A 288,358-nucleotide genomic window follows, 5' to 3' on the forward strand; every position below is an offset into this window, starting at 1 on the left:
ACTCAATATATTGTGACAGACTGAAAAATGGCCCCCTAACTAGCCGTGTCCTAATTCCTGGAACATGTAGCTGTAACTACAGCAAAATGACTGCAGATGTGACGAAGCTGCAGCACGTGAACTGGGTAGGATGCCCTGAATTATCCAGAACCCTCACCTCGAAACTGACTTCAGACCTCCTCCTTCCAGAATTATTAGCAGAACAAATGTGTGGCTTCAGCCACCAGTGCTGTGGTAATTTGCTACAACAGCCATAGAAACCAACAATTTTATTTATTTACTATAATGTGGAAGAGGCAAATCCACAGAGGCAGAAAAAAGTTTGCGGTGGCCAGGGGCTCGGAGAAAGGGAAAGTGAGGATGGGGTGTCTTGTCCAGGCGATGAAAGCAGCACTTTGGGGATATATTACGTCTACTGATCTGTATGCCATTATTGAAGGTTTATATATTTCTTGGAAAGGCAGAGTGACAGAGAATCTTCCTTCCACTGATTCCCTTTCCAAACAGCTGCAACAGCCAAGGATGGGTCAACCAAAACTAGGCACAAGAAGCTCCTTCCTGATCTCCCACACATAAATGCAGGAGCCCAAGAATTTGGACCATCATCTGCTGCCTTCCCAGACACTTCAGTAGCAGGAAGCTAATGAGGAACAGACCAAGCCAAGACTTGAACCAAGCACCTCAACATGGGGTGATAGTGTCACAAGTGGCAGTTTAACCCACGGAACCACAATGATGGCTCCAAAACTTTATAGGTGTGTCCTTTATGATATGAAACTTAAAAAAAGAAAAACAGGGCCCAGTGTGATGGCTCAATGGCTAAGTCCTCTCCTTGAATGCACCAGGATCCCATAGGGGCGCCAGTTCATACTCCAGCTGCTCCAGTTCCCATCCAGCCCCCTGTTTATGGCCTGGAAAAGCAATACAGGATGGTCAAAAACCTTGGGACCCTGCACCCATGCAGGAGACCTGGAAGAAGCTCCTAGTTCCTGGTTTTGAATTGACTCAGCTCCAGCTATTGTGGCCATTTGGAGAGTGAATCAACAGATCAAAGATCTTTCTCTCTTTTTCTCTGTAGATCAGATTTGCATTTCCAATAAAGATAAATACATAAAAATAAAATAAAAAGATACAGATTACTAACCTCAATATCAACAGAACAAAAATCAATCATCAAAGGCTTACTAGACTGAACTGCTTTCCTTACAGGCAATATTTTATTTATATCTACATTAGAGGGAAAAGTTCCTTTTAATGTATCTTCCACCTTTCATTACACAGGTTATACCTACTTAGACACCAGAATAAAGAGAGCACACTTTACAGGGCATTTGTCCTAGCTGGATAGTGCATGTACCAAAAAGTCTGTTTAATTAGATGTGATGAAGTTCATGGTTAAAGAACAAAGTCTACATTTACATAGAGGATGATACAAAGTCCTCCAAGAAAAGTTGCTCTGCAACTTGGGACATTTCAACCTCACAGATGGTAAAGAATTTCATTTCCTGGGAGTCACAAAAGAAATGGCACTGAAAGTAATGCTGATCCTTCTCACAGGTAACAAGCATTTTGTAAAGTCTAGACAGAAGTCGATTTTAAGAGCTTTAAAAGCATGTAGCCCAGGAATTAGCTAAATGTAAAGCCAGACCAGTCGTTAGATGTAATTCACTTTCTATTTTATCTAACCAATTGAATTGCGGATTTTCTTTTACTTGCAACCAATGGTGAGCTTAGTATTAAAGACCCCAATTAACTATTCTGTGACCTCCAGGTCCTGGTGCTTGGCGTAATCAAGTCAGATGAAAGGAACCAACAACTCAAAGTGTGCTGAATGCTGCACTTGCTTCTGGAGCTTTTGCAAAAGGAAACACATAAGGGGTCTTGAGAAAGTTCATGGAAAAGAGGTATTATTTTTTTTAAAAAAGTGCATAAGATTTCAAAATTATTTTGCACCAACGTAAATCTTTTCAATACCATCTTTCATGAACTTTTTGAATAAATATAAATAAAAGGAAAGGGTGTGGCAGGTCATATAAAATGATATGTGTTGAAAGATAGCCACTAGTCCCTGCAGGTGAGCGCAAGAACCACGATAGGGAGCAACCCAGACCAGGCCAGAGAAAGATACCCCACAGGCATACATTTGGCATAGGTGGAGGCAGAACAGGCTGAACCAGTTCACATCACCTGCTAGCGAATCCGAGCACCAGAACAGAGTGTGGGTCAGGCCAGGTTCGGTTGCAACACATACCAGTGCACATAACAGAATGCGAAGGTGAGATGAGCTGTACCAGATTGGGCCACAGCACCCAACCAGCACATGTGAGAACCAGAGAGGGAGGGGGAAAAGCCGAGAGGGGGAATGTGGAGGGCACCCCTGCTGGACAGACACTCCCACTCGAGAGTGTGAGCTGGGATGGGGGCAGAACAGACCAGGCAGGGCTACAACACCTGTGGGCCTCATGTGAGCTAAATCAGGGAAAAGCCATGCTGGACTGACTGTTCCGACTGGTGAAAGCATACATTAGAGTGTGTGAGGGTTGGCTGGACTTTGCCACAGCATCAGATGACAGAGGCTGGCACTGGGGGCTGATTCTGTCAAGTTAAACTCCAAAACCACTTGGAGAGTACATAATCTGGAAGTGGGAATGACCTAGTAAAGAAACGGTGGGCACCTCCCTCTTGGGCTAACACTCCCACTGGAGAACATGAAAACCAGCACAGGGGCAAGGGTGGCGAGACAGAACAGCATCCTCCAGTATGTGGGTGGGCTGGATAGTAGGGCTGGTTAGGTTGAACTAGGCTTCAATGCCCATTGACAAGAGAGCTAAACAGGATGTGGGACAGACTGAATAAGTCTGCGGTACATACTGGCAAGCATGGGAACCAGGGTAGGGGGCAGGGCTGGTGGGGGTTATGGGAGTCGCTCTGACTAGGCTGCAGCTCCCACTGGTTTGCGGGAGGGCCAAGTACGAAGTGGGCAAGATGGAGCTGGACTGCAACAACCATTGGTTCTCACAGAAGACTGGGCTTTTTATGGTTGAAATCTTGGGGATGTTGCTAGGGTGGGGGAATTCCAAGGAAACGAAGGAGTGGGAGGGGCCCAGGACCAGGACCAGCAGCAGGGGTATGGAGGAAGGAGTGTCGCTCTGCACTTCAGCTTTGGTAGATCTTGCTTCCTGCAAGAAAATGCACAAACTGGGGTTAGACTGGGGTTACACTGGTCCTTTGAAATGCAATGCAAGAGTTCCTGGTGGGAGATTATATACTATTCCAAGTGCACAAAGGCTCAGATTTGTGCTCTTATTCCTTTATGTTTGTCCCTCAAATAATAATGGTGATTTTTTTAAAGGCTTCCCTAAGAGCTACAAGTCTATATGTTACGACCAGTTCACATACAACTTGTGTATTTGTGTACAATGAATCTGTTCTCACTTTTTTTCCTGAGAATGCATTTTTCCTATTAGGAAAACACAATAGACATTATCCCACTACTCATCCAGGGCACAGGTAAAAAAATAAAAATACTAAGGCCAAGAAATATTAGCCTGTGACATTTTCAGGACTTTGGGCCAACTTTAGAAACCAGATCTTCACACTTCTAATCCAGAACTCTTTCCAATACACCCCATATATACTCTTGTTCTCAATAAGCCTAATTTAACTTATTCATGTTATGGATGTCACCTTGAATTTGAACTTTATGTTCTAAGATATGGCTTCTAGTTTGGGCCCCCTCTTTCACAATGAATCACCAAGGAGCCAACTCGAATAACATTTAAACTGTAATGAAGTGTGTATTTGTAGTCTATCGCCACATAAGACTAGGGTCTTCGAAACAAATTTCAGAGGACTCTGAAGCAGTTTAAATGCTAAAAATATCCATAGCAATGATGCCAATTAACATCAAGAGTTATCCTCACTACACATGTATTATTTATGATCAGAACATTAATTCTCTAGCCCCATGGAGATTAGGCAGCCATCAATGTTTACGCAATGTTGACACAAACTTAATCACATTCTAATATGTAGCCTAACACTGCTCCTATAATTAATGAAGCTGCTGCTTTCTGAGAAAAAAAAAAGGACATCTACACACTTCCTATGGTGAAACTTGACCTTACAAAATACAAACTTTACACACCCAAGCATATGCTTGAATGATGAGACTGCCATTTCCACATTTCAATATATTTAGCAGCCACGTTTCAGGTTATCTAAGAACTGAAGGCTGAAAATCCAGCCATGTCACATATAGAAACCATCATGAATCCTCAAATTACAGAAAAACTCCTTGCAACAGACTCTAAGAAATGTTTCCAGAGCTTCATGCATAGACCATGGCTTAACAGGGTGATGCTGCCAGGATCTGACATGCCTTAGCTACACAGAGATTCTCGTTCTTGAATTAGATTGAATCTTCCTAATTTGAATGGAATGAGACGCTTAAGCTTTTGCCATCAGAACCAATGAATAGTTGCTCCTGCATTCCAGCATCGTCTTATATTCTCCTTATGTGTAAATACACTTAGCACAAATAAAATGCCACTTCTCAATTTTCAAATCAGCTTATTCAGTTTTTAATTAAATTTTGAAGAGCACTTTGTCAACCTTGGCATTTATACGAAAAACATTGATAATCATGTGAAGCTTTGTTTAGAATGTGTCAAGTTAAGCAGCACAATAAAACAAAAAGGGCAAAATGAAAAGATAATGGAGTCCTATTCACATCCAGCTGAGCTTAGGCCAAAAGAAGTGATTCATGCTCAGGTCAACCAAGGGAGTTTGAGCAGCCACCAAGGAGAGCATGCTGAAACCAAGGGCACCGCAACTTTCCTCTTGGAAAGATGGCGGGACATAAGACTAGAGGGAAGCAGAGTTGGAGAGAATGATAACGGATGCTGACACTGTGTGAGCCAATCAGCAAAAGCACAGCAGCTTTAATATCCGCATTCTCTTAAGTACAGACAGACCATACATCATAGTTGATGCTGTATAGGTTAGGCGAGAAATAGCTATGGGGTGGGTATTTGGTGTAGGAGTTAGGATGCCACTTGAGGGGCGGCACTTTGGCTCACCTGGCTAACCCTCTGCCTCCAGTGCCAGCATACTCTATGGGTGCCAATTTGTGTCCTGGCTATTCCACTCCTGATTTATCTTCCTGCTTATGGTCTGGGAAAGTAGCAGAGGATGGCTCAAGTCCTTGAGCCCTTTCACTCACATGGGAGACCTGGAAGAAGCTCCTGGCTCCTGGCTTTGGATGGGCTCAGCTCTGGTTCTTGTGGCAATTTGGAGAGTGAGCCAATGGAGGAAAGATCTTTCTCTCTGAGTCTCCTTCTCTCTGTAAATCTGCCTTTCCAATAAAAATAAATGCATCTTTAAAAAAAAAAAAAAGATGGCAGTTGAGAGAGCTACATCCCGTGTCAGAATGCACGGATTGCAGCTCCGACTCTGAACATCCCGTGTCAGAATGCACGGATTGCAGCTCCGGCTCTGTACATCCCGTGTCAGAATGCACGGATTGCAGCTCCAACTCTGTCCCTGACTCTGGTTTCCTGCTGGTACACACCTTTGGGGCAGGAGGGGAGGGTCAAGGACGTGTGCACTGCCATCACTTGGGAGACCTGGAAGAAGCCCCTGGCTTCAGGTCAACTCAGCTGTGGCCGTCGCGGCCATTGGGGAAGTGAAGCTGCAGATCAAGGATCTCTCTCTCTCTCTCCTTCTCTCTGCCTTTCAACTACAGATAAACAAATCTTCTTTTTTTTTTAAATTAATCTATGTAGTGTAATAAACAAATCAGTGCTCTCATTGAAGTTGAAGCTACACTTACGGTTACCACAGGGCGGGTTGGTAAATATGGAGGTAGGGGTGGGGAAACGTTGATTGGCAGACACGAGAGGACAGCTGGACAGCAGTAAGGAAGCTGGGGTTCTATGGCAGGGCAGGTTGAAGACACTAATGTTAGTTTGCTGTGTATTTCTCTATTTAAAAGCTGGAGAATGGGGCTTGGGGAGGCTTTTCACTATAAAAAGATGCTAAAAACATGAAAGACTAAATGTATTTGCTCTGAGCAGACATTACACAATGTGTATACATAATATAACTTGACAGCACAGCCCAAAAACATGCGCAGAGCCTTTCCTTATGATCCACTCTGTTACCAAATGTTTGGAAAGCTTACCTTCTTGTGGTGTTATTCCCCGAAAACAACATTCTTTGAGTGCATTTAAAATTCTGTTGTGAAGCAATAAAATGTCAGTTTTTGTAAAGATTCCACATTTGTAATATTGAAGTATGTTACCCATCATATTAACCATTGAGAGTTTTGTCCAGGTATCCTGTACCTTTACTAGCTCAGCTCCATAACTGACAGAACGAAGTTACATATTATAAATTTGTCCCTTTCTCTCATTGCCTACATCTGTTTTTCCACGTATTTTGAAGATGTTTCAGTCATGTCAAATTTCGAATGATTATGGATTCCTGGTAAAATGAACACTTCCTCATAACCCAGTCACGAGGCTCTCTGTCCTAAAGCACCTGTTTTTCACAAAGCATTTCGAACTTGGATCGTGCTTTTATTTGTCGGGTACATACTGCATCTTTAAAATTCTAACCTCTCCTTGAATACAACTACCCAGGACACAGAACTTTATATTTAGAAATGTTTTCTATTTAACCCAAAAGCTTTGGGTAGTTCTAATTTAGGATTTTTTTTTAAAGAAAAAGAACAATGAAAACAACAAGACCAATTTATGAATAGAGCTGTGACATTTCATAGAAAAAAATTTTATATAACTCAAGGATCTTTCCTGGGTCTAGTAACTATTTTAATAAAAGGAAAAAAACAGAATAGGATGAAATCCCAGCATTTCAGATCAACTTATTACATACCAAAGAAATGCACAGGACCCTGGCAAACAACTTCTCTGACTCCTTCTAGAGCTCCGTCCTGGTCCGTCCCAGGAGCCCCCACTCGCAGCATTAATAATTTAATTTATATTTTTGGGGTAGTGCAACAGTGGGCTGATTTCTTGGCCAGCTTCTAAAACCATGCAAAATGACAAGGAACCTAACTTAAAAAGATGCTAAGAATAAAATGAAAAAGTTAAGAAAAAGAAAAAATAAAAGATACTTTCTGGGAGGATCCAGGCCATTTAAAGGAACCCTAACAGGCCCAATAACATTTAAACCCTTTCAAAAAAAAAAAAAAAAAAGAAAGAAAAGAAAGAAAAGAAAAAGTTTGGGCCCAGCACAGTAGCCTAGTGGCTAAAGTCCTTGCCTTGCACACACTGGGATCCCATATGGGTACTGGTTCTAATCCCAGCTGCTCCACTTCCCATCCAGCTCTCTGCCTGTGGCCTGGGAAGGGAGTTGAGGACAGCCCAAAGCCTTGAGACCCTGTACCCACGTGGAAGACTCAGAAAAAGCTCCTGGCTCCTGGCTTCAGATCAGCTTAGCTCTGGCCATTGTGGCCACTTGGGGAGTGAATCATCAGACAGAAGATCTTCCTCTCTGTCTCTCTTCCTCTCTGTATATCTGACTGTCCAATAAAAATAAAATAAAACCTTTTTTAAAAAGTTTTTTGTCCTCAAATATTTAAAAAATATTCATATATGAATTTCTTTCATACACACATTACATGGATTTAATGAAAGGAAGTCACAGTACATTTTGGACACCTGTGCCAATGTAAACCCGTGTTCTTCCCTCTTATTTCTAACATGTGTTGGAAACTAAGGCTCAGACACACGTAGGCAGTTTGGAAAGTGAATGGCATCCAAATCAAATACCACTTGCATCCTCACCCACTTTTAAGGTTGGGACACTGCAGAGCTTGGGGCTCCTCCCCCAGCCCCACTGGCCCAGCTTCCGCAAGGGGGGCCCAGTGCGCTCGCTCGCTGCACAGGTTACGTGACCCGCAGCCTGATCTTTCCTGTGCTGTCTGGGCTTCTCGACCCCTTTCTTCTCCTCCTTCTTCTTCCTTCCCCACCTTCCTCCGCCTCCTTCCTCTCCTTACCTCCTCTCTTTCCTCTCCTTCCTTCTTCTTCTTTATTCTTTCTTCCTCCTCCTTGGTCCAGTGATGGCCTTAGTGCCAGCTTTTGAGCCTTTTTGACCCCTATTGCTCCCAATTTGCAGGGTTGAGGGGAGGGACCGGATAGGATCCAAGGGCGGAGGGCTGCGGCTGGCCCAGCAGGGGCTGAAACAGGCATGGGTGGGATGGGATGGACGGGGGCTTGAAGAGACCACCGCTTTCTAGCTGTAGTCTCGGAGTCTGTGCTCCGGTGCTGGCAGTGCAGGCTGGGCCCCGCTCCTTCAGCAGGACCTCACGGCTCCACTTCCAACCAGCTGGCGGATGTGAAGGAATCTGAGAATTTCAAGGCTCCGATGAAGACGCATGCCCGGACGCCGCAGGGAAACCTACTCAAGAAATTCTCCTGCGTGTGATCCGGTAACTGGTGACAGTGACTGGGGTGCTTCCTTTGGGGCGACAAGGGGAGGCCTCACACTTCAAGGCCTTCACCGATGGGAAGGGGGGGCGGAGGCGTGTCTCCTCTGAAGAACTTTCTGGTAGCTGGGACTACTCTGGTATCAGCGCAACCTCTTGGTGGCACTCTTAGGGTCTCAGCTGGAGGACCGCGGCGGCAGCAGGACACTTGCCTGTGGGTCTGGTTTCAGAGGTGGAGGAGGCAGAGGCCGATGGAGATGGGGGCTGTGCAATGTTTTGGCACCCATGCCATGCAGATTCTGCGGTGACCACACGGCCACCTTCACTTTCAACTCTCCTGTTTACTGCCTTGCTACCCTCCGATGCTGGTAAAAAATGGCTCTCTTCTCTAACCCCACGCGATAACCTAGTGTTAAGTCCTCATCTTGCATGTACCGGGATCCCATATGGGCACTGGTTCTAATCCTGGCTGCTCCACTTCCCATCCAGCTCCATGCTTGTGACCTGGGAAAGCCTTGGGACACTGCACCTGCAAGGGAAACCCGGAAGAGGCTCCTGGCTTCAGATCAGCTCAGTTTGGGCCATTGTGGCCACTGGGGAATGAACCAGCAGATGGAAGATCTTTCTCTCTGCTTCTCCTCTCTGTATACCTGCCTTTTCCAATAAAAATAAAAATAAATCTTTAAAAAGTTCCCCCCAAAACCAAAAGGTTTAAATAAGAGAAAAAAGAAGTCTCTCTCCTTGGTACTTTTACATTTGGCCACTTTGTCCAAGTTCTCCCTGGAGACAAAGAAAGGTGACTTTGTCCTGGTACAGTCTGGCTGCTGGGGTCTGGGGGTGTGAGGAGTTTTGGGGATGGAATGGCTGGTACCTTCCCTCTTTGAGAACCTGTGAAAGGAAAACATCCAGGTGGTCAGGGTAGGGCCAGCTGTTCTCTAGGGGATCTCTTTGGCAGGGACCACAAACAAGACAAGAGAACACCAGCTCACACCCAGACGAGGGCACTGGAGCCTTCCTTGTTCATTCCACTGGCAATTGCCCATGCCTTGGGGAGGACGCATTGAGTCAGTGGGGTCCTTGGAAAATGCTTCAGGGAAGTGAGGGTGACAGCAGAGCACCGGAGGTCATGCAGTTCTGGAGATCTGCACCCCTCATTTCAGGAGAAGGAAAGGTCTGTGTCCCTGGGTTCCATGATGGGGAGCTGGGGGATGGTAGAGGGGAGGGAAGTAGATCTGCGTCTTCTTGGGCTTCGAGATCACTCTCTTTTTCTTCCTATGCCTCTTTTCTTTGTCTTCATCTTTCTATTGATAGACAGCAGTTTTTCTTGTCTGTCTCTGATGTGTTTCTTTTCCTTCAGTTCCAGAAAGCAATAGAGCACTCAACAGTGTGCTTCCATGAATTCTCTAGTAAAATTTTCCATTCAAAATCCCTGCCAGGGGGCCAGTACCTTGACAGAGCAGGGTAAGCTTCCACCTGGCATCCGATATGGGTGCAAGTTCAAGTTCCAGAGGCTCCACTTCCTATCTAACTTCTACTTATGGCTTGTGAAGGCAGCAGAAAATGGCTCAACTCTGGCCCCTGCACCCACATGGAAGACCTGGCTCCCAGTTTCGGGTCAGTCCAGGACTCACCAGTGCAGTCATCTGCAGAGTGAACCAGCAGTTGGAATACCTCTTTCTGTCTCATCTCTCTCTGTAACTCTTCCTTTCAAATGAAAAATGATAGCTAGATACATATATACATACATACATACACCAATGATAAATAAATGATAGATAGATAGATAGATAGATAGATAGATAGATAGATAGATAGATAGATAGAAAGAACAAAATCCTTGCTAGACATCATGTTGCAGATGTGGTTCTCTGCTTCCAACAGGTTAATACAAAAATCACATCACCATTATCCAGGGATTGCCAGTATTTGCTATCTGTCTGTCTTCAATTTCTCTGTTGCCATAATGGAATCCCTGGGACACGGCCATTACTAAACAACAAAGATCTATTTGGGCTCACAGTTTTGGAGACTAGATGCCCAACTTTGAGTGGCTCCACCTGCTCAGCTTCTGGAGAGGGTACTGTGTTGTCCCTCACATGGCAGAAAAGCAGGAGGGCAGAGAGGCCTGAGCAGAGAGAGAAAAGGAAGATTGGTTTGCTCAAATAGTCAACCATTTTTTCATTCAGTTGAAACAACGCGCACACACACACATGAATCCACTCGTTAAGGCTCTGCCTGAACGACCGACCAACGGTTGCAAAGCCCTGCTTAGACCCCACCTGCTAACGCTGCTGTGCTGAGGAGCAGAGCCTCAACACGGGCTCTGCTGGGGGCTTCGCGGTTACCTGAGGATTCACAACGTGCACCTTCTCCTTTCTGCCCAAGCATTCTGTAACTTCCAGCTGCTTTGATGCTGAGCCAGTCACCCTGTTGCACCCATTTTTGCTCTGGGCTCTCTCCTAAGGCTCCACTCTTCATGGCTTCACCAGTGCATTGCCAAAACGGCAGCCTGTTGCCACCACCAAATCCTGGTAACCAGGAGGAGAGACAATGTGCCAAGCACAAAGAAAACTCTCAGTAAGTACTGCTGCTTCATTTCTCTCCCTGTCAAGTTTGGATATGATATAAATAATTTCTATCCTATTTTATTTCCTGCATTTATTATCAGATTAAACCATAATGAATCGGTTAAGCCATATGAGACATTCACCCATTCTATTGTACAGCAGCAGTAATTCGGTAATGTCACACATCATGCATTTTTTATATTATCAAATATTTTTTGAAAATGATTTTTGGTGACAGTAAATTATTCCATCAGTTGAAAAACTGATTTGCTCAATTCTAATTCCTATTCTAATATATTTAGACTGTTTCTAATTTTTCATTGTTTCATATTGGCTTCCAGCTAAAATATGTCATTAAAGTCTATTGGTGAGGCTTAAAACACTGTATTGTGATCATGCTTTGTGCACCATAACATTTCCCACAGATCCTAATACCTATTTAACTCACAGAGCCTCTGATTAGTCTGCCGTCTCCTCAGCCGCTTTCCCCTCTTCTGCCCCAGTGCGTCACTAACCAGAGCACTGGATTGGTTTTTCCCTTTGCAGCTTTGTCAGCTCTCCAGCATGAGCTGTGGAGTGGAGTGTGCGTGTGTTGGGTGGGGAGACCCAGCACTTTGGGTATAGACATGGAACGGTATTGATCTCACAATACATCATTACTGTCTGTCACCCCTGAGCCTCATGCCTAGTTATAAACAGTGGGGAAAGTAATTGCCCTTGTCTCAGGATGAAAATTTGGGCAAGCCTGTGGCCTTTCCAATCACTGTTAATATCTTGTATAAAATCCTCTGGTGCAGTCCTGGCATGATGGCCTAGTGGTGAAATCCATGCTTTGTGTGTGCCAGGATCCCATATGGGCACCAGTTCATATCATGCTGCTCCACTTCCCATCCAGCTCCTGCTTGTGGCCTGGGAAAGCAGTTGAGGACAGTCCAAAGCCTTGAGACCCTGTACCCATGTGGGAGACCCAAAAGAAGCTCCTGGTTCCTGGCTTCAGATCAGTTCAACTCTGGCCATTGTGGCCACTTGGGGAGTGAATCATTGAACAGAAGATCTTTCTCTCTGTCTCTTCTTCTCTTTGTAAATCTGACTTTCCAATAAAAATAAAGAAATCTTTGTTTTTAAAAAAAAATCCTCTGGTGCTTTTAGTCCTATACCTTAAATGCACATTTGACCAATGCATTACTTTCTATTCACTTTACTTCTCTCTGCCTTCACCTGCCAAGCTAAGGCTGGTGGGAGGGAGCTTGTTGTGGCAAGGAGATATACTCGGCTTTTTCTGCCCACATCTATTCTACTGCTGCCTGCCATTTCAGATGGTCCAGAGTCGAATCCCAGGGGGTGGTGAGGAAGGCAAGATCACAGAAAAACAGCTCCATCTCATAGCAAGGGGGTAGGAAAGTTCTCTGTGCATGGCCACTGCTTCTAGGAGATTCTATCCTTTCATAGGTTTTGCGTTCTATTGCCCAAGCACTCCTTTCAGGATGCCGGTCCTTCACGCAGTCCCCCCAAGGCCCTCTCCCTCAAATTTGAGCCTAGGAATCCCCCAGATCTGACTGGCAGTCCTCATGCAAGCAGACCACCTTCGTAAACAAAATCTTCAATCACCTCAAGTCTTCCGCCTTCCTGGGTTCCACATGTCATTCTCAGGAGCCAGCACTGCAGACCAGCTGGGTCCACACAGAGGCGAGGGAACGCAGAGCTAGAGGCAGGTCAGACTAATGCCATTCCACAGCTCCTTGTCAGCACCTATACAATAAACAAAACAACACAGGCGTCCATCCTAACAAACATTTGCCAAATACACGTTTTAGATTTTGGCAAATAAGACAAATTTGAAAAGGCTGCATTAAGACTGCTTCTGCCTTTATAACAGTGCATGCAGAGCCACTATGTTTGCTCTTTGCGGATGACAGGTTGAAGACAAACAGTCCCAGCTGTGAGAGCAGCTGCTTGGTCTTGCATCTACCTGGAGCTTTCTTTCTCTTGGATTCTTCTCTTTTCAGCATTGTATCTGGGCTTGACACCAACCCCGACTCATGCCAACAGTTTTCCCCACAGTGGAGGGAATCACTTCCTCCGGTCTGTCTCCTGTCTTCTTTGGGTGTCCCCGAGGGCCACCTCAGCTCCCTCCAGCCGAGGCCAGACTCCAGGCCAGGGCGCTGTCTCCCATCATCGCATGGGGGTGAGGGAGACCCAGGGACTCACCACACAGATTCCCTGCCCCTCGCCCCCCGAGGAAACTCTCTCTAGCCTCTACAGTTATTGACCTCGTATATTGCCTCACCAGCCATGCTTCCCCTTCAGAGAGGCACATGATGTGTGCTCAGTCTTCCCGGCGTCTTACTGGCTATGGCTCCGTGGTCCTGAGCTTTATGCAGCTCCTCATCCATTCGCTGATCTCTAAACACAAAACACAAGAAAGGAGGCTCCATATTGGAAATACTCTCTTGGCCAAGTACATAAAGCACTTCAAGTGCAAAACACTTCCTCTCAAATGAATTGCTGATTGAATTTGAATTCTCTGGCTTTAGGATTCCTTGGAAGGAGCAGGGGAAAGGGGAAAGAGAAACCCCGACAATGGGATTAGCTACATCCATTGCACTTGCCATTCTGATTAAATGACTGTAATCACAAGTAATACTTTTCATAAGGTCTGCAGACATATTAAACTGTCAATAACACACGAACTGAGGGAAGCAGTGGAGGACACACACACACACACACACACACACACACACGCTAAAACCAGGGGAAGAAAAGTTGAAACAGCTGACAATGAGATGGGACAGGGCAAAGGGTCAGGAGTCAGACTGGAAGGAACATGGAGTGAGGGGTCAGAGGCTAGGCAAGGGGACAGGAATCAGACTGTTGTGATCTTAAGCAGCTAGTCCAGGGGCATGAGTGAAAGCCACAGCTCCCTGTCTGGGAGGTCCTTGCTGCCACCTGTGATGCTCACCTGTCATCACCGGGAAGCGGAGAGGGGGTACTACTGCATTGTGGCACAACCACTCCCCTCTCAGGCCCCCAAAATGCCCGTGATTGCATGCTTCTGTCACTCTCACCCCCTGACGCCTGGCCTTCCCCAGTACCAGCGTATGCTCGTTCTCTCTCTCTCTCTCCCTGTGTACAGACTCCAAGGGCAGATAGCTCCTGAATATGGTCCCTGTATGCCCATATTCCTCACCCTCTGTTCACTGCTTGTGTGCATCAATAAAGATGTGAATGCTAACATGCTTTGTATTTCTAATTTGTGTACTTTCAAGAGATGAATGTTTGCAGCTTTGTAGGTGTGTCCAGGCTGCTCACTACATGTCTGTCAGGAAAAATTATATTGCTGAAGGAGCTGGGACATAGGTCTTCAGTTTAATGGATGATTTCACTGTAATGAACATTTGTTTCTCTCAGGGCTTCAATTCATAAGATCTGCAGACAGATTGCCACGGTGACTTCATTTACTGATTTCTAGTGTACACGGCCACCACCATGCTTGGTTACTAAAGACTCCATTATACATCCTAGATTTGTCTGGTGTGAGCTCTATTGTACCTTACAACAAGACTAACTGGATCTCCCAGAGCCACACCACACCACCGACACTTCTCCATCCAAGGGTCAGTCTGTGACCTTGGCTGTGGGACAGTCTATGGTAAATGTAGAATAAGGCACATTTCCAAACATCTAATATTTTAAAAAATTTTTTCCCCCAGGGCTTGGCGCAGTAGCCTAGTGGCTAAAGTCCTTGCCTTACATGCACCAGTATCCCATATGGGCACTGCTTCTAATTCCAGCAGCCCTGCTTCCTATCCAGCTCCCTGTTTCTGGCCTAGGAAAGCAGTTGAACACAGCACAAAGCCTTGAGACCCTGCACCCTCATGGGAAACCCGAAAGAGGCTCCTGACCCCCTGGCTTCGGATCAGCTCAGCTCCAGCTGTTGCGGCCACTTGGGGAGTGAATCAGCAGACAGAAGATCTTCCTCTCTGTCTCTCCTCCTCTTTGACTTCCCAATAAAAATATCTGACTTCCCAACAAAGATAAAAATAAATCTAAAAAATTTCCCATAAGCCTCACTTCAGAATTTGAGAATGAATTCCAGCAAAATAAGAAATGCTTTAGAAGAAGATGGGGGTCTAGGGAATGCGACATTCTAGCGAGGGCAACAGAGGGAGCTGGTCCTGGGCCCGGTTTGCTGGGGGCTTTGTTAATGGTACTTGCTATACAGGTCAGGGTTAGACTAGTGTAATGACCTAAACTGGCTATTAAGACTCCAAACAGAAAATAGGTTTTAAAATGAAAACTTAAATTTGTACTTTAAGATTTAATTAACATATATATATATTGGCATCAATATAACAAAGAAGATATTTATGGTCTGGTTATAACACAGAATTTTCAACCAGGGAGCTGTCTAGGATCCTATTGAACTCTGTCTCTAACTCAACTTCGTAACTCTGGAAAGGCCTAACTTCCTTCTGTCGGTTCAGCACGTGTAAAATGGAATTATTCTAATTGTTTTTGTTTTTTCATGTGAGAGGTTGAGGGAAGCACAGAGCTCACACCTGCTTGTTTAGTCTTCAAAATGCCTGGTGAAAGTATAGAACCTCCATGTCCTTACGATGCCTGGTAAGGATTTTGCTGCATTTATTTATTTATTTAATATTTATTTGAAAGGCAGAGTTAGAGAGAGAGAGGAAGATTTTCCATCTGCGGGTTCACTCCCCAAATGGCTACAAAGGCTGAGTGGAACTGCAGCTGGGAGCTGCAAATTCAGCCCTGGTCTCCTCCATGGGCAGTAGGGATCCAGGCACGTGAACCATCACCACTGCCTCCTAGACTGTACATTCACAGGAAGCTGGCGCGTGGGATGCTGGAGAACCAAGCCAAATCCAGGCACTCTGATGTCTGCCAAATGCCTGCCCCTAGAATTCTTTTTGTTTGTTTGCTTGCTTAAAGGTTTATTTATTTTTATTGGAAAGGCAGATATACAGACAGGAGGAGAGACAGAGAGGACGATCTTTTGCACGTTGATTCACTCCCGAAGCAGTCACAACGGTGGAAACTACACCAATCCGGAGCCAAGAGCCCAGAGCCTCTTCCAGGTCTCCCATGCAGGTGCAGGGTCCCAAAGCTTTGGGCTTATCCTCGATTGCTTTCCCAGGCCACAAATGGGGCGCTGGATGGGAAATGGAGCAGCAGGCTGTGAACTGATGCCCGAATGGGATCCTGGCACTTGCAAGGTGAGGATCCAGCCACTGCGCCAGGCCCTGACCTCCACTTTAAAAGGAAAATTGTTCAATGGAGAACGGGCTCCAGAAAACCACAGCAGAAACAGAGACCAAGTAAAAAGCCGCTTCAGGTACCCTGGGTGCTCGGATTGGCTTGTACCCTCTTCCACCTATGTGTTGAAAGGTTTAACTCCTGGTACTTTCAAATATGGCTTTTTTTTTTTAAGTGATAAACCCTTTACAGAGATAATTGCTTTTAAAGTTTTATTTACTTGAAAAGAAAGCTACAAAGCAAAGGAGGTGGGGAGAGAGATCTTTCATCTGCAGGTTCACTCCACAATGGTCGCAACAACCAAAGCCAGCAATCCGCGACTCCATAGGGGTCTCCCACTTGGGTTGTAGGCACCCAAGCACCCAGGCCATCCTCTGCTACCTTCCCAGGGATGTTAGCAGGAAGCGGAGTGGCCAGAACTTAAACAGGCACTTAAGTATGAGATGCTCCTATTGCAAATAGCAGCTTAACCTTCTGCGCCACAGTGTCGTTTCCAGAGATAATTAGGTTAAGGGGAGTCCAGTAAATAGTCCGAATCTTGTAGGACTAGCGACTTATAAAAAGGGATCATTTCAGTAGATAGTCACGCGAGGAAGCTGCGGGAAGATGGCCATCAACAAGCCACGGAGACTATCACAGATTCTGTCTCACAGTCCTCAGAAGGATCCTAACCTGTCATTACCTTTAGTTTAGCCTTCTGGCTTCCAAAATTATAAGTTTGTTGCTTCAACTACCCAGGTGTTCTGTCTCCGTCCTCTCCTTTTCTCAAAATGTTAATGCATAGCCTTAAGCAATGAAAGAGAGGCATACATTTGAAAAATTTTAGCGAACAACATTTAAAATTATTCAAGTAAGCGATAAGCAGGAAGTTTTATATGTATTATAAATTGCAACACCTAGAAAAAAGTCTCATAATTGTTAACTTCAGTAATTTCATTCAGAATAACTATTTCCAAGACATGAAGGATGTTCAGCTTTGCATTTTACTTTGGTTTAGTCATTTTGATTACTGATCAGAAACAGTAAACTATGATATGGAAATGGAATAGCTGTGACATAATCAAATGCTACAATGCTTTATAGCAATTAAGAGGATTAATTGTATGATTTAATCAAGTGTAAGATAACATCAATTACAAGCTACACCACTAAAAAAAAAAAAAAGTAATGTCCAAAACCAATGATTTGAACATCCCAATTGCAGAAATGCTAGATGGCGGGGGGGGGGGGGAACTAGACATCAACATGTCAACAGTTTTTACTGAAAAACTGGTTTAAGGCCAGCACTGTGACATAACTGGCACAGCCACTGTCTGTGACACTGGCATCCTATGTGGGTTCTGATTCCAGTCCCAATTACTTCATTTCTGACCCATCTCCCTGATAATGGCTTGAGAAAACAGCTGCAAAAGGCCCAAGTCCTTGGGTCCTTGCTACTCATGTGGGAGACACAACTGAAGCTCCTGGCTGCTGGCTTTGGCCAGACCCAGCCTTATCTGGGGGAAAAAAGCAGAAAATCCCTATCTCTCCCTCTTCAACTGTCTCAAGTAAACAAACACATCCTTAGAACACATAATGAAAAACAAGCTGAAAAATGACAGACACAGGGTGGCACAGATAGTATGTTAATCCTCTGCCTGTAGCCAGCACCCCATATGAGTACTGGTTAGAGTCCCAAAGGCTCCACTTCCAATCGTTATGGCCTGAGAAAGAGGAAGACGACTCAAGCCCTTGGGCCCACACACCTACATGACTCACCCAGAAGAAACTCCTGGTTCCTGGCTTTGGACCATCCCAGATCTATTGAGTGAAGTCATTTGGGAAGTAAACCAGCAAATGGAAGATCTCTCTTCTCTCTGTAACTCAGCCTTTCCAATAAAAAATAAATCTTTTTTTTTTTTTTTTAAATGACTGCTGGCATGGCACAGTAGTCGCTACAGTTCTTGCATTACACACACCGGGATACCATATGGGCGCTGGTTCGTATCTCGGCTGTTCCACTTTCCATCGAGCTCTTTCCTTGTGGTCTGGGAAGAGCTGTGGAGATGGTCCAAAGCCTTGGGATCCTGCCCTTGCGTGGGAGACCCAGAAGAGGCTCCCGCTCCAGGCTTTGGATTGGCTCAACTCCACCTGCAGCCACTTGGGGAGTGAATCAGTGGACGGAAGATATTCCTCTCTCTCTTTCCTCCTATATATCTGACGTTGCAATAAAAATAAATCTTTAAAAAATGATAAATGCAATGTCTTTTTTCACAAGAATGTGAAGAACACACAATAGTTCAAAATATTTTAATACAGGTAAAATGAGAAAAAATGCATACAATTATCAGGTTATCTCTCAGTAAAAAAAAAGGCTATAAGGGTTTTATTTTAATTGCACTTTTTATTTTTTAATAGAAAGAATTGAATTTATTCAATAGTCACAAGAGAGAGAGAGATATTAACTCATTTCCAGCAACTGGTTCACTCCCAAAATGGCTATAACTGCCTGGCTATGTGTCTCAAAAACAAAAAAAAACGACTGCAAATTTTGCATGCTTTTGTTACATCCTGAAAGTGTAATTTTATCCTTTCCACCTAAGGAACAACACCAGGTCAGTGACCCACAGCCTCTGTGACACACACAGTTACGAAATGCCTTCTTCAGACAGCTTAAAAACAAAACAAATAAAATACACAGTGGTTAAACAGTCCTGAGGGATTTCACTGCTCACTCACAGACTGGAGAGAGAAATCTGTGTTAGAGGTTGAGGGAGAAAAATGAATTTCTGTGAACTGAAGCAAAAATGCACAAGGGTCAGGATTTCCCAAACTCTGGGAATGGGACCAGGAATATCCATTATATTATATATGTATCTTTTTGTATTTTTCTAAAAAAATTTTAAAATTTTAGAAGCACCAAGTATGATTTTAAGGATGAATTCCACCAATGTTTCAGGATGCAAGTAACCATTACATTCTATGAACTGTTATAAAGAAAATTATCGACAGCTTTCCAACTGATTTTAGAAGGCTGGCAAAATTCCATAAACCACTGCTGGAATAAGGATAGCACACCAACAAAATTACAAACCTTTTTCAATATGAAGAGTACTAATATTAGAATGTTCAATCTAGTAGCAAAACCAAACTAGGTAAATTCTACTGGAGCAAGGGTGATCTTCTGTATGTAATTATTAGTCTAATTCATCATATATGGACTTCTTAAAATTTATTGAAAAGGCAGATTAATGGGGAGAAGGGGCAGAGAGAGAAAGATTTTCCATCTGCTGGTTTGCTTCCTAAATGGCTGCAATGGCTGGAGCTGAACCAATTCAAGTTAGGAGTCAGGAGCTTCCTCTGGGTCTCCCCCTGGGTGCAGGGTCCCTAGACTTTGCACCATCCTCTACTGCTTTTCCAGGTCACAAGTAGGGAGCTGGATAGGAAGTGGAGCAGCCAGGACATGAACTGGCACTCATGGGATCCTGCTGTGTGTAAGGCGAGGATTAAGATTTATTTATAAGTGGAAAAGCAAATCCACAGAGAGGTGAGACAGAAAGATCTACCGTCCACTGATTCACTCCCAAAGTGTCCATAGTGGCTGGAGTATAGCCATCTGAAGCCAGGGGCCAGGAGCTTCTTCCAGGTCTCCCACGTAGGCGCAGGGTCCCTAGACTTTGGGCCATCCTCTACTGATTTTCCAGGCCACAAGCAAGGAGCTGGACAGAAAGTTGGACATCCAGGACATGAATCTGGCACCCATAAGGAATCCTGGCATATGTAAGGTAAGGATTTAGCCACCTCTCTCTCTTCTCCTTCCAGCTTCCCTTACCCTTCCCCTCTTCCCTGCTAGTCTCCACCTGCCTCCCCCGTTCCTGCCCCATTGGAATAAACCCCCTAAGATAAAAAAAAAAAAAAGAGGATTTAGCCACTAGGCTACCAAACCAGGTGCCCTACATACATTCATATAAACATAGGCTATTCTGCAAACACAGAATTCAAAATACATTTAGGATTTTTTTAATAATCTTCATCAGAAACAGAAAATTTCTTGAACTGGAAAAACACTTACCTAGCAATGCTCTGGAAGACGCATTCTATGTAAGAAAGCCATAAAATATGTATATATGTCAGAATAATTTCAAGTAATACTGATAAAGCTATCTCTAGATAGCATTAGATAGCATTATCTAACAACCCGAGAAAATTAACTACAAAGCCATTGAAATGAGCAAAATGTTCATTCCCACCTCTGCCATTCAGTACAGTACTGAAAGTTTCAGCCAGAGCCATTAGGCAAGCAAAATAAATCAGGTGCTGGCACAATGGTTCGAAAGGCTAATCCCTCACCTTACAAAAGCCACGATCCTACATGGACGCTGGCCCATGTCTCAGCTGCCCCACTTTCCATCCAGTACCCTGCCTATGGCCTGGGAAGGCAGTAGAGGATGGTTCAAAGCTTGTGGACCCTCAAATGAAAAGTCATAATACAAAATCAAAAGTAGAAAGAAAAGTAGAAACTCACAATGCCATGAAGTTAAATAACATGTTACTAGATATGACAGTCTCCATTACAAAGCTACTATATATTTGAGGGGATGCACAGTAGCTGTGAAATAGAGACTAACATATCCAGATGTGAGGATACAATATAGTATGCATTTCTGCTTCCAGACAAAGATGGACACAATGAAACTGCTTACTATATCTTGATAATAGGATCTGGACTCTCTGTCATTGTCCTTGCCTGCAATGATGGACACATGACTGAATATGAAGAACTATATTTTAGTAATGATACAGACGAACTATGTGGGGGGAGGGAGGGAATTGGGGCTGGGATAACGAAATACCAGGTGCCTATGGAACTGTATCATAAAATGATAATAATTAAAAAAAAAAAAAAAACTGTGGACCCTGTACTCATGTAGGAGACCCAGAGGAAGCTCCTGGTTCCTGACTTTGGATCAGCTCAGCTCTAGCCATTGCAGCCAATTAACGAGTGAACCAGCAGATGGAAGACATCTGTCTATCTCTCATTCTCTATAAATATGCCTTTCCAATAAAGATAAATGAAGCTTTAAAAAATAAATAAAAGTGAAAGAAATCAAAGGAAGACTAATTGGAAAGGAGAAAGTTAGGGTACACCTGTTTGCAGATCAGATGATTCTATATGGGGGATCCCAAAGACCACTAAATGCAAACTACTGGAATTCAATGAGAGTTTGGCAAAGTTGGATATAAAATCAAAACACAAAAAACAAGAGCCTTTGAATACACAGACAATGCCATGGCCAACAAAGAACATGTAAGATTGATCCTGGTCACAACAGCATCAAAGACAATTTAAATACTTTGTGAATAAATTTAGCCAGGCAGGTAAAGAATCTCTATGATGCAAATTACAAAACATTAAAGGAAGAAATAGATCAAGACAATAAAACATCTTCCCTGTTCATGAATTGGTATAATTAATGCCATCAAAATGGCCATACTACTGAAAGGAATTTACAGATTCAACGTGATCCAAAATAAATAGCTACAATATTCTTATGCCTAGAAAATAATACAAAAATTTATATCAAACAAACACAGGAGCCACTTAATAGCCAACACAATCTCAAATAATAAAAACAAAGCTACAGGCATCCGAGTACCAAACATCAAGACACACTACAGGGCAGGTGTAATTAAAATAGCCTGGGACTGGCACAGACATGCAGATCAATGGAAACAATAGAAATCCCAGTAACAAACACACACGTCTACAGCAAACTAATTTTTGACGAGCAAACTAGAATCAAACAAGGGAGAAGACAGTCTTTTTAACAAATTACGCTGGGAAAATTGGATCTATGTGAGTAGAAGTATGAAACAAGACCAGCTTACATCTCATACAAAAATCAAGTCAAAACGGATCAAGGGTGTAAATCTAAGACCTGGTATTCTCAAATTACTATAGGAAAACATCAGTGGAGCTCTTCAAGACATAGGCAGAGGGCCTGGTACAATGGCTAAACCCTTACATTGCCAAGCACTGGGATCCCATATGGGTGCCTGCCTGTTCATGTGCTGGCTTTTCCAGTTCCCATCCAGCTTCCTGCTTGTGGCTTGGGAAAGCAGTCAAGGACGGTCTACAGCCTTAGGAACCTGCATCCACGTGGGAGACCCAGAAGAAGCTCCTGGTTTCAAATCAGCTCAGCACATCCGCCTTTCCAATAAAAATACATATTAAAAAAAAAAAAAGAAAAAGCAAAAATGAACGAGTGGGATTGCATCAAGCAAAGAAACTTCTGCACTGCAAAGAAAACCTTCAAAGTGAAGAAGCAACTGACAGAATGGGAGAAACAAACACAACTGATAATGATTAATTCTCTATAACCCAGAACTATAAAGAGTTCAAGAAACTCAACAACAATCCAGTTAAGAAATAGGCAAAGGAAATGGGCAGGCAGTTTTCACAGGATGAACTACCAATGGCCAAATAAACACATAAAAATATTGTCTAGAATCAGTAGCCATCAAAGAAATGCAACTAAAAACCACAATCAGATCTCACCTCAAACCAGTCAGAATGTCTATCATTCAAAAATCAAAACACAAAAGCTGCCAAGGATGTAAAGGAAAAGATACCTTAATCCACTGTTAGTGGGAACATAAACTAGTACAACACTTTGGGAGACAAAATGGAGCTCGCTCATACGCTCATACTGGAGATCCAATACGGAGATCAGAAAACCGACCTGCTGTGTGATCCAGCTACCACACTTCAGGGAATTTACCCTAGCAAAATGAAATCAGTGGAGAAAATTCTCGGCACATTCATGTTTATTGCAGCTCAATTCACAAGAGCTAAGAGAGGAAATCAACCAGACATCCAGAAGACTGGAAAAATACAATGTGCTATACATTGTGGGACACTACTCCACAATAAAACGGAATGAAATCCTGTGCTGTGCAACAGAATAGATGCAACTGGAAGCAACTATGCATAGTGAAATAAGCCATTCTCAAAAATACAAATATGTTTTCCGATATGTGGTAACTAATACAGAAGTGGGGTAGGAATGAAACGGTCACGCTGGCAGTACTGTCATTTTTAGCCCATGTTTATACTCCAATGGGAACATGATCTTTTTATTTCCTGAATAGTATGATTAGTGTCAAAATAAGTCTGAACATAGTGTGGGTTGAAAGAGATGGAAGACAGAAGTATTGAGGGAGGAGGCAGGAGAGCCAGGGAAACGCGATTACTGCCTCAGAACTGTGCCTGTAGAATGTGTAAAATCTGTTCTCCTTATATTAATTTTAGAAGGGGGAAGGGGATGAAGTTAATGTAGGGAAAACAAAATCACCTAAGTCACCATACAATGGAAAAATATTACCAATAAAACCCCCCCCTTTTTTTTTTTTAAAGATTTAATCAATTGAAAAGCAGAATAACAGGGGAGGGGGATTTGAAATGGAACTTCACTCCCCAAATGTACCATAAAGTTAAGTCTCCATAAAATACATACAGAGATTTATTTTATTGGAAAGGCAGATTTACAGGGAGGAGAGGCAAAAATTTTCCATCCACCGGTTCACTCCCCAAATGGCTGCAACAGCCATAGCTAAGCCGCTCGGAAGCCAGAACTTCCTCCAGGTCTTTCTTGAGGCTGCGGGGGTCTCAGAACTGAGCCCTCCTCCACTGCTATCCAAGGCCACAAGTAGGAAGCTGGATAGGAAGTGCAGTAGCCAAGACACGAACTGGCACTATATGGAATCCTGGCACTTGCAAGGCAAGGATTTAGCCAACTGACCATAATGCTGCCCTTCCACTCCCAACCCCGTTTTTTCTTTAAAAGGTGTAAAGTCTATTCCTTTTTTTTTTTTCAAAAAAAGATTCATTTCTTTTTATTGGAAGGTCAGATATATAGAAGAGAAGGAAAGACAAAGATCTTCTGTCCACTGGTCCACTCCCCAAGTGGCTGCCAATGGCCAGAGCTGAGCCGACACAAAGCCAGAAGCCAGGAGTTTCCTCTAGGTTTTCCATGTGGCTACAGGTCCTCAACTGCCTTCCCAGGTCACAAGCAGAGAGCTGAATGGGAAGTGGAGCAGCCAGGATATGAACCTGTGCCCATAAAGGATCCTGGCACATGCAAGGTGAGGATTTAGCCAGCCTGAGTTAACCTGTGTATATTTTTAAGTAATGAAAATTTAACTGTTAACTTTCAATGTTACCTTGGGGACTACAGAAATCAGTGCTAACAATTTCTAGCTAAAAATGCTTTTGAGTCTTGAACTCTATAATCACTTAAGAGAAATCTGCCAAGCTCATCTGTTTTTATTAGTTGTCTAATCTGCTCCCCAATTTGTATTTTCATCATTCACATCCCGAGATTACAGTCATGAAGTATCTTAAACGCTTTCAGTGAATAGACTTAGGTGAGTTGTTTAAATTTTAATCCAAATTAAATATTGGTTAAAACCAAGGACTTATATTGATCCTATTCTGTGATCTTTGGACAAATTAGCAAAAGTACCCGTTTATATGTAAAATGTTAGCAAAAACGTTTGTCTCAAGCGGTTATCAGATTTTTTGGGTAAGGGGCTAGCACAACAGCACAACAGGCTACTCCTCCACTCTGTGGCACCAGGAACTCATATGAGCACGTTTGCGTCCCAGGGCGCCACTTCCAATTCAGTTCTCTGCTTATGGTCTGGGAAAGCAGTGGAGGATGGCCCAAGTCTTTGAGACCCTGCACCCACCTGGGAGAGCCAAAAGAAGCTCCAGGCTCTCAGCTTTGGATCAACCCAGCTCAGTTTTGGTTATTGCAACCATTTGGGGAGTAAATCAGTGAATGAAAACCTTCTCTTTCTCTGTAAAAACCTGCCTTCTAAATAAAAATAAATCTTTAAATAGGTGGCACAGTACCCATTACGATGTGACCTACGCTATCTGGACTATATACAATTTGCCCCAAAATGGCCAGAGTTGAGCCGATCCGAAGCCAGGAGCCAGGAGCTTCTTCCAGGTCTCCCACATGTGTGCAGATTCCCAAGGCTTGGGCCACCCTCCATGGCTTTTCCCATAGCCACAGGTAGGATAGGAAGTGAAGCAGTGGGAACAAGAACCAGCATTCCTCCAGGATACTGGTGGATGATGCAAGAAGAGGATTTTGCCACTGGGCTGTCATACTGAAACCAATCAGCTTTCTTCTTCTGGCTACATTTCAATACTTTCAAGTTACATTTGGGGCCTGCATCCTGGTGCAACAGGTTAGGTCACTGCTTGCATCACCTCCTAGCAGTGACTACTCTGTTCCAACTCTTGGCCAGTGTTCCAGGGAGGGCAGCAGATGACAGCCCACATGGGAGACCCAGAGGGAATTCAAGGCTCCTGGTTTTGACCTGAACCAGCCCTAGTCATTGCTGCCATCCTAAGAGTGAACAAGCTGATGGAAGATGTGTCTTCTTATTTCTGCCTCTTGAAAAAGTAAGTATTTCTAAGAAAATAGTTAGATTTATTCTGTAAACTTCTTGAACACTATGGGTAGAAGGCACTGTGCTGAATGCAAAAGATAAAATAATTTTGAAAATTATGTTGTTTATGTGGCTTACCCTAATTGGGCACAGTAGGATAGGCATCAACTAGTATAGTCTAAACATCAACTAGCCCAAGTGCTTTGGAGAACTAGGAAGCCAACGGGTAAAATTTGACTAATCACAGAAAGCAAGATATGTTTCCTTAGTGAAAATTCTCATTGATACTGAGTAGGCAATAATTAGGCAAAGCAGAAGGAAGAGCGCTTCAGGCAGAGAGAACTACAACGTGCTCAACTTTCACATTCCTGTATACTTTTATTTCCAATTCGGAACAGTACGTTCTCTGGAAACTGGAATAGTTCCCAAGGGACCGAAATAGTGTAGCTGGCACCAGTCATGAAGGAGTAACCAAAGACACACAGCTTTCACAACACCGCACTGAACACATGAGGTGCAGCAAGAGTGACTGCCAGTGCAGACAGCGGATGCAATGCCTGCATCTCCCGAGTGTCTAGGCAGAGCTTCCCCACATCCAGTCAGCTGTCTGCAGTGTTTACCCTGGGAATCATCGCAGGATGCCAAGTGTCTGAGATGCTGCTACACCGATGAACTAGTGGATGGAAGATGTCTCTCTCTCTCTATCTGCCTTTCCAATAAAAACAAATAAATGTCTTTAAAAAAATAGAGTAAGAAATACTTAACCAAGTCAAAAATAAGGGAATAAGGAAGATAACTGCAGACTTAACATTATCTCAGGAATGACACTAAAAGTATATCATCTAAACATTAAAGCACAATTGATTGTGAGATTAAAAGAACAAGAACCAAATACAAATCTTTCACGACACACACTTCAAACCCCAAAGCACAAATAACTGAAACTACCTAACTAAAGCAAAATTGGCATGCTATATTACTCTTAAGCAGACATAAAGTATTCATACATATGCCAATTACTACACCTATCATGCATCATGAAGGTAGCATAGCTCTAGATAACACAGCTTCAAAGTATACAAAAGCTTTATCAGCTGGTTGATTCTACTCTCTATTTCTGCTGTTATTCCCCATCTTCTTTCTACGTTATGTGTTGCTTATTCATTCAGCAACAGCAGGGAACCTATCCTGAGCACGCTTTTATCCTCCTTAAAATGAATAAACTCTCTGAGTACTAAGCACTCAATAAATGTTAGCTGAATACTAAAACTGACACCACCAACATACCTTCTTGGGGCTTGTTTTAAACGTTTCTATTATGCAGTGATTCTCTTTATCTGTACAACCATTCATCAAAACATCTCAAAAACAGCATGAAAAAATCTCACGCAAGATTTTGCATGAGAATAAAAAGTAGGTTTGAGAATCTTTCTGGGGAAATACTTTCTTCATAAAAGCAAGATTCCAAAACCAAAAACCTTTACTATGTGCCAGTCTCCAGTAATATTTAGATAGAAATAGACTCACATAAATAATACAATTATGTTAGTTTTCATGTTTATTTAGCTTCACAGAAAATCCAAAAATGTCTCTGAAAACTGGTTTGTCTACCTAAAAACCAACTGTTCATTATGGTGACATAATACTGTGGTGGTAGCAGAGATGTCTAAATTAAACAGACTACTAAATTCCTGAACTTCTTCCAAGTGGGCCAAAGGACACCTTAAAAATCAAACTTACAAACTGTAAGAAGATATAGAAAATAATTGAAACTTTAATACCTGGAACAAATTTTACAGCCACATTTTAAATTTACATATACAGTGGAGATCACTGAAAAAGCTTCCTGATGCACTGCAGCAAGGAACTTTATTACTTTATTATAATGTAGACAAACGGGTTTGCCACAGAACGCAGCAAGATAAGCTCACTGAGGAGTCCTAAGATTTTCATACTGGAGCTTGTTACAGAGAGTTCAATATTATCATTAACGGTATACAACACATATTTTCTAAATGACATTTTCACTCAAGAGTTTGCTAACAACCGTTAGCAATCAATGTTTCATACATACTTAATTTTACTGCAGTGAAAGTATGTGGCTCCCCAAATGTTAGTACATGAAATGTTTCGTGTCATCATAATTGTAGGATGATCTCCTAAGATGGAGAATCAGAACATCAAAACTTTGATCATTATTGCATCTACATTTCCACAGAAAAAAAAAAAAGACAAATTTACACCATATTCCTCCTAAGACTGAGTAGATAGGTTGTAAAATAAGAGACTTACTGGCATTGAACATAAAATCTACAGGGAACAATTTTTGTGAGCTGATGTACAGCATCAATGTGCAATGAAACTGGGTCAACTGCGATCATGCAAATAAAAGTCCTTCACAATCATTTTTTCATGTTTTATAAAATGGTCTTAAAGATATATTTCCATAAATATTTCTGGTGCAATTTAATTAACAACAAAAATACAAACCTATCCCTTACTCTCTGCTACAGATTTTAATACATGCCATTGTACTGATGAAATAGCCATAATGTGTTTCATAGAACCCAGTCGGTAAGCCATTTAAGGACCAAGGTATCTTGAGCCCATATTAGTTGCCTGATAGACAGCAGTCGCCCATAATCACTGATGTCACTATGGTTGTAAATGAAGACTAGTATTAAAATTCTGAGAGATAAACACACAATTCAAAACATTTTTTTAAAAAATAAAATGCTGTTTCATCAACAAGAAGAAATTTAAAAGGGAAAAACAATTTTATCAACCGTGATATTCACTGAAAAATAGTAAAATGTCATTTCCCAAAATAGTAGCTTCTTTATTATATTCACCATCTATAATAACCAATCTTGGAAATATACCTTACACACAATGTTGTACTACATGAAAATGCTTCATTACTCAATGTGATAAACTGAATGGGTTAGAATATGATTTTCATTTCTGTTGTTAACAATTATGAAAAAAACCTAAAAGACCAGCACCTGAAACACTAAAGCAAATTTCATTATGTAGTAACCTATATGTTTTGGTTTAAAACAGTTTACACAACTGTATAAACGATACTGTCTTAAGTAATATGTTTCTATATTTTGCAGATTACAATGTAGAAAACAATGTTTTGTTCTAAATCCAAATAAATTCCCACTTCTCCCAATAAGCATGGAAGAGAATCTCCTTCCAAGTTTACATAAGACTGTAACCCACAGTAGTTGATATAGTTGGATATATATAACTTCCACCCTGTCCCTCCCTCCTAAAATAATTTTTTGGCTCCAAAATAAAGTACAATAAACTCTTGATGAAAAACTATGTTATGGGGCAATCTATCATATACTATGGCTACATACGAATTTACAGAAAAGAGCACATCCCATTTTCAGCACTTTTTCCATAAACATGCAACTCACTATAAAATACAAAACACTTGGCTTTCAAGAACAGCTTTATAAAGACACACTGCATCAATAAAATTTTTTTCTTTCTAATTATCTTTGCTGTTATGGAGAACTGGAACTTTTCTAATGTGTATAGACCAGATTTTATATCATAGCATAATAATTTGCACTTTCTGAACATAATGCTCAAGAGGAAATACCTATACACAATAACATTCTAGACTATTAAAAACTCATTCAAATTACAGAATTTTATTGATACAGCAGATTAATAAAAACTGAAATGGGATGATAAAATGGAATAAAGAATTCAGTACATTATTTTATAACACATTCTTTTAAAATTAAAATATTTTAAATCTCTTTCTTAAAATTTCCATTGCCATGAAAAGCCAGAGAAGTTCTGGAACCAATACTGAGGTGTGAAGTGATCAAACCACTCCAGGACTACTTCACAATCTGCTTGGTGTCCTCTCCACAGAGGCCTGGTTCTGGCAGAATGGCAGACAACTGAGCACCTCTCAAGAGGAAGGGTGCCAGCAAGAAACACTGGATAAATACACAAGGGAAAGAGACCACTGAATTCTCCAACAAATAGTGACATCGAGAAAATGACACTAATTGTTGAAAACATTTTTTTCTTTTTTCACAGTAAAACTGCAGAGAATACAAATACAAACACTGACAGATTGCTGCTTAAGATCTATTCTAACAAACTCTTTCAAATCAATAGATCCAATAAACAGTTGGGTCCTGTCAGTTTAAAGCCGCTGATAAAAGCTATACAAGCACTTCAGAAGTCAGAAACATTAAAAAAAAAAAAATAGAAAGAAAAAAAAAGATATGTACAAGTTTTCTCTTTAGGTGATGTTTACACAAGCCATCGCACATTCCGCCTCCACAAACTCCATAGTCAATTTCACCATGCGTATGGCTGATTCGTGTGACCACAAACAAGTGGTCATCACAGGTATGTCCAACTGTCCAGTCTTCAGCAGTCCCATTTTGTGCATTAAAGGCTTTTTTAGCCTCAAGCTTGACAAAAATGATTTTTCTAAAACTTTCACACAGAAAGTGACTAATCATTTGTTCACCGCCTTTCTCTTTTAGAACTTCGCCGCCGTACCTTAAGAGAAAAATCAGATGTTTAATTAAAGTGAGTGCACATTCATAAGATACTATAATAATTATACTGATTTTTAGTCATTCTTTATCCTCACTTATTCCTGATTTACTTCGATTTTCTTTCCCTGAAAGTTTTTTCCTTTTATGTTCTTTCCCTGGCATCACCGATTTAGGTCTATGTGTTACTGAAACCCTTACAAGTAAGACCATAAAAAAGTCTTTCCCAAAGTAGAAGAGAGAAAATCTGACTTGTCTATTTAACAAATTTAAAGAAAGATAAACTCAACATTGAAAAACAGTTGCACAGAGATCGTCTTTCTACTTACAGTGCCATGGTAAAAGGAAACATGTAATACTTATGATTGTGCATTACAGCTGTGTTTCTTGGGAAAGTAGTTACTAAATTTGGATCCTAGCACCTAATCAAGTCTCCATATCTATAAATAACCTGAAATTCAAGCACATGACCAGTTCCTGACAAGTACTGTTGAAAACTTAAACTTTTAGTTTAAAATTGGACAGAACAATATGGGAATGTGAGACAAATGGGATTTTGTTGAACTTACTATGTATTTTTTCTCTAATGACTTCAATCACTAGAGACTATACAGCCTTATTTTTATATCTCAAAAAGCTCTCTTTAAAGGAACTAAATTTGAGACACAATTCAGCATTTTTTTAATGGCCTTGACTTAGGGAGTTGGGAACCTTTTTCAGGCAAGGGCTATTAAGAACCTCATTTGTGAGCCACACAAAATTATTCGCAACCTAAAATTTAGCCAGCTATACACAGATTTATTGAATTTCAAGTATAGCCTGCAGTTGTCTTAGCAAGGCCAGATCAAATCACTCTGAGGCCCTTTTAAGGCCAAATATTTCCCAAAGCTGGTAATGAATCCTGTCACAAGTAGGACTGCTGATTCTATTCAGTGGGACAAAGCAGCAGAAACTAAACTTAAGACTTGAACACAACTAAGGTCTGGTAAGCAGGATTGGGTAGCTGAGCTGATCTAAAGACTCAGTATTAATTCGTGTATCAGAAGAATAACTCTTCTTTAAATGTGTTCATTTTTACATTCCCAAACAGAAACACCTGAGGCACATTACCTAACAAAGCCTCTCATTACTTTTAAACAGAGGGCTATGGGGTTGTGGCACTGTGGCTTAATCTGCCATGTGCAATGCCAGCGTCCCATATGGGTGGTTGGTTTAAAATCTGGCCATTTGTTTCTATTCCAGCTCCCTGCTAACAGAGAAGCAGCAGCAGATGGTACAAGTTCCCACATGGGAGACTGTAGTGAAGCTTTAGCTCCAGCATGGTCCAACCCTGGCTACTACAGCCAAGTGAGAAATGAACCAGTGGGTATAAGGTGTTGATCTCAAACTCGGTCTTTCAAATAAATAAATAAATAAATAAATAAATAAACAAATCCTCAATAAACAAATAAAATGTCTCCGAAAGGTTTATGTTCCCACCCTGACTCCCAACCCCCGCGAAGCATTTATTACAAATTTTTAAGAACTCAGTCAGCTTGTGCTGTAATTCCAAAGGCTAAGTAACTGGCTTTTAGTTCCTATTGTGAAAACCAACCAGAAGTGTCAGACAGAATTATGAACTACAAATAACAACACGCTTACTGAATACCAGTGCCCTAAAGTCAAGGCACAACTGCAAGGCGTGAAGTGTCATGGGAGAAGGCCTAGAGCTCTCTGCTCAGTTCAGGCTGGACACTGACACTCTCACTAGGCTAGGCTGAGATTTAGTCTCTCAGTTGCAGCTTTCAATAACCAAATATTTACGAACTTTATCTGCTCCGCCCCCCCCACCATTAGCAGTTTGATAAATACATACATTTACTGTAGAAACTTCCTCTTCCTCTGTTTCTCCCTGCGGAACGTCGTCGGGGACAGGAGAGCTGCGCTGGAACACCTCCGCCTCTTCACCTGAATCATTTTCTTTAGTAGCTGCTTGTTTGGAGCGTCCTACACGGCTAGAGTAAAACACATAACAAAATAATGTAAACGTTCTAATCTTTACCAACATACCACTAGAGGAAACGTGTGAAATATTTCATAAATTCTCATTGTTTTTACCTTCCATTACTTCATGAAACAAGATGCCCACCCTACCATTGAATGACAAACACACATACAGAAATCTACCAAGCAAAAAAAGTTACGTGGCTGTAAATGACATTAAAACATTAATCCCAAATCTACCCTTCCTTTTATCTTTCCAATTCAGTTAAAGATATATATATCTACTGAGTTGTTTAAACATATTTTGAGCAGAAAGTAATACAATAATCTCTAACTTACCTTTAAGATTTTCCTTTCATTCGTTTCTCAATGCCTCCATTGCTACCACCTAACTCAAACCATTCTCTTTTAATCTCTTTACACTGTAACTGTTGAAAAGTGCAACAAGAGCGCATGTCACTCCTGGACAGCCACACCTTCCACTCACCTGAGGATGATTCTGTAGATCTGCATGTAATACAAAAGGCTCTGCAGAGCCTCCTGGCCTGTGTCTGCTCTCATCTCTTCCTACTCTCCACTTCCCAACAACTACAATGCCAGCCAATCTTTGCCTTCTGTCAGCCCCTTGAATCTGCCAAGGTTTTCCCCACCTGGGACACTTCAGAGTTCTATGTATCCAGAATGGTTCTTTCCTATTATCTGTCTGTCTAAATCCTATTCTCAAGCAGTCTCAACTCGACAGCTCCCTAGATATATGCCTGCAGTGCATATTTAGTAACAACCCCATATTTGTATATTGATTACTTAAGGACTGCATGCTCACAGTTCCCATGAATAAGAACTAAATATGTTGTGAGTGATCACATTTTCCAACACCTCATACTCTTTAACACACAGAAGATAATCAAAAAATATGGCTTAACACCATTTAATCTAATGGATCTCTCTCGATAAATATTTTTAAAATTAATACATAGCTTATCTCTTCTCTGAACTACTTAAAAGATTTATTCATGCTCAAATAAAGTAACAATTTAGTTCAGCAACAATCTGTTTCAATTCCGTTAACAGGTGAACCCCAACAATAGACACACTCTAACCTGCCCTGTTATTCTGACTCTAAACAAGGTGCTTCAAAGCAATGTAGCTGCCCACAGCTCCTAACAGAGGGCCTGGGTTTGCTTCCCAGCTTACCATGGGAAGCAGTGGTGCTGGCCCAGGTGATCATGTTCCCATTCACATGGAAAATAGGAGTAGAATATTCTAGGTTCCTGCTCTCAGTCCCAGCCAGATATAAACTGCCAGCATTTGAGAAATAAACCAACAGACGGGAGCTACCTATCTGCCAAATAGATTTAAATTTTTAAAAGAGCTTCCCAGAGAAAGGAGGAAAGAATGCTAAAATAGATCATAAACTACCCTGTACTGATGCTTTTTGAAATAAAGAAACACTTGTCACATTCAGAACAGTCATAGGAAGACTTGTATGGTTTAAGGAGAGTGCAGTAAGCACTTAATCTCTTATGTTTAATGATCAAATACAACCTAAAGTTAGCAAGGTTCAAAGATATTTACTATTATTTCCTTGTTACAGAATTAAACACAGCGATTCAATATTCCTTCTTATTTTTTTAAAGATTTATTTATTTGTACTGGAAAGGCAGATTTACTGAAAGAGAAATAAAGATCTTACATCCACTGGTTCACTACCCAAATGGCAGTAATGGCTGGAGCTAAACTGAGCCAAAGCCAAGAGCTTTTCCCAGGTCTACTCCCAAATCTCCCACTCAGGTGCAGGGTCCCAAGGCTTTGGGCTGTCCTCCGCTGCTTTCCCAGGACACAAACAGGGAGCCAGATGGGAAGTGGTACAGCTGGGACATGAATCAGCGCCCAAATGGGATTCCAGCACTCGAGGGGGAAGCTTAGCTAACTAAACCATCATGCTGGGCCCCATACTTCACATTCTGGATACACAGTGATTTTCCTTGACTGAATCCAAATACAGCTCTGACGTAGCCAAAAAATATACCTATCTTTACCCTGAACCTGAGAGGAAAATTACATGGGATAACACATGAATATCAGCTCCACATCCAGGGCTGGCAACGACTGTAAGATAAACAACGCATTCAAATCACAGTGTGTTGGCAACTACTGATCTAATTATGTAATGAACTTTCCTCAGAAAAACTGCACCCAATTTCTGATTAACAGAAGACACACTATTCTACTTCCACTTTACATAACTGAGGAGAATATTGCCAACCCTACTTCACAGCACTCATCATCTTGTGACATTAATAATCTTGGAATTGTTACTAAATTATTTTCATAAATGTGCTTTGGTGAACATCCAAATTATATACAGATACATTAGATCAGAAAACAAAACAGACACATGAAAAGTTAAGTATGTTTGTATGGATGCAGAAGAAATCGTGCCTATTATTTCCTACTTCAAGTTCAAAGAATAAAAAATATAAATAGATTGGAGAGCCAAGGAAAACTGCTGAGGGGAAATGAAGAAAATTTGAGACGTGCAGTGATGAGGCAATTGGGTCAGTGTGTCGTGATTACTATTATTGTTTATATTTAAGGTAAGTACTCAAAGAAAAATGCTTTCAAAATAGAAAATGCCTTATTATTTCTTTTGATACCATAAAATCTGCATAGGAAATAAAAAATTATATGGTATCGATTAACAAATATTTATGCTGACCTGTAAAAATGTATAAATACAGGGAAGGAAAACTGAAATGTTAATCACCTAGGATAAATTTATAAAAATTTTATTTTACCTAGCATAATGAGTCAAAATATATGGAATTAAAATACAGCGCTATTGTGTATTCATAAATTTACAAACTTTTGCAAAACAGTTTGAAACTGGTTTCAAATGCAGTATTTACAACTTACACATTCTTTTTGGGTTGTGATGGTGATGGCGTTTTTGATGGTCTTCCCCGTCCTTTCTGTGGTGTGGAGTGTATGGATTCAACTGCACTAGTTTCTGGAGATTCTGCTCTGCTTTGGGGAAGACCCAAATGTGGACAGCATCAAATTACGATTCATGATACTGTAACTGCACACACCCAGTTCAGAATTGCACACTCTTACCTCTGCTGTGCTCTCCTTGATGCCCGGTGCTGTTTGCTCTTGGACTTTGGTTCGCTACTGCTACTTTGTCTTTCTTCTTCTTCCTCTTCCTCTGCAGGTCCTGATTTTTTTTTGCTTCCTTTTTTAGAAGTTTTCAGTGTTGGTTCTTCTTTGGGTGTACCGGCACCCAGGGGTTTTGGAGGGCGGCCTCTTTTGCCTTTTTTGGGTGGGCTGTTCTGTTCATCCTCATTTTCCAGCGCGTCCTCCTTGAGCCTCTTGTCCTCAGGCCAGGGCTGCTCATCCGACTCTGAGGTCGCATGTCCTCGCTTCCGTCCTCGTTGAATGCCTTTAGGCTTCTGTTCCTGCACCAACTTAGTTAGGTCATCCATACCTAATTTTTCCTCTGTATCTGTGACAGGGGTTTTTTTCCGACTTCTAGGTTTTTCCAATTCAGACTAGGTGGGGGAAAAAAAAATCAAGATTTTTAAATACAAAATTGTTAGAATGCATATTTTGAAGAAAGAAGAAAAAAGTTACTTATTTTTCAGAAACATGTTCCCAAACATTCCCTATACAGTTTTTACGTGAGAATCACAACTATTTGCTGTACTAATTATTGCTTTTATTGATATATTTTCCTTTTTAAAATTCAAGTTTTCAGCAACAGGAAACTCTAAGACCAGCATTTATTAAACTGTAATTTTCAATAAGGAGCTGTATTTACTGCGAATAAACACTAACTTCAGTGCTTGACTCCTAAAGGAAGTATCTGTTTTGATAATTTAGGTAATTTTGATGCAACTACTACAGACTGCACAATTAGACATACTATCATGCTTACAAAAGATCTAATTTCATAAACGGAAACTGTTAAACATAAAAGTTTTCATCTACTAAACATTCTGGAAACCCTCCTGAATCAGAGACACTACTTCTCTAAACACAATAAATTAGTAAGAAAACCAATAATAAAAGAAAATGCTCTCCTTACCAGTTTACAATCTCAAAACTCAATGAAACCAAAAATAATTGGAATAGCTGTTAATTTTATATTTTTAATAGCTGCTATGCATCCTGTGAACTGTCTAGCTATGTCCTTTAACCACTGTTTACCAAAATCTTAGGGGCTTTACTTATTCTTTCACTTTTTAATGTATGATTAAACTATGTTTCCTGCGTCCCGTGGGCTGAAGAGTGAAACTTCCCTACTCCCTTGCTGAAGCTCTTCCCCTGCCCCCCGCCAGTGTGCTTCTGGGATTGGAGTCTGTGGAAAGCAATATGGGTAAGAGCAGCAGAAACGGTCCTCCCAGCATGCTTGGTGCCCCTGAAAGAAGAAACATCAGACGCCCATGTTCTACCTTTGCTTCACACGTCTAAGATCTAAGATGGCATAAAGGAGAACAGCCAAGCTTATTTCAGCTGCCTCAGGGTACAAAAGAAGGAAGGAAAGCCCAAGTTTCTAGAAGGTCTGAATGACTGCAACAGAATCCACTGACAGGAGTAGACAAGACCGGAGACACTGCTGCAAGGGAAGGCAGGAACAAATCGCCACAAGCCCACCCCAACATCTGCAGTTCTAGCTGGCAAGAGAACTCCACAGCCACCCACCGACTTTTCCTTCAACCTGAGGGCTAACTGCCAGGCTGGAGAAGGGGAGCCGCAATGCTTCATTCCCCCCGCCCCCAGAGAGCTCCAGACAGGGCAGTGAAAGCTAGCCTGTGCTCTGTTCCTTCCGGAATCAACCAGAGTCAGAGGCAGTCAGGGCCACAGGGCGAGGGATGTATTAGCAAGGAAAGTACAGCATCCCTGCACCCTGAAACTGTGGGGTAGGGGAGAAGATGAGCCCCAGAGCTACATTCACACACTGCATCAGAACCAAAGGATTCCCCTTAGCTTCTTGGGGCTAGTACCAGAAAAAGCACATTAAAAACAAAATCCACCCCCACCATGGGAAATCTAGGTGATCCTACTGTAACGTACAATGTCAAAATTATAACAATTATTCCTAAATTTCTCATTCCACTAGAATCTACCTGCATTCTATGAAGGTTTGGTTCACATCCCCTGGTCTCAGGACTAGAGCTGTTGTGTCAGAAGCCTCAGCGGGACTCTCCTGAGAGAGGGGTCATCCACATCAGAGACCTAGAGCCACAGTAAGTGGGCCACAAGCCCTGGCACCACTCATGCCTGCCAGTGGGACAATGCAACAGCCAACCAGAACAAAGCATTGGCTCTCACAGACCCTGCAGAGATGGACATAACTCTGAAGCAAGGATACACGCTGTTAGGAAGCCCATATTCATGGTGAGACTGACAGCAATTCACAACTACTGAACTATCAAAACCACTTGAGCAAGACCCTCGGAGCATGCCCCACCTGGGATAGATGGGAGACTGGGTGGGGCTTCTCCCTTTATCTCCCCCTTTACTCCAGATACATGAAAAAAAACAATGTGGAAATAATAGTCTTACCCACTATGTCAAAAATAAAGAAAAATAAAAAGAAGAAGCCCATATTATCTTAAAGTCACAGTTCTATCTCTGCAAAGTGCACTATGCCACTGCACCATTTATAGACTATAATTGTCATTAAGACAAAAGAAATCACCAAGACTATACTCTCGAACTCACTTAGAACAAAAGTCAAAGCAACAAGCCAAGGGATATCCAGCATTCCAGCTAAGTCATTACCTCTTTCCCAACAAAATCTTACTCCATTAAGAAAGGACCTTACATCAGGTACACAGACATCATTTTAGGGACACAGATATCATGATCCCTCCAAAAGACCCAGACAATTCTCCAGAATTAGATCCTAAACTAAAGACCATCACTGAAATGACAGATGCAGAATTAAAAATAATGACTATAAGAAAACTCAATGAGATACAGAATACAGATAGCCAGATTAAAGAAACGAGAAAATCAAAGAGTGAGTTGAGTTAAAATACTACTAAGGAAACAGAAATCATTGAGACAAACAAAACAGAAATTTTAGACATGAAATCAGTTAGCAAAACAAATATGACTGACAGCTTTAATAGCAGAAATCTGCCAAGTGTAGATTCTTTAATCTCTGTCCTCAAGGATAAGACTTTTTAAATAACCCAATAAGAAAAAAATTTTTTAATTAAAAAGAATGAGCAAAGTCTATATGAAATATGGAATTTCATTGGACACTCAAATACTTGAATAAGAAATAGTCTTAAAAAGAAGGAAAGGAAATCGCTTCTTGGCCTTTTGGCTAAGACAAGTGTAGAGGAAAAGGGAAAATCTACAGAGAACCTGCCAAATGAAATAATACTTCAAAATCCCCAGGTCTTGATAGATACCTGGGCATCCAGCAATAAGAAGCTCAGAGACCCCACACCAGTTCAATCAACAAAGATCCTTCCCAAGACATGCTATAATCAAACTGGCTAATGTTAAAAACAAGTAGAGAATCTCAAAAACAGTAAGAAAATAACATATGTTACAATTAAAGGAAAAACAGTAATATTAGGCTTCTCAGTGGATGAGAAAGGGAGGTGATATTTTCTTAAAAAAATACTTTACACAGCGAAGTTATGCTTTAAAGTTAAGAAGAAATAAGGAATATTCTAAAAAAGAAAAAACAGAGAACTCGTCACAATCAGACCATCTTCACAAGAAAACCTTAAGGATCTTGCATCAGAAGTTCACAGACAAAAACACATGAATCACCAAATTCACTAACAGAGCAGGTATACTTAGCATTCAATCAACAAAATAGCATGTGTTAGTTATCTATCAATATTAATCTTAAATGTAGATAGGATAAATTCTGCAGCCAAAGACTCAGGTTGGCTGAAGGAATAAAAAAACCTAGACCCCACTATATGCTGCCTGCAAGAAACTCACTTCATTAGGATACACAAAGACTCAAAAGTTAAGGGCCAGAAAAAGATATTAGGCAAATGGAAAACTAAAAACAAGCAATAGCAGTAGCTATTCTGATACAAGACAAAAACACTTTAAAAAACTGCAGAAAAAGATAAAGAACATTTTGCTAAAAGGTTTGATTCAGTAAGAATCAGAAATATATATACACCAGGCATAAGACCACCCAGATATATATAACAAATACTATTAGACCTACAGCCAGAGACAACTCGCTGGTACAGCACTGGTAGGTAACTTGTAGATCACCCAGACAAAAATATCAGGCCACATTCTGCACCCTGGTGGGCCCATGGGAGTCTGGGACGGCCGGCATGCAGGCAGCCTGGAGGACAGAGCCAGCGGGGACATGGAGAGACTTAGTGACTTGCACCAAGGTGAGCAAAGCGTGCCTATGGTTTTCCCCATGTGCTTGGCCCTAGGTGGAGTTGCAGGAGGGGAGAGGAGAGACCTAGGTTAGCATGCTGGCGTGGTGTGCTGGTAGACCAGGCTTAGGGAACTATGATCTGGCCTGGGTCTTAGGTGTGTGGAGGACTAGGGTTCTGAGTCAACACACACACCAGGAGCTTGGGACCCTGGTTGGCAGACGGAGCTGTGGGCCAGCACACCACCCCACTGGAAGACTGGGCTTCGGAAGGCTGGGCTGAGGAATCCAAACATTCCCAGGCACAGGAACTGTGGACTGATCAAGGGAAAAGGCAAGGGGATGTACAAAATACCACTGAGGGATGGTGCTGCATTTGAGGACTGACTTGCATCACAAAGCCTCTGTACCTGCAGGTAAGCAAGAGGGCTGAGACCAAGCAGTTTGGAAAGGGGAAACTAGAAAACATTTATGGGTCAGTGAGACCAATGCAAGAACCCACCTGGGAGACCTGAACTGAGTTAGTTAGCATGGACCACCTCTGCACACTAAAGCTAGGGCTGGGGGTCTACCTGGCAGGGCTAGATCACAGTACCTGCCAGTGAGTCAGAACAGGGGACAGGTAATGTTAGGCTGGGCCATGACACTAATACTAATCAGCACACCAGACAACCAGATCTGGGGATTCTGGAGGGATATGTGGGCTCTGTGAAACTGCAATTTCTGCTGGTTTGCTTGAGAGCAGGGGGTAGTGATGGGCTGAGATAGGCATGAACATGGAACCTCCGACACTCATGGTTACTGGGGTTGGGAACAAGACGGGCTGGTCTAGGCTGCAGCACCCACATGTGCTCCCAAGAATAGGGTGGGGGGCAGGATGGGCCACAACATCCACCAGTTAACACAAAGGTCAGAATGGAGGGGGCAGACTACGCCAGGTGGGCACCTGGCACCAGCAAGGACATGTGAGATCTGGGTCCATGGGTGAGCCTGGTGGGAGAACTTGAGAAACTCCCCTAGTGGGCCATAGTCTCTGCTGGCGAGCATGTGATTCAGCCCTGGGTGTTGGTCAGGCTGGGCAAGGCAATTCCACCAGTTAGCCACACATAGGTTGGTTCTGGAGGAGTGTGGGCCAGGTAGCACCGGCCAACCTTAGCCCACTAGCACATGCAGGAACCAGGCTGGAGTGCCCATCACATAGGGTTAGGCCAACACACCTACGGGTTTGCATGAAAGTCAGGAAGGAAAGCAGATGGGGCAGGGCTGAACTGTAGCACCAACCAGTGAAAGCGAGGACTGGAAGCTGCCGGGAACAGACCAGGCTGCAGTATCCAGGGCTATGCCAAGCTGGGTCAGAACAACTACTGGCTTGAACAAAATCTGTGGCTGGGAAAAGGCCTGGTTGGGGAGCCAAGGGGATGGCGCGGGTGGGTTGTGGTTCCCACTGGTGAGCGTGAGAGACAGAATGGGGTGGCGATCTGGACTGGACATGACTGTATTGTCCCTTGGCATGGGTGTGGACAGGGTCTGTGGTGTGCCAGAATGGGCTTGACTCCAGCACAAACTGTTTAGGGGCTGGCATGACAGTTCAATTGACTAATCCTCTATATGCAAGCCCCAGGATTCCACATGGGAGCCAGTTTGTGTCCCAGCTGCTCCACTTCCTACCCTGCTTGTGGCGTAGGAAAGAGTGGAAAACAGCCCAAAGCCTTGGGACTCTGCACCTATGTGGGAGACCCAGAGAAGGCTCTTGGTTCCTGGTTCAGCTCAGCTCAGCTCCAGCCACTACAGCCATTTGGAGGAATGAATCAGCAGATGGAAAGCTCTCTGTCTCTCCTCTCCATAAATCTGCTTTTCCAATAAAAATAGAGAAAACAAATGATAAAGAAATCAACGAAATGGAGGAGCTGTTAAGGACTTCAATTCATTTCCTTTTTCTAAAGCTAAGGCTACACACAATTATTTTAAAAGGGGTGGGGATCAGACAATGACAAAACAAACTCCCAAACAACAATCAGAATTGGTGCAGGGGGTCAGTTTTGAGCATGGAATTGGCACGTTTGACTACAGAAACCAAAGGAATTAACATTAGTATCAGAATGACAATAAACATACACATTTAATATAGGTATATTACACAGTAGATCATCATCATAAATGTTAAACTTGTAGTTGAGGCCATTAAATTCAATATTAAATGTGATAATGTTAACTGGTTCAGTGAAAAAAAATTACTATTTATACAGTAAAATTACTGTTACAATTATTTTAATAAAAGTTAAACCAAATATCTCACCCTTACAAGATCAGAGTCGTCCCTCTTGTCACTTTTTTTTCCAGGCAAAGGTGAAGACATTGTGTAATCTTCATTTTCACTGTGATCCATTTCCGAACTATCAAGCCTTTGAATACAAGCATTTGTAACTGTTACTGCACACACACAGGCTCTCAGGGCGCTGTATCTCAGTGAACAGTACTTTCTCAAGCTGAGAACTCAGAATGCAGCTGCACTTTTATACTCTATCTCCCTGACTGTTCACATACAATCAATCCATCAGCAGAACCACTTGGGTCTAACATCAAAATAAATCCCAAATTACACTATCATTTCCTCCCTCTTAATTTTTCCCTTAGATTACTACTAGTTGAGTCACTGGGAAAATATTTTTTAAAGCAGAAATAAGATCTCTAAACTCTCCACCAGTATTTTCTAACTGCAATTAAAATCAAACAGATTCCATATCACAATCCACAGGGCTCAAACATCATCTGGCTTCCTCTGAACTATCCCTTACCATTTCCCCTTCATTCCTCCTCTTCAACTGATACACATCAAGCTCATTTCCTTGGAAAGAATCTGACCAACAGATTTTAGAGGGAAAAGAGTAATAAGATAGATTGGTCAAAGGATGAAGAAGTTTAAGGAAAAAGTATACTAAAAGTGAACATTGGACAGTTAGTACACATTTGTACCAAACAACAATGAGAGAGAGGACAGGGTAAAAATCTGTCTTGAAAGCAAACAAGGAGAACTAATTAGGATTTCTGAGCAATGGGGTGACATGAACACAGCACCATTTTTGAAAAAGTACATAGTGGCAATATATCATTCACAGTGAGATATTAAAACTAATATTTACAACTGGAATTAACTATATGAAGCTAACAGAAAAGGGAATTATAAAATTCTGTAAAATCATTTGATAAAACTAAACAAATTAGATAGAGGGGAAGAAGTCAAAAATAATTTCAAGGCAATAAGCCTTAATGACTAGATAAATAGGACCCTCTCAGAATACAATCAGAAAGTTCAGGAGAAAAATCACTAACTTCCCACTCTCTCTCCTATTAGCTTATCATGAACACTGTTAAGATTTTTGCATATTCTTCCAACAATTTTCTAAGCACACAGCAAAAGATGTGAGTATAAAATTTTAGTTTATACACTGTCTTTATTATTCAATATAAACACGGTATAAAAATTATCTTACACTAGTTCAAATGTCAGCATTTTTAATGACTACATATTCCACCATATAGACATAGCATGATTTAACAATGTAACAAGTGCCAGACATTGAGCCTAGAAGTAGTTTACTTATATACTAACACAAATTACCTCAATATGCTAAAATAAAAAGCTAAAATGGTATACTGACTGAAAATGAGCAAGCATATAAACATGAACTTGTGACTACCAATATTAAATAGGAAAGCTATAAATTAATTTTCATTTTACTGATAGTGAAAATTTGGAGTTTTATCGTTCTGTCTCTCCTAGCCCGTTAGTATCCTTAAACACACGTCTGATTTTCTCATGAACTTACCTCCCCTTTATCCTTCCAGGAGAGCTTGGGTTTGAGCTGCTGCTGGCATTGCTTACAGTTTCCATCCGAGATGATTTGGTCTGAGACTGCTTGCCTGCTGATGAAAGTGGCTTATTAACAGCTCCTAGAACATTGGTTGTTTTAGGCTGAAATGAGAAATGCATGTCTCCATTTGGGTAAAACTCAAACTTACGTGTAAAATATCCTAAATGTTATCTCTGCAAAAATATTTACAAACAAATCATTATAGTAATGCACATTCTTATGCAAAGTTAGAATTACAGATTATCCCGAGTAAATTAAAAACTACACAGACACCCCAACAGCTAAGATTGCCAGTTATTTGGATGAAAAGGCCTTTACAAAGGAAGAAAATGCATGAAATGTATATTCAAAAAAGGAAACAGGTAATTAGACTTGATGCAGAATGACACAGATGTTTTGATTTAATTGCTATTAAGTTAACAAGTTCAAAGATCCATTAAGGCCACTTGGGCTTCATTCCAAGCTGAAATATAAGTTTGTGCATATCAGCTTATATCTACATAGTAAATATAATTTCTTTCCAGTAAGCTGAATTAATTAGTAACACAATTATGCCAATAAACACAGAAAAATAAAAGTACCACACGAAAATGATGGTCAAAACTTACTTTTCCAGGAGTAAAAAAGGATTTCATTTCTGGAGGCAGATAATTTTTGGTGTTACTGAAATTCTACAATCAAGGGAAAAAAGAAGAAGTGAACATGGGAGCATTTATGAAGTGATTCAAAAGCCAACAAAACATAAAGCAGGTTTTTTTGTTATATTTATTTATTTAAATCAAATAATCAACAGAGGCAAAATTTCAGTCATTCATTTTATTTTTATGCTAACTTAAATAAATCTTATATCAACTCCAATATTAAAAATACTAGCTGACCTCACTACAGACCCAGGAGCTCACTGGAAAACATCTGCTTTGGGAATAAACCTCCAGTGAGGACGCCACATATGCTCCTGCAGCTGTTCACACCAAGCTAAATGCCAAGTAGACAGATCTTGAAGATATGGGACAAATTTATATGGTAGTTCTAAATTCCTACATATTAGCAACACATTAATTCATATTTTGCTTTTAAAATAGCAAAATGATAGTCATTGCCAGATTCAGAGTTACTCAATAAGCTTACATAATGATTTTGGAAAACCTTTCACACCCCATACAACACTTGCATTTTTCAGAGCAGTTTGGGAAACTCTGGTAATATCCCCAAGATCCTGGTTCTGTTCCAGTATCTCTTTCCTCATTCAAGGCTTTGTGATTTCTACTGTATTTCTATCAGCATTCTCTGTCTAGTTTTTTATCACTGAACACTCAAAAATCCATTTTGATCACATCATCTCATCTCAGGCTGGCTTAAATCTCTGAAAACAACATCCTCCTCTTCATCTTCAGCCCATATTCATGTCTTGCACCATATTTTTAAAACTCATGGCAGCAATTTCACACCATCAGCATTGGGCCAGTTCTTCATACCAATCTTTCCTAGTCTTTCCAAAACTTAATACTGAAAACATATTGTATTTCCACTTATACAAACAGATCCAAAATTAACTACCTTGTCAGGTTGAGTGAAAAAACGAGCTGGTAGTACTGGATCCTTAGGAGACTCCAAACTGTATGTAGTACTCTTTGACATAATTATATTCATGGCAACATCACACACAGTATACAGTTTCTGCAAAAGTATAAAGAAAAACATTAAGTGCTTATGTTGGTATCCTATACTCTGAAGCAAGAGTAATTTTAGAATATGGACCAGTATAAACAGTAAACTAAGTAAAGCTACAGTCAGTGTAAGCACTTTGGCTGACACCATTGCTTTTTATTAGTTTCTGAATTCCTTGGGGCTGGTGTTATGGCACAGCACATTAAGCTGCCTGCTGCAATGCTAGTATTCCCTATTGGCACTGGTACAAGTCCTCTGCTTCACTTCCAGTCCAGCTCCTTGCTCATGTGCCTGAAAAAGCAGCAGAGGAAGGTCCAAGAGTTTGGGTCCCTGCACCCACATGTAGCTGTTGATTCCTTGCTTCTGCCTGCAGCCTAGCCCAACCCTGACAGTTGTGCCCATTTGAGGAGCAACTCAGAGACTGGAAGATTTCTCTGTCTCTGGCTCTTTCTCTGTAACACTGCCTTTCAAATAAATAAAATAAACCTTAAAAAATTATTTCTAGCTTTTTATTAGCAACTCTAACTGCTAGCAACAGAAAAAACCTGAGGTTGTCATTACAGAACAAAGTTACATATCTACAATTCTAAAACTTAAGTCAACATGGAGCTACAATTATTCACAAAGAACTACATACCTCATTCATTTTTGCATCATCTGGTCCTTGGGCATCTTTTGTTTGTTTAATATTTTCTACCATCTTTCTGATAAATGCATGACTGTTATTTTCATTTTTAGCCATTAATATTTCCAAAACAAACCAAAGACATCTAAAAAATAGAAAAGAAATATTTTCTAGATTATACTCCCAGACATGTACGAATTAAAAGAAATAACCTGCAAATTAGCCCTCAAGGGAAAAGGCTAAGGCACAGAAACACATCCTAACAAGCAATACAGATGTGAGTGTACACCCCTGTCAACATCTCACTCCATCTCCCAGGGTGGCAGATTAAAAAAAAACACAAATAATGGAATAATGAAGACACCTTAACCCCAAGCAGTGGGAGTCAAAGAAGGCCACTTGAAGGACCAGTTGCTCACCAACCAAGTGAGGCCTCTGAGAACCAAGACTAACTCTAGTTACTCCAGATGGGCATTCTTCAACTGAATGCTTGTGTCACAGAACATTCACTGGAAAAAGTCATGATTAACAACTATACATACTCATGAACTGACGATACAATACCATATACATCTCAACTTCTGAACAAAAGATGGACTCCCAATGAAACTTTAAAACATCTTGACAATAAGATCCTGGACTACCATTGTCTATACCTATAACGTCATGATACGCTTGAACAGAAGAATGATGAACTTGTGACTGCTGCTGAAGGATTATACTGCTGTTATAGTGGAAAACAGTGGAGGGGGAGGGAGGGGAGAGATGGGGAATCCCTGAGCTGAAGGAAGTGCATCACAAAAAAGTAAAGACACAACTATATACCTATATACCTAGTAACTGCCTCAGTAAGACAAAAATTGAAGTTTTAGCAGTCCAATTCTAAAATTAGTTCCATAAGCTGAGTAGGTATTCAGCCTAACAGGCAATGCACCAGCACTGCAAATGGATGAGTGGGCGAGCCATTTTGCTGAATGAACTATGTCAGAGACAGAAACATAAATATCACAGGCTTTCCCTTATATGTGCAAACTAAACTACATTTTGAAATAAACAAATAAGTAAATACATCAACCCAAACACAATGATGACTACTAGAGGCTGGGAGGAGTAGGAGGAAAAAGGAGTTTCAATTTTTAAAAAATACTGGGAACAGGGCATGGTTCATTAACCATGACAACAATACTAATATGAGATATTAATAGGGGAAATGGGCTGAGGAGTTATGGAAAACAATACATATTACTACCTCACATTTTTGTTTTGTAAGTTATAAACTATTTTGAAATAAAATGTTACCAAGAAGAAAAGATGGCAAGTCATCTTTTATTGCAGCAAAAAGAGGATCAAGATCTCAAGTTTATTTAGAGAACCAGGCTGGTCTAAAGACAACTTCTCTATTTACAGCCCTCCTCCAATAATTTCTGAAAGAATTACTAATGTCATGAACCACACAGAACTTGTAACAAAGTACGAAGAATAGCTCCTTAGTCAGGAACTCTGCTTATTAAACGAGGCCATACTTCCTATGGTCTCATTTTTCTTTACATAAAAACATGTTCACTGCATGACTGAAGGAGATACTAATTCACTTCAGAAAAAAATCTGGAGTATCAGAAGAATAGAAGACAAGTGAAACAAACTTTAAAGAACAGGAATGCCCAAATCAGAGAAACAAACCACAATAAATATGCTAAATTAAGTTTTGGGAAATTGTATGAGAAATATAATATGAAGAGCTGGCATGAACAAAGAAATTAAATAAACAAATTACAATTAAGATACCATTATATATGGAAAATAAGACAAGGAGATAGAAAAAGTCTTACTCTTTAACATCTTTAAGTTGTTCAATATCTTGGACTTTGACATAATCTGGGTCATGTGCCAAAAGGTGAATTGTATATGGAACAACATACTCTGGTAGAAGAGACAACAATTTTTCTGGTTGGGACAAGGATGGAAGGGGAGAGAAGAAAGGATATGAAAAGAGGAAACAAAACAAAATATCCACATTAGAAAATCAAATCTCACACATTTTCTTTCATATATCTTGCATCACAAAAGTTTACCCCAAGATGGACAAAGAAAAAAATTACTGAAATACCTCATAGTGATAAGGTCTAAGATAAACAGTTTATTCATCCATCAAATGCCTATTAAAAACATCACATGCTGAAGCTACAAATACTTGTTTTCAAGTGCAAATGGAAACAAACTGTATTCAAGACCAAGAGACATTCACTCATCCTCATGTGCTAAGTAATCTTGCTAATACTCTTGTGAACTACTGCGCACAATTTAAAACTTGTGCTAAATCTTTCACAGCATGGCATCAAAAGTAGCAAGTAATGACTAATTTTCTTTGCTGAGAACAGTTTACATAAAAAGCTCTGAAGTTTCCTTATTTTTACTGCTGATTTTGAAGAATAATTACTTTTTAATATTCAGATACAGAAGGAAAAAAGTAACAAGCTTCAAAATTCAGATTACATACTATTAATATTTATGGTATTCTTACTGTTTCAGGTCTCTATTAGATTCTAAACTTATGAAGATAAATAAGAGATGAAGAGTATTTATAGTACAGCAGAAATAGAGGCTATACTTCGACATGGAAGGGACCCCAAAGTAAGAACAGTTTTTGCCTGCTGTTCTGGGCCATCCATTTTTATTTACAGCTCTTTAAATTCTCACAACCACCACCAAAAAATGAGTATATTAATTTAATCAATCAGGAAACTAAAGCACAGATTAAGTAATCTAGGTGAGCACAACCAGAAAATGGTAGAAAACTTCTAAAACATCATATTTTTCTCAAGATTTGAAGGAAGAGAAGAAGGAAGGATCACAGTACTGTGCTAAAAACAAAACCATATTTTAAAGGACTCCAAAGGTACAAACCATACTCCATGGTTTTGTTTCTTTATTTCTATGACTGGAAGGTAGGAAGAATTTCCAGAAAAAAACAAAAGAAAAACTGCAAATTATGAATAATCCAGAATACATGGAGCACCCAGTTTCCAGTAAGAAGCTGGCACACAGAAGGTGTAACTCAGGCTCACGCCATGGGCAGACACTTCATCACTACCCGAAGAGTATAATGAACACACAATGTGGAGTCAAGCAAGGCAGTACTGTGATCTCATCTGAGAGCAATGGCACATGAGGAGGTCATGGACCAGAGGCAGGGGAACATTCACAATAGGGAGGAAGTCAGAAGGATGTAGACTAAGTCAAACAGCAATGTGGGAGACTACAGGATAGAGATTCAACATATTCGGAGCAAAAAATGAATAGAAACTGATAAATGATGAGGAGCTGGAGCAGAAAAATCATGCCTCTGGTTTCTGACTTGGATAGTTAGTTGTTTACATCTGAGTAATAGCTTATTTGCTAAGTAAGTCACAAACGTAAAGAAGCAGACCAACCAACCAGGATGTGGCAGAGTAAGCAGATCATTCTGCAGTATGCTTACCACTAACAGCAGCATGCTGCTTCAGATATTCTCGTCTCACATTTATATTTTTTACCAAACACTGTCTAGCATGAGCACGTCTTTCTTTCACAGGATCTTTTGCACAAAGGGCACAGATCGCCATATATTCAAGTGGAAGTCGTAATCGGGAAAGGCCTTTATGAAGTTTCTGAGCAAATACTTGTCTAACTTGATAGCACTCATCCTGTAAAAACACAATCATATCATTATTATCCATTTCAGGATCAGGGAACAGAAAAAAGCAGCAGGTTTTCTGTACAAGCAGTGTTTCATATCCAAGACTGATACACTGTGACTTCATCCAATTTCAAGGGTGGACTATATCTGGTCTCTAACAGCCACCTGCTACATGTGCCAGAACCACCTCAAAGGTACTTCTAAAACAGATACAAAGGGCAAATACAAGTCCATCCAACTTAACACATTTTTAAAATAAAGTTTAAAAGCACACAAATAACCAAATAATTCTTTTCACAACAGGGGAAAACACAAGCTGTTCTAAAAGACACAATAACACTTTCAGAATTAGACTTTATCCCCCAGCAGTCAGCCTAAGGTACTGTATACCTTAACTGCAATTTTATGTATACTTTCCTGCTACCTAGAATAATCATTTAGTTTTTCCATAAAATATTTGTAATAACACATTGTCCATAACTTCACTGTGTATTTCTGACTTAAACTTCAGGTTATTATACCACCAACTATACTTTTTAAAGTAGTCTATGATAAAAAATATCCATCTATATGCCTTCACATGCAATTTAAAAATGAAAAGGAAATACACTTCTCTAGAAGTATTGCCATGGGAGAAGGGTCTTCAGCTTACAATTTTCAGTTAAAAGCTATGTAAGTTAAAGCCAGCATACAGAAAATGAATAACTATTAATAAATTAACCATTAATCAAATGTGCCTAATTTCTACCTAAGTTATATCCCCAACAAAACTTAATTTTTTGTCCATTTTCCATTCATAATTCAGGATCCAACAAAAGAGGGAAATTCATTAGAAACTCAATCTGTGAATCCTCACAAAGCAGAGTGATATTAGAGAATTGTCAAAGCACAGGCAAGACAACACAGACAACCAGGAACTGGAAAGCAAAGGGAAACTGACAAGCATGACAGGCACTTCAACAGACCATCTGAATAAAAAGGCACCAAGGATGCTACTGGGAAGTGTTCAACATTTTTGCAAAGATGATTATGATTTTGACTGACGAAACTGAAATAAATATGAAATGAATGATCAACTAATACAATTTTGCCCAAAAAAATGCACTCTCAAAAACACAAACACTTGATGTGTTCACGTTTGCAGTTATGACGACTATTTCGAAATGAAAGAACACCAGATAGTGTCCGATACTACAAAGTTATCCTCCTACCCTCCCAGGTAAAGTTCTAATCAAAGCCTGTGTTCATTGCTGTGAAATTACTTTTGGTCTACATCTTCTTAAGTAAACTCCTTTGTGTAGCCTTTTTTGGAAACAATACCACCTTTTAAGGAACTCCAACTTACAAGTAGCAAAAATAAACTACAAATGCATCAAAGTACGGCAGACAAAAATCTTTAAAGAATTAAAAGAGGAAAGAGACTTCTCTTAACAGTTAAAAAAGAACACATTTTATTCAGAAGGTTGTGCCTGAACGCTGATTTGCTGAAGGAGCTGGGCATGGAAGAGTACAAAAAAATTCAGAAGCAGCCAAGTATAAAAGGGAAAGAAAAGTGTTTAGCTTCACTGAATTCAGGTTTAAGCAGAGGGCCACAGCTAAGAAAAATCTGCAAATGTAGTTAGGGCCAAACATTAGACTGGCTCAAATGCCAGGATGTATCATATTCACATTTTTTTATATGAATGAGAGTTTAAATGCTTTTTTTTAAGGGAAAAAACATGAGAACTGTGATTAGGGAAATCTATGCACAACCTGTAAACTAACTACAGTCCTGGTGAAAGCTAACAATGGTCACAGCAAACTTTAAACATTGCAAGCATAATACAATGCAGAATTGCCTAGATTTTTGCCAATATGAACAAGGACAATTAGTCAAATCCATTTATAAGTATGTAAATATATAAAACAACAAATACTGTGTATTGTAATTGTAGGTATACCTAAAATGTTATGCGGGTTTATGTACTATTTATTCACAGATGATGATGTTGGGGCTACCTTGTCTCAGTCCCAACCATTAGAGGCAAGTGGACAGTGAATGTGGGCATGGGAATGCATTCTTGCTTTCAAAGCAAATTAACTGAGTTTTTTAAGCCTTTGAAATGGGACCGAGGACTTGAAAAATCAATGTTGCTGGTATAGTATTCACCTGACTTACATATAAAATGAGATAGTCAATGAAGAATTATGCAAGTCAAGAAGTTGCTCCCAGACAGATCCTCATATAGGACATACATTTAAAGGAAAATGGAAATGCAAAGTAGTCAAAGTAAGACAAAAACCCAACAGAATTTCAGCAAGGAGCAAGCATCTGGGGTGCCAATTAAGTTGCCAGCAGTCTACCTCAGAGTACTGGGGTATCAACTACCAGTTCTTGAGTCAGGCTTTCTGTTACCCTGGCCTTGACCTGTTCCCTCTGAGGGCATTTAAGAGTGAACCATCAGATGCAGGCTTGCCATCTTTAAGTATCTCATATTCAAAAAATAAAGAGCTAGCTATCCAGCACAATAGCCTAGTGGCTAAAGTTCTCGCCCTGCATGTGGTGGGATCCCACATGGGCATTGGTTCCTGTCATGACTGCTCCATTTGCCATCCTGCTTGCGGCCTGGGAAAGCAGTCCAGGACAGCCCAAAGCCTTGGGACCCTGCACCCATGCAAGAGACCTGGAAGAAGCTCCTGGCTCCTGGCGTCAGATCAGCTCAGTTCCAGCCACTGCAGCCACCTGGGGAGTGAACCAGTGAATGGAAGATGTTTCTGTCTCTTCTCTCTGTAAACCTGACCTTCCAATAAAAATAAATAAATCTTAAAACAATAAAGTAACAACCTACAACAATGAGCTCTATCAAACAACACAGAAGACACTGAAAACTATGATCATTAATCATTAAAGAATTGGGCATTTTTAGAAGACAATCCTAGGCTGTGACCAGGCTGCAGTTCCCACTAGTGGTACGTGGAGGCCGAGTGTGTTGAGGGCTAAGTTGGGCTGGGAAATAAATCCAGAAGTTATGACCTCCCTAAAATTCCATTTCTAAAAAAAACTGTGTGCAAGCTCAGAACTGCAACTAAACTGAAAAAAAAATTATAAATAGGATTTAAAATAACTTTTTAATATTGAAGCAACAGTAATTGGTAAAATGTTAATGTAAAAATATGGACGATTGTTTAAGTCTAGGCCTTATACATAAGCAGTATTTTGGGGGGGGGGAGGTAAAGAAGTACTGGGGTGGGCATTTGGTACAGTGGTGAAGATTCTGCTTGCAAACCCCGTATCCCTATGAATACCTGCTTTGGCTTCCAATGACTCCACCTTGGAACTCAACTACCTGTGAGGACGCACTTTTGAGGCAGAGGATGGAACAAGTACTTGGGTCCTTTCTACCCACGGGGGAGACCTGGGCTGAGCTCCAGGCACCTGGCCTCAGCCTCGCCCAGCCCTAACTATTCAGGCATCTGAGAAGTGAAGCAGCTGATGGAAGATACTTCTTGCTCTCTCTTTCAAATAAAAATTTTAAAAAGGAGTTAAAAAAAAAGCCTCCTTAGAAAAATAAAAGTAAGCACTAGAAAGAGATGAGGGTTTCTGGAGCGATCCTGATGGTCACTACGAGAGAGGATGGGGACCCAAAGTCGGCACCAGGCAAGAACCAGAGAAAGCTCCCCTCCCTAGTCCCGAAGGAAGTTTACTGCTTTGTTTCTGCGGAGCGCTCAGTGCTCCTGGTTGTCGTTCCGATGACCTTGGATCCTGCAAGGCAGGGTATGGGCTTCTTACATCCCATGTGGGAGATCCAAATGGAGGTGGGTGACCTCAGGGTTCTTTGTAGATGCTTGCAAGGAAAGAATCTCAACTGAATTTGAACTGTCGTAATGCAACAAGAACATACCATGGGGGGGGGGGGGGTTGGAGAGGGGAGGGAGGAATCCCAGTGCCTATAAAACTATGTCACAAGATGCCAAGTAATCAATAATAAATAAATAAATAAATAAATAAATAAATAAATAAATAGACAGTGAGATAAGGGGAAGTAGAGAGAAATAAAATATATAATCATCCCCGAGTTAAACTGAAAAGCAAAATATAAAATCACCAAATTTTGAAAGAAAAACTCAGATTATTATATGTACTTCTACGAAATTCTTTCTCTTCCCACAGAAGTTTTATTTATTGTCTTGAATGCAACTATAATTCTAAAATGAACTATAGTATCCTGGGATGGCAGGATTTTAGCACAGATACTTGGGTACCTGTTATCCCGATTCCGGTTTTGACTGGGCTCAATGCTGGTTTTTGTTGTTGTTGTTGCAGGTTTATTTATTTTTAACTGCAAACTCAGATATTTATAGAGGAAAATCTTCCATCACTAATCACTCCCCAAGTGGGCGCAACGGCCAGAGCTGAGCCAATCCAAAACCAGGAGCCTGGAGCCTCTTCCAGGTCTCCTACATGGGTGCAGGGTCCCAAGGCTTTGGGCCATCCTCGACTGCTTTCCCAGGCCACAAGCAGGGAGCTAGATGAGAAGCAGGGCCACCAGGACACAAACTAGTGCCCACATGGGATCCTGGCGTGTTCAAGGTAAGGACTTTAGCTGTTAGGCTACTGCACTGGATGCCAATGCTGTTTTTTCTGGGCAGTTGGGAGTGAATCAGTGACTAGAAGATCACCATCTCTCAATCTCTTTTCCCTCTCTTCCTTGCTCTTCCACTCTACCTTTAAAATAAATGAATTGTGGGGGCAGGTATCTGTTCTTGCAGTTAAAACATTTGTATTCCTCACAAGAAAGCCCAATTCACCTCCTGCCTCAAGTCTCCTGAATGCAGCTTCTGGTTCACGCAGACCCCGGGAAACAGGAGTAATGCCTCAGTAACTGGGCTCCCGTCGCTCCCAGGGGCAAACCTGGATAAAGCTGTTGGTTCCTAGCAAGCTAGTGCTGGCACCCGAGTTCAGTACTAGCAGCTGGGAGCACTTATGCAAGCTTGCTGCTTTCTCTGTGCTGCTCAGGAACATTCTTAAAGACTCAGTGTAGAAACGTGCTTTGTGTCAGTATAGCATCAGAGGACTGCTAGTCTATGTCGCAAAGATGCTAAAAACTTGTGAAGTAATGTACTTGGAAGTTACTGTAGGAAATCCACAAAATAGGACTATGAATGTATAAGTATCATGGTTCACAATCAAATTTTTTTAATTCTTGAGTAGTAAAAACAAACTTCTAATCTTGGGGTAAAGCCTACACTGTATCCTCAGATTCCACATTTAGGAATTTGCCAACTCGGCAAGTTTATTAGTGATCCCCCAAATCAATACTCTGGGCAATGTCATGGGTATTTGTGAGTAAATAACCAGAGTGAGGTACAGAGCAGCAAAAAGCAAAAGCAGTTTAATGCGCACATCCCCAGCCAAGGACAACAGAGGCAGCACTCTTTATCACCCATTTCCGTGTTAGTAAGGGCCCCTTCTGCAGTCTGCGTAACACTGTGTTTTTCATTTTTTTGATGGTTGATTATTTTTATTAAAATGGCTCTCAGGCCTGATGTTGAACTATCTAGTGTTCTCAAGAATAAACTGTGATGTGCCTTACAGATAAAGTACCTGTGCTAGATAAATTTCAGGCTGTTGATTTTTCAAGATTTATTTTTATTATTATTTTTTCATTGGAAAGGCGGATATACAGAGAGAGGAGAGACAGAGAGGAAGATCTTCCGTCCGATGATTTACTCCCCAAGTGAGTGCAACGGGCCGATACTATGCCGATCCGAAGCCAGGAGCCTCTTCCAGGTCTCCCACGCGGGTGCAGGTTCCCAAAGCTTTGGGCTGTCCTCGACTGCTTTCCCAGGCCACAGGCAGGGAGCTGGAAGGGAAGCGGGGCTGCTGGGATTAGAACCGGCGCCCATATGGGATCCCGGGCGTGCAAGGCGAGGACCTTTAACCACTTGCACCACCGCGCCGGGCCCAAGGCTGTTGATTTTGAGTATGGTGTTAATAAACAGAACTACATACAAGACAGAGGTGTATACTGATCGACTGATGAAAATGTTTTGTCCAGATGCTTGAAGGACTATAACCTTGTATTTCCTTTAACAGAAATAGTGTAGCATTGGCTAATTCAGTGCATGCAGTAACTTTAAAGTACTGTCAACTCACTATGTCAGCAACTCAAATCACAGTTTTGGAACTCTATTTCTCAATATAATCTGATTTTTATACATTATTATTTTTGAAAGAAAACTCAAGACTTTCACCTACATATCACATGGATGTTTTTCTAGAAGTTAAATACCATATTAAAGAATTTTTAAATCATTTTCCTTACATTAATAGCTAATGCACACAGCTGATACTGTTCCAATGTGATGATTTCATGATAACAAGGTTCTTGTGCTAGCTTCACAATCGCACTCCCAGCAGCCAGTCTCAAGCGGGACATATCCGGTTTACTGAAAAAAGGTAAGAAAAAGTGCATATTCTTAATAAGATCATACTTAATAAATTTACTTTTGCAAATATCCTTTTGAAGAGGCTTGATAAAATAAGTGTTCTCTGCAACATGAAAACCCAGCTCAAGGTTCAGCAGCCTGCAACTCCTCATAAGGTAACCGTCATCGGAACCCAGCCGTGCTGGCATCCTCGTATTGACTTCTCAGCCTCCAGTTACCAAAAGCAAATTTCCCTCACTTATAAGCAGCTCAACCTGCGATACCCTGTTACAGCAACCTGAACAAACTAAGAGAAGACAACTTAGCTACTGAGCACCGTGGTATGTTCACTTCACTGGGGAAGCTTCTGTCTTACACTATGAAATACCTCTCTGAAACATAAGCTTAGGCTAGTACCATAACATCATTGTAATCTTATCATCCTAAATAGAATATCTTCAGTCTAGAAGAAATAGTATTCATGGTTGTTAGGTTGTGGCTATGCCACCAAGGATTTTAGAGTTATGTTAACCTGCAGCTGCTGCTTAAAAAATTCTATTTTGCTAATATGCCAACAACAATTACAACATAAAGAACAAAACAAGTAAAATGAAAGTAGGTACAGTAGGTAAAACATTCAAATTCTTAGCTGGAATTCAAGTTAATAAAAGGATCCTTTAAGGTTTCATGAAAGAAAAGGTATGAAATGGAGCACACCTCACAGAATCCTAAACCAGTAAATACATCTAAACAATTATCCTTCATATAGTGCTACAAGGAAAAACTCCTTAATTATCTATTTTGTAGTTCTATGGTAAAACATTAAGTATCACCCTTTTCATACAACAAATACTGCACCATATAAACAATACTGAATGGGGTTTAATAAGACAGTCTCAGCTTCCTTAGCTCTAACAATCTAGTGGGTTTAAGATCCTTTCTTGGGGCTTTGCACAGCAAGTAAAGCTACCGCCTGTGACGTCAGCATCCCACAGGAACAGCAATTCCATACCCCAGCTGCAACACTTCCAATCCAGATCCTTGCTAATGTACCAGGGACAGCAGTGGAGGATGGCCCAAAGCTTAGACCCCTGCACAAACATGGGAGATCCAAAAGAAGCTCCTGGCATAAGAATGGCTCCAGCCACTGTGGCCATGGGCGAATGCAACCAAAAAATGAAGATCTCTTTCTCCCTCTAATTCTGCCTCAAATAATTAAGTTTTTTTTTTAAAAAACCTTCCCTTATCATTGCAAGGATTATGTAAAAATATTCACTGAATGCACACTATAATTAATAAGGTTCTGAAGTTGCAAAACATATCCCAAAGGTGCTTCCCATTCATCAATAGCAATACTCCAAGTAGCTACTAATAGATAAATGATGGTTTAGAGTGTATCAGTCTGCTAGCAGTTAAAGCTTTCTGCACAGCAATAGATACATGCTACTTACATATTTGTCCCTACAATCTTCTATATAGATCAGTGTTTCGTATTTAGCTTTCCTCTTTTAGCTTTAATAAGCAGAAATTTTCCTTCAAATATACAGATATTTAAGCTGTAAAACCAAAAAGTGAACATCCTCTAAGATAGAAACAGATACCAAAACCCACAGCTGTACCTGCTTTGTTCTCACTGCTACTCCAAGCAGCCCTAAATGTTTTCAAATGTCCTATGGGCTCCTCAGAACTCAGCTTATGATATTTCTTTATTATTGCATCTTTAACATACACAATCCTTATATAAATGCTTTAAGAAGATATTTATAATCGTCACTTTACAGAAGAAAAAACAGAGATAAGTAAGTCAAATAAACTGATGATAAATAAAAGTAGATAAATGATGGAATTTGAACCTGAATGTGTGGAATCTACCTTCTTCGTGCCTCCATTCCTGGACCACTGATGTATAATGCTCCACTAAAATAAGTTAATAGGGACCAGCGCAGTAGCCTAGCGGCTAATGTCCTCGCCTTGCATGTGCTGTGATGGCATATGGGCGCTGGTTCTAATCCCAGCGGACCCGCCTTCCATCCAGCTCCCTGCTTGTGGCCTGGGAAAGCAGTTGAGCACAGCCCAAAGCTTGTGGACCCTGCACCCGTGTGGGAGATCCAGAAGAAGCTCCTGGCTTCAGATCATCTCAGTGCTAACTGTTGCTGCCACTTGGGGAGTGAATCAGCGGATGGAAGATCTTCCTCTTTCTCTCCTCCTCTCTGTATATCCAATAAAAATAAATAAATCTTTATGGTTAAACATTGACCTACAAAGGGTACTTCCAAAAGTTCAGAGAAAAATATTAAATGAGCATTATTTGGCACAAGAAAACCTACCTGAAATCCATAGTTTTTCATAATACGCATTTTCCATGAATTTCCTTCTTTAAAAGAATTTACCATCTGTCTGTCTACATATTTATCCATTCACTCATTGAAATGCAGAGCAAAAGAGACCTTCCATTAAATTATACACTGCCCAAATGAGTACAAACCATTCCTGCTTTTACTTAAAAGGAACAGAGATCTTCCACCTATGGTTTCACTCCCCAAATGGCTGCAAGAGCCATGGTGGATCAGGCCAAACCATACGGATGTCCCGCAAGGAGAGTAAGAGCCCAAGCACTTGGACCTTTGTTGCTGGTGGTGGTGGTTTGTTTTTGTTTTTGTGCTGCCTTATCAGGCACATTAGCAGGAAGCAGGACTGACAGTTGAGCAGTCAGAACTTGAATGGGTGCACAGACATGGGATGCAAGCATGGCAAGTTGCATTTATCTACTGTGACGCAATACCAGCCCTGTTCCATGAAATCCTACATTCTTCATGTAATTTCAAAAATACTTTACGCTATATAAAACTTCTTTTGCTTTCCAAGAATTTCTGAAGTATTCTCACGTAAATTATAGAAGTATATACAACTAATTAGATCAAAGTAAATAAATGAGGTCCATAAACAGAATATTAAGTTTTCTTTGAGAAGCGTATGTTACAGTACACAATGAGTAAAACATACAAGAACAGAAATGAAGACAGAAATGTACAAAGTACTTGGTAGTCATTTCTGTTTTCTCATCAAAGTCTTTAGATATAACAACTGTTAGAAAATTATTTTTCTACTTTGTATTAGTACAGACTCTGAAACCTCTTAATTTTGACACTGACATAATAGCCTCTACCCCTAATCACCATATGCTACTCTACAAGGGGATAAGTGTCATGGTACAATGGGTTAGTCACATTGCTGCTTGAGCTATCTGCAGTCCAGACTGGAGTACTCCTTCAACTCCTAGTTCCTCAGCTTCTGTTTCGGACCCCTGCTGATACGACAGGAAGGTAGCATAAATGGCTCAAACATTTGAATCCCTGTTACCCACATGAGAAACATGGAATGAATTTCTGGTTCCTGGCTTCAGCCTAGTTCAACCCCAGCACTTCACATTCGGGGTGTGAACCGACAGACAGGCAATCTCAGCGTCTTGCTCTCTTTCTGCCACTCTTTCAAATAAATATAAATAACGTGTACATGTAAACTAAAATTAAATGCCTTAGGAGAAAATATTTCATTATGAAAATAGATAATACAGGCATAATCATTATTTTTATTTCACAGGTGAAGAAAAAAAGCAGATTGAAGAAAATTACTAAAGGTCATTTAACTACAGAGTAGAAGACAAGATTTCAATTCTAACTCCAGAATCCAAGTTTTCAATCATTATACTATACTCATCTTTCAAACAAAACAAAACAAACACTGTGTTTAAAATCATTCACATTAATGCATTTTATAACATCTGAATTCACACATACTTCTGGAAACAGATTCACTAAAGTGCCCTCTGATCAGTGGGATCTTTTTCCTTTAGACACTGAGGTAAACAGAAAATTACAGCTACTCATGGTATATTGACACTTTCACACAAACAGTCCCAAAAGAAAGCATCTATTTTCTAAAATATGTATAATGTTCAGTAACAATCAGAAGGCTATATTAATATTTTAGTATCAGTACTTTCAGTAGTTACACCAGGAATTGAAATTTTGTGCAAAAGAACTCTGAAATAATAATTGCATACCTAATTTTCCCTTGTTCTGTCAAGTCTCCATCACTATGCAATATCGTTGTTAACAATCTCAAGGTAGAAGTTCCTGATTTACTGTGATTGTTTTTCATTCCAAGTAGCCATCGAACCATCATTTTAATAGCCTGAATCTATTTAAAAGTTAACAAACAAAACATTGAGACTTCAAAAAAATTTCCGCTTCTACATTAGACAAATTATTTTTAAATGATTTAAGAAAGGTTATTCACATATGCACATATGTAAATATATAACTGAGTGTCTTGTATTGCCTTCACTTCCCAAAGGAGGGACAAATGACTTAACTAAGGATCTGTTTTCCTTCCTTTCTGTAATACTTTTACAACATGTATCCACCTTTTAGCACCTAGAATAAAATATGCTACTTTCCACATCAATCATGTTTATCTTTTCTATCTAATATCAATATCCGTTTGTTCTACATTACATAATTATAAAGCAAGATCTTTACATGGATATTGCCTTTAGTGTTTATAACAACCTTTTAAAAAAAAGATTCATAACACCTCTTTGAAAAATAATGTACATTAACCATTTGGCTTACTCATTAATATGTCAGTTAAGACACGCACACCCCACACTGAAGTAGCCAGGTTCAGTCCCTGGCTCCAGCTCTTGATTCCTGTTTCGTGTTAATGTGGGAGCAGTGATGGCTGATGTAGTTGGATGCCTGCCAGCCACATAAGGAATTCTGAACTGAATTCTGAGCTCCTGGCTTTAGCTCTTCTGCCTCAGCAAGCCTTTGGGAAGTGAAGCAGAGGACAGGAGCACTCACTCTCTCTACATGTATCTTTCAGCCTCATAAATAATATTTTTTTTAAGAATTAAAAGTTCTATGGGGGCCAGCATAGTGGCGTAGCAAGGTTCAAGTCCCAGCGGCTCTACTTCTGATACAACTTCCTGCTTGTGGCCTGAGAAAGCAACAAAAGATGGTCCACGTCCTTGGGCCCCATACCCATGCAGGGACCCAGAAGAATCTCCTGGCTCCCAGCTTTGGATTGGCTCAGCTTCAGCCATTGCAGCCATTCAGGTAGGCCGGATGAAAGATCTCTCTCTGTGTCTCTCCTTTACCAAAACAGATCAAATCGTAAGACAAACAAAAGTGTTATTATCTTTCACATATCTTCTCAGCTAAGAGGTAAGATTTAACGAGCTAAGACTCCAAATCTAAATATGACTTACATAGGCAGGTGACACTAAAAAAATGCTTTTGGCGGGAATCTGGTAAGCATTAGCAAAATGGCAGGTGCCCGCATTCCAGGCCAGCTCTGTTACTCAACCTCAAAAACTGGTGCTTGAGATCAAGGCTGAGATCACAAATCGACACCAAGACTCAAAAGTATTAAACATCATTTAATTATGCCAAAGAGCTGCTCCTGAGATCTGCAGAAATACTTTCAGAATCTGAAGCAGGAAGAACATGAACAGGTAGGTCCAAATATGAAAAATAAACACATGCAGTCCAAGTCCAAAAGGTTTATAAAAAATTGCAACTAAAGATCATTTGCTCTTACATTTGCTCTTGCCTTTCACATTTTAATAGTTGGCTGAGATGAAGTCTAAATTACAGACACAAATGGCTTTAAATAGATTAAAACTGCCCATTCTGGGGATAAGTAATGTTTTCATGTAAAACTTGTAATTCAAGAAATTACAGCAAAATTTTTACATTTTTTCATTTGTTTAAGAGGCATGGTTCACTTCCTAAACGTCGCCAGCAGCAGCCAGGAGCTCAATATACGCTGCATCGGTGGCAGGACTCAACCACCTGAGCCATCATTGCTGCCTCCTGGCAATCTCTACTACCAGGAGCTAGTGTCAGCATTTGCAGTCATGTATTTAATTCTGGAACTCCAATATGGGACAGAAGTGTCTTAACTAACATCTTAACTTCTAGGCTAAATACCTGCCTTGAATTAACAAACACAAAAGCTATAATAAATCTTGTAAAAGATGAACAGTCTGAAATCCAGACTGTCATCTTTATTCAACAGTTCAGTGTCTGTAAGAAAATTACCAATGTCTTTTTGCCAATAAAAGACTTATTCTACAAATTAGATTACATGCACTTGTCCAATAAGCCCTGTTTCTCGATATTACCTTACATTCCTACAACACACAAGATGTTATTTGGTAACTACAGTAGCTGATTTCTTGCAATCTTGCCTTTGTGACAAGAATACATTTCTATGCTCTTCATAATCCTGCAATACATTAAAATCAGTAAGTACATGAATGTTACTCACTTTGACCATTGTTTCAGGAGAAACTTCTTCATCTGGAACCCAAAGTTTAGTTGTCTTTTTCCCTGGAAGCTAAACAAGAACTTAGAACTTTAAAACATAAATATGAACATTCCTGTTCAATTAATATTTCATGAATGAATAAAAGCTGCACCTTCCACAGCAACAGTCATCACATAAAACAAAAAAATTTCTTCTAACTTGATTTATTAAAAAAGGCTGAATATTTATCCTCACCAACACCCAGATACACACTCAAAGATCATGAATTAGTTTTTCGTTATGTGGTATAGCTAACTTTAACCTCTTAGTTCCTTGACAAGAACTAGGACAATCAATCAATCAATAAATCAATCAAGTGAGCGAAGTGGTGCTGTTTTTAAATACGAGGATATTTTTAAAGCGTCTTTTAAAATGACAAAACATACACACAAATGCACGCATACCTACAAGCAGCGCAGGGCCAGAGCCAATAGGGGAAGCAATGCACCTAGACCAAGGTTCCCTGCTGCTATGTGGCACAGCCCTAACTGTTGCCAGTCTACCAAACTCTGTCCTGCCTTTTATTGTCTTTCAAATAAATTAGTGCTAAATTGTAACAACCATTTTTAAAAACTCAGAAGTTAAATATATATAAAAATGTGATTCATCAATTTCATGCACAAGAACATTGTCTAAAGAAATTCCTGCTCATAAGCATTAGGCGGCCACTGTAACTTTTCAGTAGAACTGTTCCAAAAGAAGAAACCTAAAAATGGAAATATTTCAAATCCATTCTGAATAAACAAGCACATTTTATTTCCCACAGTGAAATAATATAATGAATGAAGCACAGCTAGATTTAATTACAGATTATTTTAGAAGTTAATGTTAACTGATAAAAGTCAGACACTGAAGATTTTAGATGGTGAAACCTAATTTTATTTTTTGCAGTGAGGTGGGAATAGGGCCCTCAGCCAAGCTGGGCAGGAGCAGCAGCAACGTGAAACAATTTTGTAAGTTTTATAAACAGGTCAAACCAGACCACACACAACACACACGAGTGCATTTAAATGTATATATGTGTGTATATATAGCATGTATAAAATATATATATATATAGTAAATATATATATATATATATATAGTAAAGCGAGTATGCATTTTAAGTTAGGGAAAAAGGAACTAAAACTTTTGGAACATGCATACCAGGACCAGGAGAGAAATATGTAGAAAGAAGGACTGGAGAGTAATAAAACCTGGAGATGACACTTCACAGGTATTATTACTATAAAATGATTATGTAAATTACAAAATTATAAAAATGTTACATATGTTCCTTTGTAAATGCCAAATATAACATAAAAATGGCTAATGAGTTAGAAGTGGTGAAACCTAGCTCTATTGCTACAGCAGCCGACTAAGCTGTGATGAACTAATCTTCCCACTAGAAAGAACAGGAAAGCTGACCCAGCCTTTCTGTTACTATCACAGGGAAGACTACAGAGTGACCACAGCAGGGACAACTGCAGAGCAATGTTCCGAGAGAGGAGGTAAATCAATGATTTGAACTGGCACTGAGACAGCTGCTCCTCGATTTAGACTGTTGGTTCCCAAAGGGAAGGAAGGGATTATAAAGTTGAGGAAAGCTTTCATTACTATCACAGACACAAGGATGAAAATTTGAAATTCTGGGCCCAACAAGGACTAGAAACCTTGTTAAACAGCACAGCCTTCTGGGTAGACTCCAACCAAATATACCTAAACATAAACATGACCAGAGAAAGCATCAGACTCCGAAGTCCAGCTTTCAACACACAGAGGCACTCTGACAGCCCAACAGCTGCCCAGGAGCAAACAATCCTCTCTGGAGGGAGAAATTCTCAGCCAAAAACGCAAATAATCCCTCAGCTTTTTATACAAAAACGCTACCACTCAATATAACATGTGCAAGGTAAGACTTGATGAAAAAAATCCAGAGAAAAACTAGGAGAAACAGATCCTGAATGAACCTAATAAATTAGACAAAAATCTTGAGGGATGCAATCTACACAAACCTCTGTACCACAAAATCGCCACAAACCACTCTCATAGCTTAAAGGAGCAAAGCTTTAAAATGGAGTAAAGGCAATGTACAATAATGATGGAAATGACACATACGCCAATACATTTGGCACAACTTAAGAATTTTAAACTATCTTGCTAGAGAAGATAAAGTTTACATTATAATTCTTTCAGTTCTGGAGCAAGCCTAGAATAGTGCTGAGGACACATAGACACAAAATTGATGTTTATACAGGGATCTATGTTGAAGTACATAAGCATGCACATTCACAAGTTCATTTGACTTTAAGTCGATTTTCCCCAGACACAAACACACCTTGCCCATTTACACACAATCAGGATAAAGGAATTCATTCTTCCATTATGTTTTTGCCCATGACTTTGGCTTTTTAAAGTTTATATGTATGGAAAAGAAGAAGTTACAGTCATAACTGATTCATTTAAAAATAGCTTTTCTAATACAAACTCAACACCTATAAAACTGAAACAGAATCAGGTGAAATTTTTTTATTTCTCCAAGGATGCATTTAGGTTATATACTCATGTTTAAAAGCACATCTCAGTGTGGCTCTACTTAAAATGGAGATAGAGCACATTTACTAAACTTGGAAAACATAAAATATATAACCAAATGGAAAGGTGATTAACAATTTGTTTCACATTAAAAAGTTTTTAGAAGATAACATTATCAAACAGAAATCTAAGAAACATAAATTACCCGATCGTTCATGAGAAGATCTTTCACGATGAAAGTAGCTACCAAAGACTTCAAAGGCGCAGCGAACTGATCAGGTGCAAGGAGAGCAATATGACCAATAGTAACCAAGGGTGTGATGAGATGTTCCAGGTTGCTTGGATCTAGACTTTTATGTAGAGGCTGAAAATGAGAAGAAAAAATATTTAACTCTATACATATGCCAACAAACAGTTCGTGCATTTCATCTTGTATGATCACCACTGCACGTTATATACACAAGCTACCACGATGTGGATTCTAAAGGAGTACATTAGAGACTGTTGGGGTTCACCAACAACTTTCTCTTCTACTTCCTGTACACTTGGAGAGCTCTACCTATGGGTTTCTCTGCACGTAATGAGGGTAGCTCAGGCTGTTTTGTTCAAGTAGAGGAACTGAAAGCTAAGTGCTCAGGCCTGCCCAGAGACAACAGTAAGGTCTTTTCAACAGCCTCTGCTTATTAACTGGCTGCCATATGCTAAGAATTCAGTAAAACTAAAAAGAGCTGTCATTACTCAGAAAAAGGGTAGGAGGTCATTAAAATACACTAGTGGTCTTCTGGAGCAAAAATTAAGCTTGGACTTTCTAATCACTTGAATTTTGAGGGTAATGAATATTAAATATCACAACCAATGATTTTTGTTATTCTGACAGCAAATTCAACTGTCGATATGCATTTTGTCATGATAAAAAAAAATGAACATTTACAAAACCACATAAAAGTGTAAAGAAGACGACAAAAATATCCTATCACTGGTGGGTCTCAGGACAGGGCGTCTCATGCCTGGATCCCAGATGACAGCCACCATGTGCACGTGGTGAGCTGTTCCCGGGCCTGCCTGGGCTCCAGCAGCTGCTCCCTTCTGGGTGAGTACACCGAGAGGGGAGAAGGGGAGGTCTCGGGGACTGGGCAGGTCCGGGACCCACCTGCCACATTCATTGGGCGGTAAATGCAATTTGGGAGGGGCGCGCTGGGTCTCAGGATGGGGCGTCTCATGCCTGGATCCCAGACGACAGCCACCATGTGCACGTGGTGAGCTGTTCCCGGGCCTGCCATTTGGTGCCAGGCTCCGCCTGCTGGCCACCCAGCCGGGAGCTCTGGGGTTTTGGTTCTTTGTGTCGCTACTTAATTAGCTTCAGGTTGAACCCATTGTGCTTCTAGGACCTGAAACATTTGTAAAGATTCCCACTGGCAGTAACTCTTCCTTTGTAAAACTTGTAATCACTGAACAATGCTGACCTCCAAATACCAGTCCATGCAGAAGCTATGGCTTGTGGCTTGTCCTGCAGAATTATATCATGTTACCTGACATGATGATGGATCAGGAGAATGGTCACATTAAGCAAGCCATTCCATTAACTAGCACTCAAAAACCATAACCGGGGGTAAATTCTGTGAGGGATGTGTGGGTCACATCCCGTGAAAATTCTAGCCAAGTATGTGCTAGGCAGAACCAGACTGGACTGCAACACCCATTGGCTCCAGCAATTACAACTACCACCTGATCAGGGAGTGAAAACAGAACCAACCCAGCAATTACAACTACCACCTGATCAGGGAGATGGACTGTGCTGGGCCCTGTACTTGCTAGCACATACAAGAATCTGGTTTGAGAACACCTCAGACAAAGTTTCTTTGGAGATCTTCCTAATCTAAATGCTGGACTCAGAACCCTAACCAAGAAAAGAGAGAAGACAGAACAGGTCAACCAACCATCTCAGCTATGATGGACTATGTCAATCAGTGGATTCTAAAACGACCTCATAGTGCTTGGAGTGGCAAGATTGGCAGCTATTCATAACTGGTGAACTATCAAAACCACATGAGCAAGGTCCTCAGAGCATACCCTATATCTGGGACCTGGGGAGGGTGGAAAATTGGGTGGGCCTTCTCCCTTAATACCCCCCTTTAAACATGAAGGAAACAATATGGAAAAAATACTAGTCTTACCCACTTTCCTGTAGCCCTTGAACCTTTTTACCCTAATTACTTATGTAAAGTTTGTCAAAAAAAAAAAAAAAAAGAAAGCAAAAATATCCTATCACTGACACATGCATATGAATAAAGTATCTGTGAAAAACTCCCACGCTGCATACTAAGACCTGGAAGGAATAAGACCTGTGTTTATCCAACCTATTAGGGCAACAGGAAGCCTCATTTAATCATGGGTATATTTAAATTAGCTTATTTTGCATCCCTTTGACAAGTTCCCTTTAATATATCTATTATACATCTAGTTAAGCATGAGTTTATTCTTCACACTGCAAACTAATGACAGTGCAAATAGCATTTAAAAGTTAGTTTTTACTAGTTTGCTAACTCATCACAATAAATAATTTCTGAAAAAACAAAATCTGTGGCAAGATCCTAGATTAGTGACAAACTCTGAGGCAAATTCTTCTGTGAAACCCTTCCCTGAAAGCCAAAGAAGTAAGCATCCTACAGGAGTATGACTGTAGCAGTGTAACTGCACTGCATATAGCAGGCACGACAACACAATGAAAATAAAATAAGTTATATCAGGATTATTTTGTAGGGAACAAAAAGGATACTGTAAAAAAAAAAAAAAAACTATGTTATCAGTTTCTTACAAACCAACATGAATTTGTTAAAAGCATTCCAATACACAAAGCAGATTCCTGAAAACTACATTCCTTGCTATACACAGTAAAGATCTGGCTTGGAAAATAAAACTACATTTTTATTTTACTTAGTTCATTAACATAAAACAGGAAAATATTAAAAATTAGCCTTAGTTTGTAAAATTGTGATAAGTCAAAATGTGTTAAACAGCTTCAGCATAATTGCCAGATGGTTTTGATTTCATTTAGTTGATTTGCAATAACAAGGCTAGCAATGGCAGCTTTCAACAATGTAGCTTTCAACAAAACTACAATGCACAGTTAATATTATAAAAATATAGAAAATAAGCTAAAATATGTAGTGAAAATACTTTATATCTACACATGATTAGATCAATTATAGAAAGCAGAAATTCATTTAAACTGTCAGTCAGTACTGACAAAAATCAGACAATATTAAAAAAACCAGAGCATCTCAAACAGAATTCAGTTTTTCTGAACCTATAAACTGACAGATTATCTATTTCCTACTATAAAAATTTATGGTTTTATTTATAATTATTTGTTAATGAAAAATAATCTCCAAATACATATAAATATGACGTTGTGTCATAAAGTTTTGCTTGCTGAATTTCAGTTAGCATTAAATAGATCTCAGTGATCAGACATTTTTATAACTACTTGTCAATGTTGACTTTCATTCAAGATGTGAAAATATACAAAATGATGTATCACCAAATGTAAATATTCTGTACAATCACCAGCAGCTATTTTTTAAAAACTATAACATATGAAACAATCTTTTCATTACCTCAAATATCTGAGCAAACTGGGTCTCTTTGCTAGAAAATATTGCATGGATACAATGAATAGCATATTTAGCTTGACGGGGGGGTCCTTTCTTAGATTTATGATGTAGAACAGGTAGCAAGGCTCTAAAGAAAAAAACAAATGCAGGATTTAAAATCAATAAACCAGAAAAACCAACATGATTTATACTAGAAAACTTAGCAATCTGATTTTTTTAAGTAAAGTTTTGAAAAACCAATAAGCTACCAGGAACTTCTTCTAATTCATTTTCAAGCTTACAATTTTGTTACATGAACACCAGTGTTAAAATACAATCCAAACATGTTTTTTACTCAGTAATGATAAATACAACCCAAGCAGGTGGACAGGACCTCTTCTCAACATTTCCATTTAGGCAGGCCTCATGGCCATCATTCCAGTTAAGCTTCTGCACCTCACACAATGACCATTATAAGGGTACATAATTATAGTTCTTCTTGAAGGTTCCATCTCTTGTGACACATCCTTCACTTTATAACAGAACAAGTTCATTAAAGGAAATCTGATTAATCAATACTTATTAAGCAATCTGACATGTCAGGCTATAATTTATATTACATGCTCTATATTCTTGCTCCTTATCATATAGCACTTTAGAGATGATCAGACAAATAATAACAGTTTAACAAAAATACATATTGTGTCACACTGTAATGCCTGCTAGACAAAGGGCAGAAAAAAGGACATGAACAGAGTACGGAAAAGGATATGTATGAGTGGAGCAATTTTAACCTCAAGACCTCTCTGATAAAGCACCATGAGCAGGGATCTGCAGGTGCTGGCCAGTGTGTCCTGGAAGCCTAAGGATCAGACATGCTTCTTATCACTGTATCAATCAGCAACTGAAAGTGAATACTGAATAAAACAAGAGCTCTTAGATTAACTATTATTCTAACATCTCACAGCAAGTAACCCTCTTCATTGACAAATATCAACCCAAAGCTCCAGTAAAGACAATTTAGGGATGAGATAAAGATACAATGAGAACTCTGTATATTTAAAAACATAATTCTGCAATAAAATTGTTATTTAAGAATAGGCCCTTAAAAGATAACAAGTATGATAAAAGATAAATTGAGAAGGATTTTTTAAATTACATACTGTAAAGAAAGGTTAATATTTCCAACACAAAGACCTTCTAAAAATAGAATGAGAGCAGATCTACAATAAAAATCCAGTTTTATGCAAACAGGTAGAAAGCACTTTAACAGAAGACAAACTGCACTGAAATATACGAAAAAATATTTCCTCATCAAATGAACAAAAATTGCAACAGAATGTCTGCTTCAAATTATGATGGGGTAACTGTAATCAGATTTAATCATCCAGAAAATAAGATAAACGCGTTAAAATAAGATAAACGGGTTAAAGGTTTCAGATGCCAGGCAACAGGCAGTGCAATACTATGTATCCAAAGAGGTAAGAGACAAACTGGGTCAGCATGTATTTACCCTAGTGGGCCCCTCCAACTGAGCCAAAGTTGAGGGAGACACAGAGGAGAATCAGTGCGTCCAAGGCAGCTCTGACTTCTAGGGAACAGCAAAGAGGGGCAGCTAGAGGGCAAGGAGGAGGTTACAAATATGCTCACCCACCATGAGGTCAGAAAATGACCTGTCATACTCAAGGAACAAAGGAAGAGAAAAAAAAATCCCAAACCAGGGAAAGACTTTAGGAAAGCAGGGGGACAGCAAATTCCTTCAATACACAGCAGTGATAACAACTCATACTTCATTCAACCATGGTGGAAATACCTTGTAATAAAACCAGTGTAAAAGTTAATTAAATAGAGACCTGGCGTCATAGCATAGTGGTTAAAGTTCTCGCCTTGAACATGCCAGGATCCCAGATGTGCGTCGGTTCTAATCCCAGTAGCCTGCTTCCCATCCAGCTCCCTGCCTGTGGCCTGGGAAAGTAGTCAAGGATGGCCCCAAAACATGGGACCCTGAACCTGAGTGGGAGACCAGGAAGAAGCTCCTGGCTCCTGGCTTCAGAGCAGCTCAGCTCTGGCCACTGCGGCCACTTGGGGAGTGAATCATCAGACAGAAGATCTTCTCTCTTTCTCCTCCTCTCTGCATATCTGACTTCCCAATAAAAATAAATAATTTTTAAAAATTAATTAAAGAGAAGTAATATAAATACTAGGATGTGCAAATTCAGCTAGCACAACATTCTTAAATAAATAAATAAATAAGTCCCCCCTTATTCCCCTTCCTTCCCTGGGATCCAGAAGAAAAAGAAAACTTGGAAACAATGGTCTCACTATCTCCTAACCCTCAATCCTTCCCACCCTGATTAACTATGTAAACATGATAAAAAAAAAAAAAAAAAACTTGTAAAGTCTTACATGCCCAAACAGAAATGAAAAACATTAAAAAAAAAAAAAAAGACCTAAATGGAACTACTAAAGGTGGGGGAGCTGACCTGAAAAACCAAGATGATCAACATCAGATTCTATCTTGCAGAAAATCAATAAATTTGAAGACAGAACAAAAACTCAAATGAACTGACAAAGCACAGCAGTAGCCAGATTACTTAACTTCCAAAAGGTTCCTAGCACACCCAAGACAGGCACTGGGCATGTAGCCCCCTCACCACTAAGATGCCCAAGGGAGGAGTCAGGTAGGCCAAAGTGGGTGGTGAAGTAATAGCCCAATAAGCGATGAAAGAGGTGGGTAAATGTTGCCTACATCCATTCCTTTAAATCTCAAACCAAAGCTAAAAATGACAGCAGAGAAGAAGTTATAAGCTAAAAAAAAAAAAAAAAAACCCAACACACACAACAGTAGAAACCATACCAGTGCCTAATTAAGATTTTCTAGTATTTCCTTCAGAAAACAGTGAAACTAAAAATGAGAACCCAACTCTGATGAAGCAGAAAAGCATCCCGTGCCACATGTAGCTAGTGGTGCCTATCTCCTAGTTTGTACAATAGAACTATTTTTGTCAACTATTGTGTAAACAATTTTTTTTCCAGTAATTAGTTTCAACAACATTTGTTTAAGGAGAATCCTAAAGTTGGGTTGAGGGCAACCTGGCGTACCTGGTTGGGGGCAGAGATCACAGTGCCCACCAGTGAGTGTCGGAACAGGGGACAGGTAATGTTACACTGGCCATAACACTAACCAGCATATCAGAGAACACAATCTGGTGTCAGATTCTGTGAGGGACACATGGGCTCCCCCTGTGGAACTGTAATATCCACTGATTTGCACTGATTTGCACAAGAGCAGGGGGTAGTGATAGGCTAAGCTAGGCATGAACAAGGAACCTTCCAACACTCATGGACACTGGGGTTGGGAACAGGCTGGAATGGTAGGGGCTGCAACACCTGCAGGCTCATCCAGGAAGAGGGTATGGAGAGGGCTGGGCCACAACATCCATCAGCTCACACAAAGGTCAAGACAAAGGAGCACTCCATGCCAGATGAGGGCCTACACACAGTGGCACAGGACAAACCTGGGTGTGGGAGTGGTTCTGGTGGAGGAACGTGGGAAACTGACTGGTGGGCCATAATCTCCGCTGGTGAGCATGTGATTCAGCCCTGGGTGTTGGTCAGGCCAGGCCAGGCTATTCCACTTGTCAGCCAAGTGTGTAGGTTGGTTTGGGGGAGGTGGACCAGGCAAAACCAGGTCAAACACTAGCCCACTGGCATGTGCAAAAGCCAGGATGGAGGGTGTCTAGACTATCACACACATCAGTTTGCATGAACCAGGGATGGGGGCAGACTGGACAGGACTAGGCTGCATCACTCACCAAGGCCAAGAAGGGGGACAGGCTAATGCCGAGCTGAGTCAGAGCAACCAGTGGTGTGTGCAAGATCTATGGCTGGGAGCAGGCCTGGTCAGGACGCTAAGGGGATGCCCTAGCTACGTTGTGGCTACCATTAGTGAGCACAAGCCAGAATAGGGGTGGTGATCTCAGCTAGCCATGACTGCAGTGTTCCTCAATATGGGGTGTGGAGTTGGTCTGGGATGTGCTGGACTGGGCTAGATTCCAGCACCAGCTGGTGCTTACAGGAGCCAGGGTGGGTGTAGAATGGGATAGACTAAGTCTTGACACCCGCTGACCCTCGGGAAAGCTGGGTCTGGGTGCGGACCAGGCATTGACTAGGCTATAGCATCAAACAGTAAGAGCCAGAATGGGTGTGGGCCGGTTAGGCAAGGCTGCTGTATTTTTGTTAGCTTGTTTTGCTTTGCCTTTTTTTTTTTTTTTTTACCATTTTAATAGTTTTAATCAAGTAATGTAACTGTTTGAGACAGAAAATTTTAAGACCATTCAACAGAGCCAAGAGAAGGATTTCCTCTATCAGGATAGAGGTGCTGCAAAGCCCCACCAGCAAAGAACACTCCGCAAAGAACACTCCAATTATGTGCATTTCAATTCCACTGGTAGTTTTGCACAAGACTGAACATAGCCCAAGCCAAAATCCTCTTTAGTGTTGAGATGCTCTAAATGAATTTTCTTTCAAGTTAAAGTAAAAAGCTCTGTAAAGAGACCCTCATTAGCTTGACAAATTAGGCTGGGCCAAGAACCGACTGGTGTGTGCAAGATCTGCCACTACGATGTGACCTGATAGAGGAGCTTGGAGAACTCCTCTGTCAGGATGCAATCCTTGCAGGTGAACACAAGAACCAAGACTGGGAGCAGTCCAGAACAAAGTTACAGTACCCACCAGCATAGCGCAGTATGGGGGCAGGCCAGGCTGGGCCAGTTCACAGTAGCCACTGGCAGTTCTAAGAACCAGGATGAGGTACAGAACAAGCTGGGTTGAATACCTGTCAGTTCACATCAGGGCTGGGACTGAGGACAGTCCAGGCTGGGCTAAACTGTAGCACTTGCCAGTATGAGCTGGAAGTAGGGGCAGGCTGTGGCAGGTTGAGCTGCAGCAAGAAGCATGCCTAATGCTCAAGGGAGGAAGGGGGTTTGAGTTTGGTGAGAGGCCAGCATGAGCTCTCCTCCTGGGCCACTGCTCCCACTGGTGAGCATGAGAATTGGAACGGGCGCAGACCAGACTGGGCAGGGCTACAATACCCAATGGCCTTCATATGAGCTGGGTTGGGGGAAAATCCAGGCTGGTCTAAGGGATTGTATCCACTGGCGCATGCATGACCCAGGATAAGTGCAGGCTGGTAGGGCTTTGCAGCACCATCAACTAGCAAGTGCTGGAACTGGGGCAAGTCCTGCCAAGCTAGACAGCAGTACCACCTGGAAGAAGCAAGATCCGGGGCTGGAAGGGTCCCAGGAGGGAAACTGTGTGCATCCCTCTGATTGGTTGCAGCTCCCACCAGTGAGCATGAAAACTAGGGTGTAGGGGTGGACCTGGCTGGGCTCACCAGCAAAGCGTGGGCTAGACAGTGGAGTCAGTCGGGCTGAGTGAGGCTGCAGTACTCTATGGCATTTACAGAGGCCTAATGAGATGCAGGACAGACCAGGTCAGTCTCTTGCATGTTACCAGCAAGCACAGAAACCAGGGCTGGAAGCAGGCTTGGTGATCAGTTATTGTGGGTCGCTCTGACTGGACTGCAGTTGCCACTGGTGTGCGTTAGGGCCAAGTGTGTAGTGGGCTGGGATGGGCTGGGATGCAGCTTCTACTGGTTTGTGTAAAGACTGGGTTGGGTCTGGAGACAGAACTGACCCAGCACAATTGGACCCCTGGATTCAGAACTCCAACCACAAGGAAAACTGCAGGATGTGTGGTCTGACCATGGAATGCATGTGTCAGAACTGGTCCTGCTCAGTTGCAGTGATGGTATGCTCAGATGCGCAAGAGGGATATGGCAGTTCACTGGGGCCTGCAGAGGACATCTAGCATCATAGCAGAGGATGGAGGACAGAACAAATTGGACAACTCTCTCAGCCAACCTTTGATAGCAGGCATCTAGGTGAATGGAGACTTTAAGGTGGACTATGTCAGCCAATAGACCTTCACAGGATTTCCTTATCCTTGGGTCCGCAAGATCAAAAGCATTTCAGGACTACTGAAACCACCTGAGCAATACCCTCAAAGCATGCACCACATCAGGGATCTCAGGATGACATCAGGTGGTTGCCCCCCATCCCCAGGTACTGATGTGGTTAGGATGCTGGGTGTGGCTTTTCTCCTTCTCTCCACCTTTCACCAGATACAGGAAGAAGAAAAAATCGTAGACAACGGTTTCATCCACCTTTCTCTAGTCTTCAACCTTTCCCACCCAAATCAGTGGCCAATACGGGCATGCACCCATCTCAACTATGTAATGATCACAAAGATAAAATTAAAAAAAAAAAAAAAAGGAAAGAAAAGAAAGAAGTAAGGAATCCTACCACTTCCCAGTTTTCAAGCAGGTGAAATCATTTGCTGGTAGTTATTTTGGTGCAACAGAAAATAGTGGGCAATTAAATTATGGAAGGTTTTAGAACTGTTTCCTAATGAAACCACTCCTTACTGATACCCTGTAGAAGCTGTGTCTCTGGTTGTGGCTTTCCAGCATTCCTAATGATTTTGTTAATATGTTGTGCAAGATTAAAAATTGAGAGTATTTGGTGTACTTGACACTAAAGTGTGAATACATGGGATTTTTGAAAGAGGTTATCAAGATTTGAAGATACTGACACTTAACATTCGATTCTTATGGAAAATGTGTATCCAAATATGAAGTTGAAAAAGTCACTAGAAAAATATTTAAACTGGCTAATGCTGCATATTCATGTGCCAGGACCAATAAGAGCACCAATTTTTATCCTGACTGCTCTACCTCCCACCCAGCTCCCTTGCTCACAGCCTGGCAAAGCAGAGGAGGATGGCCCAAAACTCTGGGACCTGGCACCCATGTGGGAGATCTGTAGGAAGCTCCTGGCTTTACTTTGGCTAGGGAGTGAACGAGTAAATAGAAACTCTTTGTGTCTTTCCTTCTCTCTGTAAATCTGTCTTGCCAATAAAAATAATCTTTTAAAAAAACATGAACACATGACTTTTAAGATCTGTTTACAAACTGAAATGAGTACTAGTTCTCAGCAGGAATGAAAATCTCAATTTTGAAAAAGATTTTAAAATGTAAGTGAAAAAATGAACCTGGAAGATAACACGCACCCTGAAGACAAAGGGGCAGGGAGGGGGGAACAGGAAAAGGACATCTGAAAAAGAACAGCCAAAGCTTCCTCTAAATTTGTTTGAAATAAAGATTCAAAAACCTCAATAAAAATCAAGCAGGAAAAAAAAAGAAGCAGAAAACTACTCCACAACATATCATTACCTTTCTCCTAAGTCACTGCTAAATAGAAAACATTAAAAACAGAGTAGAAAAAAAAATACAGAGGAACAAGGTCAGATGAGACTTTATATCAGAAAGTGCAGTTTGAAAGATAAAGGAGTGACAACTCTCAGATACTAAATCAAAGCAACTGCCAAGCTTGAATTCTGCTCCAAGCACAAATATCTTTCAAGAATGAGAATAAAATAAATGTTCCCACATACCGAAGAGTTGAAATTTCATGTACATGATCTACAAGAAATATTACAGTTTTTAAAGGTGAAAATAATATCACATGAAAAGATAAACATAAAAAAATGAAGATTGACAGAAATGGCAACTATGTGTGTAGAAGAAATTTATCATTATTCATCGGAGTTACACTATCAAGAACAAAAATACCAAAAGCATACTATAGAGTTACAATATATACAAACACACAATTCAGCCCCTGAGCTCAAATAGTACCTATGAGAAATTGTTTCCAGGCACCCCTTGTCACCAAAACCCATGCTCAAATCCTTACAGAAAATGTTGTATGATTTGCATATCTTATAATAACTTCTCATTTAAATTTTAATTTTAAAAGATATATTTATTATTTGAAAGAGTTGCAGAGAGAGGAAGAGACAAATTTTCCATCAGCTGATTGTCTCAATGTATGCAGTGCTTGAGGCTAGGCTAAATCAAAGTTAGGTGCCTAGAACTCCATCTGGGTCTCCCATGTGGGTGTGGCAGGGGCCCTATTATATTCTTGGCCACATTAGTAGGGAACTGGATCAAAGTGGAGCAGCAATTTCAGCTTCCTGTTAAGGTATACCATGGGATGCAGAGAGTAATTCTTCAAGTACTTGGGTCCATGACATCCATGCAGGAGACCTGGATTAAGTCCCAGGACTCCGGGCCATGGCCTGATTATTGCAGACATCTGGGAGGGAACTAACAAATGGAAGATTCCTCTTTTTCTGTCTGCCTCCCTTTTAAATAAATGATGAAAAGATATTCAGTATTAAGTAAGTAAGGTAATTGCTGTCATGAGAGAGTTGAAATATACTCAGAATAATTCAAATAAGTTCAAGTACTTAAGTTCCATATTAAAGCAATGTTAAAATGCCCTTGTATATTCCAAAACAACTAATTTTCAACCTTATTCTCCCATAAGATCATCCATGTTTCTTTAGAACATAAGGAGTGCTAAGATAAACAATCTACTAAATAAAATAATAAAAATTTATAGCAAAAAAGTAATACTAAAATCTGTCCACAACTATAATTTGGAATGTCAGCATTTCAGCACAATGGATTAAGCCACTCTTAGATACCTGTATCCGATGAGTGAGGAGTGTAGCCCTAGTGGCTGCATTTTCTATCCAGCTCTCACTTACAGCAGAAGAAAGACAGTCCTAGTGCTTAGACTCCTAGTACATACATGGGACACGTGGATGGAGCTCCTCTGAATGCCTACCTTTACCCTAGCCCAGCTTTAGCTCAGGCAGCTGTAGCTGCTGAGTGAACCAACAGATGAAGGGCTCGCTCAGTTCGTCTCTCTCCCTCTCAAATAAAATGAATCTTTAAAAAACAAAACTATAATAAAGAAAGGAACTGTTGGGTCTCACGCAATGGCTCACTTGGTTAATCCTCACCTTGTAAATGCCAGGATCCTGCATGGGCTAAAGTTCATGTCCCAGTTACTCCGCTTCCCATTCAGCTCCCTGCTTATGGCCTGGGAAAGCAGTAGAGGATGGCCCAAGGCCTTGGGACCCTGTGCCTGCATAGGAGACCCAGAAGAAGCTCCTAACGCCTGGCTTCAGCTCAGCCCAGCCCCAGGCACTGTGGTCATTTGGGGAGTGAACCAGCAGATGGAAGTTCTTCTCAGAAATAGAGGAAGATGAATATAGAAAAGCAGTGACTTATAAGAAATCAACACTTATTCTTCTGAATTAGTGCACAGATTGTATCTTTTTTCTAAAGGTTTATTTATTTGTTTGTTTATTCATTCATTCACTCAAAAGGCAGAGTTCACTCATTTAAAAGGTAGAAAAAGGAACAGAGACAGACATCTTCCATCTACTGGTTCACTCCCCAAATGGTCACAATGGCTAGGGCTGAGTCAAGTAGCAGCCAGAAGTCAGAAACTTCTCACAGGTCTTCAGAAGAAAGTGCTTTGCAGTTGAGTATCTCATGCCTTCCTAAGTCCCTGTGTCAAAGCACTGACTTAGGAAGCCTGTTGTAACTACACATTTCACAGAGGAAATCCAAACAGTATTATGGAGAGTTCCACTGAAATCTATTAGGACATTCACAAGGTTCCTTAAATTCGTAAGAACTGTGTATTTTAGGCTTGAATACAGCAGGGGCAGTCTATATAGAATCTTTAAGCAAAGCTAATGCTTCAGAAAGATATGCCACGCTTATCCAACACAGTCACCGATTTCCTGAAATATCAATCAATGCTTTCTTCAAGGAAAGGTGAATCTAAATTGAACACTGAACACTTAAGACAACAGAAAATTTCTCCATAAAACCTGAGATTACAACCATTATATAAATCAAGAAACAAGTATTTTTCTGGTATCAGGAACATTAACTAGAACAAAACTCAACTCACGATCTGATATGTGGGAAATCTTCTTCAATTTTGCTTCCTGTATTTTTAAAGATTTGTAATGCAGCTTCTGCTACTTTCTCATCATCCATTTTCAGGCACGCCAGGAGTGACTCAAATGTTTCAGCAGAATGAAATGAGATGGGATGTGTAAATGAGAGTACCTACAAAATGAATCATAAAAATGGTTTGCAAACACTATTCATCATATAATAAAACTCAAAATTGACACAAAAATATTTATGCTAAAATTTAAGAACCTACTCAAATATAGCTCATGTAACATTTTACTATGTAGGAAAACAATATACAGAAGTAATTTCTTTTAAAGTCAATATAAAAAATTCTAGTAAAAATAATTTGGATTTTGATGACTGAAGGTTTCTGCAGGAATTGGGGGTAAAAATAGGAGAAAGTGACAATAAGAATATACAAAAAATTAATATTCTTTCAAAAACCAACATTATGACAAAAAACTAGACAAGAATAAACATCTTGGATATGGAGAAAACCACTTAGCAAACAAGTAACAGATAACAGAATCATGAAGCAGAAGTAAAACAATAAACAGACCTTTATATGAATGGGAAAAGTTAGGCCAATTACACAGACTGAAACAAATATACAATGCTAGAAAAACTAAGTAGTTATCAGGAATTACCAATTCAAATTAGATAAACCCTTTCCAGTCCTAAACACTTTCAATACATTTTAGGTGAGTTGTAATTAAGATTTCAAAAAATGAAACATGAAAAAACAAAAGCCATCCAAACCCAGGTTCTTAAAGCAAAAAATAATGATAAACTGTGTGGTTGAAAAACAAAAATCTGGAAATAAACTGAGCAATTTACTATTTTACATTTTGGATATAGGCAATAAAACTAAATAGGTAATAAAATTATAGATCTAAAATTCAGGAAAAAGCATTTAGGCTAGGGATATGACTAAGGGAAATTTCATTCAGAATTTCTACAATATTTTTAATAATTCAACTTGAACAAATATTCTTTTATTTTTCATAGGACTTACACCTAATGGACTTGTATTTGTTCTCAACTAAAAGAAATTAAAAAAAAAAAATTTTTTAAAAAAATGATCATCTGAAAAGACTGAAATGCCAGTAGATGTACGTACAAAATATAAAAAGATTTCACCGTGAGAAAAGCACAGATGAGAGTGGACTTCAACAGCAATAATTATGCAAATTCAAACTTTTTACCACACTTATAAATTCAAACTTACAGTATTTCATGATAGAAATGGTTAAGAAAGATAAATTAAATATGGGTATAATTTTCCAGAAAAGGTATTGAGAAAGTGTGTATTTATATCTCAAATTTCTGAAATGATCATTTTGTTCAACTCAGCAATGTCAGCAACCCCTTCCCCCAAAACAGACCTTACCAAGACATCTTAGAGTATCACAGTACTGCTGATAAAATTAACATCACAAAAATCTAAAGAGCAACAATAGGAAAATAATGCTACTGTATGCCAAAAGAGAACTAATCACTATTTTTAAGCTATTCATTTGTTTCTACTATGACCCAGGTACCAAGCATAAAAATTTCTATACGTTATTATGATCACTATTACTCTTATCTCCATTATGTAAATAGAGGAAAAGAATGAGCACAGAAGCATACAGCTAGCAAATGAGTGCCAACAATCAATTTGTTTCTGGCACTCAAACACTGTCTTGGTGGCAGACATTTGGTGTACTAGTTCAGATGTCTCTTGGGACACAGCGGAATCCCACCCCAGCTTCTGTTAATGAACACCTTTGGATGGGAGCAGTATGTGATACTCAGGTACCTGAGACTGCGCCTCCCACCTGGAAAACCCAGACTGTGTTTTAGGCGCCTACATTTCACCTGGTCTACCCCAAGGCATTGCAAGTACTGGACCAACTGACTGCAGATGGGAAATCACTCTCGACTTCCCTCTCCGACTTTCAAATAAAAAAAAAAAATTACATTTTTCAGCCTCTCCTAAAAATACTGAGAAAATGTTGTATTTTGATAAGGGTATAAAATTGTATATTTTGCTTGATGCCAACTATACAACACGGCTTTTTTTGAAAGACACAAAACACGTGGTTAAAGCTCCAGGCTACAGCACTCGCATCCATATGGTCACCAGTTCAAGTTCTGGCTGTTCCATTTTCAATCCTGTTCCCTGCTGTGGTGCCTGGGAGATAAGTGGAGAAAGACCAATGTAATTGGTCCCTACTGCTATACAGATACAGGAGCCTCAAGTGAAGTGCCTATTTCCTGGTTTCTAGCTGTCCAAGGCCTGATCTTTGCCTCCATTTGGAGAGTGAACCGTGTTTAAGAGGGGACATCACTCCCTCTCTGTGACTCTGCCATTCAAATAAATAAAACTTCATTTTGAAAAAAATTTAAAATTAAGACTTTATATATGATGAATTTATGATTCTAAGCGGCTGACAATGAACTATTATTTTTCTAATCAGCAAAATGTAGCATATTTTAACTAACAAAATGAAAGTACAGTTTTAGAAAGATTTTGGCTCATCTTTTAGAAAGATTTGGCTCAAAGATTTTGGTATAGGGTTATCAGCACCTGCAGTTCCCAAATGACATCGTGAAGTCCATTCTTTTAATGTAATTAGTATTAGGCTAGATTACAGAATTTAATCCTGAAAATACTCAGCTTAACAGTCTAAATACACACACAAATTCCAAATTATCTAAAACAGTGTAAATTTTACTTTGTATACTAAAATTAAAATTAACCTCAGGAACTATTGCTTCGTGGCCTTTTGGCTAAGATTAAGTGTAAGAACTACCTAAACTCTAATCTACCCAAGTAGTTACCCAAGTAGGCACTTAATTCATGGATTTTACCTTCAGCAGTTCAAGGCCTGCTCTGATGGCTTGATCAGTTGGAACACCCTCATCTTCATCATCAGCTGTGCCATCTATTGATTTGTTAACTTGCTTAATAAGAGCACTAAAGTGTGACAAAAAGTAAAACAGTCATTTTGTTAAACTGTCATTCAGTACAGTGTCCAAGAAGATACTAAGTATTTCATATACATATACAAATATATACATACACACATGCCATCCGGATTTTACATAGTTATTCCCCCAAAAACTACAAAACAAACAACTATAACAAAATACTGCAAGGTGCTTCTACTCAGAAACAGTTATTTTTCCTTGGTCATTCAAATGAATCAAATTGTTATTTCCTTTTTATTATATCCACATAGATATTTTTCATTATCTTTTCTACAGAAGGCCTATCCCTAAAGGTGGGAGTGACAGATTATTTACCTGAAAGTTATCATTGTTAGTCTATAATGGGTAGTATTAAGCACTATGAAACCACTTAGCAAATCTGAATATATTTCACAAGTCTTGGTACATCAAGTTAAGAACCTGCCACCTAAGACATGAGCACTACTTCCAGTCCCAGCTGTTCCACTTCTGGCAGTGGAAGATGGCTCAGCTGCTGGCAACGCTGTAACACACGTGGGAAACTTGGATAAAGCTGCTAGCTTTAGCTTGGCCCAGCCTTGACCAGTATAGCCTTTTAGGGAATGAACCAGTGGGTGGAATATCTCTTTCTTTTCCTCCTCTCTCTCTAAAAGTATGCCTTTCAATTAAAAATAAGCTTAAAAAAAAAAAAGCTGTTGTTTATGCTACAGAGCAAATATATAGACACATAACTTAAGATGAAAATTTCTTACACTGCTGAAATCAACATTTAAATTTTAAGAAATTAACAAGAAAAACTAAATTTCTACATATTATTAGAGAAGGTATATTCAAAACTGTAAGTATACAAAGATCAGTAGCTACTTTACTCTTTTGTACAGAAGGTACCTCATTACTTAGGAAAATACCGACAACACAATGAGCAGAAATAAAAATGTAATAATATATGCAAATACCTGATTGATTCAGTATCGATGTGTACAGGTGCTATCCTCTCCAAGAGAAACTTTATCATCTCCAAGAAAGGATTTGTAGGTTGTTTGGGATTGCCCAACTTCTTAGTTATCTCACGCTGTAATGTAGATTTTTTTAGATATTACAAAATACATTTAAACAAATCATTACAATAAAATTTTAAGAATCGATAATTAAAACTGTAGTGCTGGTACTACACAAATTTATGAAATCCACAGAAAGTATTAAGAATTTAGCATATGAGAAAGGCAGTATATAAAGAGAAAGTATTATTCAATATATTGTACTGATATAACTGGAAAGTTCATATTTCATAATTTCATAATCATTCCAAAAGAATGAAATGCAAAATAAGAAAAACCAAAGACAGAGACCACACAAAGTACAGCTAACAAAATTATCAGAGGAAACCAGGCCCAGCATGGGACCCTAGCATGAAAAGTCCTCCCCTTGCACGTGCTGGTATCCCAGCTCCCTGCTTGTAGCCTGGGAAAGCAGACAAGGACAGCCCAAAGCCTTTGGATCCTGCACCCATGTGGGAAACCTGGAAGAAGCTCCAGGCTCCTGGCTTCGGATCAAGCAACTCTGGTCATTGCAGTCACTTGGGGAGTAAATCATTGGATGGAAAATTCCTCTCTGTGTATCTGACTTTCCAATAAATATAAATCTTTAAAAAAAATTTCAGAAGAAATTGTTAAAATGACAGATTCCTGAATAGACATGAGGAAAGAAGCGACACTGATAAATGACACTGGTTTCTGACTTGGGCTTTGGGTGGTTCCACTCACTTAGACAAGCAGCATATAAAAAAAGACAGGTGCTATGTAAAACCAAAACATAGTCTGTACTATCTTATTACTTAATATTGAAGCTAGTTTTGGTTCTGTTATAAGGTTATAAATGAAGATAAAAATGACCCACAGATTCCTGGAACTCACTGTGCAAATATATTCTCATTTAGTCTACCCATGGTAGAGTCAAAAATCACCTTTCTCTGAAAAGTACCTCAGAGTATCCCTTGGTAACATGGTAAGAAATGCTGGCATTAGCAAAGACTGGGATTGACTTGCAACAGATAACAATTTTGAAAGCAGGATCAGAGGCAAGAAACAAAACTAGAATAATGATGGAATCAACCACAACCAGATGCTATGCTACAACGATAAACTACAACTGACAGAAAATTACTTCTAACTTAATGAACAGATAACACCACGAGACAAGCTAATAAATCAAGCTAATAAATTTTTCTATAAAATTAGAAAAAAATTCACAGAATATGAATGACTAATAAACCAGAAGAAATAGAATCCAATAACTATTAACTAACAAAAATGTTGCCACAAAAATGATTATTTTTCTTTTTTTATTGGAACTTTTCTCCAGCACTGACACAAGCTTAGTGTTACATCCCCAGTAATGAGGATAAAAAGAACTCAGTGCTAGGGAACAAGCTGCAATCACATACTGCAATGCTTACAAGGATATTAACTGTATCATCTTAATACTGTATAAAAAAATCGAAAAGATTTAAATGTATAAATTAAGAGATTACTCAAAAAATCACACTACACATAGTTAACGTTTTACTATTTAGCAATATATATATAGCATTAAATATTATACTATAAATAACTGCGCAGTAAAAATAATAAATATCCTTTTGAAAGGACAGACACCACAATACTAAACCAACAGTTTCTATTCAGGGACACTTATCTATATTGTTTTTTCTGTGACATTTTCTGATTTTTACATAATGAATATAAATTCACAAAAAGGAGATTAACAAGAAATGATATCAGGTCTTTTTGAAACAGTAGCTCTTAGAATTTCTCTCCTTACCACACAACCTTCAGCCTGCTTGCAGGAACATGTTGGACTAACAAGTGCTTCTAACTGTTTCCTTATTTTCTCATCATCTTCTAACACCTGTGTGAATTTCTTCATAAAATCTTGTGCCTTACCAGGATCTGGCAGATTCCCTTAAAATAAAATAAGAGTTAATAAAATTATAACTTAAGGACTTTATTGGTGATAAAAGATCAGTATTTTTCTACTACCTTTTTTACTCATTATAATCTTGGCCTACAAATTTAGCATAGTTTAATTAAGTAAGTCGAAACTCACTTTCAATAGTTAATTCACAAATAAAAATGTACTTTCAAGAAACAAAGAGAATCACTAAAAAAAAAAGATAACATATTTAGCACAAGATTAAGCTATTTCTAAATAGGGTCCGGCGTGGTAGTGTAGCGGTTGAAGTCCTTGCCTTGCATGCCCAGGATCCCATACTGACCCCAGTCCTAATCCCATATGAGCACCCTGCTTCCCATCCAGCTCCCAAGAGGCTCCGGGCTCCTGGCTTCAGATCAGCACAGCTACGGCCGTTCTGGCCATCTAGGGAGCAAATCAGCGGATGGAAGATCTTCCTCTCTGAATATCTGACTTTCCAACAAAAAAATATATAAATCTTTTTAAAAAAAAACCTATTTCTAAATAACTCAGTACTTAAAAATAGTAAATGCCAACCTCAAAATATCAATTTTTGCCAAACTTGCACCATATATTGTTTTCTTATAATTCATAGTAAGAGATTAACCAGTTTCACCTTTAAAATATATTTTCTGCAATAATCTCACTTACTCAAACAGTCCAGAGACAATTCTTATGCACATGCATGCCATCTGGCACTGACACACAGTGATCAACTTGTTCCGGGAGTTACTTCCTGTAATTACTGTCATATCAATACTGAATGAAAATCAAAAATTACTTTCAGGGACCAGTGCCATGTTGCAGCAGGCTAAATCTTCACTTGCATCACTAACATCCTGCACAGCCACAGGTTCAAGGTCTAGTTGTTTCACTTACAATCCACCTCCCTGCTTATGGCCTGGGAAAGCAGCGGGAAACTGCCCAAGTGCTTGGGCTCCTGCGCCTACACGGGAGAGCCAAAAGAAGCTCCTGGCTCCTGGCTTTGACCCAGCTCTGGCCATTGTGGCCAGCTGAGGTGTGAGCCAGCGGGTAAATGATCTCTCTCTCTATATATATATCCCTTCTCTCTCAACTTGAACTAATCTTTTTTAAAAAATGATTTTTATACTAACTCTCCTAATGTGTCTCTGTAGTTACACACTTATGAGGCTGATTCTAATATCTTTTTCCTGGCTACCTAATTAGCCATTATAGAGAACCAGACAAGGATAACTAAAAATTTTAGTACCTATTTAAAAATAACAAATTCCAATCAATCTTCAAATATGAATACATATAGTCTTCTAGACCATACACAACTCAGAAATTTCACTGAAAGTCTTTCTTGAGACTGAGTCAATCGTTTTGGTAACATTAACCCTTCTAAATATTATCTGTAATAACTTTCCATGTTTCTGAAATAAAGAAAAAGTACAACAAAAAGGATGCACACTATCATTTATACCAAATTTTTACATAACAAGTTTGCACATGGAGCATCCACAGGCAGCAAATTGAAAACTGCATTCTAAACATCACTAGCAGCTCACTAGTTTAGTAGTGCTCAGGAAAATGTACTGTTTCAAATATACTGGAAGAATGCCACTGTATTAAGAATGCCCTTAATTATGAATAGACACAGCAAAGGACATATTAGGGGCTATTATTTAACAAAATAAAGCAGGGTTTGGCACCATGCCTTAGCAGGCCAAGCAATGCCAGCACCACTGGCGTCCTATATGGGTGTCAGCTCGTACCCCAGCTGCTCCATTTCTGATCAAGCTCCCTGTTCATGGGCTGAAAAAGCAGTGAAGGTTAGGCTCAAGCTTTTAGACCCCTGCACCCACGTGAGAAACCCAACAGATGATCCTGGCTCCTAATCCACCCAGCTCCTGCCACTGCAGCCAACTGGGAGGGAACCAGCAGACAGAAGACATCAACCTCGACCTCCTTCTCCATCTGAAACTCTGCCTTTTAATAAAAATAGCATACATCTTAAATAAATAAATAAAGCAAAGGGAAAGCTTGGGAGAAAAAATTCTTCAATAAAGCTTCCACAAACATGTATGGATTAGAACCCTTTTTAAAACTACTACTCATATCTGCAGGACACTAGCATTTCTGAGAAGAAATTTTGTCTGTACTTATTGCATTTGTGTTGTCTTTGCTGAAAGAAAATGAATATGGAGAGAAACAAAGAATATAAGGGACAATCTCCTATACCCACAGCCAAACTGCTGAGGAGCTGGCTATAAAAAACAGCACAAAAAACACTTGCTCAAACAAGTTATCTAATGGAACTGAAAGGCAGTTTGACCAGCAGGACTGAAAAACATTCTAGCCTTAAAACTCTACTCAGTCCAAACCGATAAAGTGAGGTTTCTGATGTCTTCCATGCCTAAGTACAGCTTCCATACACATTTCACAGTATTAAACATCTCAGACCCATCTTAAAATCTCAATCCTAAAGCCTGCTTTGTGGAGAGCAGGCAAAGTAACTGTAACACGAGAATGACACATGGGTGCTGGTCATCCCACATGGTGCTGAACTTTGGATGCAGCTCCCTGCTAATGCACAGAAAAGGAGTGGAAATGGACCAAGTCCTTAGGCCCCTGCGCCCATGTGGGAGACCTGGAAGAAACCCTGGGCTTCAGCGTGGTCCATTCCTGGTGTTGTAGTGCTTTAGGGAGTGAATCAGTGGGTAGAAGATTTTTTTGTCTCTTGGTATTTCAAATAAAAAAATCTTTAAAAATGAAATTCTCATCCCCATCAAATTCAGAAGAAACAAACAGCTTCTCCTGGAAAAGTAAATGACTTGCAAAAACAGCTGATTTCTCCTTCTCTTTCACTGAACAAAGAAGTGCTATACCTTCTTCTATATTTACTGTTAAGTGCAATTAAATAACCTTTTACTGAGCATCACTAAAGGCTAAAGGCTAATTAATATTTTTCCAAAAGAGCTATTATGTACTTAATTTGTGCATCTTTTGCTGTAAATTTTGGCTTGGAGCGCAATTAGTGTAGACAGATTTCACATTACACCAAGCAAAATCAAAGCACAGATTAAGCTTTTTTGGTAAACTTATGCAGTAATGATGTAACTGAATTCCCAACAATGTATTCATGTGATAAATTCATCTTCCAAATCTTGCTCATCCAAGACATTGAAATAATTTTTTAAATCTATACACTATGCAGATAAATTGAGATCAGAAAAAAGGGAAAGCTGAGGCTATTATCAAAACTCTGCCATATTAACATAATATACAATGAAATCACATGAAATATTGTAAATTATAAGAAATTTCAATTAAGTCCTAAAATTTGCATAAATGTAAAGTTACTTACTTGTAATAACCATCACTTTGGAAAATATGGCCTTGACACTGGCATCAGTCTGTAAATCATCAAAATGTGAAAAATTAAAATTCCCTGACAAAAATCATATACTTCTCAGAAAATCAAATTAGGTATTACATATAAATGCTCCAAATTAATTTCCTTGTTGCTACAGTATCCTTCTTCAGCCAGTGTTAGGCCCTAAGTGAACTGGACAGGGACGGACATGAACATATCTTCCACTGTCACTCTTAGTCTGATTTGTTGTACTCAGAACAAAAAAACTGCTTCACATTTAGGGATAAGCAAATATTTCTGGTTGTTTTAGCAGTGACAGAACAGGGTAGCCAAGTTTAGAAAAGGAGTAAAACACTAGAAGCAGCTTCTTCTAAATAAACTCATTTTAAAAGGACACTAAGAGCCCAAAACAGCTATATTTGATTACAAGGTCATATAACACGTGTGTTTAGCATTTAATCCACACAATTAACACACTGGCTACTCTCATGGCCATCAAGAAGACTTAAAATTAAAAATAACTGTATACACATGCATAGAAAAATGCCTCACATTTTTAATTAACACTTTTGATCTTGGCTAGCTAGAAGTCAATTAATACAGCTCTAGGCAGTACACAGGGGCACTTCATCCAGAGACAGCTGACTAAAACACGCTTACTGACGCCAAGGCATTTAACACCATGGCTTAAGAGAAAGGCAACAGGGAGTACTCTTATTTATCTCAGCAAATGCGGACTTGGGCCTCAGGCTCTACATATAGCACAGGTTTTAACACAAAGCCCAGTGAAGTCAAGCCTTTTCTTCTCCCCATTCCTCCACTCTTTTTAAAAAAAATTTACTTTATTACTTGAAAGGCAGAGTTGCAGAGAAACATATGGGGAGACGGTCTTCCAGTCATGTGCTCACTCCCCAAATGGCAGCAACACACAGTGATGGGCCAGGCCCAAACCTGGAGACAGGTGCTTCATCCGGGCCTCCCAGGGGAAGGAAAGGCCGAAGCACGCAGGCCATCCTCTACTGAGTTCCCAGACATGTTTGAAGGGAGATGGAGAGCACAGCAGCTGGATTTGAACAGGCACCCACATAAATGCCAGTAATACAAGTGGCAGTCCTCCTACTATATCACAATACCAGCCCTACACACAATTCATTAAATTGTTTACAACCATTCTAAATATTCAAAACAAAAAGATATAGTTACACTTTACAAATACCATTAATAAGCCTCTACCTGAAGTGCCAGGATCCCATATGGGCAGTATTTCCAGTTCCAGCTTCTCCACTTTCTATCCAAGCTCAACACTAATGGCCTGGGAAAGCAGCAAAGGACGGCCAACGTGCTAGGGCCACTTAACCCAAAAGAGAGACCCAGAAGTTATTCCTGGTTTCAGAGCAGCCCATCTTCAGCTGTACAGGACATCTGGGCAGTGAACTAGCAGATGAAAGAGCTCTTTCACTCTGTAACCCTGCACTTCAAATAAAAATAAACTTTTTTTTCTTTTTTAAGGATCATAAAGACTGGGGTTCACATTAACCAAGTAGGTTAACCCGCTGTTCGCAAGACTGCAATCTTTACAACTGGCATCAACACCAGCTGCTCTGCTCCTGATCCACCAGTACTGATGGCCTGGGAAAGCAACAGAGGAGAGGATGGCTCAAGCAGCTGAATCCCACGTGTGGGAGGGCCAGGTGGAGCTGGGGGCCCCTGGCTCCAGCTCGGGCTCCGCCCAGACCCAGTCACTGGCTGTGTGGGGAGTGCAAAAATATCTTTCCTCTTGCTCTCTATCCCTTTGCCTTTCAAATTCTTACACACACACAGGGTAGCTAATACATTAAAATCACTTAACTGTAAGCAAAATTACCAAAACACATAACACAATTATTGAAACTTTCTAAAGTCACGAGAACATACATCTTGGGAACATCTTATTGGCAAGATAAAATGTACCTTTCTCGCATTTCTTATGCCTTCACTATTGCTGAGTTATTGCTTATGCACTTACTTTATGTACTAAAAGACCTGTATTTTGAGCACACTGAAGTACATTCTCTTTTCTATTAGGTATTAGCAGATACAGTAAACATTTTAAATTATTTTATGTGATAATATTCTTAAGTTACTTTTCTAGTAAAATCCTATATTCAGAAATTTTCCACACATTAAGTGTTACACAAAACAGCAATGGTAACCATTAACTAAGACACATGAATTTCACAGATCTGAATATCAAAGGAAGCATTTTATTTAAAATTCAACTTACTTTAGGTTGTTTAATTAAGTCAAGTAAATCCTTTACTTGATGTCGAAGCAGATTTTGACATTTCCACATTTCATTCAATGCTCTGAAAAAGACAGACAAACTTGAATAACAAAAACACAAAGTCCTCCTGAACATTCTGACAATGTATAGAACTCAAAAAATATGACTGAGTAAGGTCAAATCCACAAGACCAACAGAGAACAAGAAAGGGACCAGTCATAACATAGTAACATGAAGGTAACAGAAGCAAAAGAAACAGATTAAAGGCAACTGTTTTCCTCAATATAAAAATAGGGACTATGGACTCATTAAGTGAAGAGAGTTAATTTGATGAATGAACAAATAAGCGATGAAATCCCATAGCAGACAAGATAAAAATGGACTCAATGACAAAAGGGAATAGGAATACTCCTTGCTGAAAGAAATTTTATCATATTCAAGTTTGGAACTGTCTGGAAGTATTCATGCTGTAAGTCAATATTATTTTTATGACAAAAATGTTAATACACTTCTAATAGTCATTCTCAGAAAAAATCTTACTTAAAAATAATATATATTTATTTTTAACATACAATTACTCAAGAAAATAATCATACAGAACAGTTAGTATTAAGTTACAGAATATCGTAAGATTAAAAATTTAAAAGCCCCCTTTGCACAAAATCACTCTCCATCAGCAAATTTCAACTATCTGTATTTTCTAGAAGATTGTAATAAGATTCATTATGAAGCACTGTACTATGTTACAACATAGAAGTACATGTTTTAAAACCCATTTTTCCTTGGTAGACAAGACAACCGTTCAATATTTTAATTCATTCAACAATGTTTATACAAGGCCTTTAGGCTGAAAAAAGTTTAAATCTTGATACTTGAGTTCCTTTGCAATATTTATTTCAAAATGTATCAGCAAGGAACATCTTTAGAGTATTTAAACTTTGAAGCAAGTTTTAAATATCTATGCTTCATTCTTTTTAAGATACTAAAATGCTGTATAATTTCACTGGCATGATTTAAGAATGTAAACACTGAAAAGAAAAATGACCATCCCCCAAAAGACTATAAAACTCTAAAAGAAAATTTTGTAACTAAAATACATTTGAAAGAGTTGTCATCCATGAAATTATACTTTTATAGAAAAGCGTCAATGTGGTCTTTGTTTCTTACAGCCCCCGAAAGGCCTAGATTTGAAACCTGTCGTCACTAAGAGCAAACTACTCTATTATTTATTTATTTAAGATAAAATCTCAAAAGAATTCTAAAGACCATTGTATATCATTCCAGCTATAACTAAACCAAAAAGTAAACATTATTCACTAAGAACGTGTACCACAGCATATTTAAGGTCACTGTGCTCTGAGGTTTTGTTTAAATAGTCCCATGTACTTGGGGCTTAGTCCAACCCCAGCTTTCACAGCCATTTTGGGTGTGAACCAATGGATGAAAGATCTCTCTCTGTCACACCCTGTCCTCCAAATGAAACAGATTTTAGAGCCCAGCATGGTAACCTAGTGGCTAAATCCTTGCCTTGAACAAACCAGGATCTCATATGGGTACCAGTTCTATTCCAGATGCTCCATTTCCCTTCCATCTCCCTACTTCTGGCCCGGGAAAGCAAAGGAAGATGGCCCAAAGCCTTAGGAACCTGCTCCCACATGGGAGACCCAGAGGAAGCTCCTGGCTCCTGGCTTTGCACAGGCTCAGCTCCGGTTATTGGGGCCACTTGGGGAGTGAATGAGTGGACACAAGCTCTTTCTCTTTCTTCTCTGTAAATCTGCCTTTCCAACAAACATAAATAAATTTAAAAAATAATCTTCAAGGCTGTTGTTCTAACTCATACCAGTTGTTGACCTTATTTCATGGCGTCTCAGTTAAGGAAATGTATAATAATGGAGTCCTGGGGTCTACCATATCCAGATGTGGGGGTATAATGGAACATGCATCCCTGCTTCCAGACAAAAGATGGATTCCCAAAGAAACTGTTGGGAAATGGGTAAACAATGGGATGCTGGACTGTCAGACATTGTCTGTATGAGCAATGTCAGGGTATACTTAGAGAAGAGACTGATGGAATTATGATTCTTTATGAAGGACTATACCATTATAGTATAATGGGGAAAATCTGTCGGGGGTGGGAGTTTGGGTGGGAATCCCAATATGGAAAAAGAAAAACTTGATTAATTTTTTTAAATCTTTAAAAAATCATCTCTCCTTGCTTTCTTACTAGTATATATATTAGTATGTGTGTGTGTGTGTGTACAGGCAAATCTGACTGAATAAAAAGACAAAGAATAGACTCCCCAAATGGGCACCACGGCTGCAGCTGAGCCAATCAGGAGCCAGGAGCTTCTATCCAATGGCAGGACTGCAGGATCGTGTGGTAGTACTATTTTCAGTTTTCTGAAGACCCTCCTCACTGTACCAACTCATATTCACAGCATGCAAGGGATCACTTTTCTCCATATTCTTGCCAACACTTGTTTAAATTTATCTTTTCTAAAGATTTGTTTATTTTTATTTGGAAGGCAGATTTTACAGAAAGAGACAGAATCCTTTTTCTGCTGGATCTCTCCCCAAGTCTGCAGCACCAGGGCATGAGCCAATCCAAAACCAGGAGTCAGGACCTTTTCCAGGACCTTTTACCATGGGAGTAGGGTCCCAAGGACTTGAGGCTTTCTCTGTTCATAAGCAGGGAGCTAGATCAGAGGTGCTGCAGCTGGGACTAGAATCAGAACTCATATGAGACACTGGCACTGAACTGGAGGATTAGCCTACTAAACCACTGCATCAGTCCCTGTTCAGTGCCTTTCTAAACAGTCATTCAAAAAATTATACTTGCAGAGCCAGTGCTGTAGCACAGGGCATTAAGCCACCACTTGAAGAACAACAGCATCCCACCTGGGTGCTGGCTCAAATTCTGGCTGTTTGACTTTTGATCCAGCTCCCTGCTGATGTATCCAAGAAAGCAGTAAAGAATGATGCAAGTCCCTGGGCCCTGTCAACCAGAAAGAGGATCCTGACTCCCAGCTTCAGCCTGGCCTATTCCTGGCTAAGGAGATCACTGGGAACAGGGGGGACCAGCAGATGAAAATCCTTGCCTCTCCCTCTCTCTTTCAAATAAATAAATCTTTTCTAAAAACTCTTTTTTAAGAAAGTTATACTTGCAAAAGAAACACTACCAAAGCAACGTTAAATCCATTTATTTAAACTTAAATTTCAGTTCTGTCACCAAAAAAAAACGTGAGAACTCTGGTTAAGAGACTGATATTCCTATTTGCTATCTGACATTTTGCAGAGAGCCATCTCCCAAGGGGGTATCTCCTAGTTACCATAGCAACTCAAAGAGACAACTACCCAGCTTTCAGATGGGGACCTGTCCAAAATGCTGAAGAGAATCTCTCCTCCACTCTACTGCTCCCATCACCCCTGAGCCTCACAAGTACAAAACTGTCTACAAGAGAACCTGCTCCCAAGGAGATCACAGCCAGGACGCCTGGTGCATCTCCCTTTCGTGAACACTCAAACGGCTGAGGAGCCAGAAATACACACCATCAGCACACAGTATTTTGTTTCTACAATCAAGATATTTAGTTTAGGAACTCTTCTACAGACTAGTATCAGAACATCTAAAATATGGAAATAAGAAGCCACTTCCATTATAAAGTATCCACAAAATGAAATATATGGCCCAGTAAGCCAAAAACAATTTTCACCAACTTGTGACCAGGAATCTTCCAGCCAAGTACTACCTTTCAATTCTTAGACTAACTAGAGGCCACAACGTTTCCACAATCTGTGGGCCAGAATGGCAACTTAAATGAATAAATAAGGCAGTTGTTTCAATACAGAGAAGGCTACAGTAAAATATTAATACATCATAAAATGATGAAAATACCAGTATTACTAGTATTCAGGAAATCCAATGACAAAATGTGATAAATTCAAACAATTAAGAAAAAATGATGTCTGATCCCATATGAGAGTGTCTGGCTTCCATACTGGTTCTACTCCCAATATCAAATTCCCTGGAATGCACACCACAGGAGGCCACTGACGGTACCTTAAGTACTTGATTACTGCAAAGCACATAGGAGACCTGGACTGAATTACAGGAGCCGTGTTTCAGCCCAGCCAGTAAGAGCTGTTTGGGAGCACTTTGGGGAACTACAGGATGGAGGAATCTTTTTGCACCTTCTGTGTTTTTCACATAAAATGAAAATATTTTAATTTACTAATTAAAAATATAATTTTTGTTTCTCAATATAGCACCATTAAGTACAGGGCACTTTTGTAAGGAATGATATAATCCATTTAAAGACTGGATTTTTTTTAAAGATTTTTTTTTTTTTTGCTGTTGTTTTTATTGGAACGTCAGACATACAGAGAGGAGGAGAGACAGAGGAAGATCTTCCATCCAATGGTTCACTCCCCAAGTGGCTGAAACAGCTGGAGCTGCACTGAACTGAAGCCAGGAGCCAGGAGCCATCTCCAGGGCTCCCATGAAAGTGCAAGGTCCTAAGGCTCTGAGTCAACTTCCACTGCTTTCCCAGACCATAAGCAGGGAGCTAGATGGGAAGAAGGGCCACCAGGACACAAACCAGTGCCCATATGGGATCCCGGGTGTGCAAGGCGAGGACTTTAGCTGCTAGGCTACCATGCCAGGTCCAAAGACAGGCTCATTTTTACATTATTAACTGAAGGCAAATGGGTAACCATTAAAGAGATATTCTTGGACTCAGAAAACAAAACCACATTAGAGGGACATGCATTTGACACACTGATTAAGATGATGCTTGGGACCCTCGCATCTCACATCCAACAGCCAGGGTTCAAGGCCTGTCTCTGCCTTCCTGTTAACACCACGGGAGGCTAACATTTGGCGTCCCCACAGCCCACACAGGAGACCCCGTTTGGGCTCTATGCTCTTGGCTTTGGCCTAGCGTAGCACAGGCTGTGGAATTTAAACAATCATCTGGAAATAGCAGGAATCTTTCAATCTCAATATCTCTCTTTCTCTCTCTCTGCCCTGTAATTAATTGTGGAAAAAATTAGAAAGACATATGTATCAGCAGCTGTACGGCCGATACTTCAGGATTTTTCTAATTACACTCTTCCCACAAAAGCCCTTACATGACTGACAAGGATGAGCAGGACTGGATAAGGGCTCTCTAGTCAAGGTTTTCTGGGCATTTTCTGCTAATGCCTCGGATAGTTTCTGAAAAACATTCTCCTAACAAGCAGACATCAGCATTCTCTGACCTAGCAGAAGTCATAGTAATATGCTCCAAGCATCACCAAAAAAGCCTCATGACCACTGATGTTTCTGCTCCAACGGGACCTCTTCTACCTCTGCAGAGCCAGTGCTCTGACTGTTTCACCTTCAGGATCACACAAGTTTCATCCTCCGTCACAATTCTTGGTAAAAAAAAAAAAAACGCTTCAAGATGTTGCTTTCCCTTGTTTAAAACATCTCTTGAAAGCATGGCTCTCGCCCACAACGGACTGGGGTACACGAGTCCTGGCATCCTTACTGTACAAAACCGGTTCCACTTCCAATTTCTCGGTCGGACTTGTGTCAGCTGAACCAAGATGTCCAAGATGCTACTATTTCTGCACTATCAGTCCTCTTCAATTAGAGCACAAACAGGAGTAACCTCTCATTAATTAATGCTGCTAGTCTGACACTGTAAATATCATCTTCAGTTTTCATTTCAATCCTTTTTAAAATGAACCATCCATTGATCAAAAAAAACTAATTTATTTGGCCATATTTTTCCCATAAGCCTTTTGTAAGGCATGTCACCATTCTTCAAATTTGATGTTTGCTCTTGTTTCAAGTTTATCAGAATTCAGACTGTTCTGTAAGGGATCTTTTGAAACCCCTGCCTTATTCTTTTTAGTGCTTCAAACTAGAACCTGTTCAGGTTTGTTATAAAAGTTAATACAAATTTATTTAATGGCAAAAGAATTGAAATCCAAGCATTTTTCATTACTCCTCATTTTCACAAACCTTTTTAGAGACTCCTCATAAACCCACTTGAAGGAATAAACACTAGTCCAATTATGTTGGAAGGTCTTTGACCTTACTTTCAATAACTGGAATGCACGAGGGTCAGTGATTCCACTCCCCAACACGTACCAGTGATTTCAAACCTTTTTTTTTTTGTCCATTACAATTTCCTGAAATGTTCTCAAAATTTCAAAGCCAACCACGCATGTGACAAACTAAATGAGAAGAATCTGAAGAACTGATTTAAGTGTTGGCATTGTTTAAGCCTCCTGTAGCAATTTTGGTAAACAGCCAATTTTAAGAACCACTAATAGATACGCATTCAAGAATCCCGCAACCACGTATACTAAATCTAAAAACACCCAAGGGCAGCACTATTGAATGCTGAAGAATAGCAACAACATAAATGTCCATTCACGCAAATTTCTAATTTCAAGTTTTCACTTCAAGTTGTCACTTGGCAAGATTTTTCCATAAAAGGCCACACAACACTATACTAATATTTGTGGCTGACTGGGTATCTTTCACAACTATTTCTTTGTTGCAGCATGAACGCAGTCACGAATATTCTAGTGCCTGAAATATAAAGGTATAAAGAAATTCACACTGCTCATTTCTGCAACCTTTTCCTCATTATTTCCATGTAATATATAAGTAGCACATATAACAATTTCCATGGGACTAAGTCAAAAGTCCCATGAAGCAGCAGTACAGTAAAAACTGTACAAAGCTTCCTAGGTCTCCAATTTAATCAACAGTTGGAAACTAAGGATCTACATTTCCTAATACCTACAGCAAAAGTCATTAGGCCTTAAGATGATTCCATTAAACCAGCACTATCTCCTTCCCATCTCAAATGTCAATTCCTGACCCATACATCCAAAAGACCTTTTTGATGAAGCACTGTAATAAAAATATGTTTGTGCTTATTCTTGAGCCAAATAATAACAGTGTATTCAGGCTATGCCACACAAAAATTTGTGCCCTACACGTCACAGTTTAAATCAGTACCAGGTGAGAATAGGAAATATTTTCATAATATAGACCATCCTAACACCTTAAGGAAAACAAAACCAGAGAGATTAGGTATAACAATATTTCTTAAGACACCAGCAGTATGAAAAGATGGACATAAAAATATCACATTCTAAAAGATTCCACGTCAAGCAACTCTATCTCTTGCTTCGTTTGCTTACATCTGCATTATCTCATGGCTAATAAGTAGTGTCTCTGAAAGAAATAGCCAAGTACTTAATTATGTCTTCATCCTTTAAACAATGTACACATGATGTGGTTTACAGAGCTACACCATTTTTGTGGGTTCTTCTCACATAATCCAATACAAGGTGTAAACAACAGTTTGACATCTGAAACATACTTCACAGCATTTAAATCCAGTGTGGCATACAAGTAATACAAGCACTTCATCCGTTCAGTGGTTTCCAAATTATGGGGGACCATATATTGGGCAAAGATCCGTTCAACAAGTAATCTACAAAAAAAAGAGAGAGAGAGAAGCCACTATTTTATTTCTTAATGTACGAAATTTAACATAAAATTCCAGAACATGTAAGAAATGCATCGTAAAAAGAAGTTCCTGCTTTTATGAATGGAAATGAGGTTTCCATGTCAAAGGCAGAATTACCTATAGAAAGGAGATACAAAAACAAATTTTAGCTGGTTGTACCAGAAAACATCTTGCACCCAGCCAAGACAAATTCCGCTTCATGTTCTTGGGCAAGGATTCTATTTACTTTCAAAGAAGGTATACAAATCCTCCCAAGTGCCTAACCAAAAACTTCTATAATTATCGGCTGCAAAAAATTTTTAAGATTGTTCTGAGTTTGCAAAGCAATCATCATGAAAAACATTTACTTGAAAACGCTAAAAAAAATCTCAAATCATAATGTCAATCTTCCTGTCCTGATATCATTCACTTAAAAGTCTAAATATTTCAATTTTACAAAAATAACTATCAAGTTTCTCAGATAATGTGACCCAAAGGCACTGAGTCCTAGTTTTTGTGCCTCTTAAATGTTAACATGACACACTGCTTCTTACTATTCTCGTCCTTGCTTACTTCACACAACACAATCTGAATCCCCCAACAATCTGTCAAATCAATTTGGACTGTAAAAACTGCTGAAATTCACCCAAGACCTAACCTTAGCCTTTGGTACAAAAATGGTAAGAGGATATTCAGGCAATGGATTTTTATATAAATGTACAAACTGGTGTCAGCCTTAAAAGGGAACTGATTCTATTTAAGATGCCTAAGATAAAAACGAAGGACTGTCAACTGAATTCTATTTAAAAATTAAAGAGGATTCATATAACATAATTCCTAAGCAAAATTAAAACCACAACTATATACATTCAAACTTCTAAATACTACTGTTCAGAATTAGTATATGAAAATGAATGTAAAAACCAGACTCATACTTAAAAGTTATTTTAACTCTTTTATCATGGAAACGGTAAGTAGGAGACTAGTCACCCACTCACAGCCCTGAACCATGAACACTGAGAAGGATGCTTCAAGTCATAAAGGAAACAGCTTTCAAAAATAACATATCAACAAGTTATAGGATCACCCCAAATCACCAAAAACATAATGTCCTTAACTTACCGATCATCAATACTATTTTGATAATATATATGTAGTAATTTGTCTTTGATCCATGATATCTGTTTTGCAGCATCTTTTCCTGCTGCTGACTGTAAGGCATATTTCTTATAAATTTGGGCAAGTCCCATCATGGCTTCTTTGCGTACTCGCCACTTAAAATTAGAACAAAAAAGTTTTGTTTATAATGTAAAAATGCTCCCAATACATAAATCCAGCAAGTCCATGTTTTAATTTTCCTTCTTTTAATACAACATATTTTCTACAAATCTCAAGACTCTAAAAACTGACTTATAACTACTTAGGGAAAAAAAAACTATCACAATTGAAAGTTACAGGAGTTATAGAAACATGCATTCACAGCTTTAATGCTTTCACACCTTCAACCTATCAACTGCTCCCAACTCAGCAATCAATCACCATGTACATAATATCACTTAGAAATAGTGAGGAAAGGAATGCTATCAAATTTTAAAAGGGGCCCCCCAAAAAATAATAACCATGAACTGCAGCTTATTTCTAGGAATCAAGTTCAAATAAAGGAAAATTCATTCAGCTCTCTGAACAAGTATATACTAACTACACGATATCCCAAGGGCTTTATTATATTGAAGTTTGTTCTTCCATTCTACATAAATATTACAGTATAATCAATAGGAAGCTAACAGCTGAGAAGTCATACAACTACAGAAAATATTTTCTCCCTTGTAGTCTGACTTTCATATTTCCTTCAGTTTTAATTTCACTTCTAACAGATCAAAAACACTCCTGTCACAACTATCTACCAACTACATACTGAAACAAGAATTTATCTCAAACACTAAGTGTAGCTAATAAGACAGTTGCTACTTTAAGGCACAGAAGGCTGTATCCCCATGGATGATGAAAACAACCTTCTTCTGTACTCCTTTAGACCTCCAGTAAAGTATTCAATAGGCAATTTATTGAATATTGGTCAGTGAAAACACTACTGAGAGCATTAGTGACACAATGGGGTAAAGTCGCTGCCGGAAATGCCGTGCTGCCCGAGATGCTGGCACTCCATGGCTAGCACATCACATCAGAATGAAGGTTCAAGTCCTTGCTACACCACTCCCAATCCACTTTCCTATTAATGTACACTGGAAGATGGTCCACATACTTGGATCACTCCACCCAATATGGGACAAAAGGATGGAGCTCTTGCCTTCATCTTGGACCAAACCTGGCTGCTACAAGAACGAAACAGCAGATAAAATCTCTCTCCCACCTCTCTCCCCAGCTACTCACCTACAAACAAATAAATAAGTCTTTTCAAAAAAAAAAAATTCTTCAGGTTACAGATTTTGACAAGAAAGCATGCAACTCCTGTCCAGTTACCCTCTATCCAAAATCAGCATTATCAAACACAAAAATAAAACAATAAATATGGGACCAACCTTGAATGACTGTGGAAACATTGTAATGTTTACCCAAAGCTATTCACAAGTATCAGCAGCAGCCCCAAGTTTCTTTGCTAATTATTATACACCCAAGAATCCCTTGGTTTTACCAAAATTACCAATAAAACCTAATGAATGAGGGGATGGGGGAAGCTGCCACATTGGAAGGACTAGGAAAAGACAGAGTGTTGACTGAATATTCACTTAGGCATTTACTGAGTCCCAATATTTTCCAGGCAACATGGAACATAAGCCTAGCAAGACACACATCCTCTCTCAAGCAGCTCACTGATTAATGAGTGGTTCTCCACAGTTGCATCGGGGTGCACAGAACAGACTCCAGTTTAGCTTTGTCAACTTGAACACATTCTTCATTTTCCATTATGTCAAATGCATAGAACAATCACTAAAGACACCAGGATCACACCCACAGAACACCAACAACATAAAAGAAGTTGTATCTGAAGCCTTTACAAAACTTTTGAGTAAGCTAGACACCTGATTACAATAAAAAACTATGTCATGCTTAAGGTAAGAATAAAAACAGAAAAAAAAATCAATGCAACAGCAAGTAAAATCTTATTTAAAAATTTCAAACTGTCTCCCCGAGTTTAAATTTCAAATTTTTCAGAAAAAAATACTATTAAACATCAAGCATTTAAAATGACACTCTGGGCCCGGCGCCGTGGCGCAAGTGGTTAAACTTCTCCCCTTGCACGCCCGGTATCCCATATGGGCGCCGGTTCTAATCCCGGCAGTCCCGCTTCCCATCCAGCTCCCTGCCTGTGGCCCGGGAAAGCAGTCGAGGACGGCCCAAAGCTTTGGGAACCTGCACCCGCATGGGAGACCCGGAAGAGGCTCCTGGCTTCGGATCGGCATAGTATTGGCCGTTGCGCTCACTTGGGGAGTGAATCATCGGACAGAAGATCTTCCTCTCTGTCTCTCCTCTCTGTATATCCACCATTCCAATAAAAAAAATAAAATAAAAATAAATCTTTAAAATGACACTCTACTAATAAGTGTTTCTACTTACCCGTTTGTCTAATGTTCTCTCTCTCACAAAATTAAGTAAATGATCATTGACGAGAAGAATGTCCTTTCGCGCAGCTGTAACTATGGATACAATCACATCATGTCGAATAGCTTCCTCGGGGTCATGTGACCGAACTTTTAGATACTCTGAAAGATAAGATTTTTCCTTAATCAAAATTGAAACCTCGGCAATGTTCTGAATGACTACATAAGACCTTTGAAAATAAACCACAACAAAAATAAAAACTAAATGTAAGGTTCAATGTTTCAACAAAATTAAGACCGAGGTAAAAGAAATATGAAAGGGAGGAGGAGGAACTCAAAGGACCAGAATTATGCTTCACCGCGGAATGGTAAAATCCTCCTCCATTTGGTAGGCAGGCAGGTTGAGTCAATAGTTTCTAACCTCATCAGCTAAAAAACATAAATGAGCAACTTAATATCCAATTAAACATTTTATTTGTTTGTTTTTCACTTAAAGGGATAAAACACCCATGTCATGTGGTGGTTTTGGAAAAAGGCTAGAGTATTCCATTTGTATTCCATAACTAGAAAAACCTGATTAAAGTTATCGAAGGAATAAGCCACCAGATACAAATAGGACAAGGAAAATCATGTGGCAATTCCACTTAACTAAGAAACGCCAAAGGAAATAAAGAAGAAATAAACAAATTTAAAAATGATGGTGGGGAAAAAAAAAAACGATGATGGTGACTGGAAGAAGTTAGTTCTTAAAGTCAAAAACACGGAGTTCACACCTGGTACTAAGAAAACTAAACAAAAAAATTAACAAACCCAGTAATTAATTACATCTTAAGCTAAAGAAAAAGAACTGAGAGGAACCTAACAAATACCCTTTTTTCTGTTACAAGATTATTAAGATAAAATTTGATTATTTGGAAATGGATTACTAAAAATACCTTGTCTATAAGCAAAGAGTAACTTTGGATTTACTTCTCTGTAAATCAAAGTTTAATAATTATAATGCAAACACTGATAAAAAAAAATCACTCAAGTCTCAACCTCTCCACCTTGAGCATTCTCTAAATAATAAGAACCAACCTAAAAAAAAAAATCAGATAAATATATTGCTAAAAAAAATTCTAAAAAAGCACCTGTACTATAACCTGACAAATAAATGCTTTTAGTATTATGATTTCAAATGGAATGGTAAATAGTTCTCAAGCTCATTTCCTCAGCAAGATGTAATTTTACACCTCACTGTATTATTTCAAAAATAACTAGGCATCACTATGAAAAATAAGTCAACACCATACCATCAATTTTAAGACGCACGCTAACTTCTCTAAGACCAGTGTTTCATGCTGAAGAGGTAGGTGTGTATGTATTGCATTTATACATACGCTATGGATTCAGATCTCAGCTACAGCACATGAAGAGCAAGAGGTAACAGAAAATTCTCAAAAGCATGACAAAGCATCGACTGATACACTTCACCATACTGGCATACTAGCATGTCCTTTATAGCTGAAATAGAGGTGCAAGATGACATTTGTTCATATGGCAAATATTTATCTCTGATAACTCCAAAACCCTATTAAGATTTTTTTAACAGGGGAAGAACAAGAAAGCACAGCAAAAGAAATTTGTCAACAAAATTTTGGCAGGCAGAAAGGTAAATGCCCCAAACAATGAAAAGGGGGGAAATGCAGACCAGAAACAGTAAGCCAGTGCAGTTTTAGAATACAACTCTCAAAACTGGTAGAAATCAAATTACCACAAGAAGACAGAGGACTGTAGCTGGGAATCTAAGAAGTAGCCAGAAATGTGCATAAAGAGTAAAAATCTGCTGTTTTTCATGGCCAACTCTTAACCAATCACAAAAATGTTCAAACAGGTGTCCCATAAAAAAATGACAATATCCTTTAATTAGGTAAAGTAAAACATTTAAAACAATGGCAATGATTAAAAGGTAAAATTATTAGACACATCTCAATATTCCAGATGGCTAAAACAAAAGCACTGATTTATTATTATCATCACATCATTACCAATCATAAACTCAATATGAGTGTCTGACTACAGAGGAAAAAAATAAACTTCCTATACTAAAAAAAAAAGATGCAGGTCGGGTGCAGTGACACTACTAGTTAATCTAAGCACCAGTTCATGTCCCGACTGCCCCACTTCCCATCCAGTTCCCTACTCATGGCCTGGAAAAGCAGTGGAGGGTGGCCCAAAGCCTTTGAACCCTGCACCCATGGGGCTCTAGTTAAATCGTGCATGGATTAACTTGGCATAAACTGCTATGCATTTTTAAAAACCACATAAAATGTAATAGTTATAATATAGGACTATAATGAAATTATTTTAAATATATTACTAATATGTTCCAGAAAAAATATATTGTACAAAAATTATTTTGTATTCAATTATTTCAAATTATGTAAGTTCCTTAGCGGTAAATCAGAGCAAAAATATTCTGCAAATACACCATATATAAACTCACAAAGATGAAGGAGTCCTGGAAAGCAGAAAAACAAATATATTTGACTACAGATTTCCAAGTAAATAAAATCCCAAAATCAACACAGAATAAACTCCAAAAGGGGATCTTACGATAACAATCCCAAAATGAACACAGATTACCTTCTTTTTTCTATAGACAAAAGCAATTTATCAGTTTCTAACTTCCACACAGAATACTCCTCTGGGGAATCACAATCGTTGGAGAGTTAACTAACTAAAAACTCAAGTGCTGGTTTTACACCTCAGCTGGGTTGCTGTATTGGCACATCCCACCCAGGTGCCAGTTCACACCTTGGCTGCTCCACTTCCAATCCAGTCCCCTGCTAATGAGCTTAGGAAAGGCAGCAGAGCGCAATTGCTCAGGTCCCTGTCACTCACTGAAAGACACACAAGAAGTTCCAGGATTCTGGCTTCAGCCGGGCCCAGTCTCGGCCACTGTGGCCACCTGCGAAGTAAGCCAGCAGATCAACGAGTTCTTAAAACTTAAAAAAATTTTTTTTAAAAAAAGGTTTCACCGCAAATAACCCACCATGGTCACGCTATATAGCTCAGAATCAACAAACCATCCATACACTCAGCTCTTTAAATAGCTTTTTATTTAGTTTTCCACTTTTAATCACAAACAGATAGCTATGGAATGCCAAACATCTGAGGAAAGCTTCTAACACAGAAAACAGACTGAAAAGCAAACAGAAGCTGAGAAAATTAACAGAAACCGACATTTTGTACAGAAGCAATCTGCCCCATTACCACGGCCACCACACAAACACACATACACACAAAAGCATATTTATAGTCTCAGTGAAAATATTAATTACACTTGAGAAGGATGCTTTAAAAAAAGGAACCCATACAAGAAGAAAAAGGGAAAAAGAAACAGAAAAGACAAACACAGAGAGAAAATGCAAAAAGCTGAGGAAGGAAAGAAGGAAGAATGGATGGTTCTAAGATCAGTACATACACATGTGGTCTACAGAACAAGCAGTATGGGCAGTCCAGGTTTAAGATGACAGAGGGTGGGACAACTGCCATGCTGCAGCAACCTGATTCGTTCCCTGTGGCTCTTGTATCCCATATGGGCATCATTTTAAGTCCTGGGTGCTCCACTTCTACTCCAGGTCCCTGTCAATGACCGAGGAAAGCAGTGGAGGAAGACCCTAGCATCACTCACACAAGACACTGGGTAGAAGCGCCTGGCTCCCAGCTTCAAACAAGCTCGGCTCTGGCCATTTGGGGAGTGAACCACCAAATGTCTTTTTGACTGCCTGTTTTTTTTCTCTCAACCAGATTTTCAAGTAAAATAAATAATTTATAAACAAACACTCAAAGCAAAACAAGCAAAAAAAAAAAAAAAAACAAAAACAAAAAACCAGAGGGCTCCCAGTGGGATGTTTCCTCTAAAAAAGGATGTACCAGTAAAAGCACTTGCTATTTTAGATCCATTAACAGAAATCTGATATAACTGACAAACTACCATTAAAAACATTACAAAAGGATTTACTTAACTAGTTGTCCTTATCAAAACACACTCAGCAGTAGTATAAACATTTATGAATTTTTCCCTGGCACAGGAGTTTAGTGGCTAATGTCCTCACCTTGCCGTGAACGTGCTGGGATCCCATATGGGTGCCGGTTCTAATCCTGGCAGACACGCTTCCCATACTGCTCTCCACTTGTGGGCTAAGCCAGCAGTAGGGGATGGCCCAAAGCCTTGGGACCCTGCACCCACATAGGAGACCTGGAGGAAGCTCCTGGCTCCTAGCTTTGGCTTGGCTCAGCTCCAGCTGTTGTGGGCACTTGGGGAGTGAATCAATGGATGGAAGATCTTCCTCTCTGTCTCTCCTGCTCTCTTTATATCTGACTTTCCAATAAAAATAAATCTTAAAAAAAAAGAATTTATAAATTAATGGTAAACGTAAGAGGAGAATTTTTTTAACAGCAGCTAAAAAGGTGCCACAAGAGTAATTAAATACTAATTCAGTAAAAACGTAAGAGAAAAACAAGCTAAAGTCTTAAAGGGTTCTTTGATTGCTCAAAAAAGTTAGAATTTTATTAACTCCAGACTTTCTTCAATGTGGCTGTCCTCTATAAAAATAGGAAGGAAATAGTTTGTGAGAAAACTTTTTTCTTTAACCTTTTAAACAACAGTAAAATGCTAACATTTGTGACAAAGACTTGTGGATTTCAGTCTAAATTTTTTGAACCATTTCAAAATTTTTAATAATTTAGCAGAATATTAACAAGACACATGTTAATCTTCTGCTACAAAAGCACAAAGTTTAATCTTTTATAACAGATTTTTCTAGTTACGTCCATTTACCATGTTTAAATTAGATAATAAATCAATGACTTTTACCTAACTTCCTAAAACATTAAAGAATATTAGTCTTGCAACCAAGATGGTTATATTTCAAATGATTATTTGTAGAATTGTTATTAAACCAGGAAATTAACTGCTCCTGAAGATACCAACATATTATACAGATACTTTTCACTCTAAAACTTCTCACTTCAGAATAATTTTTGTGATGATGTGCCGCCACCGCCCAGCAGCGACGACACTAAAAACAACAAGGCATGCTCCTGAGGGTCCGGGAAAAGCTGGAACCAGACCCCTCACTGCCAAAAGCAGCTGTGTTTAAATCCTTATCTCCACTGTTCCTGTTCCCTTTGGTCTAAGCTTTCCTCCGCCACTTCTCCAGCCTCTTTCCACCCCTCTTCTTCCCATATTTCTCCCTATACTTTCCCTGTCTCCTTTCTGCCACCTTTCTTCCAGCCCCCCAGTCTTTCTCGTCCGTCTTCATCTGTCTGTCTGTCTGTCCATCCGTTGTCGTCAGTCTGTCCGACTAGCTTTTACCGGTTACTTTTATATTGGTCTCCAACCAATCACTTCTCCCCGTGGGTCCACTTGGCGCTACCTGGTAGACCAGTAGCAATGACATAATCACAGCGGGGAATTAGCCTATCCCTGTGATTTCCTGTTTACCTGCTGGCGAGACCAACTCCACCTCCTGGCCCTGGGCCAGCCGCCATCTTGCAACAGCCCTTCCCAATCCCAGGAGCGGCTTTAGCACCCCGCTCCCCATAATGATGAACTGATAACACTTCATCTATCTCAATGACAACAACAGAAGGCTTTTCCCCTTAAAACTAAATTTTCTCCACTCGAGAGCATCTAGCAATATTTGCTGTTATATGCATATAGTACCTGTCAAATCCTTCGCTAAATCAGGATGGTTCATGAGACAATGGCTAGCAAATTTCACACATTCCAGGCGGATTGGTACATGGATATCATTAAACCTGACAAAATATAAAGGCATAGGGTGATCTTTAAATTGAGAAGACATTTTTTTAAACATACACTCAAGTTATATTAATTTCTCCAATTAAAAAACAACTTATGTAGGACAATTCAAAATGCTGTCTGATCATTTAAAGAAAGTTTTTTCACATAATATATTTCTACAAATAATCTGGAACCTCTCTACTAAAATAGGGAAATATCCTGTGAGAACCACATAATTTTAAAGAGTCTATTTAAACAACAAACATTTTGCTCAAGTGTAAAGTGAGAATGACAAAAAATGTCTGCTGAGTACCCTCCACTGCTTTATAATACATGACTCAAAAAGTACAGCTAAATTACTCCTATCTAACTAGCCATAATTATTATACTAACAACAATGTCATTTTTATACTGTATATTTAACTGGTCATGACATATAAAATGCTTATAATCTCATTTCTTCTCCATCTCTGGTTATTTCCTTTGGGGGGGGAAGAGGAGAGAACTTGTTGGCAGGACTGAAATGTGTATGTGGGTACAAATTTGGGAACAGTGACAAAACTACTATTTGATTTTCCTTATTATATCAATCTCTTATCAATTAACTGTCTACCTGCAAATCAGAAAATAGATCAAGACCTGACCATAATAAGATTTAATGTCCTTTAGCAAGAAAACTTTGTCATGGCATTATAGTTCATTGGAAAGCACATTATGGGGACAGGGGCCAAGCACTGTGGTGAAGCCGGTTAAGTTACTGCCTACCCAGGTCACTGTGGCCATCTGGGAAGAACTATCTCTCCCTACCTCACCTTTGGTACTCTGCCTTCCAAATAAACAATAAAATAATGTTAATAAAAGAAAGCATATGGTAAACACTTGTCTCACAAACACTGATTTCAAAGTCTACACACATGATTAAGGGATACAAAAAGTAGGAATTTTATTGTCTTTCTAGCTATTAGTACCATTGAAATCAATAAAAATTTTCCATCTAAGATTTGCATGTCTTAATTGTGTGGAATGAAAAGGGCTCCCGAATTTTCAAACAGCAAACTCAGAGAAAAGACTTCAAAACCAGTACCAATTACTAAAACAATATTCTTACTAGTAAAAAGCGTTTATTCTATCATTAGAACTTTCTCCCACATTGAGAAAAAGCTATAAAATCTGGTCTATGCTCCAAGACAAACTTTCATGAGTGTTTTGAATATAGACATTCAAATCTTCTATACTTAACTACATCTAAAACTAACAAGCATAATTACAGAATTAATGCTTCAAAATACCAAGTTACTTTAAAATGGTGACATTTAAGAACAAGTAAGTTTGTAACTGATATTAAAAGAAAAGATTACAATGTAACTTCTTAAATATGAAAATTAGGATTTTTTTTCCTCCTGCAAAACTGTAAAATAAATTCTATCTAAGCCAAGACCTAATTGCAATATATAATAAGTACATCTGCACAATATGTCACCTAAACACATTTTAGTGCATGGAGGATCACACGATGGTCGGCTCAGGATTGTAAGCAGCTGGAAAGCTCCTAACACCTAGTGAAGTCACAATTGCTGCAGTTTGTGTAAATACACTCCATTACATCCACATAACAGAACAACTATCTAATCACCATGTAAGCCCATTGTTAGGCAATGAATGATATGCATATTAAATGTATTTTTGATTCAAAACATTAAGTAAAATGAACTTTAAATTAAGGTGAGCAATTGAATTAAATTGAAAAAATATTGTGCTCCACCACCCAGCAATCTTCCAGTCTTTCTCTGCCTCTCTCTCCCCCTTTTTTTCTTAAAGATTTATTTGTTTATTTTCTTAAGATTTATTTATTTTTATCAGAAAGTCAGATATACAGAGAGGAGGAGAGACAGAGAGACAGAGAGGAAGATTTTTCATCCATTGGTTCACTCCCCAAGTGGCCGCAACGGCTGGAACTGAGCCAATCCAAGCTTCCTCCGGGTCTCCCATGTGGGTACAGGATCCCAAAGCTTTGGGCCATCCTTGACTGCTTTCTCAGGCCACAAGTAGGGAGCTGGGTGGGAAGTGGAGTCACCAGGATTAGAACCGGTGCACATATGGGATCCCAGCACGTTCAAGGCAAGGACTGTAACCACTACACTATTGCACTGGGCTCTCACTCTCTCTCTCTTGCTCTCTGTCAGATAGATAGATAGATAGATAGATAGATAGATAGATAGATAGATAGATAGATAGATAAATAGATAGATAGATGGATGAATAGGCAGGCAAAATTTGCATCTACTGGTTTAAAAAAATTTTTTTAGAAAAAAAAGGGACACGGGGCAGGCAGTACGGCAGCCTAGCTGGTTAAGCAGCTGCCTCCTACATAAGCCTACGATATGGGCAGTGCCTGGTACATTCCTGGCCGCTCCACATCCACTCCATCTCTGGATGGGAAGTAGACTTGGGCAAAGCAGCAAAGAAGAGCCTGAGCACTCACACTCCTGCAACCCACCTGAGAGCCTGATACAGTGGCCATCTGAGGAAGGAATCAATAAATAAAAACTATCCATGCTTCTTCTAACTCTTTAAAAACAGATAAATAAGTCTCTTTTTTGGGGGGTGAAATCAAACTTTTAATTTCTATTCATTTGTTTATGAGTTGACTACATTATTTTATTTTTTTTTAAAGATTTGTTTTTATTGAAAAGACAGATTTTACAAAGAGGAGAGACAACGATGTTTTATCCATTGATTCATTTCCCAAATGACCGTAACAGCTGGAGCTGAGCCAATCCAAAGCCAGGAGCTTCTTCTGGGTCACCAAAAGAGGTGCAGGGTCCCAAGGTCTTGGGCCATCTTTCACTGCTTTCCCAGGCCATAAGCAGGGAGCCTGATGGGAACTGGAGCAGCTGAGACACAAACCAGCACCCATGTGCACTTGAAAGGGCCCTTGGCTACATTTTTTTTTTCATTAATTCAAAGGAAGAAATAATTCTATTCCAAAATTAAAGCAGCACTTCAAAATATTTTTTTAAGTTTTTCTCTTTTTTGAAAGGCAACGTTAGCATGGGGGAGGAGAAAGGGAAGGAGGAGAAAGAGATAGGGAGAGAGAGAGAGATCTTCCAGTCCTTGGTTCATGCCCCGATGGCCTCAGTGGCTGGAGCTGAGCCAATCCAAAGCAAAGAGGAGCCAGCAGCTCCTGTGGGTCCCCTAAGAACATGAGCCATCTTCTGCTGCTTTCCCAGGCTGTAAAGGGAGCTGAATTAAGCAACTGGAATCCGAATGGGATGCCAGCGCTGCAGTAGAAGCTTAGCCTACATTACAGCTCCAGCCCCCTTTAAATACTTTCAATGTCAGGAATCTTTGTAGAAAAGGTTATGAAATACATCCCTGCACCACAAAGCAATACATATATCACTAAAAGTTCTAAAATAAAATTCAGGAATTTTGTAGATTATTAAAAGTCTGCAAAGAACTCAGAATACCATTTTTTTCACTTAAGAAATAGAGAAAAGATTGAGAAGGAGAAAAACACAGTCATTTATTCACTCATTCAATAAATATCTTTTCCCTTCAATAGTTCTAAATAATCTAAATACAATTTTTTACAGAGGATCTTTGGATCTTCTGAAGATCTATTTTCAATTTGAATTGATCTCTGGTTTGAAACAGTACAAGTTTCATAGCCTTAACACTATTGTATTTACAATGCTATTACTTTTTAAACACTACTCATGATGGGAGTCGGTGTTGTAGTTCAATGGGTAAAGCTGCTGCCTGTGATGCCAGCCTCCCACAATGGTGCTGGATCCTGTCCTGGCTGCTCCACTTCTTATCCAGCTTCCCTGCTGACAAGCCCAAGTGTCTGGACCCCTGCCACTCGCATGGGAGCTCCTGGCTCCTTGCTTTGTCCTTACTCAATCCCGGCCAGCACAGCCAACTGCGGAGTGAATCAGGAGATGAAATATCGCTGTCTCTCCCTTTGACTTTCAACTAAATAAATAAATCTTTAAACTGCCTAAGTAAAAATTACTAAGGACAAAATGAGATGGGGAAAAAGGAAATTAAGCATGGCTAATCAGCAGAACAAGGAGATTTCAACACAAAATCCTTCATTTTTATGACTTAGAGATACACAGCTTAAATATGGATATTGTTTTTAAAAGCAACAGATTAAGTATAAACATACATTAGCTTCAGAATCACCTACCTGCCCAAGTAGCACTGCCAAAGTGGCTTGTTTTGAGAAGCCAATTCAGAATCCTTTGCCCCAAACATTTTTGCAAGTAGTTTAACAACCTGTAGGCGTTCTTCATTATCATTACTCTATAACAAAACAAACACAGTTTTCAAACCGTGAGGTAGATATTCAGAATACAATAAAACATTGCCCCATGATTTCCTTCACTTTTTCCTTTACTTATTTCACAGAAAGCCTTCCATAAATTCCAGAACTTAAAACTGCATAAAAATGCTCACTAGTCAAATGCTCTAAGCATCTCTAACTACACTGAGTAGTATTCCTAAATCAAAAGACATCTAAAGGTTTGACTAAATGTCTCTTCCACAAACATGTTTTTTTTTTTCTATTTAGAATAAAATACAGCAATAAACTCTTACAGACTCTACAAGGAATTTTGAAAACCTGTGTTTTTTAAGACACAAATAAAAATTAAGATTACAGTAAGCAGAGAATTCTGTACTGAGATTAAAAAAAAATACACACACATTAAAGTTTCGCAGTAGAGGAATCAGTTCATCTACAGCCATCACATACTCTGCCTCTGAAGAGAGTAGCAACTTAATGACACCTCCTTTGCTATAAAAAAATAAACCTAAATTTGTTTTAAAGGCTGTCTTGCAGGAACCCTGGGGATAAAAACATCATTAAACAGTTGATTCTGGAAGCACTAGTATGACACAACGATTGGTTGGATGAGCAAGATACAATGCTGAACTCAAGTACGGCAATCCTGTCTGTCAAACAGCACTAACATTCAAAGTGCTATGGAAAGCACAATATAAAATGTTTCTTAAAAATTTCAAACCAATGATTCAGCCTGTCATTAGAAAGCCCCCACAATGTTCTCTCTCTTATTCACCTCTATTCTTTATTTCTCTAAAACGTACTCTGTCAGCCCATCCTACGCACAGAATCACTCGTTAAATTTGCAAAAAAAACAAAACAGAAAAAAAGATTCCTAGACTGTTTTCAGAAATTCTGATTCACCTGGTCTAGTTCAATGCTTAGTTGTCTACTCATCAGTAATGGCTCCAACAGATTCTAACATGCAGCCAGGAGTTGAACTTGACGCTACCATCTAACCAAAACTCTTCACGTCCAACAAATTCACCAGCACCTTCCTACCTCCACACGCTTCTGCATGCTGTTTCCTTTGCTTCAAGTATCAATCATTATATCTTGCCTCTCATTAGATTTGGCTATTTTTCCTCTTCCATTCATACTAGATGTTAAGTTTGTTTAAAGCAGGGATAATACTTTCCCTATTTTTACATTTTTCATAGTGTGCAGGAAAAGCTGTGTAGCATTTATTCAACATTTTTACTAGAGAAAATCAAATAAACCAACAAATAATTAGAGATGCAACTACTTCCTGCCTCATCTAAATCATTCATCACACTGAGAGTGGATAGAGAGACCAGTCAGTCAAATGAACCACTTCAGAAATACACCAAAAATGTGCTCCAGGACAAAAATCAGAAGCATTCACTGATAATTCAGGATATTCACATGACAAATGTGAGTTGTTTTGCTTTTCAAAGAGATAAACACTCTAGAAATAAGAAATGCTAGCTGAAAATTGTACAAATTTTGCTGGGGTGGTATACTGAGATTTAGCAAAGATTCATTATTATAACCAGAAATGTTTAATCTTCTGTAATGATATGAAAGAGAAAGTATTCTGCAAATGAAGCTCAATTTCACAGTAAAAAATTCACTACCAATAGATTTCACAGAACTCTGCAAAAGCCAAAAAAACTTTTCAACATGGGCATATGTCGTCTATATATATATATATATATATACATGTCAGCATAAAATAAAGTGGAAAAAAGGAAAAGAATTTCACACTATGTAGATCATGAACTCTTTTATGGGCCAGTGAAAAGGTGAAGGAAACTGTTCCTAACTGTGCCATGAAAACTTAAGTTCAATACACCTCTAAGGCTTGAAAAGCTACAAAACACCAGGATCATACAAAAAATATCATCCTCCAATCATTTATTAAGCAGGCACCATGCCAGGCAACTGAGAGACAGGTAAATATCTAACAGCAATATACTCCCTCACTTGTTGTATTCAGGCAAAATTATTATAAGAATTTGAAAGTCAGGTCTTTGCTAACTCAATTGACAAGATTATATTTTTACAACAGTTACCTTTAATTTAAATTCAAGCTGGGGTAAAACAGAAAGCAGCAAATGACTATCAATATTGTAGAGCTCCAGAATTAAGTCAAAGACATGCTCTGACAAATCACTGATGGAGGTCTTCCCAAGCATGAGAACCTGATTAAAAAACTTTTGAGAAGAAAAATTCGTCATTAGTAGAAATATCATGTATAAAACGTATCTCATAAAATCTTGATTACTATTCAAATTATTTCTCATTGCATACAAAATCAAGCTTGGCAGTGCAAAAACATTTTCTAACAGTAAATGAAAACGCACTACATTCTGTATAAAAAGATAAAACCCAGGGTACATAATATATACAATAAAATGTTTATGGATTTCTCAACACAACAAACACTGCATCTTCTAAATATATTTTGTTCCCTACTGATGTTTCTTCCTATATTTTGTCACGTATTAGAATGCAGTGTATTACAGTTATTTGTGCATATGTTGGTAGTAGTTTATTTTATGTATCAAATAGACTGGATGAAGGGATAGCTAGGCAGCTGATAAAACCTTATTTCTGGGTAAGTCTTAAATGGTGTTTCTGGAGCCAGGGCTGTGGTTCAAGAGGATAATCCACCACTTTCAAACCCCCACATCCCATGTGAGCATCAGTTTGTGTCCTGCTGCTCCACTTCCCATCCAAGTCCCTGCTTCGGCCTGGGAACGCAGCAGAGGACAGATCGACTCCTTGGGCTGCTACACCCACGTGCGAGACTCGGAAGAACCGCCTAGCTGTTAGTTTTGAATCAGCTCAGCTCTAGCCATTGCAGCCATCTGAGTAATACCACTGGATGGAAGATTCTCCGTCTTTGTCTCTCTTTCTCTCTGTAAAGCTGCCTTTCAAATAAAAATAAAGAAGTCTTTTTCTTAAGGTGTCTTTTAAGGTGAAGGAGACCAAGTGAGAAAGATCTTATCTTCAGTGTGGATGGCCATGATTCTGATATGGTATCTGAATCTCCTCACTCAATAAAATCCTTAAGTCACATCTTGGTCACCTTAGCATACATGGAGAACAGAAGCATGAAAAGACAGTACACTCTTGACCTTTATAATAAAAGCCAATTCTCTTTTTTTAAATACATAGTTTAAAATGTTTAATGTATAACTACTACGTTCTAATTTTTTAAATCACTTTTTAACACTCCCATAATGTAAAGTTTGACACTAAAATGCAAAATGCCCTTTTTCCTCTCAGGTGATCAGTCACCCCTAACTAGTTTCAGTTTAATATTGAAACTGGTAAAGATACATGCCGTAATGACCAGGTTTCTACCTAGTATCTTCAAACGTAAAGCATTAACCCAGTACACACAGCACATAGCCTTGCAGAAGGAGCTAAGGATGCTTAACCAAATAGTCTGTCCTCACCCCATCTCAGTTACAGTTTAACATATAACTCGCCTTAATTCAGTTTTATTTCCCATACTGACATTACAGAGTAAAGGATTTCACATTTCTACATCTTTTTGCTTAATATTTGTACTACTGTTAACTCTATTTTGTTTATGAGTTGCAAAAATTTGGTAATCCTTTCCATTTATCTTTTTTTTTTTGAGAAAAAAATTTCATGATATAAAAAAGTACTGTTCAGGTTGCAAATAAAATTGCTTCTTTGTTTCCATTCACAAATTTTCTCATATCTAAAAATCAGTAAAATCAATTTTCCCAATCAATAAAGAACAATAAGCATTTTCAATCTAGCCATCATGGTGGTCAAATCATCATCATGGTCTATCAGTCTGGGAAAAACTTACTTGAAAAATATGGAGAGGGGGAAAAGAAGAAAAAGAACAAGGCAAGCATTTGGTGCTGTGGACACTGCACAGTTTAGGATACCAGCACACGTCACATAGGGGAAGGAGGGCATGGTTCTGCTCTGTCTCCAGTCCAGGTTCCTGTCTGTGTGTCTTGTGGCAGCTCTAAGACTTGGCCTCCGGCCACATTCATGGCAGACAGACACTGGGTACTGGGTTCCTGCCTTCACCGTGGCTCAACACTGGCTGCTACAGAGTTTAGGGAATGTGAAACAGCAAATGGAATACCTCTGACTTTCAAATAAAATGAAAATAGGGCCCAGCGGCGTGGCCTAGCCTTGAACGCCCTGGGATCCCATGTGGGCGCAGGTTCTGATCCCGGCAGCTCCACTTCCCATCCAGCTCCCTCCTTGTGGCCTGGGAAGGCAGTTGAGGATGACCCAAAACTTTGAGACCCTGCAACTGTGTTGGAAACCGGAGGAAGTTCCTGCCCCTGGCTTTGGATCAGCATAGCACACCCTGAGAGGCCGCTGCGCTCACTTGGGGAGTGAATCATCGGACACAGGACCTTCCTCTCTGTCTCTCCTTCTCTCTGTATATCTGAGTTTCCAATAAATAAATAAATCTTTTTAAAAAAATGAAAATAAATTCTTAATCATTTCAGTTTAACGTTTTAGAAAAACCAAGAAAATATTTATTGTGGATGGGTCTTTTACATAACGGTTCAGACACTGCTTAAGACACCCATATTCATACGGAAAGGCCAGGGTCCACATCCCAGTTCCATTAGTTCTACTATAAATCCCAGTTTCCGGTAATGCACACCCTGGAAGGCAGCAGGTGCTGATGCCTCAAGTACTTGGGTCCAATGACCTGTAAGCAAGACATGGCTTGAATAGTTTTCAGCTACTGGCAGCAGCCATCTGGGGAGTGAACCAGCACATGAAAGATTTCTCTCTCTCTCTCTCTCTCTCCTCTGTGTATCTTTCAAAAAATTATTTAAATGAAAGAACACCTATAATTTCCAAAATGTCAATAAAGCAAGAGTCTAGCATAGTACCTGACAAAGAGAACACAACCACTATGTATTTGATAAATGAATGATTTCTAATAGAGACTACATATAAATACAAGTTACAACCGAAGGCCTTCCTAAGGTCTTAAAATTTAGTGGAAACAGATTTATACTTGATTAAAATATTTTCTTTCAAAAATAACTTTCATTTACAGGCAGATAAATGTATATAATGTATTTGCCTCCTAGTAAGTCTCAATTCAGCAATGCTACTTTAGATTTATACAAGTGTTTTCACAAAGATAACACCTTCTATTACCACGCCAATTATTAACAGTCCTAGTTTACCTATTTGAACAAGAATATAATACATCTCTTTTTTAAGATGTATTTATTTTTATTGGAAAGGCAGATATACAGAGAGGAGGAGAGACAGAGAGGAAGATCCTCTGTCTGATGATTCACTCCCCAAGTAATCACAACAGCCAGGGTTGAGCCGATCCAAAGCCAGGAGCCAGGAGCTCCTCCGGGTCTCCCACAGGGTCCCAAGGCTTTAGGCCATCCTCGACTGCTTTCCCAGGCCACAAGCAGGGAGCTGGATGGGAAGCGGGGCCGGGATTAGAACTGGTGCCCATATGAGACCCCAGCGCATTCAATGCAAGGACTTTTAGCCACTAGGCCACCACGCCAGGTCCAAAAATATAATACTTTTAATCCAAAATATTTTGTCACATCTCAAAACATATTATTAAAGATTTAGTCAATGGGAATGGGAGTCAAAAAAAAAGAGGAAACTAAAAGTTGGGTTATTATCAAGTATCTTACTCCTTGCTTGCTAATTCTCTACTAGGAAGGTAAATGAACAAAAACAACTTCGTCTACAAGTCTAACAAGGCTAAGAATATGTTACCCCCACTAATTTTTTTCAGAAAGTGAATTTTATACAAGTTTAAAGATATCAAAAATATTTTTCTTTAATTTTACTACAAATCTTTTCAAACATATACAGAACAGTTGAGAATAGAAATAATCAACCTAAAGACCTTTTATGAAATATTATCATTTTGTGAGAATTTTTCCTTTTAGCTGCCCCACATATTCACTCTCTTCATTTTCAAACAGCAACATGGTACAACATTCTTTTCCTGTTATGCCAGAAAAGGGCATCAAGATCTCTGGGCTGGCAATATCCATTTAAATAAATGACCACCAGGAGGAGCTCAACTTGTATGCTCTACTGGACCATGAAAACAGTTTTTTAGGGACACCTGACAAGGGGAAGGGCAATTAATAACAAAATGCTTACCTCAGGGAGAAAATACTTCAAACATCATTAAGCCAAAAATGGAAAGACTCAATCTAATAAATTTATCTCATCCAATAATGAAGGCTCACAAAACTACAGAAACTAGTCTTTGGAGTTCCCTCCCCATCCTGCAGGTATCAGATGACAGAGCTGGATACCACAGCTCCATCAAAACAGTAACACCTTTTCCTTTCAACTTAAATTTATTTTTCTCAATCATTTTATGCTTAGGATTCCTTAAGGTCATAAACTAGCAACAAAAGCTGGACTTACCAAGAAACTGCTTTAGGACACATATAACTTTTCAAAGTACATCTTTCCACAGTCTATTTCACATACAGACTTCAAATTTTTGTATGTAACTAAAAAACCTCTCCAAAAACTTTCAAAAAATAAGTAATTATAAAAGGCTTTTTTCCTAATGTTTTCCAAAGGGATTTATATCTTCTATTCATTTGGAGCTTTGTGAAAGTGGAAAACAGGCAAAGACAAAACTATGACACCATTTCAGAGGCTACCATTAACACTGCATTCTATATCTGTGTTTAGAAAGACTGCACACATTCTAAACGTGTCAGCAAGCAGAGTGCTGACAGTGTAACAAACTGTGGAGGGAAAATGCAATTTACTACAAGCTTCCAGGAGTGAACCTAGCAACTGAAAACTACTTGTTAAAAACTCTACATTTGGAGTGATATTGGAAGGATTCAATTTACTGCAATTTTTCTTTCTTAGAATAGGAAGACTAAGAGGGAATCTGTCAGGTAGAATGACAGTAAGCCGTTTGCACCACACTGCCAGCGTCAGTCAAACTTCTACCAACTTGTACTTCCTGGCATTAGTTGACGTCCTCTATTCAAACTAATTTTTATCTCCAAAAAGCTGTAAATTATATGCAGCTTCTCTTGATAATTTAAGTTCCATGTTCTATTCAATTATATCTATTTCTGACATTTGGCAAACAGCATACCTTGCTAAAAACCAAGAGCTATTTTCATTCTTAGACAATTTGAAGGAAGCAAACTAACGAACAAATAAGCTCTAAGTGACCAGAAAATAGTGACCAAGAACCAAATTAAGAAAAAGAAAATTACTTATTGGTTAGAACAAGACAAAAAGGTACTTAACAAAACCCTCCTACTTAGTGATCGTTGGAATTTCGGCTTAAACCTTCTGAAGACCACAAGGATGAACTTACATTGGTAATATAGGGTTCAATGGCTTGAGCAGTCCTCTTCAGTAAAGCTTTTGCCAGATCATATGCTTGCTTGTTTAAGTTCTGAAAAACATCAACAATAATGCAATTATATTACATATATCTTAACTCTGAAAAGCATTACAAGTTTAAAAGACTACTTTTGAGTAAATCAATGAGACTTCTTTCCCTAGAACTGAAAAGGTCATATAATCCCTTATTTTAAAAAATTACTTATTTTGATTGGAAAGGCAGATCAGATTTTACAGAGAAAAGGAGACACAAAAACAAAGGCCTTCCTGCTGATGGTTCACTTCCCAAATGGCCACAATGGCTGGAGCTGAACCAATCTGAAGCCAGGCCACAGCAGCTTTCTCCACGTCTCCCATGCTAGTGCCATCTCTGAAGGCTTTGGGCCGTCCTCCCCTGCTTTCTCAGGCCTCAAGCAGGGAGCTGGATGGGAAGTGGAGCAGCTGGGACATGAACCAACACCCATTTGCAATCCCAGCATTCACAAGATGAGGATTTAGCCATTGAACCATTGCACCAAGCCCCATATAATTCCTTCTAAGCAAGGATAATTACTTTCTTCGCGTTTCACTCAGAACATTAATCACATGTAAATTGTTAACAAATGTTTATTAGATAAGAAGAGGTACTTAACTCATTCTAAGTCTCACTCCAAAGTCAAATCAGTTCGGCTGAACACAAATATAAGCTCTTCTATTTCATGACTAGAAAAATCATAAAAAAATCAGAAAGAACTGAATTCTAGTGTTTTCAACAACAGGAGACCCACAAGAAGGACAAAGACATTTGGGGACACTTACTGGAAAGTAGATTTTTTTACTCAAGCACATCTCAGAACAGTGGTTAAAATCAAAAGATAGGACAAAAATACAATTAAGTGTGGTAGAGGAGAGATGCAAAAAAAAAAAAAAAAAAAAAAAAGCACCTTTTGAAAAAAAGTGATTCACTTTATTTATTTCCAACTGAGAGTTACAAATTTAGGGAACGATGGAGAGAAATCTTCCGCCCCTGGTTCACTCTAACAGCCTGGATCGAGACACACTGAAGCCAAGAGCCTGGGTCTTCCGAGTTTCCCAGGAGGGTGGAGGGTCAGAAGCAGGGCAGCCTTTTGCTGATTTCACAAGATGCACCAGCAAGTCACCTGATCTAAAGCAGAGCATCCAGGACTGAAGTGGCACCCATACAGAATGTTGCTAATGGTTTTACTGCTACACCACTACACCAACCTTGAAAAAGGTATCTTAAGAAAATACTAAGTGACTCTGATGATCAGGAATGGAATCAAAAATGTAAAACAGGATCACTAATCTGGTTTAACCGTATTCTAGTAAACAAGAAAACTGTACAAATTCTTAAGTTCAGGCCCAGCAGGAGGGTTTAGTGGTTAATACTCGCCTAACAACTACAAGGATGCCCTGTTGGTGCTGGGTCATGTCTCAACTTCCGCACTTCCCATCCAGCTCCCTGTCTGTGTCCTAGGAAAGCAGTCAAGGATGGCCAAAAACGATGGGACTCTTTACCCATTTGGGATACCCAGAAGAAGCTCCTGGCTTCAGATCAGGTCAGCTCTGGCCCTTGCGGCCACTTGGGGATGGTGAAACATTGGATGCAGGATCTGTCTCTCCTCCTTCTGTAAATCTGCCTTTCCAATCAAAATAAATAAATTTTTTAAAAACACAGTTTAAACCTTAAACTCACATTCTACACTTCATATTTTTAGATTCACTGATCTTGAAGCCTGTTTATATTTCACTCATTTGCAATTGCTATTGTGCATTCTGCTGTATAATATACTTCCATTTTGGGGCTGGCACAATGGCTCAACTGACTTATCATTCGCCTGTAAGTGCCAGCCTCCCATAAGGAAACCAGCTCCTGCCTTATGAATTAGAAATCAAAAGAGGATGCCCTAAAGCCTTGGGACCCCTCCCACCCATGTGGGACACCCAGAAGAAGGTCCTGACTCCTGGTTTCAGATTGACTCAACTTGGACAGTTGCAGACATTTGGGGAGTAAACCAGTGGATGGAAAATCTTTCTCTCCATAAATCCGCCTTTCCAATAAAAAAAAAATACACTTTGGTGAAAAGCGGTCTCCTTTTCACAGACACTAGGTTTGTGTTTGAAAGGCTCTCATGGTAGAATCAGCACTGAGGCACAGCAGATCCAATCAGCACCTATAATACCAGCATCCTACATAAGTGGACACTCTAGTCCCAGTGCTCACTTCAGTTCCAACTCTCCGATAATGCACCTGGGAAAGCAGGGGGAAATGGTGCACGTAATTCTGATTATGCTATACACGCAGCAGATCCAAATGGATTTATGGCCCAGACTCTGGCCTGCTAAACACCGGCCACTGTAGCTACTCAGGGAGTAAAACAGTAGATGAATAAGCTCTCTGGAATCCTGTCCTTTAATAAATTAAATTATTTTTTTTTTAGAAAAAGTCCTATGTGCACATGAGCTATAACCTCTTAAAAACTCTGCCATTTTTCCTTTATCTTCTTGCATTTACTTATTTATTTGAAAAGCAGAATTACAGTAAGGCTTTGTCAGCCTAGTCTATATTTATCTTTTCACAATGTTTGTAGTAGCTAAAAGCATACAAAAGGCTAAATTTAAATTTAGTAAACTATGTCAACCTTTTCAATCATGGCTGTATCCTATATTTTTCTTAAGAAATTTAATACTGAGGTTGTAATGATGTTTTCTATTTTCAAATAAAATGTTACAGATTTACCTTTCATATTTAATCTTCATCCCACCAGAATTTATCTCTATGTATAAGGAACTAGTATATTTCCATACGGGTAGTCAACTGGCCTAAAACCACTCATTATTCCCTCCCATCACTCTAACACCCATACTCTCACCTTTTATATAACCATGCAACCATTTATAAACTCTCCATTATTTCTACATGTCCCTTTGTAAACTAGTGATGGCAGAAATTTAAAGAAACATATGAAAATAACATTTTAGCACATTTTCCCATTTAGTCTTCAAAACTGTGTACTATTATTGATCACGTGCTCTTCAATGTAAAATTCAGTTTGCCACAACATGCTATATTTTGATAAGAATATCAATGTCCACAAAACTGGCCTTATTACAGTACCAAGTCTCTCATCAACAACAAATCTCTCACCGTATATTCTATTACACTTTCAGCTAACCATGAAGTTTCACATAATCATGTACATTTTATGTTTTATATATAAAATAGAGTATGTATTTTTATATTATTTATTATATACTTGGTGTATATATTATATATTTATACACATATATTTTATATATTATTTGTATTTTATATCTTTGGTAAAACTACACTGAAAGCTTCTAAAATTGTGCTAACGAGTTTTATGTATTGATATTTTAACTAACAATTCCCTCATTTGTACTTTGTGTTCCATGTATAATTATATGACCTACAAACAAGTCCAGTTTTCTTTTCCTTTCTAATCTTTTCATACTTTGTCATTTTTACTCAACTAACTGAACATCTTTAGCACACTACTATTTAGATGTAGCCATTTACCTTTTTCCTGAGTAGAAGTAACATTATTACAATATGTCTAATTGCAAGCCTCCACATTCCATCATTAAATGTAGTACCATACATATCCACATCAGTTTTAGATCCTTTCCATTTCAAATGCAATGCGGCAGGCTTTTGGCACAGTGAAAAACATGGTGCCTGAGATGACTGTATCCCATTATCAAAGTATCTGGATTCAACTCCTAGCTCTCTTCCCGGCTCCAGCTCCCTGCCACTTCACATGACATCACGCTGCAACAATTCATGTCTCCAGTAATCAAATCTCTGCATCCCATGTGAGACCAAGGGAGATCTTCCGCTGGCTCCAGGTTTGGGCCAGGCACAGGCCCAACTGTGTCAGGTACTTTGGAAGTGAAACAATGGATGGCAGATCTCTCTCCCTGTCCATCTGCTTGTCAGCCTGTTTCTCTCTCTACATCCCAAGTAATTAAGGAAAGTAACAAACGAAAAAGTTTGCTTACAGCTTTTATCATAAATTGTAATCTTTCTGTTAATAGTTTTTGACTCCTCTGAACTGCTGGTTTGGCCTTATCCTAATGCCAACTAACACCACATTTTATGGTGTTAATCTACCCTTGTATCCCTAAACTAAAGATAACTTAGTAATTATCAAAATTACTTTATACCATTCTGGAAGTGGTCAATAATTATTTATTTCTTATATTTATTAAACTATATTCATAAATGAAATTAACCTAGGTTCTCTTTTATTGCTTTCTGGTTGTTGTTGTTTTTTTTTTTTCCTAGAAATAAAGGTGTTCAAAACTGAAGTGTGGAAAGCCTGCTGAACATCAGGACTATCTGCCAACAGAAATATTCTTTGGCGGCTTTAGATGCTGTTCTTGTTACACTGAATTCTGCTAATGTTACTGGTATTATGTTTGGGAGAAAGGGCTCTATTTCACATGGACAGCCGTAAAAATCAATGAACTTACTGGTTAAAGGTTACTACAAATTTTCTTTGTCGAAACATATTTGGCAACTTCTTTCATAAGATTTCAAATATGTGTGCATAAAATATTATTCATGAATTGTCTTATTTTTTTCTCAAGCTATCTATTTATTTCATTATAAACTTACTGATACCAACTCCTTTCCTTTTTTTCTCTTTTCTTTTTTGTAAGATTTATTTAGCTATCTCAAAATTGAGAGCTATAAAGAGAGGTATCTTCCATCTGCTGATTCATTTTCTGTACAGCCACAGCCAGGACTGAGACAGGTCAAAGACAGGAGCCACTTCCAAGTGTGCTTCACAGGTGCCAGGCCGTCTTATACTGCTTTCCCAGATCATCGGCAGAGAACTGGAGCACAAGTGGAGCAGCCAGTACAAGGAGCTGAGCCCCTATGGGATGCCAGCATGGCAGAGCAGCTTTCCTCACTACCCGACATTGGCTGTCCCATCTCTCCTTTATTCAACCTGCCAACCATTTATTCCCTCAATACATCTTTCCGTCAATTATCAACTTTGGGTGGTGAGGGAATGTTACTATAAATTCTAGTTTATTAATTCTGCTCTTCGCCATTCTTCAAAATATTTTATTATTATTATTATTATTATTATTATTATTATTATTATTTTCCATCATATACTTTTTGTAGGTACAGGGATTCTTCCTTCCCCTTGCCTCCTACTCTCCCTATCTGACCCTGATACTGGCAGAGTAGTACGGTTCTTCAATAACTGTTAAAAGTTTAACATTCTATTATTTAAATGTATCATGAGAATTGTAGGTATAAGCAAAGGTAGAAAATCTACTATCTTATTGTCAAGTTATATTTAACTTGTTCATTGAGAGTTTTCCCTTTTATTCAGGAATAGAGACACATACTCAACGTATCTTCACTTCCTAGTATGCTGGTCTCCATTATGTAGTTCCTCAATGAGTAAAAAAACATATATACTCGTTCACCTATATATCTATTTGTTTCGTATATTGCATGAAGGTTGTCATATGTCAGAGAACATACATTTGTTCTTTTGAACTGGTTTGTTTTACTAAGCATAATGGTCTCCACTTGAGACCATTCTGGTGCAAATAGTAAGACTTCACTCCTTTTAAAGGCTGTCTAGTTTTCCAAAGGGCAGATGTACCAATTTCTTCATACATTCCTCTTTCTACAGGCATCTGATTTGTCTGTTTGTCTTCACTATTAAGGACTCTGCTGCTATAGGGGTGGCAAGACAGAAAGGCACCTGCCAGTATGTGTGTGGGCTGGATAATAGGTTGATGGGTTGAACTAGGCTTCAATGCCCATTGACAAGTAAGAGAACTAAATGGGATGTGGGACAGACTGAACAAGTCTGAGGTACATAATGGCAAGCATGGGAACCAGGGTAGGGGGTAGGTCTGGTGGGGGTAAAGGGGAGTCATCCCAACTAGGCTGCAGCTCCTAGTGGTTTGCGTGAGGGCCGAGTATGAAATGGGTAGGATCAAGCTGGACTACAATATCCATTCATTCAAGTAGATGACAGGGCTGGAAACAGAACTGACCTAGCAATTGCAATGACCAGCATGTGCATAAGCTGACTGAGACGATGGATGGTGCCGGACCCTGTACTGGCAAACTCACACAGGAATCAGGTCTGGGATCATCTCAAATGAAGTTTCTTTGGAGATCCCTCCAACTTAACTGCTGATCTCAGAATCCCAACCATGAAGAGACCATGTCAGCCAGTGGATTCTGAATAGGTTTCATCACGATTGGAACGGTGAGACTGGCAGCAATTCAGAACTGTTGAACTATCAAACTTGCTTGGGCAGGACCCTCGGAGTGTGCCTCACATCGGGGACCTGGGATGGGTGGGAGGTTGGGTTGGGGTTTTTTCCCTTTGTTTCTCCCCTGACTCCAGATAGGGGGGGAAAAAAGATCTTAGTGTGGAAACAATGATATTACCCACTTTCCTGTAGCCTTGACCCTTTGTGCCCTAATCAACTAAGTAAGATTATTATTTAAAAAAAAAAAAAAAGGACTCTCACTTTCTCATGTGCAAATTTCACTTCACTTGGATATACTCCCAGAAGAAGGATAACTAAGTCATATGTACCAGTACATCAACTTTTAGTTGTTTGAGCACTTTCCATATTTTTCTTAATGTACTTATACATTAATACTGTATTTTAAAAATTTCTTGAATCATAAACTTAGTTACATTCAAAAAACAGTTTAAACTGCATCTCAGATTTTAATATGCATCATTTTAACTACTAAAAATTTATCATTATAATTTTAATGATTTCTGCTCTTTAGCTTTAAGTTTTCTATTTTAAGTTCTCAATATTCCTAACTCATGATTTGAAATCACTGGAAGACATGTTACTCTCCCCTCTAAACTGTAAATTTCAACTTTTGCATTATATTTTTAGGCTGAACACAAGTTTAAACCTCTTCCTTAGAACTTAACCTTTTATTATTATATAAAACCATTCTTCATTCAGTAAAAATCACTATGTGTAATATTATCAACTACCTCAGTTCTCTTTTGGTTTCTATTTTCCTAGAACTTTTCTTCCATCCTTTTACGTCCAGTCTTCTAGAAGGTATATTTTACTATGATCTTATTAACAATGATCAGCTGAATTATTGTCAAGCCAATCCAATGTGGCAAATTTAGTCCATTTACATTTACTGTAATTTCCCCCTTTCTCAGAAATCCTTAAAACATTAAGTAAGTCATTTCAAGTTCAGAAGTAATCAACAGCCCCACATAATTATGACAGTTACCAGAATCAACATCATTCCATTTTAAAATCCATTAAATTAAATCTTATGCAGTATTTATTCAATTGGCTGAGATTATTTTGTTAATATTTTTTTGTTGTTAATACTTTTGAAATAATCTATCACTGCTACTATTTTGTCTCATATTTTAATTCTTATGTATAGAGTATTTTTGCTCACCATTATTCCTGCATCTCACCTCTTGCAAATTCAATTTTGTTCATCCTAATGTACTCACATAGCAGTTCTTTCAGGAGCAACCTATTAATGTATAAATATATAACATCCTCATTTAACTCAAACTGAATACACAATTCTTGGTGGAAAATTATTTCATCCTTAACACTTTTGAAGTACATTCATTATCTTTTGGCACCTATCATGGCAACCAAGAATCAATTTAAACTGTGTTTCCTAGTAAGGACTATGCCTTTTCATTCTGAATACTTTACTTATAAATTAATGTTTGCCAATAATTCTGTAATATTTAAGCTAATTTCTACTTGAAAATCACCTTCTGTACACTGTCATCTTGAAACCAGCATTAAATCTATCACTCCTTATGCTGTCTTTATCGTACTTTTTTCAATATTATTTCCTCAGCTATCTCCTAATGCTCCAAATAATTCACATATAATCCAAATACAATTTAATTTTCAAGCCAACATTGTAGCATAGTGGGTAAAGACATTGCCTGCAACACTAGCATTCCACACTGGTTCTGCTTCAAGTTCTCAATATCAGTTGCTCCACTTCTGAACAGGCTTCCTACTAACAGCCTGGGAAAAGCAGTGGACCTGGACCAAGTGCTTGGACCCTTGCCACTCCTGTGGAGACTCAGCTGAGGCACCAACCTCCTGGCTCAACCTGGGTCAGTCCTGGCAGCTACAGCCACCTAGGAGTGGACCGAGGGATGAAAAACCTCTCTCTCTACCTCTCTCTCTACCTCTCTCTCTTTTTCTGCAACTCTTTCAAATAAAAAAACAATTCTGTAAAAATACATTTAAATTTCAATGATCATTTCTCACTTCTAGTAAGTTTTGCTCATGACTTTTGTTAAAGATTTATTTACAATCTGTTTACTTATTTGAGAGGCAAAACAACAAAGAAAGAGGTGTTCCATCTGCTGGTTCACTTCCCCAAAGGTTTGCACAGCCCAGATGTAACCAACATGAAAGCAAGAATGTCAAGACTCCATCTGAGGTCTCCCACAGGACTGGCAGGGCCTGCTGCTTTCCCAGGCACACTAGCAGGGAGCTAGTGTGAGGCAGAGTCGTAGGGACGCCAGCAATACAGGGAGTGGCACAAACCACTGCACAACAACAATTTCCAAATTCTTTGATGTCAAATCACTCGGTTTTTTTTTCACTCTAATTTTAAAGTATTTAATCCCTTTAAATATAGTTTATCATTACTCTCTTTCAAGTTATTTATGATCCATTGATATTTTGGAATATTTTTAGCCAGTACCATAAGATTCCACCAAACATACCACAGAAGCAGCCTTGGAAAATCCAGTCTAAGCTAAACTGATTATGGTTAGCAATGAACTGTGAAGTCACTGAGGGAAGATGACAGCTCTGTACTCACAGAGAAGGAACCAAGTCCTAGGCTTCTAGTTTTTCAAAATGTACACACCCTCCACTACTGCATGGCCAAGCAGAAAGTGGGTGTTAAGAAAGCATTTTCTGAACTTTTTTTCCCCCACAAAATAAATGAAGCACATTAAGCCTCTGGTTAGCTGCTGGTGTTTTACATCTCTGGTAGTAAACTGCTGAGTGCAACAGACAAGCTGGACACTTGATCCTGGTCTAAAAGTGTCTACCTCAGGGTGGGCTAGGCTGGCAGTCTAAAATTAAGCAGAGCCACTCTGGGGACCGAGTGATATCCTCCTGGAGTCCCAGTCTTCTTCCTAAGGACACCCCGTGGCTTAACTCATGAATGGGCAGCGCTTGTTGCATCAAGCCAGATACTTCCGCTCAGGTGTCCCACAGCAGCAGAAGGACCCTAGGCCAGTTTTATAGGTTAGTAATAAAAGTGATAACAAGAATCTTAACCACATGGTGGTACCAAGGCAAAGGAAACAGTCACACAGGGCTCAGAGGGCTGGCTTGCTAGTTTCCATCTTCCCTCTTACATGACTAGAGACAGGGACAGAGACAGGGGCAAAGACAAGCTGGATGGAGCCAGATTACTGTACTCTGTCTAGGTGATGCAGTCCAAACCAGCCCCTTGGGAAATGACATGAGACAGATGAGCAGCAAACTGCAGAGGCTGAGAACCCATAACTCAGCGGGGCCTAACTTCTTAAATGATAAATGATAACTTTCTAAATAACTGAAATCCAATCTTGCTATGAATAATGTCTGTTGACTTTTGGTATTGATAGGCTATATAAAGTGGAAATTTTAGATTATGAGCCATTTTTATTGAAATATTTTCCACATCAATACTACATCTGCAAAATGAGTTGCACCTTGCCAGATAGGTCCTAAATTTCAATTGATCTTTATTCTGGTAATTCCTGTGCTTCCCGCCTAAACACAGATACTTTGCAGATCAACAGAATGAAATTTCTAAATGCTTACGAGAGTGTCATTTTTAAACATCAAAACACAGACTATGGAAGAAAATATAGAAACAAACATACCACTTGATCACCATCATGCAGGCAAGAAATACTGTCAGTAACATATCCTCTGACAATTAGTGCACAGCCCTTAAGCTAATGTATGCTGTCACTGGCTTCTAGCTAAGGCCCCAGTTGGTTGCACCTGCCACTGAATAGTTATGTAACAGAACCCAAGGAGCTATCACTCCCTAAAATATGTCCTACACAAAACTGTATTATCACAGATCTAATCATATGAATTCTATTATTTCTCCTTTAGTGACTACCTACTGCATTACGTTTTACTACACATTATGCAGTAAACATGTATTAATATGAATCAACCCGTGTTCTCCAAAATCAGATTAAAGAGGGAGGAATTAAATTTAGAAATCTTTTGTATAAATTCTGGACTTGAATACTGATGGGCTTTAGAAACACCACATAATGCTCTTACCTTATGGGCAGGTACCAGATTTACTAAAACTGTATCCAGAAGCTCCTGAGATACTGTATCACCTTCACAGATTATAGAGCTCATGAGGTCTACCATGTGCATATGAACTTTCTGATTATGGCCATTACTGAAATTCAAACAGACACATAAGGTATAACTGATACATTACACACTGTTTAGTCAGATAAAGATAACAACACATTTTATAAAAACAATACTAAAGTACTAAACAAAACTCTGTATTAATTTAAGCATTCCCCCTTCCCGAACCCTACAATGTAATCAAAAATGCAATTTTTAACTTACATATTTTAGGTTACTTTAACCAATATTAACCAATCTTGTTATTAAAATGTTTCAGTTCTGTCTGAAACTCAGAAAGTCTAATTACTCTGACCGGCTTTGAAGTTAACCCTAGTAAATGATTTCAAGTACACAGAAAGCTCCAATTTCTACATGAATTACACTTAGTATGTCATCTAAGTAAAAACATAATCCAAAAGTTGTCTTTAAGTCACTCTTCAAATCAATAGCTCCTCACAGTGCAAAACTGCTTATGCTTTTACAATTTACGCTCAAATTTCCAGCCTTCTAATATCCATCATAAAAACACAGAATATTTAAATTCATGTATCATTTAAAAATTCTTTACTTTCACACTTTTAGAAATGCTATATACTTAGTCAGATAAACTTACTTTATCACTGAAAATAATGTTCTGTATAACTGGGTAAAAATTTCATTACTATCTTCTAATTCAAAGCATATGTTATATGACTTGACCCAAGCAATGTTCTAAAAGAAATAAAGAAAAAGGTGAAAAGTAAATACTTCAGCTGACAAAAGTATACAAGCACACACACATGTAAAACGTCACTTTAGATACACAGCTTACCTCAAGTAAATAAAAATACCTATTGAACTGTGGGCTCTTTGTATCCTCCAGCCCCTTCAACTGCCGTGTTATAAACATAAATATATCCTTAAAAAAAAACAAAAGATGGTTCAGACTATGAATGCTAAACTAAAATATCCAGTAAACTAAAGCTAATTCAGCACTTATGTGTGTATTAATTCCTCCTAAGCACACACATACATACACACACACACTGCATGATAAATTATAAATAGCCAAGAAAATTGTATTTGGCTAAGTATTTTACCACCCTTCATGTGAAATTGTGTATCATTTACCATGATCTTAATGTAGATAAGGAAAAACATCTTATACCAAGTTACACAAATCGATCCAACTAAGAAAGTAATGCCATCATTAGAATTAAAAATGCTGCAATTGTAACAGGTTTGCTGGAATAGCACAAAATGCAACAATTACAAGAGTACAGTTTAGGAAGCTTAAAATTCCTGAATAAAATTGTTGATGACAAGAAAATAAATTGCCCAAGGAATTTAAAAGATTCTTACAAGTCACATGGTCAAAGTTCCTAATTAATCAATGTTATCACTTGGTTTTCCTCTAGTATTCCTCAGTCTATTTTCATCTCTTACTTTAATATCCCCTTTTACACCTCAGTGAAAATATTGTTTTGATTTGAGTAAAACTTTCATGGAAATGACTGATGACAAATGGAGATATTTTTGTATAATTTAAAGCTAAAAGTTAACAATGCTAATGCAGCAAAATAAAAGTAAAAAGCATGTTATCATCAATAAAAAGCTTCCCTGTATGCAAAATAATAAACCTAACTTTTACCAGAAGAGATCCAATGTGTGAATGATTTAGTAGCTTTTCAAGAAAAGTGCTATGAACTGTAAAAGATGGACTTTTAAAAACGTTTCCTTTGATAGTAGGGTGTATAAAATAGGTTATCCAAAAAATGAATCGTTTGTGAGTTACATAAAAGAACACTGGATCTTATCTGGACATGAGAAGACAAGCGTCATTCATTTATAACCTTTCCAACAAGTACTGACCTGCCAGATGTATAGAAGAGAGCCTGCTAATGACAACAAACTCAAAACACTAAGGTGAAGATCAAGATGTCACAGCAAACTTGAGACTAACTCAAATACAGTGAATAATACCCCATACATATTTAGAAAGTGTCTTGAAAACCAGTAAGTTTTTAAATATCATTCCCCCAAAAAAGAAAAAATGGAGTATTTAGAATCGGTCCAAAGCAGTATCAGAAAATAAGGTATTTCAAATGTTTCAGCTAGGGAATAATCCACCAACACCATTATTGAATCTCAACTCTTCTTCTAAAAATTATAACATTGTAAAGAGAAGATGTGCAGCTATCATTCTGGGAGGATTTTCCATTAACCCCAAAGCCTTGAGATAGGTCACTTAAGCTAACAAAAACCTACCAGAGTTAAGTCAACTGTAAGGCAGCAGTCTTAAACTGCAAGCCACTTGGTGAGCAAGAGTCAGGGTCTTTATCCAGCAAAAGCAATCATCCTTTAAAACAATTAAGATCTCAAATCAGACCCACAATTAGAAATAAAGCTATACACTGGGGAACAAAGAGATCTGGCTCAGCCCACATTATTTGAGTCTACCATTCTTGATTCTTACAATTCAATTTTACATGCAAATAAAAAATATTCCCCTCTTCCCTTCCTTATCCTATGACTCTTTCCTCAATCAAAACATAACATAAGCATACCTAAACCAGTCTGAGTACTCTGAACTTCAATTTTGGCAGACTTGACCAACTACACTGATTTTCTCACTCCAATTACAAAGAATTAACTTCAGGAGTCCAGGAAGGACACCTTTTCCCTACACTACTACAAATCCACTCACACATAATGAATAAATATCAGTATTTGCTGAATAAAATAAACTGCCATTTTTCCATACTCTGGATTAATCTCTTATGCACACACGCCCTAATCCAGTTTCCACAATCATGAGCTATTGCTTAAATTCCAACTGCCCTGAGTTACCATCATCCTGAACACACTGAATAGGCTACCCTCCATGAGCCACAGCTGGTGCATCATCCCATCCTGGAATACTGATCAGGTCTCAGTGGTCCACTTCTGCTCCAGCTTCCGCCTTAAAAGGCCTGGGAAGAGGGTCAACAGGCCTTGGGATCTGTCACTCCTGGGTTGAGACTGGCTCAGACAGACTTGGTTGCTGCAGGCATTTGGATAAGTGAGCCAGTCAATGGAGGATCTCTTTGCACTTCTATCATTCTCTCTGCCTTTCAAATAAATAAATAAATCTTCACAATAATAGTATTCACTATGGATTTTCTTTAAGTTGGAGCTTTGGAAAAAGTGCTGCTTTAAAGACCTACTTTTATTGGAAAGTCAGATTTGCACAGACAAGAAGACACATAGAGAAACATCTTCCATGTGATGGTTTACTCTCCAAGTGGTCACATAATCAGAGCTAAGGTGATCAAAAGCCAGGAGCCAAGAGCTTCTTCCAGGCCCCTCATTCAGATAAGGGTCCCAAGGCTTTGGACCATCCCCTACTGTTTTCCCAAGCCCCAAGCAGGAAGCTGGATGGGAAGTGGAGCAGCCAGGACACAAAATGGCACCTATATAGGATCCCAGCAGTTGCAAGGAAAGGATTTAGCCACTAGGCTATCATCCCTGGCTCTCAAAATGGATTTTTTAATAAAAGGGAAAGCGACTAGAGCAATACACAGTGCACTGAGTTAAGCTGCCGCTTGAGACATCAGCATCCCATATCAGAATCCACTAGTCTGAGCTCCTCTTCCTATCCAGCTTCCTGCTAATGTACTTAGGAAGGGCAGTGGAGGGCAAGGTGGGTACCTGGACCCCCACCACCCGTGGGAAACTAGAAAGAGTTGCCGGCTCCTGGCATCACTGGAAATCCTGTAACCATCTGGGAACTGAACCAGAAAATGAAAAGCTCTTTCCACCTATCTCTCCCCCTCTTTCAAATAAATAAAAAACAAATCTAAAAGTAGAGGGGAAGATTTACTCTTAAATGCAAAGACTGAATTAACAACATAATATAAACAGGATACACTACATAATAAGTTATCATCCTTAAAATAACTTAAAATGTCCTGAAAATAAGGATACTAACATAGTTAAAATCAGAAATTGTTTCAAAAGTTCTAAATAAGTTTCACAAAGGAAAAACAAAGCTGCTACAGATGGACCGGCATTGTAGCATAATGGGTTAATCCACCATCTTCAACATCAGATCCCACATGGGCACTGGTTTGAGGACTAGCCGCTCCACTTCAAATCCAGTTCCCTGCCAATGCTTGCTCCTAGGAAAGCTGCAGGAGATGGCACAGCTCCACTGGCCCTGCATCCACACTCCAGCCACCACATGAAATTCGAGCCCAGCCCAGATGTTGTGGCCACCTGGAAGTGAGCCAGCAGCTAACACAGCTATTTCTCTAACACTGCCTTTCAAATAAATCAAATAAAAATTAAACAAAAAGAAAGCTATATCCACGTACTTCACATCTTAAAAAACTGCTGGAGCTAATATCAAAGAATCCCAAGAAAATTATCTAGATATTTTAACTCTCATTTTAGATAGATAAATCAGTTTATTAGTAGTCAATGTTGACAGTTCTTTAATACTTGCCTTTAGTTTGTCAGGCGATGTATAAGGAGCTTCAGGAGCATAAATCCTGAAAATATCTGCAAGGCAACAGGCTACCAATAAACGAACATCTTTATCAGGATGCTTGAGGAAAAAATCTGAAGCAAGATGTAAAGCTAGGTTTAGGTAAAGCTCCTTTTCTTCTTCAGAGTCCTGGTCCATATCCATGAATGTTTTCACAACCATCTATACAAGAAACAAAAGACTAGTAAGATGCTTCATATAAAACCTCAGTCGTTTAAACAAACACATTTAGCCAAGAAATGAAAGGGTCCACATTGTATCCTGGAGTTCCTGCTTATGCTGCATGTGAGCGTTCTGGCTCCAGGCCATTCCCAGATCTAGACACCGGAGAATGAACTAACCGATGGGGCAATACTCATCCTCCCTTCGCTCCATCCCTCCTTGTCAAAGAGCTTTTGAACATTTTAAACACAGGTATTTGAAACAAAGGCCACATATATTTACATAACCTCAAATAAACACACTATGCTTTTTCTTTACACAAGATGTTGCTAAAAAAAAAATCAGTGTAAACAACTTTAAAAAATAATCTTTTATTTATATGTGCTAATCATAAGTTTCAAATTAGCCATATACAGTGTACATTAATGCAAGAATAACAGGTATCTGTTGAAACTTCTGCCCTCACTTGCTCATCTGAACTAAAAGCAATGTCCTCCTTAAAAATAGCATCACCTTTTCTATAAAATTTCTTTTCATTAATTTTCAGTATTAAACTAAAAGATAACAGAGATTCAACAAGTCAGAAGATGTATCTTTGGGGGCCAGGGTGATGGCATGGCAGTCTAATCCTCCACCTGAGGCACCAACATCCCACATGGGCACCAATTCAAGTCCTGGCTACTCCACTTCCCTGCTAATAGTCTGGGAAGCCTTGGGACAGCCCAAGGATATGCATCCTTGCATGCATGTCACATATCCATAAGAAGCTCCTAGCTACCAGCTTCAGACCAGCTGGTGGTTGCCATTTGAAAAGTGAACCAGCAGATGGAAGGTCTCTCTTGTCTTGTCTCTCCCTCTCTGTAACTGGCTTTTAAATAAAATAAATCTTAGGCCCAGCTAAGTAGCCTAGTGGTTAAAGCCATCCCATATGGGCACCACTTCTAATCCTGGCAGACACGCTTCCCATCCAACTCCCTGCTTGCAGCCTGGGAAAGTAGTCGAGGACAGACCAAAGCCTTGGGACCCTGCACCCTCATGGGAGACACGGAAGAGTTCCTGGCTCCTGACTTCAGATCAACACAGCTCTGGCTGTTGCAGCCACTTGGGGAGTGAAACATCGGACGAAAGATCTTCCCCTCTATCTCTATTCCTCCATATATATCTAACTTTCCAATAAAAGTAAATAAATTTTTAAATAATTAAATAAAATAAATCTTTAAAAAAAAAAAAAAGATGCATCCTTAAATGCTGAAAAGCAGAATGAAGCAAACATCACGCCACCTAACAGTATTTTTTGTGCCGCAGTAGAAGAGAATATCATGAGAACAGCTCACTGATTAGCTGGCACACACCTTGGAAACAGATGGAAGCTACAGGAGACACATGTTTTTTCAAAAACATCTTCATAAACTAATGTGTTAACAAGAATGGAGCAAAAAAGTTTCAATCTGTGAGATTATCCTAATTTCAGTATTAGTTACAATCATGACCTCAGTATGTGCTATTCCTACTTAAAACAAGATTTAAAATTTACTTGACAGGAAGATACTTAAACTCCAATGCAAAAGTGACTGTATAGCAGCCACTAGGTGGTGCTACAAATACTAAGCAATAAGTAAGGCTGGTTACATTATCAAGCATCAATGTTTACGCCTCAAGGCTTTCCTAGTACAAGCACTTCCATTTAAGTACAGATAGATACCTGAGGAATAAAGGATTCCACTTTGTAATGAATCATCACAGTAACAGAAAATACCCTCACAGGACAATGCTCTGGTTCTATTATACACCAAATGATGATAGAATCAACAGTGGGCCAATCCTTCCAACTTGGTGGTGCAGTTAGTTTTAGGGTATGAGGTCCAGACTGCTAATTCTTTAATTTTACTACTTTTCTTTTCCTTTTTTTTTTAAAGATTTATTTTATTTTACTTTTATTGGAAAGTCAGATATACAGAGAGGAGGAGAGACAGAGAGGAAGATCTTCCATCTGATGGTTTACTCCCCAAACAGCCACAATGGCCAGAACTGAGCCAATCCAAAGCCAGGAGCCAGGAGCTTCTCCCAGGTCTCCCATGCGAGTGCATGGTCCCAAGGCTCTGGGCTATCCTCAACTGCTTTCCCAGGCCACAAGCAGGAAGCTGGATGGGAAGTGGGGTTGCCAGAATTAGAACCGGCTCCTATATGGGATCCCAGCACATTCAAGGCGAGGACTTTAACCACTACGCTAACGCGCCAGGCCCTAATTTTACTTCTTTAAGATGTTACGTTTGGGGGTTGTTTGATCTATCAGGTAAGACATCACTTAGGAAGCCTGTATCCCATGTGGTTCAAGCACCAGCTCTCCTACCAATTCTCAACTCCTGCCAATGCATACTCTGACCCAGCAGGTTCACGTACTTGGCCGCTATAGCCATGTACCCTTACAGGAGGCCTGGATGAATTCTCTCCTTCCAGCTGTAATCAGCCCCAGCCCCAGGTATCTTAGGGCTTAACGGGAATAAACTTATAGATATTATAACTTTGCCGGGCAGTCAGTCTTTCTCAGCTTTTTAAATAAATAAAAATAAAATACAATGTATGTTTGGGTCACATATGTGTTTTTCCAAAGACACAAAGGAGAAAAAAGAGCTAGCTGTACAGGACTTCTTTCTCTAGAATCTTCACAAGACTAGGTGACTAAATAAAGTTTTAGTAAACTGCTACAGGAAAACTAGAAATCACATGTTACTTTGTACATTAATCTGCTGTAGTTTAAAATTTACAACAGTATCTGCACCTATTAAAATTTATAACATCCCATAAAAACCTTTTCAGATTTGTCTAAGAAGGACTACACAATAAAAAACAGAATATAAATTAGAAAAATAAATAAGGAAAAACTATATAAACTTCCAGTTACTGTCAGACATACATGTCTACAAAATGATGGAGCAAACTACAACAATAAATGCAAGTACTGTGGGCACTGCTCCACCAAGACAACGGAGCTGCCCAAGGCCCAGTGCTGGGGCTCCCCACCGCCGTCCACAGTTCAAATGGCGCATTAAATTCATTCATAATCCTGATGAGACCTCAAGATGTCTGAGAACATGCTATTCTCTAAAAGACAACTAGTGTGAAATACCTTGTAAGTGTAGGATCTTTCTGTATTCAAGATTTGTTTCTCAGTATATAGTTGAGATGCTTACCCATCATTCATGAAACAAATAAATCTAACATGTAATCTAATCAAGTTTTGTCCTTTGAATGAACATCTGTTATCCAACATTTCAATACCTGATAAAGTACAAAATACCTCAAGTAAATTGTAAGAGTATTAACAGCTTTTCCTCTTTATAAAAACATCATATAGCAATATAAAATATACTTGCTTTTAAGGTTCCTGGGCTTTCAATGATTAACTAAAGAAAGTATTCAAGCACTGGCATACAAGAAAATCGTTAACATATGAAGTAACATAAGGGTGTTAGTAAACACAACTCGGAATAGAAAAAAATGCTGAAAACTAAAGACCACCTAATCTTACTGAATGTTAACATTCTCTTTGACCAAATGCTTCTCTAATCATTCTAACAATCACAGCGACTCCACCATCGTTCAAACACTGAGACATGAGCAGGTGGCTGCAGCCAACCAAAGATGTTCACCTTCAATCTCGCTGGTGGCTGCCTGCTGTCCGGAGCAGGGGAGGAGCTAACAGTCAAGCTCGGTGACCTACTATCAAATCACGTCCAGGAAAGTAAAACAGCCTGAGTACCAAGTATAAAGACCTAAAACTTCCTTTCTCAGATTAAAATGGTCCTTTTCAGAAGATACGGGAGAAAAAAAAAAACAGAAAAAAATGAAACTATATACAACTTAGTACAGACGAAAACGAATGTTAAATGCATACAGAATTAGAAAAACAGAACAATTTATGATGGACTTTTTTTTTTACACCAAAGGGTGGAAGAAGGTGGAAAAACTAGTTCTGCCTTTCTAACTGCTAGAGCCAAGGAACCCTTACTTCTCTTCATTCATTCTGGTTCCTTAAATTCCTTATCCGTCCTTTGCTGCTCTGAGTCACTTTTCAACTTATACTAAAAAAAGTACAGCCCAGTGTGACTTCCACAGAGTACTCCAAACAGGTAGCAAACACGTAATTTTACTCACCTTTAACCGTCTCACCATCTCCTCCTTAGATATTTTGTCTGAGATTTCCTTAACACCAGGAGGATAAGTAATTTTTCCATCATTAGTCCTTGTCTTTGAGTGAGCCATGGTGGAAATATCTTACCCCTAAAACAAAAAAATTATTAAGTGTGAAAAAAGGTAGGTATAAACAACATTTATAACATAACTTGTCCCACCCCTTAAACTTTCTAACTACATTATAATTTGCAGTAATCCACTTAATTAACTTGAAAATCACTCCGCTGAACATTTTCCAAAATTGCTTTCACAAAATACAAAGCTTATTTCTACTTTCATTTCTAACACTGGTAAACAGTGTTACTGCACACTCCAACAATATCAAAAATACCAAGGGGAAAATCAAAAGTGAGCATATTTTGAAAAGGACTACAAATTACTGGCATCACATTAGGAAACAGAAGCCCAGGGAAGTTAGGAGAGCTCTCAAGCATGCCATCTATTAATGCTCTAGGCGCGTTTGTCACTCTGACTGTCACAGGGCAGAGTCAGAGAGACAGACTTCCTTACTGTTAAAGTGCAACAGTGTCTCAACCCAAACAGATGCACCTGCAAAGGAGAGAGCAAATCAAAGCCAGCATGTGCCCCTTTCACCCACCTTCCACTTGCACGGATAAAGCTGCTTTGCTGCTAAACCCAGCAAGGTAATAACAAATTGAGAGCACAGTGAATTACTTTCTAGACATGAAACAACATATGTGCTAAGGTTCCCTTGACCTAATAGGGCAGGTCCAAAGAACCTCAAACCATGAACTCAGTAACTCAGTGACCCCAAATTCCAACTGGAAGTTTTCTCATGCACCTAACAAAATCCTAACCCCACCTAGACAAGGGCAAGTGACATCCTAAGCAGCTAAGAATCCGTACTCTGATTTTCTAGACAATGAATGGTGTATCAAGTCAAGAAAAATAACCATACAACTAGAAAAAACTGAAACATAAGCAAAAACCTGCAAACATCCCAGGCACCAAAAAGAGATGCAGAATTCTCAATATACTAATAGATTAGAAAACGACCATATACTTATAACTTTAAATTTAAAAATTCTGAAAATGATTTACAGAAAGTAAAGAAAACTTAAAGTAAGCTAGGATAACTGTAGAACAATAAAGGGGAGAGGGTTCAAAACTCAGCAGAAGAGTTCACTGGCAAACAGTAAGAACTGTAAGACTGAATGAACCAGAAAAGAGGAAAGAAAAAATGTTAAGAGTGCAACTAGCCCTACCCCAGGATTCATGGAAATATCAGGGAAGTAATGATGCAAAGGCCAAAGACCCATAAAGAATACCATAAAGCATCAGTCCATCAGCTCTCAAAGCCAAAATGCATGAAATTTCAAATACTAGGTCAAGAACAGAAACAAAATCTTAAAGCAATCAAAATACCTCAAAAGCAACAGAATTTAAACAAGCAAGTGTCTTAACAGTCACAATATAAACCTAAAGGATAATGCATATTTTCCATGAAATTTAAGAAATCTCGTATACACGAACAAGAGACAATTTTAAAACTTTAATACAGCAGTGTGAAAGTAATTTTTACTTTCCAATAAAAATAAAATAAATTATTTAAAAATAAGTAACTTCTCTTTAACATTCATTTATTTTTATTGGGAAGGCAGATTTACAGAGTAAAGGAAAGGCAGAGAGAAACATCTTTTGTCCACTGGTTCACTCCCCAGATGGTCACAATGGACAGAGCTCAGCCAAAGCCAGGAGCCAGGAGCTTCTTCCAGGTCTCCCACACAGGTGCAGGATCCAAAGGCTTTGGTCTGTCCTCGACTGCTTTCCCAGGCCACAAGCAGGGAGCTGGATGGGAAGTGGAGCAGCTAGGACACAAACCAGTGCCCATATGAGATACCAGGGCTTACAGAAGGATTTGCTAATTGAGCCATCTCACCAGGCCCCAAAAGACATAATTTCAAAATTTACAAATTAACCTTTGGAAGCAAAAGATGGAAAAATACACCATTCAAACACCAACATGCTAAAGACCTATTTTGATAAAATGAACTCTTAGGACTCATTCCTTGCTATTTACTTAATAGGAACACGAGTACAACTCTGCAATAAAACAAAACAAAAAAAGCTCACAAAAGTACCTTTCAGAATAGTCAAAACAGAAAACACAAACGTCCAAAAATAAAACGAACAGGTAAACTGTAGCAAATTTATACACTAGCATGCAATACAACTATACAAATGAATTAACTATGATTTTACATATTACACGCTTACTTCAGAAAGTTAACGGGAAAACTGAATTTAAAGTTCAGTTTATTTTGGTGCCAAAAAAATATGCTGACTTGTATGCAAGCGGTCCTAAAAAGTTAATGGAAACGGGGACTCCTTGACTTGAATGCGCCAGGATCTCATATGTGCACTGGTTCTAATCCCGGCAGCTCTACTTCCCACCCAGCTCCCTGCTTTGTGGCCTGGGAAAGCAACTGAGAACGGCCCAAAGCCTTGGGACCCTGCACCCGTGTGGGAGATCTGGAAGAAGCCCTTGCTCCTGGCTTTGGATCGACACAGTACTGGCCGTTACGGTCATTTGGGGAGTGAAATCATCAGACGGAAGATATTCCTCTCTGCCTCTCCTCCTCTCTATATATCTGACTTTCCAATAAAATAAATAAATATCAAAAAAAAAGAAACCAGTCAACCTTACAAAGTTAATGGCACAACACTTGAAATTTAGATACAATACATATTTAATCACTAAAATTAACTCAAGAAGAAAAAAACTATTAAATAAAACAAATAACCAATAAAACTCTCCACAAGGAGTCCTCTAGATTACTTTGCTAGTGAGTCCAACTAACACAGCTGGAAATGAAGTCATTTCAGTATTACACCAAAAAACTGCAAGGAATAAAGAACAACAATATTTATTTATCTATCTAGTTACCTATTTATTTACTTCAAAAGCGGGGGGGGGGGGGGGAGAGGGCAGAAATACGCCTATCCATCAGTTCACTTCCCAAAACCAAAGTGGGAGCCAGGATCCAGAGCCAAGAACACAACTCCTGCTTTCCACAGAGGTGGCAGCAGAGCTTCCGGGGCTCCTCTATTAGCACAGAGCGATAACCAGCAGCAGGCTCAGACGTCAAGCAGGCACTCCCATGCAAAATGCAAGTGCTTCCACACAGCATCTTTTAAGCACTACATCAAACATCTGCTCTTCACCAAGCCTTATAAAACTAGTTAACACGACTATGACAAGAAAATCCAAGGATAATATGACAAAAAAAAAAAAAATACAAAAGGCCCAAGCACAATGATTCAATGGCTAAATCCTGGCCTTGCATGCTCTGGAATCCCATATGGGCACTGGTTCGTGTCCAGGCTGCTCCACTTCCCATCCAGCTCCCTGCTTGTGGCCTCAGAAAAGCCACAGAAATTGGCCCAAAGTCTTGGAACCCTTTACCCTCAAGGTAGACCCAGAAGGGGCTCATCAATCCTAGCTTCGGGCAGCTCAGCTCCAGCCACTGTGGCCACTTGGGGAGTGAGCCAGCAGATACAAGATCTTTCTCTCTTTCCTTCTCTAAGTCTGCCTTTCCAATAAAAACAAGTATTTTATTAAAAAAATAAAAGCATATACATGCAAGGCTCCTAAACACGAATAAGGAAATCAAATGCAAGTATTTATTTTTTTAAAAGATAAGGACAGACACAGCTCTGAGCACCACTTGTGATTCCAGAGTCCAAAACATATTTGGAGCACCTTGTTTCAGGCCCCAGCTCTGTTCCTGATACCAACTTCTTGCTACAGTGCACCTTGGAAGCAGCAGGTAAGAACAAGTACTTAGGTCTCTGGGACTCACAAGGAAGTGCTGGACAGAATTCCAGACTCCAGGCTTCTGCACGGGCCAATACACATTTGGAGAATAAATCGGGCGGGGGGGTGGGGGGAGAGGAGATAGATTTCCAAGAAAACTCATGAGAATACAACAGAGAGCCTAGAAATAGACCTACTGAGCCCAACGCACTAGCCTAGTGGCTAAAGTCCTCATCTTGCATGCACCAGGATCCCATATGGGCGCCAGTTCATATCTCGGCTGCTCCACTTCCCTTCCAGCTCCCTGCCTGGGGCCTGGGAAAGCAACAGAAGATGGCCCAAAGCCTCCACATCCTACACCCTTGTGGGAGACCCAGAAGAAGCTCCTGGCTTTGGCAGCTCAGCTAAGGCCACTGCGGCCACTTGGGGACTGAACCATCAGATGGAAGATCTTTGATTCTTCTCCTCTGCATAAATCTTCCTTTCCAACAAAAATAAACAAATTTTTGAAAAAAAAGACTCCATGGTCTGACCATGGAGTGCATGTGTCAAAGCCGAGCCTCCGCAGAGGCTCAGACAGAGCAGTGGACAGTATATCCAGGTGCACACGGAGGATATGGCAGTCCATCAGAACCTGCAGAGGACACCTGGTACCACAACAGAGGACAGAACAAACCAACATCTCTACCCCAGCCATGTATTGGCAGTGAAAATCTGGGCAAATGGAGACTCAAAGGTAGACTATGTCAGTCAATGGATTCTGGAGAGATTTAATCATGTTTGGAATGACAAGACTGGCAGCAATTCAGAACTGCTGGACTATCCAAACCACTTGAGCAGGACCCTCAGAGCATGTCCAACGCCGGGAACCTGGGATGGGTGGGAGGCTGGGTGGGGCTTCTCTCTTCATCTCCCCTTACCCTAGACTAGAAAAATAGTAATAATGTGGAAACAATGGTCATACCCACTTTCCTGTAGCCCTTGACCCTTTCAACTATGTAAAGATTACCAGACTAAAACGACAAAAAATGAATAGAAGTAAATGTTTTAAAAAATGACTGTAACTGTCATCTCTGCAATTTATTTGAAAATCCACAAAATTACATTAGATTCTCAGTGACAAAAAGAAAATAAACTATTACTGGAAGTGCTACTTTACTATGTTAATTAAAAGCTATCTACACTGGATTCCTCCCCTACAGGGCTGCTGCTTTTACTAATGAGCATGAGAGCTGGGTCTGGGGGCAGGCAAGTCTGGGCAGGGCTGGCACGAAAGAGAGCCACAAGGAGCATGGGTCAGCTGGTCTAGGCTGTAGCACCAGCTAGCAAGTGGCGGGACTAGCCACAAGTCATGTCAGGCTGGACCATAGTACCCTCGGGCAAATCTAGGACTGGGGGCGTGCTGGCTGGTGCAACTGTGGGCACTCTGTCTAGACTACAGCTCCCACTCGTGAGCATGAGAGTCAGGGCTGAGTGCAGACCAAGTAGCACAAGGTAGCAGTAGATTCACATGTGAGCCTGGCTTGACAGCTGAGTGAAGCTGCAGCAGCCATGGGTGTGCACTAAAGCCAGATGGGATGTGGGATGGACTGGGCTGGGCCACATCACATGCCAGCACACACAAAAACTGTGACTGGGGCTGGGCCTGGTGGGAGTTATCAGGGAACTTCCTGACTAAGATGCAGCACCCACTGGTGTGTGTGAAGACTGGGTCTGTGGCAGGCTGGGTTGGGGTAGGCTGCAGCACCTGTGAGTTCATGTGAGAGATGGAACCGGAAGCAGAATTAATTAGGCAACTGGTTTGTGCACTGCCTGCTGCAGGTAATGGACCAAACCTGATCCTGCACTGGCTGGCACACACCAGAGTGAAGTACAAGGTCACCCCAGACAAGGTTTCTCAGGGGATTCCCCAGTTAGCATGCTGGGCTCAAATCCAGACCCCAGGGAAAATCACAATATATGCAGTCCAACATTGGAGAACAAGTATCAGGACTAAGACTCCTCAGCTGATGATGCTTGTATAGTGAACAGTCCACTCAGCTACACACAGAGGACACAACAGTCAGATCATCTAGGCCAACAAAGGATGTCAAGAGCCTTGTTAGAGGATGGAAAACAGAACAGGTTGGACCACTCTCCTGGCCAAGATTTGCAGCAGGTATCTGGGTGAACTTAGAAATAGACATTGATAAGATTTCCTCAACCTGGTACAATGAAGCCAGTAGTGCCCAGAACAATCAAAAACACTCAAGTAACACCCAAAGAACATTCTTCCCCACACTGGAGTCTCTAAGGCATCATCAAATGACTGTCCCCCATCTCCAGATGCTGGCAAAGTTTGACCGCAAAAGCAGTCCCCTCCCTCTGCAGACCAAAAGAACATAAAGAAGTGAAACATTTGCCCCATCTATCTTCCTCCATATCTGATCCTTCCCACCCTAATCAAGAGCCCCACATGGGTGTACAACCCTCTCAACTATGTAAACACATTATAAATAAAATCAAATTAATGAATTCCCCCATGAATTCTCTCGCAGTTTGGAATGGATCTAAAAGGAAAACATAAGATTCTGTCAAGTCTGATAAACAATAGAAGGTAGTCTTCCTCACAACTGGTACCTCTTACAACCAGCAGATGGTGCCCTCCATAAAGATGATCCCAGCACATATTAATTAAGCAGTGCTAAGTGAGGCTTATTCTTATCAAGGGGTAACAAGTAATCTAATGATAAAACAAATTACACTCTTCTCCACTGAGTACCTTAGGGTTTCATTTATATAGATTCCAAATATTGAAACAAAAAAAAAAAGATGCTTTATTCCATATACAATGTTAGCTCTAATCCAACATGCAGCTTGAATTAATCTTCACTAACTCAAATTAAGTCTATCTAGCACTTATTTTGTATTCCGGTAAAAAAAAAAAAAAGAATGTGCAGCAGGCCCTCGTAAGCATGGGTTCTACATTAGCAGACTCAATCTACCTCAGATGGAAAATATTCACGCAAAATAATTAGTGATACATTTTTTTCATGCCACTACTCTGTAAAGGATGGCGTAATAATGACTGTCATAACATTCACATTGTATTTGATATGATCCAGAAATTTTTTTAATTTATAAACTTGAGATTACATGCAAATTCTATGACATTTTATATAAGAAATCTGAACATCAGATTCTGATATCCAAGGGATGTGTGGAACTAGTCCTCTTCAGATCTGAAGGGACAGCTGTAATTCTCACTAATGCTTTGATAAATTCTTTTAGAAATTGACTTAAGTTCACATTTTTACCAATGTTTATAAAAGGGCAAACATGATCACTCCGTTGCATACATCTTTTTTCCAGAACCACCAACATCATGGAAAAATAAAATTTAACTGGCTCAAACAGAAGAAACGTTTCAGGTTCTGAAATTTCAATGAGTATCAATTCTAATACGGAGAAAAAAGTTTAAAAGTCTATTTAAGGTAATTTTATATTACTATTTATACTATCTTACTTATTAAATTGTTATTCCTATAGTCAGTAACCAGCTCAACGTCCCACCGTATGAAGGATAAAATTATGCAATTTCAAAGATCATTGTGGCATGACAAGTACAGCTACTGACTGCGACAGATGTCCCATGTGGGCACACGTTCACTTCCCAACTGCTCCAATTACAACGCAGTTCCCTGCTGACAGTCTGAGAAAAGCAGCAAGGAACAGCACAAATGCTGGGGGTCTTGTCACCCATGTGGGAGATCAAGAAGAAACCACTGGCTCCTGGCTCCAGACTACCTCAGCCAGGATCACTGTAGACAGGTGAGCATCAACCACCAATGCAAGATCGTTCTGTCTCCTTCTCACTCTGTAGCTCTTTCAAGTTTTTTTAAAAATTTATTTTTAACTAAGTACATTCTCTATTCACATCAAACCCCAACTACTCACTGCCCTCTACTAAGCTGACCTGACTGCAGTGAGATAACCAAAGCTGTCAAACAGAAGCTTCCAGTGATGAGAACGCACAAAGTCCTCCTCAAATCAACATTCCCTCCCAAGTTCACAAAATCCCATCCTCTCCAGGTTTCTCAGACTCACTTCATCAGGAATCTCCCCTTTCCTGGTGTCAGCATTCTCTGTGCCTACTCAATCCTATCCAGCATTCAAACACATTCTGCTCTTGGATAGTTACGAAGACATTCAGGCAAGAGGGTCAAGAAAATACTATGCGTGTTCTCGGGCTCCAACACCTTCCATCTGTTGTCTTCTCTCTCAAATGACCTTCCTCCACCACACTTCTCAGAAACTAATCTGCATTTTTTACCTTCAATCCCCAATCGACTTTTACACTAATCCAATCTGGCTCCCAGAACAGCCCCTCACTTTTAACCATCCTCCACCACCATCAGCATTAACTGTGACAGATTATGGAAAACAAATCCTCTCTTCCTTTCCCCTCCTTGGATTAGTACCTCTTATGATTTGACTTTGCGATGTCTCCCAAAAGAACAAGTGAGGGCAGGAATTTGATCTGTTAGACTCCTGTTATGATAGTTCTGCATCTGTATGTGTGCACGCACACTAAGAACTTTAAGATTTACTTGTTCTTATCGGAAAGGCAGATAGATATTCAGAGAGGAGAGACAGAAAGATTTGCTGTTCAGTGGCTCACTCCCCTCCAAGTGGCCACAACAGCAGGAGCTAAGCCAATCCGAAGTCTGGAGCCAGGAGCTTCTTCCAGGTCTCCCATCCGGGTGCAGCGTCCCAAGACTTTTTGGGCCATCCTCTACTGCTTTCCTAGGCCACAAGTAGGGAGCTGGAAGGAAAGTGGAGCAGCCGGGATTAGAACCAGTGCCCAAAGAGTGGGCAAAGTGAGAACTTTCGCCACTAGGCTGCCGTGCTGGGCCTAAGAATTTTTTTTTATTTGGAAAGCAAATTTTACAGAGAGATGAGACAAAATTGTTCCCTAAGCTGGCTCACTCCCCAAATGGCCACAACAGCCAAAGCTGAGCTGATCTGAAGCCAGAAGCTTCTTCCAGGTCTCCCAAATGGGTGCTCAAGACACCCTCTGTTGCTTTGTTAGGCCATAAGCAGGAAGCTGGATATGCAGCAGCCATATGAGATGCTGAAGCCACATGGTGCAGGATTGGCCTATTTTGCCACCACAACAACCCCCTCAAGTGGAGTTGATCACAGACTCTGGCTTCCAATTCCAGCCTTCTGCCAATACACAGTGTTGGAGGCAGATGACTAGGTTGGGGACTTCCACCCACATGAGAGGCCTGCGCTGAGTTGACAGTCTAACTGGGACCATCAGGGAAGCAAAGCAGCAGAAGGGAATACTCCAGGACTTGCTTGTGCGTCAGTGTCTCTATCTCTCTGTGTCACACACACACACACACACACACACACACACACACACACACACCCCACACACATTTTAAAGTCAGAAAATGTTTTGAAATAGTTTTATAGCTCACAAGAAATTGTGCTTAATTCTCTGGGTTTGATGACCTTCCCCTCTTGTAACAGGTGAACAAACCTAAGTTATCCCACTAAAAAATGAAGACTCGAATGTGGCGCAATGGCTCAATGGCTAAATCCTCACCTTGCACACACTGGAATCCCAAATTGGCGCTGGTTTGTATCCAGTGGCTCTACATCCCATCCAGCTCCTGCTTGTGGCCTGGGAAAGCCCTAGAGGATGGCCCAAAGCCTTGGGACCTTACACTACATGGGAAACCTGGAAGAAGCTCCTGGCTCCTAACTTCAGATCAATTCAGCTGAAACTACCATGGCTACTTGGGGAGTGAGTAAGCAGACGTAGATCTTTCTGTCTCTCCTTCTCTCTGTAAATCTGATCTGTCTTTACAATAAAAATAAATAAATAATAATAATAATAAAAGTCACATGGAGAAAGGTTGCAGTTAACTCCAGTTAAAGTCATCGAGACTAAGCCAGCCTAAGCCAACAACCAGGTAACCAGCGATGTGTGTGTGAAGACACATCAGCAAGCCAGGCTGAGATCAGCTATGCCTAGCCCAGGATCTTTTAATAAAATTATAGACAAGGCAAACCCACACTGCCAACCTACAGAGCTGGGATGGTTGCTTTAAAGCAATAGGTCTTGGGAATGATTTATTTACATAGTGAAAGGTAACTAAAAGTTATTATTGATCTCTGCTGCCATATAAAATGAATAGTATTCTAATCCTTAATTTATTATCTCAGAAGTATGATAAAGTTAAACCACAGCTTTCTGCCTGAGACACGCTTTTCTCCAGCTTGTGATTCTTCCACTATTCTGCCCACTCCTAACTCCCTGTACCCTACCTCTAAAAATAGCTGTCATTCACCACAGCTCAACACTGACCCCTTCATGCTTTTCTTACCCTCCACCTTTTCTCCTGAGGTTTCCGCCTTGGGCTTTCCTTCAAAGGCTTTAAAGTAATAAATACGCACTCTTCTATACCTGCTTGAACTCCAGGACACAAACATAATGTTGCTTGCCATTTCCGCTGATACTCTCAAGATACCATGAACTCAACACAAAGCTAAGTAACAATCTCCCTATTTCTTCCCCCTCCAAAAAAAGCTCTCATTCTTTGTCTACTCTCAGCATGTGCCACCTCAGTATTTCCTATTCCTTCTCCTTAAAAAAAGGAAAAGAAAATCAGCCAGGAATTACTCCTTACAATTCCCTATCAATATTAAAAAAAAAAAAAATCAAGTCTTGCAAATGTTATCTACAAAATCTAAATAAAACCCACCTGTACTTTTGCTATTAGTATACTACAATCTGTTACAATTTGTCACATAGCAGCAGCCAGAATAATCTTAACACGCCCGGCTTTCCAAATCACCGCCTTACTTAAAATTCCTAAAGAGTTCCACAACTATTTGTTTATACTTCCAAATACACTCATCTGACCACTTTCTCATTATTCTCTAGACCGATTTCTATTCCTTAACAACACATCAACATTTTTTTGTCTCAAAGCACGTTACTGCCTGTGCTTCTGAAATCCTCCTCTCCTTTCTGGCTGTCATGTCCAACAAGTTTCATCTGTCAATCAATCAGCTAGGCAGCAATTACTCAACCTAAAGGAAAATTCTAACATGCTTTCACATCACACTGCACTTTTCCTTCAACAGATTTATCATCAATGTAATTCCCTAATAATCGTTTCCCCCACTAAAGGGTAATCTGTACTAGAGTAGAAATCCCAATTACACGTCTAATACATAAAACTGCTGCTTAAAAAGAGGACCTGCAAATTGCTCTCACATTTGACCTTAGCCAAAGACTTAAGAGCAATTCAGAATTTGCTTAACAATGAAAAATATAACTATGCCCGATTTATAAACAAAAGAAGCTAAGGTTCATAGAGCTTTAACAACTGTTAAAATTACTCATCCACCAAATATGACTGCTCTGCATCAGATCCCCAAACCTGATGCTCTTAAACTAAGAGTGCCCAAGTTTTGAAACATAACTTGAATTTCCCAAGACACCTTCGGAAAAACCTCCATGAGGATTTTACATGCCAAGTCAAGTTAGCAATGTCTTAAACATTAAGATATACTGCCAGTACTGCCCAGCATCCACATAAGCATTTCTGATACATATGTAAGCACAGCAGCTAAAGAAACACATTTTCAAAGTTCTTTCATGTACATAATTTTCCTCATAACTCTATAAAGTAAAACATGTTATTACCCCATTCTTTTTCTAATTATTTACTTTTATTGGAAGGGAATATTCACAGAGGGAGGGAGAAGAAAAAAAGATCTTTCATCCTCTGGTTCACGCCTCACGCAGCTGTAATGGCTGGAGCTGAACTGATCCCAAGCCAGGAACCAGGAGCTTCTTCAGGGTCTCCCAAATGGGTACAGGATCCTAAGACTTTAGGCCACGTTCTACTGCTTTTCTGAGGCCACAAGCAGGGAGCTGGATGGGAAGTGGGCATCTGGGATATGAACCAGCACTCATACAGAATCCCAGCGCTTGTAAGGGAAGGACTATGCTACTGCACCAGGCCCTATTTTACCCATATTCTAACAGATAAAATAAATAAGGTTCAGAGAGTTTACAAACCTACACCCAGTCGTATGTCACACAGCACTGCCAAGACAAGTCATTAAGTTTTCTGGTTTCTACTACAAGCTCAACAGAATATGAATTTGACAAAACAAGCCTGTGCCCTCGATGCAGCAGGCTAGGGGGCCAAGGTTCTTAGGTGGGGATGGGGGTTGCTTCAGGGCTTTCGAAACATGCAGAGCTGCCATCACAGGCCTCCCCAGACCAAGCCACTGCACCAACTGGTTTATGTGAGAGCCAGGGCCACAAGCTGGCCATGCAGTGGAGTCCTAGAGAAAAAAATGCCACAGGCCTTTCCCGGCCTGGCCACTACCCCTGTCCAGGTGTGCGACACCCAGGGCTAAGAGCTCCCTGAGCCAGCACTGCCGTTGGAGGAGCGGGGGAGACACTAATGGTTTTGGGTGTCAGCAAGAAACCTGTGCTTTCATTTCATGTCAAAATCTCTGATCTCGGGATCAGACCCCGTGGGTGTGTGGTCTGGCCTCAGCACACATGTCGCATGGTAAGGCCACCTATGTTGGCAACACCTGTGCAAAAAGCCAAGAACTTCTTAAAGATGAAGGGGCCGGGGGGGTCGGTCTGGGGGCTGCACCGCTAGTAGAAATTTCCCAGCTCCAGTGAGGGGTGAATTAGGTAAGAAAGAGCTTCACACCTCCAACAGGCTAGCTCTGCACCCCTAGTCAGCAACAAGTAACTACAGATGTGATGAGTCTGCACCCTTCAGGGTCAGAAATCTTTTTGAGGGGGGAATAAAATAGGACAGCTAGGTAACTAGCTAAGGGTGTGTGTTGAAAGCTCCAGGTAAATCCCACCCATCCATCAAACGATCCTTTCCTTGCCCAGAACAGACTTCCTCTCACCAGGAGCCTGGTGCAACGGCATGTCTGGCAACATGCAGCAGTGTGGGCTTGTCTGGAAGGCACAAACGTCACTTTCTCCCACCTTGCCCAGCAGCCAATTCCACTCTACCCTTGAATATGGCCCACATGAACTATGTGATGGCCTCACTTTCTAAACTAATTTTAAATATTGCAAAAATAGTTTATTTGAAAAAAAAATAATCAAAATAATGTAAAGCTGGGGGATGGGGAATTTGCCACCAAGGTTAAGACATCAGCTATGGGAGCACCAGGTCTGAGCCCCAGCTCCCATCCTTCTGAATTAGCATACAGAATTGCACTCGGAAGGTGCCAGGTGGTACCTCAAGTACCAGGGCCCCACCTACCCACTTAGGCATGGGGGAGAATCAGATTAAGTTCTGGGTTTCTGGCTGCAGCCCGGCCAAGCACTGGTTGTAGCAAGTACTTGGGAAAGTGAATTAGTATATCAAAGATCTGTGTGTCTCTGTCCTTTGCCTTTCTAATAAAATGAAAATAACTAAAAACTGAAGAAAAATAAAGAATATTCCAAAATCAAAAGCAAATGAACCATACCATGAAGTATCATCCAGAAGGTCAAGATTAAATATCCCTTTTGGTTTTTTTTTTTTTTAACTTGGAAGGCAGAGTTACCAGGGAGAGAAGGAGACAGGACTGGGATCTTCCGGTCACTAGTTCAGTCACTAGACGATCACAACAGCCGGAACTGCGCCGACCCAAAGCCAGGAACCTGGAGCTTCTTCCGGGGTTCCCAAGTGGGTGCAGGAGACCATGTACTTGAGCCATCTGCTATTGCCTTCCCAGGGAGCAAATTGGAAGTGGAAAAGCCAGGACCACAACTGAAGCCCAAGGGGTTGCTGGCACCACAGTCGCCGGATTAACAAACTACATCCCAGTGCTGGCCCTGACAGAAGTATCTTTTAAACATAACTAGACTAATAAGATGACTGTAAATTTTAAAAACTATCACAGGCATCAGTGAAGTTCTGAAAGAAAAGATCCTCAGAAACTGCTGTGGGAATGTGCACAGCTGCAGCCGTTTTTTAAAGCCATTTGACAAACTCTTAAAAAGTTAAATATAAAGTTATGACCCAGTAATTCCACTCTTAAATAAAAACCTATGTCCATACACATATTTTACAGGAGTTTTCATAAGAAATATTCACTATATCCAAAACATATAAGCAACCCAAATGTCTACCAACTGATGCATGGATAAAATGTGTGTCCATACAATGCAATGCTAGTGAGCAATCAAAGGAACAAACATGACGCATCACGAATGAACCTCAAAATCATTATCTAAGTAAGATACTGAAGAAAACAAAAGGTCTGACTAAATCCTTTCAAAACATTCAAAAATAAAAGTTTATGGAGACAACAGATTACAGTACTTCACCCTTATCCGTAGCTTTGCTTTACACGGCTTCATTTATCTGAGGTCCAAAAATGTGAAACAGCGTATTTTAGAAATAACTCACAAGCTTTCCACGCATAAGCCTTCAGCTGCACACCATAACGCAGTGTGAGGAAGCCCTGCATTGCTGCTTCAACTGCATCTTGCCTTCAGCACAGGACCATTACGGAACACACTATCAGCCCATTAGTCACTTAGTAGTCATCTCGGTTATCAGATCAACTGTCATGGGATAGCAATGCTTGTGCTCAACTAACTTTTACTTCTCTTAGTAATGGCCACAGATTACAGGAGAAGCGATAATGGCAAGTCATTTACACCTCCCCATAAAAAAGCCATGAAGGAGAAAGTGAGGCACAGATAGTTCTTAGATAAACATTCACATAACTGTTACTGTAGTATATGGTTGCAATTATTTTACTGCTATTGCTATTCATCTCTTACTGTGTTTGCTTTATAAATCATGTCTTAGTATGAGTATGTATATAAGAAAAATATGCTATATACACAACTAAACACTATCTGAGGCTTCAGACATCCACAGGGGTCCTGGAAATCATTCCCTAAGAGGAACCAGGACTGGGGCTAACAACACAGAACGGAGACACTTCAGCTACAGACCCTAAATGTCATAAAAGCCACTGACTTGTACACCAAAATGAGTGTTGGAAACACAAGGGAAGCTGTTCAGTCGACAAAGATGGCAGAGAAAATTGTCGGCAGCACATCAGAAAGTTTCAATTTAATCTACAGACAACAATAAAACAGCAAGCTAAGAATTCCAAGAAGAGGATGTGTTAAGAAGGTCTGAAGAATGAACAGAAGAAGCACAAATGCTACAACCAGTGTGTTTCTAAAGAACCCTCATACTGTGTAAAACCACACCTCCAACACAACGGGTACAACAGCACATTAGTAAAATAAAACATCTTCTCTGGTGTTCATTTCCAGTTTGGCCTTAAATCTTGGAGTTCAGGCTTGTCCCTTCACAACCGTGCTGAAGTTATCTCTGACTGAAAAAGCTTTAGAAAACTTAAAATTCTAATCCAGCAACAGACTTCTTCAATGCTCCTGTTAAATACCTTACAGATACTTACTTCCTCTGCTCATGGAGTTTTATCAAGTATTTAACACAGGAACATCAGGTATTTTCACTTCCATACTATTAAACCCTCTGAAACAAAGACAATTCAGCACCAGTATTTTCAACGTCATTTTGCATATTTTCATTCCCTGTTGCCATATTCTTTGGAAGACAGACTGCCCTTGAATGCTTTAAAACATTAATAACGTGGTGGAGGTGTGGAGGGCGCTCATTATCACCAGCGAGACTTGTGCGTTGCATGAATTCCACCGTCCTGCTTATCACTCACAGGAATGACCTGATGTTACAGAAACAAGGGTGATTTACCCAGATTCTGTGCACCGTGTGTGTGCACATGCATAAAGTCCTGAGGGTGAATGTAAAATTGGGACCAGTCCCTTTAATGCTTTAAGGTTCTGTACTTCACAAACAGAATTTCCAGGAGTACAAATATACCCAACAGTACATGGCAAGATCGCGGATATGGAACAGGCACTTGCAGCAAATCACAGACACACCACGGGCAGAAAACAACTGACACAGAAGTAAGAACATTCAAAAACAGAAGTAATTAAAAGAAAACAGCAACTAAGAGTATCAATATTCAATCTGATTATAAGATCTGAGAACCAATGTGTCCAAAAGGCACATACAATCTATGACTGAGTAACTGCTGTCATTTAAGCATTAGAAAATATTTTCATTTGAATGCACGACAAATTTTTAGACTTACTAATCCTATTTCCAGCCAACCAAACTGAACTGTAAGGCTCTACGAAAAAATGACATACTAAAGGCACCATTACCAGACAGTGTTTTTAATAAATTCTCACATTTTAAGTTATCCTGTTACTCTTTCTTTAATGAAGACAAGGGCAAAGAAAATTTCAGAAACGCAAAGACTAAAAACAGGAAAACCAAGTAGAATGATACGCTGTTCGCTACCACGTTTTGTTCTTGAAAAGGAAGGGGCAAAGACTGAATAATTTGAAAAACACAAATGCTTACATAAAAACTAGTTAACTGAGTCTTAAAATCTTAGTAATAAAACGGCGCGGTGGCACAGTGGTTAAGGTCCTCGCCTTGCACGCCCGGGATCCCATATGGGCGCCAGTTCTATCCCGGCAGCCCCGCTTCCCATCCAGCTCCCTGCGTGTGGCCCGGGAAAGCAGTCAAGGACGGCCCAAAGCTTTGGCACCCTGCACCAGTGTGGGAGACCTGGAAGAGGCTCCTGGCTTCGGATCGGCATAACATCAGCCGTTGCACTCACTTGGGGAGTGAATCATCGGACGGAATATCTTCCTCTCTGTCTCTCCTCTCTGTATATCCGCCTTTCCAACAAAAAAAATAATAAAAATAAATCTTTAAAAAAAAATGGCTTTTCAACACTGCCCAACAGCCAAATATTTTTGAAACAAATTTATCTATCAAAATATTAAGTTATAGTGCAAAAACAAAGGTGTCTTAGCCTTCCCCCTGCACGCCTGCAGCTTCAGTGGGACCACTAACAGGTCCTGAGCTCCAGCGAGCAGATCTCCGACAAGGCCGCTCGGCGTCCCTGCCTCCTCTACAATCCCGGAACCTCTGTGCAGTCTCACCACCCACCGCCTGAGACTAAGATGAAGACTTCCCAACTCCCCCAACACAACCCAGGAAGCATCAACACCCTGGGAATGCCACATTAAATAATAATATTCTTGGGTCCATTTCATTCCGAGATTTCTCTAATTAAAAAAAAAATAAAAAGGAAAAAGGAAGCAGCCTATGGGTCATAGTTTTCTGACTCTGTATGCCAATAAACTTGATTTATCAGAAGACAGTTTCTCATTCCTCTTCCGCCCATGTCTAGAAATCTCCAATCTACTTCAAATATGAATTTGCCTATTCCATCTCACATAACAAGAAACATACAGAATGAAGCTAATTTTACTTAGCACAATGCTCATTCAAAAATAATAAACCTGAATAAATGATTAAGTGTTCAAGACATGGAACAACTTAAAATGTTTCCTTGTAAGTGACTTTAAAAAATACTTTAGAAGTATAGCATACAGGACTTAGATGAACATTCACATAGCATGCCAACATCAAGGGGTGACGCAACTTGCTAAGTCACAACCCCAGCGCAGATATAATTTATCTATCAAGAAATCTGAGTTTTACACAAGTACATTTTAAAAACATTTTAATATTTTGAAAACAAAAATTACTTCTGAACAGATAATGACCATTTAACAATTACTGTTAACAGCCATGTGATAAATAATAAAAACAATATTCACTGAGTACCTATTTGCAGGGACTACGTAAGCTATTTTCATGGTCTGTGTTGTTTTTTTCAGTAACCCCAAAATATAATATTTACATGCTTACACAGCAGAAGCAGCACAGCCAAAGATCAGAGTTACAACACTTAAGAATAATACAGCTAGAATTTAACTGCAAAGCTTTTGCTCTCGTCATTGTACTATCATGATTAGAAGTTCAAAAATATCTCAAGTGTATATTTTTCTCATTCATCACACCTCATAAAGTCACGTCTCAAACTGGGAAGTACAGGAACCCAAGGAAAGGCAAAACACAGAACCAGCCCAGCACTGACTGTCGCCTCTTGTTTCAATGTACAATCTTTCATGGCAGTCCATTTCACAGTGTTCACCATGAATTTCCCCTAACTCTACCAAAATTTGAATTCCCACAAATTATTTTATTCCAGATAGGACAATATAATTTCACAATTAGATAAAAGATTAGCTAGTGAAAAATGAATGCAGTGCACAGCAATTTAACATTAATTTATTTTTAAGGGTACCAGTAGTTTCGCTAATAAACTACACTCAACAGTATAATTATTCTCACAAATACACTGATTAAGTCAGACACAAAACACTACATAAAAGCATGAGCTCATTCCAATAAAATTCAAAAATCGGCAAAACTAACATTCTGTGTTAGAAACCAAGACACGAGGTGTCCCTCAGGACAGTTTTAAGGGATGGTGCATGCGAGTGTCAGTAATGGTCTATTCATCTGTAACATGTGTATCTCACACATATTTGGCAATAAAAAGTAAGAGTCTGGTCCCAGAGCAATAGCTCAGTGGCTAAAGTCTTCACGTTGCACTCGCCAGGATCCCATATGGGCGCCAGTTCTAATTCTGACAGCTCCACTTCCCATCCAACTCCCTGCTTGTGGCCTGGGAAAGCAACAGAGGACGGCCCAAAGCCTTGGGACCCTGCACCCGTGTGGGAGACCCAGAAAGAAATTCCTGGCTCCTGGCTCCTGGCTTTGGATCAGCGCAGCATCAGCCATTGTGCTCACGTGGGGAGCGAATCATCGGAGGGAAGCTCTTCCTCTCAGTCTCTCCTCCTTGTGTATATCTGACTTTGCAATAAAAATAAGTAAATCTTTTCTTTTAAGATTTATTTATTTATTGGAAAGTCAGATATACAGAGAGGAGAGACAGGAAGATCCGCTTCCTGTCCTTGACTGCTTTCCCAGGCCACAAGCAGGAAGCTGGATGGGAAGCGGGGCTATCACAATTAGAACTGGCGCCCATATGGGATCCCGGCACGTTCAAGGCAACGACTTTAGCCGCTAGGCCACGCCACCGGGCCCAATAAGTAAATCTTTTTAAAAAATTAACTTGTAGAGGTTGAAAGTAGTATATGCAACTCTTTCTTGCTTTAGGCAAACAAAAAAATGTGAAATATGTATCACACCTAGCATTAGATGCTAACAGCTACCTGTCCATTAATTTATTACATTTCAATGCTTGCAATTCTTTCAATTCAAATAACATTTGTGCACTGAGTCCCCTTATTAACTTCACAAATATTATAAATGCACCTCTTATATTAATCCATAGTATGCACACTGTTAACTGATAACTGCCTCTTAAAAAATTATTTTTGAGAGGCAGATTTACAGTGACAGAGAAAGAATGCATCTTCCATTCACTGGTTCACTCTGCAAAACGCCGCAATAGCCAGAGTTGAGCTGATCCAAAGGTAGGAGCTTTTTCTGGGTCTCCCACATGGGTGTAGGGGCCCAAACACTTCAACCATCCTATGCCGCTTTCCCAGACTATAAGCAGGGAGCTGAGTAACAAGTGGCGAAGCCAGGACTCGAACCAGTGCCCATACGGGATGCCAGCACTGCAACTGGAAAATCCCAGCCCTCGTGACAGCTTTCTAATTCACTAATATGCTTCTGTAACACACACACATCTTAACCAATACAGTCCCCTGTCTATTCCCATTACAAGAAACTATCAGTGCCCCTAAGAAGTTAGGTCTTCCCAACTCACACACAACACACAGAACCAGCACTAATTTTGGTATGCTAACTATGTGATTGCTACACATTCCATACATATATGCACTGATATGCCAGACTGTATGCTATAAGTATGTACAATTGCTGTCAAGTAAAAACAGATTTTAATAATCAAATAAAAATGAAAATAAACAGTTGAATGTTGTTTTCATGACTTCTAGTTAGAATATTTGCTCTGTTTTGTGCCTTGGAACTTTAAAATTTGCTTGTGGGTAGCTTGGCAAGCAAGCTGTAGTTTTTTTTAAAAGGATTATTTAAAAAGGCAGAGTTACAGACAGAAAGAGAATGAGGTATCTTTCATCTACTGGTTCACTCCCTAAATGGTCTCAACAAGCCCAGGCTGTAACCAGGGGCTTTTCCAGGTCTCCCCTTCAGGTGACAGTGGCCTAAGCACTTGGCCTCCTCCTCTGCTTTCCCAGGCACATAAGCACGGAGCTGGATTGCAAGTGGACAGCCAGGAAAGAAGCAGCGCCCATATGGGATGCCAGCATCACATACTGGGGCTTAACCCACTATAGTACAACACTAGTCCCACAAACTGCATCTTAATCAGCAAAACTGAACCATACTTACTAGTTAGTTACATGGTGAGTTCATAAGAAAATGTCATAAACCGGCTCAGTGCAGTAGTCTAGTGGCTAAAGTTCTCACCTTGCATCCGCCGGGATCCCATACAGGTACCAGTTCATGTCCCAGCTGTTCCACTTCCCAACCAGCTCCCTGCTTATAACCTGGGAAAGCAGTCGAGAACAGCCAAAGTCTTAGGACCCTGTAACTTAATCAGAGACCTGGAAGAAACTCCTGGCTCCTGGCTTCTGATCGGCTCAGTATCAGCCATTGTGGCCACTTGGGGAGTGAATCAACAGCCGGAAGATCTTTCCTCTCTGTAAATCTGCCTTTCCAATAAAAATGAATAAACCTTAAAAGAAAAATGTCATGAAAGAAAACAAAAATCAATTAATTCATAAAGGCCCAAGTTCAATTTTAAAACCTACCTTCTTACCAACATTTAAAAGAACAGAATGAGCACTTTCCAAATATACGGAACAATCAAAAGTCAATACATCTTAATAAACGCACTTACACCTGTGGGGTCAGCATTGTGGTACAGCGGGTTATGCTGCTGCCTGGGATGCCTATATCCCAAACAGGCCCCCCGTTTAAGTTCCAGCTGCTCCACTTCCACCCCGGTTCCCTGCAAATACACCTAGGAAAGCAGAGAAAACAGCCGAGTACTTGGGCCCCTGGAAGCACACGAGAAACTCCAAGTTCCAGGCTTCAGGCAGGGCTGTGCAGAGCCTTGGTCTGACACAGCTCTGGCAGCTGCAGCCTTTGGGGGGCAAGCCAGCAGATGGACACATATATGCTCGGTCTCTCCACTCCTCCTTCTCTGAAACCCTGCATCTCAAATAAATGAATCTTTAAAAATAATAAATGCATTTACATTAATGCTATCTTTGGACTTTTGCTAGTAGCCTAAATAATAAACTTCTCAGAAGACATAGGTGCCATCTTTCAAACCAACTCCTTTATGTTCCTTCTTGAATATACGTATTTTTAAAATCCATTAAGCTAAAGTCAGAGCCATCAGCCATTTTTTGTAAACTGAGCCAACATGGTGCTCTAGCTAATAATTTAAAAATAGATGTCTGTGCTGGAAGCATGGCGCAGTAGGTAAAGCCAGCACCTGCAGCTCCAGCATACGATATGGGTTCCAGTTCAATTCCCAGCTACTCCAGCTCCTTGTTAATGTACCTGAGGAAGCAACAGAGGATGGTTTGGGCACCAGTACTCACTCCAGAACCTGGAGAGCGAACCAGTGGAGAAATCTCTACAAGCCTCCCCATTTCAGCCTCTTGAATTTGAAATAAATGAATCTTTGGTGTTAATGTCAAACAACCCTAATCTATTTCAAGACAGAACCAATCCAGGCACATTTACATTTTATATTTTTATTTACTGTTTTATTTTCTTAATACTGTTTACATAGTTCAGAGAGATGCATGTCCATGTGGGCCTCTGATTATGGAGGAAGCTGAGTGGAACAAGTGTTTATTTTTTTTTTCTTCCTCCTGTGTCTGCAGGGGTGAGCTTGGGGGGAGGAGGCAATTCCTTGCTATGGAACTGCCACTGATGCCCAGGGATCCGTGCCAGGCATGTGATGGCACCCAGGGATCCGTGCTGGCCATGTGATGGCACCTTAGAGACACCAAAGTGGGGATGGCGTTTTGAGAGTGTTACTTGAGCAGCTTCAATAGTGCTGAGACGTGTTGGCTTTATTGCACTAGGTTTGAGAAAAATCTTTCCAAGGTCTATTGGCTGACAAATCCCACCTTGGTGCATCCACAGACCCAAGAACAAGCCGCAAACCTTGGCCAGAATTGTCCCACGTTGTTCAGCTTTCCATCCTCTGATGAAGCACTCGACGTCCCCTGCTGCCTTACATGAGCTGGCCATCACGTCCCCCGTGTGCACGCAGATATGCTGTCCACTGCACAGGCATCAGCAAATGAGGTCAAGTCCCGACACATACATGCCAAGGTCACACGAGGGGCTGAGTCCAGCAAGCCAGCTGTAGAGTCCCCCAAGAAAACTCTCCCAGGGTGACCTCCTCAGATTTGGCTCTTGTGCACCAGCCAGTGCAAGGTCAGGTTTGGGCCATCCCCTGCACTAGCTAATGCATATTAACAGTTAATGCGCTGCCTGGTCAGTTACATTTTATTCTCAAAGTGAAAATGCCAAGAGCAGTTAAGACCACTGAAAATGTATGATTTCTTTGAATATCATCCCGTAACATGTGCTCCAATGCCTACAGGTCACTGCTGCTAAACATGAAAACAACCAACTTGAGAATACTGCTGCCCCTTTCATCAGCCTTATTAAACACACTTCAATTCCTGGCTTTCCACTAAATTACCTATATCAACCATATCTATGGTGAGTTTCTAACTCATTTTAAGTATAAAACAAAGTGTGTGAAGTGAAACAACTATGTTTAGGGCATCCACTTTAAACAGTTCTGGAGAATGAATAGCACTAATCCTTCCACAGATAACAATTACAGAACTTGGAGAAAACACATTTTTAAGAATGATTTGAAGGCAGGGATAAACAAAGAAGAGAAGGCAGAGATTAGAGACTTGACCAGTTATAACAGAACTGGGCCCAGCATGATAGCTCAACTAATCCTCCATCTTCAAGCACCAGGATCCCATATGGCCACCAGTTTCAGTCCTGGATGCTCCACTTCCCATCCAGCTCCCTGCTTGTGACCTGGGAAGACGGTAGAGGACGGCCCAAAGCCTTGGGACCCTGCACCCACATGGGAGACCTAGAAGAAGATCTTGGCTCCTGGCTTCAGATGAGGAAAAAGTCTAAGAATCTTAGGATCCTGCACCCATACGGGAGAGCCGGAAGCAGCTCCTGGCTCCTGGTTTCAGATCAGCTCAGCTCTGGGCGTATGGCCACTTGAGAAGTGAACCAACAGAGAGAAGATTTTTCTTTAGATAAATTTTAAGATTTATTTATTTTTATTGGAAAGGTAGATAGATGTACAGAAAGGCACAAAGGTAAAGATTTAGCCACTGAGCTAAATCACACTGGCTCCAATAAATAAACCATTATTTAAAAAAAAATAATACAGTGGGGGAAAATTAAAAAGCAGACAGCTTTTCCCAGGGAATTCCCAGAGTTGAGCAGCTGCAACTCAAACACAAGGGTGTGTTTTTCTGGAGCTCACGGCTACAAAGCAGCTGCAAATTCAGAAGGGAAATGTAGAAAGGGTCATTGCAGAAGAAACCTCAAAAAACTAATCCCAAGTCTTCCAAACTCTTCGTTAATCCCTTCACTTCACATAGCTAAGGAGGGTTACAAGGAGACAGTAGAAAGTAGAAAGCTCAACCACTCGCAGCACTGTCACTGCTGCCCGCTGCAGGGACAGGAGGGGGAAGACTGAATCGGATCCAGTGAGAAAGGCTTAGGAAATGCTTGAGGCTTGCTACAAAACCAACTCAAAGAGAATCCAAGTTTCCACAACCTCAAGAGGATAAGCCAGTAATTGAGCTATACAGGGTATTTCAAAAATTGTCTAAAAATCTATTTAAAAGTGCTGGTATTCAAGGCTGACATTGTGGCACAGCAGGTAAACCATGACCTACAACACTAATACCCAACAGGGCGCAGGTTTCCATCCCAGCTGCTACTCTTCTTTCTCTAAAGATTTAATTTTTTTTTAATTGAAAAGACAGATCATATTTACAGAGAGGACAGACAGCAAGATCTCCCATCAGCTGGTTCACTCACCAGCTGGCCATATCAGCCACAGCTGAGCCAATCTGAAGCCAGGCGCTTCTTCTGGGTCTCCCACCTGAGTGCAGGGTCCCAAGGCTTTGCGCTGCACTCAACTGGTTTTCCAGGCCACAAAGTAAGGAGGTGGATGGATCAGAAGTGGAGCAGCTATGACACAAGCACAGCCCAATGGAACCCTAGCACTTGCAAGGTGAGGATTTAGCCCTGAGTCATCAGGCCAGGTCCCAGCTGCTACACTTCTAACCCAGATCCTTGCTAATGCACATAAAAAAGTAGTAGAATGGACCCGGCACCATAGCCTAGTGGCTAAAGTTCTCATCTCACACGTGCCGTGATCCCATGTGGGTGCCGGTTCTAATCCCAGCAGGTGTGTTGCCCATCCGACTTCCTGCTTGTGACCTGGGAAAGCAGTTGAGGATGACCCAAAGCTTTGGGACCCTGCACCCACATGGGACACTTGGAAGAGGCTCTTGACTCCTGGCTTCTGATCAGCTCAGTACCAGCCGTTGTGGCCACTTTGGGAGTGAATCAGCAGACAGAAGCTCTTCCTCTCTATCTCTCCTCCTCTCTGTATATCTGACTATCCAATAAAAATAAAAGAAAAAAGCAGCAGAAAATGGCCCAAGTGCTTAGGTGCCTGCCACGAATGTGGGAGTCCAGGATAAAGCTCTGGCTTTAGCCAGGCCCAGCCCTGGCCATTGAAGGCCATCTGGGGCAGTGACCAGAGACTGAAGCTCTTCATCCCTCTCTTATAACTTATTTAATTAATTTTTAATAAATAAAATGCCTATATTCTCGAGAGGATAAAAAGAACTTAGAAAATATGATGCATCACACACAAACACATCAACCCACGGCGTGGTTGAGAGGCCCACATCCCACTCTGGAGTAGCCATGTTCAAACACCGGCTCTTCTCCCGATCCCAGCTCCCTGCTATGGTGCATCCTGGGTGGGATACAGCAGATGATGGCTTCCACGGATCGGCCTCTCCCATCCATGTGGGAGGTGCACACTGTGTCCCAGGCTCCCGGCTCAGCTACTGCAAGCATCTGGGATGTTAACCAGCAGGTGGGAGATCTCAACTGCTCTCCTTTTTTTTTTCCCCCTTCCTCACTCTCTCCATCTTTCCATGCATTCCTCCCACCCTCTCCCGTTCCTCCTATCCTCCCATTTTCTCCGCTTTTCAAATTAGATATTTTATAAAGCTTCAAAAGACTACCAACCCAAATTCTGTTTCCAGCAAAAATATCTTTAAGAGTAAGATAGATGGAACCAGTGCCATGGCCTAGTGGCTAAAGTCCTTGCCTTGAACGTGCCGGGTATCATATGGGTGCCAGTTCTAATCCCGGCAGCTCCACTTCCTATCCAGCTCCCTGCTTATGGCCTGGGAAAGCAGTCCAGGATGGCCCAAAGCCTTGGGACCCTGCACCCACGTGGGAGACCCAGAGGAAGTTCCTGGCTCCTGGCTTCAGATCAGCACAGCACCAGCCCCAGCCGTTGCAGTCACATGGGGGGTGAACCAGTGGATAGAAGATCTTTATCTCTCTTTCTCTCTGAAAATCTGACTTTCCAATAAAAAATAAATCTCTAAAAAAAAAAAAGTTTTTCAAGCAGCAAAGAAATATCAGACAAAACTTAGTATAAATAAAGCCCAAAATAATAAAGATGTAATTACACACAAAAGGCAATATATTTCTTCCTGTCAAATTCTTTAAAAGGCATTATATACAAGCTATAAAGAGCATTATATAGATACAAAACTGTTACACACCAATAGTACAAAGTTAAATGAACTATGTTTTATAAAGTTTTGCACTTTACATAAAGTAGCATAATGTTAACGCTAAATAAACCAAAAGTTAATGATCAACACTAACTCCTAGAGTAATCAATTAAAAAAACACAAAGCAGCAGAGCTTTAAAAAAGTATTTCAAGTGAGGTATCGGAAAATATGATTGGCCTGGGCATTTGGTCTGGTAGCTCTGATGCGAGCTGAGCATGGCAGCAGGCAAGGACTCAAGTAGCTGGTTCCCAATTACCCGCGTGAAGACCCTACTACGTTCCTAGCTCCTGGCTTCAGTCACTGCAAGCCATATGGGCAGAGACCCGGGCTATGGGAGGAGTCCCCACCTTCCTCCCTCAGAAGAGCATCATTAACTGAAACACGCCCACAATCCACATCAGAGCCCCCAGTTCCAAGTACAAGCGCCAGCTCCCGATTCCAGCTTTCTGCTAGCGCAGACCCTGAGAGACCGTGGGGAGACAGTTCATCACTGTGTCCCCCCACCCATGGCGGTGACCTAGACTGGTTTCCTGGCTCTCATCTTCAGCCCTGGCCTACCTGCCCCCAGCAACTGCAGCTCTTTGGTGAATGGCCCAGGAGATATGAGATGGCCTGCCCGTGTTCTTTCTTTTCTCTTCTTCCTCTCTCAAATAACCTTTTTAAATGAAAAAGTAAAGTCTTAAAACACATGCAAGATCTCTGCAGAAAAAAAAAGTTACTTTATAGCATGTGTATATCTATGTTGCTATCTTAACACATGAAATATCAAACTGTACAACTGATGTATCTTACAAGTATATTTATATATGTGTGTGTGTATGTGTGTGTGTGTGTATATGTGTGTGTGTGTGTGTGTGTTTGTGATTAAAATTAGTCTACAGGACTCAGCGCCATGACCTAGTAACTAAAGTCCTCACCTTGAACACGCCAGAATCCCATACGGGCACCAGTTCTAATCCCAGCAGTCCCACTTCCCATCCAGCTACCTGATTGTGGCCTAGGAAAGCAGTCAAGGATGGCCCAAAACCTTGGGTTCCTGCACCTGCGTGGCAGACCAGGAAGAAGCTCCTAGCTCTTGGCTTCAGATCAGCTCGGTCACTGAATCATCAGATGGAAGATATTTCTCTCTATCTCTCCTCCTCTCTATATATATCTCTGACTTTGCAATAAAAAATTTAAAAGAATACATTAAAAGCACACAACTGTAGGACCAGTGCATTTGCCTAGCACCTAAAGTTCTTCGCCTGAATGCGCAGGGATCCCATATGAGCGCTGGTTCTAATCCTGGCAGCTCCACTTCCCATTCGGCTCCCTGCTTGTGGCCTGGGAAAGCAGTCCAGGACGGTCCAAACCCTACATCCACGTGAGAGACCAGGAAGAGGCTGTGGGTTTGGATCAATCAGCTCAACTCCAGCTGCTGCAGCCACTTGGAGAGTTGAATCAACGGATGGAAGATCTTCCTCTCTGTCTCTCTTGTGTTTATCTGCCTTTCCAATAAAAATAAATCCTTTTTTAAAGTACATTAACTATTTGGTTTTATTTAATAAAAGACTTATTTTTATTTTCCACTACTTTCCCAGCACACAAGCAGGGAGCTGGATGGGAAGTTGGAGCAACCAGGACACAAACCAGCACCCATACAGGATCCCAGCGCTCGCAAGGCAAGGATTTAGCCGTTAGGCCATCATGCCTGGCCCCACAACTGTATTTTGTAATCTGCTGATATGCTATTGTCGCTGTCCCACAGCACTGGACTTGGTGCATGGCGCCGACAATAACTCGCGTGGACCATGACTGGATGGTCAAAGCCGAAGTTTATTAGTGGCATCAGACTTTATACACGGAGGGTCATATGGGATAAGGGAGGAAGTATTGAGCTCATCAACAAAACCGAGTAACAGTTTCTGTGCTTTTGTTTGGAACTCCTTTTGTCTTGTATATTCCACCAAGTGTTCTCACACACATACTGTCCATTCAACTGTTCTTATACAAATGATATCGGATCAGGTATACAAAAGGTGGCCATTCAGTTGTTCTCATGCAAATATTATCCAATCAACTGTAATCCTGTGCTCGCTGACCCTCTAGGGTCACAATGTCCTCCTACATGCAATAATAATCCCCAAAGTAATATTTATTGTATCACAACTTCTACAGGTTCAAGGGCGTATCAGCAGCTTAGCTGGTGGTGTGTCTGGCTAAAAGTCTCCCAGGAATCTGCTTCCAAGTTCACTGAAAGCTGCTGGCAGAAGTTCTCTGCCCTGTGGCTGCTGGGGGGCAACATTCCACGTGCCTTTTACATTTCTTAGAACCAAGGCTCTAACTCCCCTTTTGTTCCACAGTATCTTTTCAAGGATAACTAAAAGTGAGTGGAACTGGATCAGGTAGCCAAGTGTAGTTACTACCCGTGAAAAATCCTGGGTTCTCTCTGTTCTGGATTTCGGCCCTGTAACAGCCCACGGCGTGCTGAGGAGCCCTGTGACCCTCTGCGCAACACCCAAAGTGGACTGGAAAACAAGACACTGCGCACCAAAATCTTGATCCATCTGGCTACTGCTGCTGCTGTGACAGCAAACTATGCTTCCACTCTGAGCCCTGCCTTCAGCTCAGGTCCATGGAAAACAAAACCAGAAGGTAGGTTGAAGACCAGCGCTGTGGCGTAGTGCGCTAGCCTCCTCCCTGTGGTACCAGCATCCCCCATATGGGTGCCAGTTCCTCATCTAGCTACTCCACTTCCAATCCATCTCCCTACCCGTGGCCCAGGCAAGTATCTGGGCCCCTGCACCCATGTAGGAGACCCAGCAGAGGCTCCTGGCTTCGCATGGACTCAGCTTCCGCCTCTGCAGCCATCTGGGGCATGGACCAGCAGCCAACCTCTCCCTCTCTCTGCCTCCCCTCTCAGTAAATCTCTCAAGAATAAATATTTTTAAGTGTTTTTAGAACAAAAAAAAAAAAATCATGAAGAAGTATTCAAAAAGTTCACAAAAAAAAGTATAAACACCATGCATGATTCAACAACATCTTTCTGTACCAAAACAAACCAGTTATTTAATTCTAGTTTTCCAAACTCCGACATACCCTCACAAACTTTAGCAGGACAACTTGCCAGTCTGCAAGCAAGGTAACATCAGAGATGTCTCACTATCTTGACACTGCCCTCCACAACAGGGCACCTGGCTGTCCCCAGAGAGGAAGGAGACAAAGGGACCGAGACACAAACCACAGTGACTAATCTAATCTCACACACAACAGAGCATCATCTTGCCATTCAAACCAACCCTGATACAAACGTGCAAAAGCGAGTTACCAGAAAGGCAGGCTCACCGGGGACCATGTCAGAGGCCCAATACTCTATGAAGTCAGTCCTCCTTAAATCTCCTTTAAGGTTCAATGCAATCTTTCAGAAATTAACAAAACAGATTTAACAAGGTCTCTGGTGAGGAAACACCCGGCACAGGTCAAGCTGCTGGGCAGGACAACTCCATCCCAGGATGGAACACTGCTGCAATGCTGAACACAAGATGAAAATCCAACTTCAGGGCGTGCAGACAAGCAGAAAGGACTACTTAATAACCAAGGAAACTGACATTGAAACAAAGTATCTAATCCAGTAAGAAGCTAGTAACAGTTCAGTGTCTGCAGATCAAGGAAACTTGAAGGAAATGAAAGAAAATGCTCCCAAGATAAGTACGCAACATGATAATATTAAGTAAAGCGTTTGGATCAGAGGTAGTGACAAACTACTAAATCATTTTATGCAAAAAATAAGACAGTTAAATCTGTAATTAGAAATATCTGTTATCAACATGAGCAACATCAAGCCTGGAAAAGAATAAAAGCAGTAAGACAAACATTATTTTGTTTTTAGTAAACCAGCTGATGGCACAGAAACTTTTTTAAAAATTAAGAACCCACCCAAATGGGCAGGAAATTGGAAAAAGATAATTTTTGAAAAAAGGCAATTTTCAGAAAAATTACTCAAGCAGTCCAGTCCAAGCCCCAGTAGTTACACCCATGTGAGGAGTAGCACAGCAGCGATGAACGACGTCTCTACCAGGGCCCGGTGCGACAGTCTCACCTGACACCCTCCGAGATCCCACAATGAGCTCTGGTTCTAATCCCGGCAGCTCCGCTTCCCATCCAGCTACCTGCTTGTGGCCTGGGAAAGCAGCCAAAGACGGCCTAAAGCACTGGCACCCTGAACCCGCATGGGAGACCCGGAAGAAGCTCCTGGTTTTGGATCAGCTCAGCTCTAGCCACTGTGGTCACTTGGGTAGGGAACCAGGAATGGAAAATCCTTCTCTATCTCTCCTCTGTAAATCTGCCTTTCCAATAAAAATAAATAAAATCTTTCAAAAAAAAAAAAAAAAGACCTATCTCCCTCTCTCCTTATAACTCTGCACTTCAAGAAGAACTTTTTGTTCATTCTTTTTTTTTGGGGGGGGGGGGGTCAGATGTGATGTACAAAGAGACAAAGAGAAAGATCCTCCATCTGCCATTTCACTCCCCAAGTGGCCACAGTGGCCGAAGTTGAGCCAATCCGAAGCCAGGAGCCAGAAGCCTCCTCCCAGCCTCCCATGCAGGTACAGGTCCAAAGACCTTGCACTGTCCTCCACTGCTTTTCCAGGCCACAGGCAGGGAGGTGGATGGGAAGTTGAGCAGCCAGGATAAGAACCAGCACACATATGGGATCCCAGCTTAAGCCATACCCTCCAAGCAGCAGGGTGGGGCCTGGTGATCGCCCACATCTCGCCCCCCCATTTTGGAACAAATTCTACCACAAAGACTTCCTCCGTAAGGGCAGTCACAAGTCCTGCAATTCTATGATGTTGGTACAGACATTTGAGGGCAAAATTTAACATAAGAACATCATATGCTGTAGCATCACACTGCAGGCAGAATGCCTGCCACAGCAATGTTGAATGTCCTTGATATTAAGTCCAATACACCACGGAAATTAAAAGGTGAGTTCACCAGGGACCAGAGACCCTAACTGCCTATCGCCCATCTGGCTCCTCATTTTGCCCCAGGAGAATGGACCCTAGCAGCTGCCAGGGAGCTGGATCAGAATTTGCGCAGCCAGGATTAGGACTGGCACCCATATGGGATCCCAGTGTATGCGAGGCAAGCACTTCAGCTGCTAGGTCACTGTGCCAGGCCATATTAAAGAAAAAAAAAAACAAACTTACTGTAAAATACAATTTATAAAAACACTAAGCAGGAATTTTCAAATTTCTTTTGGCACCAAAACAAAGTTATCTTTCAACCCCACTTTCCCATGAACTCTGAGGTACTCTCATGGGTGTAGGGCATTTACCCCTCCATTCCTGATCTTGACCCAACAGACGCCAAGAGCATCCCACTTTCCCTGTTTGTAACCACTGAAATGTGTCCAGACATTGTCAAATTTCCTAGCAGCAGGAGGGGTGGGACAGCATGGAGATAAAAAAAATCACCTCAGTTTAAAAACCAATGCCTAGGGTAACACGATGAAAGGGCCAGCCATTTGCTAACAGCTGAATATTATAACCAAAGACGGAAAAGTCTGTCAACTTACTCAAGCCAACTAGAAAAACCATTTCATAAAACAATGTGAAGATCGAAGTGGCAAGAGTACAGTACACAGGAACCACACAGGAACAAACTTCACGTAGTCTTACCAACATTCTAGATTCCTACACAGCTCAGCACAGAAGACCCATGATCAACTCCAACCCTACAGTGGCCCGTGGGCTCTGTAAGGGCTGCAAAACTAATGCTGTCACACTCCAAGGCAACCACAGGCCGACTCAATATCTGAAGCAGGCCGTCAGCTTCTCAGTTGGTCATACTGTATGACCCACAAATGGTGGTATAAATACCCAAATGGCCCCTGGCAGAAAACAGGTTCTCCCTGCTACAGAGAGGCACAACTGAAGGCCATTAGGAAATAGATGGAAAAGACGCTAGATATAAACGGCTTCCTTTGACTGATTCAAAGGAAAAACCAAGGTTCCCTTACAAGAAGACCCAGCCCTAAATCTCTGGGGAAACTGAAATACCAAGATCCAGGTTGAAGCCCCTTGCAAGGAAGAGAAACACACCAAGTAACAGTATAAGGAAAAATGAAACACGGGCGGGCAGGTGGCAGAGTAGGACAAACATGGCCTGGCAGAGCCACGCTTCCTCCGAGTGTCTGGGCTGAGGCCCCCGCCCCACTCCATCTAGTTGCCTCCAAACACACACCAGGGAGGCACAGGAACGACTCAGGTACCCGGCGCTGCTACTCATACGTGAGGGCATGCTGGAGTCGCAGGTACCTGGATGGCCTGGTCCAACCCTGGGCTGTTGTGGGCATGCACAGACTGAAATCGGCAGGAATACTCTCCCTTTCTATGCATTTTGAATAAAAACTAAATTTCAAAGATGAAATGACCACTGAAAGGAAAGGGGAGGTGACAAGACAGGACAAGCAGACAGCACAAGCTGAGCTGACCATGCACAACGTTTTCACCCTGACTCGCAAATCTTCCTGTGGGTCATCTCTCTCTTCACGAACTCCAGGTCGAGGGCTCTGAGTATACTTCTGGACACCACGCTGCTCCAAGGCGAGCCAAGGCAGCTCTCAGCTGGTTCCAAGAACCTTACTCATCCCCTCAAAGTCCCACTCTCTCAATACACCCTAGATCCTAGCTTAGGGTAGTAACGGGAAGGGGGTGGTGTTACACTAAGCAAACCAAAATACCTGAATCACAGGATGTGCAACAAGTGACCGCCTCCCAAACAAGCTTTCCCCTCACTCATAATCAAAGAATACATACTCAAAAAAAAAAAAAAAACCATACTATGCACAACAATTGGCAAAAAACATTAAATCTGAGGAAGCTCAATATTGATAAACATGTGACAAGCATACTCCTGTTGCTGGTTACTGTGAACTGATACAACCAACCATCATTCAACAGGGCAAAACAAAATATATAGACTACACTTGTATTAAAATGCCCTAATCACCTTTAATTATGCCAATATGAAGAGTTCTGTAGCGGTACGAAAAAAAGCTACATTAAAAAAAAAAATAAGCAGGGCTAGATCTGTGGCGTAATAGGCTAGGCATCCACCTGCATTGCCAGTAACCCATATGGGCATCAATCGGTGTCCTGGCTGCTCCACTTCTCATCCAGCTCCATGCTACAACCTGGGAAAGCAGCAGAGCTTGGGCTCTGGCACCTAAAGAGACCCCAAAAAGGCCCTCGACTCCCCACTTTGACCAGACACTCTAGCTAATGCAGCCATGTGAGGAGTGAACCAGCAGATGAAGATTCATATTCTCTCTCTCTCTCAAGCAAAATAAATAAATCTTCCCAAACAAAGTTTTTAAAAAAAGTAAACAGTAGCATAGCATAGTAAAATAACATTACCATTTACAGTTTTTTGGTTGCTTGAGCTTTCTGGAACTATAAACGGTGGCTTATCTTCTGAGAGGAAAAGAAAAAGCACCTTTTCTGTACCATTACAAAGACTTTTTTAAACCACACACAACATCTAATTTAAAACTCAGATCCAGCACCATGATTCAGTAGCTAAATCCTCACCTTGCACGTACTTGGATCCATATGGGCACAGGTTCGTGACCCAGATGCCCCACTTCCCACCCAGCTCCCTGCTTGTGGCCTGGGAAAGCAGTAAAAGATGGTCCAAAGCTTTGGGACCCTGCACCTGTGTAGGAGAGCCAGAAAAAACTCCTGGCTCCAACTCCTGGCTCGGAATCAGATCAATTCTAGGCAATGTGGCCACTTGGGGAGAGAATCAATGGACACAAGATAATTCTCTCTGTACCTCTATCTTTGCAAATCTGCCTTTCCAATAAAAATAAATAGATCTTTAATACACACACATACACTCTCACCATCAACTCGCCCCACCAGTCAGCCCACAGTTGAAAACTAACTGAAATAGCTCAAAAGAATTTCAGTTAAGAGATACATCCAGGAATATGGAACTTTCCTTCAAACTCACCTCACTTCCTCAAGATCACCTCTGAGGGAAAAAAACACCAAGAGTGTATAAACCCTTCACTGGCTAAGAAACCACACGTCCTCACTGCTTTCAGATCCCGAAGCATCCTCTCCTAGACCCTGCCAGGGCTGCAGTCCCGCCATCCCCTGCTCAGCTGACTGGCTCATCTCACTCTCCCACGTGTGCTGCAGTCCCGCCATCCCCTGCTCAGCTGACTGCCTCATCTCACTCTCCCACGTGTGCTGCAGTCCCGCCATCCCCTGCTCAGCTGACTGCCTCATCTCACTCTCCCACGTGTGCTGCAGTCCCGCCATCCCCTGCTCAGCTGACTGCCTCATCTCACTCTCCCACGTGTGGAAAGCAAAGCCGGCGGTGAGCGAAGAGGGGCAGGGCCTCCTGCTCTCCCCAGAACAGTAGCATCAGGGAAGCCTCACACTCGGGTCTGCTCTCCACCAGCTGAGACCCAGTATCCAATGGCCACCCTTCCACAGGCCAGGTGTCTCCGTTCTCATCTCATGGGTTTAAGGAAACTTAACAGGGAGCTCAATTTTTTTTTTAAAGATTTATTTCTTGGAAAGTCAGATATACAGAGAGGAGAAGACAGAGAGGAAGACCTTCGGTTCAATGATTCACTCCCCAAGTGAGCACAATGGCCGATGCTATGCCGGTCCGAAGCCAGGATCCAGGAACCTCTTCCGGGTCTCCCACACGGGTGCAGGGTCCCAAAGCTTTGGGCCGTCCTCCACTGCTTTCCCAGGCCACAAGCAAGGAGCTGGACGGGAAGTGGAGCTGCCAGGATTAGAACCAGAGCGCTCAAGGCAAGGACTTTAGCCACTAGGCCACCCACTAGGTCACGCTGCCGGGCCCAACAGGGAGCTCAATTTAAATAAGCCAGTTCAGAGTCCCCTCTCCAAGGCCCAGCAGGTGAGTGACCTGCTCCCAGGGCCGCTAGCCTCCTCAGCGGAGAAGCCTGCCTGAATCACTCTCCACCAACCCCTCCACTGACTTTCAAGTTCTGCAGCCACACACCAAATATTTCTAATTATTGCTTACCACTGTTCCATCATCAGAGTATAATTATCATTGTGGATATGTTTAATGCTCCATATTAATGGCTTTTTATGTAAACTAAATTTTATGCATGTTTTATCATTCCTAATTTTGAACTAATTAGTAAGAAAAGATCATAAATCCTAAAAATTTTTTCAAGCACCACAAGGAATGATTAGGATCAGGTGGTTCATAAAATAGGATGAACTTTTAACAAAAAGTGCTGAACCCTCCAAAGTGCAAACTACAAACCTGTCACTGCTGCTTAAATAAGCTTAAAAGTTCATTTTTACACCACATATTTTTGGAATTTATAACATTCCTAAACAAGAACACTCAACCCAAACAAAATGTCTAATGCAACTGGAAATGACAAATGATCTGTATAACAATCTGATCCTAAAAGAAAAACACACACGTTCATATTCTCTCTCTCTCTTTCTCTCTCTCTCTCTCTCACACACACACACACTCCTTAATAACAAAGTTCAATACTAATTTCTCCAAATTACTCTGGCTTATGAGTCTCACAGGAATAAACACGTCAAGTAATGTGGTACTGGAAAAGCAAGCAGCGCCAGCAGACAGAGACGCAAGGAATCGCCTTTAAACAACACACAACAGGCTCAAGACTGGACAGAAAAGATGAAAAGAGTCCCTGAAACAGGGACCTGAATATGCACTACCCTGAATATGTACTACCCTGTACTTCCTGGCTGAAAACAAAAATGAGACAGGAATGGAAAAGAAGCAAATTATTTTAAATATCGCCAATTCTTGAAATCAAACAAGACAGACCACTGGGACGCTTGTACCTAAAGGCTGCCCCAATCCCACCAAAGGAGTAAGTGACTGTGACCTTGGATGAATCAAATCAGAATCACGTTAGTTTCACATGTAATAATCTCACATATCGAATATCTGATTAGAAATCTTCCCGAGTCTCCGCGCGGCTAACAGAAGACCAGAATTACTCTTTCTAACACAAGCTGCGCCCTTGTCCCTTAGCGTCCACACAGCCAGCCAGCGCTGGTGTGAGTTCTAACCCAATGAGATCAAAAGCACTGAGCCAGAGGACAGTCCCCTCCTTCCTAGGAGGGACAGGCAAATGGGACACAGTCTCCCCAAAAACACTGCCTCCCCAAGTTCCACTACATCCCACTCATCCCCGAGCCAAGCCCTATCGGGGTGTCACCCTTCGTCTCTGTTCAATGGAATTAGACAACAATTTTAACTTCAATATCAGCACAACTTTCATCCAGCACCCAATGCAGAATCTCAGTGCACAACCCTCTCCTGGGGCAGGCAGGGTGGCTTTCACCGCGGACCCTGCGCATTCCCAGGGACACAGGCAAAGGACACCGCAGAGGAAGAGATGACAGGAATAGCAACAACTGCTACAAAAGCAAAGGGGGAAAGTTCCACTTCGAGTGTCCGAAGTGCACCTTCCACACATGCGTAATGTCTCGTTATGTAGGGACAACGCTCAGACGCAGGATGTGCTTTTAAAGTTCAGTTTTCGAAGACAGATCTCTCTTAATCTGAGGTCCCACGTAGTAAGTTTCCCCCGCACAGTCAGATGCGGGGTTTTCCTGTGCCTCCTACATGAGATGCAAGATTAACTGTTCCACAAACTGCACACCCCAAAGGAATACTCGAGTCCTAAACATGTTTCACAGCTTAGTTCTGTCACTGCATGGGTTAAAAGAAACGCTTTCTCAAGCCCACACCGAGCCCTGCACCTCTGCGACTTGACTGCCGCAGCTAAACTGTCTTGACACCTTCTCTATAGGTGTTAACAGAGAACAATGATTACACCGCCGAGCAGCTCTGCAGAATTACCTGCTTCCTGTGCCTAAATCAAGTGTTTAATGGTTCCTAGGGGGACAGTACAGGATTCCTCAACTTCAGGTCCCACATCCATCTTCCAAAGAAACGCTATCCCCCAAAGTTTCCCAAAGTATCCCCAATCAACGAGGGCACCAGTGCCCAGCCCATCACTTCGTCGGAAGGGCGTGAGAACCCTCTCCGAAGTCACGGAGCGGGGCGCCGGGGGATGCTGGGGCCGCCGGCAAGCTGCGGGTCCAGGCGACCGGCCGAGCCCCGCGGGGAGCAGCCCGGGAAACGCACGGAGGCGGCCAACACCCCCACCCCACCAACCGCCAAAAAACAAAAAAAGAGAGGGGGTGGGGGGACTGGTGCGCGTGGGGGCGGGGGTGCGATGCTTGTCCAGACCCAAAACTTTTCAGAGTGTCGACAGGATAACCCCCGCACGAGGCTACCCGTGGGCGACCGCACACCCACTTGGCGGCCGGTCCTTTCCAAGCGCCCCGAAGCTGCCGCCTTGCGGAGGAGCCGCTCCAGGCCCGCGCGCTCGGCGCTTCCTCCACCCCCGGCTCCGCGGGCTCCGCGGGCTCCCCGGGCTCCCCGGACCAGCAGCAGCTGCAGCTCCGAGGGGCGCGGGCCGGCGCGCTTCCCCTCCGGCCGCTACCCAAGTCCCACCGTGCAAAAATGTAAAGGTTAAAAAAAAAAAAAAAATGTCACTGTGGCAGCCCCGCCGAGGCGGGAGGAGGGAACGAGGGCGCCCGCCCGGAAGGCGGGGGGAAGACCCGCCTCGCTGGAGGATTCAGCAGGAGCACCGCGCCGCCCGCCTGCAGCCCGGGAAACAGCCGCGGGGCCGCCGGGCGGCGGGGGAGGGGCGGCGGGCGCTGGCCCGGGACCCCCGAGACCCCGAGACCCCCGGGACCCCGGGACCCCCGCGCGCGCAAGGTCAGCGCCCGCCGGCCGCCCCGGCTCCGACCCCAGGGCGGCAAGTTGAACGTGCAGGCGGGCTGCGGGGCAGCGCTCCCCGAGCGGGCGTGCGGGGCCTCCCCGCCCCCACCCGCAGCCCCCCGAGCCCCCCGGGGCCGCCGCCGCCGCCCGGCCGAGCCGCCCAGCCGCCGGGAAGCTCGGCTCGCCCGGCCAGCGAGCGGGCGGCGCTCCAGCCGCGCCACACACACACACACACACCACACCACACACACACAGGGGCCAGGAAAATGGAGCGCGGCGAGCAGACAGCAGGGACATTTTCTTTCCGTTAGCTGAATTGTTTCCTACCTCCGGGTGCCCGACTCGCTTACTCCTCTCACTCGGCTGCTCTCTGCGAGGTCCGCCGCCGCCGCCGCCGTCGCCGCCGCATCCAATCGCCTCCCGCCCCCCTCCCCTTCCGCAGCCAGCCCGGCCGTTCCTCCTCCTCTCCGCTTCAAAATGGCGCCAAGCGCTCTCCGGCCGCTGCTCCAATCGAACCGCCGCCGACGGCGCCCGGGGGGCAGGCAGAGCGCCGCGTGAGGGCGCAGCGCCCCCTGCCGACCGCCAGGGGCCCGCCGCCCGGCCAAGCCACCGCCCCGCCCCGCCGCCGCGCACGCGCAGGCCCCGCCTTCGCCCCGCCCCGTGGGCGGGCGCGCTCGCAGGCCCCGCCCCCGCGTCGTGGGCGCGCGCTCGCAGGCCCCGCCCCGCGCCGTGGGCGCGCAGCCGCGCAGGCACGAGCCGCGGCTGGGTCGGTCAGGACGCGCGGGTGTTTCGGCCTGCTAACCGCACGCGCGCCCCGCGACTGTTAACATGGCCATGTTTGCAACATGTTCAGTGCTATGTCAGTGTCACTCACTGGTGCTATTCACCCCTGGCTCCTTGCCTTAGTAACTCTAACTCAAATACTCAATATGTCCCCTGCTACCAGTAGTTTATTTCGGGGGAGGATGGCGGGGTTGCATCGCTTGCAGAATGTGACGAGTTGTTCCGCAGACAGCAGCAAAGGGAGAGACAAGTATTCCACCTGTAACCAGGCATCCTTGTCAGACTTGAACTTGTTGAGGGAGACCGCCGCCTGCAGGCCACCTGCGAGGCGGGTGGATTGCTCCCCTCTGCACCTGCTCGCGGGCCGCCCGGGTGCGCGGCTCACCTGCCTGGGGGAAGCTGTTCCTATTGATTACAGGGATCCCTGGGCCTCTGATAGAGTGGGGAGGGACCGCCTGTGCAGGAAAGTGGATGAGACACATTTTTTTTTCCTCCTATGTCCAAATTTGAATGGGGAGGAGCCCTCCTTGTTGTCAACCCGCAGCGTGCTGTTACTCAAAGTTTCTAACAGAGAAAATGTTTCAATGATGAACACCCCTGGAGGGAACTCTGGATCAAAAGAAGCAGAACATAAGCAGTGCTGATCTAGAAATCAGCGTCAGCATGGTAGAAGCGATGTAATAAAATGTTGGGGGCTGTGGGGGCGGGAGGAGGACGGCCTACCCCCAGCCCTACTTATTCGGCTTCCCTGGGGCCAGTTCTCCTTCAGTCCCTTCCGATGTTTCCGAGACCTGAGGTACTGTCATCTGAGGTGTTGCTAAGGACAGCTGAAGCTCCGACCCATTTTGCACATGCTGGTTAAGTCAGCTGTGCGTTCTCTCGGACCCTCTTACACTGGTTCAGGAACTTGCCTGTTTTATTTCATTGTTACAGCACCATAAGAAAGATCCGCAAGAAACTCTCCCGAACTCTTATTCCGTTTTCATTCTCTTTCTTACTGTGTGCCCTCTTCAACTCTCACACCTCTAAAGACACAAGAAAGAGCCGAAAGGCTAGCGGAGCAGGGTCGGGATTTCGTTACCCTTCCTTCCCTCTTTGCCCCTCGCCCCCATGACTGGCCCCTGGAAGGCACACAGATGTTGGTGTTGTGGCTGTGTGAATTGGTTAGGAGTGGCTCGCGCGCTCTCTCTCTCATGTGCCAGTGAGTCCTGAGATGGCTAACGGTGTTGTGTCCGTTTTGTGGGCGGTTTTGTCCACTTCACCATTTACCATAACATGCAATGCCATGTTGTCAGTGACAGCAGTGGAACCCAGAACATGAATTGTTCATTCATGCTATCAACACCGCAGGATTGAACCCAAGAAAATAATGGGCCAGAAAGACAATGACGTTCCAGTCTTAAAGTGAAGGGCCACGGGGAATTACCACTAGGGTTGATTCTGAACTAATTTCTAGCAATCAGCACAATAGCTCAATTGGCTATAGCTGCTGCCTGCAAAAATTGGCATCTCATATAGAAATCAGTTCTAATCCCAGCTGTTCCACTTCCCATCCAATTCTCTGCTTAAGGCATGAAAAAGTAGCAGAGGATGGCCCAAAGCCTTGGGACCCTGCACCTGCATGAGAGACCTCCTGGTTCCTGGCTTCAGATCAGCTCAGCTCCAGCCACTGCAGCCACTTGAGAGAACCAGCGGATGGAAGATCTTTCTCTCTGCCTCTCCTCTCTTTAGGTCTGCCTTTCCAATACAAATAATTTTTAAACAAGCTACTTTTTTTAAGATTGAAGTATCCCAAGGCCATCCTCTACTGCTTTGCCAGGCCATAAGCAGAGAAGTGGAGCAGCCAGAACACAAGCCAGCACCTCTGTGGGACCCCAGTGCTTGCAAGGTCAGGATTTAGTCAGGTCCAAGTCCTTTAAAAAAAAAAAAAACAAACAAAGAAAAAGTATTAAATAGCTTCCTCTAAAGTTTGCTTTTCATGAAAGGATCTACTTTTGCACAACAGCAAGTGGGTTTACAGGAAGCGGAGATGCAAGCCTTCACTTAACAGGCCACTAACACTGGCCCATAAATAAAACTGTCCTGGCATTGGAGATTGAGTGACAACCCGTGGTAGTTTAGCTGGAGCAATAGGATTCATTATAGCACATGTAGACACAAGCATCCAAAACTCTGTGTGTTCTAACCCAAGAAAGAAGACTGGCATGATGGGGAGAGCTGTGTTTCAGTAGGAGATTACCAGCCCAGTCCTCATGGATACTATTTCTACTGCTGCCAGGACAAACAAGCACCAAGTTAGTCGCTTAAAACAACACAGATTGTCTGACAGTTCCGCAATTAGGAAGTCTGGCACACATCTCCCTGAGCTAAAAACAGGACGTCTGCAGGCCTGAGGTCTTTTCTGGAGACCCTGTGGGAGGAACTGCTTCTTGGTGTTTCCAGTCTCCAGAGCTGCCCACAGGCCATGGCTCATGTGCCCTTTTTCCATTTTCAACGCCAGTATGTCTCCGGCCCTGCCTCCAGCACCGCTTCTCTCCCTCATTCTCTTTTTCCTTTCTTTATCCACTTTAAAAAAATGTATTTATTTATAAGTTGGAGTTACAGAGAGAAAAAGAGAAGGAGAGAGTGAGTTTCTATTGCTGCTCCACTTTCCAAATGTTTGCAATGACCAGAGCTGGACCAGTCTGCAGCCAGGAGCCAGGAGCTTGTTCCAGGTCTCCCACATATGTACAAGGGCCCAAACCAAAGGCATCTGCACTCACATGTTGATTGCATTGTTCCAAGATTGGGAATAAAACCAGATGTCCATCAAAAATGTGATATGTTTGCAGAATAGAATGTTACTCAGGCAAAAAGGCAAAAATATTGTCATCCGCACCAACACAGACAAAATTGGAGCACATTACAACAAATTAATTAAGTCGCACAAAGAAGGAAAATGCATGTTCTTATTTATGTGTGCAAGCTAATAAGTTTATGTCGTAGAAGCGTCCAATGAAATAGTACTTGCCAGAGCCCAGGAGACCATGCAAAATGATAGAGAATGGCTAAGGGGTGCAGGGGTGCAATTAGATGGAAGGATGCAACACTGTATAACACAACTATGCTTGGTAACAATTGTACCTTTCAATTGACTTGGAATGTTCCCAACACAAAGAAATGATAAATGTTTGAGGTAATACATATGTTATAATTACTCTGATCTGATCATTGCAGGTTTTATGCATGAATTAAAATATCACTTGTGCCCCCATAATATGTACTTTGTATCAATTAAATTAAAAATAAATTTTGAAAGCTATTTCTGCCATCAGTGGATTTCTGGTTGTCTGTATAATACAGTGGATGTAGTTATACAGGGAAAAGCAAGTAAAATGAAACTCACGCAATACCAAGGAAACTCATCCTAGAACCAAAGCTGCTGTTTGGCAGGGCCCAGCGGGCGTCTCTACAACCAACCACCTGAATGCAGCTCCACCTCCCTTTGCATGGACACCGGACCACCCTGCAGAAGAATTCTAATCCATCCAGGCATTGTTTGCTACTGTGAGGCTGGCCATTTGCTCAGTGTGAACTTGGAGGTTAATGTCAATAATAATGTCTTGCATCCACGCATCCTTTGCGAGTTCCGAACTCAGCCGGAGCTGGACTCCGACACTAAATGTACATATCATGTTATATATGTATAGTGTTATATGTACATATAGGTGCATGTGTATATATTTTGCTAGCTTTCATTTTTGTCTAGAATCTTCCGTTTTTAGCAGTAATATCATTGAGTCAATCAAAAAGAAAGAACATGAGAATGATTCTCAGAAGAATTGTTGCAGTCCTCAGCAGTAAACTTACTGCCAAAGTTGGATTTATTCTAGTTAGACACAGCTCCTTTAAACACATTTTGGGGTTTAGAATAATACGTCTTGATGTGTTTCTGTAAATGAGGAAGAGAGCAATCAGACTGGAGGAGTAAGTAGATAAGCACGAGGACGCTGCCAAGGTGTGTCTTCACGTGTGGCTCCTGGTGGCATGTCCGGGGCACCTGCTGTCGCTGAGCCTTGAGGTGCTGTGAGGTCCTGGGCTGAGCAGGCTCACTTACTGGAGAACCTTCTTGTTCTTGACCCCAGACCCCATACCCCAGCCCCTTCCGCCCGTGACTTTCCCCATGAGTTCACCTGCTCTTCATCTTAAATTTCTCACCCTTGCCCTCGTCCTATTTATGCCATTTACAACTACAGAAGAATTTTTGCCTCACTTAAAAAAAAAAAAAGATTTATTTATTTTTATTGCAAAGTCAGGTATACTGAGAAGAGAAGAGATAGAGAGGAAGATCTCTCTTCCATTGATTCATTTGCCAAGTGGCCACAATGGCCAGAACTGAGCCCACCTGGAGTCAGGAGCCAGAAGCCTCTTCCAGGTCTCTCACACGAGGTGCAGGGTCCCAAGGCCTTGGGCCGTCCTCGACTGCCTTCCCAGGCCACAAGCAGGGAGCTGGATGGGAAGTGGAGCTGCCGGGATTAGAACCGACACCCATATGGGATCCTGGCAAGTGCAAGGCCTCTAAGCTACCACGCCAGGCTCATCTCACTTATTTTTTTTAAAAGGATCTCAATCTCCTCCCCAAATACAACATGTATTCTGCGTTAGTTCTACATGTGTATTCAGATTTTCAGGCCTGTGCTTTTTAAATTCTTGTCAGTTCTTCCTATGGAAGAAGCAGGACTTCCTTCCTTATCATCAAGTTTGCATACCTAGTAGTCCATTTCAGTTACCTCATGGCGACTTGATTTTTATTACCAAATTTTTCATATGTAATGCCAATATCACAAAAAGATTTAGGCATAAATGTCAGAAAAAAATTCTTTTTTTTTAAAGATTTATTTTTTATTATGTTTTTATTGGAAAGGCGGATATACAGAGAGGAGAGACAGAGAGGAAGATCTTCCGTCCGATGATTCACTCCCTAAGTGAGCGCAACGGCCAATACTATGCCTGCCGAAGCCAGGAGCCTCTTCCGGGTCTCCCACGCAGGTGCAGGGTCCCAAAGCTTTGGGCCGTCCTCGACTGCTTTCCCAGGCCACAAGCAGGGAGCTGGAAGGGAAGCGGGGCTGCCGGGATTAGAACCGGCGCCCATATGGGATCCCGGGTGTGCAGGGCGAGGACCTTAACCACTTGCGCCACTGTGCCGGGTCCAGAAAAAATTCTTTTTAAATATGTTTTTATTTTATTTTTGATACTATTTACATAGTTGAGAAAGATGTATACCCATGAGGATCACTGATTAGGGTATGGGGTGTCAAGGTGTGGAGGAGAGTGGATGAGACGATCTTCCAATTTCTTTTTTCTCCCTGCATCTTAGAGTAGCAGAGAGAGAAGGGGAGAAGGATGCTCCCAGCAGGCTAACCACATCAGTACCTGAGGACGGGGGACAGCCACTTGGATCCCTGAATGTAGAGCATGCTCCAAGGGCACCAGTTAAGAGGTTTTGACAGTTCTGAGGTGTAGAAAAAAAATTCTATAGAAAGGCTTTGAGAGCCCGGTGTGATAGCCTAGCAACTGAAGTTCTCACCCTTGCACGTGCCAGATCCCACATGGGCACCAGTTCTAACCCCGGCTGCTCCACTTCCCATCCAGCTCCCTGCCTGTAGCCCGGGAAAGCAGTTGAGGACAGCCCAAGGCTTTGGGACCCTGCACCCACGTGGGAGACCCGGAGGAAGTTCCCGGCTCCTGACTTCAGTCATTGTGGTCACTTGGGCAGTGAATCATCGGATGGAAGATCTTCCTCTCTGTATATGTGACTTTGCAATAAAAGTGAAATAAATCTTTTAAAAAAGAGAGAAAATAATCTTAAATGTCATTCCAAATCACAAATATACTCGAATTCCTTTATGTTAAGACCCACGTACATCAGAATTAATACTATAAATTTGTGGAGATAGTGATTTGACTTATGAAAACAAGAAAAAGTGAACTTAAGGAGGACATATTATTGCTTCAAAACATCCCTTCAAATTGATAACAAAGGTTTTATTTTTGATAGCTTTTTAACATTCCAAAGACAGATGACTGAGAGATTTTTAGACAAAATATGACATCTCACCTTGTCGTCTAAAAAGGCCATTGGTGTTTAAGGAAATATTCATCATTAATTTAACAAAAGCAATGTCAGTTGAAGAGTTATATAAATAATAATTAACAAAATAAATAGTATTTCTGGATATTTTTGCAAGGGTAAATGAATTCCTGAAATATGATATGCTTCACATATCATATATATTTTACATCTATTCAAATACAATCATTCATCAATATTACTTTTGTGCAAGTGACAGAATCAACTTTCTAGAATACAGTGGCAAAAATAACAAAACAACCTTTTACTTTCACATTTCCATTATAGGCAAATGTGTTTATTTATTTATTTATTTATTTATATACACTTTTATATATATATATACATACATACATACATATATAAAGATGTATTTACTTATTTGAAAGTCTGAGTTACAGAGAGAGATCTTTCCATCTGCGGATTCACTCTCCAAACAGCAGCAGGCAGCACGGCTGGGCTGGGCTGAAACCAGGAGCCACAAACTCCATCTGGTTCCCCATGTGGACACCGGGATCCGAGCGCTGGGACCATCTCGTGTCCCCTTCCCAGGCACAGTGGCAGGAAGTTGACTCAGAAGCACAGGGGCCGGGTTTTCAATGAGCAGCACTCAAACACGCAAGACAGTCACCACAAGGGACAGCTCAGCTGACTGCCCCAATGCCCACTCCTATGTCACTTCTTATTCCAGGAAATTAGCTTTTCGTGGATAGATAAAAAGCATCACTTCTTTTAACACAGCAATTTAATTTTTTCTATACCATTTGTAAACACCACAAAGCTTGGTGTAAAATTCACAAATTAGTTTTACACAACAGCCAGCAGATGGAGCTATTGAAAAGCATTGATTTTTTTTTTCCTGCTACAAATCAGTTTAGATGTGTATTTTCATTTTTGCTGTGCAAAAAACAAAGTACTCATTATATAGGAATCTGAAAGTATTGGTAAGATTTAAAAGGGATTAAAAACCTCATCATTATGCCACCAGAGAAAATTACTATTAACACATTGGCATTTGCCAGTCTGGAATATATTCTATTCATATAATTACATATACAGTTTGCTTTATAAAATAAATCATACATTTCTATAATAAATATACTTTATAGAAACATATCTTTTTCCCTAAAAAATTTACTCATCCAGGCACAGAAATAGCCACAGATAGCATCTAAGATACAGGACAAGCAAGGACCAACCAGAACAGGTTCTGGCTGTGGCTTGAGTAAGAACCTGTTGCTTCCACTAGTTAATGGATGGTGTGTGGATTCTGTGAGGGTCCCAGGAGAAAGATTGGATGCCCACGGAAGGAGTGACTTTAGAGAAATGACTATGGAACAACCTCCAAGTGTTTCATTATTTTAAGATTTGCCTATTATTATTTGAAAGGCAGAGTTATACAGAGAAAAGGAGAGAGAGAGCTTCCATATGCTGGTTCACTCCCAGCTTATCTGAAGCTAGAAACCAAGAGCTTCTTCTGGATCTCCCACATAGTGGCAGGAGCCCAGGTCCTTGGGCCATCCTCAGCTACTTTCCCAGGCCGTTAGCAGGGGGCTGGATTGAAAGTGGAATGCCAAGACTTTATCCAGTATACATATGGGATGTTGGCACCACAGGCAGAGGCTTATAGGTCCCACTTTTTGTAAGATTGATTTATCTTTATTGCAAAATCAGATATACATAAAGAGGAGGAGAGACAGAGAGGAAGATCTTCCGTCTGATGGCTCACTCCCCAAATGACCACAATGGCCAGTACTGTGCCGATCCGAAGCCAAGAATGTCTTCTAGGTCTCTCACATGGGTGCAGGGTCCCAAGGCTTTGGACCATCCTCGACTGCTTTCCCAGGCCACAAGCAGGAAGCTGGATGAGAAGTGGAGCTGCCAGTATTAGAACCGGTGCCCATATGGAATTCCAGCACGTGCAAGGTGAGGACCTTAACCTCTAGGCCACTGCTGTTTTAATTGACTACACAACACACAGCAAATGAACTATCAGCTTTAGAAATCTCTGGGAGAATATGTAAGGACAAAAACAAAAACAAAAGCAAAAAAGCCTGCATGGCTTGGGAACAAAAACAGAAGGGAAAATAATCACCATGCTGGGCCCAGTGCAATGACCTAGCGGCTGAAGTTCTCACCACATGGGCGTCAGTTCTAACCCCGCAGCCCTGCTTCCCATCCAACTCCCTGCTTGTGGCCTGGGAAACCAGTTGAGGATGGCTCAAAGCCTTGGCATCCTGCACCCAAATGGGAGACTCAGAGGAAGTTCCTGGAACCTGGCCATTACGTTCACTTGGGGAATGAATCATAGGACAGAAGATCTTCCTCTGTTTCTCCCTCTCTCTGTATATCTGACTTTCTGATGAAAATAAAATAAATCTTTTTTTAAAAATCACCATATTAATTTGTGCTACCATGACGGTATATTAGCATTTTTAAATTGAACTTGAAATGAAATATCATAAATATCGACTTAAATACATCTTTCTATCATTATATTAGCAGTTAGCTATTGTGTAGCTATACTTCATTTAGCAGATCATTTCAATAATGAGTTGCAACTTAAATTGTTAAAGTGGACCTAAATCCATAAGTTATTGTCATGCTTTTGAACCGAAAATGTTTGCTGTGGGAGTTTCCTAATGAATCAGCTTATTTTGAAAACTGAACAATAAAGTAAAAGGTATTTATGATTACTTTTTGGTACTGTCATGGTTATTAACATGATTATGTTAAAAGTTACTCACGATGAACTGCTCTGTCACCTGCTGTGGTCAGCTTGCAGGAGTCTGATGGACAGCATGTCTCCTGCATGGATCATACACTTCAATATCAATTTGAAATCATAAAAATAATTGATAATGACACATTAGTGATTTTTTAAATACCTCATATTTAAAGATTTATGTATTTATTTATTTGAATGGCAGAGTTACAAAGAGAGAGGGAGAGATGGAGGGTCGTCTTTATCTGCTGCTTCACTTGCCAAATGGCTGTACTGGCTGGAGCTGAGCTGATCCAAGGCCAGGAGCTTGGAGCCTCTTCTGGTCCCTCATGGGAGTGCTTGAGTCAAAGCATCTGGGCCATCCCCCACTGCTCTCCCAGGCACCCTGGCAGGGAGCTGGATGAGAAATATAGCAGCCAAGACTCCAGCTTGGGATTAGGATCTAAATGGGATGCTAATGTCACAGGCAGCAGCTTGACATACTACAGCACAACACCAGTCCCTATAAGATTTATTTGTCTGAAAGGCAGAGTGATAGAGAGAGATGGAGAGACAGAGAAATAAATCTTCTGTCTGTTTGTTCACTCTGAAAGCACCAAGTACAGACATGGCTGAGCCAGCCAGATGCCAACAATTCCACCCAGGATGGCAGGATCCCAAAAACTCAGGCCACCATGAGCTGCCTCCCAGGTACACTATCAGGAACTGGGATAGCAGCACGGACTAGCCAGGACTCGAACTAGTGCTCTGATGTGGAATGCAGGCATCCCAAGCAGGGCCTTAACCAACTGTGCCACAAGATCATGCCCCAAAAAGGATTGTTTTAGAGGGGGAAAAGGCAAGGCTGTATTTGCTTGATCTCTTGTACAGATGAAGGGGAGAGCAGACAGGGCGCGATACCAAGCATCAACTGACAATTGTGGAAACGGCCAAAGGCGTGACGTCTCCTGTCTGCCTCTGTATATGCCTGAGTTAGTCTAGAATAACAAAGACCTTTTCCTATTCAAAATACAGGTTATAACGTTTTGGTACATACTGCCAAGGTGTTTTCTAGAAAATTCATCCCAGTTTTTACTTTCCTGGCAGTGTAATCCAGCATTTATATATAACCAGCACTAATGCAATTTCATAGAAATACAGATCATGAATCAAGGGTATTTTCACTGGAAATTTGGTTCATTTGAGGTTTTGAATCATACAATGTTATAAAAGTAAAATTGAAAGATTAAGAATCTCACGTTGTTGTAGAGAATTTGACGCAAAAGATGAAAGCAACCTTGATTCTCGTCTCACACAAAATGAGAACTTACATGCACACAATCTCAGCACGAAAAGCAAGTTTTATTTAAGATAAAGATGGAACCCTCAGCTAGAGCAGGAAGCAGAATTTCAAGAGAAAAAGACCCAAGAAAATGGTGGATGTGCTGCTTTTTAAGCACAAATCAAGCAAGTAGAACAAAGGTTAATCAACCAGAGGGCACAGGCAAAACTCCTATTAGAAAGCCACTGTAATCCTGTCTTTCCTGCCCAAGATAAAACAAAAAGCCATCCAAGGGGTGTGGTTGGTAACTTCTTTCATTCTCATGGTAAACTAAAAACTCTGAAGGCTGGGAGCCCTCGGCAGGTGGAGAGTACCCAAGGCAGGTCGGACCCAATGCCGGGCACTCGGCTCATGGGCACTGGCACCACGCGGTGAGAGTCCGGGCTGCTGGGAGGCCAGAGAGAGAGATTTCTCCCTCCATGGTGATCCTGGAACAGGATTACGCTTCTAGCCCCGCTGTGCACTCACCACCTTCTGGGGGTGGGAGTTCAACCTTGGCGGCTTGGGTGACAGCAGCCCTCTGCAGCAGTGGTGACCAGTTTGCGGAGAGTACTCGAGCCAGGTCGGACCCAATTTCAGTGGCCACTGCGCCCTTGGGCGCAAGGCTCTGCCTGCTGGCTGTCCAGCGGCCAGCTCTAGGGTTTTTAGGGTAGGCAGTTGCTAGGGAAGTCACTTCTCCTCTGTTTTTACTCAAAATCTGTCAAAAAAAAAAAAAAAAAAAAAGCTAGACCCAGCACGGTGGCCTATCAGCTAAAGTCCTCACCTTGAACACACCAGGATCCCATATGGGCGCCGGTTCTAATCCTGGCAGCTCCACTTCCCATCCAACTCCCTGCTTGTAGTCTGGGAAAGCAGTCAAAGATGGCCCAAAGCCTTGGGACCCTGCACCCACGTGAGAGACCCAAAAGAAGCTCCTGGCTCCTGGCTTCGGACTGGCTCAGCTCCAGCCATTGTGGCTGCTTGGGGAGTGAATCAAAAGATGGAAGAACTGTCTCCTCCTCTTTGTATATCTGACTTTCCAATAAAATAATAATAAAATAAATGTTTAAAAAATATGAACCTTTTTTTCTTGTTTTGTATCTGGCGTAAGGGAGGAGATAAAGGGAGAAGCCCCACCCAGTCTCCCACCCATCCCAGGGTCCCTGATGTGTTGCAGACAGGATATGAATCAGTGCCCAATTGGGCCCCTGCACCCATGTGGCAGACCTGCAAGAAGCTTCTGGCTTCGGACTGGCTCTGCTCCAACCGTTGAGGCCGCTTGGGGAGTGACCATCGGATAGAAGAAGATCTTCCTGTCTCTCCTCCTCTCTGTATATCTGACTTTGCAATAAAAATAATTTTTTTAATCTACATGGTTTCAAAAGGAGAATGCCTGAATTACTTTGTAAAGCAGTTTCAATTTGCTCAGATATAATTCCTTATCTAAGAAAATAGTGGTTTTTTTTTTTTTCAAAATACTGTCTTACAAATGTACTGGTATGATATGAATTTATTTGTGAAATAATTTCACTGTAATAATTTTATAAACTACTTGAACATAATTGTTGATTTTTGGCACTTGCTTCAAAGTATTACTTTATAGTAGTAACACACAAAAACCATTTAATAAGTTATTTGATAATCACTATTATACATTATAAATTCTTTTCAGTAAAGCTCTGTGATGGTTTTCTTAAAATAAAACTTACTATGTGCTGGAAAAAAAATCTATATGGCTTTGTTAGCAAGAAAGCTTTATTTAATTGTTTCTTTTCTTCTCCCAGTCTTTTTTTTTTTTCTTCTTTCTTCTCCACCTTTCTTCCTTTCTTTATATCACTCAAATGGTTTTATTTGAATAAATCTGGAGGTCATGGTGTCTTTACCTATCCTTGTCAGAAGAAAAACAGCAGCTGGATCAAGGCCTAACTCAACTTGGAAAGGTGCTACCTTGACCTCGGTCTGCTGTGCCCTGGTCACCTTCCTGGTTCTCATTACTTGTTAGGATTCCTCTTCACTTCTTTATTTCTTTGTTTAGGATTTGCTCACACTGTCACTTTCAGAGACAGGTACACTAAGCATAACAAGAAAATAAATGTACTAATTTATCTGGTATAAAATGCTTCCTATTGTCATCTTGGGAGCAGGACTACGCAAATTAGGCAGGAAGGGCAAATTGGCTTGGGGCTTTTTTAATGACCCATTGTAAGGTGAGTACAGGCTGTTTCCCCAGATACTCCAGCATAAATAATGTGATATTAATATGTATGCTGTTTTAACACTAGCCCCCACCCTGCCTAAGGATGGTCTATGTCTTCATTCAGAATATTTGTTTCAGAGATGGTTGCCTATTGCAACCATTTTAGTTCTATTTACCTCTGGTCAACACCAAACTTTTGATGTTGGAAATTGGTTCTTGGGGCCCGGGTTTGATGGCTCATTGGCTAAATCCTCACCTTGCAAATGTCAGGATCAGATTCGGGTGCTGGTTTGTGTCCTGGCTACTCCACTTCCCATCTAGTTCTGCTTGTGGTCTGGGAACGCAGTGGAGGATGACCCAAAACCTTGACCCCTGCACTCACGTGGAAGACCTCAAGGAAGCTCCTGGCTCCTGGCTTTGCATCGGTTTAGCTTTGGCCATTATAACCATTTGGGAAGTCAACCAATGAATGCAGGCTCATTCTTTCTGTCTCTCCTCGTTGTAAATCTGATGTGCCTTTTCAATCAAAATAAATAAATCTTTGAAAAAAAAAAAGAAAGAAAATAAATGGGTTCTTATGCAGGGCTGGTTGGGGTTTTTGGAGGCCGGCCCGATCCTGCAGCACTGGGTCTGGGGGTGAGCCATGCTGCGCTGGGCTCTGGCATACGCAAGAGCCAAGGCTACTAGAGTCAGCATGACTGATCTACCCACCCAAACCACAATGTCAGGGAACGCCACATGGACTTGTGGTCTGGCCTCGGAATACATGTTGTGGGACTGGGCCCTCCCACTGCTGATTCTGTGTAAGGAAAGACAACATACCAGGATGCCCACAAAAAAAAAGATGCCAGGCAGCCTCTCTGCTTCAGTGGAGGACTTTGAGTGCTTCACCAAAAAATGGAAAACAAAACAAAGCAAAAACAAACTAGGTTAAACAATGCTGCAGACAGAAATCTAAATCAAGCATCCAAGGCTACGGACACACCGAAACATAGGGGCAAGTATGGGAAGTGGTGTATGACACATGGCACAAGGAAGCCCACACTGTCGCAAAGAATTGAGACAGCTCAAGTAACCCCTTCAGGACATTCTTCCCATCAAGGTCCCTGGGACAAAATCAAGGGATCAAATCCTGGCGGTGGAGTGATCCGGGAGCAAGGAGTGGTGCAACGTTCCTCCCCACTCCCCGCCTGGTGACTTCATGTGGCTCACAGGCATGGGCCCCTGCACCCACATGGGAGAGCTGGAAGAAGTTCCTGGCTCCTGGCTTTGTCCTGGACCAGCTTTCAGCAGTGTAGCCATCTGTGGAGTGAACCAGTGGGCGGAAGACGACTCTCTCTCTTTAACTTGCCTTTCAAATAAGTAAATACATCTTTTATTTAAAAAGTGACATTTTGACCAAATCTAATAGTTTAAAACCCACGTTTCATTTGTGATAGCCTCACCCCAGAAACACAAACAGTATATATAATATATATTTTAAATTTAATTCATTGACAGTATTGAACAATGCTATAAAAGATCATGGAAATGAAGTCAAAAGATAGATACAACTCTTTTGAAAAATATTTAATGTTTACTGGAAAATCAGATTTACAGAGAAGGGAGAGAAAGATCTTCCATCCGCTGGTTAATTCCCCAAGTAGCTGCAATGGCCAGAGCTGAGCCGATCTGAAGCCATGAGCCAGAGCTTCTTCCAGGTCTCCCACATGGGTGAGCGTCCCAAGGCTTTGGGCTGTCCTCAACTGCTTTCCCAGGCCACAAGCAGGGAGCTGGATGGGAAGCGAACTAGTGGGAAACAAACCCTTTCCCGGGGTTAAGCTGGTAGGGAGAATGGAGGGCCCCCTGCTGGAACACCTTGCCCACTGGAGAGAATGAGTTGCGATGGGGGCAGACCATACCAGGCAGAGTTACAAACTGTGGGCCTCATGTGAACTAGATCAGGGAAAAGCCAGGCTTGGTTGACTGTCCTTACTGGTGCAAACATAAAGCAGAATGGGTGAGGGTTGGCTGGGCTTTGCCACAGCATCAGATAGCAGATGCTGGCACCGGTGGCTAATCTGTCAACTTAAACTACATAATCACCTGGAAAGTGCATGATTCAGGAGTGGGAGTGGCCTAGGAGGGAAAGTGGGCACCTCCCTCTTAGGTTACCACTCCCACTGGAAAGTATGAAAACCAGGATGGGGCAGGGGTAGCTAGACAGATGGTACCCATCAGCATGTGTGTGGGCTGGATAGTGGAGCTGGTTGGGTTGCACTAGTTTCAATGCCCACTGACATGTAGGAGAGCTGAATGGGATGTGGGACTGGACAAACCTGCGGAACATTCTGGCAAGCACAGGAACCAGGGCAGGGGGCGGGCCTGGTGGGAGTTATTGTGGGTCTCCCCAACTAGGCTGCAGCCCCCACTGGTTTATGTGAGGGCTGAGTGTGTGCTGGGCAGAATCAGGCTGGACTGTAATACCCATTGGTTCCAGTAGAAGACAGGGCTGGAAATAGAACTGACCCAGCAATTGCAACCACCAGCATGTGCATAAGCTGATTGGGGTGACAGACTGTGCTGGATGCTGTACTGACACTCACACACAAGAATCAGGTCTGGCATCACCTCAGATGAAGTTTCTTTGGGGATCTCCCCAATCAAAATCAGAACCCCAACCATGAAGAGAAGTGCAGGTTCCATAGTCTGTTGTGGAGTGCAAATGCGAGAGCTGAGCCTCCTTAGAAGCTCAGACAGAGAGGTGGACAGCACAATTAGTGAAAACCTGGGCAGACGGAGACTCTAAGGTGGACTACGTCAATCAGTGGATTCTGCAATGACCTCATCGTGCTTGGAGCAGCAAGACTGGCAGCAATTCATAACTGTTGAACTATCAGAACCACTTGAGCAAGACCCTCGGAGCATGCCCCACATCAGGCACCTGGGGTGGGTGGGAGGCTGGGTGGGGCTTTTCCCTTTATTTCTCCCTTTAGTCCAGATACAGAAAAAGAAAAGAACGTGGAAATAACAGTCTTTTCCACTTTCCTGTAGCCCTTGAACCTTTGTGCCCTAATGTAAAGATTGTCAAAAATAAAGGAAAAAAAAAAAAAAACCCTTTACCCATATGGGATCCCGGCGCTTGGAGGCAGAAGAAGAGCTAATCAAGCCATTGAATCAGCTCCATTCCTCTTTTTTCTTTTTTAAAGACTTTTTTTTTTAAGATTTATTTATTTTTATTGCAAAGTCAGACATACAGAGAACAGGAGAGACAGAGAGGAAGATTTTCCCTCTGATGGTTCACTCCCCAAGCGGCTGCAATGGCTGGAGCTGAGCCGATCCGAAGCCAGGAGCCTCCTCTGGGCCTCCCACACATGGATGCATGGTGCCAAGGCTTTGGGCCGTCCTCAACTGCTTTTCCCAGGCCACAAGCAGGGAGCTGGATGGGAAGCAGGGCTGCGGGATTAGAACTGACGCCCATATGGGATCCTGGTGTGTTTAAGGTGAGGACTTTAGCACCTAGGCTACTGTGCCAGGTCCTATGATATACAGTCTTGATATAATGTTATAAAAATGACACTTTCCCTCTGTGGTGTCATTGCACTGCAACCTCAGTCTAATTATGAGAGGAAAAAACAGACAAAATCACAACAGAGGAAAATCCTAAAGATATTCAACCTGACCAGGTTTCCTCAACTTCCTCAAGGTCATTAAAAACCAGTGAAGGTTTGCAAGCTGTTACAGCCCAAAGGAGTGCATGTGAATGTTAATTATAGCATCATGCCCCAGACAGGATGTGAGGTAAAAACTAAGGAGTCAGGGCCCGAAGCGGTAGCCTAGCTGCTAAAGTCCTCGTCTTGAACGCACCGGGATCCCATATGGGTGCTGGGTCTAATCCTGGCAGCTCCACTTCCCATCTAGCTCCCTGCCTGAGGCCTGGGAAAGCAGTCAAGGACGGCCCAAAGCTTTGGGACCCTGCATGGGAGACCTGGAGGAAGTTCCTGGCTCCTGGCTTCCAATAAGTGCAGCACCGGCGGTTGTGGTCACTTGGGGAGTGAATCATTCAGAAGATCTTCCCCTCTGTACATCTGACTCTCCAATAGAAATAAAATAAATCTCAAAAAAAATAAAAAGGGCCCAGTAGTGTGGCCTAGCAGCTAAAGTCCTTGCCTTGAACACACCAGGATCCTATATAGGCGCCGGTTCTAATCCCGGCAGCTCCACTTCCCTTCCAGCTCCCTGCCTGTGGCCTGGGAAAGCAGTCAAGGACAGCCCAATGCTTTGGGACCCTGCACCCATGTGGGAGACCCAGAAGAGGCTCCTGGCTTCAGATCGGCATAGCACCGGCTGTTGCAGCTCACTTGGGGAGTGAATCATCGAATGGAAGATCTTCCTCTCTGTCTCTCCTCCTCTCTGTATATCTGACTTTCCATTAAACAAATAAATCTTTTTTTTAAAAAAAAAAGTCCACCTAAGTAGGGACTGCAGTCATCAGCATGCATTTTTCACTAACTGTAGTAACGTCACAATGCAAGGGGTCAGTAGTTACGGAAGCTGTGTGGAGGGTATGTGGAAACACTGCAGCCTGCTCAATTTTTCAGTCTATCTAAAATTGTCCTAAAAAGAGTCTATAGGTAGCAAATAAATAAGGACAGTAATGGATTATAACTTCTCGAACAAAAAGGAATCTCTTATCGATACGAAGTAAGTAAATAAATGAGCCTCCTGTTTCTAGCAGCATCTGAATTGACAAGTGTGGAGGGCTGGAAGCAGTGTGTATGCAGTGCTGGGGAAATGAACAATTTATAACTCTGTGGCAGAGATGGGGTGCAGAAACATGACCAGCGGGATCTCAACCGTGGTGTAAAATTGGATCAGGAGCAGGATGTTTAGTCTCCAAGTCTCACCTCACAAATGTGCAACTAGTCGCAAGGATGAAAACATACAGTGGGGAAAGTGGACAACACTCTGACGAGAGATAAAAATGAGTAACACTTTTAAGAGACATTCTGTGACTTGGAATATGGCATCCTGGGAAGGTCAAAATGACCTGAATCAAATCAGGAGGAAACAAAAATTCTAGTGGGCATTTGTATTGCAAGAAAATTCTTTTAGGGGAAGAGTTAGCTTTGGTATGCCCTCTTGGTCATATGTCTATTACATATGTGAATATGACCAACCCAGACTGTGATTTCAACTGCGGTTCTTTTAAAACCAAAAACGTTCTGCCACGTCGTTGGTGGAGCGGAAGAAATAATTCTTTAAATATGACAATTTAGCAATTTCCCTAGTAGCGAGCTGAGGCAACGGGGAAGCCTGCGAGCGATCGGGGCGAGCAGGGCACAGGTGCCCTCAGGACTGGCCAGCTGCGCAGTGAGTATTTTAAATTTAACAAACACACTCCACCGCGTCTACCAGGCACTGGGGGCCCCTACCGATTTTCACCTTCTTGGAAAAAACCCATAAACAGTCTTACTTCCAAAAACAGGATAGAAGCCTGACACTGAGCGGTTTTTCTCAGTATTTTTGTTATCGGGATCCTGCACCGCCAAGATTTAACTTTAACAAGGAGCCTCTTTCCGTCCGCTCGTCGTCCGTTCAACGCCCGCAACAACGGATGTTAAACCCCCTTTGAAAAGTCGGCTGTTTCTTTGTTTTTCCTAGAAAGCCCGAAAAAGTATGCAACTGCGAGGTTGGGGTGCCAGACATTTCCGCTCCTTCAATAGCGAACGTCAAAGAGGTCGCGCCGTTTTTGTTTTTTTCCCAGCCAAAGTTGGTGTTTATAAACTTCTCCGACTCCAGACATAGGTACTCGTCGGTACTAGCTCCGGTTACCTTTTTTTTTTTAACTCCCGAACGAGGGCTGGCGACGGACTCCGGCAGACTTTCCCCGCGCCCGTGAGGAACGCGGCGCCCACGGCCAGGCCGACCGCACTTCCCACAATGCCCGGCGCGAGCCCAGAGTTCCGGCCCGGGGAACCGTGAGGCGGCCGCCATCTTGTGTACGGAGGTGCGGCTCGCCGTCCCCGTCCTCACGGGTGGGGTTTCCGTCCCTCCGGATTTGGGGCGGTCGCTAGACGCGCTTCTTTCGCCTTCCCGGGGGTTCGCGTCTTTCCCGAGACGGCCTATGCAGAGCTGTGAAGGAAGGTGAGTGGGCTGCCATGTTAGGGGAGCTGGCGGTGCGGTGGCGTTTTTCGGTTGCTTCCTTCTTTGGGGTTCTTTCCGGCTTGGCCGGAGGGCTGAGAGGACCGGAGTCGTGAGGGCCAGGGCAGGACAGGAGCGTGCGTGTCCTCGGGGGACGTTCTGGGGGGACGCGCTGCGGTCCTAGCCGGGCTTGTGGAGGGCCGCCCCGCGAGCTCCTGCTCGGAACTGTCGGTGACATTTGGAACGGGCAGGTGACGGGGGAGAGTGCGAGGAGTGGCCGCCAGTGTCGCAGCGCCCCGGTGCAGCCCGCCTCCGTCCTTCTCCGCTCCGTCCGTCCGTCCTTCCTGTTTTCGCTCGCGTTCGGGAGGAAGGCCAGAGAGAGCGCCGACCGAACCAAACTTGCGTTTTGACTTTGTGTTCCTGACTCTCTCCAAGACAGTTCCAGAAAAGCAAAGTTGTATTTTCTTGTATTTTCTACCAAGGAACAAACATTTGGAAAAGGTAGAAATTTTGATTTGAAGACTGTGGCCAGGGTTTTTTCCTTAAAAAAAAAAAAAGTAAAATTAAGCGTGATTCTTAAAATTATATATATAATAAAGCGTGATGGGTTAGTGTCTTCCTCAGTGCAACTCAGCTCACTTTTTTTCCTTTTAAGTGATTGCTCTACATTGGTTTGGTAATCAGTCACCTTACACTAAACTCAGGGGAGAAGGGTCCGCGAAGAGTGACATTCCAGTCCCTGTAATATTTAAATGACTGATGACATATACTCCTAACAGTTTGGAACATAAAGATCTTTATGATGCACTGTTTACATATAAATGTCAGACTGGGGACAGCTTTTTTTCTGAATACACAGTTGTGTATCTTTGTCAAAGAGTGTGTTACTGATTCAACTCTGCAAATTTACCTAAATACCTAAATTTAGAGATGGATTGTTTAAAGATGATACATATATATATACATAGATGATATATGTATATTATATATAGGTGATATATGTATTATATATAATGATGATATATATAAAGATGATATATATATATATAAGATTTATTTTAATTTTTGCGGAAACATTTGTTTTTGTTGGAAAAGCAGATTTACAGAGAGGGGATAGAGAAAGATTTTCCATCCTCTAGTTAACTCCCCTAGTCGTTGTGACTGGGGCTGAGCTGATCCGAAGCCAGGATCCAGGAGCTTCTTTCTGGTCTCCCATGCTGGTGCAAGACTTTGGGCCATTCCTTGCTGCTCTCCCAGGCTGTAAACAAGGAGCTGGATGGGAAGTGGAGCATCTGGGACACAAAACAGCACCCATATGGGATCCCGACACTCACAAGGCAAGGATTTAGCCATTGAGCCGTCATGCGTGGCCCTTGCTTTATTTTATTTATTTAAAGATTTATTTATTTTTATTGCAAAGTCAGATATAGAGAGAGGAGGAGAGACAGAGAGGAAGATCTTCCGTCCCCAAGTGAGCACAACGGCCGGTACTATGCCGATCCGAAGCCAGGAACCAGGAACCTCTTCCGGGTCTCCCACGTGGGTGCAGGGTCCCAAAGCATTGGGCAGTCCTTGACTGCTTTCCCAGGCCACGAGCAGGGAGCTGGATGGGAAGTGGAGCTGCGGGGATTAGAACCGGCGCCCATATGGGATCCTGGTGTGTTCAAGGTGAGGACTTTAGCTGCTAGGCCACACTGCTGGGCCCTAGTGAGAACATTTCTATAAATTATGCTGTGAAAATGCTTAAATATTGAGTTGTAGCAAAGTTAAAATTTGACTATAGCTTGTTGTGAAGATGTGACTGTAAGTGCTTGTATCACAAACTTAAGTGTCTCTTTGTTCATGAAGAAGCTTATTTAATTTTTTGTTTTAAAGGCTTATTTATTTGAAATGCAGGGTGATAAATAGGCAGAGCCAAATCTTCCATCTGCTGGCTTACTCCGCACATGGCTGCCACAGTGGGGCTGGGATTGCATCCGTCTGCATTGTGAAGGACAGGGACCCTAGTACTTAATATAGCTTGGGCTGCTTTTCCTGGTGTGTTAACAGAGCTCTGTGCTCACTTGCCATCACAGGTGGCGGCTTACCCCAGTGCACCAAGCCTTTTATAGAGCTTTTAAAAATATTAGCCAGAATTGGGCATTTGGTGTAGTAGTTGGAGTACTTCCAAACGAGTGCTTACAGGTGCTAGCTTTCTTCCTCCAAATGGCGCTCGGGCAGCATGTGGTTTTGGGCCCCTGCCACCTATATGGGTGATGGGATAGAATTCCAAGCTCCTGATTTTGACCTGGCCTTTCACTACTGGATGGGAGATTTATCTTTCTGGCTTAAGAAAATACATTTTCAAATAGATTAGCTAATAATTGTGTGTTTATTTACCTCTCAGATGTCTTACGGAGGAATCGAAGCTAAATATTTGGGACCTGGAGAACTGGGAAGTGGACCATATCATAAAAGATTGAAATCAACTGCAGAGACATATGTTTTACCGCATCCTGGTAGTACTGATTTGCACAGAGTCCAAGAGAAAACTGGAAGTGATTGGGTCCCTTTGACCATCGTGGATGTCAAAGGGCAGAGGTATCCTCAAGTGGACAAAACCGAAACTACAGATTTGCCGAAACCTTTTCGGAATGAAATGCCTGGCAGTAAACCAGATGGTGTTGGTACTTCACAAGTTTTACGCGATGTAAATCCTCCATTGCTAACCAAGGATGATGAGATTTATAGTACAAGTACAGCGTTTATAGGCCCTATTTACAAACCCTCTGAGAAAAAGAAATGCAATGAAAAGGCAGACAGTCTGAATGGTATAAAGGGCAAAAGAAGGCGAGAAGAGAAACAGAAGTTTAACTCTAGAAAACCAGAGATTGACAGTGAATTGTCCCAGTTTTACAAAGAAATTGAAGAGCTTGAAAATGAAAAAGATGACTCAGAAGGCAGTTGTAAGGAGCCTGAACCTTCTCCGGAAGAACTTACTCCATCTCCATGTTACCAGGATCATGCGAAGGATCCTTTAAAATCTGATGGAGAAAAGGAAGATTTTAAAGCTGTTCAGTCACATTGTGATTATCAGCAGTGCTTGGGGGATGAGTCTGCCAACCGTCAATGTAATGGACAAGAAATATCTACATTTCGTGATACTTCCTTCCCTTCATTCAGGCCTGAATGGCAGTCACCACCTCCTTTTATCGTACCCTATGGTCCTCCCCTTCCCAATTTTAACTGTCAGTTAAATAATCAACAATTCGGTGCTCTGCCAAATCCACTACCAAATATTTTCCACGCCCAAGATGAATCTAGGATGCAAAATGGACATTATGTTAATACTTGTCATGTTAGGTGGGATTCTTCAGCTTCTAATGAGAGCAGTGGACACGTTGACTTAGGAGAGAGTAATGTTAGTACTCGTCCCCCTAGAGATGGCTACAGTACACAAGATGGGTATGTGAATGGTTTCTGTGAAATCAGGGAAGGATGCTGGAAAGATCCTTCAGTGGACAAGCATAATGGAATAGACAGATTTGCAAGCCAGCAATATCAAGAGGCAAAGTTAAATAAATTGCAGAAGTTACTTATTCTTCTAAGAGGTCTGCCTGGTTCTGGGAAAACAACATTGTCTCGGTGAGTCAAGTTTACCAAGTGAATACTTGGTAGCTCATTATCTAAAAATCATGATGCAATCACTAAAAATGCTCTCATGTTTCTGTTGGAAAGTAATACTTATTAATGGCATCTGACACTACAGATGTTTAAGGAATTTTCTGATAAGGGAAGGGAGAATTGCCCTTCATGTTTAGATTTTGGTAAGGGCTTTAACGATAAATACACTGTGTATAGTAATGACACTAATGAAATCAAATGGTACTTGAGAACTTTGCTGGTCTTACATTTTAGACTCAGCTAGTCATGAGAAGTTGGATATAATGCTAGAGTATTCGGGCCTTGACTGAATCATTTCTTTGTGACCCTTGGTAAATTTTATTCTGTATTAGTGTAACAAATGGCCTCTATTTTCTTTGCATTATTTTGAGAATCAAGAGAGATAAGGAAAGGAATTTTGAAGGTATTGAACACCATGCCATGTTCGTAATCATCGATTGACAGAGCAGACCCTTTTTTGATTTTTTTTTTTTTTAATTTAAGGGTGTTGAAGTGAGCAGTACCTGGATTAATGGAGTTAGAAACAGTGATGCTTTATTGTATTACAAAATATTTTAGATTGCTGGTTTTGTTTTCATGTTGAAGCATCATGTTGGACTTGAGTACATTGGCAGTCGTGAAAAAGGAGCAGAAGACATTTGATTTTTGTTCACATTTTGTGTGGGGGTGATGCAAATTTTTTGGTAAATAAGAAAAATTTAATATATTTGGGTGATGATTAAAAAGTGGAAGGATCTGTTTTAATATTTACTTGCAAGACAGTGTGAGCAAGCATAAGAGATTAGGGAAGGATGCCATTTATGATCTAGAAATTTCAAGCTAGATTATAAGCTGATCTTTGTGATTAAGCTGAAAGTTTGGTCTTTGCTTTTTGATTCCTTTTCAGTGAAGGTTTTTTTTTTTTTTAGATTTAACTCAGGATAAAAATTAAATGTGAGGATTCACGATCATGTACATTCTTAACATAATTCATAAAAAAATTAGTTGAAATTTTGGTGTTAAGTGGGCTGCTAATTAGGGTTACTTGGCTAAGTGGATATAGAAGAAACAAAGGAAGGTTAGTTTTAGGAGAGTTTATTGACGTCTGTTAAAATGGGAGGTGAATAAAGTAGAGGTAATTCAGTAGAATTTCAAGGAGAGATAATTGTAGTGGGAGATGATAGAGATAATTTATATAATAGGTGTTTATTTGAATTGTCAGGTGCTATAAGAATGGTGGCTACAGTGCCTGCAGGTATCATTTATGTCATTATTTTAGGATTTACAGAGTACTTTCACATATAAAAATCTTGTGAGATGGGTTGTATTTTTAAATTTATCTCATTTGAGAGTTAGGAAGGTGGACAGGTGGGTGCTCCCATGCACTGGTTCATTTCCCACAAGTCCTGAGTGGCTAAGAGGCTGAAGCTGGGAGCCTCGAACACACGCAGATGCTTTATGTGGGTGGCGGGGGCCTGTGACTGGAGCCTCCGCCTCAGGCCTTCCGGGGTTTGTAGGAATCAGAAATTGTGAGCAGAACTGAGACTTGAGCCCAGGCACTCTGTGGGGTGTTTCCATTCCAAGTAGTGTTTTAGTTGCTAGGCTGTACGTCTCCCTGGATTGTGTTTTTATTTTGTAGGAACAAAGGCTAAAGGAGGAATTTCCTTACATGGGGAGAGAGAAAATCTTCCATCTGCTGGGCACTCTGCAGATGGCCACAGGATCTTTATCCTAGTCTCCCACTGGGGTGGCAGGGCCCAGACACTTTGGCCATCCTCTGCTGTTTGTAGGCCTCTAGCAGGGAGCTAGATTGGAAGTGGAGCAGTCAGGACTAGAACCAGCACCCTTAAGGCATACCTGCATTGGCAGGCAGTGGCTTTACCTGCTATACCCTGGTGCTGGTCTCAAGTTCTTAGCAGAAAGTAAACAGGTCTGGTGAGAGATCAACCTAGGGATAAAATGATAACTTTTGTCTTTGTTGAAGTATCTACTAGATATGTAGCTCTATACCTGGCTGTATCAGTTCATTTTTCAATATTATGGCAGAATACTTGTGGCTGGATACATAAAAATAAAAGGGTTTTATTTATTTTTAAATTAAATTTTTTAAAAATATGTTTTGTTTTTTTAGTGTTGCTTACATAGTTGGAAAGGTTGTATGTCTATGTGGGCCACTAATTGGGGTCGGGGGTTGATGTATGGAGGGGGAAGGTGGAACAGGTATTCATTTGTTTTTAAATATATTTTATATATTTTAATTTATTTTAATATATTTTAAGTGGCGGTTGGGGCTGGGCAGCCACTCCTTGCTGTCAAACTACATTAGCACCTGGGGATGGGAGTGCCTTTATGACGCCTTAGAGACCCCGTATGTGGGAAAGAGTGTTCCAAGGGTGTTACTTGAGTGGTTTTGATAGTTCTGAGACATTGCTGGTTTCATCACGCAGGGTTGAGAAAAATCTTTCTAAGGTCTGCTGGTTGACAAAGTCCACTTTAGTGCATTCACACACTCAGGTGTTTGCTGCAAAACTTGGCCAGGAGAATTGTCCAACCTGTTCTGCTTTCCATTCTTTAACTGACACTTGACATCCTCTGCTGGCCTAGATGAGCGGGCTGTTGTGTCCCTCATGTGATTTTGGCATGCTCTCTGCATCTTGGGCATCAGCACTGAGGAGGCCCAGTCCCGATAGCTGGTACTTCAAAATCATATATCCTGTGATTTTCCTGATTACTGGAATTTGAGTCCAGTGACCTAGCTGGAGAGTCCCTCCAAGAAACCTAGCTGGGTGACCCCAGACCTGACTCCTGCGTGTGCCAGCTAGTGGGGGGATCCAGTTCAGTCCTTCACTACATCAGCCTGTGCACATTCTGCTGAATGCAGTATCCTAGTCATTTGTGCCCCAGTCCTACCTCCCATGCAAACTGCTGGGTGCTGTGGCATAGCCCAAGCCATCATGCCACAAACCCAGGCGTCATGCACGCCAACAGGTCATCTAGTCAGGGTGACCCCCCATAACCTCCACTAGCCCACTTCCAGCCCCAATTCCTGTGTGTGCTGATATGTGCAGCCATGTAATTTGGCCTGCCCTGCATCCCATCTGGCTCTTGCACACACCCATAGCTGCTGCTGCTTAGCTTAGCCTGACCCACCCACGCGTATACTCACAGGTGCTGTCACCTTGTCTGGCCTGTCCCCAGCCCTGGCTCCTATGCTCACCAAGATAAGCTGCTACTAGGCTCACTGCTAGCCCCAAATCTTGCCAGGGGGTGCTATGGTCCAGCCTGACATGATTTGCACCCAGGCCTGCCTGCCTGCCTGCCAGTGGATGTTGTGGCTCTTGCATGTGCCAGCAGATATAGTCTAGTCTGGCCTGGCCTTCTAAACTCAGCTCGCATGTGTGCTGATTGGTGTTGCAGCCCTGCACAGTCTAGTCTGACTTCAGATCCGACTCACCAGTGGGAGCAGTAACCTACTGGAGGAATCCCTGAAGCTCCCCTGGCAGGCTTGCCCCCAGCACTGGGTCTTGTGTGTGCCAGTGGGTGTTGCAGCCAAGTCTGGCACCACTCGCCTTATCTTGGTGTTGGCCAGTAGGCACTGCCATTTCGCTCTGCCTGGTCTGCACCCAGTCCCAGCTTAATGCTGATGGGTGCTGCAGCCTAGCCCAGCCTGGTCAACCCCCAGACCTGACCCTCTTGTGAAGTGGCAGGTATTGTAGCCTCAGATGCCCACATGCTAATGAGTGGTGCCGCCCTGCCTGGCCTAACTCATTCGCCCAGGTTCTCATGTTCACCAGAGGGAGCTGTGACCTAGAAGAAGAGTACCCCCGGTACCTTCACCATACCTACTTCCAGACCTGGATCTCACGCATGCCTGTGGGTGCTAGGCTCCTGCCTGGCATAGTCCATCCCAACCCCAGCCTTTGCATGTGCTGGTAGGTGGTGTGGCCTGGCCCTCCTCCAGACCTAATTCTCTGATGTGCCTGTGGGTCCTGCAGCCTGAGCCAGCCCAGCCTGCTCCCAGTCCCAGTTCCCATGTCAGTGAGTTTTGTGGTCATGCCTAGCTCAGCCTGTCTCTACCCCTAGCTCTCATGCAAACCACTGGATATTGCAGACCCTCAGGAGTGAGTCCATGTGTGCCCTATACCAGTCTGCTTCCCAGACCTGGTTTCTTTCTCATGCTGGCCATGTGTGCCTGTCCTCTGTCACAACACTCACTGGTGAGTACTGTGGCCTAGCTCTGCCAGGCAGGTCCCCCCGCCTCAGCTTTTGTGTGTGCTGGTGGATGACAGGTGATGCCACCAAACCCGGCCTGGTTCTTCCACATGGGCGGGTGCATTGGTCTGATCCAGACATGCTGTATGGTTTCCCCTCTCTAAACTACCCAGTGTCTCCTTTGTTTTCCTGTGAGTACAGTGGCCTGGTCTGTAGAAGATTCCCAAAGTCATTCCACACCAGTAAAGTACTCCCTCAGCGATCCCCACCCCCCCACATCCTTAAACTCACTTCCCCACACAACCTGTAGCCCATGTCCACCAGCCCTCTCCCACATATCTTTTTTTTATATATATAGATTTATTTTTTATTTTTATTGGAAAGGTGGATATACAGAGAGGAAAGACAGAGAGGAAGATCTTCCATCTGATGATTTACTTCCTAGGCGGCTGCAACAGCTAGAGCTGAGTCAATCCGAAGCTGGGAACCTCTTCCGGGTCTCCCATGCGTGTGCAGGTTCCCAAGGCTTTGGACCATCCTCGACTGCTTTCCCAGGCCACAGGCAGGGAGCTGGATGGGAAGCGGGGCTGCCGGGATTAGAACCGGCACCCATATGGGATCCCGGGCATGCAAGGCGAGGATCTTAACCATTGCGCCATCGTGCCGGGCCCCCACATATCTTTTTAAAAAGGGGGGAAGGTGGGGAAGCAACTATGCTGGCATAATAGTTTTGCTAACACAAATTTGGCATTAACTAGGGCCAGAATACCCACCAGCTACCAGCTGCTTTTATTCCAGTAGTGTAACACTTGCATGGGTACAGGGCATCCTAGGCAGCTGCCTACAGCCACTGAAAAGAGGTTTATTCAACACTCAGTTCTGGATATCCAAAGGTCCTCAAGTGATAGACACCCCCGCCCCACCATTTTTGGGGAAGAAAAAGAAAGAGGCTGAAATAGGTTCAGTCTGCCAGTTCACTGCCCAAAAGCTTGCAGCAGCTAGGGGACGTGGAACTCAGTCTAGGTCTCATGTGGATGATAGGACGTGCATTGGCAGAAAGCTGGAATCAGAAGTGGAGCAGGGACTTGAATGTGGGAACTGCAGTAGTGGCTGTCACCATCCCAAACAGTGTCTTAACCCCTGTGCCAAATGCCTGCCTGATTGTGATAGCCTTCTTCCTGGCAGAGTCCTGAGGTGGCATGTGGCAGAAGACAGGGCGTTTATGTCCTGTTCTTGTTATTAAGTCTCAACAAGCATTCAATTGTAGGGACTTTACCTTGATGACATTATGTAATCGTAATCAATCCCTGGAGGTGCTGACTCTAAACATCATGGTTGGATTAAGTTTCCACACTCTTAGACCTCACAGTGTTGATTATTTTTCTTTTCTCTCTGTCTGTCTGTCTGTCTGTCTCTATTTTGGAGATTTATTTATTTTACTTGAAAAGTCAGAGTTAGAGAGAGAGAAATGGTCAGTCTGCTGGTTCACTCCCCAAATGGCTGCAGTGGCCAGAATTGCACCAGTCCAAAGATGGGAGCCTCTTCCAGGTTTCCCACCTGGGTGCATGGTCCCAAGGACTTGACCGACGCTTTCCCAGATCATAAGTAGGGGGCTGCATTGGAAGTGGAGCAGCCGGGACATGAACTTGCACCCATGTGATGCTGGTGTGGCAGGTGGAAGGTGAATCTAATTGTGCTACCGTGCCTGCCACATGTTGATTAATTTTTAAAATTTTAAAATTTTATTTGTTTATTTATTTTTTATTTAATTTCGTTTTATGACACAGTTTCCTAGGTTCTGGGATTCCCCCAGCCTCTCCCCATGCCCTCCCCCCATGCGGATTCCTCTACATTGTTGCAGTGGTACAGTTCAAATCCAGTCATGATTCCTTCATTGTGAGCTTGTACCATGCATAGAGTCCAGCATCTTATTGTCCAGATAAATTCAACAGTTTCTCAGGGAGACCATCCCTGGTCTGAAAGTAGAGCTGGCAGAATATCATCCTGTCCAATGAAAAACCACAACATAACATTGACAACAATTTGCAACATTATGGAGTTAATTGATATGGTATTGAGTGGCCAGTACGTTAGAAAATGCAAGTTCTTAACCACATTCTGTAACTACTTCATTGACATTTCATTTTTAGTTTATACACAACCGGCTGCTATACATCTTAGAATGGTTATAGGGTACTATTCAGCTGTCTCGTGTCAATTTTCATTTTTATATTTAGCAGTTTATAGTATTGAAGCATAATTTTTACTGAACTTGGCAAATTTTAGGGTAGTCCAAATCGGCTTGTAACTCTAACAAGGTATATGTTAACAAATGAGGTGCAGAACAGTTTTAGTAGGGGTGTGCAGAGAAATCTGCAATATCTTAGCAAGGAGTAACTAATCTTTGTGTCCTACCTAGTAAGGTATATGTGAGTCCAAGCTGACTGTTTCCTGTCTGGTTCTAAGCTTTCCTTATTGGTCTGTGTCTATCTGATCTAATGTTAATTTTTTTGGGGCGGGGGGACATGTTGATTAATTTTTAACACATGGACGGACCTTTGGGGGCACTCAAAGCGTGTCCAAGCCGTAGCGTGTTCTGACTTATGGAATCTGGTTACCAAGAGGCAGGATTTCCTTTGGTAAACACTTTTTGAGTGTAGTAGTATGGGATTGGACTAAATAGTCACATATTCTCTGATGAGAAATGGCTTCAAAACAAGCTTTAAAGAAAGAAAAAAGAATTGATAGAGCAGTTGAACTGATTTGGAGCGCTAAGCTAAAAGCAGTGTTTAGTGTTGGTACATGAGCATGGATATGGACAGCTGGGTAAGACTGAAATTCTCTCGGGATGGTAAAGTGCCCTTTGTCTCTCATTTCCCCCTTCATCTTCTCCATCTTGAGATCTTTCACATCTTAATCTTCTGTTCCACTACAAGAAACATGGTCATGCATTGTTCCCAGGACTCTGCTCATGTAAGAATTTTCTTAAATGTCTCTTTTTGAGGCTTTGATTTGTCATCTCAGTCCTCAATAAACTTCTTTCTGAATTTATTTAGCTTTTCCACTCATTGCATTTAACATGAGCTACTGAAGATAGCAGTATCTCTTCATTCACTAATTATTGAAGTAAATCAGTTTTTTCCTTACTTCACTATCACATATTAATGAAAGTCTTAGTCTAAATTATAACACAAATTCAAACTAATGAATGAGTAAGCCGGGGCAGAAGAGTTCACACTGTTTTGTAGGTATGGGAAGGTGACAGCTCTTTGTCTTTTAGTCAGCCTGACAGTACTTCGATGAAATGTTCATTTAAGGCAGGAGCCAGTAATACTGTGGAGGTAGAGTTTTGTGAGAGTTGTAATTACCACAGGCATATGATCCTTTAACCCAGTGGTTGGACACAGGACTGTTTGGAGATTAGACTTTGGGCAGAGGGTTAGCATGTAGTGCCACTACACGGGGCCTTGAATTAGCTTTTTACTAGATTCTTAAACCCTACTCATGCACGGAAAAGAGTTTAAAGTATTTTAGCTGGAGTGGGCATTTGGCACACTGGTTAGCATGCTGCTTGGGATTCTTGCATACCTGTGCTTCCAGTTCTGGCTTCTGGCTGCTTGTGCACGCTGGGAGGCAGCAAGTCCTTGGGTGCCACTTCCTTGGAGACATGAATTGAATTTTAGCCTTATGTTTCAGCCCTGGCTGTTGCAAAGGGAAGATTAGTTTCTGTTTTTCATATAAGCATAAATAATAAGTAAATCTATTTTTTCATTTGTTTATTTATTTAAAAAGAATTGTTCTGCAAAGACAAGTACAGAGTGTTAAATTTTCAACGGCTAGTTGGTAGAAAAACCAAAGATGTTAAGATAAGGTCAATACAGGGCCAGCTGTGGTGTGACACGGTGGACAGAATGGCCATCTATGGGTGCTGGCATCCTACATGGGTGTCGGTTGGAGTCCTGGCTGCTCTACTTCTGCTCCACCTGCCTTCTGTAAGCAAAAAATCCTAAAAAAAATCAATAATCAAAAAATATTCTAACTAATTCACATTTCTTTGCTCCAGTGATTTTACCAATGACTGTATTTTCACAAGCAGGCCATGCACTTCATAATTAGCAATAACTGCCTGGAGTTGGTCAGAGATGAGGAGGTAGCTGATCTCTAATAACCTCTTTTAGCCATCTTTGGAGCCCAGCCTTAGCTAGCAAAACCACCCTGGACATCCTTTTTCTAGTAGGGTAATTTCAATAATCTACATGATCTCGTTCTGTCTGTGCTATGGTATTTTAAGGTAAATTACAATAATTTTGTTGAATATATTTCAGATGAAGTCATTTAGATTTTAGAGGCTTAATTTGGCGACTTGTGATTTTAGCAGCTTTTCCAGTGCTCATATTAGAGTAACAGTACCTGCTGTAATTTGTTGAGTGTTGTCCCAGTTTTGGTGTATGTGCTGCTGGAGTGAGCAGAGTTTGTTGAGTATTTAGTGCAGCATACTGTCCTTACTATCTTGGGTCTGTCATGATGGCTAAACTAGCAAACCTCCCATTGCGAACATGGGGTTCTGCATAGGCGTTGGTTCCACTTCCCATCCAGCTCTCTGCTTGGGGCCTGGGAAAGCAGCCGAGGATGATTCAGATGCAATTTATGAAGTCAGTTCTAGAATCACATAGGTATTTTTTAGATCTCCAGAATTGTGTCTATAATTTTAAATAATGCAGGGGATTTGGAAAAGATTTATTTACAGTCTGCGCATACCTGGGAAGAAAGAATGCCTCCAAGCTAAACTTACTGAGTATGTTTATAATATATATGTGTGTGTGTATATACATATATATACATATACATATATATACATATATATGTATATGTATATATATATATATATCTTCCTAGGATCCATATGCATTTAATGTTTACAAGGTTTAATGAAATAATTGTCTTTGTTGTCTCTACCCCACTATTTCTGCATTTTTGTTGGAAAGACAGTTTTACAGTGGGGACAGATCTTTCATTCACCAGTTCACTCTAAATGGCTACAACAGCTGGAGCTGAACTGATGCGAAGCGGGGAGCCTCTTCCTGTTCTTCCACACCGGTGTAAGGACCCAAGGCTTTGGGCCTCCTCTGCTTTCCCAGGATGGAAAGTAGATTGGCCGGGACATGAACTAGTGCCCGTAGATGGGACGCCAGTGCTTCAAGGTAAAGGATTAGTTAACTGCACTGGTCACTGGAAATTTTTGAATTGTTTATTGGATACAAAAGGTATCATACTGATGGTAGCGGCTAAAGTCCTCACCTTGCACTCATTTGGATCCCATAGGATCCTATATGGGTGCTGGTTCATGTCCCGGCAGCCCCACTCCCCGTCCAGCTCCCTGCTTGTGGCCTGGGATAGCAGTGGAGAACAGTCTAATGCCTTGGGGGCCTGCACCCACATGGGAGAAGTGGAAGAGACTCCTGTCTCCTGGCTTCAGGTCGGCTCAGCTCTGGCTATTGCACTCACTTCGGGAGTGAATCAGCGGAGGGAGGTCTTCCTCTCTCTCTCTCCTCCTCTTGGTATATCTGTCTTTCCTTAACCACTTGTGCCACCGTGCCAGGCCCTGGTATATCTGTCTTTCCAATAAAGTAAAATAAATCTTTCTTTTAAAAATACCATACTCATGTAGTAAAATATAAGCATTTGGACTTCTGTAGTGGCTCACTTTGCTTGCAGACACCCCTTGCTTCCGCCCATATGAATGCTGTGTTGTGTCCTGGCTGTTCCACTTCTGATCCAGCTACCAGTTCCTTCTTATTGCGTGGAAAACAGCAGAGGATGGCCCAAAGCCTTGGGTCCCTGCGCCCACGTAGGAGACTCAGAAGTTGTTCCTGGATTCTCTTAGTTCTTGCTGTTGTGGCTACTTATGGAGTGCACAAGTACATGGATGATCTTTGTCTCTCCTTCTCTCTGTAAATCTGCCTTTACTATAAGAATAATTAAGTTTAGGGCCCGGCGCAATGGCCTGGTGGATAAAGTGCTTGTCTTGAATGTGCCCAGATCCCATATGGGTGCCGGTTCTAATACCGGCAGCCCTGCTTCCCATCCAGCTCTCTGCTTGTGGCCTGAAAAAGCAGTTGAGGATGGCCCAAAGCTTTGGGATCCTCCTAATGGGAGACACGGAAGAGGCTCCTGGCTTCAAATCGCTTGACTCGCCATTTTGATCACTTGTGGAGTGAATTATCTGACAGAAGATCTTCCTCTTTGCCTTTCCTCCTCCTCCCTATATATTTGCCTTTCCAATAAAAATAAAATAAGTCTTTAAAAAAATTTTAAAAATTACTAGCATCTTAAAAATTAGATGCTAATAAAATAATAGAATGAAAGTAAAGGAAACATGGCGCGTACAGGAACTATGATGTCTGATTCCCGGCACTGCTGAGTGTGGTTGTGTTATGTGCTTGATTATGATCAGTGCTGCCTGAGCGTTGGTTTAGAAAGCTAGTGGCATGGGATTTTTTTTATATTCTAGATTATTTGTGCAATGAAATAAAATGCCAAATATGTTAAGTGGATACATTTAAGAAAAAAATTGTTGTTGTTTTTTAAAAAGGAAAATTCAGCTTAGCCTCCAAAAGAACTACTTCATGAAACCATGAATTTAATTTAAAATTCTATAAGAGTGTATATATTTATACACTGATTTTATACCTGTCTGTTTTAATTTTGTTATAAATTTGATGTTATTCAAAAAGAATGCAAATTATTAAAATGTGTGAATATGTTTTGATGCAAAAAATTGTATTTCATGATACAGTGCATCCTCAGAAAGTTGTTGTCATAAAAGATTGCATGGATATCAAAAAGATTTTTTTTTTAAGGTTTTCTTATTTGAAAGAGTTACAGAGAAAGGGGGGAGAGAGAGAGAGGAAGATTGAGAGAGGGATAGATTGAGACGTTCAGTGCTCGGTGCATTGGTTTACTCCCCAGGTGGTTGCAGTGACTTGGTTTAGGCCAGTCCACGAGCTGGGAACTCTTCTGAGTCTTCTTTGTGGTTGCAGCGGCCCAAGGACTTGGCCCTCTCCAGCCGCCTTCCCAGGCTGTTAGCAGAGAGCTGGAGTGCAAGTGAAGCTGCTGTGACTCTGCCAACACGCGTTTGGGGATGGCCGGCGCTGTACGCAAAGGCTTTGTCATCTATGCTATGGCACTGACCACTAAATTACCAAAATATTTTTCACTTAAATAAAACTTTGTTTTTAATTGGAAAGGCAGATTTACAGAAAGGAGAGACTGAGAGGGAAAGATCTTGCATCCTCTAGTTCACTCTCTAAATGGCCTCAGTGGCCAGAGCTGAGCCAATCTGAAGCCAGGAGTCTCCCATGTGGGTGCAGGATCCCAAATTACATATTTAAGTGTGAAGTGTTGTTATATTTGCAGTATACTTACAGGTAAGTGCCAGAAATTCATTTGATAGTACTTCCTTTGTGGTTTATTTTGGTGACTGCAGATTTTATAAATGGCACCTTTATAATTTCTTTTATTAACAGCATTCTGCTTGGTCAGAGTCGTGACGGCATTGTGTTCAGCACTGATGACTATTTTCACCATCAAGATGGGTACAGGTATAATGTTAATCAGCTTGGTGATGCCCATGACTGGAACCAGAACAGAGGTTTGTTTTGGACCAAGTCTTCTGGGATAGAATATTTGATTGGGAGTCAAAACACATATTTGTTTTAGAAGCAGTCTCAACTCAGCTGGATGATTTTGACAAGACATTTTTAAATAGCTTTGAAACCCAAGCTCTCTATTTATTAGAGATGGAGAACCTATCTGATAAAACTTGCTGTGAAAATCAGAACTTAGATAAAAAATTTATAAATTTATAAATTATAAATACTATATTGATGTAAGCCATCAAAAGTTGAGGCATGGGTTATTTTAGGCAGTGTTATTTTGTATTTTTCATAATATCTAACTTACAAAATGTTGATGTATATAACTTCTTATTTCCTTGAGTAATGTTTATATTTTCCAAATTTAGCATAAGGATTCTGAATATTTTTCTTATTGATATTGATATGCTAGGAACCAGTTAAATACATTTTTTTTTAGAGTACATGAGTTTATTACAAACAATCGTTTTTAATCTGGCAGCATATTTGAATCACTTGGGATATATATATATTTATATTTATATTTGTATTTGTATTTATATTTTAATTTGGGGAGATTTTAGTAAGACTTACTCCTGTCCCTCAGCCCTGTAGATTTTGATTTTAATTGATTTGGAGTGGGAGAAAAATAAGATACAGATGAGATAAGATGTATATATTTGGTGTGTGTGTGTATAAATTATTTAGATTATTTTTTTTTTATTTAATTTGCAAGGCAGTTAGAGATTTTTCCATCTTGCTGGTGTTCTGTGCTGATGGCTGTAATGGCTGTTACTGGGCCAGGTCAAAACTAGTATCCAAGAAGCTTGCTGGGGTTTCCACCTGAGTGCTGGGAGCCAGACTCTTGAGCCATCTTCCATTGCTTTTCCATACTCATTCACAGACATCTAGATTTTAAATGAAGCAGCCAGTACTTTTGTGGAATGTTGTCATCACAGGCATTGGCCTCACCTGCTCTGCCACGATGCTAGCATAGATAATTCTTTTGTTGTTGTTGTTATTGTTAACATAGTTGAGAAGGATGTATGCCTATGTGGAACTCTGATTACAGTGGGAAGTGTCAAGGCATGGGGGAAACAGATGATTCTAACATACAATCACTAAAAAATTATTGGTCTGAAATTCTGTAAATAAATTCATTTAAGTTATTTTTGAAACTTGTCTTGGATAAACATACAAACATGTGGAGGTAAAAACAGATTCCCTTTAATAGAATCACTCCCCAAATGCCTGCAGCAGCCCCCGCAAGGCGAAGGCATGGAGCCAAGGGCGCCGTAAGTTTCATTAGTGGAGGTGTGTACTGCAGTGTGTCTTCTCTTCCTGGGATGCTAGGTATCTATGAGAATATATGTATATACACGGTTAACTACATATCACATAGATATGTTTAAGACAGAATTGTGAAGGTTAAGGAGTAGTAACTATGATGTGATAAATATTTGGGAAATGTCTGAAAATTCCAAAAGAAATTTAGAGGTTGGGTCATAAACAAGTTCTGTTACAGTTACCAGTGTAATGCTATCATTTTCTACTGCTCTATTTCCAATCATAGTGATCAAATCTTCCATTAAAAAAATTCTTACAAGCATAACTATCCTACTGTTTGACAACTAGATTATATGAAAGGAGTTGTGTCCTACCAAAGGATCTCATTTAAGGAGATTATCTTCTTTTCATATATAATCATGATCCATTACCACAATTCAATGCACTGCCAAAAAAAAAAAAATACCAAGACCTCGTATGTGAACACCTGGCTAACTAGAAAGGCTGGATTCCTTAAATAACCACTATACTGTGAGGAAAAAAGGAAACATGGGGATGTTTTTGATTTGCAAGTATTCTAAAATTAATTACAATTCTTCTAATGCTAAACATGAAGCTGATTTTCCCGAAAGAGTGCCTGATGTTGAAAGGCATTCAGATAACATTTGCTGAAAAGTTTTGATTTTGTCCTAACAATCGTGCTTAGAATTTTCAGAATGTTTAATGATTGTTAGATTACATTATCTCAAAAAAAAAGGTTTTAAAAAAAAGTCTGAGAAAGTCCTTTTTGTTACATTGGCAAGAAAGACCATCAGTAGTTTATTAAGATACCATTAATCACTGCAGCAAGTATAGTTAGCAGAATTCACATTTCATAAATGTTTTATTTATAAATTTAAAGGAAACAAACACGGAGACCTGCTGTATCACTCTCCAGGACTGGGAGAGGCTCAAGCCAGGAGCCTGGACCTCAGCATGAGTATCCTACTGTAGAATAGAGACTAGCATACCAGGAAAAGAAGATAACATTGCAGTATGCACTCTATCCCCGCATCAGAGGAGAAATCCAATGAAATTGATAAATTACAACCTGACAATAGGATACTAGATTGTACCATTGTCTTTTTCCTCAATGCCATGATTCACCTAAATAGCAGAATGGTGGACTTGTGATTGTTGCTCAAGGACTACACTATTATAATAATGTGGGGGAAAACAGTTGGGAAGGGTGGAGGGGAGAAATCCCTGTGCCTATGAAACCATATCAAGAAAAAAACAATAAATATTTATATTTTCCTTAGGTTGAATTCAGTAGTTTGAATTCTGTATCCCTAGAAAATAATTATAGCATTGCATTTCATTATTTTTGTAAGATATATTTTTTTATATATTGGAAAGTCAGATTTACAGAGAGAAGGAGAGACAGAAAGATCTTCCATCTGCTGGTTAACTCCTCAAATGGCAGTAATGGCAAGAGCTGAGCTGATCTGAAGCCAGGAGCCAGGAGCTTCTTCTAGGTCTTCCACGTGGGTGCAGGGTCCCAGAGCTTTGGGCTGTCCTCTACTGCCTTCCCCACCAGCAAGCAGTGAGCTGAAAGGGGAATGGAGCAGCCAGAACACAAACTGGCTCCCATATGGGATCTCGATGCATGCAAGGTGAGGACTTTTATCTGCTAGGACATTATGTCAGGCCCTGGGTTATTTTTCTTAATGACAGTCTGAAGGGTGTAGCTACTCCTGTCATTAGCAGTGGCTTATTATGACTGTAATTCTTACCTCATATTAGAAGCTGTGGCCTCGGGATAGGGACATGTAGTTTAGCAAAGTTCTTATCTACCTTACTAATCCATTTGAAAATCTAACCTTTTTTTTTTCATATAGGCCTTATTTTTTTTTTTTTGCTTGTACATTTTAGAAAATAGGGAAATACAGATAAACATCGGATACAAATATTCCCACCTCCTACAGATAATATCTCAGGAAATCTTCCCAGTTCTCTATTTTATTTAAGATTTGTTTATTTGAAACACCTAGTGACAGAGGGAAAGACAAAGTTGGGAAGAGAGAGATCTTCTGTCTGTTGGTTCACTTCACAGATGACCAGGCAAATCCAGGAGCCAGGAAATCCATTCTGCTCTGCTACATGGATCCAGATCTCCATTTTAAAAATCTGTTTTCATTTTGTTTGACGAGTAGGAGACGGAGAGAGGAAAAAGGGAAAGAGAGAAAATGGGTGAACAGCAGCATGTCTTCCCCTGGGATTCACTTTGCAGATACCTGCCACATCTGCCTGGGGTTTGACCAAGCTGAAGGCAGGAGTGGCATCCAGGTGTCCCTGTGGGTGTTGGGGCCCTGAAACATGAGCTGAAGCTTGCCTTCCATGGTGCACATTAGCAGGAAGCCGGATCTGCGTTGGAATAGCCCAGACTCTTACCAGGCATTCTGATGTGGGATGTGTGTCCCAAGTGGTTGCTTAGTCCACTGCACCACAGTGCCCACTGCCCTTGTCCCTTTCTATCTCCCAAAATACTTATAAATTTAAAAGAAACAAACACTTCTCAACAATGAGCATCCAGTCCAGAGAATATGCTCAGCGTGTCGTATGTGTATTTTCATCTAATGCAAGTATTTTTATTTTTTTCATGACACTCAAGAAACTGTACATTTTTTCTAAGTTTTATTTGTTCACAAGCCGTAGGTTTGTAAGGGGCAGGGAGACAGAATGGGGGAGAGACTTGGACTGATTGATGATATGCATGGCGGTTGACTCCCTAAATGGCTGGGACTGCTAGGACCGGGGCATGCCAAGGCAGCGCGTGGAATGTCATCTTGGCCTCACACGCGGCCGGGCTGAGTAGTGTGGCCGTCATTACTCCTTTCCCAGCTGCATTTCCAGGGGGCTTGTTCAGAGGATGGCCAGGAGTTAAACCTAGTGATGGTCCCTGGCTTTAGATTTAAATATGGAAATATGTTGGTATTTTTAATGAGCATTCAACATTTATTTGTATATTTTAACTTAATCATGGCTTCTGTTTTTAAACTTTTTTCTTATTTCAGCAAAACAAGCTATTGATCAGGGGAGATCTCCAGTTATAATAGACAATACTAATACACAAGCTTGGGAAATGAAGCCATATGTCGAAATGGTAAATATGAAATCATGAATGCTTTCATTTTTATTATTACTAGTAGGTTTTTTCCTGAATTTTAAAATTCTCGTTACTTTCATCTTTATTATTCAAACATTTGTTCTTGTTTTCTGGAAAGATTTGTTTTCTGGCTAGCTTTTTTTTTTTAATATTAAAACTCTTTCTTGTTAAGGGATGTGTTCATGGTTTTGCCTGAATTTAAGGAGAATAACTTAATTTTTTCAAGTTCAATCTGAAGTTCATATTATTTTACAGAATAATGTTTTGCTTGGTTGGGCAATTTTAGAGGTGTTAATCTAAATGACTGCCTTCTTGTACCTGAAGACACATTGCCTGGGTTTTGTTTTCTTTCCTTTCCTCTGTGTAGGCCATAGGAAAAGGATACAGAGTAGAGTTTCATGAGCCTGAGACTTGGTGGAAATTTGATCCTGAAGAATTAGAAAAGTAAGGCACTTGAATTTTATTGGATCCTTGTTTTTCTTTCACTTTTCATTAACATTGTCAGTTTGTTTGCTAGCGTTTTGCTTGTTGTTATGAGTAGGGACTGTTTCTTTTGCTTAAAGGAATAGTTAAAATGTTTGAGTAACCTTGCCTTATTAAGTTTTATTTCCCTTTGTTATGTGACTTCTTATTTCATAGTTTCTTGGATTTTAGTTGATGTGTAGGAATTTTATAAAGTAAAATTTGGCTCTCCGCTGTTTTTTCCCTGTGTCATTACTCTGTATTACCAGTCTGCAACCATCTCCTTTGTATTTTCAGTTTCATCTCCTGCGTGAGCCTTCGTGCTCTTCATTCTTTACTACTCCAAGTTCAGACTCCTATGCCTATATCCTTGGTAACAGCATGTTTTAGAATTCCTACTCTTTGGAATTTTTTGAAAGTGGCCTAGTGGATATTCCTAATTGTAACATTACATGGAGTTTGGGACATAATGTCATAACCAAACATCTTGTATATCTGCAGCGAAGGATGACGTGTTGGTGTCATAACAGTTCTGCACGCAGCACCAATTCTGGGCGGGCTGTGCTGCCAGCTGACTGAGGTCTGCTTAGGTTTATTACGTGTGAGTTAGCAGAAGGCTGTTTTCAGAGCTTGCTAGATGTCAGAACTTGGGCTGGGAGTCTGGGTTTGCATTACTTTCCCCCAGCTTCTGCTTTGTTCTTTTATTCTTACCTCACTGCTGTTGCTGACAGTGGCTCTTCTTTCTCCACTTGCATTATGTCCTCCTTTTGGTTGCAAGTTTTTTGAGGTATAATTGACATATTTCACAACTAGTATACTGTAAACATACAGTTTAGTGGTTTTTTTTTTTGGTTTCATTCAAATTTCTGCATCTATTACAAATTTTAAAACAAGTTTTTTGCTCCTTTCTCAATTTTTGCTCTTCTAGCTTCATAGCTGCTAATTTAATTCTTTCCCCTCTGCCTTCATACCTTTGGCCGCTTTGTTTCTGATTTTGTGCCATGTGTTCACTAGATCGACAGATTTAGTAATGTTAATATATGATATTATTTATGTGCCTGAGTGTGTTTGTAATACACCTGCTGCTGAAGAGACAGCGATGTAAAACTAAAGATCCTTGAGTTATGTTGAATAAGTGAGTGATGAATTTGTCATATAGTTAGAGCTTCATTTATATTTGAGGAACTATTGATATTAATTTTTAATGTTAAATTGAATTTATATAAGTTGCTTTAATTGATACCTGGCATGACTTAATCTCACTAAGAATTTATTGAGTCATTGTTATATCAGGGTGTAATCTTATTTTCAGCTTCAGGTTTCTTTATCTTTCTTCTTTGTTTTCTGTTTATTTTGAATGTGAATGTGATATTTGAAAGTATGCATTAGTTTTGTGTCTTTTCTGGGAAAAATGAATTGACACCAGAGCTATAGTATTAAATGTAAAATACGTTCATGTTTTGCCATGTCCAAGGTAAGGTTATAAAAAAACGTGATAAAATAAATTGTCAAAAGTTTTTTTGAAAGAGTGACTTACAAGCCACTTTATTTTTCCATAAAAATTCACAAATAAATACGTAAAATACAAATACAGAGCTAAGCAGTGTCCTTTCCTAGCAGATACGTATATGTCAGTCACCTGTGTTGTGGAGCCTTAGCAGCTCTTCGTGTTCTTCCCAGTCATGATTACCCTTTGTTTCTTGGTAATCACAGTTACTGTCCACTTTTTAGAAATTTTGCTATAGCATATTTCACCCTGACACTACAACTTTTCCCTTTGTTCGAACAGTCCTTTCCTTACCATTACAAAGAGTCTCCAAAATAGTTTATGTATATATATATTATTATATAATTGTAGGTTAGGGCATGACCCAGGGGCCTACTGGCTAAATCCTTGCCTTGCAAGCTCCAGGAGCCAGTATGGGCACCAGTTCTTGTCCTGGCTGCTCTACTTCCTGTCCAGCTCCCTGCTTGTGGCTTGGGAAGGCAGTAGAGGATGAGAGATCCACAGGAAGCTCTTGGCTCACGGCTTTGGACTGGCTCAGCTTTGGTCATTACTGCTATTGGGGAGTGAATCAGCAGATGGAAGATCTTTCTGTCTTTCTCTCTGTAAATATGCGTTTCCAATAAAAACAAATCTGAAAAAACAACAAGGGGCCTGGCGCAACAGTGTAGCACCTAAAGTCATTGCCTTGAACGCACCAAAATCCCATATGGACGCCGGTTCTAATCCTGGTGGCCCCGCTTCCCATCCAGTTCCTTGCCTGTGGTCTGAAAAAGCAGTCAAGAACTACCCAAAGCTTTGGGACCCTGCACCTGTGTGGGAGACCCGGAAGAGCTCCTGGCTTCAGGTTAGCTCAGCTCCAGCTGTTGTGGCCACTTGGGGAGTGAACCATCAGAGGGAAAATCTTCCTCTCTGTCTCTCCTTCTCTCCTCCTCTCTGTATATCTGCCTTTCCAATAAATAAATATATATTAAAAAAAAAAGACATCAGCTCAGTGCTACTATTGGAGGCACTTTAAAAAACAACTACAACAACAAAAAACACTATGAATTTAAAATTTACTTCTAACTTAAGTTTACATTTGATTTTATATGAACCTTTTCAGATACACTCCTGTTTGGGTGAGATATCCAAACTGTTGTCTCTAATAATGATTTGATATTGATAGCATGATTTTTTCCTCCAAGATTTTATCTATCTCAATGACAAGCGTGACGGAGGGGTCATCCGTCCACTGATTCACTAACCCAGATAGCCGAAGCAGCTGTGCTGAAGCCAGGTGCCCAGAACTCCGTCTGCTCTCTCACTGGGAGGCTGGACCCAAAGTCCTTCAGCCATTATCCCCTGTTGTCTCAGTTGCAGGGAGCTGGGTTAGAAGTGGAACAATGAGAACTTCATCCAGCACTTGGGTGTGGGGTGCTGGTGTCTCAAGCAGTGGCTTGATTCACTTTGCCTTCAGTACTAGCTCTCATGATGATGACTTTTTAAAATGATACAGAGACTGTCCTGTAACAACTTCTAAAAAGTCATGAATACTTTTTTTTTTTTGTAAGTTCTGGAACCATTTGATTCTTCTGATACTCTTTCTTTTTTTTTTTTTTAATATTTATTTGTTTTTATTGGAAAGGTAGATATACAGAGAAGAGGAGAGGCAGAGAGGAAGATCTTTTGTCAGCTGATTCACTCCCTGAGTGGCTGCAATGGCCAGAGCTGAGCTGATCCGAAGCCAGGAGTCTGGAGCTTCTTCTGGTTCTCCCAGGATCCCAATTCTTTGGGCTGTCCTCGACTGCTTTTCTGAGGTCACAGGCAGGGAGCTAGATTTGAAGTGGAGCAGCCAGGACACAAACCAGTGCCCATAAGAGATCTTGGGTGCACAAGATGAGGATTTAGCCACTAGGCTACCATGCCAGGCTTGTCTTCTTAGTAATCTTTAAGTAGTGTTATTGAAAGAGGCCTTTGGAACAATGGCCAGTTCACAGTTTAAGGCTCTTGTGTTCTGTATCATGCGTTGGGTCAAATCCTAGCACCGCTCTCTATTTTGGCGCCTTGCTAATGTGCACTCGGGCAGGCAGCAGGTGTAATTGGGTCTCCAGCAGCCACATGAGAGATTTCTCTTGAGTTTGGTTTTGCCGAGTCCTGGCTGTTATATGCATTTGGGGAATAAAATAATACATGGTAGGTCCTGTGTCTGTGTCTATCTCTTTGCCTTTCAAAAATAAATAAATAAGTAAAATCTTTGAAAAATATGTTTTAAAAATGTTGAGACCGGCAATAATATTTTTTCTTGTAGAGTATCATTTGGAATCTGTTTTGTGACTCATAAAGTTTAATGTCTGGGTTTTTGCATTCTAACCAGATAATTAAAATCCTTTTCTCTTTTTGGTAGGAGGAATAAACATGGTGTGTCTCGGCAGAAGATTGCTCAGATGTTGGATCGTTATGAATTTCAAATGTCCATTTCCATTGTAATGAATTCAGTGGAACCACCACAGAAAAGCACACAGAGACCTCCTCCTCCTCCACCAGGGAGACCGAGGTGGGGAGGCTCTCTAGGCTCACATAATCACATCTTTGTCCCAGATGGTCACTGAGTTGACTGTTTTCAGCTAAAATGTTGGTTGCTTGCCCTTGAAAAACAGTATTGAGCCTGTCTTGAAGTTTAAATAGTTCTAAATAATAATAAAAAAGGCTACACTGCCTCACTGTTCCCAGTGAGTTGTTTAAATTCTAAACTGCGAATAAAAATTATTAAATTGTATTTTAAATGTTTTTATATCTTCTGTTGTAATACTTTTTGGTTATTATAAAAATGCTTGAGTAGAATGGATAGGAACTAGTATGATTTTGTGCAATTTTAAACCAATTTTACCTATTTTGCAAATAAGGCTGAACAGTTTTTTAGTAGTTAATACTAAAACTTAACTTTTCATAAAGCTTGTATTTTTTCTTCACTACCTTAAATATGCAAAAACTTAATGCCTTGTTAACAGGGTACTTTAGTTGATCCCACTACTCATTTTGTGTCAGCTGCCTGAGGAGTTTTCTCTATGTAATACATGTTTATTACATAATCTATACATAATACTCATCTTACTAGGTCGCAAGCCATTTGCCTAGCCATGGTTGGGATACAGAGAAATCATTATGTAGCTAGAAGAAGCTTCTGAAATAATTCTGATATTCTGCTTCTCTCTACTCAACTTAATGCAGTAAAATTTGGAATCGTGGTTTTGCATTGGTCATAATGTTTATTCTATAGAATATTATATTTTTGATCTAAGTTTGCCATAGAACCAAAACTATTTATTTCATTGGATAGTCTATTAGATTGTGGTTTCTTTATTTCAAAATTGAAAACAGGTGAAATTTATTTTGGAGGTCTTCTATTGAAATTCATTCTCTGCCATCAACCAGTTTTTGATAGATTATCTTAGATCATTACACATTTTTCTTTGCAAAATGAGGAAAGAAGCACTACAACATCTCTACCTTTGTTTTCAGTGTTTTATAAGAAATATTCCTTTAATCTCTGTTGTTTAGGGGAAATCCCAACTAAGTATAATCCTATCAAAAATCATACTGTTTTATATATTTCAATTGATAATGTTATGTGGTCTTTCTCCTAAACTAGGCCGTCCCGAATCCCAGACTTTTTTTTTCATGTTTTGTTTTAAAACCTTTTGTTGTTTTCCGCTGTAAGTTTTTTCCTATATCCTTATTATATTTTTTAAGATCTGAGATGGAAACTAAATACAGTACTGCAATAAGTTCGTTATTATATTGCCTTTAGTGAAGTAATATAATTTCTGTGTACTGTTGCCTGCTTTTTGCATGTGAATATATATTACCTTGCTTTACCTTAACATTCGTATGTTTGTACATGTTTGTTCATCTTAACTAAATATGTTGTAGAAATATGCTAACTCATTTTTTGTGTGTAAATATATACATTTATATTTATACACACATATATACATGTCTTTCATCCATGTTTTCATTCTTTCAGAGTAAAATTTTTTGATATTAAGTCTGTGTATCCAGTATTTCATTATGTACAATGTTACAGAGGATTTTATTTAGGAATAAGTGAGCCAGCTGTTACACTATATGTTTTCTTTTTCTTCTAACTATATATAATTTCCTTAAGGAGTAATACTCTTGTAAAACAGTTAACCAAACTTATATTGAGGAAGTAAAAGATTGTGTTTGGGAGAACAGTGTGAGGAAACATGTTTATATTAGCTGTTAAGCATAAACAGATTTTGACATTTATTACAGACCGAGTTTCATCTGCTAATATTTTTGAGTACTATTTAATAATTATTGTTCCAGAGATCATTAATCATTACCAACTAACTTTTTAAGGCTACAAATACTTATGAGTGAAGCAGGGAAATTGACATTCTGAAAAATTTAAGATTTTTTGAGTAAAAACATAGTTTATAGTTTTTCTAAACATGGTAACAAGTCATGGTTTATAAAGAATAAGCAAAGGAGGTACCAGAATCGCTTGTAAATCATTGCTTGGTACTAGAAATATTAGAATGTGAAATTTACCACTTAATAATTTTGTGTAAGATTTTTTTCTTCTATTTGGTTAGAACTGTGTAGTTCCCTCATTCTGTCTCTGTCTCTCTCCATGTGCTGGTCAAGCTGCCCTCGCGACCCTGGCATCTCATGTGCATACTAGTGGGATTCTCAGCTGCTCCACTTTCTCATTTAGCTTCAGGTTTGTGTGCCTGAGAAAGTAGTGAATGATGCCAAGTGCTTGGGCTCCTGCCACCCGTTGGGAAGACCCAGATAAAGCTCTTGGCATCTGGCTTTGGCTTGGTCTACCTGAAGCAGTTGTGGCCTTTTGGGGAGTGAGCCAGTGGATAGAAGATTCTCTCATCCCTCCCTTTCTCTCCCCTCTTCTCCCATATCCCTTCCTGTTGCTCTGCCTTTAAAATAAATATTACTAGAAATAAAAGAAGACGACTGCTAAACAAAAATACAGTGAGATCTTCCATTTGCTGGTTCACTGCACATGTGGAACACAGGGGCTGCTTAGGCCATCTTCCTTTGCTTTCTCAGGCACATTAGCAGAGAATTGGATCAGAATTGAAGCAGCTAGAACTTGAACCAGAACCCATATGGGATTCTGGCATTTTAGGTGTTGGCTTACCATGCCACATTTCCAGCCCCTGGCTATAGTCTTAATGGAATTCCCCACTGGTATTTCTCACTTTGTTTTGGGCTCCCTATGGAAGAATAAAATTAATATTACTCACCATTTTTGTTATGTAGAATGTAGTTGCTGATTTGGATAAGATTGTGTGTGTGTGTGTGTGAGAGAGAGAAATTTAGACTTTTGTACATGGCATCCTCCTATTGCTAAGATGCTTCAGTGGTCATTAAGTTGAATTTTTGGTACTGCTTTTCTAATATATATTTTTTTAACTTTCATTTTACTAAAGGAAATGTTGACTTTTTATTGTTTTGTCTGTTTTAGAATAAGATCATTTGCAAAAAATTTGCTTGCATGTTTTGGTTGGCATAATAGGATTTATTTAAATATTTGAAGTTCTCTTACATTTTGTCCAATATAGATTATAGAATTTTTCAGATTTTTATATTGGTAAGTTTTGAAAGATTTCATAATTTCAGAAGGTAAAAAAAAATTTGTTCTGATTATACTCATATTTTTTTTAACTTGGTAAAATTTTCTGATTTTCTGGGAATGGTTTTCTAATTATAAAGGAAATTGGTAGTGTTCAAAAAATAGAGTTGTTAATGTACTGTGCCTTGACCATATAGATTCTGCAGTCTTCATTGAAATCAAATGCAGTCACAAGGAGTAAAGTGGTATTAGTTTTGTTTTCATACCTGTAACTTTAATAAAGTAATACTTTAGCTTGGAATCATAACAGATGTTGGCTTGGCTTTGGTACTTTAAGTATTTGAAGTAAATAATCCAGTGGCTGTAGAGTGGACAGATTGAATTAATGGCTTTTAGGATTACTCTTTTTGGAATACAGTTTATCAGTACAAATTTGATGTGGTAAATCATCTGCTGCACCTGTGAATTTACTCAGAAGAAATCTTGGTGAGGACTTGGTGAGTCTCCTACTCAGTGGTGGTTTTCTTTCTCGTAATAGTAGTAAGTTTGTAAAAATAGATCCTGAAAAGGAAGAATTGATTATTGATGGTATCTTCTTATTAGTAGTAACTTTTTACTTTGTAAAGCTGTGTTTGGATTGATTCAGATTAGTTGATACATTGCCAGATGTTTGCAGTCTACAAAATTTTTACTGTTGCATGGTTTGTAAATTTCAAAGTATGAAATTTTTTTATTATGATTATCTGCATCTAAAGCCATGAACCTGCAAAACAGTGGTTGTAATTTTATACCAGTATCTTAGACTATAATAGGTGACTTAATTTTAGAAATAGAATATGCATGTGTAACAAACAGTAATTTTGAATATGCTTTCTATGAAAATCTTAAGCACATTGTTATGGTCCAGTGCACAGGAAGAAGGATGGAGTCGTATGCCTTACTGAAAATAAAACTTCAGGAAGCTTCAGGTTTTATGTACTTGTTCAAAGTTTTAGTCTTTTAGAGTGGTATCTTTTTATTTCTTTTTTTTTTTTTTTAAAGATTTATTTTTATTATTTTTTATTGGAAAGGTGGATATACAGAGAGGAGAGACAGAGAGGAAGATCTTCCATCCGATGATTCACTCCCCAAGTGAGCGCAACGGCCGATCCTATGCCGATCCGAAGCCAGGAGCCTCTTCCGGGTCTCCCACGCGGGTGCAGGGTCCCAAAGCTTTGGGCCGTCCTCGACTGCTGACTGCTTTCCCGGGCCACAGGCAGGGAGCTGGAAGGGAAGCGGGCTGCCGGGATTAGAACCGGCACCCATATGGGATCCCGGGCGTGCAAGGCGAGGACTTAACCACTTGCGCCACTGCGCCGGGCCCTATCTTTTTATTTCTTAAGAGATTTTTCGGTTTAGATGTTTTCATTGCCATTTCAGGGGGAATAGTTCTGATAAATGCATATGAGAATAACACTTCTCAATATAGTAATGTTTTTAGAAAGATTTCTTTTTTTTTTGTATCTGAGAGGCAGATTTACAGGGAGGAGAGACAGACATTTTGCATCTGCTGGTTCACTCTTCCAAATGCAGCAAAGGCCAGAGCTGAGCCTTCTAAGCCAGGAGCCAGGAATTTCTTGCAGGCTTCCCACACGGGTGCAGGGTCCCAAGGCCTTGGGCCATCCTCTGCTGCTTGCCCAGGCCATTAGCAGGGATCTGGATGGAAGCAGAGCAGCTGGGATTTGACCATGTGAGATGCTGGGGGATGCTGCAGGTGGAGGTTCAGCTTGCTAAGTCACCAGTGTGCTCCTCCACCCCCAAATATGGACTCTGTTAGTTTCAACAAGCGATCTTAAATTTCAGCGTGAATGAAGTATATTCTTTTAGGCAGCATATATTTAACTCTGTTTGACATCTAAGAACTAGCCAAAGATACCAGACATGTTACTTGCTTTGGCGAATACCTGAAGACTTCGTGTGGGAGCATTTGTCCAGTTGTTAACATTGCATTTGTATTTTTCATTGCACCGTGTGTGTGTGTGTGTGTGTGTGTGTGTGTGTGTGTGTGTGTGTGTGAATCCATGGGCTGATTTGGAAATTTTGAGAGCAGCTATCGAACGAGTTACCTTTCTATTAGTAACCAAGGATACAGAGTATCTGTTTATTTCTGCTTTAAAGAGTGTTTAAATGTTATTATTTGATGTATATTTTTACTCATCAGCTTATTGTTTTTCTAATGTTAATTTGAAAGGTAGAGTTACAGAGAGAGGGGCTTTCTATCCACTGGTTCACTCCCCAGGTGACCACAGTGGCTAGGACTGGACCAGACCAAAGTCAGGACCCAGCAGCTTTTCCAGATAATAAGGGCCCAGGTTCTTGGGTCATCTTCTGTTGCTTTTTTTAGGCCATTAACAAGTAACTGGATAAGAAGGGGAGCAGCAGGGTCCCCAACTGGCATCACTGTGGGTGCAGGTGGTGACTTAACTGCCTTGCTATGGTGCTGCCCCCCATTTGACAATTTTACAGGTGTTTTTAGGTGGGACATGTAAAACTTTTAGTTTTACATTAATTAATTATACATACATTAATTATACAACTTTTTGCCATGGTTTCTTTCTCTTTATTTATTTGTTTTTTCCTATTTTTGCTAATAGCATTAGAAGTCATGGTGCTTTTGTTTCATGGTGTTTTCCTGTATATATATTTCCTTTTTTTTATTCTACCCCTTTGCTGCTCAACTGTTTTCCTGTATTTTAACCTCATCACATTTTAGGTGAAGATATTGAAATGGTAAGTAACCAACAAAATTGGAGATAATCTCTCCTTCCTTCCTAATTTTCACTGACCTCATTCTGCTTTATAAACTTTAACTAGTTTAACTTACAGGCAAGTTAGTTTCCTGACCTCGTGCAAAATAAATTTTGATGTGAAGATTCTTGGAAGTAATTTGTAAAATTCACTTGCTGTGTTACTTGCTGATTAGGAATCCAATAAAAATTGCATGGTAGTTGGAAGTATGAAGTGGGTATTTTTTTAAACCATCTGAAGTAATTATTGTGATGATGGTCTAGCTGATAACTAGTTGTTGGGACTTTCACTATGCAGGTATGATTTTTGCTGTTGAAGAGCTGATTTGGAGGAAGATAATCCGATTTTGAGTTATACTTCTAAAAGTGATTATATTCTGCAATAAGCCATAGGAGTTTTATAGCAGCAAGCCTTAAGTAGTAATACTTACTTACGTAACTTATTTATTTGCCTAATACTTTTCAGTGCTAGGATCTAATCTAAATACGGTTATTTCTGTTCTATAAGGATTTTAGAAAGAAAAAAAGTTTAGCTCAAGCAACTTACCTAACATGATTTCTGTAGTAAGACAGCTGGCCAAGTCTGGGTCAGACCCACTAGGTCCCGTATGTAAGCCATAAGTTATTTTTTTTTTAAGATTTATTTATTTTTATTACAAAGTCAGATATACAGAGAGGAGAGAGAGAGAGAAAGATCTTCCGTCTGATGATTCACTCCCCAAGTGAAGTGCAACGGCCGATGCTGTGCCGATCCAAAGCCAGGATCCAGGAACTTCCTCCAGGTCTCCCACACGGGTACAGAGTTCCAAGGCTTTGGGCTGTCCTCAACTGCCCTCCCAGGCCACAAGCAGGGAGCTGGATGGGAAGTTGGGCTGCCGGGATTAGAACCAGCGCCCATATGGGATCCCGGTGTGTTCAAGGTGAGGTCTTTAGCTGCTAGGCCACACCGCCAGACCCCCTAAGTTATCGTTTTAAGTTTTAAGTTTCTTTCAAGTCAGGAAAGAAATGAGTTAGGCATTGATTGCATCTTTCTGATTCCTTTAATTTATAGTTAGAAAGTATATGGATTTTTCAGTGAAGTTGTTAGTGTCTGTTATTTAGAATTCTGTTTGTGGGAGTCAAGATTGAAAGAAGAAATTTATACGATTTAATGTTTATTTTCTAGAAATTATACATTGATATGATTGATAATCATGTTTTAACATCTTTTAAATTGCCTACACATGCTGCTCGTTTATTTTCTAGCCTGTTGTTGAAATGTATAGTATTCAATAAATAAATTATTGAGTTGTGTAACTTGGGCTCTTATTTACTAATAAAATTTTCAGGCAGCGGTTCCAAAAATTGGTCAACACTGTTTGTGTTTTTAATTTTTTTTGTTTTTACTTCAGTATGACTTAACTGTGTTATTAGTAGATGTTAGAGAAATTACATTAATTGTATGAATTTCTGTAGAATTAGAGGGGTTTTTCTTTTGTAATAATAGAAGTACATGCTTTCTTTTATGATGTTTTACATTAAGGTAAAGGGCAATGAAAAAGACATGTTTGGTTTATAAATATTATATTTAATAATTCTGTAAAGAAGGCCTGTAATTACTAAATGAAGAATTATCATTGTTGGGAATTTGCCAAATTTTGTTTTGGTTTTCCTAGGAAATTGTAAAATTCAGTCTTATTTGGCTTTGTTTAGTTCCTTTAGATTAAACTAGACTTTGTTTAGTTCCTTTAGACTAGCTTGAGGCTTTCTCTGTATTGGTCAAATATAGAATTTTGGTTACACTGGAAAGGGCATCATGAGAGAGAAATGATGTATAATTCATGGCTACATTAAGAGAGCTTTCCTTTTAGGAAACTGGAAATTGGTACAAAATGATGTTGGCATTATAGAACTAAAGTACACGGTACCACTGGATGATAGAGGAGTTAAACCTTTTTTTTTAAAAGATTTATTTATTTGTATTGCAAAGTCAGATATACCGAAGGGGGAGAGACAGAGAGGAAGAGCTTCCGTCTGATGAATCATTCCCCAAGTGATCACAATGGCTGTTGCTGTGTTGATCCAAAGCCAGGAGCCAGGAACCTCTCCCAGGTCTCCCACCGAGGTGCAGGGTCCCAAGGCTTTGGGCCATCCTCGACTGCTTTCCCAGGCCCAAAGCAGAGAGCTAGATGGGAAGTGGAACTGCCGGGATTAGAACCGGCGCCCATATGGGATCCCAGTTCAAGGTGAGGACTTTAGGTGCTAGGCCACCGTGGTGGGCTCAAAACATTTTAAAGAATGTAAGTAAATTGCTGTATTTGCAGGAAATGTGATGGAGTCTTCCGCAAGACAGTCAAGTAAATAGTGCAGAACGATTTTTTAAAATTCTGAGTAATGATAAGAAAGCAGTTGTTACAGCTAAAAGGATCGTAACCAAAAGTAATACATGGTCCCTTTGCAAGGGTAGATTGACAGAGAGAAGGAGAGCCAGAAAGATCCTTCATCCACTTGTTCACTCCCCAAATGGCCGCAATAACCAGAGATGAGCTGATCGAATGCCAGGAACCAGGAGCTGCTTCTTAGTCTCCTATACAGCGGCCGAGTCCCAAGGCTTTGAGCCATCCTATGCTGCTTTCTCAGGCCAGAAGCAGGGAGATGAATGGGATGTGGAGCAGCCAGGGCACAAGCCAGGTCCCACTTGGGATCCTGGCACTTGAAAGAGAATGATTAGTTGAGCCATCACCCCCCCCCTTCTGCCCACCCTTCTACTCCCAAACCTCTCCTCCCTGCTGCTGGAATTTTTAAAAATATTTATTTATTTCTTGGAAAGTCAGATATACAGAGAGGAGGAGGAGACAGAGAGGAAGATCCTCCGTCCGATGATTCACTCCCCAAGTGAGTGCAAGGGCCGATGCTATGCCAATCCGAAGCCAGGACGCAGGAACTTCTTCCTGGTCTCCCACATGGGTACAAGGTCCCAAAGCCTTGGGCTGTCCTCGACTGCCCTCCCAGGCCACAAGCAGGGAGCTGGACGGGAAGTGGAGCAGCTGGGATTAGAACTGGCGCCCATATGGGATCCCGGGCGTGTTCAAGGCGAGGAATTTAGCCGCTAGGCCTCTGCGCCACCGGGTCCCCCACTGCTGCAATTTTAAAAACTGCTAGAAGTCAGGGTATTAGGAATGTTACGTTGTTTTGAAGATTTAAGTACCAATGAAAGTAAAATTTTCAGTGGTCACTGCTGTGTCTTTGGAGCTTTGTTCTTTAATGTTTGATTGTTAAACCCAGTCTTCTGTCTGAACACAACCTTTTGAAATGAAGGAGAACAACTACTTTTGTTTAAAAGGATTTATTTATTTATTTATATTGAGAAGGCAGATTTATACATAGAGAAACAGAAAATTCTTTCATCTGCTGATTTGCTTACCAAAATGGCTGAAACTTCCTGAACTGAGCTGATCTGAAGCCAGAAGCTTCTTTCAGGTCCTCCAGTGGAATCAAGGTCCCAAGGCTTTGGGCCGTTCTCCTCTGCTTTCCCAAGCCGTAAGCAGGGAGCTTGATGGGAAGTGGAGCAGTCAGAACTGTCACTCATTTGGGATCCTGGTGCTTGCAAAATGAGGATTAGCCAACAGTGCCATTGCATCAGACCCAGACAACTACTTTTTTAGGCCAGTTTATAATATAGAGCATGATGTAAACTCGTCATAAAACTGATGAAACTCGTCATGTCTGATGACTTGTCATGGAAAGTGAGTCCAGGCTAGCTCTGAGGAAGGTTCACCCATTTAAGTGTATGAAATGCTATCATGAGAGCCTTTTGTTGTTAATTCAGCTTTACAAGTAGTCTAGAATTGTGGTTTTATGACCACAAAATTAAATCTTCACCATACAGGTAAGTGAATATAATGATGTTGAGGCTTTCAATGATCTGTTTGTTCTAGGGATATTGCAGAATTATTTTCTAGGGTTTTTTTTTCCTATTACAGAAGAATTCTGTTTCTGATAAATACTCTTAAGTATTTATCCTGATCTTAATAGTGAACCACAAAAAAACGTTCATAATCGTCTTCCGCAGCCCTTCTTTCAAAGAGCTATGATATAAAGTATAACTTTAAAAAAAATTGCTTGAATCTCTTTTCAGTTTGAATTTTATTTTTTTTTAATTTTTTAAAGCTTTATTTACTTGAAAGGCAGAGTGACATGGAAGAACAAAGGTTTTCCATCTGCTAGTTCACTGCCCAAATGACTGCAGCAATTGAAAGTGGACCAGGCAGAAGCCTGGGATTAGAACCGGCGCCCATATGGGATCCCGGCGCATTCAAGGCGAGTCAAGACCTTCCCATGAATGACAGGGGCACACGTACTTGGGTCGTCTGTTCTCCAAGGCACGTTGGCAGGGGCATAGATCAGCTGGGACTGGAATCTATTCATTAAGATGATAGTATTGAAGCTGTGTCTTAACCCACCGAGTAGTACAACACACCCTTTATTTCTGCTCATTGATAATAGGCATTGATACATACTGTAGCATAATTTTTATTTGAGAAATGTTGAACCATTGTTTGGCTTCACACTAAGTAGTCCTAGTTTAACTTGCCTCTAGTTGTTTTGTTGTTTTGGGGTACTTTGCATGATATTAATGGAAAGAACATATGACTAAATGGCAACCAGGTTCCACCACCATTTGTATATATATCCTGAAAAAGAGATTGACCCTCTTCAAAATGTATGCCTGCCACCTGTACCCTCTACTTCATTACTTTCCTCTTAAGGAATGTTTGTTGTCAGTTAATCTTTCTGTAATTTCAACTTATCCAAAGCTGTTTTTATTGATATTGAAACATTTGTTTTATCTTTGAAAGTCCTGCTTTCGACACAACTCATTTACAGCCAGATTTCTCTGAAGAACTGTCCTCCTTTTTCCCTTTTTCCATCACATATCACAGATAGATTCTGTCACTATCCCTCTGTGACATTTTAAGATCTCTAGAATGTTCTATATTGATGAGCTTTACTCATTGCTTATCCCCTTCTACTCAACAAGCATTTGATGCAATCTTTTTTAATAAGGATTTATTTATTTTTATTGCAAAGTCAGATATACAGAGAGAAGGAGAGACAGAGAAGATCTTCTGTTTGATGGTTCACTCCCCAAGTGACCTCCTCAACGGCCAGTACTGTGCCAATCCGAAGCCAGGAGCTCTTCTGGGTCTCCCACACAGGTGCAGGTCCCAAAGCTTTGAGCCATCCTTGACTGCTTTCCCAGGACACAAGCAGGGAGCTGGATGGGAAGTGGGGCCAGCAGGATTAGAATTGGCACCCATATGGGATCCTGGCACATGCAAGGTGAGAACTTTAGCCCTGGGTCCCCTCTAGGTCATTTTTTTTACTTTTAGTTTCCTGTGGTGTGATCTGATTTCTCACTAGACATGATAGTCTTCCCTCTGTTAGGTTGCTTCTGTTAACATTCTGTTAACATTTTTTTTAGGATATGTCCTTTGAATTCCCAATATACTTGGCTGCCTACCTGGTATTTTCACCTGTAAGCCTTATTACCTACTCCTGTGGAATCCTTAATTTCTCTAAATAGAGTGTAAGTCTTCCTGGGACTGCTTTCTGTTTTAATACACAAGATATTTGGGAATTTTTTTCCATGTTTTGTTTTACCTTGATTTTTTTTTAATATAATTTAAAAAAATATTTATTGGAGCGATAGAAGGAAAAGTGCTCCCAGGTACCTATTCATTCCCCAAATACTCAAAATGTGGGAGCTAGGATTCCAGTCCAGGAAAACAGCTGTTTGAGCCGTTGCTCTGTCCTTTCCCAGGCAGCTGGAGTCAGGTACTGAAGCCAGGAAATGAACCCAGGTGTTCTGGTAGGAGCTACAGACATCCTAACTAGTGTTAACTGCAAACAGCCACCACGTCCTTTTCATTCCCTCTCTATCAGAGGGTTTCTGTGGATTTTGCCTTCTAAGTAATTTGATGTTCATTGTCACTCGATGGAGATTTCACAAAGTAAAATAGCAGTTACCTGTGTGAATCAGCACTTTTGAAGCCCCTGCGTCTTACTTCTGCCATCGTGATATTTTGCAATCTTTCCGGGAGCGGGCGTTCAGCCTGGCAGTTAGGGTGCCCACATTCCACATCTGCGGGCCTGAGTTTACTTCCCTGCTCTGGTTCAGCTCCAGCTTCTTGGAAGACCTGAGTCGCTTCTCTGATTCTGAGCTTATCATTCAGCCCCCATGGATGTGGGCATTTAGTGAGTGGACCAGCAGCTAGGAGCTCTGTGTTTCTCTGCCTCTCAAATAAACTGTAATAATAATATGTTTCAAGTTGCTTCCCATTGCTCCTAGAATTAAGGCCAAATACCGTAAGATAATTGAGATCCTGGACTATGTGCTGAGTCTTCTATAAAACCTCATGTTTTATCGCACTTCTCTGTGTTCTAGTTTTATTGACCACATCTGAGTTCCTTGACTATATTATATACTTTTCCATGTCCTAAAAAGTTCTCTATGCACATATCTTTTTTTTGTGTGTGTGTTGTCTTATTTTGCTTGGAAAGTCAGATTTAAAGAGAAGGAGAGATGGAGAGAAATTTCTTCCATGTGCTTGTTCACTCCCCAAGTGACCACAACAGCTGGAGCTGAGGTGATCTGAAGCCAGGAGCCTGGAGCCTGGAGCTTCTTCTGTGTCTCCAACGTGGGTGCAGGGTCCCGAGGCTTTGGCCCATCCTCCACTGCTTTCCCAGGCCACAAGCAGGGAGCTGGATGGGAAGTAGAATAACCAGGATAGAACTGGTGCCCATGTGGGTTCCCAGGTGTACAAGGTGAGGACTAGCTGCTAGGCTACTGCGCTGGGCCCACATACCCCTTTTATGTCCATCCTTCAGTTTTGAGCTCCTTAAGGAAGTCTTTTTGATCGTAACTGTCTTGATGGTGCCCAAAATACATTTCAAATGGCCTCATGTACTTTTACCTGCTCAAGTATGGTTATTTTCCCTTCCACTGTTTTTAAGTTCTATGAGTTAGGGATCAGATAGCGGGGGGCTAAGAAAAACTAGTATTCTGTTTTCATGGAATAATGTTAAAATGAGTAATTCTAGCTTCTTACTGTTGGATTGTCGTTTCCCCCTACCACCCATTTCTATATTGAGACCCTAACCCCTTCCTAGTGCCTAGAATATGTCTGCATTTGGACTTAGAACCTTTAGAGAGAGAATTAAGATAAATAAGACCTTGTAGATGAGCAGCAATCTAATCCGAGTGATTTCCTGATAAGAAATTAGGTGACAGGCACAGAAGGAAATGATGTGAAGACCTTAGAAGAAAGTGGTCATCTAAAAGTCATGGAGAGGGTTTAAAAAATATTAACTCTACTAACACTTTGATCTTGAACCTTTAGGTACATGAGAAAATAAATCTCTGTTGTTTAAGCTACCCAGCCAGTAGTGCTTAGTTACGGCAGCCTGAGCAATACAGATTTTGGTGCTGGATAACGGGCAGCATGGTGCTGTGGCAGAAGACTTGATGGTGTGGAGGTGGCTTAGAAACTAGTTAGAGGCTAGAATGGGGCTTGTTAAACATCCTAGATTTCTGTGAGAAAACTGATGTTAAAAAAAATGAGTATTGCAAGTTATTCTGGTGGTGAGTGCTTAAAGTATTGTTGAGAAAGGCATCATAGATGCCTGTCATAAATGTGGGTAAAAGTAACATGGATCATGAACAAATGCTGGAAGCTTCTGATGAGATCTCAAGTGGAAATGAGACTTACGGTCTTGAAAACTGGAGGAAAAAATGATCTTTGTTAAAATGTACAAAGGACTTAGCCCCATTAAGAGACAAATGTGGCTATTTACCTTGCTTTCTAAGGTAAGTGTTGAAAACTCTGGCCTGGTTTCTCCTTGCTTATAGTGAAGTGTGGAGAAGTTGAAGAAAGGAGTGTTAAGACAAAGGAACCAAAACTTGGAGATTTAGAAAAATTTTTATACACTGTAGAAAATTGGCGTGTTCTAGAAAGAATATCAGTATTCTTGCTAACCACTGGTTAAAAAGATGTGTATGTGATATGTACATCCAGTAATTTATCTCAGCAGACACTAGAGGAAGAAACCAGGAGTGGAGAAGAGGTGATCCCAGTGGAAATGCTTCCAAGGAACAAAGATGGCACAAAGAATGTCTTCTGCTTCTGAAATTGTACCTCATCAGTCTGTAGAGCCATTTAACTGAATATCCCAAAGGCCGTTCAGAAGTTGGTAGGGCTGCTTTTGTTACCAGAAGGGCCAAGTGTGAAAGTATTGGGGTTACTCTCCAACGTGAACCAGAAGATGGATCATGGAGCCTCAAAAATATATAAATAAATATAAAGGTTCTTGTTAATTTCCAGGTCTACTTAGATTTCATCACCTCTTTCTTTTTCATGACTGGTTTTTTGAATAGGAATGTCTAGCCTTTACTTTCCCACTGTTAAGTCTTGGGTCCAGATATACATCTAATTTCTGAAATTGGAGAATAATAATTTTTCAATATTTCTTTTTCATTATATTTGAAAGGCCAAGGAGAACAGCTTGATCCTCAGTTTTCTGGTTCATTCCCCAAATGCTTAAAACAGCTATTGCTGGACTCGGCCAAAGCCAGAAGCCCAGGACCCCCATGTGGGTGACAGGAACTCAAGCACTTGAGGCGTCACTTTGCTGCTCCCCAGGGCGCTGGATCTGAACTGGAATAGCCAGCACTCCAGCCAGGCACTCACATGGGGTGACAACAGCCCACGTAATAGGTTCATCCCCAACACCTGCCTTCTGACAGTTTGCCTGAGATTGGATCATACCTTGAGTCCACTCATAACATAATTTAACGGTACTTCAGTAAAATTATAGATTTACAGTTGGTGCTCAAGCAGATTAGGATTTTTTGTCTTATTGTGGCTATTGGTGAATTTTGCATATGGAAATTAGGTGAGTTTGGGAGTATCAGAATAGTTGTGCTCTGCACCATCTTCCCTGGTTGATACTCTTCCAATTCATATACTGCTGAAGTCCTAGCTCCTAAGGCTAAATTGTGGCTGTGATTGGAGCTAAAGCCTTTAGAGAGGCAATTACGATGTGATGGTGTGAGTGAGCCTTAATTCAGTGTGACTGGTGACCTTTCAAGAAAAGATCAGGTCACAGACACTGCGGGAAGACCTTGTGAAGATCCTGGAAGAGAGTGGCCATCTACAATCCGAGGAGAGAGGCCTCAGAAAGCCCATCCCTACAGACAACTTGCTGTTGGACTTCTCGGCTCCAGGAGTGTGAGAAAATAAATTTCTGTTGTATTAAGCCACGTTATATGTGGTACTTTATCGTGGGAGTCCTGGCAGATAAATGCATACTGAAACATGAGCCAGGGGAGAGGCACTTTGAAATATTTCCTCTTCCAGTTTCTTCATTTGTTAAAGGAAGGCATTTGAATCAGTGGTTCATTTTTATTGGAAGTGGTCTTTTTTCTTTTTTTTTGAAAGTGCTATGCAGAGAAAGGTTTTCTGTGTGTTGCTTCATTCTGTAAATGGCCACAACTGCCAGACCTAGACTAGGCAAAGCTGGGAACCAAGAACACTGTCGGGGTGTCTCATGGAAATAGCAGGGGCCCAAGCACTTTGACCATCTACTGCTGCTTTCCTAGGCATGTTACCAGGGAGTTGGGTTGAAAGTGGAGCAGGCAAGACTCTAGTGATGCTAGACAGGGTGCCAGTATCGTAGGTGGCATTGTACTGATTTGGCTTATTTTTTTTTTCAAAGATTTATTTGTATTGCAAAGTCAGATATACACAGAGAGGAGGAGAGACAGAGAGGAAGATCTTTGTCCAATGTGACCACACGGCTGGTGCTGCACTGACCTGAAGCCAAGAGCCTGGACATTCTTCCGGGTCCCGAGGCTTTGGGCCATTCTTGACTGCTTTCCCAGGCCACAAGCAGGGAACTGGATGGGAAGTGGAGCTGACGGGATTAGAACCGGCGCCGCGGTTCTAATATATATAGAATATATATAGATATAGAATCCTGGCGCGTTCAAGGTGAGGACTTTAGCTGCTAGGCCACTGTGCTGTGCCCTGGCATCTTTTCTTGAGATGAAGATTGGATAACATTATTGCTAAAAAAAAATAATTTTACCTTGGCTTTGTGACTTAAGGCCTATAATTTAGCTATTTTGAGTTGATATAATTGGTTACCTGGAACTGGTAATAGAATTAACATATATCATTTATATTGCCTAAAAAAATTAGCTTTTAAATTTTAACATTTTTCTGGTTATTTAAAGATGTTATATTATTTACCCGTTTTACATATAATAAGTATACGTTCTAAAGATTTTATTGGACCTGGCATGATAGAATAGTGGCTAAATCTTCACGCTGCCTGTGCCAGGATCCCATACGGATGCCACTTCCTGTCCCAGCTGCTGCACTTGCCTTGTAGCTCCCTGCCTTTGGCCTGGGAAAGCAGTTGAGGGTGACCCAAATCCTTGGGACCCTGCACCCCTGTGGGAGACCTGAAAAGCTCTGTGGCTTAGCTGTGGCCCTTGTGGCCACTTGGGGAATGAATCAGTGGACGAAAGATCTTTCTGTAAATCTGACTTTCCAATGAAAATTAATACATCTTTTTAATTTAGAGTTAGATTTAGAGCTAGAGAGAGATCTTGGTGGTCTACTGATCTGCTTTTCAAGCTAACCTGGGCAGGCTCAAAGCCAGGAGCCAGAAGCCTCTTCTGGGTCTCCTGTGTGGGTGCAGGGGCCCAGGGACTTTATCCTCCTCTGCTGCCCTCCTAGGCATGGCAGGAGGCAGCTGGATCCAAAGTGGAGCATCTGTGACTTGAATTGGTGCCCATGTGGAATGCCAGAACCACAGGCAGGGACTTGACTTGCACAGTGCTGGCCCCATGTGTATTTGACTTCTAGGACAACCAATACAGTTGTGTAACAGAAAAGCTTACTGCAGTAGGGAAGAAGCAAATGGAAACCATCGTTGCTGGGCATGAAATAACGTTTGGCTGAAGAAATATTGTTGAGAACTATGAACCTAGTCAGAAGAGGTGGTAAAATGTTGCTGTGTGGGTGTGTGGTGATGGAGTTATTTTTCCACTGTTTGGATAGGGAATTAGCAACCTTTTCAGGGAAGTTTTCCTGTAGGAAGTGATGCATAAATAAAGTCTAAAAGTAGGATTCAGGGCCTGTCACCTCGATGGCTCAGTGGCTAAATCCTCACTTGTAGCCACCAGGATCTCATATGGATGCTGGTTCATGTCCCGGCTGTCCCACTTGCCTCACAGCTTCCTGCTTTTATGGTCTTGGGAAGCAGTAGAGGAGAGCCCAAAGCCTTGGGACCCTGCACCAGCATGGGAGACCTGGAGAAGGCTCCTGAATCCTGACTTTGGATTGACTCAACTCTGCCCATTGCGGTCATTTGGGGAGTGAGCTGGTGGCTGGAAGATACTTGTCTCTGCTTCTCTGTAAATCTGATCTGCTTTTCTAATAAAAATAAATACATTTTTTTTTCTTTTAAGTAGGATTTAGTAATGAAGGGTGGGACAAATATGTCAGAGGGTTGCAAAGGGCTTGCAGTGAGTCATCTGTCAGGATTGCTGCTTTGGGCCTAGTTGAACAGCTCATGTGACAAAATTGAGTTGGGCATTGCTGCTATTCAGTATAAGGGATTTTAAGAAAGTATAGAAAAACAGTATGTTGATTTCAGTGTTTTATACTACAATAAAGTTGTACTAGCTAGTTATAATATGTCTGAACAGATTCAAGTTTGAGACACTAGGAAGTATAAGAAGCCTGTTTCAAACAGCTCCTATCAGCAGCTTAAATTCTATTTAAACTGATGAAAAAATAAATATCAAATTTATGGTGAAGCTTGCTTGGAAGAATGGTAAAATTGTGGATGCTTTATGAGAAGTTTAGAGGGACAGTGTACCAAGGCAGTCAGTATTTGTCAAATGGATAACTAATTTTAAGAACAGATGAGACTTTAAAGTGAACTTTTCAGGAACAGACCATATGCATCAGTTTGAAGATAATCTCTTGCTTGAGCCTTAACTTAAAAGAACTAATGATTAACAACAGAAGCTATAGCCAACACCGTAGACATTTTAGTTGGTTCAATTGACACAATCTTGAAAAAGAGTACAAACTTCCTGTTTAATACTGAAACTAATGTACCCAGATTAGTAATGGACCAAAAGAAACTTGAAATGGTAATTTTTAACAGCAATGAAGAGATCTCAAAGGATTTATTCAAAGAATTATGCTAGGTCATATCTTTGCCCATATGATGCGGAAGACAAGGCACAATAAAGCAATGGCTACCAAGAGGGAAAAATTGTTCAGTCAAAGCAAAAGCAAGGCTGGTCAAGCACAAAGTTCATTGGTACAGTTTTCTAGAATACACCAGGCATTTTTCTTGTTGAGTATGTGGAGGGCCAATGAACAATAACTCTATGAGGAGTGTTTTGAGGAAATTGGGTAAAACCGTAACAGAAAAGTACCTAAGAAAGCTTTTGGGTGTCTGTCTTTGCCATGACAATGCTCTTGCTTATTCCTATTGGCAAATCAGGGCAATTTGATGGGAAAGCATGAAGCATCCACTTCACCGTTCTAATTTAATTCCTTAACAAAAAAGATTTATTTTTATTGGAAAGGCAGACATACAGAGAGGAGAGACAGAGAGGAAGGTCTTCCATCTGATTGTTCACTCCTCAAGTGGCTGCAATGTCTAGAGCTAAGCCAATCCAAAGCTAGGAGCCAGGAGCTTCTTCCAGGTCTCCCATGTGGGAGCAGGGTCCCCAGGCTTTGGACCATCCTCGACTGCTTTCCCAGGCCACAAGCAGGGAGCTGGATGGGAAGCAGGACTGCTGGGATTAGAACCAGCGCCCATGTGGGATCCTGGCACATTCAAGGTGAGGACTTTAGCCACTGTGCTGTTGTGCTGGGCCCTTATTCCTCTTTTTTATGTCAATCTTTTAAGTAAAAAAAATCTCTAAAGGGTACCTACTTTTTTTCAGTTAATTATTATTTTAGTTTAACCATAGACATAGTTAAATTTCCAGGACCCTTGATTCTTTAGGGATAGACTAAACGATATCTTCAAGAAAAAAAGTTATTTGAACTGGTGGAGCTCATATTGAGAGATGAAGTTCATATTTGAACTTTCTGTGAACTCTTGAAGCTTTGTCTTTTTACTTAATTTGAAAGAGTTACAGAGAGGAGGAGAGTGAGAATCCGTGACCATCTGGTTAATTCCCCAAATGGCCACAACAGCTGGACTTGAGACTTGTTTTGGTTCTCCCTTAGGGTTGCAAAGGGCCCAAGCACCACTTTCCCAGCACATTAGCCGGGAGCTGGATCAGAGTGGAGCAGCTAGGACTCTAAACTGGTACGCACATGTGATATGGGCATCCCATGCAGAGGCTTAACTTGCAATGCCACAACACTAATCTCGAGCCCCTAAAACTTTATGAAGTTATCTAATTTATAGATTAAAAGAAATTAAAACGTTTGGAACCTAAGAGTTTCTCTGTATTGACTAAACAAAGTGAGCAGAATGCTTAGCTCTTTTATTTTAAAAGATTTATTTATTTTTATTGAGAAGACAGATTTACAGAGAGAAAGACAAAGAATCTCTGCTGGTTCACTCCCCAAATGACCTCAGTGGCTGGAGCTGAGCCAGTCTGAAGCCAGGAGCCAGGAACTTCCTCCAGGTCTCCCACACGGGTGCAGGGTCCCAAGGCTTTGGGCTGTCCTCGACTGCTTCCCCAGGCCACAAGCAGGGGGCTGGATGGGAATTGGAGCAGCCAGGACACGAACCAGTCCCCACTGGAATCCTGGTACTTGCAAGGTGATAATTTAGTCACTGAGGCAGCATGCTGGGCCCAAATGATTAGCTCTTTCTAAATAATCAGTATATGAAGCTGTCCTGGCAGAATTGCTTTTGTGTTTGTCTTTAAATTTCTCCTGTTTAAAAATACTAGCATTTATCACGGGAAAATGGAGAGTTCTCCTGAATTCGTTTTTCTCTCATTATTTTTGAAAGATCTGAACCTTCTTCTGAAAAAGTATATGTATCCATTTGACAGAGATGTCAGGTTACTAGGTCAGCCCTTTTTAAAATCTATTAAAAATGCCTTATTTGTTTGCAAGAACCAAAGTCCACTTTATTTTGTCTAGACTTCTCACCCCTACCCTTAGTACTTGATGAAAATAGTAATAAGGTGCTATTGGATCAGAGCTCATATCCTGTGTAGCTGACAGACTCCAGTGTTCTGAAATTGAGCTTGAAGAGTGACAACACAGACCTTAAATCTGCAGTCACAATTTTGAGTCTGATGGCATATTGGTAAACTGACCCACTCCTTCACAGGACCAAATCGGCTCTTAGGTCAGAAGGGAACTGAAAAATCAGGCAACTTGGTTGCATGTGCACTTTTTCAGAGGTGATGTTCCGTTTATGTAATGGTTGGTATGGTGTGCTAGTTCATCCACTAGCACATTTGAATTCTTCCTGGCTGCCTCTTGCAATCCCAGGGACGCTGAAATTCCCACAGATAGCCATGTGAAGGTGACTTTGCAGAATAATGGTTACTAGTAACAGACTCAGGGGCCAAAGGGTACTACCCTTTAGACATTTGCCTGTGAGGTGCCAGGGGTGTTGCCACTGGTCTCAGGTCTTGTTTGGTACCAGTCAGCTCTGGCAGCGGTGACCTGAAGCACTAGAGACTGGGTTGGCTAGTGCTGAATGTATTCTGTCAAGGCTCGCTTGGCATTTTCCTGGTCTGGGTAGGGAAAGCAGGAAAGGCACAGGCTAATCCCCAAGGGAGTCAGAGGTAGGGCTAAGGAGTTATGAAGGGTTGGGAGAGGACGGGGAAGAAGGTATAGGGAGAGGGTTGAGGGGAATGGATACCAGCCAAACTCTGGTTACATACTGAAAAAACAACCTGTGGACCCTGTACTCAAACTTTGTGGATCTGTGAGGATCCTGGAGAAACAGCTGAAGGCTTAGGACAAGGCTCAGGATACTAGTCCCCAAATAATGAGATATTCAATTTTTAAACAAAGTATACGGCTGCAAAAATATACTAGCTGAATGCAACCTTCTGAATTCTGAGACATGGATTGCGCACCCATGGCAGCTTATGTGTGAGACAAATGTGCTTGCTACTTGGGTGAATAGCACCATCCTAACCTATGTTATTGAGTGAAACCAACTGAAGGTTTGAATTTGTAACAGTGTTTCTTCCTGGGTACAGGAAAGAAGTGTGGTTTCTCACTTATACATGTTGAATTGCCAGTAAATGCACCTGTTTGTTTTAGTTTGAAGTCTGAAAATGTGGTCGGAGTGGATGGAAGGAAGTGAAATGATTAAGTGATAGGTTTTAAGTCAGGATGTTCTATGCTGGGAGATGAGGAGTGGAAGGATGCAGAACACAGCTTAAGCCACCACTCTTATCGAGCTTGAGAAACCAGTTTAACTAATTGATTTCAGGGACCAAGAGCTTTGGGTTCCTGCAAAGGATTGAAAGTACAATCATGGAGCAACATCCCAAACTGTTGTAATAAATAGTTCAAAGACTTTCTGGTGTCTTTTTAAGTTACTTCATACTTGAGTGTATTCTGTTTAAAAGTACAGGCTTCATGCTGATGCTGATGAATGTCAAGATGGAAGTTACAGGGTCTTTATATGATAAAAGTTATTAGTATAGAGAATTAAGAGAGCTCGTATAGGAAGCCAAATGCTGTTCCTTGAACTCTGAAGTATGTGCTGGGAGACGGAGAAAGCATCACAGCTGATTACTGAAGCATTGAGAATGTTGTGAAGAGTTAAAGCAGCAAAAAGATGAGTGTGTTAAGTTTGAGTACATTAAAGAGCTGGCTGACTAATGTACTCAAATTTGGTGCAGAAGAAAGGTTAAAACATAACTTCTAAATTCAGCAAAACAGTAATAAAGATAGCATAATGAATACAAGACTGTAGTCACAAGGAATTAGAATTATACAACAATTTTGTGACCTTTTACAAATTACTGAGTCCATCACTCATTTTGCTTAATAATATACTTTTTTGTTTACTCCTATGAATACTGTGACTGTTAATGTGATGCTACTTACAGATACCCTGGATTCCATTTAAAAGACACTGAGCTTGTAAGTGAATTTCTATTTGACAGTATTTCACATGCTCTGAAAAGATGTATGTTAGGACTAAGATGGATTTGTTCACATTTTCTATATTGTAAGTAAATAAAGTTCAAAGAGGTGAAAAAACCTGTTATCTACAGCCAGTAGGACAGGGACCTGTATTCGGGCCCTTTGCCTTTCAGTAACTTCTTTCCTATGCCAAAAATCTTCCCCCTAAGTATTATGGTAAGTATCATTAGCATTTAGTGTTTTAATAGTTCATCAGTAAGTCTGAGTCCTTGTCAGTTGCTAAGTTGCTACCCAGATAAACTTGTGATGATGATTCCAAGGTGATTACATGAAGCCTGATTTCCCTCTAAATTTATATATTTAAAATAGCAGGAAGTATGGTTGATAGTAGGCTTTTCTGATTATTTATACTCAATATTCAACATTTTAGTAACTTGACAAGCAACTGCTGTAATATAAGTCTTGAAGGGCTAAGGGGTGCAGCCAGTTCAGCAATACCCCAGAGTCCTGAATTCTTCACCACTAGTCATGAGACTGTTGGTAAAAACCTAAGAAAGGCTGTGCTTTTCATAGATTATTTTCATTATTTTATACCTTGAAGCCAATACTTAATTCTACATGTGCAACATAATGACACATGGACAGAGAAGTGAAACTGAATCAAATTAAGCTTGGATGTGAACCATCTCTTAGGGGAAAGAAAATGGTGAGGTTTACAGAAAAATGACATTGTCTCAAGCTTTATGCCTATCGATTTGAACACCAGCAACTGAACCTTTTCGGAAAGTATCTTTGGAACTTAAGAAAAACTAAGTTTCTGGTAAGGTCCAGGAATGCAGCCCAACCATCACAACGTTTATGGTTTCTGGATTGTAACATTAGTGGCGATGTGTGTTGAAGTCTTCTTAACAGGAAATAGACATTAGTCAAGTGAATAGCGGCAAGCAAGCAAGGAAAACAAAATCTACAGGTGTACTCTGAGGATTACAAAAGCAGGAGAGAAAAAGAAGCTGCGGTTAGTATGCTGAGTAGCTTTCTCAAGTGGGAGTTGTTCTGTCAGCATTTCTAATAAAAAATAATCATGTGGCTGATGTAGGGCGGGCAGCATCCCAAGCGTACAATGTGGGTAGGATATTTGCTGTCCCAACCGGACTCTGTTTTTGGATACAGTATAAATCTGGATACGAATTATGCATGCAAAAAATCCAAGCACAATCTTAAGAAATTTAGGAGCTGGAGCAAAAGCAAAAGTACTTTATGTTTTTGCTTCTCATCTGTCTCGCAGGATTAACTTAAGTTTGATGTTCTTCCTTCAGGCTGCTTTGTATTTGTGAGGGAAGACACAAGTGCTTCAAAAATTTCACAGAAAAATGGAAATAAAAGGCTTCATGAGCTTTTTGAAGAGCTCTCTCTATATATGAGAATATGAGTATCTGCACACACTTGCACTTTGAGGATTATTTTCAGACATGGTGCTAGAATCTTTCATGCTGAACCCAAAAAGAGGAACCACTCACTCTATTAGTAGTCACTTCAGAAGTTTTCATGGTCAAAATCTCCAAAGTTGCAAAAAGGTTTCTGATTTTTTTCTTTTAAGATTTATTTTATTTTTATTGGAAAGGTGGATATACAGAGAGGAGAGACAGAGAGGAAGATCTTCCGTCCGATGATTCACTCCCCAAGTGAGCGCAATGGCCGGTGCTATGCCGATCCGGAGCCAGGAGCCTCTTCCGGGTCTCCCACGCGGGTGCAGGGTCCCAAAGCTTTGGGCCGGCCTCTACTGCTTTCCCGGGCCACAGGCAGGGAGCTGGATGGGAAGTGGGGCTGCCGGGATTAGAACCGGTGCCCGGTTTCTGATTTTTTTCAAATAGACACCACATGCTCTGCCTGCCAAACTCTATACTTTTCCCAGATCCTTTTTTCTCGATTATGTTTTTGTACATAATTCCAGTTGGATTATTAACTTTTCTACCCACAAGAATTTTTTGATGTAGTAGTTGTAGTAAAAGTTGGAGCAGTTTCAGAGAGAAAAATAAGAACTTAAGTTTGACAGCCTGAAAGCATTTGGGGATACCAAAACACTATAAAATGCTAATTTAAGAACTCAGAAAGCTCAACGTAAGGAGCTGTTATAAATAGAACCAGGAAGTAGCTCCTGTACATATAACATTGTTTAAGGTGTATCCATAACCTAGTATAGTAGTAATCAATCTATTTTGGTGAGATGGAGGGCAGAAATTGGCATACACTTTTTTTTGGGAAAGATCTAGGAGTATTATTTTTTTTCAGTGAATAGTACTGTTGTGTATCAAATGACTCAAGTTGTACACAGATTTTTTTCACAATTGAAAGCTAAGGGTCATTAAGCCCACACACATTTGTCACTTTCTGTTGGTTTCTGTTTGCATGAGTTTCAGGTTTACAAGCAAATATCTAGAATTTTGGAAAGCTTTAAATTATGCTTTTGAGGACATCCAATCTGAAAATTAATTTTTTTTTCGGAGGATTTCTTAATGTTGTGTTTTAAAAAGTTTAGAAATGTAATTGCTTATGTAATAGGTGAGACATTTTGAATGTGTGAAACATGTTGAGAACTTGAAAAATTGTAGTAAATCAAGCTTTCTTAATGCTTGTTACTAATGTGTTTACTGAAAATTAAGTTTGCAATAATACAATATTAAGATTTTAATGCACAATATTTGAATCAATTTCATTTTTAGTCATATTGCCTTCTAATAAGAAAACATTGGAGCTAAGCATACTTGACATGTTGGGAAAATGATTTTTTTTAATTTGTCTTTATATCTAGGAATATTTAGATTACCATGCCGCAAAGTACTAAATCCTAAGGCAGTGGATTTGATATGAGATATGATGATGTGGACATGTGCACAGATGTTACATTTATTTTACATGTGGGAGAAGAAGTAACATTCAACTAGCTATAACACAACTTCTTTTCCCCCTAAGGGCGTCATAAAAAATACTTAGTACTTAATTCATTGTGTTTCAGGTGGTCATACCCTTTATGGCGATATGTGAGAACAGTTTTTCTTTTGAAATATTACTTGCTATGTATGCAAATTCCATAGTAAATATCTATCCAGTTAGAAAGAATTCTGGTGAGTGAGCAACACTTCCTGGTATTAATTTTTACTGTTGTTATTGTGTGAACTCCAAGGCTTTTTTTTTTCTAATTTTTTTCCTGTTGATCATTGACTACTTTGTACCCTGAAATTTCTTTAGTATGACTCATCCATCAGAAGATATTGTTCATAATTTCAAAGTACTCAAACGTATTCTACATTTACAGAAATTGTTTCATCTTTTTGTATTTGGTCTCTGCTTGGGATCACAGGAGCAAGATAAGTCAAGCAATAATAGTAACGTTGACTGTGACCATGTGATCTATCATACTGTATGGGGAAGATGAATTGCATAGTGTTTAGGAATCGAATTTTAAATGCCAGAAATATGCACCAAACTAGATGTGTGGAGATATTATTCTCAATGTATTTTTTTTTTATTAGAAAGTCAGATTTACAAAGAGGAAAGACAAAGGTTTTCCATTCACTGGTTCACTCCCTAAGTGACTGCATAACCAGAGCTGAGCTGATCCAAGTTCAGGAGCCAGGTGCTTCTTCTGGGTCTCCCAGTGCAGGTACAGGGTCCCAAGGTTTTGGGCCATCCTCTACTGATTTCCCAAGCCACAAGCAGGAAATTGGATGCTAAGTGGAGCAGTCAGGATAAGAACCGGCACACATATGGGATCCCAGGTGCAAGGTGAGAATTTAGCCATTAGGCTATCACACTGGGTTCTCAATGTAAATAAATGGAAGGTTTATTTATTTGAGAAGAGGAGTGAGAAAGAGGGAGGGAGAGAGAGAGCACTTCCACCTGCTAGTTCACTATCCAAATGGTCACAACGACCTAGACTGGGCCAGACCAAGGCCAGCAGTTTCTTTCCTTTCTCACACATGGGTGTAGGGGCCAAAGCACTTGGGCCATCTGCTGCTTTCCTAGGTGCATTAGTAGGGAGCTAAATTAGACGGGAAGTAGCCAGGCCCATGTTGCAGCTGACAGCCCCTTCAATATGTTTTATTTGTAGAGTGGAATTGTTGGCAATTCCTACCTCACAGGATTGTTGCAAAGATTTAAAGATTTATTTTTATTATTTTTTTATTGGAAAGGCGGATATACAGAGAGGAGAGACAGAGAGGAAGATCTTCCGTCCGATGATTCACTCCCCAAGTGAGCGCAAGGGTAGACACTATGCCGACCCGAAGCCAGGAGCCTCTTCCAGGTCTCCCACAGGGTGCAGGTTCCCAAAGCTTTGGGCCGTCCTCGACTGCCTTCCCGGGCCACAGGCAGGGAGCTGGAAGGGAAGCGGGGCTGCCGGGATAGAACCGGCGCCCATATGGGATCCCGGGCGTGCAAGGTGAGGACCTTAACCACTGCACCATTCCGCCGGGCCCTGTTGCAAAGATTAAGAGAATAATTGCAGGCCTGGAACGGTGGCCTAGCGGCTAAAGTCCTCGCCTTGAACGGGCCAGAATCCCATATGGGTGCTCGTTCTAATCTCGCTGGCCCCACTTCCCATCCAGCTCCCTGCTTATGGCCTGAGGAAGCAGTAGAGGACGGCCCAAAGCCTTGAGACCCTGCACCACTTGTGGGAGACCCAGAAGAGGACCTGGGCTCCTGGCTTTGGATCAACGCATCATTGGCAGTTGTGGTCACCTGGGGGGTGAATCATCAGACGGAAGATCTTCCTCTCTGTCTTCCTCTCGTGTATATCTGACTTTGCAATAAAAATAAATCTAAAAAAAAGAATACTTGCAAAATGTTGTTAATATCCATGTTGAACTTTGATATCATTAGGAACTGAGTAAGAAAGTATCTTGAAGAAAATGCATCTTTCCATTCATTTTCCCTGAGGAGCCAGCCATCTGAGTTTTATTTTCCCTGGGTTCTGTTTTATTCTTTCTCATTGTGAGCCATTGCCTTAGGGTTAAATCTTCCTTCACTCTTGGAGGTATTAGTAGGTTTCAGTTAAGGCTACTAAAGAAAGCATTTTTTTACTTTAAGCAAGGAGAAAAATGAGGATTTACTGTAGAATTACAAAACCAAAAATTACATTTGTATCATTATGTGTATGTTAACAATTAAATACAGATAAAAGCAGCAGCTTCCACTGCTGGCCTAGTAAAATCATTCCTTGGATGATGGTGTCTGTATTCAGAGGTGCTGTCATAGGTCCTTGGGATGGGAATGCAGGGGAGGCTTCCAGGAGCAAAACAGCAGTTTTTACTTGGAAGAAGTAAGTCATGTAGAATGTTAGACTGTGATAGGCATTAAGGGGATAAATCATGCAGGTAGAGAATAAGGTGTGCCTGTCCCAGGGTTGAAATGTGTGTACCTGCAGGGGACAGGGGTTGAGGAGGGAAGTGGCTGCAGTTTGAAACAATGAGACCAGGGTGAGTCTTACCTGAGATGACATTTGTACACTTAATTGTACTCCGAGGCTGAAGAGAGGTTTGTACTAGGACAGTGGGTCAGAATTAGGAATAACAGAAATGGAATCCAGACAGAAAATTCTAAGATCTGGAGTTTTTCAGGGACAAGGGGTAAGGTGGTGCTTTTTCTTGGTTCTATCTTTTGGGTCTGAAGTGCCTCTTCTTACCCAATTGTTGATGATATCAAAGTTCTTCATTCTACAGTCACAATGTTTGGTTTGCATATGTGGCCTTTTAAAATCTGAACAACTTTAGCATAATAAAATGAGCACAACTTATCCTGGTTCTTTAAAATGGTGATTAAAGAGAGTGTTTGGCAAAACCTAAGCCTAACTTACATGATGGCTATTACGTAACCGCATGACAGAATTAAATGTATTAAGCTGAACATTTTTCTTAGCAGTAGGCATCTATGAAGCAGTACAGTCGGTGTTTTGTGTGGTTTCTTAGCAGTGAAAATGAACCACAAATTTTTTTTTTTAAATCTAGAAGATCATTTGCCAGATCTTGACAATTAAGCTAGATTTATAACAGAGAAGAGAATATATAATTGAGAGAATCAGAGTCAATGTGCTAGAATATTAAATCAATTTACCTTGTTGATTGTGGTTTCCATGTACATAGCGGTGTGATCCTGTCAAGGGAATAAATACTTTTCTTTCTGTATTTGAAGCAATCCTGTTAGAGGCATAAGAATCTGAGAAAATATGATATTGAAAGATTTTCTACAAAAATACTAAGTAGTCTTATAGAGTGGTTGTCTGCAAGAAATATCCTGAAGCTGACTTTCATAGCTTTAATAAAGAAAATTTTAGCAAAGATTGGTTAAAATAAGCTGAAACACTTTCTGAGTATGCCACCTGATTTTTTCCCTTCAAAAGCAAGATGGCACTTCTTTCTCCTTACTCATAGCATGTGAACTTGACTTGCTTTTCATCACCCTGATTTGCCTATCTTCATTTTGCCCCACAGATTTTTCACATGAGTGAAATACTGGTATAAAATGATAACTTTTGAAGTATAATACGTGAGTTTCTGAACTTTAGCTTTGATTGTTTTTTAAGATTTATATTTTTTTGTTGGAAAGTCAGATTTGCAAAGAGAAGCAGAAACAGAGAAAGCAACGGCCAGAGCTGTGCTGATCCAAAGCCAGCAGCCCCGTCTGGGTCTCCCACACTGGTGCAGTGTCCCAAGGCTTTCGGCTGTCCTCTACTGCTTTCCCAGGGCACAGGCAGTGGAGCAGCAGGGACACAAACAGCACCCATATGGAAGGGGATTTTAGCTACCAGTGCCAGGCCCTAGGCTTGTTCTTGCTAGCTGAGTGTTCTGTTAGCTGAGTGATGTTGAGGATCGCCTTGTAGGAGTTCCTTTGTTCTATAAGCAAGTTCATGCACATTGTGGATATCAGACAAACTGCTACTCATGAAAGCATTTTGAAAGTTGTGAATCTAAATATTACCTTCATTTTCAGGTGTGACTGAAGATTTTTCAAAAGTTTCCTAGTAAGGCAGCAACTCAGGTGAGATAAAAGCTACAAAGCAATAAGGATTCTCCAAAATTTAAGGCTAGATAGTACACGTATGCTTGTTTAGATATCTTTGTTGTTGTAAGGGTACTTGGGTATGATGCCAGGCAACGACCTGAGAAGGGTGGACATCCTGCCCTGATGTTAATGCTGAGTGGACGTGGATCCGGATTGCAGTTCGTACTGCTTTCCTTCTGCCAGCAGTTCATGCTTCAGTTTACTGTGGTTCTCCAGGTCAAATCCTGGTTTTTCGTTTTTTTGCTTTTTTTTTTTTTTTTTTTTTTTTACTGAAAACAAATTATTTTTCTGCCACTCATAAACAGTATTTTTTTTTTTTACCAGATATTGAATCCTAGGGTGACAGTTCTTTTCTGTCAGCAGACTGTAGTTGTTATTAGTCTGCCTTGTGGCTCAGTTTACTCATGAGAAATCACATGTCGGCCACATCATTGTTCCTGTGAGTGTAGCCTGTCATTTTTTGGTTAATTTTAATTTCTTTCCTTTGTCTATAATTAAGATTCCACTATCATGTTTCTAGACATTTGTCCTACTTGCTAGATTTTTTTTTGAATCGTGGGATAGCATGCATCAGATTTTGAAATTTTGCAATTTCTCATTCTTAACCCTCGTCAGACATTGATTCTGCCCTGTGCTTTTCTCTTGCACTCACTTTCTGTGAGTTCTAATTATATGTGTGTTAGATCTTTTCTTTCTGATTTCGTATTTTCATGATTTTATTATTATTTTCTGAGTATTTTTCTTCAAATGTCTTTTTCCATTTACCAATTGTCTCTAAACTACTGAAAATCTTATGCATTAAGATTTAAATTTCAAAAATGGATGCTTCCTATCTACCATCTTTCGTAGATTTATTCTCATTGAAATCCAGTGTGTATTCTACCATTATAGCTCGTATCAATTCAGATCAACCTTTTTTTAAAGTGCTTGGTTGCTGCTTTTTAATGGCCACCTTGTCTTGGACGGTCCCTGCCCATGCTATCAGTAAATGTGTGACTCTCTGAGAGGCAGCTCCAGCACTGAGGAGTGTCTGAGGGCCAGGCTGACTGTGTTTACGGGAAGACTCATCATCCTCTCCCAGGCCTGACTCTGCTGAGACTTGGGTCAGGCCATCTCTGAGCGAGAATTCAGGCATCTCAACTACTCCTGCCTTTCGTGTCTGTCTGGGAACCTTTGTTCTTGTTAGTGTCAGTCATGATGACCTTGCCTCCTCCAGGGGATGCAGAAGGCTCAGCTGGTTAGATTTCCTCTGGATGTGAGGAAATAAAAAGAGCAGAAGCTCTTTATGCTTACAAGTGGCTTTATAGATGAACAAAGAAAACCAGCACAGCAAAACTGGAGAGTTTTGCTTTTTTCTTTCTAACTACTGAGACTGTAGACCAAATAAATAAGGACCAAAAAGCAGAAGTCATCTTAGTATTACGCTTTTCCCTCTAACTGACTAAGCATCTTCTCGTATTTTATTTGCTAGTATGGTTTTTGGTTTACAGAGGAGATGAACAGATGTTATACATAGTTTTTATATAGAACCATAGAACTTCTCATGCTGTTTTTTAATAAAGATTTATTTTTAATTTTTATCACAAAGATATACAGAGAGGAGGAGACACAGAGAGGAAGATCTTTTGTCCGATGATTCAAGCCTCAAGTGACCTCAATGGCCAGTGTTGTGCCAAAGCCAGGAGCCAGGAATTTCCTTCAGGTCTCCCACATTGGTGCAGGGTCCTAAAGCTTTGGGCCGTCCCCGACTGCCTTCCCAGGCCAGAAGCAGGGAGCTGGGTGGAAAGTGGGGCTGGGATTAGAAGCACCCATATGGGATCCTGGTGTGTTCAAGGCGACGACTTTAGTTGTTAGGTCACTGTGCTGGGCCCTCTTGCTGTTTTTTAATCTAAAAAGTCTTCCACCTTTTCGTTCTAATTCTCCCACAATAACACTACTATCATTCTAAAAGTTTATGCTGATTGCCTTGTGGACAATCTCATTTTTAAAAATCTGAATGTTCTTCCTCATGGGGTCATTTAACATCCTCTCTTAGTCTCTGTGTTTCTTTTAAAGTGGATGTTAACTGTGGAGGTTTGATTAAATTCAGGTTAAATTTGTTTTTGGCATGGATTTTTCATCGATGTTAATTTTTTTTTCTTTCAAAATCTTCTTTTGTGAGATTGTGCCCATCACTCCAGCATATTGGAATGCTTTTGAGTCCTAATTCCATTTCTTTATCAGCTCTTCTTCCTTTCTATCTCTGATTTGAAAAGGGGATAAATATACCTTTTGTTGTTCAGCTTACTGATGAATATGTTGACAGTGACGGCAAAAGAAATACAATCAATACGTTGAATACATTGATAAATATTTGTTAAAGTAAATTTGTGCTATTGTTCTGTTGAGATTACCTTTTTCTTCAACTTACAAATTATTCATTCCTCTTCATATTCACCTCCATTTTTTTTAGTTTCTTTTTGCTTCTTTTGTCTGTTTCTGCAACAGGGACCTTTTCAATAGTGTGTCCAGCATTTTGTTCTGTGCTTGCATCATCATCTTCCTTTCCTTTCCAACTCTTAGGCCTTCTCAAGCATTTTTTTCTTTCTTTTTTTTTTTTTTTAAGATTTACTTAGATTTTTTGGAAAGGCAGATTTACAGAGAGGAGAGACAAAGATCCTCCAATTCACTGGTCTGCTGTCCAAATGGCTGCAGTGGCCAGAAATAAGCTGATCCAAAAAGATGGCTTTTTAAAATTCAATATCCCTGGACCTGGCGTGATAGCATGGTGGTTAAGGTCGTTGCCTTGCACGCACCGGGATTTCCTATGGTTGCTGATTCTAATCCTGGCGGCCCCACTTCCCATCCAGCTCCCTGTTTGTGGCCTGGGAAAGCAGTCGAGGACAGCCCAAAGCCTTGGGACCCTGCACCCATGTCGGAGACCCAGAAAAGCTCCTGGTTCTTGCCTTCAGATCAGCGCAACACTGGCAATTGAGGTCACTTGGGGAGTGAATCATCGGACGGAAGATCTTCCTCTCTGTCTCTCCTCTGTATATCCGCCTTTCCAATAAAAATAAATAAATCTTTTTTTTTTTTAAATTCAATATCCCTTTTATAGAGCCACATCTGTAAAGTGTGTAGGTATATTAATGCTCCTTAATGTTCTTTCTAAACCAATACTTAGCAGTGTGTAAACAAGAGCAGCAGCAGTTAGGTGACAGAAGCAAGCCGTTCATGAGTCTGGCCAATTGAAGTCCTAGCAGCGGACTGCTGTAGATCAGGCCTGGGGGTAGGTGTAAGTTATATAGATTCATGTGTCCAGCACCCAGTCTGAGAACAATGGACCATTCTGTTTTTCTCATCATCTCTTCCCTAATGTCTGCTTGCTGGTTTGCTTCATTGTCTTTTTATTGCTCTATCCTGGATTATTTTCGTCTCACCTGTATCTCTTGTCTGCCTCCCTTTTTATTTTCCTGTGTCTCCATCAGCACCTTATTCTTCACTCTGATTACTGAATGTAAAAGAGAACATAACATTATATTATTAGAATGGTTCCTAGTCTGCCTTTTCATATTATGATCAAATATTATCATCAATTAAGGGAAGCCATGAATTTTAATGTGTTCGGTGAGGATGCTCTGTTGCTCTTAGTGGGATGGTCAGCATCCCCAGACTAGTACCACAACAGTTGTCAATAAGACCACACTCCTGTTTATTTTTTAAGTCCTATTCACTTTCTCTTATAAATTAAAAAATTTTAAGATTGACTACATTGTTCTGAGGGATACATTCTCAGTGGACCTCTGCTTAGGGTGGGGAAGGGTCAAGGTGTGGAGAAGGGTACATGAGATCAATGTTTCAGTTCTTGCTTTTTTCCTCTTGTGTCTGCAGCAGGGGTGAAGGGGGAGGTCTCCTCCTTGCTGTGAGACTACATCAGCATCTGGGGATGGGGGATACCATTTGACCCCAGGGTAACCCACTGCCATCTAGACAAATGGAAGCCTATCACCCAAATGTTGGATTCTGCTTTGATTATTTACTATTGTTTATATTTTTTAAAGATTTATTTATTTTTATTGCAAAGTCAGATATACAGAGATGAGGAGAGACAGAGAGGAAGATCTTCTCTCAGATGAGTTACTCCGCAAGTGACCTCAATGGCCAGTGTTGTATTGACCCGAAGCCAGGATCCAGGAATTTCCTCCAGGTCTCCGACATGGGTGCAGGGTCCCAAGGCTTTGGGCTGTCCTCGACTGCTTTCCCAGGCCACAAGCAGGGAGCTGGATGGGAAGTAGAGCTGCTGGGATTAGAACCGGCGCCCATATGGGATCCTGGTGTGTTCAGGGCGAGGACTTTAGCTACTAGGCCACTGTGCCAGGCCCCATTGTTTATATAATTTGAAGAGAAACCAAATTGCCAGTCTTTTCATCTAGAGAAAAATGTAGCTATTAAAGGCACTTATGTTGGGCTCTTCTAAGACTATCCTAGCCATTTTTATGTTTTCAAATTATTTTATTGATTTGAAAGTCAAAGTTATATAGAGAGGAAAAGACAGAAGGGCATTCTTCCACCTGGCAGGTCACACCACAAGTGCTTGCAACAGCTGGTCCTGAGCCAGGCTAATTCCAGAAGCCAGGAGCTTCAAGCATGTCTCCCATGTGAATGGCAGAGACCTAAACACGAGAATCATTCTGATGCGTTCATTCACAGGGAGCCAGATAGGAAGTGGAACCAGTCAGGACACCAACTAGGACCTCAGGCAGCAGCTCTCACTCACCACTCCACAATCAATCTGTCTCCCTACCTCAGCATTGCCACTGTGTATATTTGATTTACAGGATTAAAGTGTGTTTTTAAAAAAATGATTTAAAAATATAATACAAACATATGCACATGGAACCTCTGTATGAATCTGCAAATTAAGAATATAATTCCATAGTTTGCTAATAATATACAAATAATTATACATTTTCACAATTCTTTTTTGATTGCAGAGAAAGAGTCTTGAATAAAGCTGGATACCTTCTTTGCAAAACCAAACAGAAGAGAAATAGGAAAAGAAAGAAACAGCAGAGTAATCCCCATAAAATCATGCATGAAAAATCATCTGAAACGTTAAGTTATGTTATGCTGGCAGATGGGGACCCATGTCAAAGTGGAGAGGAAGACTTTACAGAGATTACAAGAGAGTCAGCATGTCCCTCGACTAGCAGTCCAGGCAATGAAGTACAAGATTCTGTGAGTGGCTGCAAGCAAAAAAGTTGGAAATGTGCAGATCCTGGAGACGGCTTTCCAAACTGTGAAACCACATTGGACAACACACCACCCTATCACCCTGCTAAGGAAGGTGATGACTTACTTCTAACTTTGTCATCAGGGTCAAAGGAAAGTTTTGTTACTTGTCCAATAGGGATGCAAGATATTTCCTGTGTAACAAAGGATGTCTGCTCTTACATGAAGGTAGAAAAGCAAACTGGGCATAGGCTTACACTGACGTCAGAGATAAAGGACCCTCCAAGCTCATCTATGCAGAAGAGAGAGATGGCAGATAAAAGCCTTTCAAATAAGCCAATTCAGTGTCATCAGCATGGATCTAGAGCTTTAGATGAAGCTTGTCTAGAGGAACCGGGAGTACATGCCACTGAAAACAATTGGGCTTTCTTCACAACTAACCTCACTGGTGAAGAACTACAGCAAGGCTCTGACAGACAACCATATCTTGGTGTCTGGCCTGAAGGACCTCATAAGTTTGTATGTGAGCAGAGATCAAAGAGAAATCGATCGCGTAAACAAGCCTGTCCCGACAGCAGGGTGGTTGGAGTGATTTCTGCTTTTGAAGGAGTGCCAGAACCAGAAAGCGGCCCAGAGACGGTGACGGGGGACAGCCTGCCCATTGGAGCTGAAGATGTGTCACCTCCGGGTGAAACTGCAGCTTCATTTACAGAAACAGAAACTAGTATCCTACTAAGTAGCCCGCCTGACATGGACGTCCCTAAGAGTGGCTTAGAATCCTCAAAGAACACAACAAAGAGACCGAGAAGGATTTTCAATTTGGCACCAAACTTTGGCTTACAGGAACAGAAGTATGTCAGTGCAAAAGAAAGAGAGGAATGTGGCTTAGTAACTAAAAACCATGGATTTAAAATTCTGTTGGAAGGAACAGAAGATAGAATTTCAGAAATAAATAGCCAAGAAGAAGATAAGCAAAAAATTATAACCTGTGATCATAAACCCTCATGGTTTCACCTTGATGCTATCAAAGATTCCCCAATAAATATTGGTGGACAATTTTATTCCCATTGCCTGTCATTTAACAGACTAAGGCACTGTATGTATTTTTACAAAAACTCTGTTCCTTCCCTTGTACTACATTATATGTTTAGCTATTGGAAAATCTCTTTTACAAACAAGAGGCAATTTTTGACTTTCAAATCCCAGGCAAGAGTAAGTGGTAAACTAAACGACACAGGGTTTGTTTCTTCAGGAATTCTAAGCAATCAGCCTGACGCCTTGCACTCTGTGTGGGTCACTTCTGAACTTCACTTTTTAAATGGAAGACTTGATGAAAAATTGAAGACCCGGGAAGCATCTGAGTCTTTACAGTGCCTGCCAAGTGAGGAGATTCAAGATGCCACACGTATGGGCTTTCCTCCCCTTGGGCTACCATTATCGCAAGGGTTTGCCTTTCAACTGGTAAAGCTTTTTGGACCTCCTGGAATCCCAATGGGTAAACTGCTTTTTATTTTCATGAAAATAACAGTTCCATTATTATATGCAAGTTAATTTCTGAGGTCTTTTTATTCTATTTGTTTTTAGGATTTTGTGTTTTTTTTTTTTAATTATGATGCTTTTCACCAGAGGGAATAAGGACTCATAGTTAATGGTTCTTTTTTTTTATTTCAAAGATTTATTTATTTATCTAAAAGTCATAGTTAGAGACAGAAAGAGAAGGACACTCTATCTTCCATCGCCTGGTTTACCTCCCAAAGGGCTCCAAAAGCCAAGGCTGGGTTGGGCCAAAACTGGGACTCCATCTGACCCACCCCCATGGGTAGAAGGTAGCCAAGAACTTGGGCACATTAGTAATGAATGGCTCAGAAATGGAGCATTCAGGATGCAAACTGGTGCCCATATGGAATGCTGGCATTGCAGGTCATGACTGTCTGCCATGCCACAATGATGGCCATAAAACCTCATATTAAAGCAGCTGCCCATTGCCATCAGTACTTTTCTTTCTTTGTTTTAAAGTGTATTTTGCGAACTGGCGCTATGGTATAGTGGGGAAAGCCACTTCCTACTATCCTGGCGTCTCATCTGGGTGTCAGTTTGTATTGAGCTGCTCCCCTTCCTACCCAGCTCTAATAATGCACCTTGGAAAGCAACAAAAGGTGGCCCAAGTATTTAGGTCGCTGTGCCCACTTGGAAGCAGCTCTGGGCTTCTGGCTGCAGCCTAGCACACCTCTGGCTGTTACAGTCGTTTGGGGCAGTGAGGCAGCAAATGGAAGACTTCTCCTTCTGTCTCTCTTTTCTCTCTGTAACTCTGCCTTTCAAATAAATTAATTAATCTGTAAAGATTTATTTTTATTTTGAATTAACACATATTAACTGTACATATTTATGTGCATGTATAAAATGTAAAATCAGTTCAGGATAATTGGCATGTGTATCACCTTAGATATTTACCAATGCTTTGAGTTGGGAACATTCAAGTTGTTAGCTTTTTCACAAAAACAAGATGCCAGACACAGCAGCTGAGCCACACAAGAAGCCTTTATTTCAGCAAAGGAGGTAATGGGGTAGGAAGAAAATGGGAGCAGAGCAAAGACAAAGCACATGGAGAGACAAAGAGTACAAGAAGAGCAGAGAGCCAGCAGGAGGAAGAGAGAGAACAAAGGAAAGAGGCATCTTTATAGCCTTGAGGTGGGTATAGGGAGTTCCAGAACAGGGATTGGCAGATACAGCTGTTAGTGGACACAGGTGTAAATGCCTCAGGGGATTGGTGGAGCACACAGTTGAAGCCTGAAGGTCACTAAGCTTGATTAGGCAAGTGGGTTTAAGGTGGTTGAGATCTAGGAAATTTACGGTAGTGCTGGGCAACCAGTTATTCAAGGGGATTGGGAGCTAGGAGATTTAAGGCAGTACCGGGTCAGTAGGTATTCAAGTCATTCTGGGTGGCACTGCGTCCAGTCCAGGATAGACGGGTCACTGTTTGAGTCACTTGTTACACCAATCCTCTCCACTCACATTTTGAAATATTCAGTTAGTTGTCACCATAGTTATCTCACTGTGCTATAGAACATTAGTAGTTAATCCCATATCTAGCTGCACTCTATACCTATTAACCATCTTCCATCCAACTCTTCCTTCCCCACAGCCTTCCAATACCTTTCTTAATGTTCTTAAATACATAGAACACTTGGGCTCTCAATCTAAACAGACTGGAAAGAATGAAGGATGAGGCAGGCAAACAGTGATTGTGTAGCAAATAGAGATGGGCTGCTTGTTGGTGATGGTGTTGCCAAATCATTCTGCTTTTTCTACCTTTCTCTCTTCAGTATATGGTCCTTTCCTTCCTCACTCACAATTACAGTTCCCTTATACCAGATTCACTAAACGGGGAGGAGCTGGCAAAGAATGGATGATTAAATAGCTGAAGTTAGTTTTTAGAGAAGGGTACTCAAAAAAAAAAAAGTACTTCAGAGATTAAGAGAAAGACCAATAAACTGTAAGATTTCTTCAGGCTCCCTGGGCCTTGCTTTGTGGCAAAGCTTTTCCCTTGGAATTTTTCACTTTTCCCAAAAACTTCTGATGTTCCAGACAGGCACACTCTTAGCCACTCAGAACCAAGACTGGCTAAGCCCCAGGGCCAGGACTGGTAGCTAGTAATCTGTTCTTAGGGTTCTGATATTATGCTTATATTTGCAAATATTATGACTAGTCAAATCTCCACTGTCATTGTACCTTAGGTGCACAGAAGAAACACCAATTTTAAAAGAGTATGTTACATTTGCCTTGGGGCATTTTAGACTTCATTTTTGGTGATGGTGATAGAGGCAATTGACAAATAAAGACATTTTAGATTAAGGATCTTAAAAGACCCATATCCTAAAATTGCAAGTAAAATGTATTGTGTAATTTTGTGCCCCTTTTCATGAAGTCCGTAAGTGTAATTAGCTTCCTAGAGGAAGAATAGCAATCCCTGCCTTAGGTTGGTATCAGGAAACTTGAAGGCACTGCTGTGAAAACATTTTAAACTTCTTTTTCTCACTTCCTCCTTCGCGGTATCATAGTAATTAACAATGATCATGCATCTGTTAATTAAACTTTAGAATTCTTTTAAAAGGAAATACATGTCATCTATCAAATGGTTTAATTCTAAATGAGGAGACAAGACAAACACAAAACAAAATTAGTGCAAGTAGCAAATATAACAATCTTACGAATTTTTATGAGGTTAGCGGCGCTAAAGGAATTGTTGAATGTAGGGTTGAGGGGGTGCTTTCAATCTGGAAGTGAATTACAGTGTTTATACAAGAGAGAATGCGGTTTGAAATAAAGCCGAAGGAAAGTGTTTTCACATTTGGTAATAGCATGTTCTTAAAATAGTATAGGAGAAAGCTGTAAGTCGAGGCTGTGAACCAGTTTGGCTAGATTGGACAAACCAAGCTAAGTTAGGCAGTGATTTCAATTGAATTCAAGTACACAGTACAATTGTGTAATAGGAGTATTTAAAAGCTTGAAAGACCAAACTACTCTTGATGTAGAGAAAACGTGAGTATAGGAAAAATGTTTATTGTGGTTTGGAATAGCTCTGTGAGTGTATTAATGTTTGGATTAGTATATGTGTAGATATTATATAAATGTGTATGTATAAGTTTATGCTTACATGATAACAAATTACACTACATGTAATAAAGTTTTCATTCCATCTAGACAACCTTTAGTTATAGAGATCACAGAGAAATCCCTAGTTTAGCCACCTCTGAAATATCTTTAGGACCAGACTATTAACATCACAGCGATCCACATACCGTGTTTGTATATTAGTAAGTTCAGGGTAATTGTTTATGTGACTTTAAAGATGAGATTTGTTCCCTTATTTTTCACAGAATCCTTGTTGCCTGATGATTATGTTATTCCCCTTGACCGCAGGACACTCAAGATGATTTATTTGCAATGGAAGACATCAATAGAGGTACATTTCTATGGTTGTCAAAGAAGGCCTTTAGTATTTTTTGAAAGATTTATTTTTATTTATTTGAAAGGCAGAGAGAGAGCCAGAGAAAGAGACCATCCATCTGCTGTTCGCTCCCACAGATGGCCAAAATCACTCAGGCTGGCGCTGGGCTAAGCTAAAGCCATGAGCCAAGAACACCCTCCTGGTTCCCCACTTGGGTGACAGAGGCTCGAGCACCTGAACCATCCTCCACTGCTTTTCCAGCAGCTAGGAGCTGGATTGGAAGCAGCACATAGATGCTGTTTTATTGCAGGTGGTAGCTTAACCAGCTGTGCCACTACACCCATTTCTTCAAAAGAAAAATTGGAGAAAATCTATCCCATCAAACTTATCAGGAAGGTATTGCATACCTTATGTTAAATTTAAAAGAAATCTACAGGAATGGGTAAATAATATATGCACTTTTTTCCCCCAATTAGTCCCAAAAAGAAAGTTTCATTTAATTATCTAGCTTTCTTGCAGTATGTGCAAGTGTAAGAGCTCACTATGAGACTAAAGCAACAATTTTAGAACAGTCGCTTCTTTCATTTCATATTTTTCTCTTGGCTGGCCCACAGTCTTATCCTAAATAACAGTTACAAATTAGAGTCGCATTTACTTGGCGTTTGAAATACTTCATTATAGGTGTGATCTGTGGGTCATGGTGGAAAGATATGACTGTTGAGAGGGCTATTCATTTTCCGAGTAGCTCAAAGACTGGCTTGGGATATCTGAAAAGATGATGGCTGGACACCCTAGAGAGCCAATCCTGGGAGTGCCGGGGGTGCTGTTCATGTTGCCTGATTGTGACTTACATGAACCCAGAGGCAAAGCCAGAAGTCTCAAAATAATAAAATGAAAAAATAAAGTGAATCATATTTTTGATCCTTCAGGACAGCAGGTATTTCTTAACTGTTCGTATAAGCTTATGAGAAAAGTAGATTTGTTGGTGTTCCTAGAGTAAAATAAAGGACATATTTCCTAACATACTTCTCAGAGATATCAAGATAATTGGATACCAAAATAAAGCCACAAATCTTCCTAAATGCATGTACACACAGTCACAAGCACGCATGCATTCATAATTAGACACACAAACAGCAATATTTTAAATGTTCGGATTAACATTTACTTCCCTACCAGTGTTGTGATTGTAGTATTTCTTTTGTTGTTTTAGGAATATCCTATATGACTAAAAAGATAGTACAAGTTCAAACCCACTGCTAAATCTTAATAATTGTTTTATGTATTTTGATTTTAATTTCTAGGAACGACAGAAGAAGACTGGTTTAAAAAATGAGAATTCCTTGAGCTGTAAGTACAACTTATTCTAGAGGCCTCTATATGATCAGGAGAAAGTGCATGCTGACAATATTTGGTTGTTGCAGCTCCTAGATACCAACCAATCACAACTGAAGAATAAAATACAGTGTAGCTTGTTACCATAGCAACCCTATCGCACATGTGATTTTTAAATGTATGTCTTTTTGTGAAAGACAATGAAGCCTAGATTGTAGCTCCCAAATTTATTTTCCAACTTAATGGTTTAGAGCGTATTTTGGAGCATCCTGCCAGCACACAATGCACAGGAGATTTCCTCCCTGATACATAATGAGAGCTAGGAAATAGGGAGGTAGATTACATTTAAGTGCTCTGCTAAAAGATTCTGCAGGAAAAGAGACAATGCATATAGACAAATTCAGGCTATATGATAACTTGACATGAAGCTGACATTAAAATAAATGCATGGCACTTTTCCACTAAATGCCCATATTATGCAATAAACACAGCTGCTACTTCAGCTTGTAAATTTCTGCACTTGATAAGAATTGAATGCACTGTGCTTTTGCCATATGTTTTCTCTCTTAATTTCATCTCCTATTTGTAAGAATATCCTGTTTCCTTTTCTCAGAGACCTGTAAACGCAGTAAAAATATTTTTGTTTTAATCTTGTTTCTGAAGGGAGGGCCAGATGAACAGAAGATCAGAGCGAAGAATTTGCATACTTGGAGGGACCACTAGAAAATGAATACTAAATAGGGCCTAGGTAGAGTTAAGAGGTCTGAGGAATCCTGGAGAAAAGGGGTGACGTCTTCCATTTGTTCAGCACAATGGGCTGAATCGCTCATGGCGGCCACTGATGTGCACACGGATGACCCAGCAGTGAAGACTGCTGCCCTGAGGAACCCGTTCCAGGGATCTGAGTCGGGAAGGGCACCTTTTTCCTTTCTCCATGTGGTAGTATGCCCATGCCAACAGCAGCCAGTAAGCATGGACACTTTTTGTTTATTTTGTATCAAGGGCATTTTTGAGGTTAAAATATTGACTTTGACCTTGATGTGGCATGTGGGTGCTGAACTGCCTGCTACAAACCTGGTCTTCTCACAAAACAGTCTGTCTGATGATTACGCTCATCATCTTGCCAGGGCATTTCCTGAGTGTTGAAGTTCTGTGCAGACTTTTTTATTTTCTCTACAATTACCATGTCCAAAACCTTCCTGTTGTGGATTTAACAGAAGGTACTGTCGGAAATCCTTAAACGGAGGAGACTGGCGAGGAGATTCTCTTTGGCTGCCAAGTTCCAAAGTGGCCAGGTGTTGGACATGGCTTTCCTCTGATACTGTGGCAGTGTATATTGATGATTCACTTTTGTGTGATGGAAATGGCTGGATCCTCAGAGAACGAGGTAGATAGAACAAGTTTCATGTGGGGACAGGAAGTTGGGAAAGGTCTGGGGAATGAGCTCTTGCATGAGGCTTAGGCTAGACAGATGTGAACTGAGGGAACATTGCTTGAGGAGTGACAGACCAGGGTGGCAGAGACTGGAAACTGGGAACAAACTCCCTTTGCGTTACTGTGTCATCAGGATTTGCCTGGGCTTGTGTTTGTTTGTAGTCAAGTTCTGCGGTCTTCACGGAGCTGCTGGAGATCCAGATCATCGGGAAAATTTGTCAGATGCTCGGTACCTGCCAAGGGATTCTCCCCAGGATATTCATGGACACCAAAATTAGCTTGACGAATCTGTCAATCATTGTTGATAAGTTTCCTGAGTAATTAAAAAAACCTCAACAGAAGAGGTAACAATTTGGAACTTTATTGCCTCATTTTGAAGATGTTTGCCATAACTTTCATTTGTTTTACAGAAGAAAGTCAGGTACAGTAAACCTGAGAGTAGCCATTGTTTTTGTTGTTGTTTGTTTTTAATTGCAACTGCGTTAGAAGGGTAGGCCTGTTGTGGGTATGGAAAACAGGCTCTTGGAACCTCAAAGCAAGAACTGAACAGGGGCCCACAGACAGCCAAGTTTAGGCAGCCAAGATTGTTACATAAGCCAAGTGCACACCCCAAGGCAACTGGCAACAGGCCTCCAAAAGGAATTCAAGAAGGACTCGGGTCAGAGTCCCTCGAGGGCCAGCAAGCAAAAAGATGCTCTGTAGGATGGCAGGGGTGAGCCTCTGAAAGAGCTCAAGCCTTGACTTCAACATGGACTGTTCATTTACAGCCAGAGTCAGGGTGGTTGCTGGAGAGACTTCTGCCAGATATCTTGGGTGGAGGCACACAGGTGTCTGGGGCAGAGAGATATTCCTGGGGACTTTGCCCTGGGATCCTTGGCAGAGAGGTGGTAGCACCCTGGGCTGGCCTTCACTCATGCCAGCAGACAGGTAGTCTTGAACCTAGCTGCTTTTCAAACAGGCATTTTTCAAACCAGCAGGAACAAGTCAATGTTAAATTTCTATAAACATTTTAAGTTTTCCTCCTTCATGTTGTTTTCTCATGACCCCTCCCTACCCTGTGCTTCAGGTTCTGAAAACCAAGTTTTTAATCCCAAATTATTTTATGATGGTCAAATGCAAGGATGCTTCAAAAAGTTTGTGGTAAATGGAATTAAAATAAATTTTACCACTACAAAAACTTTTAAACCCATCCATACAGGAGTCTTAAGTTTTTGAAAAATATATACATTGGATACATGGAATCTATATAAGAAATCACTTTTTATTTCATTTTAATTGAAATTAACATAAAAATTCATATTTGAAAGCTATAAGCTAGGTGTGAAAGTCTAGTTGCTATCTAATATGTAGATCTTTGCTTAACCCCTAACTTTCAGGAAGGGAGCCCACCTGCCTCAGTTTCCCCAATTTTGACAGATCCTGTTTAGCATTTCGCAAGGAAACAACCTTCAGGTACAGGGGAAGGGCTGGCAGCTGCTGGGTGAGTACATATTTCTATTTTTTTCCTCAGATTTATTTTTGTTTTTATTTGAAAGGCAGAGTTAAAGTGAGAAGGAGAGACAGAAAGAGAGGTCTTCCATTTGCAGGTTCACTCCCCAAATGGTTGTGATGGCTGGAGCTGAGCTGAGCCAGTTCAAACCCGGAAGCCAGAAACTTCTTCCTGGTCTCCTCTGTAGATGCAGGGCCTCAAGGACTTGAGCCATTTTCCATTGTTTCCCAGGCCATAACAGAAAGCTGGATTGGAAGTGGAACTGGTGCCAATATGGGATGCCAGGGCTCGTAGGCAGAGGCTTAGCCTCCCATTTCTGGGTGTTGTCTACCAAGCAGACTTTCAGCGCAGCTTCCTGTTTAGAGCACTGCTTCCTGAACCACATCTTACAGTTACTGAGAGTTAGGGGTCGTACTAGTAAATAATGCAGGTTCCTGGGTCTCTAAAAAGCAAGATTTTTTCGTGTTTAGTATTTTTTGTTGTTGTTCAAATCAATTAACATGTGACCTTTTGCTCTTCAATTTCCAAATTTTGTTGCTGCAGTCTTTCTCTTCTTTCACTTTCAGTTGAAAACAAAAATAGTAACAGAAAGCTACTGTCCCCTAGAAAAACCCCAAACTTACACCCTCTACATTTTAGTGGGCTTTCAAGGTGGGGGTGGAAGTTAAATACTTTTGTTCAGTCTGCCATCCTAATCAGAAGTTGAGTACTTTATTTAAAGATATTTTCCTTCTGCTAAATTCTTAAGGTATTGAGTTTGTTTTTCTACTAGATCTGTAGTTCTCTTTTGATAAACACCGTGATCTCCAATATTTGGCTGAACGTGGGCTGCTTTGAAACTGGACTTGCGTGTGGCCACAGGATGAGATGTTTTCAGCACAAACCCGACCAGGTTATAGATCAGAGCTTTAAGCACAGACAGCTGGGCAGGATCTCTAGTGTCTGACGGGTCCTTGGTTTCTTGGGAACCTTCAACAGCAAGCACTTACATCAGAACCTGTGCCACCTTGTTGTCCCAAGGGTAGTAGTAGAAATATTTAACAGTTGGTATAGCATGAGCAGAGACCAGTTCCGAAGCATATTTATGCTGTAATGATGCATACTACCTGTACATACTCCTATTTAGGTTCTAAAATCCCACAACAACTTTGATCAGTACCCCTGCTCCTAACTCTATATCCCCCACTTACTACCCTATACTAATTTCCAGGATAGAGTTTCATAGAATTGAGTTTGAGCTACCATCCCTCCCTCCGTGGCTCCCTCCCCAAGGCTTATACCACATTCTCTGTGATCAGTAGCAAGTGTTAGGTGCTATGGAAATAAAAGAGTCTTTGCCTTGATTTTTCACACCAAAGGAATGAAGTCTTAAGTGCAAGGCGTTTAGGCAATGTGGGGTAGAATGATCAAAGGCAGGTTGTCCCGAGGATATTCCAGTATTCTCACACTCTGTCCAGGCCACCAGAGATCTGACTACTTTCTCTGTCAGTCTGACTAAGATGATGTACTCTATACTACTTTCCTTCTCTTATCCTCCTTCCAGCCTGAAGATTCTATTGGACTTACACTGGGAGGAGGAGGGAAGGGCCAGGCCAGGAGGCAGTGTTAGGGCATGGGGAGTGGGTAGGGCGATGGCAAGGACAAGGTCCCACGTCTGACTGGCTAAGTTATGCCACCACCTGGAACAGAGAGATCTGATGTGACAGAAAGTGCGAGACCAATCAGGAGTGCATCACAGAAATGGCCAAACAGGTAGATTTTCTTCCCCTCTGACTTCTCAATTCACATGCCACTTAGATATTTATGCAATGAGATGAATAAGTATACATATATGACTAATTTGTGTTTTAAAGTTTAAAAAGCCAAAATTCAGTGGAGGAAAATAGGACTTAGAATTAGAATCGAGACAGCTAGTTCCCATCTAATTTTGCAAGTGAAAATGGAATTCTATGATGTTAAAGAGTTTTTAGTAAGCCTGGAAAATTTGCTGTTGGTTTCAGTCTTTCTGCCATCTTGGCATCCCGAGTAGAGGGCTGAATTATTGTGAAGCATTCTAAATCATGGACTATTTGAAACTGGAGGTTTGAGGGCTAAATTCATAGTTTCCATTAGTTCTTCATATATAACTTTATCTTTCCCACATTTTGTTAAATAATACTAGTTACAGAAACATTTGAGTGCTAATTCACTTGCTAAAATTATTTGTAAGGTTATTTTCTTCAGGTCTATCATAGCAATATTTTCCAAGAGAGACTGGGTTATTCATATGATAGAGAAATGGGATGGAACCTACAACTAGAACGTGTGCCATATCACCTCAGTGCAGCGTGGAGAGTTGGTCACAGGAACCTCGGCCCCAGGAGTAGCCCGCTGCTCCGAGGCTGCCATCCTGTGGGACTGTTGCTTTGGGTGTGTTCAAGATGGTCTAAGTATAGACCAAATACATATTTAAACAGTTTTTCTTTGAGATGCAGAAATAAAGATAGAACGATCAAATTGTCCACAAGGTGGAGGGGGAAGGGGGCGTTGTGAAGCCAGGAACCAGGAATTCAGTCCAGGTCTTCCACGTGGGCAGCAAGGACCTAATTCTAGGAGCCACCAGCTGCTCCCTTCTAAGAGGTGCACAAACAGGAAGCTGGAGCTGCAGCCAGGGATTGATCAGGCACCCTGCTGTGAGATACAGGCGTTCTATCAGGATATCTTAAATTGTAGGCAAAATGGCTACCCCTCTCCTCCAACTCCTATTTTAACCTCTTTCCTGGATACCCTTGGGGACCCAGTCCTTAACTGCCAGCCTTGTCAGGATCCTCTCCTCGGCTGTGTGCTCGCATCAGCTCCTCGTCAGGGCAAGGACTCTGTCTGCAGTTCGGCTCCTGGTTCCTAGCAGCACATTCTGCTTTCTCGCACCTGTTCGGGAACGCCACCTGCCAGCAAACACTGCCATGCACATGCCCAGCCAAACCCCCAGCTCCCAAAGCTGCGTGTGGCCTTGCTTCCATGCCCCATGCTACCTGGGACCCCTTCCACGGAAGGAAATGGAAGGAGTCAGAAGTGTCTGTCATGGAGTACAGTCTGGTAAAAATGTATTAGCCACACGTGGAACTCAGTTGTACAGTTAAAAGGTAAAAAGAAACAAGTGAAATTAACTTTAATATGTATTAGCCCATGATATCCAACAGATTATCATTTTCAACATGAAACCAACATAGAAATTATTCATTATATACTTTCATATCGTAAATTAAGAATACATTTGAATTCAGGAAATTCAGAATACATTTGAATCTCAATTTCACTAGCCACTTTTCAAATGCTTAATAGTCACATGTGACCAGGGGCTCTGGAATTGGACAATGGAGTTCTAGAATGAAAACAGTGCAATTTGAGGTTAGGCAAAAACACTTGTAAGAACTGTTAAGATCATAAATGTCACTATTTTTGTGGTTTTTATGTGTTTCTGTCCCTTATGGTTTTCTCCTAATAGCTAAAAACACCTTTGAAATTTCGTTGTTTCCTTAGTGGTGCTAAAAAAAAAAAAAAAAAAAAAAGCTTAAGAAATCCTGTGTGTGTGTGTGTGTGTGTGGTGTGTGTGTGTCAGGCGTACTGTGGGGGAATCTCAGGGGAGCTTCCCTGTGCCCTGGGGAATCCCAAGGGGAAGGTGGGTGTGGGGGGGCTCTCCCTTCTTAGTCACTCCTAAAGCCAAGTGGGAAGTCCCTGCATTTTGTTAGAAGCCTATTGCTTACCCTCCCCTCACAACTTCTCGTTCTCATTCCCTTGCATTTGCTGCCAGAGACAAAAAAATCCATTTATTTGACAATGAATATTTTAACATAACGACTTGGATTTTTTTTCTTTAGGATTCTGTGACATTTGAATACTGCCTTTTTAGTCCACCCATTTGAATTTCAGTTCTGGAATCAGGATTACTATATCACACTCCTGGGTGTGAAATATTGGAGACTCAACCATGGTGATCAAACAGTGGGTGCTTAGCAGTTCCTGGAGCTGAGCCGTGCATGCTGGATCCTTCTCTAAACAGTTTCAGGAGACTGCCAGTTGCACGGAGGAGCTGAGCTTCCAAGGAGGCTACTCCTCAAGAGAGACCTGACCAGACTCCTGGGCCAGAGCCCTTCAGTTCCCGCTTCTAAGTCAACCTGAGCTGCAGGGGGAGAAGAGATTTTAAAGTGATGTAAGGACAGGGAAGTTTTCTAAGAACTCCTTGGGAAGTGTGATGAAGAAGGTTGCAGAAGGAAGTGATACAGGCCCTGGAAGAGCTGTGTTAGCCTTGGGGACATCAGCCAGATGTTGCTTGGTGTCCACAAACTGGTGGGTGGGTGGGGAGAGACAATGGTTTCTACTATTACTGTTCAAAATGGTTTTCACATTTGTAACTGTCCACGAACATGACCCCATTTTCATGGTTTAGGCCGGTAGGGATGCCAAGGAGGAAGGCAGAGGGAGACAGCCTGGTTTCCAAGTGACCCAGTGTCCTATCGGTCAGGTCCCCTCCCCCTCTGGGCGAAGGGCAGGGGAGGGAGAGTGTGAAGGGGGAGGGGAGTGCGTCACCCCTGGTTGCTGGGTTGTCAGTCTCCCAGAGTCCCCAGCTTTCCAGGTAGGGACGCCCCCTCCCATGCAGCTGGGGTTCCGGAGGGTGGGAAGGAGGGGCTGGGCTCCGAGCGCCCGCCCCTCCATCTATCACATGGCCGGAGAGTCACAAAAACAACAGCTTTGGCCAAGACCGTGACTTCAGAAAAGGGAACCCAGCTCCCACAGCCAGCCCCCTCCCCATGGAAGACAGTTTTCTTGAATCCTTTGGGAGGCTCAGCCTCCAGCAGCAACAGCAGCAGCAACAGCCGTCTCGGCCGCCGCCCCCGCGGGGGACGCCTCCGCGGCACCACAGCTTTAAGAAACACCTCTACCTCCTGCGAGGCCTCCCGGGCTCGGGGAAAACCACACTGGCCAGGTAATGACAGCGGCCTGGGCGCAGGTGCGCGGCCTGGGGCCACCGAGCACGCCGGCCGAGCGCGCCTCTGCCCGGAGCTGCTCCCCGCGCGGCTCGCGCCCCTGCGGCGGGCGCCCGTCCTGGCCGGCCCGGGCCCGGGCCCCGCACCTAGCCGCGCGGGGAGCCTTGGCCGCCGTCACCCCCTCGGGGGCGGCTGGTGTCCCCGGAGGCGCCTGTGGCTATAGGCGCCTAGAGAAGGGTGCTCATCTTGTTTGTTTCCTGCGGCGCCTTCCCGGGAGGACGGATTTCGGCACTGCGCCTTGCGCAAGTCCCCGATGGCACCGACCCCCTTCCCCGTGGCCGTGCCCGGCCTAGTGCCAACGCAGCCTTCACCGCCCCTAGCCTCCCAAGCGCGGGCTAGGGGAGACTGGCTGCGACACTTCTTCGAGAAACCCCTGTGGCGACTGCAGAAATTCCTGCGGGGCGGCCGGCTAGCATGCAGGCAGCCGCCACAGTGCGTCAACAGGCGTTTGGAAAGAAGTGGAGTCGGTGCAGGGCTTGTGCTGGGGATGGGGCTGGGGGCCGGGTGGCACGGCCGCGACCCAGGACTTGCAACTAGCATTAAAAAATCTGATGGGTTCAGGCAGCCTGCGTTTGCTTTGGCAGCTGCGAAGGCATACAGGTGCACGGGGGAGAGGGGCTGGCCGCGCCACCACAGACTGATGTGTTGACAGAGCCTCGTCTTGGGGCTCAGTGTTTACTTGAGAATTGCGTCAGCTGCCCACCCGGTACCAGGTCAGCAGGAGTCAGGCGGGCTTCTTGCCTGCTGTTACCTTGCTAGGCCCACAGCTGCAGCCTGAACTCCCAGCACTCTCTGCCTTGAACTCGATGTTCCAGCAACGGTGAACTGTTTTTCTCCTTGCCGGGGACTGACTCAGGCCCACCCACCTGGCTTGCCCTCCCAGCCTCCCTTTTCTCCACTGATTACCTGGCAACCGCCCACCCCGCTGGTAGATGCTCCGCGGCTTCCTGTTTATAACTGTGACTATGCTTAGATTTGCACATGGTTTTGTTTTGCTTTCTCTAAGTTTCTTGAAGGAAGGGGCCCTCAGGCTAACCTGCCAAGCGCATAACGTGGCAGGTGGTTGGTGTTCCATGGTGGTGTGCACTCTGCACTCAATCCCTACCCTGCATTCCTGGGAACCTTCTCATCTTTGGGGAGATGCTATGGCTGGCTGTAGGACCTCGGAACTGCTCAAGAATGGAGCAGTACCCTTCTTGATGGTACTCAGTGACCTGGGAGGGGTAAGGGTTCTAGAGCAGACGGCACTATGGCAGCTGTGGGGAGGTGCTTTCTGTTTGATATGGATTCCTGGTTGATGTGTGGAGTGGTGCTTGCAGCCAAAGAATATGTTGTGTTTTTGGATTAAAGGAATGGCTGCGTCTTGGAGGGCCATGGTGCCTTTTCTTGCGACCTGGGTCACAAACATGTCTCAGTAGCGCCACTCTGGCTCTGGAGTGGGGTGGGGGGGAGGAGGCAGAGTCAGGTGGGAGAGTGGGGAGCTTCTTGGAAAACCCCATGGAATTGGTTTATTTTGTGATGCAGTCATTTTGGATACATCTGTTCCCAACTGACTCTCCTCTGAATGTCAAACCTTGAATTTCTCTTTCACTTCCCTGATCTCTGGCCTACCATATACTAACCCTTAAACCAGGAAGTAAGGCTTTTTTTTGTCAGACACTTTGAAACTGTTATTGTGAGGGAGAGTTATTGTTATACGGGTGGAAGGTGCACAGAACTGAATTTCTGAGTTTTGGACCTCACTTTCCTCGTTGTAAGGAAGAGGTTTGGCTGGGTGGTCTTTAAGCTCCTTTCTGGTTTCCCCATTGTACACTTTCTGGGTATTAAACTCCTGATTGACAGTTGGCAAAGCAGAAGCCCCCAGGCCGAGGTGAACACTGGCTTGGAGTGGGCAGGTGTGCCTTCCGTGTGCTTGGTCCCCAGCTCGTCACATGTGCTCCCTGACAGGTCCTCTGGCTCTTCCGGCTGTCAGACCTTGCCACAGGCTGCTCACAAAGGCTAGGCAAAGAGCTCTGACTTCAGGGTCCAGTTGTGGCTTCACAACCAAAGCTCTGCTCCTCAGCTAACCTGTGCCTTGGTTTTCCTTCCTGCTCAATGGGAATATCTTTTCTGTCTGCCTCAGAGGACGCGATGTGAAGATTAAATGTCTGTTAGAGGGCTTCCTAAACTTCAATGTACACTATACACATTTTAAAAGAGGTTTTGGTTACTGCTGAAGCTGTTGTTCATGTGGTAACCTAGGTAGTTAGTGGGTGGAAACCTGGTTCTGGGGTACAGCAGGCAGCTGCGAGTTGACGCCCAGTGCTCCCGTGAGGTTGGGCGTTGGCGGTGCTGGGCGCAGAGCTTCATGTGCCTTAGGGTAGACTGTGGCTCTGTACCCAACCAAGCCTGCAAGGAAATGAGCCATTGCTTAGCAAGGAGAGGGGTGGGCAGGGAGGATGCGGTGATGCTGACGAAGTCACAGGTGTGGCCTTCAAGGAGCTGCCTCCCCCACTTTTTAGGAAGGTGGGCTTGGGAAGAGAATGGAAAATTGTTTGAAAATGTATAGACAGTCCCACTGTAAGGTCATCTTGTATATTGTTTGGTTCTGGGAAATTCACATATTCTATATTTCATGTATTTTCCAAAATTTTATACTGAATATGTATTTATTAAATTCTTATAATAAAACACTTAACAATTTGAAGAAATTGGTTTTCACAAATGTGGGTTCCTCTTTCTGGTTAACCTTTATTTCTCATTTTATTAAAGAGCTAATAAAATCGGTTTGAAATTAGGTTATCTCTTGTCTTCCAAATCAATGTTAGATTTCTATATCTTTCTACCTTTTTGTTTTTATAGCTTGCAGTGGCTGGAATGTGGAAATTATCTGTTTAAATTTTTGGAACTTAATAAAAACATTTGGAGTTTTATCTGGGTTAACATTTTTAAGGCATAGTGGATAGCTAAAAGACTAGTATGCTTCCTCAAAATTTGTCTTATTGCCTCTATTTCATTTAAAACAAATCTTTTAAAACAAGTTTTTACCACGGGCCTCAAGGCTGCTTTGGCAGAAATTCATTTTAATTACTGGATAAGTACATTAAGATAGAGAAATGTTCACTGCCGAGCTTTTTTTTTTTTTGTATGATAAAAAAATGTGAAACAGATATACAAAAATGCAGATATAAGTCATGAAGTCATCAATGGGAACATAGGTGAATATTCGATATGCAAATATAGGCACCCCCTTATGAAGTTAAAAAGCCTATTTCAAAGATACACACGTTCTACTTTCTGTTCCAAAAAGGATGTCTGCACATACACGTAGAAAAATGTGTGAGAAGACATGTCTGTTGGTAGTTGTTGACTGAAAATGGGATTATGGGCTTCTCTCCTGTGATTTATTTTCTAATATTTCTACAATGAGTATGTTACCTGATAACTTTGAGTTAGCACCGGTCACTTAGTTCTTCAATACCTCTTGATCCTTTTGATGGATGTTATAGTCCAGTAGTACATTGACTGTGAGATATCACATTACTGTGACACAAACACCAACCCTAACAATGGTCGTACCCACTTTCCTGTAGCCCTTAACCCTTTGTGCCCTAATCAACTATGTAAAGATCATCAGAATAAAATAATAACAGTAATAATGAAATAAACACTGACCCTAGGCTCCTGTCTGTGGATTAAGCGCTGTAGAATGTGTGTACTAAATAAATGCCAACTATTCATTATTTGTCAACTATTGTTAATTACTAGTCACTAATCCACAATGACAATGTGCACAGAGGCCTTATAAGACCAGTAGCCTTTGTGTAGTTAGGTATATAGGCCAAGTAAGGTTAAGAAAGGACCTGGCACAAGACTCAGCCATGGAAAACCTAAATGAGCACACTGCTATGGGTAAGTAGGGGCCAGTGGGGAGTGGTGGCTTTGCTGGGTGTGGTGGTCACAGATTTCCAGAAGGATGGCTCTTGAGCTAGTCTACCTGAAGCAAAGGGAAGGGAATGGCACCACGGCTAAGCAGACGGGTGGGAGAGAGCTGGGTGTTCCTGTGGGCTTGGCTGAACTGGTAGGTTCCTGGAAGTGACTTCATGGATGAGTTCCCACAGCAACACTGTAGAGAACAAAGAAAGCTAGATTAAGGAGTGCAGAGCTTGGTTCAGAGGAAATAAGATTCCAGTGTCAACGGACCCTTTGCTTCAATCTCAGCAAATGATCCAGCTCTCGCCTCAGCTAAACTGGCAGGCTCCTCTGGGTCTGCACCTGTCCTTGTCTCCTTTTTCAATGAAAGCATTTGGGATGAGTCTCTGCTTTCGCTCTGTGTGTGTGTGTGTGTGTGTGTGTGTGTGTGTGTGTGTGTGGTAGTAGTAGTAGTAGAATTGTATTCCTGTGTTGACCATTCTAACCATTTTTTAAAAGTTGTTAATTCTAAAGAGAGGGAAGGTGGGAAAGAGAGGGAGAGCCTATCTCTTGATTCACTTCTCAGGTACCTACAATAGTAGAGACTGGCTAGACTGAACCAGGAAGCAGAAACTCAGTCTAGTCACTCACAGCGGGTGGTCACAGCCCAACTCTAGCTCTCCTGCTGCCTCCCAGCATATACCTTAGTAGGCAACTGCTATAGGGAGGGGAGCTGGAACTTGAACCTGAACGCTTGGATATCTTAAGCAGTATTTTCACTGCAAGGCCCAATGCACACCTTCACCCCCCAGTCCCAATTTTAATCATTAAATTCAATGACATTAATTATATCTATGATGTTGCACAACACCGTTTTTGAAGGTTTTTTTTATTACTCCATACTTTGTTCACATTAGGCAATAACTCCCTATTTCACCCTTGCCCTATAACCTCTCTGTTACTTCCTCTCTCCATGTATTTGATTAAGTATGCCTTTCATATAAGTGTGTCATATAGTATCTAATTGTGTATGTGCATGTGACTTATTTTATTTAGCTTAGGGCTTTCTTTTTAAAGGTTTATTATTTTTATTGCAAAGTCAGATATACAGAGAGGAGGAGAGACAGAGAGGAAGATCTTCTGTCTGATGATTCCTCCCCCAAGTGACTGCAACAGCCGGTGCTGTGCCCATCTGAGGCCAGGAGCCAGGAACTTCTCCCAGGTCTATCATGTGGGTGCAGGGTCCCAACATGTTGGGCCTTGAACGCACCTGGATCACATATGGGCACCGGTTCTAATCCCAGTGGCCCCGCTTCCCATCCAGCTCTCTGCTTGAGGCCTGGGAAAGCAGTTGAGGACAGCCCAAAGCCTTGGGACCCTGCACCCGCATGGGAGACCCAGAAGAGCTCCTGGCTCCTGGCTTCGGATTGGCTGAGCCTCAGCCGTTGCGTCCACTTGGGGAGTGAACCATTGGACAGAAAAATCTTCCTCTCTGTCTCTCCTCCTCTCTATAATCCACCTTTCCAATAAAAATAAATAACTCATATAAAAATATCAGTGATGTATTTCTCCTATTATAAAAATATTACTAGGGAGTTTTTCTTTATTTCATGTTGCCATTGAGGCAATGGGAAGAGATAAGATTTAGACTTATGTTATTTTTTAAATTTTCATTTTATTTGAAAGGCAGAGAAAGAGGGAAGGAGAGCAGAGAGGAAAAAGAGAGAAGAGAGAGAGAGACCTTCCATCTGTCAGTTCACTCCCAAAATGCCTGTAGCGGCCAGGGCGAGAGTAGGCCAAAGCCAAGTGGCCGGGACCCCACTGCTGGACCCACTTCCTGCTGCATCCCAGGAAGCCGATTAGGGAGAAGCTGGAAACTAGAGTGGAGGGAATACTGGACTCCAGGTACTTTGATATGGCGTGTGGGCATCCTCATCAATGACTTAACCCCTGTGCCAGGTGTCCTGATATTTAGGCTTATCGATAATATTCATCTTGATTGTATTTTGGGAGCAATGCTGTGCCATCTCCAAACTTTCAAGCTATCTCAAGTCCCTTCCTCAGCTGTTTATGAAATAGAATATTAAATTTTTAAATTGCTATTACTGGAGAAGAGATTGTATGCTTCCATCTGCTGCTCGCGCCCCAGTGCTTGTCTCGGAGGATGTAGTGCATACAGTCTCCCACGTGGGTGGTGCGAGCCTAACCACTTGTGCCATCAGCCCTTGCCACCCAGGCTCTACACTGGTGGGAAGTAAGGAATAAGAAGCCAGAACTGGGAATTGAACCCAGGCACTTCTAGTGTGTGCGTGGGCATCTGAACCACTAGGCTTAAATGCTCACTTCCTGATAGGATCTTAATAACTCAACGCAATGGTTGAGTTCCTTCTTGGTTTTACAGTGCAGCTCTTACCTATGTCATGGCAACTTTCTAAGGCCATTCAGACCAGATGACCCCACTAAGAGTTTCTTTTTTTTATTCCTTTAAGTTGTCTAAAGCTATCTATACTCTTTTGTATTAAAGAAATAGTATGATAAATGAAAGGTAGTCTAGTTTCTAATTGTTCCTTCTAAAGGCTCTCTGTTGGGTGATGTTGAGTGGCCTGTTTGTGTCAAGGTAAGAGTCTGGGGGAGTGGAAGGGAGGCCTGGAGGAAGCCAAGGAAGTGGCAGCAGGTGCTGAGTGTGCCTGGCGCTGGCTCGCAGATGCGTTTGCGGACCTTCAGGGTCATGCAGCGATCTGCGGCAGCTCTTGTTATGTCTAGGGGAGGACATTAGCATGGGAGAACCCACGCGGGAGTAGCAGACCTTGGAGGCTTCTCTTTCAGGGACGTTCAGTATGGTCAAATGCACTTCTCTCCACTTCTGGTTACTAAGGGATCCTGTAAAAATTGTGGTGTAACTAGGACATTTCAATGAAAAACAGAACCTGAGAGAGCAGCATCTGAAGTGCTGTGCCAAATGCCCTCCCTAATCTCTTTCTCTTGCTGGGATGTAAACTTTTTTTTTTTTAAAGATTTATTTTATTTTTATTGGAAAGGCGGATCTACAGAGAGGAGAGACAGAGAGGAAGATCTTCTGTCTGATGATTCACTCCCCAAGTGAGCAAAACGGGCCGATACTATGCCGATCCGAAGCCAGGAGCCTCTTCCGGGTCTCCCACACGGGTGCAGGATCCCAAGGCTTTGGGCCATCCTCGACTGCTTTCCCAGGCCACAGGCAGAGAGCTGGATGGGAAGTGGGGCTGCCGGGATTAGAACCAGCACCCATATGGGATCCCGGGTGTACAAGGTGAGGACCTTAACCACTGCGCCACCGCGCCGGGCCCAAGGGATGTAAACTTTGATATGATGGAAATTCCATGACAGTAGGTACTTTCTGTCAAGCTCCTAAAAGAAGGGCTGGCACATATAGGGATTCAGTAAATATTTGATAAATGGGTTTTTCTGATTAAAAAAAAAAAAGCATTGCCAAAGCTTCCTAAGAAAGAGGTAGAAGCTTAGATCAGTGTGGTTCTTGAGTAAAATGAAAAATGAGCTTATGCGCATACAGAGAAATGTGCAAGAATGAATGGAATATGGAGAGTTGAGTAGGGGAGGAATGAAAGGAAGGAACAGAGTCACTACTTTGAAATGCTCTCCATCTCAGTGCGTAAGAAAACTCTCTATTTTGAACTTGTGAAAATGTTCCGATGTAGCCAGTTTGGATTTAAAAAAATAAAACCAAGAAGAATCTGTTGTCCCAGGTAAGCAATAGTCAGAAAACAGCGCAACGTGACTTTTTTTTTCCCTGTATGGCTGTTCTGTCACATGTAACTGTTATCTGTGACATTTTGGTACAAGCGAACCAACACAAAGCTAGCAGTACTAAGGTAGACATGCTTGATCCCTTCTTAGCCTGACCAAGTTGATTGTAGGCAAAGCTGTAGTGGTACAGGCACTCTCGCTTGGGTCTCTCTATATGTCAGATACCAGGGCATTTCTGCCAGGTGGAATGGAGTGTGGTCATACTGACAATGGAGCATCAGGGGAGTCTCCCATTCTAGAGATGTGTGAGGATGGGCAGGAGTGAGCTTTGCACCGGAGCGCCTGTGCTTGGTCATTGTGGCTCAGTGACACTCACAAGGTCCATGTCCCAGAGCCATGTTCCCACGCTGGGAACAGCCCCAGCGTGGTGGGTGGCAGCACTGTGGAAGCCACACCGCACGTTGTCTCAGGGAGACAACCCACGTCAACTGCAGCCTTGGAACTCCCTGCCAGTTCCAGCTGCTGGGATTAGAGCCTGTTTCCTTTTTCAAGTTTAAGGTCTCAAGGGCCTCCAGAGGAAGTGCTGTCATCTAAGAGGACACCTCACCCCAATTCTCTGGTAGGGGGTAGATTTGAGATTGGGATAAAATTCTGATTATCCAAAGATGAGTCACTCAGTTTCTTACTGCCCTGTCTGGAGCCCTATGAAGAGTTTTCATCATTACTGCTGGGGAGTATTATGTTCAAGAACCACTTACACATCTATCAGCTAATTACTGAGTGTCTTTCATATGCCTGGCATCCTTCTAGATGCTTTGAAGAGAGCAAGGGATACAGACACAACCCCTGCCTGCAGGAAACAGATGCTCTATCACAGGTTGGGAGGAAGGCAGTTTTAAACAACAACTTCTCTGTGATGGTGTCTCCAAATACAAGATCCTATAGCTGTTCCACTTGAGACACCTGTCCCCAGGAAATATCCAGATAGGTGCAAAATAGGAATATGGTGAAGTTCATTGCCCTTGTTCATAAGGGAATGATTCACACAACCTAAATCTTACCAGAGAGAAGAAGAGATGAATGTTGTTTGTTTATTTCAGAGTGCTCAAGCTTAAGTGGTTTAGTGTGGGACCCTGGGGCCATCATTTAGGCTTTCATTCAACTGTACCACTCACCCCGCTGCGATTCTCTGTGTGTCACACGGGGATTGATGACAGTGCTGGGCTGAGTGCGAGCTCTCCAACAAGCATGTACTTAATAAACAGTAGCTGTTTGTTTTGTGATAGACTCATATGCAGGAGTTAGGAGGAATAAACTTAAGGCTATTGATCAACATGAGTGTCATTCCCTTCATTTTTTTTTTTTCATTCAACAAGTATTTATCGAGTGTGTGCTATGTTCCAAGCAGTGTTCTAGATACTTGAGACTTGTCAGTGAACAAAACAAAGGTCTTGCCCATGTGGAGCTTATGTGCCAGAGGTAGAGAGCTGACATAAATGATAAGAGAATTATCTGCTGTGGCAGGAGGTGCTAAGTACTGTGGAAAATGGGAACTGAACCCCAGTAAGGGCGGTGGCAATGCTGGAGTTAAGTTGGGGTGTAGGTTGAATGTTAGACTAAAAAATATGAGAAAATGTTAACAATTATCAGCTACAGACATTAGATGAATAGGTGTTTAGCATATTATTTCTTGTGCCTTTCTCTGTTTTCAATTTTTATTTCTCCAAAGTTCCTCCCTGATACAAAAGGTAGAAGTTATAAGTGGGACCATGAAATCCAAATGACGAAGGCATGAAATGGGATACACATTTATTTTTGAAAAAGGATCTAAAATGAATGTTGCAATTTTAGGGCTCATTGACAGATAGAGATGAACAGAATCATAATGCGGAAAATCAAACTGTAACAGAGAAGACAGATGTGAGGACAAATACCACCAAATACAGCCCAAACAAACATAGCCAAAGCAGTAATTACACACTGAACATAAAAGAACATTTACTTCTGAGTTCAAGTCTCAGAAGTGATAAGCTAGAAATTCCATTTGCAGACATAAAACTGTTACAAAGCTATTAGTTACCCCTTCTTTAGCAACGTTGTTATGTTGGATGTAGCTGTATGCTCAAATTGGCAAAAGTGCAGTGTTTGGTACCAGCACAGTGGCTCAACTGGCTAATCTTCCCCCCTTGCAAGCACTGCCATCCCAAATGGAGCATTGGTCACTTCCCTTCTGGCTCTCTGTTTGTGGCCTGAGAACGCAGTGGAGGATGGCCCAAAGCCTTTGAACCCTGCACCCACATGGGAGACCCAGAAGAGGTTCCTGGCTCCTGGCTTTGGATCGGCTCAGGTCCAGCCATTGCAGCCATTTGGATAGAAGATCTTTATCTTTCCTTCTCACTGTAATTCTGCCTTTCCAATAAAAAAAAAGGATATGTTTTATATGTATATATATTTTAAAGTTTGGTGTTCGAGCCCCCCTGGCTTCATACTGCCCTGTAGCATACCGTGTGGAAGCTAGAGCTTCTGTGACATTCTGTACCCAACCAGGACGCCTGCTGAGGACACACGGGGTCCATGTTCATCATAGAGTTGTAATGTCAGTTCTGGATTCTACTTCCAGATTTTTTTATAAGTGAGATATATAAATTTTTTTACATTTATATATTTTTTATTGCAAAGTCAGATGTACAGAGACAGAGAGGAGTAGATACAGAGATGAAGATCTTCTGTCCGGTGATTCACTCCCTAAGTGACCACAATGACCAGAGATGAGCCAGTCCAAAGCCAGGAGTCAGGAGCCTCTTCGAGGTCTCCCACACGGGTGCAGAGTCCCAAGGCTTTGGGCTGTCCTCAACTGCTTTCCCAGGCCACAAGCAGGAAGCTGGATGGGAAATGGGGCCACGGGGACACAAACTGGTGCCCACATGGGATCCCGGTGTGTATAAGGTGAGGACTTTAGCTGCTAGGCTACTATTGCTGGGCCCTGAAACAGTACTTTTTTTTTTTTATAAGATTTATTTATTTATTGGAAAGTCAGATATACAGAGAGGAGAGAAATTTGGGGGTAAATTCAATGGCTAAGTAAATGATGGTATGTTCCTATGAATAAGCTTATGTTACCAAATTATTAACAGTTTCATAGAAAAATATTTTGTGAGGTAGGAAACCATCTGTTATGAAAAAATTGGTGTATGCTCTTTATCCATATTTGTTTTTTCTTGTAACAAGATGAAAAATGAAATAAAAGAAAATTATATATATTCAGATTCATCTCTACTCAAGAAATCAGTTCACCTCAAGGTTAATTATTTTTAGGTGGGGAATTATAGGAAGTTCTATTTTGTCCTTTGTTTTAAAAATTTCTGCCATGAATATGTATTCCTTTACTAATCACAAAGGAGAATCAGTATTTAAAAATTATTTATTTACTTATTCATCTACACAGTTATTGACATGAAAGGCAGAAAGACCAAGACAGAGACGCAGTCCTGTGTTCCACTGGCTCACTCCATAAATGCCCTCACTGGCTGGCACTGGGCCAGGCCCAAGCCAGCACCTGGGAATGGATCTGGGTTTCTCAGATGGTGGGCAAGGACTAAATACCTGAGCCATCACCTGGTGCTTCCCAGGGTGCGTATTAGCAGGAAACTAGACGTGGGAGCAGGGCCAGGACTCCAGCTTGTGCGCTCTGATACAGGTCATCCACTCAGAATGTCCTGAACAGCGTCTTACCCACCAGGCCAAATGTCTGTTCTGGAGGAGTCATAGGCTGGTAACAGGGCCTTACTGTGGCACCCACACATGCCTCAGTCTTAAAAGGGAAGTGGCATTCTTTTATAATGGCTAACACTACCCGTTATGCTCAGCCTTGGCGCGCTAGGACAGACTGTCATGTGCAGTTAGGAAGATAGAAACATCACCACCACGCTTCCCTTCCAAATGTCCTCCCTGGATCCTGTCGCTAGGAAACCACCGGAGAAACCCAGAAAGTGGGGCATTCGAAAGCCAACTGAGCTGAATTCTTCCAAAAGGGAAATTAACATGAACTGGGCAGTGCCAGATAAAAATAACTACTGGGAGTACATGAAATCTACGAACGATATTTCGAAGACCTTTAAAGAAGTTTTAGAAGTTTAAATGGAAAAATCGAACATTAGCTATTGTGAATTAGTGTTCGTCTTTGGATGCGATCATGGGGTTGTGGCTATGTACGTAAACGTTCTTATTCTTAGATACTGACAGAAAACTTTGGAAGAAAGTGTTGCTGTCTACAGCTTCTCTTCATATGGTCCATCAAACATGCATGTGTGGGACATCCATGAAGCAAAGTGTTATTGGCTAGCGGCTAGGGAGGCAGGGAAGGCAGTGTTAATTATACCACGTAAGGGGCACGGGCAACTGTAGATAGTGTTTGGTTGCTTGTTTGGTTCAAACAAATCACTTGTAGGAAAGCATCTGTGGCACAAGAGGGAAACGAAAGCACTCATGGGGGAGTTGATGAAGTGAAACATAGAGTGGCTGAAACAAGATCATGAATACTTAGGAATTATTCATATTACTGTCCACACTGAAATGTTTGAAAATAATAGGAAGTTGCAGTATAAGCTAAAATTACATAGTAATATTGGATTTTCATAATGAGAGACTGGCTGAATAGATATCTAAATTTATCTTTATAGTTTTTTTTTTTTCTAACTAAAGAAATACACAAATGAAAATCTGGGGTAGTGCTGAGTTTTTCTTACGTTAATGACTGTACGCGATTGTGTGGGGGAAGCGATGCTTATGTGGCAGTAATTGTCTTTCTGTTGTTTCCTTTTTCTGTTGGTTTGACCGCTCTCGTTTCCCTCATGCGTAAGGCTCCTGACCACCAGGGGAGAGCTAGAGCGGGGCACAGTCCTCATCACTTCTGGAGCTGATGCGATGGTATTTATTGCTTCCACTTAAGCTTGAGAGTCTTAAGATTGTCTATTTAATAGTTCTTTATTTAGCTGGTTGAATTTTTATTGTCCAATACAGTTAAAAAGTTACTATGGCTACCAGTGCTAACTTAAGAAATAAGTCAAGAAAAAACGGATTTTTGAAAGAACGTTCATTCAGGAAAATCAGATAAAAAAACCAGTCCGTTAAGATTGGAAAGACCAGGCACTGGTGTTTTTGCCGTTTGCTGGGAGGGCTCTGGAGCCCACGGGTGGATAAGGCGTAGCAAGCGATGAGAGCTGGGCTCACAAATGCTGGCCTTGAACAATCTTTCTTTGACTCTAAAAATGAACTTTTTCAATTGAAAAGGGCAGTTGTTTGTTTCTATTTTCTAGAAAGAAAAAAAAAATCCTGTGAATTGGACACTTACACCTGAAAGCCTTTTCAAGGGAAATATAACCAATCTAACCAAGAATATAACCATAAAGTAGATATGAGAGTAGATAAGGATAGGAAAATGAAAATAAAATTAACTGCACAAAAGATTTTTAAAACAAAACGGAAGCTAGAAGTGCTAGACCTAATAGGAAGGCAAATGGAAACAGATTTAGAATAAATATCAAATCGGGAACCAAGAAATAAAGAGATAAGAACATCTTAGCAGCAGTTTCCATTGCTATTAACTTAGTACATAAAATATAAGGTAAATACATTTTACCCTGTTACAAATGCTCTGAACGTAAATTTTATGATCTGCACTGAATAATATCAATGGAAATAGTTTAAAAACTGCACAGCATTCATCAACATAAAATATACATGAAAATACATACAATATTATCCTGAAGAGTTTTCCCAAGATACCTTTAGAATATTTGTTTAAGTGGCAGTTAAGCGTTTGGAATTAGAACTTGGACTTTTCTGTTGTAATATCTTTAAGTCGAATCATGGATTCCAACATGGACACCGTGAGCCTTGGTTTCATCCTGTTCTCTTTATAATTCTCCCTTCTTTCATGTTACTTCCTGTAACTCTGATGGATTTCAAGTGGCCACATTTTCTTTGAGCCTTCTTCCGTCAAGAAGTTGAAGCACTTTACCAGCCAGCCAGCGAAGGAACTTGCTTTTTATTTTATTTTTTGACCAACAGAATGTTATAGAAGCCTAGCAGTTTCCACTCCTGATCGCTTGAAGTTCTGTGAGGAAGTATGGGTTAGCTTCCTTGAGTGGAAGGCACCTCGTGGAGTGATGGCCAGCAGCGGCTGGCATCCTGGAGTGTGTGAGTGAGGGCTGCCTGCAGCTCCTGCCAACCAGGGTGACTCCAGCCCAGCCCAGCAGAGCTGCCAGGCTGGGCCGCTCTGACCTGTGACCTGCACCGTGAGCTCTAGCCCTCTCCTGCATGGCTGACTTCCGGGTGCCCCAGGGTGACCCTGCAGTGTCTCTTACTATCTCTCCCCACCTTAGACATCCCTGCTTGCCTTCAGTGACCTTTGGCCTCTGACATCGTGGTATGCAGACCTTGGGTTTCAAATCTGGTCACTCCTCTCCATATGTATCCCAGCCTGCCAAATGCCGCTTGAAATCTGTGGCACTCAGCATGCCCGGGTGCTTCCGGTAAGGACTTGCCCCAGGGAACACTTGTGTCTTTACTCCACCCTGCAGTCCCTGGCTCATAGGAAGCCAAGTTGGACCTGATTCTTTCTCTTACCTCCTAAACTGCAGCCCCCACTGCACTCCTGGAAGGCACCATTTTTTCATTCCTCAAGGTCTAAGTCAGATGTTGTTTATTTGACCAAAGCTTTCTCTGAGGGATCTGGTGTCCTGACCCTGAGTTCCCACAGTGCTCCCTGGGCTACGCCAACCAGAGGAGAGGTCTGACTCCTTAGACTGTGAAATCTTTTTTTTTAAGATTTATTTTAATTTTTGTTAGTAAGATTTAGATAGAAAGGAGAGTTAGAGATCTTCCATCTGCTGGTTCATTCTTCAAATGCCCGCAACAGCCAGAGCTGAGCTGACCTGAAGCCAGGAGCTTCTTCAGGGTCTCCCTGCCGGAGTCCAGCTCCAGCTGAGTTCGGAACTCGCGAAGGGTGCGTGGATGAGGCTCAAAGAAAGAAAGAGACGGACCACTAGGACTTCATCATCATAATGGACTATGCGGGAAAGCTGTCCGCTTTATTTATACAGAATCAGTCAAACTCTGGCTCAGACTTTTTACATCATGGTCAAGTGGGTGTTTCTAAAGATAACTCTGCCATTTGTTTCACTTAAGGCTAGGATGTTATTCACCTGGTGCCTGGCACCTGGTGCCTGGCTAGGAAAAAGTTCTCAATAGATGGTGCATATCAATCACTAACACATTCCTACCACAATTACTCTACAGCTTGGTCTTGAGACAGTCAAGGAAGGAAGGGCTTCACAGGAGGGACCTAAAAGATCAAAGAAAGAGGGAAAGAATAGATTCCACTACACCTGAAGACAGAACACCCTTGATTAGCATAGGATCAAAAGGGGAGTTAGCACCCTTGATTAGCATATTGCCACAGGATGCAGCCATAACAGCAATAACAGCTTTTTGGCTGAAAACAGTAACAGCAACATCAGCTTCTAAGCCCCTGCTGATATTTAGCAGTAACTCCGCAGAGGCAGACAACGCCTAAATAGATTACAGAAATCTCAATGGGGTTGTCCGGTGTCCATGCAAAGGGAGGCGGAGCTGCATTCAGGTGTTGTAGAGACATCTGCCGGGCCTTGCCACACAGCGGGAAGTTCCTTGCGGCCTTGCCTGCAATAGAACGATTCTCTTCACACCTTCCTGTCTTCCACATCCATCACACGGACCCCAGCATCTCCCGTGTGGGTAGAGGGGCCTGAGGGCTTGAGCCATCCTCTACTGCTTTCCAAAGCTGTGAGCAGGGAGCTGGATGGGAGGCGGAGCAGCCGAGACATGAACTGGCAGCCATGTGGGGTGCTGGAGCCACAGGCTGAGGCTTTACTTCACCATGCTGGGGGCCCCAAGGCTGTGGATTCTTGAAAGCAGCAAATGCTTAATGGGTTGAATAATGAACAAATATTAACATATATTTTGGCCATGTTTGCCTCTAAGGCTATCAAGAGGCACTACTGAATTCGTGTTTAAATCAAGATGTTATGGGCATCGAATATTTTTTGTTTACCACCACAGCCTATTAAAAAACATATTTAGTATGATTTTTTTTCAGCTATTTATGTTTCCTTTAAGAAAAATGTTATCTGGGGCTGTGCAACGGTTCAACGGGTGATCCTCCACCTGCAAACTCTGGGATTTCATGTGGGGACTGGTTCAAGTCCTGGCTGCTCCATTTCCCATCCAGCTCCCTGCCTGTGGCCTGGGAAGGCAGTGGAGGATGGCCTAGAGCCTTAAGACCCTGCACCGCATGGGAGGCCCAGAAAAGACTCCTGGCTCCTGGCTTTGAATGGGCTCAGCTCTGGCCATTGTGACCATTTGAGAAGTTGGTCAACCAGCAGATCTCTCTTTCTGTGCTCTGTACATCTGCCTTTCCAATTAAAAAATAACAAATCAAAACAAAAACATCATTTAAAAAGGAGTAAAACTTAAGCCTTCTGAAGAGTTTGACAGAGCTGCTTGGTTTGCGAGTTGTGAAATGCATGTTTGGAAATGGAGGCATTTGCTTTAGCTTTCTTCCGTCTCTCACTGCATCATCAGAAAGATGATTTTATATACACTTGCAAAGTATTTTATTATTATGGCAGATAAAGAGTCTGGATTGATAAACTGGGCCTCATTGTTATCATTTATTAACAAAAACTGGAATTTTACATCGGTAAAGGCACTTTACAGCCTTAGCCAGTGGTGCTGTTGAGCATGTGGAGATTATTGCTGTGTTTTAAAATGTAGAAAGCAAGAATCTTACCTCAAAACTGGGTAGTGGGAGAGTTCAAAAACTGAAGCCAAGTCCCTCAGAAGCCACTCAGTAACTGCTCTCCATCCTGATGGAGACAATAGTGAAAAATGGGTTGAACACACATGTGTTTTCTCTTTGCATTTCTGCCCTGGTCATCATTCTCCAACCTTTTATTCCCCTCAATTTCTTAACATCTTCTTATCCTCAGGGTGGCTATGTGGGCATAATTTCTATATGCAGTTTGCCTCTGTTTCATCTCTTTGAATTGGTTTTGATGTTGGATATGCAGGTGAATGCCATAGGGAAAAGGGGAAAGTTGGGTGCTGTGCCATGTGCTGTGCTGGGTGTTTTGCTCTGGGCTCCCTGATGCCACCTGAAGGATAGGTGGATTCTTTTCACATCTCACACAGATGAGCCGCTACTCCTTAGCCTATCTCCACCTGCTGCCGAAAAAGTAGTCCAAGTAAGGAGTCCAAGTGGAAAGATTTTTCCTTCCAGCTATCTTATACAGAACCTTAGTGTGCTATTTTTTTGGTTTGTTTGGTTTTAAAAGGGGCACTACCTGATTTTTTCCCCTTCTTTCTGTGGTATTGTCCCATTTAGATACAGAATGGTAGAGGTTAAGAAGGCATGGGAATGTTGGGCCCACCCGTTTCACTCCCCTGTTGTACTACCCCACCCCTCTTTGGTTTAAATCACCGTGCAAATGTAAATATGCTGCCCGATAGGGTAGCACTCACACTTCCCCTTCATTCACGTTTCATACCTCAACAAGAGCTAGTTTCTGAGATGGGTCCTTCCACAGAGCAGAGCTCCAAGGATGTGGGACCCAGGACAGGTAAGAGTGTAGTGGAATCATGGCAAGGGCTGAGCTTGTTATGGCAGTCCAGGGCAGGCCTTGGGAGGGCACGGTGCCTCGCATGGTCATGGGGACTGGTGTCTAGAAGGAAAGTCACCACATCCTCAACTCAGCTTAGGAGTTTCATCTTGAGTCGGCGCTGGTTGCTGCAGGCTGCATGGCAAAGCTGGCAAGGTTGGCACTCTGTAGCTACCTCTCTACGCTCTTACCATCAAGGAGTAATGCCGCCTGTACATCACAGAAAGCATCTCTCTCTCTCTCTCTGTCTCTTTTTTTACGACTCAAAACCCGGTGATCTCTGAGTGGTACAGTGCTGAATGTTGGATGGAAGGCAAAAATTTCTACTGTAACTATGCGTATAATAAAAACAACCTCTTTCATTTGTCCACTTTCTAGAAAATTGCAGCATGACTTCCCCAGGGCCCTGATTTTCAGCACGGATGATTTTTTCTTCAGGGAAGATGGTGCCTATGAGTTCAATCCTGACTTCCTGGAGGAAGCTCATGAATGGAACCAGAAAAGAGGTGATGAATTCCTTTCCAAACTCCTGGGAAACCCTCTGGTGCACACAGATTTGTAGTTGCTGCAGAATGAATAAATTGTATGCAAGGAGCTTAATCGCCAGTCCTGCCGTCTCCCTTCCCACTCCCCATCAGAATGCAGAAACAGAAACTCCTTAGCTTCCAGGAGAAAAAGAAAATTACTGGGTTCTGAAATAGGTGGCAGTGAAGTTGTGTGTAATGAGGATATCCTGTAAGAAACATGACAAATATGGATGACGCTCAGCCTTCTCTCTGATTGTTGCGTGTTGTTCACTGTTGTATAACATTGTGTTGCAGCAAGAAAAGCAATGAGGAATGGCATATCCCCCATTATAATTGATAATACCAACCTCCACGCCTGGGAAATGAAGCCCTATGCAGTCATGGTAGGAAGAAGTATCATTCTGAATTTTCAGTTCTGGGCATTTTTTTGTGAGAACATTGAAACCTGTGTGCTCTCTTGTTCTGATCTTCTGTGAGTTCCTGTTGGCGGACAGCAGTTGTCCCAGGGAGCAGGTGAAGAGGTTCATTGGGAATGCCTCTCTGGGCGGTGGTTGTCATCTGTGGAGACGCTGATGTCACCCTGGGGTGCAGGGTTTCCATAGTCCTTGGGAAATGGTCTGTGTGCTCGCCAGCCTTTCTGTCTTGGTCATCTTTCCTGAGGGGTGGGAAGGCATACGGAGGAGACCCCCCCCCACTCAACCCAAAAACACGGGCAGCAGTCTCAGGTTACAGCAGGGCACTTCTGTCTGCGGCATGCCGGGGACTTCAGCACTCAGGCTGCATGAGAGGCCAAGGAGAACAGAAATTTTAGTTTGAAAACAGATTTAGTATTAACACTGTAACCCTCGTAAGACAGGAAGTGTGAGCACCCGTGCAGGTCAGCACTGCACTGGGGGCCGTTTGCAGACATGCTTTGTCTCACTCTGTGAGTTTTTATTCCTGAAAATGGAAGAGCTCCAGAAACATGCAAGGCAGGGCAGGAAGCAGACATCTGAGCAGTCCACTGTGCCACACATGAGCTCCACTTGTGATGGTGGAGGGAGTAGCTGCCAGCCAGCCTCATGGCCGCCTACTCGGACCTGGTGCAGAGCAGCATGGCCACGCTTGTGCGTGTCTTGAACAGTTCTACCTCGGCCCAGATGGTGGGACACAGGTACACCTCGGCCAGAGCGGGCCTCAGCTTTGTTGCTTGCTTCAGGTCGCAACTGAACCTGCCCTTGGCTGAGAAATGGACATAGGCGTGAGGCACTGAGTGAATTCAGACTCCAAGCCCAGGATAGAAATGAACTGAGAGTGGTGGAAGGGAAATTATTTCACTGTGATATGTTTCGTGTGTGTACAATTTGTTTTCCAGCTGCTGCCTGTAGCTATTCATTGAATGCAGAAATTATGGTTTCTAGTTGTGATGTTTGAAGCATTTGCTAATAAGAAATGCCCATCCAGAATGAAATTTAATTTTACATGATTGTACAATAAACAACGATAATAGAAAGTGCAGTTGGAGATATTCAGTTTGAGTAATCTGTGAGTGCAAAGAATATTTTGGTGTTTATACAAAAGCTGTTAATAGTTTTCTACACTCAAGGAAAAATAGCCCAGTGCACTGAGCCAAACTGGTGAAGCGAAAGGAATTTTAGAAAAGATTTGTAGCAAATGTTAAATGGCAGCATAACCATTCCCAAGCATACATACTATTGTCTTCAATGTTTTATGTACTTTTGAAAAATCAGGCACTTGAAAATAACTATGAAGTTATATTCCGAGAACCTGACACTCGCTGGAAATTCAACGTTCAAGAGTTAGCCAGGTACTTCTTTGCTTTTCTAGTTGCTCATTGTGTATCCTGCTGTTTTCAGGTATTTCAGACCGAACAAAAGAATCTTTTCAGGCTGGAAATGGACTGGTAGTTTTCAGGCCAGAAATGGTAATTCTTGGAAATTGATAACTTTGAACTGATTCTTGTGAAGAGTTTAGTTTTGGGTCCGTTTTCTAATCTACTGCTAAGTGCTCAATCTTGGCTTGACTTGGTCCCTTACAAAGGACACGTTTAACATTCTGCTAAAATGCTTAATGGATGAGCATTTCAAAGAACCTTCCGCTGCATGGGTGGCACACGCCAGCGACGGTCCTGCAGCTGAGTAAAGGCCTTTGGATGCCGGGCAGTCTGTGCAGATCCTGTGTGGGTTAAATGCTGCTTGTAAACCACAGAGCATTCGTGTCCAAACCTACTAACTTGTCGATGGAATGCATGGGTTCTGCTACTCACTCTGTGTTGTGTGATGTCCGTGACCTAACGGTGAGCGGGGATAAGGAGGTACTTTTTAGGATTGCAGTTAGTTCACAGTGTTTCCCGAGTGGGTTGCGGACCACGCCCTTTAGGCCCAGTCAAGCTGATGATTCAGCCCTGGTTTCTGTGCCCCATTCTGAAGGGGACTCTCTGGCATATGACATTCTGACTATATCCCCAGCTGATTGTATTATTTAGCAGCTTGTAGCACTATCAGGGACCGACTGCTGTAAACTGATGCTATGAGGGAGCCTTAAAAATTCATGGGAAATGAACAGACAAGCACATTTTCCACAAATTCTTTGAAACCTCTTTGCATGTTATTAGCAATGAAATATATGAATAAAAGGAGGGGGGAAGGGAGAAAATCGACATCTCTTTTCTTTGTCTTGAAGCACGTAACTGAAATTACCAGCAAGGAAGCTTCAGCTCTTGGCAGGTGGGGTGCGGTGCAGGTTGAAAATTGGGGTGCAGCCGGAAAGATAGCCGCGAACAAACCCGTTCGCTTTTGCCAGAGCTGAGCCTTGAGACCTGAGTGTGCCTGGCGTGTGTGCAGTGATCCAGGGCTTGTAAAATACAAGTCACTGCTTCCGATGCCCTAACTAAACGTTTGCCTTCTTTTCTGTAGAAGAAACATTCATGGGGTCCCGAGGGAAAAAATACACCGAATGAAAGAACGGTATGAACACAACGTGACCTTTCACAGCGTGCTGCACGCCGAAAAGCCAAGGCGGATGAACAGAGCCCAGGACGCGGGCAGCGCGTCGCCTTCCACCAGCTGCTGGAACTCCTATGCCCACCTCCCGGCCCGGAGGGCACCCGGCGCCTTCACACACCCCACCTCCTTCAGCCGGAGGGGC

At 41.3% G+C, this 288,358-nt stretch overlaps 3 protein-coding genes across 24 annotated transcripts in view; 2 read left to right on the forward strand and 1 right to left on the reverse strand.

Annotated features, from left to right (window-relative positions):
- Nucleotides 1-27,415: 27,415 nt before the first annotated feature.
- PDS5B (PDS5 cohesin associated factor B) lies at nt 27,416-175,560 on the reverse strand. Of its 8 annotated transcripts, none has more exons than XM_040979796.1 (35): nt 175,514-175,560; nt 137,651-137,776; nt 133,292-133,495; nt 129,638-129,724; nt 129,440-129,537; nt 128,743-128,869; nt 118,364-118,444; nt 113,067-113,207; nt 110,875-110,990; nt 106,599-106,693; nt 100,902-101,047; nt 98,451-98,602; nt 97,200-97,313; nt 89,812-89,893; nt 87,540-87,588; nt 84,059-84,198; nt 82,195-82,310; nt 81,140-81,245; nt 78,273-78,433; nt 68,398-68,521; nt 64,986-65,144; nt 62,228-62,296; nt 59,955-60,091; nt 55,789-55,912; nt 49,286-49,490; nt 47,637-47,751; nt 45,820-45,952; nt 45,072-45,191; nt 44,123-44,185; nt 43,470-43,615; nt 41,945-42,044; nt 35,382-35,815; nt 35,181-35,288; nt 32,137-32,275; nt 27,416-30,285 (listed from the first exon to the last, which is right to left on the reverse strand). In XM_040979796.1, exons 2-35 carry the CDS (start codon nt 137,756-137,758, stop codon nt 30,250-30,252), a joined length of 4,335 nt encoding a protein of 1,444 aa, XP_040835730.1. In that variant the 5' UTR covers nt 137,759-137,776; nt 175,514-175,560; the 3' UTR covers nt 27,416-30,249. The 8 variants fall into 8 exon arrangements, with proteins under 8 accessions (XP_040835730.1, XP_040835729.1, XP_040835727.1 ...); XM_040979795.1 differs by having other exon boundaries at nt 35,181-35,291; XM_040979793.1 differs by having other exon boundaries at nt 41,939-42,044.
- An 18,504-nt stretch (nt 175,561-194,064) lies between these two features.
- On the forward strand, nt 194,065-261,984 carry N4BP2L2 (NEDD4 binding protein 2 like 2). 11 transcript variants are annotated; one of them, XM_040979805.1, is made up of 11 exons: nt 194,079-194,426; nt 196,810-198,047; nt 209,804-209,928; nt 214,255-214,343; nt 214,714-214,790; nt 218,699-218,848; nt 252,884-253,236; nt 254,374-254,616; nt 257,999-258,084; nt 259,374-259,419; nt 261,001-261,962. In XM_040979805.1, the coding sequence occupies exons 2-11, from the start codon at nt 196,810-196,812 to the stop codon at nt 261,114-261,116; spliced, it is 2,523 nt and encodes an 840-aa protein (XP_040835739.1). In that variant the 5' UTR covers nt 194,079-194,426; the 3' UTR covers nt 261,117-261,962. The 11 variants fall into 11 exon arrangements, 10 of the variants coding, with proteins under 10 accessions (XP_040835738.1, XP_040835735.1, XP_040835737.1 ...); XM_040979801.1 differs by having other exon boundaries at nt 194,069-194,426; nt 252,884-254,616; nt 261,001-261,964; XR_005883831.1 differs by having other exon boundaries at nt 194,071-194,426; nt 252,884-254,616; nt 258,042-258,084; nt 261,001-261,965.
- A 4,141-nt stretch (nt 261,985-266,125) lies between these two features.
- Nucleotides 266,126-288,358, forward strand: part of N4BP2L1 (NEDD4 binding protein 2 like 1) — a 23,435-nt gene continuing 1,202 nt past the window's right edge. Inside the window, exons 1-5 of one of the 5 annotated variants that reach the window (XM_040979812.1) lie at nt 266,996-267,290; nt 285,063-285,190; nt 285,506-285,594; nt 286,942-287,018; nt 288,127-288,358. The exon at nt 288,127-288,358 is cut by the window's right edge and continues 1,202 nt beyond it. In XM_040979812.1, the coding sequence (XP_040835746.1) occupies nt 267,115-267,290; nt 285,063-285,190; nt 285,506-285,594; nt 286,942-287,018; nt 288,127-288,358 (702 nt within the window). In that variant the 5' untranslated portion in view covers nt 266,996-267,114. Of the gene's footprint in view, nt 267,291-276,263; nt 276,466-285,062; nt 285,191-285,505; nt 285,595-286,941; nt 287,019-287,067; nt 287,291-288,126 lie in introns of those variants that run through there. The other 4 variants (XM_040979816.1, XM_040979814.1, XM_040979813.1 and 1 more) reach the window with 4 other exon arrangements.

Source organism: Ochotona curzoniae, unplaced genomic scaffold, assembly GCF_017591425.1.
Source record: "Ochotona curzoniae isolate NIBS_2020 unplaced genomic scaffold, NIBS_Ocur_1.0 contig_3332, whole genome shotgun sequence".
Taxonomy (NCBI): Eukaryota; Metazoa; Chordata; class Mammalia; order Lagomorpha; family Ochotonidae; genus Ochotona; species Ochotona curzoniae.

Excerpts from the sequence above, each read along its gene's own strand:
- PDS5B (XM_040979792.1), bottom strand. The coding sequence starts at position 137,758 with ATGGCTCACTCAAAGACAAGGACTAATGATGGAAAAATTACTTATCCT. Across the intron at positions 55,913-59,954 it reads ACAGAACAAGGGAAAATTAG|TAAACCGGATATGTCCCGCT; the intron begins GTATGCAATTAT and ends ACCTTTTTTCAG. Across the intron at positions 47,752-49,285 it reads GCAGCATGCTGCTGTTAGTG|AAAAATTGTTGTCTCTTCTA; the intron begins GTAAGCATACTG and ends TGTCCCAACCAG.
- N4BP2L2 (XM_040979801.1), top strand. The coding sequence starts at position 196,810 with ATGTCTTACGGAGGAATCGAAGCTAAATATTTGGGACCTGGAGAACTG. Across the intron at positions 214,344-214,713 it reads TGAAGCCATATGTCGAAATG|GCCATAGGAAAAGGATACAG; the intron begins GTAAATATGAAA and ends TCCTCTGTGTAG. Across the intron at positions 218,849-252,883 it reads CCTCCACCAGGGAGACCGAG|AGAAAGAGTCTTGAATAAAG; the intron begins GTGGGGAGGCTC and ends TTTTGATTGCAG.